General features: G+C 39.0%; 5 protein-coding genes and 2 long non-coding RNA genes across 12 annotated transcripts; 4 read left to right on the forward strand and 3 right to left on the reverse strand.

The window, feature by feature from the left end:
* Positions 1-22,369: 22,369 nt before the first annotated feature.
* Positions 22,370-28,128, reverse strand: LOC147600752 (uncharacterized). Its single transcript, XR_015258499.1, has 3 exons — positions 28,035-28,128; positions 23,309-23,438; positions 22,370-22,585 (listed from the first exon to the last, which is right to left on the reverse strand). It is a non-coding gene; the product is annotated as an uncharacterized LOC147600752 (long non-coding RNA).
* Positions 28,129-34,503: 6,375 nt separating this feature from the next.
* Positions 34,504-37,321, forward strand: MAD2L1 (mitotic arrest deficient 2 like 1). Its single transcript, XM_086747279.1, has 5 exons — positions 34,504-34,611; positions 34,776-34,922; positions 35,028-35,148; positions 35,788-35,891; positions 36,468-37,321. The coding sequence occupies exons 1-5, from the start codon at positions 34,536-34,538 to the stop codon at positions 36,638-36,640; spliced, it is 621 nt and encodes a 206-aa protein (XP_086603405.1). The 5' UTR covers positions 34,504-34,535; the 3' UTR covers positions 36,641-37,321.
* Positions 37,322-38,194: 873 nt separating this feature from the next.
* RPL7L1 (ribosomal protein L7 like 1) lies at positions 38,195-42,378 on the reverse strand. The gene is made up of 7 exons (XM_086747278.1): positions 42,242-42,378; positions 42,004-42,112; positions 40,169-40,332; positions 39,844-39,981; positions 39,467-39,576; positions 39,005-39,217; positions 38,195-38,904 (listed from the first exon to the last, which is right to left on the reverse strand). Exons 1-6 carry the CDS (start codon positions 42,325-42,327, stop codon positions 39,009-39,011), a joined length of 816 nt encoding a protein of 271 aa, XP_086603404.1. The 5' UTR covers positions 42,328-42,378; the 3' UTR covers positions 38,195-38,904; positions 39,005-39,008.
* Positions 42,379-70,310: 27,932 nt separating this feature from the next.
* On the forward strand, positions 70,311-190,097 carry PDE5A (phosphodiesterase 5A). Of its 5 annotated transcripts, none has more exons than XM_086746511.1 (23): positions 70,311-70,699; positions 124,311-124,664; positions 127,147-127,249; positions 147,972-148,554; positions 150,088-150,177; positions 160,127-160,198; positions 161,329-161,418; positions 162,612-162,749; positions 163,540-163,607; positions 164,704-164,812; positions 167,552-167,636; positions 171,668-171,843; positions 173,295-173,354; positions 174,911-175,057; positions 177,600-177,725; positions 179,818-179,912; positions 183,146-183,233; positions 184,367-184,467; positions 184,562-184,639; positions 184,800-184,863; positions 185,403-185,477; positions 185,997-186,080; positions 188,503-190,097. In XM_086746511.1, exons 3-23 carry the CDS (start codon positions 127,167-127,169, stop codon positions 188,638-188,640), a joined length of 2,550 nt encoding a protein of 849 aa, XP_086602637.1. In that variant the 5' UTR covers positions 70,311-70,699; positions 124,311-124,664; positions 127,147-127,166; the 3' UTR covers positions 188,641-190,097. The 5 variants fall into 5 exon arrangements, with proteins under 5 accessions (XP_086602637.1, XP_086602639.1, XP_086602636.1 ...); XM_086746513.1 differs by having other exon boundaries at positions 173,295-173,345; XM_086746510.1 differs by lacking the exons at positions 70,311-70,699; positions 124,311-124,664; positions 127,147-127,249 and adding an exon at positions 134,905-135,008.
* A 10,024-nt stretch (positions 190,098-200,121) lies between these two features.
* On the forward strand, positions 200,122-202,655 carry FABP2 (fatty acid binding protein 2). Its single transcript, XM_010121731.2, has 4 exons — positions 200,122-200,188; positions 200,744-200,916; positions 201,529-201,636; positions 202,605-202,655. The coding sequence occupies exons 1-4, from the start codon at positions 200,122-200,124 to the stop codon at positions 202,653-202,655; spliced, it is 399 nt and encodes a 132-aa protein (XP_010120033.1).
* Positions 202,656-208,859: 6,204 nt separating this feature from the next.
* Positions 208,860-209,320, forward strand: LOC147600753 (uncharacterized). The gene is made up of 2 exons (XR_015258476.1): positions 208,860-208,999; positions 209,105-209,320. It is a non-coding gene; the product is annotated as an uncharacterized LOC147600753 (long non-coding RNA).
* A 1,010-nt stretch (positions 209,321-210,330) lies between these two features.
* Positions 210,331-249,616, reverse strand: USP53 (ubiquitin specific peptidase 53). 2 transcript variants are annotated; one of them, XM_086747220.1, is made up of 16 exons: positions 249,571-249,616; positions 240,905-241,613; positions 238,453-238,545; positions 234,526-234,660; positions 232,819-232,932; positions 232,650-232,732; positions 232,237-232,342; positions 231,287-231,433; positions 230,617-230,766; positions 229,968-230,139; positions 228,885-229,034; positions 227,557-227,700; positions 226,574-227,306; positions 223,495-223,568; positions 214,993-215,092; positions 210,331-214,161 (listed from the first exon to the last, which is right to left on the reverse strand). In XM_086747220.1, the coding sequence occupies exons 2-16, from the start codon at positions 241,046-241,048 to the stop codon at positions 213,177-213,179; spliced, it is 3,330 nt and encodes a 1,109-aa protein (XP_086603346.1). In that variant the 5' UTR covers positions 241,049-241,613; positions 249,571-249,616; the 3' UTR covers positions 210,331-213,176. The 2 variants fall into 2 exon arrangements, with proteins under 2 accessions (XP_086603346.1, XP_086603345.1); XM_086747219.1 differs by lacking the exon at positions 249,571-249,616 and adding an exon at positions 249,427-249,485.
* Between the last annotated feature and the right edge of the window lie 13,893 nt (positions 249,617-263,509).

Here is a 263,509-nt window from a genome sequence, read left to right on the forward strand (position 1 = left end):
AGAGATCTTTTTTGACTGTACACTTCATATTACATAGCTTCACTAGAAACACCAATGGAAACATTAGAATTCTCTATTCATATTTTTAACATTCACTTTGAACCATCTGGTAACCTCAGCTAGGTATTAAGTAAATTATGGGTCTCCAATAAATTTTCAGGACACTGTCTACTACTTAGACTAGATAAAAACCACACTTCTAAAATATGATATAGGCATTTGAAATTTGAGAACGATGTTATCACAACATATACAGTAAGATAATGGAAGGAGGGCCCATTTTTGGTACTGATGTGTACTTAAACAGAGAGAATGATACTTCCCTCCTACAATGAGGTTTAGCATGATAATACCTTGGGAATTCTGTGTGAAGAAAAAGGCCAGATGGGACATATTGGTCCAATACCTCTTAGGGAGCAAAGGTGTTTGTTTTGGCTCCTGTTAGAGCAGATTAATGACATGAGAACAGCTATGAGAAATATGGGAGTTGTTGGCTGAAGACAAGCTATGCAACCTTGAAAGCAAGCAAGCAATGTGAGCTGCTAGTGAAGCAGTCCTTAGGGTAAGACACTGATTTCTTTTGTAAATGTATTGGTTTAAGGATTTAGAGTTCTTACTCGTGTTAGTCTGAAACATGATAAACATTGATTTGTGTTTCCATAAGACGTCTGTTGTATTTTCTAACTCAACGGAAGAACTGCTTAGACAAAGTATTCCGCTTTACACTTCAGGGCTGGGCAGGGAGCTATGCCTGATTGAATGATCAGTATTTGTAATACCAAATTTGCATTCTTCATTAAGCAACCAAAATGCACTCTTTGGTGTATAGTTTAGGAGTTTGTGGTAATACAGTACCTTACATAGTAAGTTCTGTTCCAGATAGCACGGCAGATACTAACAGAAAAAAAATGGAGAGGGGAACTCCATGTCCTGTAAGCAAATTGCAGTGGGCCCCAGTGGGGACCATACAATAAAAGAAGATGGAAGTTTGGAATGGCTCAAATATTTAGAGGGGAGACGAGGGGGATTGAAAACTGGGAGTAATGTGAGATAGCAAATCTTGCCAAAATATTTATGTGTTTCTGACCCAGGCAGGTTAGATCTTCAGATGAGAACCTGTTTGTAACAGGGGCCGCTAATAAAAAGTAAGATTTATGGCTTTCTCATCGTAAATGCTGCCCCAGATGTTCAACCACAAAGCACATAGGTTAACCACCTAACCAAATGCAAGGAAGAAGATCAATAAAACAACATCAGGGTATCCTTTTACCAGCAAAGGCAGAATACTTGACTAAAGAGCAAATAGTATATGGTATCTCAAGTGACTCCTTAAAACTCTTGCCATAAAATTATTGAGGATGTTAATAAGAGAATTGCAATATGAAGACCAAAGACCATATTTTTCACTCTTCTCCTTTACAAGCAGAGAAACAGGGTGGTTCTCAAAACCTGGACAGGACTAATACTGGCCCCGATAGCTTATAAGAAGTTCATATAATAAGATAACACCCATAAAGTATGAAACATAGAATCATACTATCCTTTTATTTAGTCAGATGTAATTTCCCTTGGACTTTGATCTATACTCTAGAAATAATCTACTTTCTGAAATTCTGCACAAAGAATAACATTGAAATTACTGTGACCCCAGCGCCACACACCACAAAGTACGCTATCACAATCCTTCACTTCACCCATCGGCTGGTTTTGGGGTAGGCATTGCTGTATTATGTATAAATCTGATTAACCACCATGCACTCTTCATATTCCACAGCCAAGAGCATCCAGAGCTATAACTGTTGAAATGCAAGATTTCCCTTGTTGTTTGCTGGGTAAGTCCAAAAAAGCCTCAGTCTTAGCTCAAAATGCCTGTTGTCAGTTGCAAATAAGCTTTCTGCTATTATTCATAAATTTTAGGGCTAGATGGATGATTACGCTAATCCTCATGATAAAACAGCAATAAACTTGCAACTGGTAAAGGTGAACAGTCCCTGCAAATGATGGAAGACTACAATAGATTTGTGAACATATATGTGGACCAAACATTTAATCTTTTTAAATACCTGCCAGCAGATATTTTTCTGTTCTTTTTTCAGTGTCGAGGTTGAGGACCTCTTCATTACATTCTACATAAAATTCAGCCTTCCCTGCTATTGCTTATTATATGCATTAGAGAATTTTTGCTATTGTATTTTCAGAGATCATTGAGGATATACAGATTAAGTACATCTTGCCTTTAGTAAATTTGTGAGGACAGCATATGCCTGGTTCTCCTAAATTGTCTTGGTGTCTTTAGCTGACAATGTAATAAGAATGAAAGATGACTTCTTAATCCATGTGAGAGACTTTAAGAGTATATCTGCGGGGGAAACAGCTTTGGAAGCACATAAATGTTGCAATTTTGGGTTCTGCTTTGCAAAGGAGACAAATAAAGGTCCTTGCCATTTACTGAAAAGCTAGAAATAAGCAGATTGAAAAGAACTAGAAGAGTTGTCTAAAATTTCTTGAAGCCAAGTTAGAATATCAAATGATTTAGAAGGTTGGGCAAAATGTGCAGGGAGGAATGGATTAATTATTTATCTAACTTTGGTTTCTTGGTTTGACTTTCTCATTAACATAGCACAATTATCTATTCTAGATCAGTAATTTACATCTCAGTTGCTTTTCCCCATCGATACCAGATGATGTGGTATGACAGGGCTCAGGTTTTGAGCACGAGCCCAGTGTTTCTGGTTAGGAAGGGCTTGATTTCAGGAATTCAGCTTTCAAGGTCTACAGGTATACGGACGCAAGATGTGTTAACGTAGTTTTTGGATTTCAAGAATGGGTTATACATTCTCTTTGTAGACATACATAGCTGATGAGTATTATTTCTATAAAAGCACTGCACTGGAGTAAGGGACACTTCAAAAGTGTAAAATACACCATATTCTTTCAAGCCATCTCTGCATCTAACGCCAGGTGCAGTTTTAATGTCACTTTCTAGCTACTTTTTTCATTAAAACATCTATGACCCACCGTAGAAAGGGTCGTTACAGTTTCCCAATTATGTGTCAACAACTTTATTCATTGCCATTGTATAATTTTTCATGGAAAGAAAAAATCACATCATTGTTTGAAAAGTATATTCTGCAGCATTCTGCAGCAGTGATGTCTAGCCTCATCTTTTTCACTGTTTCTGAAATTCCATTCCTGGATTATTTTATCAACATTTCAGTTGCTAACATTCAGTCCTATGAGTATTCACATGCATGATGTATCCTTCATTAGTTGCATCTCACAGTGCTCTTGTTACCCATAAAAAGGAATGCCAAAAATTTAAGATGGGAAGCCTGATTAATTGTTTCATCCCTGCTGCTTTCCTACTATCTACTGCTGCTCAACACCTGAGAAAATCATCTGTGGTCAGAGCAAAGGTCCAGCTAGCTGAGTAGCAGATGCTTAGGAAAACAATTTTTATCCTTCCCTTGAGATGCCCTCTCAGTTCCTGGAGCTGAGTAACTGAAGAACTGCGTGATGGCATCTACTCAGGTGCCTCTTTTCTCTTATTGGAGCAAGTAGATTCAAAGTGGAGTTTATTTTTCTCTGACAATATGCTGAGATTTGTGAAGTCTGTCAATATTCACACTGCTTCCTCTTCATGGAGTGTAATAGTCTGACATGCATTATATGCTCCTGACTGCTGATCAGTTCTGTTTCCACACATGAGACTGACCTGCTGTGAGATTTGGGGTAGGAGACTTTTTCTGTTTCCTCTCATACCTACTACTGGTAGGCTTCTTGACATAAACAAGTTTTAGCTGGAACCTCAGCATTCTGCAGCAATATACAGGAACACTGCACATTGCATTCCTTAACCAGTGAAAATAATCATTAACATGGAACTTGGCCTCTTAGTTCTCCATAGTCAGCATCTACATCTTCCATTGCTCTTCTTCACCTTGCCAACACTTCCTTTTACCCTATTTCTTCTTTTTCCCTTATTTCTGCTGGTGTTGGAGGTAGATACTTTGACAAAAGCTAAATGTTCCCAGGTAAAATAAGTTTTCTGGGACCTTGATAGCCAATCTTTGCTTCTGGAATAAAGTCATTTCATTATCATTATCCCTTTACAAAAGAAAGAATGGGACAAAGGGCATTTAAAGACAACTGAAACCTACAAAGAAGATCAAAAGAGCCTACCTTGTGTTAAGGGTTATATAGTAGGAACCAGTAGTCCACCACCCTGGATTTACTCGTAAAATGCTTTTTTTTCATTTAGTTACAGTTTCAGCCTCTCCTTTACACACCACTGCTGTGCCTGTCTTCAACAGTTTCTGGATAAAAACTTACTTTTCTTCCTTGAATACTGCTCTTTATTATGTCATTTGTAACAACAGAGCTGTCAGGCTAACGTAAATTTAATCCAAATTTCACTTCCTTTCACATTCCATTTTTTTTCTGAAATGAAATAGATGAGAAAAATACAGAAACTTCAATGGGAATGATCTTGTGCAGATGGAGGAAACCCGGATGCATTTAGTAGAGCAGTTCTTTGTCAGTTAGAGGAGTCCAAAGGACAGATGTGTTGTTTGTTAATCATTCAGAAAACCCTTGCGATTGGGAACTCCTAGATCTCAAAAAGGCCAGCCAACGAAAAAAGATACACAGTGCTTCAGCACTCATAGTACTCCATTTTGGGAGAACAAGAGGATTGCTTGGCCAGAAGTAAGAACAATTTAAATAAGGTTATTATACATAAAAAACAGAGTGCATGCCCTGGAGGATGGGGGGATTTCAGTTTGATAAATCAGCTAGGAAGATCTGGCAAAGTTCATTGTCCAACTGGCTTACAAATTTAACGAGACAACTAGCGCAGACATTTCTTTAAGAGGCTTTAGGTAAAAGAGAGGTAGATTCAAGCCAATGAATTAAAACATTGTAAGTGAAAACCATTAGTAAAGAACCTGAAAGCAACACACTGTGACCCCCAGAAAGTATCCTGCAACCATACAGACGACAAGGGTGGAGGAAAAGCAGAGCGTATCCAATGAGAGCTAACAGAAATAAAAGCATAAAGGCATGTGGAATATAGAAATAATTCATCATGTACTGAATTTTTGCATGGGTAAAAAGGAATGTCTCCATTTTATGTAATTCATGTGATACCCTAGGATTTGTACTCATTGCATTTCATCAACATCATAATTAAAAACATTTTTATTATTAATAACTATTTGTATTACTTAGGACACAGTCCAAAATCAGGGACTCCAGTTGCTAAACAAACAAATATGAAATATACAGCTGCTGCCCTCAAATATGGACAAATTAATAACACCAGAAAAAAAAAAGAAACTAAGATTAGTCAACAATATGATCAACCATTTCAGCACATCATCTGCATATGTGCTTTCAATATTTCTGTAGAACTCACGACAAAGTAGAAATATCAGAGCCTGAAGAACAGTTTTGAAGTGGCTTTGCTAACCCATGGGGAGATCCTTCTAAATATGAAGGACAACTTAGAAGAAAGCACAAAATGCTTGTTTGGAAATCTATGTAAGAGAAGAAGATGCTCTCATGGGGAAATGAGTTCGGTAGAAGTAGGAGAGCACTGTGCCTCACACAGGAACTGCAACAGAGGAGAGGAACTGATCTGTTGAGCCAAGTTGATGGTAAAGCGTTCAAGAATGGAACCTATTGGAGAATGACAAAGATTTCAGTCTGGACTAAAGGAGACAACTGAACGTCCTTGTTGACAGATTATCCAAAGTTAAGATGTAGAAGGAAAAGAGGAGGAAACCAGAGGCACAAAACCCCACAGAAAAGGAGGAAGGAATTGGAGAGGATCTGCTTGTAAGATGTGCTGAGGGAATAAATAGGGAGGTAGAAGAGAAACTGGGAGAAGACAGAGGCACAGCAGCCAGACCAGACATGATCTCGAGCAGATAGGTGCAGTTGGATGGGTCAAAGGGGATGAGCGGGGACACTGATCAGAGACACCGCTAACGCTGGATAAAGCTTCAGTCATGCTGAGTTATGAGGCAGCTGCAACAGCCACTAACAAAGACTTGGCTCAAATAAGCACCGTATTTAAGTATTGAGACTCACTGGAACAGAACAGTACTGCACAGCAAAATGATCCCTTTTTCTTGTTATTCTTAGGTATAAGGACTGAGCACTGAACAGCTTTATGGTCCATCTCTGGGAGAAAATAGCCATTGAAATTATACGCAAATAGCAGGACTCTGGTTTCCAAAAAATTGATGGGTTAAAAAAAATCTTTGTATACAGTTTAGTAATTTTTTCACTCCAGCTAAGTACTGAGGCCCGGAAACAAACAGGTGAACACACCACTGACAAATCCATGAGCGAGCCAGGCATCATTTTCTTCTACCCTTTTCTACAGATCAGAGTTAATTGTTTACCACAGGTTTTATTTGCCATGTTTATTCTTCATGTCATGGCCTAAAATATTTCCTTAGTCTCTTAATCAGCCTGCCTCCTTACTGCTTGCTGCCCCTCCTTCTAGAAATTTCTGTACACATCTTGTTTGTAAAAATAATAAAAGACAACAGTTAACAGTAACAGAAAAAAAAAGTAATTGGGAAGTTTCCTCCTCTCTAAAAACACTAAATGAGAATAAGCTCACGGTAGCATGTTACTGTAGATTATGAGAAGGCTCACTGTAGCATTGCATCTGAGGGATAAAAGTAGTTCTATGTCCAATCAACTGTAATTTGCAGTCTTAGCTATTTATTACATCAAATCCATCCATATATGAAGAGCTCAGAAAGAAGTTACAACAATTTATAATCAGCAATACTAATGTTCTCTCATTATGTGTACTGAATGGATGAGTATATTTTCAGTACGTTATATTCTTGTTTTGATTCTTTAGGATAAGCAAGATTAAAATCTCACTGTCTAGCATGTTCCACTTCTCTATACTTACAATCTTCCTATCTCCGTTGTGTTGAGCTAAGAGTTGCTGAACAAAGAGCAAGGAGATAAAGAACTTCAAATACCGTTGTTTTCTACTCACAGAGGAAACAATCAACAAAAAATTCCACTTCCACATCAAAAACCTTCACCCACATTAGGCCCAAAGGCAGTTGTGTCACGTACAGCAGCAGTATTAGCACACCCATGCATGCTCATGAAAAAGATACCCTTTTCAGCATCAAATTTTCCATACACAATTAAGCGGTTTGGACAGAATAACGTTTACAGCAGTAGTGTAATACAAAAAAACCCACTGTGTTGACAGTTACAAAATTACATCAGCTAACATATCACCTGGTTATCCTTTATCATTTTTGAAAATGCAAAAGAGATTTGAAGAGCCACAAGCTACATAACAAGTATTTATCTCAGGCTTAGCAAATCTGAGACTAGGTTTTGATCCAAGGGAAATTTGGACTTCACACTTAAACATTTGCCCAGAACATATAAGCGACTTGCCCAACAGTCAGGTCTGATGTGGGAGGCCCTCTCTAGATAACATCATGAACAAACCCAAAATGAACAGAAATATTTTTTCCATTTCCTTCCTCAAATTCTGACACTGAGTTTTTATCTTACAAATAACTTGAGCGCAGATGAAGTTTTAAGGAAGGAAGTAAAAATTATTAAGTATCTATCAAGAATTACAGAGAATGCAAAATTTTTGGGTCATGGGATTAATTTCTTGCTAATTCATTTCAGCATTTAGGTCTTCATCATTTCAGGCACAGCCTACGTTAATAGTACATGTTCAGGAAAGAAACTCATGTTAGATAAGTATCATCTGCCAAAAACATACATATTTTAATATTCTTTAGCATGCAAAGATATTAGATTTCCATGAATTCACTGTTATGTTCTTACTAACAACTGTGGTGGAAAGCAAGTAAAAATGGAGACTGGCCAGCACAACAGTAAAATATGTGGACACATCAATTTATATAAATATTGTTGGTTTTCAGGAGCAGTGTTGCCAGCTGTCACAAAATGCATAAACAGTTCATAATCTGTAATACTTCCTTAGACAGCTGCAAGACCATAAGGAAACAAGTTTTATTCCTCAAAAGCTTTCATGAAACATGTTATTTAGTTCCAAAATGGACAGCTATTTCACAAACCATACACCAAAAATATAGAGGAAAAACTAAATTTCTCCATTAAATTAAATGGTTTTGTAGAGTAGCCCAGACAGTAAATTTTGGGCATCCTGTCCTAAAAGGAAGCAATTGTTATAAGATACATAGGCCTAGCATAAATGAAGTAGATCAGTTTACTTCAGCAGTTTAATTTGTGAAGTTAAACTAGGCTAGCTGACTAGATGAGTGTCTAGTTCTGAGCCCCTGCACAACTTGTCATTCTTACTAAACAGAAGACTAACTCAAAGTGAGCAAAGTCGTACCAGCTAGGCAAAGTCTACTGCTTCATAAGGGCTGAAAGTTTGGACTGGCATAAAAGCTAAGCAACAGCAAACAAACATAAATCTTCATACCGTTCGTGCCACTGTTGCTTTCTGCCACAGGCCAGACTTCACCTCCCTCTCCTACATTATGTCAGAAGCCGTGCAGTTATGACAGTTTGTAAGCATAGAGGACAATTTATGCCAGGTGGGGAAAACAGCTTATGGATGACCAGAGTCCAGAGGAAGACAATAGGAAGCATCCTGTATTTTTCCCTCAAGTTTGCCGCTATGTCAGAAACAAAGCATCAGCACAAATATCTTTCTTTAGGGATCCAAACCACATCAGTGTTACCTGTACGGTACCTGTGCACTCGCTACTGATACTATTTGCACAGTAACTCCTTGTTACTACATAAGGATCAAAAAAAGACCATATACTTAATACTATACATTATACAAGCTAAAGTGCTCACTTCCTTGAATCATGCTGCTGTGCTTGTTCAGCATTACATAAAAGTGGTTTAGAGAAGCTCAGTTTTATGGTGTCTTTCTTTAAATGCCTTAAGAAAAATGATTTTTGGAAGTGCTGGGTACTTTTGCTCTGAAAATCAAAACTTTTTAAAAGAGTTCTGGGTTTCCAATCAGATAAAACTCAGGTCAAAACACTTACTATCACTCACGAGGTCATGGCTGAAGGAAAAGTTACCTTCCAGAATCCCTCCAGTTTCCTGTCTTCTCATAACTCTATTATGCAGCAAATGAAGGCCCCTAACAGTCATGGCATGAAAAAAACAGCAAACACAGGAAGACTGTAGAAATATTCAGACTATGCAACAGAGCTGTTCAGAGTTGGTTTTCCTTTACAAGAGCTTGTGCAAACATTCTGTTCAATTTCATATCTGTGGGAGTTTGCATCCCCAACATCTAATTTTCAAAAACAAACTCACACAAACCCTTATTGTCATAATAAACATCCCCAGCTACATCTCACCTAAATTTTCCATGGTGCTGCGTTTAATAAAAGCCGGATTTAGCACCATTATTTGGACAAGACTTGTTAAACGGTTGCTGATAAATAATCCTTTTTTTCATCTGCACTAAGAGAGGCACAGATTTTGGTGTCTTACATACTTTGCATGACAATAGTTCTAAAAAAAGATAACTTGAAGATTAGCTTAGTGATTCCAGCATATAAATCCATTCTTTTGCAAGGGAGAAAAGAACACTGTTTACACTAATGCCTTCTACGTGTTGTATCACATGGAACAGTTACGGCAACATACAACACTATGTTCAAAAAAATTTTGTGTCCACTAGCAAATTCTAGTTTCTGGCCAATATACATCAAAACAAATTTATCTGCCATGTCCACCATTGGTACTGTGCCACATTTGATAATTTTTCTTACAGTAGTAGATATTCCTCAAACACATGAATGAAGCCAAAGTCTATAGATGCTAATGTTCCGTTTTCAAATAATTCTAATTGTACTGACGCTTAGGGTTTAGCATTTTCACTTGTTAACAACATTCCATCACGCTTGTGATCTAACCAAAGTAAGCATTTACGAAAGTAATCTGAGAACTATGAGTAGCGTGCTCTTTCAAAATTATCCTTAGTACGGTGCAGTGCAGGAAAAAAAAAGATGAAGAGTTTTCCAGTATTAGTATGAAATTGAAAGTATGCACATCACAGAAAACAGTGTTTCATGACAAGTATCACTGCTGAAAGACTTGGTTTACTCACATTTGAACAATACGTTCTCTCTGAAGCTATAGCTCCCACTTTTTCAGCTTTCCAAGTACAGTAGAAAACACTATATTGAGTTTCTTTCACCAGCGACTTTGATAATGGAGCTCTGTCATGCTTCCTTGCTGAAGTTTGCATTGCCTTAGGCTGATTTGGAAGGCCATCTGGAAATTACAACTAATTAATTAGCTGTGAGCCTATGATGTGAGGAGGGCAGATGGAAGAACACAGTACTTTATTGCTCCCTGCCCTGCAAGAGCTACCAGTCCAATACTTGATTCACATCAAGGTCCCAGCCTCTTTCCAGGAAGATTTAAAAAGATTCAGATAAGTCTGCCACAGTAATTGTCCTCCCTCAGCTGCTTTTTCTCCCAGCTCTGCTCACTGCAGATGCTAATGCTGACAAAGATGACATCTAAAAACAATGAGGGAAGGGAGCTGACAAACAAAGTGTTTTCAGCAGAATTCCTGCCTTAAAATCTACAGAACTTAGGCAAAAACTGAATTCCCCCTGAGCCACGAACCACCACATTATAAAAGGTCTTACGCAATCACAGAGGAGTATCTGATACAAGTGTTACAGCAAAGTGTGAGAGACAGAGATTATCTATTCCACTTAGAGTTATAGCTATGTACAAACTACAAACAACCAAGCAGCTCTTCATTTCTTACTGGATGCAATGCAACATTGTCACAGACATCCTGACGAAGGAAGTCAAAGTTAGCTTACAAAGGACATTTAGGCAGAAGGCAAATTACTCTGTCATTCTCTCCTTACTATTTTGTTAGCTACTTTTACCTGAAAATTAAGACAGATAAGCAAAGAGGTATCATCTTTGATAAACAGCTTTTTCAGCACAAACAGTATCATAGCATACCAGCTTAAATTTAAGTCTCACTTCTTCCAAATTGATCGCTGATGAAATATATACATGTATGAGCATCACCAAAAACTGCATTTTCACAGGTTTTCCAAGAAACTTGGTCATAACTAATGACTTAAGATTAACTTCAGATCAACAACGTCAAATGCTTGCCAGAAGATGGCTGGTAAGAGAGGGATGCAGAATTACAGCACATTTACAATTAATGTTGAGACAGAATTTAAGACAGAAGTTCTTCAATAAACATGTTTACAAATATTTCATTGTACTTGGATTAAAATGATATTTTAATCCAGATCAAAATATAAGGGTATTTGTTCATAAAATGCTTTTTCTCTCTTTAAATTACTTAAGAGCTCTTGTTTTGACACACTAAACTCCTGACTAGAGACAGAAAAAAGCCACCTGATGTCCACTCCGAAAAATCCTTCATTCCTCACTGAAATCTGAAAAGAGTCAGCCTCTGCCTTTTTACTCCATCATCCGTGTCGACATCAGCCTTGCCATTTTCAGTTTGTCAAACAACTAAGCTGCAAATATTCCAGGAGCAACCCAAAGGAAAGAAAAAACAGTACATCTCATTTGCAAAACCTTTCCAGCTCATTGTTATTTTGCAAGTGAATAAGTCTGAAGATCTTTATTTTTTTTTTCCCAGTAGGATAAATGACATATGGACTCAAATGTGAGTCCATACATTAAAGCACTTCAGCTCTTTGCTTTTTCATAACAAGGTGAGAAGCTCAAGGCTCACTGATATTAGCTAACAGTAATACACATGTATGCAAAATCTTGTTTACCGTTCCCTCCTATTCTTCTTTCCTGTTCTTCCTTCTCTAAACTATTTCAGTGCCCATGTCTTGACATATTGAACTCTACAGGTTAGGCTGCTTTTGATTTGCGAGGAGAGTTACAATACTTAATTACAGAGCACGGTCTTCTGTGACTCAAACATTTTGCATTTATAGGCTCTTGATATAGTCCAGAGCAAGAGGCTAACCCATATTTAATTTGTCCAACACGTTTCTGGTTAAAGTTCCATCAAATGGGTGACTGGAATCCCTCCGATTCAGCTGGAAAAGTCACTTTGAAGGAGGCGTTTATTAGCAACATTTGCCTCAGTCACAACAGGAGGCCCTGAGGGCCTGGGGAAAATCAGTGGTTGCTTATAATGGTCAAACCCGGCTATTCCCCACAGGATAAAGTGTCAATAATAGGTTAGATATTATTATTTGGAATTGATTTTACAGCGGGTATAAAATTAAAGAAAATGAGGCCGTTTCTTCAGGCAGCAAAGGTCTGTGCTTTGAAATGCCCTCTAGCCTGACCCCCGCAGCCCCAGCCCCGGGGAAGCACAGGGAGGCTGCAGCAGGGCTTTGCCTCCCAGCCAGCGCGCCCAGCCCCGCGCAGCTGCTCCGCACAGAGCACGATTAACAGAGCTGAAGGCCCACAGCACTTAGCACAATTAAATCAACAGGCTGTAGCTCATTCCTCCAGCGTGACAGGAAAAAGGCGCAAAACCCAGATGCCTTTGCTTTCTTCTATCTTTATGTTTGCTGGAGTGATTTTTGTGAGTGTTTAATCCTCTCTGCGGCCCAACATTCACATGAAAATTTAATGTGCATGTGGTTTTGACTGAAAAAGTTCCAAGCCAGAATATCATTAGCTCACAGTCTTTTCAAGTGACATATTCAGTAGTTAATTCTGAGGGTTTTCTACATTAAAATGCGAAACATTTTCAGCAGTATTGTGAAGGAATGTGTTGGGCAGCCTGTAAGTATGAATACTTACCTTTTCTTACAGACAGTCTGGAACACCTCTACAGAGACAGCCACAAACTTCTTTAGGAGGAGGAGCGCTGTCAAGCTGCTTCATCTCGAGGAAAAGAGATTCTGTAGTCTTTTACATAATGTTCCTCTCTGCACTGTCCTGAACAAGAAGATAGCTCGGTAAGAGAGTCCAGCCCTATCAGACAGTCTGTATTACCATGTAAATGTGATAAAACTATTATTGGCAGAACACAGCTCTCCTTACAAATCTGTGGAATAAGAATGACCTTACTGACTAGCTGCATTCAACAAAAATGCGAATACATTCTCTCCCTTTAGCATCCCAGCCAGGCTGGGTAACCGAAAGTTCCTATTGCTCAAGCCAAAAATTATTATCCTTTCCTGGTTATTTCACTGTCCCTAGAAAATTTAATGGATACTGTTCTCAAAAGCATTAATGTTCAAATGTTTCATGGAACTTAAGCTCCTCATTGACAAACACCTCTAAAATTTAGCCTAAGCTTAAGTCTTGAAATGCTATAGGCACTTAGGAGTCGAAGTCTCCAGTGAAATCCTGACACTCACAACTCCTTTCTGAAAACAGACTAGCTCATAAATCACTGAACATTTTGTCCAAAAAAAAAAGCCCTGTTGCAGTCAGGTACAAATCCACTAGTCCAACTGGACATATTCCCAGCAATATGAGGTCTAAGCTTCACCAACTCGATGTATGTATAAAACTTGCTTTCAATTCTGTCTTTTCTTTTTCTTTTGAGGTAGTTGTGTGAATTCTCTTTTTAAATTTTATTTTTCATCTGTATTCTCTTCTTACTTTACCTCCTTTATACCATGCAATGTTCTTGATGTTTGACAACCCTGCATCAGCCCATCACCCAGCTTCACCCTAAGCTTTCACACAGGAGGTGGTTGGATCCAACTAGGATTGGAGGAAAAGCTGTGAACTCTCTTTTCATGCATATTTGGGGGTCCCAGGGATAAGAATGCTAATACTTTGTCATCCAGCACTATTTCACAGACCTCTATGTGGCCTTTCCTCTCAAACTATGCTTGCTTAGGGAAAAAGTGTGTCCTGTACTTCTTCTACTTGTGATTTAAAAACTGATTGTTAAATCTTTGTGGCAAATGTGTTCTTATTCATTAGCAGGGACTGTTCGTAGTCTGTTGATACCTTATGTATGTCTTGTACTCACCTTCATTCTCTTCTCTAAGCTGTCATTGGACTACAAATCTCAGAGCTGGGGGGACCTTGGTAAATTTTCTTCACTGTCAGGGTTCGGCAAACTTTGAGAAAACAGTGTTGGTGTAAATACACATCTGACTTCAGTGCTACAATGCTCAGATGGGATGAGAGCTGGAAGTAAAAATTGGCTAGTTTCACAACTATGATACAAGTATCCTTCTCCTACCATACACAGAAAGCAACCAAAAACCTGTCCCAATTTGCTCCCTCGCTCCCCATTATCAGTGCATGTCCTCTACATTACAGAAAAAGAAACAGCCCTTATGGGACCATGATTTGATTTACACCATCACATAACCAATACATTAAATAGTTATTGGAGATGATTTTTGCCATGTCCTTACTGCAGTGCTTTCTGATGAAGTACGCATAAAACACACATCTGGTCTAAGCTATGGAAACGTTGTGTGAACCATATGGTAAGGGCTGATGAAAAAAGAGACCAGCAAAATCTTCAAACTTAAATACCTTTGCCAAAGTTGGGGGTCTGATTCTGGTAACAGCCAGTACCAAGCTGGGATAACGTAATTAAAAATGTGTGATGTTACATGGCTCCAAACATAGCAGGAGATTCCAGTGTGAAACCTAATGTGCCACATGAAATGTTAAACTTCATTATGTGAGGCTTCTAACAATCATATGACACTTCTAAAAAATTAACTAATCAATACAACCCAAAACAGTGTGAAACTGTGTAAGTTCCCATGTCTCTTTTTACAAAAAGTACGAATTTAAACAGATTTTGCCACTCTTCGGAAAAGAAGCTGCTAGGTTTCTACCTGGGATTAGGATGTCTGACTAATAAATCTTTGAAAATACATTTTATTTTCATAGACTTCTTTGAAGTATAGCTTTGTAGCCAATTTTACACTTCAATATCTCTAAATATTATATGAATCATTTTTCAAGTAAGCTACTAATCTAGGCAGTTATATTTAAATAGTTCAGAGTATTTTGGCTGTTTGGGTTTGTGCTGAAGGAGATAAACCAATAACAACTTTCAATTATGTAAAATCAGTGTCTTCAGCTGGCATCAAAACTGTTATTTTAGATTACCAATGCCAAAACTTTTCAAGTTTTTGGTTTGATTTCATATATATGGTTATTTTATTTTTATTCTTTAAATAGGAGCAGGTAGCAGTGCTGGGTTCTGGTATTAATTACATATGGAAACAGAAAACCTGAAGTAAACCTGGTAGCATTTTAAGAATCCAGCTATTGTGAATTCATCTGGAATTCATTGGGCTACCCCTGGCTGTAATAAATTCATGCTGTATTAGTAGTAACATCACATGTACGCTAATAGATGTTCTACTGAGATCGGTATTATTTAATTGACTCAAAGGATTAGTTTAAGATCAATTTTCTTTTAACTATATTTTTAGCATAGCTTTCTACTGAAGCATAGCTTCCCACAAGACAAAAAGAAGATACCAGAAGAAAAACATGCATAAGAAAATACACAAAATCTGACATTTTTATCTCCTTAGGAAAGACACAAAAAGAATTCGAATCATATAGTCTGTCCCCCATGTAAACAAATGCATTGTGTTTATTTCTGAAATAATTTTCTCTGTGGGAAACAAAATATTCAACTCTACAAAAGTAAACATGTGCAGATCCAAGAGAGGTATTAAGATGCATCTAAGTAAAAATTATGTATCTTACTCAAACGGAAAAAAATGATGCAAATAATCTGGTTTTATAAAAGTACTGAGCAGTATCGTCTGCATGTTTCTGCTTTGTCAGGAATGCTAAATAGGAACACAAATAACTTGCAAAAAAAAAATTTCACTGGTAGCAGTTGCATGACTGGGATATGGTAAGTAATGGAAAAACAATAGCTTGGATACTTTGGGTTGGAAAGGGAAGATGTTTTTAACTGTTTGCTATGTCTGCTGAACTGTACCAGAAACACCTACGTGACTACTGTTACCTCTTTGCAACTTCAGTTCTTTTCTCCAATAAGTTTGTATTTCCTTCCTCAGTTAGCTGGCTAAGATGAACCATTCCATATAATGATCAGTGCTTCTAAGACTGATGAGAAAAAAACAGGTCTTCCTGAGTCTACTGGTTCAGCATCGCTGAATAAATTCTAAAAAGTAAAAATACAGAACTGGTAAGTTCACTGCTTCTCATGTTCTGATGGCAACCTCAGTAACATCATGACTCAATGCTACACCAAAGGAACAGTAAAATGCAACCACAGATGAGGAAACAAATGTGTCTAAAAAGAGACCTTGTCTCCTAACCAGCCAACAAACTGAATGTGCAGGTACACAATTAAAAGCATATGACTGAGAATTTTGCTGAAAAAATCTTGCAATTCCAACTCATATTTCTACCTACTCTCCTCCTCTAGAGATCCTGGAGGAAAAAAAAAATGCATCTCTGCTTTCCCTGTACTTCGAAGATAGCCTGTCTTCATTTTTTTCTTTAAAGAAAGAAACCACTGCAGGGAGTTGGAAAAAATAAGAGATAAATAGGGTTTTGACAATTCTACTTTTCTCAGATAGTATATATTCCACGTATGGACAGCAAGCCTTAGAAATCATCAACATTCCTTACGTCAAACAGCTGCACTTTCTTATCCTTTTCTTTCAGATTATCTTCCTCCCTGATTCTATCAATCAGCAGCAGAAACAGCTCTTAGCAGAGTTTAGGGCTGCGGTCATAAAATAAACAGCCTGAAGACCTAAATCAGAATTTAGAAGAGCTCCCTTCTTAGAAAACAAGGTTTAAGCATTCATGTATTATGTGTGTATTCACCTGTCTGAGACATCCCTCTCAATAATTTTAAAGCTCTGCCAACGCCCTTCAAACAGATTTATCAAAACAGTAGGGGTCTCAAAAGATGTTACATTTCCACAGTTTTCAGGAATGGGGAGCAAACTTATTAATGCCCATGTGGGAAAGGAATGATGTCTCCCAGTCCTTAGAAGACATGAGATAATTCACACAAGAGGGTATTAGGAATGTCCTAAATGCAGAAAATGGTTGAAGGAGGTTTGCAGCTTAGCAGACCTCAGCAAATCCATTTCCAAGCCATTCTCTTTGTCCTGTGGATTTTCTAGAATCCTCTTCAATTCCACGTCTCATTTCTCTTTCTTTTTCTCTGTTCAGATTATCTGGCAGTGCTTCCAAGGATGCAGTTCTTACTAGCTCAGTATCATCTCTTTCACTGTGACTGTAATTTTAATAATCATAAGATATAGCAACTTAAAACTTCTCACTATGCAAATTCAACAGCTTGTGTTCCTGCAGGTCACCTATCTATTGCTCTGAAGTTATGTTCATGTGGACCCCTTAACCAGCTTCCAGACATACTCTGCGTTCCTCAGTGTTTGTTTCGATAAGTATTTACAACTATCCTTCTGTGGTGGTCCAAACTGTACTCTGGGCTTCAGTGTATGACCAGGAAGTTCCACTCCCTCGGTGGCATCGTTATGAAAATGCTTGCATTTAAGGGAAGTATCGCAGCAACAAATGGTGTGGCTTTACACTAATCATCTACATTTCTACATACAGGGATCTGCAAAAAAGCTCAACAGGGAGGTCTGTCAAGCGTCCCCTGGGATAGCCTTTGTGTAAAAAGGGGTACTTTGGAAGTTAATTAGAGACAATCTGGTTTTTATACTGAGTTTTAAAAAGTCAGTTAGAGTTAATGGGAATTCAAATGGTTCTCATACAGGTTTGTTTGATATGGTTACTATTATAATTCAGTTTTTCATCGCAAAATAGCAAAATGGACATTAAAAGTGACTGAAGAGTGAAAGAATCCCAACTTGCTGGAATTCAATTTTCTTACAGCAAACTTATCCCTTGTGTAAGAGCTGTGAAGGCACTGGGGATTAATTAAACCATATAAGAAAGATATACTGAACATATGGACACAACAGGACTACAGAGCATGCTAACATTTACCAAACAAATCACTCACACAGGGAAAGGGGAACTCCTTTGTGGAGCAGGTTGTCTCACAGCATGTGTGAAAAAGACCCTTGTTACAGTGCCTTCCTCAAGCACATCCAACAGCAAGGGAACAGCAACAGTCTCCCTTTGAAGACAAATACACACACTCGGGAGATTAACTGAACTAGGACGGGCAGAAATCATGTAGTGGCCACCAACCAAACGATATAACTAGGTTTGCAAATAGTACAGCACTTTGATCACAAGAGAAGAGGTCCTTGAACTAAGCCTAACACATTCCTGTGCTTCAACAAAGGGTCACGCAGTACAATTACCTCTGAACCCCAGCTGCCACTGGATCCAGAACAGATCCCCAAATCTATTTTAGGACAAGCATCTGCTTTTCTTTGTAAACCCACTGTTGGCATGCAAAGAAAAGAGGCCATGCATACCACGGGCAGTTAGGATGGGGCTAGGAATAAGACTTGAGTAACGCTGGCAGGAAGTGGGACTCTGTGGAGCAAGGTTAGTGCTGAGGTGGGACCACCCGGCGCTACAGATAACTTGCTCTCGATGGACCGCATCACTTACCTGACTTGGGCAGGGGCTTAGCATTGCAGTACGATAATAATAGACTCTGCAAGGGCACCACAGATCCCAAACTAATTTTGACACTGAACAATAAGCTGAATCCAAGGTTTCCCTTCTTTTTTCCCCCCTTCAATAAAAACAGCTATTTTGGCCCAAAATGTGCACGCGTGAGAGTTTTAATTGGTAACATTTTATCTTTCTTAATTAAAAAAAAAGACATCGACCACTAGAATTTACTTTATTATAAGTTTTTCTCCACCATCCTCACATTAAAATGATTGCTTAAAATATGTTTTGATGAGCTTCAATTTAGTGTCATGTTCTTCTTTTATAAAGTGCCTTATAAAAGTAAAATAAAATAAAATAATTATAATAAAATTAATACAATAATAATGAAAAAACTACCAGTTCACACTTACATTTTTTTTCTAAACTACAGCAAGAAACCAGACAGTCTGGAAGCTATGTGAAATTCTGGGCAGAAGGTATTATAGGATGTTATTACTTCTGTCCTTGTGCTAATACAGTCACTTGCCCAGGATTAGCAGAAAGCAAATTATTCTGTATTTCTTAAGTGCCACATAAAAACTCCCAGCTCTGGATCTTCTGTAGCCTTGTGTGTTGCACTCCCACAATTCACTCCCTCTGAAGCCTCTCACTCCCGTGACAAAATGTAATGAAACTTTAGTAGCTCTGAAAAGGTCCTTACTCAGACAAATGCCTTCTAACCTGGACAACACAAACAGCTGGGCAGTGTACACAACCCTTTACCTTTCCTGCTCTAAAATATGATTCCTGCCTGGAATGTGCTCTGCTGGAATGCTCTTGAATCCTTTTCAATCTTTACTGGGGAAAGTACCCCTTTGTTTTCAATTCAGTGCTTGCCTACCTACTTATTGTTCCTATTGACAGAGCAGGGTGGCAAATTAAAAAAAGGTTTTGTCAAAATGTTTGCTTACAGCCTGAATAAAACAAAAATTACATTTTTATGAAAACCAAAAACCCATGGAGTTCTAATGACATTAATCTTAAATCTCTCTTTTTTTTCACGGACATTTTCACATAATCATATTTTCTGGCAATGCCATATTTAGTCAGAGAATTTTCAGCTTAACTTAGGTCTTCATCTGTCTCAGAAGCACTGACCTCATGCTCCAAAACTCTCCTACACTTTCCATTAATTTCATGTGTGTGTTTACAGTACACTTTGTAATCCACATAGGTTTATATGATCATGGTAAATTTTGATATGATGAGCACAAATATTAACAATCTTGCAATCTATCCAGTAAAAATTTTTCAAAAGATACACATCTCAAAAAGCGTGCTTTAATTTAACTTCGTGTAGCTCAGAAGTTACGAATAACTTAAGTAGAACTCCCTACAGAACAAAAATACTGGTTTTATTCTGGTTAGCATGTCTGGATAAATCCAAACATTTGTACTAACTTTTGTATTAGAAGTTCATAATCTTCTGATTCTCCCTACTCCCTCCTTGACGAAGTACCACCTGAGAGACAAATTTTCCTGTAAGTTTCCCCAGGACATAAAAGAACAAATTCAGACTATTGATTATGTCCGTGCATTATAAGATTGTACTTTCCTTTGACTGCACTCTTGAGCCAGAATTACACACTTCAATTGTTTGACCCCTGTTTTAATAATACCAATACCAAACAATCCGTATGAGATGCTAGAAATACCACTCTCACAGCATTTACTAGACAGTGCTGACCTCCCTCACACACTCACGGAACAACTGCTTTTTTTATAACTGTTAGTTATAACTGTTTCTATCAAATGCAGACCCAAAATGTTGCTAGTCACAACTTAACTTTCAACTTCAGTCTTCAGCTAGCAAGGGCAAGATCAGCTGGTGCTTTAATGAAAGCAGCACACAATGCCATCTATCATATCCCAATGTGCAAATAAATGCTCAGCAGATATTAATTTCTCTAAGTTTAGGGAAACACATAAGAGTATTTTTTGATTAAACTGTCACTGCGAAGTGCTAATTTCATGTAAGTATGGATTAAAAAAAATTAAATTTAGCAACCTGGATTTTATGGGTTACACAGCAATCAAATAAAAGTTGTGGCCTGCCTGTATAGGGGAAGAATCAAGAGTCAAATACATTCAATATGGGACATCACTCAGAATGGCACATTAAACAACGCTTTTTCACAAATCAGTGTTTGCACTGCACCAAAATATTTTTTAAAAGTGAATTTAAAAACCAAGCAGTAACTCACGAAAAATTAAACAATTAGACTCTTATCCTTGTGCATGCAGGTAATTTCACTAACATTCACTATGGCAAGGGATGTTTCAGTTTCAACACTTAACTCCACGCTTTGTAATAAAGACTGTGCTCTGCATTAATAAAAACTAAGCTCTTCCTATCCGAATGCTTCTATTCCTGTTCCCCCTTTCAGCATTAACGGCCAAATAGATTTACCAATGAGCTGATCTCCTCTAGGACACAAGCTGAACATAAAGGGGGAAGAAAAAACTCTTCTCCACAGGAAATACATAATGCAGCTTTTATAGCATTCACCACAAACAAGCAGCCCGATGTGCTAGGCTTGTTTACTGAGAAAAAGCTGCTGTTTCAATCATTTGTAAATAGAAACTATGTGAGCATCAGAATAATTTATTGAAAAATAAATACATTTACTAAAGCATCCAGTTTGGATAACTTATTATAAAGTAAGAGAAATATCATGTGACAAATATGCTCTATTCTTGTTGCTTCTTGTGAGTTAGAGAGCCATCTGGCTTTGTAGGTACTGTGCCAAAGCCTGTTCCCATTTACATGGATGTAAACATGGTGTAACTATACCAGTTTCATTGTTTATTGCTTGCCTTGCAGAACATTCCCATAGGGGAGAAATAAGATATTAAGCATCACTCCTGAAGGTATTGTGATGCGAGTTTTTACATGTCATGACTAAGGCTGAAGGCTTTCACTCCTTAATTATGACACGCAATGTTAGATTGGCTGTGTTTCCTTACCCAAGCGGTCAAGCCCAATATCCCACGATCAGACACCCAGTCACATACTCCATTATACAACCAGTTAGGATTCTTGACAATACTGAGACATCAGAAAGGCAAGTTCTGTTTAGTGTTTTGTTTTCTTGGACAGAAGCAACCAAAGATGTCTTCACTTTACAAAGACGCCAAACTTTGCTGCCGATCTTCCCATCACCAGGTGCTGAAAGCAGCAAAACCACCGTGCTGTCACTGACAGAGAAGAGGTCACTGACAGAGAAGAGGTCACTGAGCCTATCTCTGAAGAAAAAAGTAAAACAGATGCATCTGGCAAGCTTAGCTTTTCTGTGGATCCCTGAGGCTGTCCCCCGTTCTGCCAAATTTCATGAGAACATGAAGAGACTCCAAGTCTCTCTATGGCACACAGATGGCTGGGGCTGTGAACTTTTTCATATGGCCAAGAGACAAAGTAGATTGCTTAGACCCAGAGCCTTTGTGCCCAAAACCCATAAGATGCCTATGGTGCACAGTGCCCAAAGAAAGAAACTTCAATGCTCATAGAAAAGGGGAGACTCAAAATTAAAAAGACTCAATTGCTTTACTATGATTTTGAGGCTTCCTCCTTAGAGAAAAAACTGTTTAGTAAAGCTCTTTATCCAGAGCTTTACTGTAACATTTTCATTAATGGTCTGGATGATGGGGCAGGGTGTATCCTCAACAAGTTTGCTGATGATACAAAACTGGGAGGAGTGCTTGATGCACCAGAGGGCCAAGCTGTCATCCAGAGGGACCTTGACAGGCTGGAGAAACAGGCTAGCAGGAACCTCATGAAGTTGGACAAGGGGATGTGCGGAGTCCTGCACTTGTGGAAGAATAAAATAACCCCCATGCACCAGAACATGCCGGGGGCCAGCTAGCTAGAAAGTAGCTTTGCAGAAAAGGATCTGGACACCAGGTTGAACACGAGGCAGCAATGCACCCTTGCCACAAGGAAAGCTAACGGTATCCTAGATTACACTAGGAGGTGTGTTGCTTCGAATACCTGAAAAAAGCATCACAGAAAAAGGAAACCAAATCCACCAGAGAAACTGTATATATATTTTTTTTTAACATATATTTGTAGCTATAAAACCATGTCTAAGATAGAAAAATACAAAAGCATACAACACTGTAAATACTAATCAGGAATATTTTAAATTTTACTTACTTGTGACTATTTCACTGTCACACACCATGTAAATTTACACCTTTCCTGGTTCCTTACATTATTCAGAACTTTCTTTTCCATTTTCCTCAGATATAGACAGATTTGGATGATTTATAAAATCTGCCAGCAAGCTGTTGCCGAGTTTAATATATACGCGATTTAAACCTGGTTTTAGTTCAATTGACATTTTGCTTATTTAAAACACAAAAATCAGCCACTGAGGAACAAAGACTTTCTTTTAACGGGATCATGGAAATATTAGCAACAGCAGTCCATAAATCAGTAAAAATTATTTTTAGATGCCCAGAGATGAACAGTCAGTGTGCCAAATAGAACGGAGGTTTGATGGGGAAAAAACCACGTTTTTTCTGGGAAGAATTCTTTTGCTTCACAAAAACGAATCTGACTACAAAGGGCAGTCCTATTCTAACAGAAGCATGGTTTCTAGTGTTCCACTCAATAATACAGTAAACCAAATGTAAGAAAATTCATTCTCAAGGATATAAATAACAGCACCTTTACCAAATACAAGAAAAGACTGGTTCCACAAAATCTCACCTGAATGCTGTTAAAGATACTGATAATTTCACACTACGAATCTCAAGAGGAAATAAGGGAGACACACAGTTCTAATGCCACACTCCCAGACCGTGCCCTTCTCCTCTACTCAAAGAAAACAAGAACAGGGCTGCAACCAAAGAGGAAAAAAGGGTCATGACAGAGTTGAGTAGGGACTGATACTGCCTGTTTCAAGGAACACCAAGAGTTATTTAATACACTAGAAACACTCTGTTTAAAGAAAAGCTCAGGTAGCACTAGATAGGTCAGTAGGTAATCTGGCCATAGTAACTTGTGGTCATCATTAATTAATACATGGTCACGAGCTGTTTGTGAATTAGAACTTGTTTAAGTTTTCCAAAATGCTTTTAAAATCACATCAAGAATTGATTAGTGAAGGTGAAAAGTGTATCACTACCTTCTTAGAATGCCTTTAAAGGCAAGCATTGTCATCTGCTCACAAACACAAGTTCCTCTCTTGTCACAACAGCTCAGACATGAGCTGCTCTGTATCTGGTAAAGTAGGTACAGTTGATTTTTATGAGCTTTTAACAGTTGGCTAAATCATGCTTAATCACAATTCATCATCTCAAGAAATGGGCCCCTTTTCTTAGTATCTAAGTTGTTTGCCTAAATCTTTAGGAAGTCTCCAAACACTGTGCAGCCGGTAGTTTCCCATTTGTGATTTCTCCTTGCAAATTTAAAGCAAATCATTTTCCAGTTCTGGTTGTGCTCAGAAGCTGCAAAATTGAGTTTATGCTAACTACACATACCAGAACAACTCTCTCAAGCAGAGCTGGCTGATGAGCAGTGCACAGACAAACATCACAGAATCTTTTACAAACCTATGTTATTTATGATACCATGGCTACTGCAATCCCATCTTGAAGTAGGTGAAATTGAAGAATGGGGTCAGGGGTAAAAAAGAGGTAACGTGACACAGCAAGTCATGGGTAAACGAGAACGTGCTTCCTGAGCTCTAGTTTCCTGCTTACTCCTAAGAACACACCCATGTGGAGGTCATCTCTGTCAAACTATTTTTGTTACTGCATGTTTTAAGGTGTTACACAAAGCTTTTGTTTACAACGCTTCCCCACCATTAGATCATGTCCTTTGGCTCTACAGCTTCCTGTTTAATGTTGGAGAATATCTACGTAATTTGTCTGCTACTGCTTCTTTCCTCTGGGTTTTTGTCTAAGTATAGGTCCACTTTTGTTACTATCAGCATTTTTTTTTTCGTATTTTTCACAAAATAGCAGCACAACTGTCACCAGAGATGGAGTAATCATGTACATGTCCTCCACTGTCTGCAGAGAACTTAGCTAGATTTTTTTTTCCCTGTTTATGAGTAATAGTGCCATTTGCTTGCTAAATATAATGCAAAATCAGCAAGGGTAATGTGTAAAAACCTGCAGGTCAGCACAGATTATTACGACTTCTAAATTCATGTGCAACCTGGTTGGGCAAAACGGGCCCAAGGACAGAGCAAGGTTAAGGCTCCTACAGAGATGAAATCTAAACATCATCAGTGTAACGCAAACCGTGTGTGAGGCACTAACTGGAGACAGCCATTCACAGCGAGATAAAGCTTTTGGCAGAGGGAGTTCAGCAATCTGGTCACGCTGTTGAGTGGAGCGAGCTACATGCAACTTTGGGCATGTGGAAGAGAACATTAAAAGATGCAGGGCATTTTACCTAGCAAATTAGCACAGGTAGCAAGCAGATATGGTGAATAATCCTGCAGCATTTTAGGAGATTATTTAGGTAATCACAACTGGGAACATGTACCCTTAAAGTTTACTATGATCACTAAGGCAGCATGTCTTTATTATTGTTTCCCACTAACACTGTTTTGTGGGTTTTTTTAACATTGTTTACAATGAAAATGTCAAATAAACAAATGCATCAGTCATTAAAGAGAAATATTACAAGATATTTTCTGTCATTATTTTAATTTAGAGCATGAGATCCCAGTAAGTTTAGATTTTACTGGTACTAAAAAGCTTATGCAAAGTGAAATAATATGGAAAATAAAGTATGCGAAACACAAAATAACTTGGCAGTAGGACCACAGTTCAGGGCTCTTTTTGCCAGGTCTGACCATTAAAACTCAATCTCTTTCTTTTCCCTTCTGTCTTCAAATGGATTTTCAATTCCCTTTTATTCTGTGGCACAGTTTCAACAGATGGGATAACAAATGTTGCCCAGCCAAATTAGCCTAAAGCTTGATGACAATAACACTTCTTTGGGCATGGGAGAGTATGGATATCTTCTGGATGCAAAAGTTATTGCACCTCAACCTTCTCAATGCCAGATGACTGCTCTCATATAATAGTATTAAATAAGTGAGTGTTGGCATCATTACTGTAATATCTCTAAAAGAAAAAGTAGAATCTCTCCGTTCTTTAAACTAAAAGGACGGCAGCAAGTAGGGCATCTCCACGGTAGAAGCTGCAGAAATGCAATGTACCTAGGCTTGCAGGACTTGTAAACTCTTTGTTAGAAACTTCAATCTAAACAGCTTAGGCTAAGTTCACACAAAGTGCCTGGTAAGTCAGGATGGAAATGAAACACAGTGCTGACTCCCAGCTGCAGTAGCCACAAGGGACAGGGTCGCCTTGCAAAACATTGTACAGTCACGCCGCATGGTCCCTGCAGAGAGCTTGTAACAAAATAAAGAAACCCAGCTAACACGAACAAAGTACAATTTTGCTTTAGCTCAATGAATTTTCCTCAGTAGCAAGAGTGACCTGAACCTTAGAGTAAGTATCTACTCTTGGTATACCTGTTCACTTACTGTCAGATTACAACCAAGGAATAGGCTACCTTGAGCAATAATGCCATGTTTTCACTCAAATCAGATTTCAAGAAAGGAAGACTGTAAAGAACAATTAGCATCAAACTGCCACTCACATTACCAAGCCATCTGGTTTCCATTTTTACACTCCTAGCAGTGTCAGATCATGAGGTTTGGATGAGGCTATCCATTGTGCAGGAGATGCAGATAACTAGTGTGAACTTTCAAATATTGTTTCACTCTTCTTTAGTTTTTCCTCATAAAAATTTTGCCAGTGCTGACTAACACAAGAAGCAGTGAACAGCATGTCCTCCTGGGCTCATTAATGACTTAGAAAATAAAGTCATTTTATTCAAATTGCACTAGCAAATCCGTTTTTCACTTGTTTTCTTAGCTGCTTTGCAAATGGTCCCACTGTCTGCCCTGAAGTGATTTTTTTTTAAGGGCAAATAGAATCCAAAATAGTCTTCCCTGATTTCTTAAGTGCTGCCAGACTGAAAATGAATCAACAACTAAACTCTAAGAAACACTGAAGTACCTATTACTTGATGAGTATCATTACAAAATAATTACAAAGTAAGACATTTCACCTTCTATGTGATGAACTGAGAGAGAGGAGCTTCTTTACACTTAAAGTAGAATTGTATAAGCTTTGTTTTTATCTGACTGTTACTTCCCATACCTAGCTCAACGCTGTTCTTACGCAAAGACATCTCCATTAATTGCTTTTAAGCTATCAATGTTAGTAAATAAATATTGCCCTGATCTTCAGATAACAATCCATGTCATTCCCAGACTGTTCCTGTTTCTTCTGCTATTAACCAACAGAGCAGACAAATTCTGATGAAAACATCACAGGAAGTTTAGAAGACAAGCGTTTGTCTCCATGCTGGAGGATTAGACTCCCCAAGGCAGCAATGTGCAGTGAGAGGTGCAGGCAGTGAGGTGGAGAGTCCCAGCACATGTGGCCTGGGTGCCTCATAAAATATTTTAGCTCGTCTCACTGTCACGACACATTAATGGCCATTTGTTCTTTCATTTTTTAAAAGAAAGGGTTGCATAAATTTCTCAAAACATGTGAAAAAGGATGTTTTTCTTGAAATAAATTACATTCTTTAAAGAACTCCTCCTTCCATATGGGAATAGATACCTTATTTAGAAAGTCATACTTTACCATTTTCTTAAGCTGACCAATACTTAGAAGAAAGAATTTCAATATTTTGCATGTCTATTTTCAGTAATGATTATCTTTCCAACAACAGTGCATCTAACTTGTCTGGTGATTTAAGTATACAAAAAAAAACAACCCACAAAGACTCTAATTTTCAAGATGAAATTAAGGAATTATTTGTATTTTTCTTCAAATATTTCCAATGCTAATAATATGCTTCTCACAAATATATTTATCTCTTCAGTCATCATAATTCTTAGGCATTATGTAACCATACTGTATTCCTTGCAACACAAGTAACTGAACAAATCCATCACGGTTATAAATCAGAAACAACATGATTAGAAAGCAATCACAAAATAACAATTGTCATCTAACATGCTGTGATCACACAACAGCTCCTGTCAAAGGTCCTTACGGTACGATCAAAGTATATTTACTATGCCACTAGTCTTCTGGACACTTTTGCTCCACAATATCTGATGAAACATTCATGGTCTAAATCTCTGCTGATAAATCTGTTCTAGAGGTGTTCTTTAGAAGACCTATTTTGAATTTAAACTGCTGTGTACTGGCTTAGTAAGTCTAAACTATCTGAGAACTCTTTAATTTCCCATTAATTTATTAATATGAAAACTTCAGGAGCTAACATGATCTGGATTAAAGTTCATCTTTCAAATTATCAACCTTCTGGCTGGGGATTAAGTAGTAAAGGGGATTATGTCATAAAGAGCTGGATTCAGCAGATTTCACATTACCTGTTAGCGGTGTAACATGACATCATCAAGCACTACGGAGTTTCAAGGCACGGAAAGCTCATTCAAGTTCTGTTCTTTCTGATTCTGAAAGAGGATTCCTGTCTTCACCTGAAACCTTTAAAAATAATTGTTCATCAGTTAAATTATCTTTAGTGCAACAGCAACCAAAGGTAAACATCAAAATTGGGCACCGAGTTAAGTATTTCCTTCATTCTGGAACAATGTTTTAAAAACTAGCAAAAGAAATGCATCTCAAATTTGTCTAAACTGAAATACATAACAGTAAAATGAACTCGCTGTAGCTCAAGACGAAACAGAAAGGGTGCAGATAATGTATGTGCCTGGTGCCCTCTCCTGGTCGTTTGGCGGTAATGCCATCACAAATATCTATAATTTTTTTTTCCTACTTATCCTTCAGAAAAATGCCAGGTGTTTGGGGGCAGGTTGAATGTTGTTCCACAGAAGTACTTTTCAAAACTCTCAAAATCTACAAAAAGTTATTCCACTGTACAAGGCCGCCAGTAGCTGGATGTAGCTACTTTTGAGCTAAATGGTGTTCTTACATTGGCTTAAAGAAGGAAACATCAAATCTCTTTTTTTAGAAGAAATAAGTAGCCACCTGAGTAAGTCTAATTTCAAAATACATTTAGTACATTTAAAATTAAAATTAATTTTTACAATTTTTACAGTGTTCAAAACCGAAATGAGGAAGTCCCTTTGAGAAGCGTACTCATCATATTAGAAGTTACAGTGCAGCTTATTAGCCCACAATGGCTCATTTTAAAATCCATTTATTTTAATTAATACTTAAAATTTAAGACAATCTTTCCCAGTTGCACCACTCTTTCATTGGTGTTGGTGAAAGAATACAGTATTGCTATTTGTAATACCATCTCATTGTTTATGTCTTAAAATATAGCAGTAGCCAACCTGAAAAGAAATGTTAGAGTATTTTGACAGCTGACAAGAGGTACCTGTACTTATCCTGCTAAATTTAATGCTACAAAGACTATTGAAAACAAACTTGACTAACAACAAAAAAACCAAAATGAGCTTGGTAATACAAGGACTGTCAAAAAGTGCAGTATCTTAAATTAATTCTAGAGTTAATTGCAGATAGCAATAAACCACCACTGGGTGAAAGCTCTGAAGACACAATGGAACGCAGTGAAGAAGCTCACACAAAGCAAAGTGATTTAAAGATAGCAAAGTGATTTAATTATTTAGAAGATTTAAAAATAACTCTTTTATAAAGGAACACTGATGGTACTTGGCTGTCCTGGTGGCCTACACGATGTCCAGGAAAAGCTTTTCCTGGGAACCATCCCAATGTCACACCCTCCTAGGCACAGAAACTAAACAGCTGATAAAGAAAAGTAACAGTTTCACCAAAAATCATGGAAGCTCAGCCAACTGAAAACTGCATCACCCAGCATGTAACCTACAAACACCACAAGCTGGGCTGAGGGGAAGGAGCAAAACACCTAACCTGCAGCAAAAAAAAAAAAAATTAGCTCAACACCTGCATGGATTTTGAGTGATGGCAACTACAGGGATGTGCAGCACTCTAAAACCTTAAGGAGAATCAAAGAAATGCACAGAAAACAAGAGGGAAGAAGGCAAAAGGGCTAGCTATTTCTATGGGCTCATAAGTACAGAATCTCCTCCTAAAACGTAGGAAGAAATTACTCAAAAGAGCTTGAGATCTACCAGAAAAGGCAAAGCACTAAGGCCCTGTTGGCCAGGGTAAGACTTCCTTTCTGCGCACAGGAAAAACTGGTTTTACTGAGGCTTAATATGACAATTTGTTAATGTCATATGAGGGCTTTTGTAGCAAACAGAACTTTAATTTTATAGACTATTTTGCTATGTTGGAAGGAGAGACCTGTCCACCACACCCTGAAGGTAAAAGAAAAAAAAAAAAATTGAGAATTAACTCTACAAGTGAATTTTGTCTTCTACTCTGCTGAATGACTATGGGAATGTGACCTGGGTTGCCTTAAAAAAAGTGAAGGCCTACCACTGATCTGGATTGTCCCAGATTCACTGACAATTGCCATGGGGAAGCAATCACTAAATGCTGCAGAAAAGCCAAGCTAAACAAGGGACACTTCCTTCCACAGAAAGAGAATTTTTAAAATCTTGTCATAACATGAAGCTGTAACTGAGAAACAGAGCAATGGCTAAAGAATCATAAGAGACCTAAATTAAATACAACTGGGACTTCACATTCCTTATGAAAATTAAGGTTTTAGCATGAGATAATTAAAGCAAGGATAGCCAGCTCCTGGTGTGCCAGAACATATAACTCAGCCTGTCATCTTTGTTCCTGAGAGTCCCTCAGAGTTGGTCAGGAAGCAGGCTGTCAGCCACACGGATCATTCACTAACCCACAGCAGTCTCCCTGCTGCTCTCCCTTGCAAGAGCCCCGCAGCCTTTCTCCTGTCATGTGGCCGGACATGCCCTAAACACAAACTACAGGCATCATCATCCTCGTGTGGAGCATACTCATTCTGTAACATGACAAAAGCACTTACGTACGGATGTCCCCAGTGGTGACTGCAGATCAGTTACACCATAGGTAAGCACACATTCCCTGAGGGCCTTGGTTGGGGGATATTGGACTGACCTGGCAGAGAATCTGAGTGACACCGACCTAAACAAAGTGAAGAAAATGAAGACAAGTGTTGTGGAGCTTAGGACTTAAAACAGATAAACAAAGATGAGCTAATCGGAGAATGTGAAGGGAAAAGCAGGCAACACACATTGTCAATTAACTAAGCCTTCATGCAAGTGGATTACTGGTGGGGGGGGGAAAGGACAGCAACACCTTGATGACATGAGAAGAAAAAGAGAGGTGAAGATGAAGAACATTCTAGTAGAAGAAATACGAAGGTTAAGAAAAAGACAGACACTACTTCACGGACTTAAACGACCAAACTTTTCAAAACTAATGAATTGGCCATGGAAAAATAATGTGTTAAAAGACAAAGGGAAATATTAGGAGCTTAGGAAAAAGGAGAAGTATTGAAAATATGCAGCTCTTACCATTGGATTACATTGTAGCATATATAAGAAATCTAAAGAAAAGTAGTAACACATTGTAAAAGGGAAATATATTTATCTTAAGAGAGATAAAAATTAAAATTCCAAACTGTAAAGGTGGTGTTTGATTCTTTTTTCTTGGGGGGGGGAGGCACATCAGGGCAGAAACCAGTGTTAACTGTAGTACAGAGCTGGAGATAGAGAACTGCTCCCAAACTCTGTGAAATACCATGTGCCAGGTTCACTGAAGGAAGCTTTGAGTGAACAGAGGTACTGGAGATCACCATCACCTCTCAATACCTTCCAGATGAATCTTGGGAGAAACAAAGAAGATGCAATTAAGTCTGTTGTTGATAAGCATATCTGCCCGGCCATATCAACACAACAGATCTTCAAGCCACATAGACTGAAATGGAGTGAAATTAATTTGTGGTAAACCAAGAAGCATTTGGATTTTTTTCTGCCATTTGGTTTTAACAGTAACAAAACAGCTGGAGGAGAAATGTGTAAATATTAATCATAAACTCTGCTGTTCTTGCGTGGCCTCATGCAAGAGGGCTTTCAATCTCTTGTATTTATCACAAAAAAAAATTAGCAGCTCTCCAAAAAACCTCAGAGGAAGCAAAACAGATTAAATGCCAAGTGGGAAAAAAAAAGGGGGGGGTGAGACCATTTTGGGATAGATGAATAAGAGCATGTCAGAGACTGAAAAGGTTAATTAATGTCTCAACATCGCTAAATGATAGAGAGAACTGACAAACCACAATGCTAAAAAAACTTCAACAACTGTGAGGGAATGCCTAGACAAATATCCTGTTTTGTAGCTGAAGCAGCAACATGTGCCTAATAACTCCAACAACTGCAAAACGGGGTGTCTTGTTTTTGTACCCTTCCCCCAGAATAGAGCCAAACCCTGTGCATGAGCTCAGGCCCTGGACAGTACTAAGCATGCACAGCACTGCCAAGTGACTGCACAATGGAGGCCCGCTCTGGGGGACGCAAAATGACTTTGTGGACACTGTCTTACTAGCAATCAGGTAACAACATGCTTCAGGTAACCGCACGGCTTACAAAGGACAAGCGGGCCTTGCATTTGCAGAGACCTAACACCCACCACCACAGAGACAGATCAACAGGATGCAGCAATCACAAGCTAAACCACAGGCAGGAAGCACCTGACCTACAAAGGACTAAAAAAAGGGTCGCCGCATGAACCCCGGTGTGTGTGTGGACCCCCACCCCACTCAGACGGACCTTCGGGACGCCGATTCTCCGTGGTGGCATCGTCATCCTTTTGAGGCACCCACCCCACCCACTCTGTACAACGGACTTTCAGGACGCTGACTCTCCGTGGTGGTATTTTCTCCCCTTTTTTTCTCTCTTCCTCTTTCTCTTTCTCCCCCCCCCCTTACCCTTTGTGTGTGAATGAAATAAAGAACCAACATATGCGTATGACACCGTTGTGTCTTAATTCTGTAACCGAGAAATTCGTACCTCTCACGACCGGACCTTTATCGGTTCGTGACAGAGCATAATAGTACACAAGGTTTGAAGCAAAACAGCTGACAGTCACAGCTATCTAGCTTCTAAAAGCTGAGCTTTGGATGAAAAATGCTTCCATTACCATAGGCTTTGAAATACACCACTCTTACTCTGAAAATATTTTATTCAGAAGATGAATGTACGACACAATCACTAATGATCAAGACCCAGAATAAAGTTCTTTAGGTCAATAACTAAATTATTCAGACTCTTTCTGAACTTCAGCACATGATTTCAGGCCTATACTATTTGTTTTAATCATAGCAGCATGAAGCAAACTGTACTTCCTCTTAGAGCAAAAATTGGAACCAACATAAAGTCTTAGCTTTTGAGAAAAACTATTTTATTATAACAAAATAAGCAATTACGCCATCGTGTCACTCTTCTAGCAGCTGGCCTACTGCACTGTGTCATGACCATATGGTTTTTATCCTAGGTTTAAAATACTTCTGTTTTGAACGTCACTTCATTTTAAGGCTGTTCTGATCAGTTTCTTTCAAGGACAATAATACATTACAGGTATGTCTTAGATGATAATGTCTGTTTGTTCCAGACACTTCAGAAAAATAATATTCAGGAAAGGATTTCATTTGCAGCTCTTCTTTGCCTAACAAATCCATTCATTTTTCACTTAATTGCCTATTGACTGACATTATCAGCTGACTAGCTGGCCATCTAGTTACTATCCCAGTAGACTATGCCTTCCCCTCTTCATGATACTATTTAAATATTTCAGCACTTAACAGCTGTTTCACTTGTTCTCTCACCTGTCAATCTCTGCCAGAGTTTCCTCTGTTTGACAGTCACCACTAGTTGCGGCATCTTCCTTGGCGTCCCTGTAATAACAGGAGTGGACTGCTTTGAGCAACTAGCAATGGCCCTTCCCTGTGCCCTGACAGCAGGGGTGGGTATGTCCAGAGCAGTGAGCTGCTGGGTTCCCTGCCTTTTCAAACACCTCTTAACCTCTTTTTTTTTTTATGATACTCGCAATCCTACAGATTTAAGGGAAAAAAAAAAGTGTTTCATCCTGCTTTCCCAGATTCTCCCTGCCTGCTTTTTGACTGCTTGCAAAATAAACCATTTTTATCTTAAAATAGCTACTACATGATTTACACAGCAAACGTTAGCAAAAATCACCCATAAGCAAGGTACTTGGAAAGTGTCATTTTTAACTTCAAAAGAGCCTTTTGACAGGAGCATGTAGTGATAGGACAAGGCGTAATGCTTTCAAACTGAAAGAGGGTACATTTAGATCAAAGGAAGAAATTCTGTACTGCTAGGGTGGTGAGGCACTGGCACAGGTTGCCCAGAGAAGCTGTGGAGGCCCCATCCCTGGCAGTGTTCAAGGCCAGGCTGGATGGGGCTCTGAGTGACCTGGTCTGGTGGAAGGTGTCCCTGCCCAGGGCAGGGGGGTTGGAACTGGTTGATCTTTAAGTTCCCTTCCAACTTAAACCATTCTCCGATTCCAGGATTTCCATGGTGAGGCCTCACTCCACCCCCAGCCTCTGCTTCCCTCATTCCCGCCACAGGCGGGAAACGGCACCTGGAGCTGGCGGAAAGTTTAACGCGAAAAAAAAATAAAAAGAAAACCTTTTCTTTCTCACTGGTGACTTCCAAACGTTGCACCCAACCGCCCTTTGCACCGACGAGACACAAGAAGACGCGCTGTAACCGACGGGGCGGGACCGGGTGCCGTGCAGTACCCTCCCCTTCCCTCCCCTCAGCCATCATGGCCGCCGCCCCCCTCCGCCTCCCTTCACAGCTAACGGCCGCCCGCCGAGCCGCACGCATGCGCGTTAAGATCCGGGGGGGGGGGGGCAGCCTCGCTAGCGCGCGTGCGCGGCGGCGGGCTGAGGCGCGGGGCGGGGCTGGATTTGAACCGGGCGGCGGGGAAGCGGCGGCCGCGCAGCCCCCATGGCCAAGCAGCTCGGCCGGGATCAGCAGGGGATCACCCTGCGGGGCAGCGCCGAGATCGTCGCCGAGTTTTTCTGTAAGGGGATTCGAAGGCGGGGAAAACCTCGGGGACCGGGGTGGGAGAGAGGACGGGGGGGGCGGGTAGGCCGGTAGGCCTTATGCGGGGCGAAATGGCCGCCGGCCGAGGGGCCCGGCCTCCTCACGCACACATCCCCGTCTCCCTTCCCGCGTGTTTTGCAGCCTATGGGATCAACAGCATCCTCTACCAGCGGGGCATCTACCCCCCCGAGACCTTCACCCGCGTCCAGAAGTATGGGCTCACCCTCCTCGTCACCACCGAGCCCGAGCTGAAGAATTACCTCAACAACGTGGTGGAGCAGATGAAAGGTGGGGGCTCTTCAAAGTGCCAAGCGGGAGGCTGCCGTGCCTGCCTTCCTGTGTCTCTGCTGATGCTTCTCGCACTGCAAGTGTAACTACTGTGGCTTCTTTCAGAGTGGCTGTACAAGTGCATCGTGCAGCGCCTGGTGGTGGTCATCTCCAGCATCGAAAACAACGAGGTTCTGGAGCGGTGGCAGTTTGACATAGAGTGTGACAAAACTGTAAAGGATGAGAGGTGAGTAAATGTCCCTCTACGCTTGCTCTTCCACATACCTGTTGGCTGTGCAGGCACAAGACAAATGCCACGCACATCAGCATTGTTCTGGTTCCTCAGCGGCTGAGACAGCCTTTTCTCAGTACAAACACAGAAGATGTTCCTTCAAACCTTACCAAATCTACTACCTTTCCTACTGCTACTCCTTTTGTTTGTCTGTATACCACTCATTATATGATTGAAGCATCATAATCTTCTTGTTTGGTTGTTGTGTTTTTGGTTGTTTTTTTTTTTTTTAAAACATCAGATCAAAATTTGATTTTTAATCTTCAACAAACTAAAAAAAATCCTGTATTGGACACACGCGCTAAAGAACTACTGTTTTCCCGTTGTTATGCCAAAATGTTTTCATCCATTCTGGACTGAGACTCAATGTAACATTACTTACAAATACTGTGAAGCTTCACAAACAACGACAAAGGGACACCAGCTATCACTTCACTTTTCTATACAAGCCTATCTACCTAGGGCTTAAAAGAGCGTTACTGCTATAAACAATCCTATAGCAGACCAGAAGAGCTTAATAGAGGGAACTATACTTGAAGAAAACTGTCAGTATAGTAGGAGCTTTCTTTCCTAACAGTTTTTCTATCTTTCCAGTGCACCACGAGAAAAATCTCAGAAAGCTATTCAGGATGAAATTCGATCTGTTATCAGACAAATAACTGCCACAGTAACTTTTCTGCCACTGTTGGAAACTGCCTGTGAGTATTCCTAACTTCACTAAAGAAATCAAACACTTCTTTTTGAAAACCTCAAGAACTTTCCCACTTTAAAAAATATTTTCTGCTCATTTTCTGAGGCTTTTTAATTATTACATGTCGTATACTGTCACATTTCTGAGACAGCATTTTGCTAGACTGAGATCAGGACAGAACTTACGGGGGCTTAACTAACAATGAACCTAGTATAGGGACTCTGAGCAATGTAAGTTTTCATAAGTAATAAATATTTTGTGACTGTAGCTGTGGACAGGCTTATATAAATAACCATTGAGTTCATATGAAGTGTTAAATAGAGCTCAGCTCCACAGTATTTTAACATGTTTAAAAATAAACTTGCATCACACTCACCTGAGGAAAACCTAAAAAGGCTACACATGAATATAACCAGGGCTTGTTTTCATGTTTTAACTCTTTCTTTTCACGTTAACTAGTATCAGTGTAATTTCTGAGAACCTTGGTACACATCTCAAGTTGTAGAAGATGCACTTTAACTTCAAACATGCTGTCTTCTTATCCATACATTGCTGTTAATTTGTTTCTTCTCCTTGCCTGCAGGTGCCTTCGACTTGTTGATATACACAGATAAAGATTTGGCAGTGCCAGAAAAGTGGGAAGAGTCAGGACCACAATTCATAGCCAATTCAGAAGAGGTTCGTCTCCGTTCCTTCACTACTACCATCCACAAAGTAAATAGTATGGTGGCTTACAAAAAGGATTCCTTTCCCTAAGATGTGAGGGTTTTGTATATATCCTGTCACCTTGTATAGTTTCTGTTCATAGTGCAGCTAAGTCATCAACACATCATTACTGTTGCTCTTGCCAAAGTACGATACAGAAAAAAGGCAACCTGTTTGTCTACGATAATGTGATGTAGCACTAGACTAAGCTAGCATTGTTTTTAAAGAGGTCTAAATAAGATATAATGAGTTAAATTCTTAACTGAGCTAAACTAGTGGTGTTAAAATGACCGCATTCACTAGAAAAACTGCCTAAATATCAAATTAATTGCTAGAATTGTGCTCACATCCTGTAATTTAGTATTTTAAGATTATTATAAACCAAATTCTATGACCATATGGAAGTTCTTTATGGCACTAAAAAAAAAAAATCTCACTCCCGACATGCCAGTTCTTCATGTTAAAAGCCTGGGCTGTTTTATTACCAGAAACAATGCTAAAATGAATCGACAGAACAATTCTGAAGTTACTTGTACCTTTTTACAATGAAAGCAGCTGTTTATCAGGAAGATCTTAAATATTTAAAGCCATGTATATTAATGACTGCTGGACTCTAGTTCTGGAGATGGTGGTGTTCTACGTAGGTGTACGTCTCTAGTGTCTGTCAAGCATTTTCTATGTTTGTATTCTTGTTTTACAGAATAAAGCTTGAAACTGTATAGTGTTCTCTAATTCAGAGTCTGTAGTACTTTGTATTTTAGATTATTTTATGAATGCTCCACCTTAGTTTATAACTGTCACATAACTGGCATCTATCCTGGTTCTAGCTAGGATAGTTAACATCCACCTGAGCTGGCTGAGCAGCTGGAGCTGGTGGTACCTGTGGCTGGGGAACAGAGCTGGGACATTTTACCAATTAGCCAACAGCTGGGATACCTTGCCCAAATTAGCCCAAGGCTTATGCTGTACCCTGTGGCTCATGCTCAGTATAGAAAGTGGGAGTGGTGCTGGGCATCAGGATCTGCTGTGAGCTATTGCACTGTAAATTAGGTGCTTCAGTATTTTCTGTTATTTGTTTCCGTTTGTTTGTTTTCCATCTGTTTTATTTTCTTCTGTTGTTCTCTTAAACATGTTTTTTTAATCTCGACCCATGAGTTCTGCCTTCTTTTCTTTACCAGTTCTCCCTGCCCCCCTGAAGGGTGGAGGGAGTGAGCGAGAGGCTGTGTAGCTTGGTCCTGAGTGGGGCCAAACCATGACAGCATCATACTTGCATTATTAATTAACTGTTTCCTCCGAGTCTCAAAACAAGTCTTATGGATCAGTATGAAATTAATTCAGGGATTAACAGTTTGCCCTCACTTCAAGTCTTCGGCTGACAGTATAAATAATCACAATGACCTACTGATTAAGCACAGTGTTTTCCATATTTATCAAATTGCACAGGATGCTTCCTGAAGAAATTAAGGAATTAAAACTGTGAGTGTTAACAGAACTTCCGGGCTCTTCCGTGGTTTTGCTGATTTTCTTCACCAAATTCACTTCAGCCAGAATATTTAACTTTTCCCACTCTCCTAGAGCAATATATGACTCCTCTTGTTGTAACAGTATAATTTCAAAAGTTTATTTAAAAAATATTGACATGTACTCCACCACTCTGTTACAAAGTTTCTGGGCTTTCCTACTAGGAAATAGTTTTCTCCAGCAGTTCTAATCTAGCAGGAGGGAAAAGGCAGCCTTTTTTAAGTCAGTAGCACGAAATCAGGGCTTTTTAAAATAAATACAATCTAGGTACTTCAAAAAAAAAGCTACCTTATTCACTACAAGGGCTTACACTGATGTAACAGAGGAATACCTTGCGTCTTCTGCCTGTCAGCAATATTCTTAAACAGATGATGGCACTACCCCTCTACACTTAGAGGGAGGTGCAACTTCCAGCAGCGAGTGCAAGTCAACTGTAGCAGAAATTTCAATGACTGGTTTTGATAGAAAACCAGTGTTTCATACCAAAGATGAGATCAGGAGGTGACTGGTACAGAGCCAGCAGTAACGAGTATAAAAAACCTTTGGTTTACAGAGATGCAGAAGTCACATCGTTCTCAGAAGTTCCAAATCACTTCTTTCTTGTACCAAATACAATTTATCTTCTTAAGAAGGAGCAGCCCAAAGTCCATCTCCATCATCATCTGTATATTTTCTTTTTTTTTACAGAGGCACCAACAGTCAAGAGCTATAGTATATCATTGCATAAAGTTAATGTCCATGAAAATTACGGGTGAAAAGAAACAGGTTATAAATCCTGAAGTTTTCAGAAGACCCTGCAGAACAGAAAGATAAAAACCAAACAGTCAGACTAATGCAATCTTCCACAACCAGATAAAGGATAAGACCTACAAGTTACACAACAGGCATTCTCACCTGACTAGTTCAGCTGCCGTATAAGCTGGTTGATGGCTTCACCTCTGCAGCCAGGCTTACCCATTTCCTTGAGGAAACCCACTTTGTTACGTGAAGCATGGCGAGCCACTGACAGGTGGAATGGCCATAGAAAGTTTGTGACTTTTTTGAAATACTTCCCAGCCGAGTAGATTTCATGAATAAGGTCTTCCAGGCAAATAATACCATAGTCCCCTGCAGAGAAAACAAACAAACGAACAAAAAATTAAAAAAAAAACTAACAAAACAACAAAAAGCCCCCCACAAACAACACATACACGAGATGCCCAACTGTATCATTTTTCCTCATGCTACTCCAGAATTGCCAGTCCTCCATATGCGCGCCTTGTGGTATTTTTCTCCCTCTGCCTCCCTCTCAGGTCAGATTGCAAACTCTCACCATCCACCTCTTTCCTCAATTCATTTTCTCATCCCCTTCCTCACCTAAATGTTCCTCTATCAGCGTATTGTCTGTCAGAGGCACCCTCTTTTTCTTAATCTTGGCTTGGCCCCGTTTCAAGATGAGCTCTCGTACAGATTTCAGGTTAGGGTGTCTGCAAAAACAAAAATCAGACTCTGTAATAGAGAGACATGATGCAGCAGGAATTCCCATGCCCAGCGGGAAGGACACAGGTGGGAAAGCAACCAAGTTAAGTTGAGAACAATGAGAAAAGGGATAATAACAAGTTTTAGACACAAAGTTGACAAAGTTTTGACCATTACTGGAAAAGCCAGCCATGGATTTGTGATACCAGATGGAGAATCGAGAAACTATGATATTTACATCTGAATTACTACCAAGTCACGGGACTGGTACTTACCCCCATGCCACGTATGGTTCCACAATCTGCAGCATCTTCAGCGATAATGGAGTCAGTTTAACGAACGTTCCGGTGAAGTTTTTTCTCAGACGCAGCAGCTCAATCACTCTCTTTACCCTACTACTCACTCCCGTAATACTGAGTGTAAAAAAAAAAAAAAAAAAGGTACTATTAGTAACCATGTTTCTCTAATACAGCAAGAAAATGCCTCAGAATACCTGCAAGGAGACACATCTGGGTTGATCATACTTCCTTTGCTTAGAAATTATATGACAGCTACAAACGGTAGCAATAATAAATGTAAGGAGCAACAAAAGTTTCTTACTCTACGATCCGCACAACAAAGGCTAATTTGTGTTCCTGAGGTACAGCTGCCTGTCCAGGTCTGTGCTCCATGCGCCTCAGCCGGACGTCATCTCGGTGTTTGCGCCACGAATCTCGAACAAAAGCCTCAAGGCGTTTAAACTGGATTTGTTTCCCCTTCTGGTGCTAAAGACAAAAGGACAACAAATCATCACCCTTCCCAACAGTCTGAGAGGTTTGCATCTCAAAGGTCAAGTGAAATTCAGAACATGATGAACTATGCTCTTTCAGTTTTGAAGACAGTAAGACGAAAACAAATTTGACATTCTAAGCCTAAGGGAGACAGGACTGAGGGAACACATATGAATTTATAAGCAGCTAGCTACAATTTATGAACAGTGAACAAAGCAGTTTTTTTCTCCTGAAAAGAAAAAAAAATAGGAAAAACAAAGCAAAACCCAGGATTCTTCTAGACACAGGAGAAATCAAATGGAAACATTTGCAGCCACAGCTCTGACAGACACTAGGAAAGCCAGAAACAACGTAGGTATCTGCGTAAAACAAATGGTACAGCTACATCCTAGCGTGACTCAAAATTACCATCCAACAGAAAATAACTGGGTTTAAAGTCCTTTTCTATAAAGGCACACATGCACAAAAACTTCAAGCACTCAACGAACCATTAAGTACTACTAATTTAAACAAAGAACATACAGCTCACTTGGAAAAAAAAAAAAATCTTATTTTCAGAATTATGGGGAAAACAAACACTTTTTAAAATTAGAAAGATGTTTAAATGCCTACCCTTGTGTTTAATCTATACCTACCCTCTTTCAGTTTAAAGCCATTACCCTTGTCAAAAGTCCCTCCCCATCTTTCCTGTAGGCCCTCTTTAGGCACTGGAAGGCGGCTATAAGGTCTCCCCGGAGCCTCCTCTTCTGCAGACTGAACAGCCCCAACTCTCTCAGCCTGTCCTCACAGCAGAGCTGCTCCAGCCCTCTGATCATCTTTGTGGCCTCCTCTGGACCCTCTCCAACTGGTCCACGTCCTTCTTATGTTGGGGGTTCCAGAACTGGATGCAGTGCTGCAGGTGGGGTCTCACGAGAGTGCAGCAGAGGGGGAGAATCACCTCCCTCGACCTGCTGGCCACACTGCTTTTGATGTGGCCCAGGATGCGGTTGGCTTTCTGGGCTGCAAGCACACATGGTCGACTCATGTTGAGCTTCTCATTGCCAATACCCTTAGGTCCTTCTCCTCAGGGCTGCTCTCAATTTATCTAGCTGACAACAGATAGCTAACTCTAAACATGCTCTCAGAAAAGCACGCCATCTCCATGAAGGTTTACAACGCAAAGGTGAACTGGTTTCAAGACAGCGTAACTCCATGGTAGCACAAACAACTCAGCAGCATTACATTTTACCATATGCATGCCCTGGCAGTCACAGACATAAGAGGAACAACTCTCAGTCTTCAATAAATTTGTGTTTCAGTGTAACAACTCAAAAAGTTCTGTCCCCTTTACAGGGCTCAGAGACACATAGGGAAGATGCTCAACAACTGAAGAAATGAACTCACGCTTCCCCTCAGAGACAACCCAGAGGATCATCACAGTATCCACACAAAGTCTCAGCAACCAGCTGACTTTCCCCCCCTCGCAGAAGCAGCTGATCACTCAGATCGCTCGCACGGAATTATGATTCCCTCCTCCGAAACACAAACACGACCGGCTGCAACAGCACCACACATCCAGCCCAGCGCCTTCCCCTCCCTCTTTACAGCCGGACTCTCCCAGCCGCCCCCAGATCGCCGGACACCCCGGCTGCGCCCCCAGCCCGGGGATCCCCCCCCAGCCCCTACCTTCCGCTTGTTGAGGAGCGCCTGCTTGGCCTGGGTGGCCTTGATGGCCTGGTAGGCCTTCCTCTTCTTCAGCAAGTTCTCCGGCACCAGCGGGATCCGCCGCCTCGGCCTGCGGGGAGGGAGAAGCCGGTCACATCCCGCAGCACCGACGCCTGAGGACTCCCCCCGCCGCCTCCCCCAGCCCCGCCACCGCGCAGTCCCCGCGGATGGCGGCGGATACCCGCCCCGCCGCACTCACTCCTCCTCCACCGCTGCCGCCATCCCCTCCGCCGCCGCCATCTCGCCGAGGGTGGCGCTGCCGCGCATGCGCCGGGGCGGTGTCATGGCGGCCCGGCCGGGGGCCCGCCTCCTCGCAGCTCTTCCTTGTTTTTTGCCGTCCTTCTCCAACGAACCTGCAGCGCACGGAGGCGTTTGCCCGGGGAAGGGGAAGGAGAGAGAGCGGCCAGGCCGGAGCTTTTGTGAAAGAGCGCGGCGGTATCCACGCTTGCGAGGTTTAAGCACCTTCCCTCTCTGGTGCTCCACTTAAAAGAGACCAAGGCCAGCGTTATCCCTGTTGTGAGCGCCGAGTGATGGAGATAAGGGGCTTCCAGGGCTGTGCCCCCTGGATCTGTCGGCTGGCCATGTCCAGAAGATGCTCTCAGGCTGCAACGTGTCCCTCTGCCCAGCTCTCCTGATGCGAGAGAGGGATCTGGCCATGACAGAGGCCTGCTGATACGATATAGCCAGCAGTTCTTTGAGTATTTGCAGCACAAGTGTCCTCCTGGGTAGTAATCCCAACATGTACTGTAAAAAGAAGTGAAGAAGAGGAAGGAGGGGGGAACCAGAGTCATAACCTGACAGCCTCAGAGATTTCATCGCTATGCTTCCTGGATCACATAGTTGGGGTGGCTTGCGATAAAACATGTGGTGAGAGCAACTCTTAGAAAATATAAAAGGACCGTTGACCTGGGCCTTTTTGAAATTACAGAAACACAATCAGAATTTATGTCTAGCATAGCTGGATTTCAGGCTGGACCCAAGGACTCAGGCTGAGGAGACTGGGGTGAAGCAAGCCTGGGACACTGTCCAGAGCAGTGCATGTCTCATCAGCTCGGAGTAAGGAGCCCAGGGAGAGCAATACTGAGGAGAGCAGCCCAATTCAGCAAGTTACGCTGCACTTAACATCCTCAGCTGAATGACAAAAAGCATAGCTGGCAAACACCTGGAAACAAAACTACAGCAAGGCGCTTTGCGGTTTTTTCAAATTCCTATTCGAGAGAAGGGGAAATTGGGACAAGGGGTTTGGACAGCACTCCTACCCGTAGATGGTGCCATAGACTCACGCTAAGGAGATGATGTTGCCTCTGATGAGGCTGTATTTACGTTCTGCTGCCTCCTCTTTGCCGTGTAGGGTAGAAGAGGGCTGCGTGCCTAGACGCTGGACTTGTTACTTTCATCGCGTCTCTAATCAATTTGATTTACACCAATCGTAGTTTCCTCTTCAACTTAACAGTTCAGAGCTCGAGCCTTTCACTAGAAAGTTCAATGATTTCAAGGTTTAACTACTCACCTCAATGAAGCTGCAAATCTTTATGACACTGTAAATTAGGCCACTTCTGTTTTGAAACCTAATACTTGAGTATCTGTATTTAGAAACGTGATCCCACATTCCAGTACCTGCTCAGGCGTATGCTCTGCAAACCCAGCTTCCTATCAACTATTCTCTGATGCAGCCTTTTGGATTATGAGACAGAAAGCAACAAGCTTATTAAATAAATCATATGAAACTTTCACTGAAGAAACTAGAAGCAAATCTATAACTACATAAATTTCACTCTGACATTAGAGGAGTAACCTGGTCTATATAAAAATAGCTGAAATCTCTGGTAGCTCATGACAGAAAATGTGGCCCATTTAAATCTACAAATGAGTGTGGTTTGTTTAATGGAAGGGAAATGCAAATGGGATCTTGGGTATTTCATTATTAATGGTAAGGAAACAATAAGTGAGTAAATATTTCAAGCACTGTTGCTATGAAATGTCACACAGCATAGCAGCGTACCTAGGCTGACTTGTTAAACTTTAACTAAGAGTTATATTATATTAATGAATGACTATTCACATGCCCTTGTTTACAGGGTTATTGAAGAAGAAGATTCTCATTTTCCTAGACAGTAATCTGTTGTAAACTGACCTTCGGCACTCTGAACTCCTATTCTCTCCTCCTTTTGCAACAACGCCTTGCATTTTCTGAGATTTACATGAACTGTTACAGAAAAATCCAATGACTACGCGCTTACAATAGTCACCATCCATCAGTGACAGATAAAATTATTTCTCCTAGTTTATAGGCCATTCAGAAAGATAGGTGAAATCCATTAAAAAAAAAAAAAAAGGATATCTAGTCATTGCAATTCAATGACTTCACAAACCAGGTAGTGGCTTCCCATCAGGATTTTTGATGAAGCTCTATTGTGAGTGCATTTTCTCCATTCTTTGCCAGCGCATCTCAGATAAGGCTCAGAACTCACCCAAGGAAATGATTTTTTAAACCAAGGTTTTACATAACTCAAAAAGGCCTGTTGGTTTGGGGAAGGTGAGAGGGGAAGGCAGAGATCACCCCTCTAAGGACCAACAGTGAATGTGTTGTATCAGAAATAAGTCATCCATAAAGCAAGTCAGGAATATATTTATCTTTTCAGCAGCAGGACAGATTTTTTTTTTTTTTTGCCTGTACTGCATGGAGGCTTTTTTGCATTTTCATTTCAAAATTAAAAAAAAAAAAAAACAAACCATAATGTATTTTTTAGCAAAGCAAAATGTTACCTTTTGATACTGGCTGCAGGAGGACTTTTGTGCTGTTTTGAGGAGATGGTGTTTGGAAAGTTGAATAGGGAGATCAAAATCCAAAAGCTGCAGATATCTTTCCAGAACGGGCAAGTTTTTTCTCCACCCTAGAAAGGAAGAATTTTTTTTTTTAGTATCTCTCAGAAAGCTTAGTCCTGCTTTGTCTGAGCTGCTTGCCTTTATAAATAAAACTTGGAATGTTTTACAGGTGACAAAGTGACCCTGCTGTAATCACACTGGTGATGACACATTGGAGTGCTGCTGCAGCATATTCAAAAATCGCCACAACAGTTTCTGCCTACCTTGGCTAGAAACTCTTCATGGTGCATCTACATCTACCAGAGCTGGCCCAAAGCAGGGCTCTTTACTGTGCTTGGGACTTCATTAGAACATTAGGGTGAAGTGGAAGCCAAGGAAGAGAGATCTGCCTTTTGTTCCCCTGCAGGCCTTAAATGACTTATGTTCCCTGGCATTGCGTCTTGTCAGCTTTCATTTTATTGTGACAATTTCGACTGGTGTTTTGTGTCATGTATTTGGATGTTTATTTTTATTAACTTATTCACAGATACAAATGCAAAGACATTAGAGAATACAAAAATAGCAAACGTACGTTGATGGGTGTGGATCTCACAAAAGGATATGCAATTACTTTGTTTCATTGTTGTATGTGTATAATCCTCTTCGACTATAGCTGCCACATATGCAGCTCAAAAAAGTAACAAAACCACCTTGCTATATGTAAATTTGTGTAAACAAATGTAACCATCATAAAATGTAAATATGTAAATAGAGTTAAGAGTATGTCAAGAACTGACTCACTTTTGCATGCAAACTTTTAGGGCTCCTGTGATGCAGTCTGCAGCGCAAAGTACGAGGGATGATGCTGACCTGTCTGCAGAATCAGCGCCTGCATTTCAGAGAGGACGGCTCCTCTGGGTAAAGAAACAAAGGGTGGACAACGACGCGCGGACAACGATTCCAAAAGCAAAGTCAGGAGGTGAGGTAGGAAGTTAGAAGCATCTTGTCCATGAAACTTCTTGCTTTATTTTATCCTCTCACTTTAAGAGAAGAGTATAAAACCCCATTAAATACATTTCAAATCCCACAAAATCTCTGTTGACACTGTGTGCAGTCTCAGAACAGCAAAAGAGCCACGCTTGAACTCTGTCACTTTCACCAGTAAACTGTGCCCCAATCTGAAATCTCTGTAATGAATTCCCTATAAAAAGAGCCAAAGAATCAAATTCTGTTTATTTTGCCAAATGTGATCTAATCTTGGGAACATTTTAATAGGGAAAATACTTTGTGATCTTAAATTATGCCCATTTTCAGATCTTTTAAGGAAAAAGTTTTGTATGATTTGGAAAGAGGCCCAGGAACTGCACACACTCAAACCAATGTTTAACAGAGAAAAAAGCTGGGTGGCCCAAGATTTTCTTTCATGAAAACAACAATCATATGAAGATAGACTAATATTTAATTAAAATATTTCTGCGAAAAGCTGTGGATAGATGCATATTTTTATTCTTTTAAAAAGAAGGTTCCTTAACATCAGCTTTTCTGTCATAAATCCTGCAAATCCTTTTCATGCCTCAAAAGGAGTAATCTGGGTATAAATGTCTTTTCACTGAAGGGATTTGGTTTATTCAGACTTTACAAGTAACCCCTCAAAACTCTACTTTGTGACCTTACAATTCGTTGAAAAACTACAACTAACTGCATCACTGTACAGAGCTGCAGGTACCTGTATAAAGGAATAATAGCAACAGAGTCCATCCCAGCCACAGGATATCCACCTCCTGGACACCCACATGTAATGGGGTTTACTACGTCTGCATCCTGGTGAATCCAGCCTGCTGGGCAGAACCAAGGTACAATGACAAGGCTTGCCAGGCTTTGACCCTAGATTCGGCCTCCTAATACGTGAGCGCAAGTTTGATCCAAAAAAAAAAGGGGCTATATATTGATAATTTGTTTTAAAAAAAAAACAAAACACCACCAAAAGTTTTCAGAATAACTTAGCATTATTCTTACATTTTCACTGAATTCAAAGGAAATAGGATCAGCCAGAACCCAGTATCATTTAAAACACTACTTTCTAAATATTGTGCAATATACATCTTATAAATAGATGCAAAGTAAGTACATGAATAAAATAACTCTCCATTGATGACAGCAGGGTGATAATTAATAACACACCCATTGCAGCGAGGTCACATCGCTTGCCTCCCTCACTGTGGTATAATTAATGACCCCACCTTGCAAGCACCTATTTCAGTGAGAAATTTCATTTCTGTTTATTTATGGCTCCATTGTCTTCTTCAAGCTGCCTCCTGTGTGAGAAGCAAAAGCTTGGCAGCTATAAAATATTTTTTAATGTGGGGAGTTTCCCATGCACACAAGACCAAGTCCTCTAGCACTGCTCCAGTGGAGACGCTGGCCAAGTTTCTTCAGTAAATACTACTGCTGTTACTTTTTTTTTTTTCTTTAGCACTATTCATTTACAAGCATTAATGGAAAATATTCTGACCTTGAAAGCTCGATTTTGCAATAACTGTTGTAAATACTTCATTAGAAGAAAAGCAGACTCCTCACACTATTCACAATTATCGTCCTTGGAAATTGTATCTGGAATTTTAAGTGCTTTTATGTTATGAATATTAGATTACAGATTTGCATCTGTCAAAATGTTCTGACATTTTCTAAAAGAGTGGTGGTACCTATTTACACGTTTCCAAAGTGAAACACTTGTAAGAAATAAAATGTAAATTAATTTAATTTTACTTCTAAAGTACTTGTAAGGGCTTGATTAATGAACCTGAAAGAGAAGAATTAATATTTTTCAATTACAATAAGCAGCGATGAAAATGTTTTTTCTGTCTTGTCTACCAGAGAGAGTGTACAGTGTCTACAATTTGAGCGTACTACAAATTTAATTGTATCTTTAAAGGAAAGTGGAGGTAAAAATAGACATCATTATATATGGTCTCCACAGGGCTCTGTGACCTCTCTCCTTCCTCCACAGGGATGAAAAGCTACATTTTATTTGGGAAAATAATCCAATTGAATTATGTCTGAGATGAAAGACAGAACAGAATAGGTGTTTTTCCTACACTCAGTAATTGGGAATCCTACGTCCTACTAGATTACTTTTTAATTGAACCTTTGAGATAAAAATCCAACTAATTATGCATTTAGGTTGTGGAAGCGTATTAATAAGTACACCACAGCATGAACTACTCATAAAAATACTACAGACTGGGGAGGCCATAAAAAGAGATGGAATGGAATAACCTAATTAGGAAGTTTATCATTTCAACATAGACAACTTAATAGGAAAGGCTTTATATACTCAGATATGCTTTCTGTCCTAAATATCCGTGATTCTGATACAATAGTGGTGGGTGGTAGACAATGAGTTTTATCTTAAAAAAAAAAAAAAAATCATTTAATTATTCTTTCTTTATGGCTCTGGTTACTGTCACCAAACTACCTAAAATCCCTTAATAAGTTCTCTTTTGGAGACTAGGGGAGGAAGCCGTTGTTTCAAGCAGAAAGAGCAATAAAAAGAGAATTAAAATGTCATAAGTGAAAAGTGTTCTGCAGTAATTTATGTAAAATCAGAGCATAATAGTTTTACTTGTTTGTAGTTTGCACTGTCAAGCTCTGAACAAAGCTGCGGTTCTGGGTGCCGTAACAGTGCATGGCAACAGGGCTATAAAGATCCTCTCACTTTTTTCCCCTGTTAATTTATGCATGGAAAGTTTCGGATGGAACATTTTATTTTGCCTACAGTTATTTGTGACAACTGCCTAGTCGAGATAAAGATACAGAGCATTCATATCAAGCAGGGATACGGAGCCTGAGGGATGTGAGTGGTCGCCAATAGCTTATCCCAAGAAAAGGGCTGTGTCCAAGCTGCTCTGAGCTGCCTGTGCAGGGCAGGAGCAAGGGGAGGGAGGAGGCAGTTGCACAGCAGAAGACCTGATATGGCTCAGTGCTAAGGGAATAAGATGGCAGACAAAAAAAACCCAGTAAATAAAAAAGCAGCAATTATTCACAAATTTATATGTGAAATGATGAGCTCTAGGCTAATTAATAACTTTGGGATTAGGATTTTGGAATTACTATAGATAAATAAAAATACCAGCTCGATGCTTAGGACAAACAAACAGAACAGGAATTGGAAATTATTAGAGGGGGCTAAAGAACAAAGCAGAGACTGTCGTTACATACTGTAGCCCATTACACTCACATTTGGAATGCTACAGCTTTGGTCAGTCCTCTTTCTTCCATCTGTCCATCCCATACCTCCACCCACTTCCCCCAAGATAGACTTGGAAAAGGTTCAAAGAAAGAAGATCAAAGATATAGAACAGCTGCTATCTGTGGAGTAGTTAAGTCAACTAGACCCTCAGGTTGGAAGAACAGTGTCTGAGGGAAGATTAGTCTGTAAAGTCATAAATGGTGGGATGGTTGTTCCCTCTTTCTTCCAGCACAAGAGGTAGGGAACCTCAGGTGAAGGTAGCAGGAGGCAGGTTCACAACAAATAACGAGTTTTTCCAGCACATGAACTTGTAGTTAAGATGCAAATCTTTTAGCCACTGGATTCTGAGAAAGGTCAGGTGGATAAAAAATTAGAAGAATTTATTGATCCTATCATAGACTCATAAGTCTTAGAAGAGCACTGACATAGCACATCTGCCAGCCATTTATGTATTATGGCAAGTTTACATGCCATTTTCTGTGAAGATGCTTTCCCTGCAAAAGACTGGAGATCTATTTACAATACCAAGCTGGACCTGTAGATGCAGCATTCAGTAATTGGATTCTCAAATACTCATACTTCCTCGTTTGGTCATCTTGGCAAAATACCTTTCCAGTGGGCAGCTATCAGGTGAATGCAAAACATCATTTGAAAATACCACCTTACGTGCCTTACACAACCTACAGCATTCAGAACCTGAGTTTATAGCACTTTGGACTGTGTTTATACCTACCTTTTCTTTATATATTTGGACTATATAATGAAATTTATCCAGTTCAGTTCCTGAGCAGGTTATCTTTTGCAGTATTCATTCTATCTCAACAGGCAGCAAAATTCTTAACTATTCTTCCATTTCTCATAATAGGCATGCACTCCATTTTTTCCTACAAAGGGTGCAGATGTTTCTTTCACAACACTTAGTCCATTTTTGTCCTAAACCTTTCACACACTGATCCTAATACAGATAAGCCAATTAGGAATGTTGCTGAAAATGAACAAATTAAAGCTCTGGGGATGAACCAGAAATAAGAAAAGTATCAACGCTATGCCAAAACCCTATTCTCCAACAACATACAAAACTATAACAAAAAAGGAAAACCAAACTGAACAAAATCAGTATTGTCACAGAGGAGCCAAATGATCCTGTGTTCTCCTCCAGTATTTAAATTTGGGTGGAGATGAGAAAAGACAGGCAGTTGTAGGTCCAGATGGTGCCTTTGAAGTGCATCGTTTTCAGATCTTTAAAAAAGCCTTAGATAAAGGAATCCATTCTTGCAATGATCTATTATCACTGCTGTATGAAAGCCAAAAAGATGAAAAAATTTGCCAAAGACCTGAGAACAGACTGAATTAATGAAAAGGGGATCAAGGAGCTAGCTCGCTCCAGGTACGCTGTCTGGACCACAGCTGTGGAGAGCACTTGCAGCAAGCGATGCCCAGTTGCTTGCTGGTTCCAGCATCTTGGAGCGTCATCCTTCCAGTTGTAATGCCGATCAATCAACTGGCAGAGTGAGATTGCAGGGGTACTCACTCATCTTGAAAGGAAACAGCTTTCACATTGCTCAGCCTAGTGTTACAGGGATCTAAAATGAGGAGCATGCTTCAACAGGAATAAAATTCAAAGCGACTTCGCTGCTTCCCTGCACTGTGCTTGGCAAGACAGACTTATTCCCTGACAGTTTTCCACAAGCCACAGCAGGATCAAGGCCTTTCTGTATCAGACTCTGTGTTCTCGCATCTAAGAGAGAGTTTCTGACTCAGGAGATTATACTGGGGAAGAGCTAATAAAGAGAAACTGGGTCCTGTTTCTAAACCAGTCAGCAGCATAACAAGCACGTAGATTATTTTTTTACACCTTACATAGACAGAGGAAAAGATTCATCATCATTTTTTCCTATTTTTTAATAGTCAGGATAAGCTCCTTCCTGTCAGTACACAACCTCAGCAGTGAAAGAAACTGTTTGGATCCAAGTGCGCTTCAAACAAATGTTTGCTTTCAAAACAGTATCTTCCTCCTCAGCATGTGACACCCTGCAGTTATATCAGAGAAATGCGCACACAGACTCACACACACTTTTCGAAAAATCAGTTTTGTCAAGTCACTGCCTAATGTAAGAGTTAGTGCTATGTGAAGAGGCAAAGCTAATTAGCTGGGTAGATTTTATCAAAGAAGAGAAGGCTCTTAAATTTTTGGGAGAGGGTGGAATCTGACCTACTTTATGTATATACTGGTGCTTTCATTTTAGGTGTTTTCAGTCTTCTTAAAGGCAGTGGCCAAATTCTGTATATAGCCAGCGTAGAAAGGCTTTGTTTATTTTCATACTGCTTAATTTAGATACTTCAACTTAGATTTCAATATCTTCCCTCTCAAAGCAAAATAATTTCTCACAACCTTGTTAGGCAACAGAAAATGGAAATCAATACCTTCAGACTCACTCCTTTCTAAATTCTTTAAATCTCTATTCAGAAACACTTTAAAATTTTATATGAAGAAAGAATGGGGAATGGTGGCTTCTCCATCTCTCATAATCTTCAAATCCAGACTGGCTACCTTTTTAGAAGCTTGAATGAAAAACACATTATCTGCAGGATTCAAGGTAGAGATAACAAGGCAAAGCATAATGGATTATCAAAATGTGCTGCTCCGATGTGAACTTACTTCTTGTGTTGGAAAGAACATGGGTCAGTGAAGAGGTGCCTGTGCCAAGGCTGGGGCTGCCCGTTGGAGCCACAGCTCCCCTGTAGCTGTGCCTGACTCCTGCTAGGGCAGGTCCCCTCCCCCCCTTCCGTTTTTACATGATAAAAAGTGCACACGTAGATCAGGAAAGAGCCACAAAACATTCTTGCCACACCCTAGTAAGGCTGAAGGATCGCAGGCTCTATTATATATAAAAATATAAATATATGTATGTATAGCCCAAGTATATGCTGTAGCCCCTGTATTCCATTTTGATTCAGATAAGGATTTAATTTGAAGAACTCCCTTCTTCAGAAGTATATCAAAACCTGGATGGCGCTACTGGAATGCAACCCTGTTATCTGTTTGTAATAATCCAAACAGACACCTGGATTTAGTGGTGCTTTATTATTATATTACTAGTCACCCACCAGATGGTTTAAATACAAATACTTCAAACGATGACTAGCTCATGAACTCTTCACATCACTTGAAAAGTTTGCTTTTCAGAATTTGCATTGCGCAAGTGGTCCCTTGCGTACATTTTTTTTTGTTGCTGATTTTCTTCTCCAGTTTACAAACCACCAAATGTACAAGCTGCTTTCAGAATAATCACATCTACCTGCGGAGCGTGAATGCTTCTGCCAGTACACAGGGGCATTTCCACGGCTTTCTCGTTCTACAAACAGAAATTCACTGGAAACTTAATGTAAGGCTTCCCATATGGAGCCAAAAGGGAAATTTGGGGGTTTTAGTGGAACAAATGGAAATTACTTTTTTTTTCTTCATTCAGCTCTAATTAAAATTAATATCACTTTGGCTCATCCTAACACCACTAACAGCAAGGAAATTTGTAGTTCAAACTTCCAGCTCGCTAAGCTTAGATGCTGCTGCACATATGGTATGTGCGATCACTGCCTGTTCCCGATAAAAGCCCATATGGGCTCCAACAGCTCTGCAACAAAGACATCAATGCTTTAGCCCCACTTCTTGTTGTTCTTAACTTGTTTCTCAGTTTCACTCTACTTTTAACTACGAGAGAGTGGCTGTCTATTCTCTATTTTCCCCTTATGCGTGGTCTCTCCTCACAGTCGTCACAGCTCCTCTAGGAACCACCACTCAGGTCATTTTGCCTTTATAACTCGGATTCCCGCTGCTGTCAGCAACATAAATCCAGGTTATAAAGGCAAAATGACCTGCTGCTGGCAAGCCCGCAGGCTGGCAGTACAGCGGTATTTTATTTCGCATTGTGTTGCAATGAACAGAAATTTAAACTTCATTCTGAAAAGGTACAAAACCTGACCACTAAACAGCATCCAGCAGAAGCAGGAGCTGCCATCAGGCACAGATCTGGAGCCAAAACACCCTTCTGACTGAGCACAGGATGTGTATCTGAGCTGAGAAAAGACCTCCAGAAGAACAGATTGTGTCCAGCCACGGTTTGGGGAACGGCAAAGGGAAGATCTGTGTTGTGGTGCAGGTTTGGTGCGATGCCCGGCACACCAGCATGCGCGTACAGGCGCGCACAAGTGCGGATCTCTGAAGCAGAGACAAGACAGCAGACCATGGGGCTGAGCCAGCACGGCTGGTAGCTGAACTGTGTCGTCTGGGCAGTGAGTGAGCGGGCAGCGAGGGAGGACACACCACTCCCAGCAGCAGGAGCCACCAGCCCTCGGCTGCCAATTCACACAGGAACAAACACTGCTGGCACGCTTCACTACTTTAAGTAGAATGTCCCTTCCTTGCTGCGTTGCTTGCGAATGCGGACACCAAGATATTCTTGCAAAATTCAATCCAGATACACAAAACTTATCAGCTCCTTCAGATCAAGTGATTTTTCAGCTCCTTCAGATCACTTCATTTTGAATAAAAGTATCTTTGTTGTTGTTTGTTTGCTTGATAGGTTCTATGACTGTTACTGATAAGGTGTGAAATATTCCCTTCCATCCTTCCAGCTATTTTAAAATCTAGTGCTTCAGTTACCCTTTCCCCAAGCTTAATCCATTTTAATAAGTTTTAGATGCTTATTTTGTTTCTGTAATTTATCTCATTCATCTCAAATCTCTTTCCTTGCTTTAGCATACCCTTTGGAAGACACATGCCCAGAATACATTAAGAATAATAATTACCACTGGTGCAAGTGTAACCATTTAAAGTCGTTAAATCAGAATCAGCGGGTTTCTGAAAGACAAAGCACATTCCAGTTCACTTGCTGGAGAGGACAGGGTATAGGCAAGAAACCAAGGGGACTGTTGCTTCAGTGGCCATCCATTTTATGCCTGCAGTTTTTCTGCAGGTGTCTGGCAGAAATTAAACACGCTATCTGTAGTGGAAGGCGTACACATGACAAACCCAAGAATATCAGTCTATTTTTGTACTGCATTTTGTACTACACTGCATTTTTGTACCTAAAAAACACCAGTGAATGCCTATTAGCAGAGTAATCTCATCCATGTGTTAAGTCATAAGGATGTTTAAACAGACAACTGTGTTACTTAGTAGGATGCTATTAATAAAGCAAGAGTCAGTGTACCGTTCTCTGACCAAAATGAGGAAGATTATTCCCGAATATTTTGCAGCTTATGCAAGACTTATGACGAAACATTTGGCTCTGCATAGTTTAAAGCTTCTTTGGATGCATCCCCCAGTGCCTAACAAAGCAGTCGCTTCTTCCTTCTCGGTCTCGACAGCTGAGTGGGAAGATGGTCATGGTCATAGTCTCTTTCTTCCAGGGCCCTGGTACACCTCTCAGGCATTTCCTCTCAGACCCTTGGGTTCAAGCTTGGTTCAAGCTTTCCCCTCTCTCCAAGTCTGATCTGGTAGAATTACAAAACATCTCTCATTCAGAGGGGTCTGGTGATTGTTGGGCTCTTCATAGTTTTGTACAGCTTTTACGCTGCTGGTATCTGAGCACTTTATAGAGATTTTGGATTTTCTTCTCCCGATGGAGCCACTGACTCAGAAACTCCATCAATCCTCTCGAGCTGCCCTTCCTTACACAAATACACTTTAAGCTGGAAAAGATTTGGCCACACATTCTGACAGCTTATATTTTGTTACTTCCTGTCCTCAAGTGCTGTATCTTTATTATACCAACTGTAAAAAAGGGATAAAAAATAGAACTATGCTAAGGCTTAGTTTATATAACACTAATTTAATAGCCAGCTATTAAAGGACAGCTAAAATAGAAACATGCCCTTTAGCCCAAAACTTCATTTCAGCTGAACTTGTGCTCTTTCCAGCATAACAGGAGGCCCATACTAATTCTGTACAAATGAACTTTTAAAGTTACACTTACTTACTTAGCAGTATTTTCATTATCACTAACAAAAAAAAAGAGAGACGTTTTAAGCTTAAATCTTTAAGCAGAAATATTGCCACAGATACATGAGTGCAATTAATCTTGCCTTGAAAATTATTCACTCTTTAAAAGCTATTACTTATCAGCATAGTCATAATTCTTTGTGGTGGTTTTTTTTTAATTTTGTTTTAATACATGCTACTTTTCAGACATCTAGTCTCTTGATTTTACTGAAATCTGAGTTAAGCAGTTTCTTAGGAGAGAATTTACAACTCAAAAGGTGCTCTAGTTTGTGGTAAGTGTAAATAACACAGGTGATCTCATGATCAACATGACTTTTGGATACAAAGGTCCTATCACCTACAATATCTTTTGATAGCGACTTTCTTATGGAAGAAATTCTGCACTTGAAAATGCAACTTAAAAGACCACCTTTGGCATATTACAACAAAAAAAAATCCTAGAAATATCATATATTATTTTTGTTTTCCACAAAAGAAAACCTGTAAATAGAGTGTTAAAAAAGCAAGAAAATTAAATAGGCTAAACTACAATATAAAGGCTGAAAGTGAAATGAAGATGTATATGGATAGATCTGGATGTATGAACTTACATATGTAACTATATCCAATACTAGTGGAATATCCAGAAGGGTTCAAGAAGGCAGCCAAATGCTGAACAGCATTCTTCCTGGAATTTTAAGAGAGATTTGACCCAAAAAGCAAGGAGGCACATCTGGCCTGGGGGAAAGCACCGGCTATGAAATGCATTTAAGAGGTTAGCGAGAGATACAGGTAACAAACGGACATGGGCTGTAAAATCTTCAGCTCCTGAGCTCTCATACAACCATTTGGTATTTGTAGAGCTACTACACAACTGGTTTCATAAAAATATCTAAGTTTTGTTCTACCAGTTAAAAGTAGTATGTGACAGTTTAAAAATCAAAAATGGACCAAGAAAATGTGGAAGAAGCAGCTCTAGAAATGGATCTTCACTTTCCCAATCTTACTGTTCTAAGAAAAAAAAATCTTTGTAACAAAATAATGACTGACAAAGAGCTGTGTTTCCCCAGAAAAGGTCTCGACTTGTCTGAATGAGTCAGAGGTCACTTGAAAATGAGGAAAAATCTGCTGTGGTCACCAGTTCCATGCACTTTTTCAGAAGCTGTAGGAATTTCCCATAATTATACTTTACAAGTAAATTACCATCAGCATAACAAACACATCCAGACATTAAATGGGAACAGAGATATTTCTTGGATCCTTGAAGATGGAGAAAATGTAATGTGATTAGAGTTGCTCAGAACACAGCCATAAAAGTACTTCCTACTTGAAAAGATTTTGCCCACATCTTTTACCAAGAATAATATTAAACAATGACAATAATTGATATTTCTACAGGGCATTTGACCCAAGAAGCTTACAGAACAAAAGGGGAATTCCTTTCTAGTTATCCAGGTTTTTGTTTTGTTTCATAATCAGGGACTCAAGGGCAATGCTCCAACTTCAAGCCGTGTCTCTTGGTGGGGGACAGTGCTGATGTTCATGGCACCCGTGAACAGGTTTTCAGGGATGCTGAAAAGACTGTGCCTGACGCAGACAAAGTGCCCGTGGTCATCCACGGGCAACCTGATCTGGTTGGAGATGTCCCTGCTCCTTGCAGGGGGGTTGGACTGGACGGCCTTTGAAGGCCCCTTCTGACCCAAACTGTTCTGTTAGTCTCCAAGAGAAGCTCTGGAACTGTTGCCATTGCAAATACAGGCACAAGCTGGTTTCAGTGTACCTTAGTTTCTAAACACATCTATTCCTCCTGCTATTTAACATGCTAGCTTGGTATGTGTCTAAATTTAACCAGAATTAGTATTATTTGGAGTGGATGACTCCTTAGCAACCTAACAGCTAATAAAATACATGTTTGTCTACATTTAAATCCCTTCTCTGCAGATGTGGAGCTAAATCCTGTGCTAACAACGCCTCACATTTTACTGAAGGGCAGCTCCTCTAGTTCACTGCTCTGAATCTGCAACAACCACAAATTGTAAGGAGTGAATTGCATGCTTTGAAACTAATACATTACAGAATAAATTAATAGATAGATGTCAAATTTGAAAGATTTGAAACAGATGGGGAGGCCAGAATATGCCCAGTCTGTCAGGAGTTAAAAGCCATAAGAGCAGGACACAGCTCCAGCTCCTTCCTCCATCTCTTCCCAGTAGCCAAATTTCCAGTCTGAGCACACTCATGTGGACTGCTGCCTCTGTTTAAGAGCAAATTAATTACAGGGCTATTGGAAATGTGAACAAATTAAAACCCTCTTGCTTTATGTATTTGCGTCCTCTGGTTTGAATTTTCTGAGAGAAAATAGACAATTAAAAGTAGATGGTTTGTGACACAGAATTTCCTAGCGACTGTGAGCAGCCGTGCTAGAGCCGACGCATGGCTGCAAGAAGGCATCGTCCAACCAGGCAGCCAGAAGCTCGTAAAAGAATAACTGAAATGATTAAGGGGGAGCACCATATGCTCACAATTTGGATCTGGCCACAGGCAGTACAGAGTACGCAGAGATTTCTAGTGTAGTGCGAGGTCAGAAAAGGTCATGGGTGCTGATACCTCTAGAAGCCAAGAGAATAAATCTCAAATGAGAAAGAGTAGCTGTATATAGAACATCCTCAGTGAAGGATCCGGACAGATGAGTCCTGTAAACCCAGCTGTGAGTGGCTGGGGACAGATCAGGAATTGTTCCTCCGCCTCAGCCGCCACTGTCTGCAGCCCAGTTTTTAAGCTAAAACATTCCACCTCTGCAGGTTTTGAGCTAGAACAAAGACTTTTAACTGGAGTGCGGACAATGAAGATGCGCATCCCGCTCTGATGCTGTTGCAGGGAGTGCTGGGCTGCTCGGCTGTGGGCAGGGCTTGCAGGAGCATCTGTGAGCTCAGCTTTTTAGGTCTCGTGGGAGGTGGAAGAATGACCTCGTTACTGCAGATGTGCAACAGTCCATTTCGCTGTGCCCCGAGCACACAAGTGGTCAATGGGAGAGGAGGCTCCCAGGTCCTGCCCAGACACAGCAGAGCTGTTCACAGCCTGGCCTGGAAGAGGAGATTAGAGGTGCTTCTCACAGGCTTGCATTTTCTTTCATCTTACCATACATCTAGAAGAAATAAACCCACTAAAAGACAGAGATAAGGTGCTCATTGTCAGTATGTCCTCTCACTGCAAGATACACGGTTAAATCTTCCCAAAATATCTAAGCATCAAAGACAAAGCTGCTTTTGTGACAGGAATTTCAGTAAATATGTGAGACGACTCTTCTGTATACCAAACTCTCTTCTCTGAGCTCATAGCCAAGAACAGGACACACTGGGAGAGCCCAGACGCTTGTAGTGCAGCGGAGGTAAAGCAACGCTTGCCTGCTATATAAGGAATAAATCTTCAGGCTTGCAATCTCAGCAAAAGAAGGAAGACGTACTAATAAAGTACTATAAATACAGAAGTGTTTATAGGACATGTTATGTAACACTTCTCCTCAGGCTTCGTGCTTTCACTGACAAACACCAGGAAATGTTTTATCTTACTGCCTCTTTATATTAAAAGGAATCTATTTTTGAAGTCGGAAACTGGTCCAGTATCTCATGATTTAAAACTACAAATTAGCATTCACCTGAGCAAAGTGTTTTCTTTGTGTTCTATGGGCTCTTTCTACCATCCCTTTTTCCCCCCCAAAATATGCATTTTTTGCTGTTTGCAGAGTAATGCTGAAAGCAGTATTTCCGCAATTTCAGAATGCACTTGAGAAGAAAGTGTAAAAAAAAAATGCGCTAATTGGAGGAATACAGTGAAAGACTTAAGTACTTTTTAAAGACAGGTGGAGTTACAGACGACGTATGTTGTGCTTTGCAAATAGATGTCAAGTAACAAGCCTACAACTTAAAATAAAAGATGTGACCAGCTGCTAAACAAAGAGGCCAGAAGTTGTAGTGAAATAAAGTCTTAAGCCTTTTCTTAATATATGGTAAGGAAGATGGTCTGGTTTTGCCTGGTTAACATGAGTAGATGTAGCATCCCCATATAATCCTGAAGGTGAAAGAAAATACAAAACCTCATCCAGAGGAGTGAAACAGTAATTACATTGCTGTCTCAAATAGCTCTTGCTGCCATGCTAAATATATAAGGCAAATAACATGTACATTTAAAACACAGTAAAGGTTTTGCCATTTTATGCAGAAAGATGTTTGTTATAATAAATAGATCTGCTACCTCTAGTCTTTAAGGACAGTTTTTCTAAATAATCTGATTTATAACTGCTGGGTTCTGTGCCGGAAAGGAAAAGAAGGCCAGCCATGTAGGAAATAGCCAACAAAAAGCCCACGCTGTGGGAGCGCATCCCCGGAGTACGCGCATGGAAGGGAGCCAGCTCTGTAGCACTGCAAGAGGTTCAGCTGGCACCACACCAGGAACATTTTGCTCCCAACGCGGAGCAAGCATGGGAAGAAGTTGGAAAATACAGCACCTTCACAAGATGTCATTTCTCATTAGAACTAAAAGCTGTCGTGGCTTTGAGGGGAGAATGTAGGAAAAAAAGGAGCAGGAAGGCAAGAGTACGGAAAACAGAAGAGGTGTGTGAAATATGGAAGAAAAAAGTAAGGAAAAAAGGGGAAAAGAGCAGGTGGATGACTTAAGAGAGAAGAAATAGGAGAAACGAGAAAAGAAAAAGGAATAGGAAAGGAGAAAGATCAAAGATCAGGTTGGTTTTTCCTAGCACAGAGCTAGAATGTGGGCCGATATGACCAGGTGCCTTCAGGAAAGGAATAAAAGGGATCACAGCCAAAAGCTTTTGACCCATCTAGCTCCAGTCATTACTGGCTATCTCATCCCTTTGTCCTCATCATCCTTCATTATCTCTGTCACTCGCATTTGCCATAAATTCATCTAGCATTGCCACCAACACAGCAGCAAGTTTGGACTGCACCTCACTTTTCCTAAACAGATCCGCTTCCTCTGTTATTAAAAAAAAAAAAACAAAAACAAAAAACAACTAAATATTGCATCTGTCTTCCACAAACTACAAGGCCATTCCTCAGATTAAGCATTTATTATTCTTTTGCCATTAACAGCTTATTTTCTTCCTGACTGTAACTCTGTGAAAGACCATGAATTTTTTAACTGACCTTTTCAGGTTACTGCTCACATGTTACATATGAAAAACCCAGTAAGTTGCAAAATATTCTTTTTCTCTCTACTGTGTATATACCTACAAATGAACTACCTTAGACTCCCTTATTAATGAAAAGTTCAAAGAAAGATACCATTTATTAATTGTTCATTAAAAAATAATTTGGTTGATACATGATTAAAGGATACTCCACATGCACCTATTTCCCAGGAAGAAAGGAAATGAGATCAATATGTGTTTCAAGCTCTATTTCACAAAAGTTAATTTTCACTTTCATTGCTACGGATTACATTATTTCAGATTTAAAGTAAAGCGGGGCCAGGAGAGCAGGAACCAAACTGCAGTCAATGCGACCTTTGTCTGAGGTATTGGGGCGAGACCTCAGCCTGTTGTTTTCTGGCCTGCTGAAAGCATTCCGTGTGGGAAAGAAACAGCCAACCAGCACCAAAAATGCGAAAAATGGAGGTTCAGTGGAGGTACAAAAATGTGTTTCATGTTAAATAGTTTTTCCAATTAAGTTTCACCTATAGCAGCACCCGAGCTTTGTAAAACTTTTTCAAACTGTTTGTTTAGACACTCACTTAAAACCAGGAATATGAACCTGCTTATTTTTATCACTGTTTTAGTTAAAGCAAAATTAAGTAAAAAAAAAAATTGCAATATTTCAATTTTGTAAGTTATCCAAATGGGATTGCATTACAATGAAAGTTATTTTGAAATATTGAAAAACTTATTGAAAAACTTGTTGCTTGTTCACATCCTAGCCTAAGCTTGGTAAAATCAAAATATTAAAAACAAACATTAAAAGAATTTGAATAAGTCTTTACAGGTCAAATTTCTATCTACAGCTCGCTTCTAGGAAAAGGTTGTTTCACATTTGTGCGCAGATAGGCACTCCCACTACTGAAAATAGTTAAGCCAAAATTTCCAGACCTAAGTTCCTAAGCTTATAAATTAGATGTCAGGCCCCTACACCAGATTCCAAGGATTTGGAAGTAGCCACCAGAGAATATACTGACATCGCCGGGACAAGATGATGCCATTTATTTTGGTTGTAGCAAATGATGTTCGGTAAAGCAAGCTAAAAAGAAAAGAGATAGCCTAAGAGATGTCAGAAATTAATAACTGCTCAGATCTAGGCTCCAACCAGTTCAAAAAGCTTTTCTGCTGACAGTATGTTGTTTTCAACACTAAAAATGAAGTTATTTATCTTTATCCTTTGAAGATGTGCCATTCACACCAAAAAATACACAAGAGTCTTGAAATGGATACTTACTAAAACAAAATGGCTGTTCAAAATTAATATATTTTTCTATTTCAAACCACATTGTACACAGAAATTCTTTGGAGCTTTTTAAAGACAAAAGCAAGAAAAACAAAGGAAAGGAATAAAATTTTAAACAACTCTGTTCTTTTGCACCAAGTAGTAATGTAAAATAGAAAAGTTATGTGAAAGTGAACCACTGAAAGGGTACGCTTTTTGTAAGGCACGCCAATACAAATTTCATAAGACTCTCCTTGTTAGAAGTACAAACCATCCATTATAAGAAAACATTGTCATGCCATAATATTATCATTTGCACTGCTCCAGCTGAATAAGAAGTTGCCTATTGCATTGAAACAACGGTATCAGGTATCACAAAAACGTGTCTAGACTCATGACAGCACACTCACCGAAGGCAGCCCGGCACTAGGAATTGAAGTCTTAATTCCAGAGGTCCTGCTAAGATACTGGTTTCTTCCAAGCATTAGGTTGCTGGTGCACTGAAGTTATTAAATATGCATCTCTGTGCTTATATTTGGAAATTTAACTTTGTCATTCAGGTTTCCACAGGGCATTTAGAAATGGGCTAGCCATTGCAACAGTTACTTTTGCAGGTCCTCACTTTTTGCTCAATAACTTCTAAATAGCTATGTGTAAAAATAGTTAAGATTACCTGTAAGATCGAGATCAAACAAATCAAGACTTTTCAATAAGTTCCCACAATGCTTTTATTGTCGAATTTCATAGTCAACAAATCTGTGAGCACCTGGCAGCTGCACAAATGACAAGTCATGACACAAAGCCTTAGCCGATATCACATGAAGCTGGTACTTCAGGGTATGGTCAAGGTCACAGTGGTAATTTATTAGACGTCTAACTAGTTCTTTTCTGTCATTTATAAATATTTGGATCATTAAGATAAAGGAAGTGAAGGCTGAGGTTATGCTTGAGCATCAAAGAAAGATCATTGTCAGGAATGTCACCCTACCTGCTTTCCAATTTTCAGAGAGATCACAGGGCTACGCAGGTCTCTGTCCTATGACAAAAACTGCCAACTCTTTATTGTATTTATTTTGTAAAGTTCATATTTATGAGTTTACCCCTGTTCAGATTGCTCACAGATATGTAGTGTTATTTTATGGTGTCTGTGTTCACCTGATTGATTCACTTATCTCGAAACTACAGTGAGTTCAGGCCACATTTTGAGAAGCACCTGGCATCCAACAACTTTCATTCAAGCACCTAAACAAAAGCATTTTGTGCAGTTCGTGTAAGCACCATAGCTGTTCACTTTTAGAAACTGCTTGAAAAAGGCTGCAGCTTGAATTCTGCTCCTATCAATTCATTAACCAATCATGAAAAGAAGAATGCACCTAGAGATTTCCCACAGCTCATCCTGATGTTTTCTCCTCCGGTCTGCTGCCACTCTTATTCCCCATTTACGCAAGGACAGAAGCACCCTTCTCTACCTTAAGGCATTTAGTCATGTATCAAAGCTTTTTTTTTTTTTAACCAAGGAGAAATCTTGAAAGATATTGCCATGAGAATCAAAGTAGGGCAGCAGATAGCTTGAAGTTGTATCATAAAAGATGTGCCAAGGCCACTATTCATAAGCTTGAAATTAAAAGGTACACGACAATTTTTCAGACCTGCAAATGATTTGTCACCTCATTAGAGCCTAAAGCACTTGCACACATTTGAATTCTGGATAACCGAGCCTTTCATTCATTCATTTCATTTTCAACCCTTTTCTAATTATTTGAAGAGTTTTATAAGCTCCATAACGTCTGAAAGAATTATGTATGGATATCAAATTAATATACTCTTAAAAAGAAAGGAGGGAAAAAATGTCCAAGAAAGTACAAAATTAATTCACAACTGAGTCTGAAAAGGTGTTAAACTGTAGAAAGGAACAGAGTGCAAAAACAGTTTGGTGCTGTGGTCTAGAGATGAAAATTTCAATACATACACGTGGAGCACGTTGTAAACTATCCACTTCCTCAGAGTGGTGTTTGTCTTCGAGTAACACAAGGAAAGGTTAATTCCTACTACATTTGTGCAGGCAATTGCAGAACAGCTTTAACACAAGCAGTTTGAGAACAAGGTTGAAAGGTTTTTCATTTTGTTTTCGGCTGCTGCTAAAACATGTTGTCAGCTGCCTCGGTTGTTGTGTTTTATTATGACTTTCTGATTTACCCCTTCAAGAGGAACTCATTACTTTTGCAAAAGATGTAATGACATTCCAGCTCCTTCCCACGAGAGAAGACTGCAGCACGAGCAGGAGAGAAAACTATGAAAAATACATTTTAATTCAGCCGGTTTGTTATGCAAGGTCATGCACACAGAGAACTAGCAATCGCGTATCAGCTGCAACACGAACAAAAGGACAAGCACTAAAGGAAAGGTTCTTGGATTTATTACCTCTGCTTTTAAGTCTCCCTCACAACAGAAACACCCTTAAAACCAGGCTTAGCAGCTCAGGTGATAATGAAAACTCAAGTCCATAACAGACATGATTTTAGAAAGTGTTTCCTCAGCCACTCCAAGGAAACACCAAGGCTGAGGATAACTGATGTCCTCAGGCACAGGTGAGTCTCTGTGGATACGAAGGTAAGTAGTCTCAAAGGCCACTGGATGGCAGGCCACTAATCCTACCCTGTCCACCTTTGTTTGATCACAGCAGTGTAAAGAGCTACAAACAGAAATGACAGAAGTCTACATTTCTCCGCACTGGTGATGCAGTTTTCACACACTCTGTGGAAGTCTTAGTAACGCGACTGCCTCCTACTCTCATCTCTTCACCCATCCCAATGGCCCCTCCAGAGTGGCAGCGTTCCACAAAGCACCACTATGGCTACGTTGCCATTTTGGTCCATCACAGAAGCCCAAGAGCTTTCACTTTGCTTTCATATGTTCCCTTGCACATTTTCTTTGTAGGCTAAATTACATGACAATTTATAACGTAAACTGATGCAGAGAAACCTCATTATCTGTACTGCGTTGGGAGCCCATATAAATATCAAAGCCTCAAAGCCATTGCAGTGTTTGTGATATTTTCATTAATGCTTTAGTAAGGTCTCCTAAGAAAAAGCCTGAAAATCAAACCCACACATCACAACACAACAGGCTCATAGAAAAGACACAACAAGGGACTTGGACATTGGTCAATTTGCTTGTTAATTTAGCAATAAAATTGCCTACTGGAAGCAAGGAAAGGACACATCACAGACAGGTATGTTACAAGTACTATTGTTAGATGTTGTTCACCATCATTAAGTGATGGGACTAAGACCTTCTAGAGGGGCACATGTGATTTAAAATACACACGACAAAGCAAAAGACAATTTATCCTTCAGAAATATCTTTCTAGGCCAAAGGGGTCAGGTTTTGAAGAAATGATGGTAGCTCAGATGATGAACGATCTTCCCAGACCCTCCAAGAAGAGCATACTGGACCTTTACACCACAAACCTCTCATGATTTCTCTCCAAATGTCAGAGCCAGCCCAGTTACACCCAGATCCCAAAGTGCAAGATGTCTGCCACGTTTCCACAGGATGACCTTCATTCTCTTAACCTACAGCCAAGGCAGTAGTAGAGGGCGAATCCCTGGAAAGCGAGACCTGCCTTCTGCTACTTCACCATCTGCTAGTGGGGCAAAAGGGTAACCTGATAAGCTTTCAGACAGCAGCCATCTGCAATTCAAGCCTGACAGCACTATGAATGCATTAGCAAAGGTGTCTATTTGCAATTCAAACATACTTCCAAAGCTTTTTTTCCCCTAGGAATTGACAATGAAAGATTTATTTGCCATTTCATGTGAAAGGTATCTCTGATCAAAAACAGGGAACAAAAGTACTTTCTTCTGAAGCTTAGACTCAATATAATCAACTTACTCTACCGAATGTGGAAGTATCTTGTGTCAGAAGTCAGGACAAAGTATGAATTTTTTTTTTGTTGGAGCTAGAGTGGAAAAATAGTGCTATTTTTTCATTCTTTCTTCTACTATATTTTACGTCTGCTTAGCTCTAAGCTTTGAAAATTAACTTAATTTGAACAAACACCTTTCCTTCCTGCTATAGGGAATTACCCCACATAGACTCATACAGATCATATAAGTATTTATTTTTTGGAAGAAGCAAATCCAGATCAAGCAGGACAGGAGAGAGGTGTTAACTTCAGATCTGATCTTTGACAAGTAGGATTTTTTTAAGGAACCTAGATGGCTTCACAGAACAAGTCTCTAAAAATAAGTCTGTGTGAAATTTCATGTAGAAGACTAAAAATCTCAGTTACAAGGATGGAGATGAGAGCAAGTGAATATTCTTTTTCTCTGCAATTATCACAGTCGATCTAGAGCAAACATGAGAAAAAAAAAAGGAGTACCTAATGTGGCTGATGAGTTATGGATTTCCACCATGACCTCTCCCTCGCACCAGGGAGCAGCAGCAGCACAGAAAAAGGAGGCAGCAACATCCCACTGCCAGGTGGCAGCTTCCTCAGTGACTGGTTTCTGCAGCAGAGAACTGAACTGGTAGTGTCCCAGCTCACCAGCTTGCTGATACTCAAAAAATACCAGAGGAAGCGACAAAATCCCTCCCTGGTATCTTCATTAACATCTCCTTTATTTCCAGTGGAGAAATCTCAGATACGCCTGACACTTGGCTGGGAACGTGATCCACTGGCCAAGTCTCTCCTCCCATGTTTTTACAGATCTGCTAGAAAGCTTTACCTCACAGCAGCACCCAATGGTTTTAGGTGACTAATACCCTCATCCAGTACCTAGTTTGGCAGGCAAGAGAGTTTTATAAACCAGCCCTGCCAGGAGAACTGCTTAAGAAATGGGGCATCTCATGACAATACAAGTAGAAACTCATTAAACAAAACCCAGTGCATGATAATCGTTGGCATTAATCACTGACTTCAACAAGGAAAGAAAATACTTTTAAAAATGGACAAAACAGTTGTGGGCAGAGTAATTAATAAAGACAGCATTCAGTGGTAGAGCAGAAAAGCAGAAACATGCCTGTTTACTATATATTCATGTGAGAGGCATCTCCTTTGGTCAGGATGGAGGAGGGAAATGGAGAGCTTTTGAGCTTGTTAAACCAGGTAAATTTTGAAATGGCCTTAGCTCAGTGTTTTGTAAGGACACTTGAAGGCTGAAAGAATGGAGGTAACAACACTGCTCTTATACATTTAGTTGATGGGATAAGTATAACTGAAAAGGAATACCAATGTACTTTTTTTTTTAAGGCATGTGCCTATTTATCTGGGCCCTGAAGAAACATCAGGGAGTAATTTTGGTTAGAACAATAGGTTAAAACTCAAGCAGGAACCAATTTGATCAAATTACTCTTTTTAGAAAATTACATAGAATACTTTTTTCTTTTGCCAGCTGCTTATGTTATAAGAAGTTCACCTAAGGATTGTCTTTTCATATGTATGATGTCTCACAAAATGAAGCTTCCCTCTTTCCCTCAGATCTGGTTACATCCCCAGGTGTTTTCAAAGCCAGCAATATCATCTAGGTTAAGTCTCATGACATTCGATTAACAATCAGGTCTAAGAATTCCAGTTTCCACAGGTTATTTAAAGAGCTTATCCAAATGGTACTTGTATACTCACACACACAAAGTTGGAGCATTTTTAATGCATAAACTCAGATTTAGAAAGGAAAAGAATGGCAAACAGGTTCAACTTTTTGGTTAATTTATTTTCAAACACACATCATGCCTCTACTTCCCTCCTTCAGAGATCAGTACCAAAATAGAGAGGCACGTCTTCCAATATTCCTTTCCTGGCTGGAACCAGGAAACACAGGGAGTCTCACAGGAAGAACCTTTTCCAACAGCAGACCTTTAGGTCTGCTTCAAATAAGTGGAGAATTTTGGATAATTATCCAACCCTTGTCCAGATTTCCCTAGCTATTCATTGAACAACACTATTTCTGATCACTGATGAGTACATAGAGTTTATTTTGGCTTTCATCTAGGTGAGCATTTCTTCCATTTTCTCTAAACTTCTCAGAAAGCACAATATTCAGAAATGCTTAAGAAACCAAGGAGCCTGAGACTCCTGAAAATGGGACCTAGGTGTTTGATAATTGATTTTTTTTTTAATGAAAAGCCTAGGCAAAGATGAGCTTTGAAAATTTTTTTTCGCTCTTCTGTAGGCAGATCAGTGCCCAGTGTGGTTTTCAGAAAATAACTAGGGAACTGAACTCCTTCAGAGATGTTTTTTACTGGCCAGTTTGTTCTGAAATCATAAGGAAATATTCTGGAAAGTTATTTATATCAATAGCTATCCCACCACTGAAGTCATCCAATCTAATCATCCCCAGAGAGCTGCAACAATGGAAATTATAAATAGCAAAAATATCCAGGATATCACCTCCACTGTTTGAAAGACACTGGTCATACAGACCAGTAACTAAGGAGCAATCTCAGGACATGATCCCTTTGAATGTCAGAATACATGCACATTTGTCATTGCCAAGTGGTGTTCTTAGGGGACAGATGCTTCTTTCTGAGCAAAAATCTTTGAATGCAAGAGACAAAGGTGTCGTGATGGTCCATAGATTCTCTGCCTGGCTCCTGGTTTCTCTCTTATCACATAGGTAGGAGCAGCTAAAGGGGATGATAGATGGCCTGGAAATGCAATAGATGAGACAAACTAACAAAAAGCACTATCCTAGCTTCCAAATAAAAGGAAGATTGCATTGAAGTAGTTGTTATTCCAAGTCCATTTGTAGATGAATTAAATTTTGCCATCTTCTTCATTGCAACTTAAGGGTGCCCAGAAGAAACCAACTTCAATAAGGTCTGTGTGTTTTATAACCTAGTTCCCCACTGAGATGAAATCTAAAGTGCCTTAGAGAATAGAATACACATTATTTCAATAATGTATAAGGATGTTTTTAATTCTTTGGTGAAATTATGCACTTGCCTTCTCTGATGAGTACTGCCTGAGAAAAGTCAGGGTATCGCAGCACCTTTTCGCTGTTTAGGTTTTGCAGTCTTCAGCAGTTCCTCCAAAGCCAGCTAAAAGCAAAAAAAAAATCTCCCTAGATATAGTTCCTCAGCCAACCATATCATATAGTATTCCTAACGCCAACAAAAATAGGAGTGGTTAATCAGGTGACATTGAGGTAAACCTAACCCCATAACGTGTTAAAAGATAAGTACCAGCATCACTTCCGAGAGTAAGAACAAAGTCATTTTACATGAAACTAAGAAATCACGTAACAACCTAGAATGCTAGAAAATATTTTGCAGCTCTTGCAAGACATGACCGCTATTCTGCAATGGATGAGGGGTTTTGTTTAGGGAAACGGAAGTAAGTTTTTTTTAATAGTTTAATTGACAAAAATTGGCTACATGCTAGCAAGCATCGTGGAAAAAGTTAAGCAAAATTAATTGCTTAAAGTGTTGACTACACTTTCCAGACTTTCTTTTCTGTATCTTTAAAAAAATATACATGCTCTACTAAAGATGTTTTCCTATCTTCCAATATCATCCAGGTAGCTAATAAGTGTTCTGTTCAAGGATCTTGTCTGTCTACCAAGGTATCTTCTGTTCAAAAGAAAGAGAATGAACGTATCTTGACCATTCCCTTTACAAGTTTTAACTTTTAAGAGGTGAGCAGATTGTGATACTGACAGTTCAGTCTGACTAATTACGATATATTGGAAAACTAAAGTATGTAATGAAAGACTTCAACGTGCCAGGTTTAAATTTCTTCTTCTTGGACTCTGGAACTTTTTTTTTAAGTTTGATAGAAAATAGTTCAGCCATTTTTGGAACAAATGTCGTGAAGGCTAGTTTTGCCAACATTCATATTTTTCATCTCTTTACTGAAGAGCCATGATGATTTATAACAGAAGCTTGAAATCTGGCAGCAAGACAACCCTTGAGTTAGAACGGTATCTTTTTTGTCCCAAGGATAAAGCCATTCTTAATCAGTTGGGTTAAGAGTTACAGAAAAATCCCAGTTGGTATTTACAAAACAGAAAATTTATATTTTGATTTTTTGAATGTTTCAACAGGAACACGCAAGCCCTGAAGCCTGCGGAGCCTCTTGTCCTGAGCAGGTCCAAGGGACAGCCCAGGACAGCTTTATCTTGAGCAGAGCTCGGTTTTCTCACAGCAAAACTATAACAGGAAAAATATGACAGAAAAGTTAAGAAATTAAAAGCTAATTAGAAGTAGTTGCACATTAAACACTCTTAACACTATTTATACACCATAAGACAGCATGAGAGCCTTTTAAGCTCAGCACATATAATAGTTTCCCCAGAACTTAAGGGCTTGTTGTAACCCAGCTCTATTAATATCAGTGGAGTTACATTAGGTTGCCCTGACTAATATTCTTTCGTTAAGCAGCCAAGCAAATAAAATCACTTTGGCTGTGCTTTTAAAGTCATTCCCAAATATCATCTGAAAGGTCCCTTCAGTACAAAAAAACCCCAAAACCCCCATCCCAAACACAGTACCCCGAGGCAGGGCACAACCCCGAACCAGCCGCACGTTCCAAGTTGGGGGTCAATAGGAGTTTCACAAGAGTACCCTAGGTCACTGCTTCCTCACAGCGACTTCAGAAGGAGGGGAAAAAAAGGGTTTGAAAAACATTCCAGATTTCAGCAGAGTTTTTCTAGCTGTGCAGACACAGGAGTGACCGAAGTGTCCGCAGGGACAGCCTTAGCAAGTCTGTGACCTTCTGGGACAAACTGGACCACAGCATTTCAGAAGGGATTTGGTCAGGATCGCTAAACATGTGCCAAAAAGAGAACTGCTTCTTGGATTTTTTCAATCAAGTAGCTCTATATTTGGACTGGAAACAGTCTGTGGAAGAGCAGGAATAACCATTAGAAGGCAAGTGAAAAGTTTCAAGCAGATACTACAGTCAAGGAAGAAACAACTTGAACGTATCTGGGCAAGTTTCCATACTGACTCAAGCAACACTTTTTCCCATGACATCAGAAGCAAAAACAAACAATATATTATAGCCCATATGTTGATTAAAGAAAACCCAAGCAGTGCAGAGGCATGCACCAGCCTAGCTAACACCGACTGAACAAGAGCTGGAGTGCTTACAAGCCATGGAAGTTATTCAAACAAATAAAAAGCCCCAAGTTTTCAGGATAAGGAGCCTGGGGTAAGACTTCTCAGCACGATGAGGTTGTGAATACAGAGGTAAGACCAAAAGCAAACTGCCTAGATAGAATTTATACAGTCTAACTATACGACAAGTACGATAAGTGAACAGTGCTTTGAATATGCAGCGCTCGTAAGGCTTGGAAAAGTGTGAAGTTGTTTGTGGATAATGTGCTTAGAGAATCTGAAGTTCGCTACCTACCTGAAGTCAGATGGATTTGGATGAGAATTTTGGACTGCAGAATGGTTTGCAGTCAGAGTTCAGATGATCTTTTGGCAGATTAAACATGTTCCCAGTAAGATGATGCTGAGGATAAACATGCAAGAGAAATACAAATGCTGTTTTCACAAGAATAATGCTGCTTTCTTAGAACTGACTGTATTTTCAGGGAAGAAAGCTAGAATGCAGTCCTCACACGATGCCAACACAATCTATCAAGAACAGTTAGTAAATCACACCGTTTTCAACTTAAAATGACATGGCATATTTTAAAATTCAAAACAAAGCCAAAGCCACATTCTGCAGGAGAAAAAGGTACTTGCTAAGCACAGCATATTCATGCCGTTTACAAAAGAATGGGGAATTGTGCTCTTACTTTAACATGGCCTAACAACAGTAATGCTTACTGCATACAGCTGAAATCAGTGAGATTTTGTCAGACTTTGAATTATCTGATCAGTTGATCCTGTGTAATAAGAAACAGGAGGCCACCTTTGTTCTTTCTCACAGAATTTTATAAGTCAACATTACAAAGGAGCCCTGCCAAAGGAGGACAAGTTTGGGACAATAAAGTGGCAGGCTGGTAAAATTAGATTGGGTTTAGTAAAATAATCTAAACTCATAGGATTAATAGCCACAGCAAGTTATGAAATAATATGTTGTATTATTGTCACTGTAAGATTAAAGTGAGAGAACCTACATTTATAGAGGCATTAAGCAAAAATAACATTTCTTTTATTTGTATGTACTGGACACATTCACAAAAACCCAAGAAATACCTTGTTCATTAGGCAGACTTCTGAAAATGCAGTTCATTTATAGATTTTCTGTTGTAAATGAAGGATATACTTAAAGGACTTTTCTAGTTTTGTACATCCATCTTCATCCCCTTTACTGTTTCCAAGTGCTTCAATCCAGCAGTGATTTTTGTTAGTGTGAAAGTCTCAGCTAAAAAAAAAAAATCTATATCAACAAATTTGGCAAGCCTAGTTCTTTGTCATTCCATTTGGATCTCTGCAGTTGCTTTCTTCAAGGTAGATTCTTGTCTATAGAGATATTTAGGTAACAGCAGACTTAATTAATCCCAGGTACTGGCAAGAAGAGGCATAGAAGTGTGCTCCTTCCAAGTAACAGCGATCCTCCCGAGACAGCCACAACAGCAAGCTGTTATCTGTCAAGAAGATCCTCAAGACCCTTAGTATTAATGATTACCTCCCACATTTCTATGTACTTTACTGCACATCTGCCACAGTTATTTGGAACATACAATGTTTTAGAAGTTGAATATTCCTGCTGATTGAGGTGTGTTAACATCTGCACAGTGGTCACGCACTGATCTTCAGTGCCTGATTCCTAAGAGAAAACTTAACAGCTTTTTTTCACATATCTTCCAATTCTGCTTTTCAGGAAGTAACAGTGACACATTTGCCAAATTTGTTGCATAAAGATCGCAGGGGTTTTGAGGAGGAAGAATTTGACATATTTATAAGATGAGTTGGATTTTAAGTGTGGTCTCTCAGTCCAATCTGAAACCACAAGTATAGAAATCAAGTACCTGCCATCATTCCACGCTCATATGCAAGTTACACAGGGTACAGTGCATATTAGTGTTTCTTTACAACTCTAAGGAAATAAAAAAAAGTATAACACTGGGTGTTTAACAGCTTACCGTAAGGTACAGTTAACAGTAACTTGGCTTTCACTCGTCAGTTTAAAAGTCTGTCCTAGGTTCAAGAAATTCTAGAAAAAAAAAGTAGAGGAGGTCAGGTAGGCTTAACTAATCCTTATGAAGTCATTAATGTTAAGCTGAGGAAAGCAAATACGGGCAGTCTGACAACTCTCAGGCACATTAGTCATCTTTCAGCCCTTGCTCTTGACTTTGGGGTGAGGCTGTATGTTCCCTGGGCTGTGTGGAAGGGAGCGCAGCAAGGTGCAACTGGGAAGAAGCATCGTGAACCTGGTGACAGGCACTTGTGTGTGAGACTAAAGTGTTATTTATGTTTTCAGCAGCGGACTTCCAGTCTTCAAGGCCTAATTCCTAACAGCAGGCAAAGAGTACATAGGTAGAGACAGACGAGGAGCAGTACAAAATTGCACTTGCTGCATCACGGTGATTAGCACTGCATCCTTCCCTTGTATCCATTCCATGGAAAAAGCTACCCTTACACAATCATACCTGCTTAAATAACCAGGATCTTGATTAGGGTCAACACAACGCACTGATGTCACTATTGCAAACACTTCGTAGCTTTTTCTGTGTTCATATTTCAAATCGCAAGTAGCATCCGCTTATATAACAGTGAACTGTTTAAATAATAGCAAGAACTTTTTTCATTATTAAGTTAATCAGCACAAATTACCTTGGTATCTATTTCATTGGATGCATGTAAGACAACATCTCTGCAACTGTTTTGCTTTTTGTAGTCATGCAGCCAGCAATTATGAACTTCAGCTACGCAGATCATAGTTTCCACGTTTTACTTAACTGCTCCGTGAAACTTCAGTGTCATATGCCAGCATTTTTAATAGAGAAAACAGATCTTTTCACATTTCGTCTCTTTGTATATTCTATACACATAATTGCTTTTAAGATAATATTTATTTTAGTGTATGAAAAGCAACTGAACAGCATAGCAGACTATCACGAAGCTCTGGGCAAAAAAATGTTCTGCTGGACTGAGGCAGCTGTCGAACATGTCCTTTCAAAAACCTTGAAAACCGTGTTAACTGCTACATCTTACTTTTCGTGCACCTCAGCAGTTCTTTCTTCTGGCTGGAAGTGTAAACTATGGAACGACTGTTCTTGCAGTATTCAGAGTTTGGCCATAGCCAAGAAGTCCTGGAATTGTAATAGTGTATTCTTTGGGGTGTAGTCAATGTTAAACTAAATCTCCAAATGTTTCTTGGCTCACCCGCCATTAACTGGACCTTGAACTTACCATGTGTATTCGATGGCGGGGGGCTAGCGCTGCCATCTGTTTTGACAAATGTTTTCCATTGCCTCTGCATAGCTGACAGAACACGAGGCATATTAGAAGGTTAAGTTCTTTCTGAACCACCGAGAATTCCTTGAGTCCCCAGAAATCTCATCACAACATGGCTAAGCAGCTAATTGTAAATCTGTTTGTAAAGGATTTCAGTTTGACATGAGCTGCGGGTCTTAAAAATATTCCCAGATCCTTATCGCTTGTTCTCTGAGCATCTGCCTACTCTTCATTCCTTCAGGTCAAAAATCTTTACTGGGTGGAAAATCATAGCTGCAAGCATTCTGAGAAAACAAGAAAAAGAAATAAAAAATCCAGGATCACTTCTACTTTTGTCTTCTGCACTTTGTTTTAAATACAGAGCACAAACCAGTTGTAACTGTGCATGTTGAAGAGCAGTTGTGCAGAGTCAGATTTTTTTTTTTATTAAAACCAGCAATCCATAAACAGATTGAAGAATAGGACTTTATCTTTCTTACAGTAAAGTCAAAGAAAGACTGCCTGTTTAGAGCTGTTAGTTTCAGGTGCAACTTTAATAGCTTTGGCACAACAGTAGGAAAATATGACATCTCTGAACTCTAAGATTCAGTGCCAATAAGAGCTTATTTAGCCTGCGAAAGATTTTGATAACCAGATGTATTTTTAATAGTATTTTCATAGCAGGAAAGCATTACAAGCACTTGTTTCTTAAAAGCTAAGCATATGCAGAAGCTTCATTTCAGTATAACTTCACAAAACAGCTGAGGTTGGAAGAAACCTCAGGTGGTCATCTGGGCCAATCCCTCGGCTCCACTAGGGCCACCTAAAGCCAGTTGCCCAGGACCACATTCAGGTGGCTTTTGAGTATCTCCAAGGGTAGAGATTCCACAATTACAACTGGAAAGGTATTTCTTGATTTCAGTCCAGCAAGACTCTAGCCTGGACTCTTAAAAAAAATCAAGTTTGATCCCTTCTGGTTGACACTCTGTCACCACTAACACAAGCTTGGTGGCATAAAGACTTGTAATGCCTCAGGTACATGTAGTTGGTTGGAATTCAGTGAAAACTCAACTTATCTCCTTGCTTTGTAGAGCTAGCAGAACTAAAAACCAATGTTTATATTTATCATTAAACAGATGTGGTGATACATATGTACGTAGGCAGCTCTATCAGGTAAGAAAAGCATGATGTTGTCATATTTCAGAGGAAGCAGCCCAGCACTGAGAACTCCCAGTCTTAGTTTGCTGATGTGAACCACTAGAGATGGGGCAGACACAGCAGGAACACCGCAAGTCTCTGCCCTTTCTTCACACACAGAACAGGGCAGATATCTACAGAGCAGTGCTACTGACTGCCCAGACGCCATCCTGCACCACAAAGTCACTCACACTCCCATTGCTATGTCTGCTCTTGGTTGCGTGGAGAAATAACAAAGAGAGCTGGCATCATCACATGTAACAAAAACATGGCTGTATGGCACCAGCAGTCAATAAATGGCTTACAAGTCCCTACTTTGAGATCAAGTAGAGCCTAAATAAAAATGTTCTATGTTTGTTGTTCCATTTTTATAGAGGGAAGTTAGTGACCATTCTAAGAGTGAGACTGCTCTTGAATTTCTCAGAAATATGTATTTTTTTTTTAGTGGGAAATGCTATTAAGTGTCAGCAACAGTCTGGCTGTGTCTGGGGTGATTTGGGATTTGCCTTCCCAATTTCAGACCTCTCTCAACTCACTGCAGCCCAGTCAGTTGTCATTTAGTTTTATGTCCATCCGCTCTGCTAGTGGGTCACTTCAACCTCCCCAAGTTTTACTTGCATCCCACCTTTCCCTTGAATTTTTACCTCCTTTCATTACAATCCAGTCTCATCTCTGAACCATTGAGTGGTTTCATCCTTTAATTTCAAACTACATGCTTGTGTTGAGATTATAGCTCTGTGACCAGAAGCCTCAGCATTGTCCCCTTAAAGGGGGAGAAGTGAAAGAAAGCCCAGACAGCACTGTGGCATGCCAACACAAATGGCTGTTGGCCTCATCGTTCACTGGAGCAAAGATGGATGAACCACAGCAAAGTGTTTTGGTCCAGGGGACAGAGTTGGAACCTAAATAAGTGTTTAAGCACAGCCCAAAAGTGGTTTTAAGCAGAGGACACTGGCTAACATTTCAGAAGTTAAATAGCACCATTGGAGTTACATCATTCTACACAGTTAAGGAGACTGTCTTAAGCAGCAAAACACAGGCTTTCTGCAGAAGTCCAGCATGACATTAATTTCTGTACCTGAGGCTTGAATAAACTAGAACAGACCTCCCAGGCAAAAGAGAATTAAATACCTCCAATATAGTCAGGGAAGTTCTGATGTAATTGGGTCTTCCCTCTGCAAGCAGGGATGATAAATACATCTGCAAGTATTTCAGACTAAAAATAAGCATTTTTAATAAGAGTTTCTCAATTTCCAGAAGATTTTATTTTTGTGCGGCCATGGTGTCACTAGAAGAGAGATGTAAAACCTAGTTCTTAAAGCTGCTTATTTGGGCCCTGAACTTGGTTTCATCCAGCCCAAGTACCAACTTTGGCATCACAGGTATAAGGTTCTGCCCACATACAGCTCTCTGCAAGACTTGAGCCATTAACCATATTAAGACACCTATAAGGACGGACATGTATGTACACGTATATGCACGTGCATAACATTTAACATCTATCTTTCAATTCTCCTTGCTCAGCAGTCTCCAGACATAGTACAATTATCTGAGACTCTCAAAGTCACCTAGCAGTGTTATTTACTATCTGCAAGTCCTGTTTCTGTCCTTTAGTTCACCTGTGTATTTTCGTAGAGATAATCTAAGTAAAATTTCAAGAACCATTTTTGAAGCTTATGAATCCTTTTACTAGTACCAAACTAAACAGAACATCAGTCTAAAACCAGTTTCTCTAACAGCAATAAATTCCATCTCCCTATTCTTAGAACATATACTTTCAGCCCCTTCGTAGAATTATGAGAATCAAGGGAGCTTGCTGAGGGTTGCCAGTTATGATATTAATAAAACAGTCCAGAAAAAGTAGTAATGAAAAGCTAAAGTTCATCTTGAATTTTAAAATGAGCTTTCCTAATTTCTGTGGAAAATATACAATAGCCAGGCACAAATGGCCTTGCATAAATCTCACAAGATAAAAATATTTCGTTTTGAACTGGAACTGAAAAATGAATTTAAGTTACCAGTACAAGAGAAGAAAGGAAAGTTAGGTTACCCTGCTAAGTGAGCTCATTAAGTTCAAATAGATGAATCACATCAGCATGGAAAAAATATTACTGTACAATTAATGTCACATGTGATAAAGTGTCCTACCTATGATTCATCCCACATGCCACAGAGCCATTGCGCAGATGTACAAATCAAATGCAAGATGTGCAGTTAGATTGCAAATACTTGGTTTCAGATGGGAAGTTTATCCACAGAAGTAGCTGTCACTTTTTACAGACCGGACTGCCTCTAACTAATTGTAACAAAAAACCCCAGAGGGGCAACGTTCCATATCCTTTTCACATGGAGCACTTTGGTACCTGGACTATATGTATATACTAGAAGCCTGCCTGAAGGATTCCAAGAGATCCCCAGCCTTACCCTGGCAATCTCTTACCCTACCAGGGCACAATGGGAAGGTTTTGATCTTTTCAGATGCATCAGTTGCTCCTGTGCCATCCTATGCTCTCTGAAGAATTTTAATAGTTTCCAGATGTTGGCTCTTAGGGTGCTGACACAACTCTCATACAGTTCTAGTATCATACAACAATATTATGAGAAGGATCAGAAACAGAAGAATTTTACAGCATTTGGAAACCTTAGCTGACAAGAACAAAATACGATGCTGCTTGTAACGCTTTGCTTCTTCAGCATTGCTGCCTAGGAGCCAGCAAGGCTTGGGTGCTACTGCTTTGAAGCCTTCTAGATCAGATGGGCTCTCACATAATTCATTTTCTCACACGTGAGGAGGACAAAAGGGCATACAGGCTTCTGGTAACTGGAAAACTCCTTCTATGCATCGAGGTTTTGGAGTTCTTTAAATACCGTTTGGCTACAGCGTGGCAGCTAGATGAGGTATTAGCTCCATGACCTTAGGCAAATCTAGGCATCGTTTGTAGTTTTCGTGCAGTCTAGTGCCACTTCCCTCCAGAAGCAGTTTTCCTGAAGTTCTTCTACAGATGTAAGGACATTTTGTCCAGATCAGACCTGGACCACATCACCACAATAATGTGACTGAAGCATCCCTTTGGAAAGAAAGTAATCTTTGCATTTACTGTGTGATTTCTAGCATTAATTATTATTTCTTAAATACTAAGTAATAGCATTATTAAATATTAGTAACTAGATCTTGCTGAAAATGATAAAATCAGTGAATATAAAACATTGAAACTTCGTTTTCACTGTACCTAAACAACTTGATTTTCTTTCCGAAACACCCAGTTCTTCATATTTGCCTTTCCTAGTTGTCTTCACTTAAAAACAGCATTGAGTGAAGAGAAAAATAATGAGAAAACTAAAAAACTGATCATATAACTCATTTTTTAATCAGATTAAATGATCAATCTTTCCTTACAAAAAGAAGAAAGGCAGGCAAGAGTAGTGGTATAATCTAGAATTTTAGAAATGCCAACATTAGTATTTTAATACTTGAGACAGACCTAAAGAGGGTAAATTCAAGCTTTTCCTAGCATATCTGAAATATATTAGACCCTGGAAAGCTTGCTATTTTTCAGAGATACCATTTTAAATATAAAGAAAGACGTGAAAAGGAGTTCTGCACAGATCCCATTTAGAAACTATTCCTTCATCTATGAAAGCAGAAACAACTCTGTTCATATAAATTACAATAAGAGCAGCCAGATGATTTGTGGGTTTCTCTTGTGTTTGAAAATGGGACCATGGAACAACCAGTAAACACACATCAAGAGAAGAGGAGGGAAGCCCAGTGATATTCACCATAAAACATTCAAAGGGCAGAACCAAGAAGAAATATTATTTGATCTGTTTTAGCCCATCTGACATTTTTATACTTACATTTCACTAACAGGTCATTAATATCCATGCAAATGTAAGCAAAGAAATTTTGATCCGAGATGTCTTGTTCAAAGTAATAAAACCTTTATTCACACTCAGCTTGTACATCAAACATTTCAGAACTTGGCAGCCCTGAACAAATGCTCAGAGCCACCAGAACAAGCACACAGAACAGAACTGGTCAGCATCTGTTCACAAAAATCTTGCACCACTACAGAAGAAAAAAAAAACCACAATTACCATTTATGTTGTTTTGTTTCCTTTGGAGAAACCTGGCTACATGTGGGGAAAAAAATAAAAAAATCAGATCTCAAGCTGTGTGCAATAGGGACTTCTAGTTTTCCCTTTTTGCCTTCTAAGTAGAAGAGACTCCTTGCAAGTGGAATTCTTTTGCAGATCGTAACTTCCTAAAGAGCCACAAGAGAACTTACTCATCCAAGTTCACTTAATTCAGTCCTCTCCTATTCCAAAACCTTCTTAAAAGCAAAGATCAGCAGATAGCAATGTTCATGTCAAAAGAGACATGCTCTTTTTCATTCAAGAGAGGATACCAGACATAACTTTCTCAAGTTAGCTATTTTCAATTTATCAGAAATTCTCAGCTTACCACTTAAGACCATGATTTCTGCAATTGGATTTCTTTGAGCAGACTGTGCTTTCTCATGTACCATAGAAAACAATGTAATACAAAATTAAGTAGAATAAAATACTAAGAGAATAGTATTTTTAATGCACTTTACTTCAAAAAAAAAAATAGACTCCCAAACAAGTTTTCCTCATAAATTTGTCAAGAAAATCTCAAACAGAATTATGCCTTCCCAACTCAAGAAATTCATTTCCTTCACAGCTTTAAATTCATACAGAATTTTTCTGTAAGATTTGGGTTTAGGCATGACTGAAGTTGCCGCTCTTGCAATAGATCCTCCACAGTCTAACAATATCAGTGTTCCCAAATAAATGCTATGATTAAATCTTCAAAAACGGTTTAATTGACTTTGAGGTCCTCATAGTTCTGATTTTAATAGTTTTTGATTCTATGAACAGCAACAGTATGGATCAGGTGTAGTAGTGAGTCTCATTTTGAACTGGGCTTAAACAGGAGTGATTAATGTTTTTTTAACATCTTCCACAATCACAGGGAATGATCCTGTCATACCTTAATCTTGTAGGTTTGACATCTGTTCAGAAATTCCCAGTGTTTTCAGTGGCAAGTGCAATTTTAATAAATACAGCATTTTTTAAAGCGAAAGATTATTCCTAAAGGTCTTCCGCAAAATAAGCGGATACACATATTACTATAAAATATACTCTGTGTACACAGAATTATTTTAATACAGTGCTAGATCAGCAATAATTCGGAGAAAAGAATACATAAGGAAGAAAGTGACAGGAGACATAGCCCAGACTTCAGAATGGCTAGCTGAATCAACAAGATGACTAACAGGATGGATTTCAGCTGACAGACCATCTTTGCAAAGCATCCCTATAAAGATGACAAGTCAGAGTAGCGAACCGATGACTTATTCTCTCCAAAGCATCTCTGAACGTAAATGCAGAGAGTATCTTCAGCGCACACTAAAATAAAATTGGTTGTCTTGGCTTACAGTAATCGCTGCCCGTGGACTCAGGCTGTGGGTTGTGTTTACTCTTTATGAGCTCATCTTTCCACAACTCCAAAATACATCGTGTGCCAATTGTGGTTGCGGTCATTTAGTTCAGCAAGTATTATTCAAGGTCACACACTTTAAGGGAGTGTGGAGACAGCCATGGCTATCACAAAAGTCTGATTTTAATTACAGAACTAAACTGCTAAAAATAGTTAACATCCCCATCAGATTGTTTCGTGTCCATGACATGTATCCGTGTTTTTTTAAGTAGAGTGCTGTGTTTAACAAACTGAGCTTATCCTACACGATTTCAGTTTTACTTGTAATCACTTTCAAGTTTAATTACTGCTGCCACTTGTATATGCATTTTTTGTGTTAAATACTAAAAACCAATAAACTTCAGACAAAATTCCTGGAAGGCTATTTTAGGATTCCCATTCAATTTATTACTAGTCCCACTGCCTAGGAACTGCACTGGGTTCTAGAGCACTGGGACTTTAAAGGCAGACCCCTGCACACCCCCTTTCATTTAGGCAATTACACAGTGCTAATTACTAGGAATTTAATTACTACTTCTGATGATGCACAGGCTGGAGCAGAATACACTCCCCCCAGATCTTTTTTGGGAAGAGAAGATATAGATAAGCAAGGTCTTGAGTCACGACACCTGATCTCTGCTGTGACAGGCACCATGTCAGCTCATCACTCAGACACAAACTCCACCTTCCTTTTTTGCTGTGTTTGAGTCAAATGAAAAAGCCTGCTCCAGGCTTTCCCTGCTTTAAAAATTAAGAGCCCCTTCTACTTTGCAGTCTGAAGTGGCTTTAAGTCACCATCAATTTGTTGGTGTGTCAACATTATCACTTAGCTTAAATAATCTCTTCTCACTAGCATTTACCTTCTTTTATGTGATGTGTATGACGCTACCCACCTTCTATTTTGCTAAATAAAACAAGTTTCCCCATCTTTTCTTATGTGTCAGATCAGTTGATATGTTCAACCAAGCTATTTTTAATATTTTATTTTTGTATTTTTCTCCCATTTTCAGTTCCCTGCCAGGTATTCAGAATCAGCTTTGTAGGAAGACCCGTGGCGGGCCTTCTCAAAAGCACACATTCCCTGCGGCGTAGGCCACAAATCCAAGGCAAGCGATGCAATGACACACACAGGTTAATACTTGTTGCCCTGGTCAGCTCATTTACACATTTATTGTACATGCCTTGCTTACTGAAACACCATCCTGTTTGGCTTCCAACATTCTCCATTTTCTTCAGACCACTAAGAACACCCACACAAACCCAGGAAGAGATAAAGATGAGGAATTTTTTTTCCCCTGGAGAAGAACCATTTTTGCAGTTATGTCTCCAAACTTCACTTGTCTCTCCTTATTCACTAAGTAGCATCTGTTTGGTTGGTTTGGGTTTTCATCATGAAAACATTTATTAGTTCTTCATTCACTATCCACCTTTCCTATCCCTTCCTCTTAGCCAAATATCGTTCCTTTACTGCCACGGAGCACTCAGACTTCTGGATCTAACCAACTCTTGAATTCAGAATAATATCAGTAAGGCAAAGATTAAAATTATGTGACCCCCCCCCATCCCCTCACAGAATTTATCATTTCTTACCCTGAAAATTGTTGCCCCCTGTTTCTGTTGCTGTTCTTTGAGACATATTCCTGCAGAAGAGTATCCAGCACCAAAGTGATGAGCTCATTTTAAGAGTGGCTTTCAACAAAATTTCCACATCCAGATGGCATTTGAATTATGACCTTCTCTCACAGACTTCATAAGCTGTGGGCTGCTGCTAATTGTCACTTCCAGGTTTCAGTGTTTATAAGACACTCAAAGCCTGCTGTTCTTATTCACAAATCAGAATCCTAATTTTTAAGGATACACTTTGCACCCTGCTTTCCTTCTCCCACTTATTAAATTCCTGCCTTGACTTTCTCTGCATTTCTCACATAATCAGCAGTAGGTCAGATCTTGATACTTTGAGATTTTTCTTAATATCTTCTCCAGGCAAAGTTCCTCAAGGGAAGACCTATAGGCCAAATACTTTCTGCTGTATTTGCTCTTGTTACTGAGAATGACTTGTCCCCTTCACGATTATTATTCTGACCAAATTCAGAGTCTTTGGTGAATACGTAATAGAATGCATACAATATGAAGATGCATTTTATTTAGTATTTTATTTTGGCTGCCTGTTAAATACCTTACCCCAACTAGCAACTTAGGATGCTGAAGAGGCAGCTTCCTGAATTTGCATAGTTTAGAAATAGCAAAGCAGAAACAACATGGTGAGGGTAATTATTTATTTTAAACAACATTAGAGCAGAGCTTAGTGGGTCAGTGTAGCATCTGCAGAGTTCTGTCCATCAGTAATTGCAGAGCCTTCAGAGCAGGCCCTGAAAAACATGAGCTTCATGAATTCAGCTTGTTAATTGCCAAGTTTTTATTAAATTAGTTGTCAGATAATTGTAAAGCAGACATTGGAGTTGGGGCTTTCAGAGCTGCTTGAGAAAGTTTAGAGTACCTAAAACAAACACTACTGGAATTACCAGAAACAAGGTGCTGGCATCAGCACAGTTCCCAGGCGCAGGACCCTGCTGCTTCCCCACACCATTAACAGGAGCATCCAGCACCTCACATCCAGGCAGGCACACGCTGCTTCCCAGGCACAGGCACGCTCCCCTTGGCATTCACCAGACTTGTCCCTGCATGTCAGCAGGGCTCCAAACTGCAGTAAGGATACGCAAAGAGATGCGACAGAGTGCTAAAAGTAGAATCTTAGAAGGCGAAGATGAGCAGATCTCCAGTCATCCTATCTTCCCCCTGCAGCAGGCACTCGGAAGAACAGACCAGTGTCGTGCTTCGTAACCACAAAATGGCTTCGCCAGCCCCTCTGTAGCTGGGCTCTCCAAGGAAGTGACTTTAACCTGAAGGCCATATTCACAGCTGTAAAGCATCCACATGGCCTAGAGAGAAGGATCCCTCCTTCAGCCCCCAAGGCATTTCCCAGCATAAAGCACAGCTGGTTTTGGGTTTGCACTGGGAATAATTTGAAGTTACAGCTTTTTAAATCCTGCACTTTTTATAGTTAATTGAAGACTAAACTTACCGCAGATAGGTCAGATAAGCCTGAAATTATTTTTTTATGCTTCCTCTAGATACACAAAGGAAAACTCAAACAAAAAAGGCTATTCTTTGCACTTGAACTGGCCCTGGTCATAGGCTTTATACAACAGATTTAAGTTCCCTAGGTAGAGGCATGTTTTTATACACGCCTCTGAAAGAAAAATAATCCGATAACAAGTTGAAAAAAAGATAATTCAATAAAAGTGATGCAGTTACACAGATGCCTGGCATTGCTAGTGATCCCTTCCAATTGATTAGAAAGTAGACAAGAGCAGCATATTCAGAACAAATTACATCAGCACAGTCTGGCAGCTCTGGGAGGGACAAACAGGGAGCAGCAGTCGCCTGCGCTACACCCCCATAACAGCAGCTCTGCTCACACCAAGAGCAGTTACATCCCCCTAACAACAACCCTGCTCAAACCTCACTTTCCTTACCCACACAGGGGGGGGAAAAGTTATCCTGGCTCCAGGATAGAGTATACTCCTTGGAGCTGGATCCCCAAGTTCCACATAGCTCTAAGCCTCCAGATGCATATTAAACCTCTTCCTCAGAAAGTTAATTGTGCTTAAAAGAGAAATATTACATGTATGCATATGAGATTCCAACATGCTGTAACCTTGTATGCAAAGTAGAAAGAAAATCCAAGTAAAATTACTTTTCCGTCTATTTTCCTCTTGATTTCTGGGCTACTAGAGTAACTCCAGCTTTGCCTTTAGAGATCTCTTCTCTGACACCATTCGCTAATACAGAAGACAGAAGTATATTTGTATTGCATATTAAAATGTGTGCTCAGTCATGGGCTTCCTGAACTATATTTTCCTTGCCACATGAAAAGCTATTGTTTTTCATCTGTTCTCTTGATTAAATAATTCCAAAAAATGCTGTGTTATTCCAGTGTTCTGGAATGTGTATTTTGGGGCAAGACAGTATTATGTTGGTTTTACTGTGCTTTGGTACTTTTGTCTCAGTTACTTAAGGTCAAACCCAAATTCCCCCTGAGCAGGGGCAGGGAGTAGGGGAAATCACAGTAACCCTGGGTTACATTGTACAAACAGTATTTACATGTGGATATTATCAAACAAATCTCACCATCAGTAAAACAACCAACCACTAAAAGATATTAACCAAATTCAATACTTTCTGTTGATTAAATTTGCTGTCCTGACTTATTTCCATACACTGGGTGACATATGCCTATCAAATCAGTATTAGTGCCCTTAAATTGCAGCATTTTGCTCTTGATGTGCATCTCGGAGCACTTAAGCCTTCAATACGAAGCACAGTTGTGTTTATTTCCACCATTAAACAAATACAAGCACGGAGCAAGGCAGGAGGAGAGGGAACAGAAAGTACTCCTATGATCTCAGCTAGAACCATCCTCTGACAGAACATCCATGTGGCTGCTGTACTTCGCACTAGGGAATGTCTTGTTCCACAAGAGTCAGTAAGATGGTCAAATCTCATTTATGTGGTAGAAGTAAATTGGAATCACCCATGCCTTTTTCTGCATGGATCACGAACAAAAAAGTTGTGTGTAAAGTTTGCCAAGCTCCATTTTTCCACTTACTGGTATATAGCTGTGATCAGCAGCTCATTAAAGAAGAGCTGAGCCAATATGGATCTTTCCAGTTCCCTAGCAGGAATTAGATCTGGAGTATGAATGTAAATCTAAAGATCCAAGACCCAAATGGCTCCTTCTTGATATATCTCTATTTACTGTCTCAAGAGCCCTCTTCATAGCTCTTGTAGAGCTCTGTATTACGTTCAGATTAGACCCTACGATAAATTTCTTGTCTTTCCACTTCATGCCCATTGAAATTATTTGGCTGGGTTACACAGTAGTCTCAAGGATGTGATCCACAGATGTCAGAGATGGCATTACCCTGAGTGATAAGCAGCCAGCACAGCCAAGATGACACACATCTTCACCTAAATGGCGAGGGTTGGGTTTTCCCTGTCAAGTAGGCAGCAAAAAAAAAAGTTTTCCTTAACAGAATCAGAGGCTTACAAGTGGAATTTCCTTTTGGATTTCCTTATTTCCTTACAAGAGGACTAATACATTATTTCTCAATTGCATTCTGCATTTTGGCATAGTTTAACAGAGTGGGAGGACAACAAACTCGTTAAAAATGTAAATGGTCCCGTGAGGGAGGAATACAGCAGGCAACAATCAGAACACAGATGCAACTGCAGCTCTTTCCTTTGTTTTGAAAGCAAAAGTTTCAGTCAGAAATAATTGGAAAATGGATACTGAGAGGATGAGCAGCCAGCAGAAAGAGTCATAACGAGGATAAACAACACAGTCAATAGCTGCCACGTTCCACTATTCCTCTATCCGTATTAAGAATCAAGTATGGATTACCATACAGCACAAGGACACCCTCTGCACAGCACAAGGACACCTGTAATGAAGTGGGGCACCAGCATGTGCTGACATGCTAAACACACTTAAGCAGTGCTGCATACAACCAGGAGACTTATCAAATCAGACACTCACCCCCCTGTGCTCTTGAATAAGAAAATTAATAACTATTTCTACAAAACAGCAGCAGACCAAAACAAAGCTAAAAAATAAAGCCTTCTATAATATCTTTTAAAAAATGTTTCCAAAATGAGGAATGTTCTTACAAGTTAAACTTCAAGTGACAAACAAAAATACTATCAAGGAGTATTGGAAGCTCTTACATTTAATGTTCAAAGCAAAAGGCAAAAGAAAACTTCAACATTTAAGCTGAGATACAGATTTGCTCTGTTGCTTTGAGCAATGTCTTGTCCTCTTTATGCTTCTATCAGCCCAGCTGGAAAGTGTAGTCAAATCAAGAAGCACAAAAACAAAAAACAGGTCTTCAACAAGATCCAGATGCTCTATTAAACTGCTGTTCTCCTTAAACATCTTCCAAACCATAGCTAAATAGAAATAAGTCTGACAGCTGAAATTTTAAGCATGCATGTGAAACTGTAGAATTGTCTTTTTTTCCCCAATGATTAGAAGTTACCATACCTCTTCAGGAACTGGAGCCACCTTAGGTTCTCCTTTCCATAATCAAGGTGATTACAACAGAGCAGCACTGATGCCACCTCAAGATTAAAGGATCATATACTTTATGATTCTCTGTTTATACAGTAACTTACTGTGCGGTTTACCTTGGCTACGCAATCTGCATGCTGAGACTGCTTCTTATTATAAGAAATTCAACCTTTTCACTGTTACCATGTCCTTTTTCTGGCTTCTAACTCCCTGTCCTTTTTGAACTTGGTACGGGGTTCTCATTTTTACCTGTTAAGATCACATCACTTTACCAAACAAAGAATACTTTTATTGCACGCACACACAAAATGAGGATTGGAACTGAACCTAAACATACAAGAAATGATGCTCATAAAAGTGTTGTTATCTCAAGGTGGTTTTTAGTGAGAGCTTTAGCTGAATACACTTCTGTTTCCTGCACAAAGTAGAAAATGAAAAAACTATAGGACTGATCATGTAACTAAAGACTGATACCATAATGGACATGGAAGAATTAAATTTGTATGACCATCTACAACACTGCTGCTGCTTTATGTCTATAGTGTTTGACTTTGCTACAGCATCTTCCTTTTTAGTGTAATTTTTGTAACAAGCACTTGCAGCATATACTGCCAAACACTATACCCCATGCAGAACAGGTTTGCCAACTCTGTTGGCTTAGATTGCCCCATTAGGAACTACAAGTGGCAAGTGAAGCGAAGAACACAACCTGGGGCTGCTTCAGAAACAGTTTTCTTAGCTGTTAAGGAAATACCTGTGAAGCCCTTATTGCTGTTCTACTACTCATGAAACCGCTGCAGCTTAAGAGTGATACCTACAGAGCAATGCCTTACTATGAACAGATAAAAGGTTCCCAGACCATCCATTACAATGAAGATTTTTCCTCCATTACTGCAGCTTGGGACCACTGCTGGTGTACTTGAGGGTTATTTTCTTGCCTAAATAGGAAAGAACCCTGGTAGAATATTTTTACCCCTTTTCTTTGTAAGAGTTACAACCTCAAGACAGGCCAGGCAAAAATATTTCTCCCAGAATTAATTCTTTAAATTATCCCCAGCTCTGCTAGGTAAGCAGAGTACCCCATGTGCTCTTATTTCTTATTGCTGGAAACAGTATACATCAGCCTGAGCAGATTTCAAGCTCAGCATTACTGCACAAGATAACCAGCATTTTCTTTTAAAAAGCCATCAGCACTTCAATGCTCATCTGTATCAGGCTCACAGCTGAAACAGCAGAACGTGGTTGTCTGCCAAAGGACACAGGGAATGTTAAAACATACTGGAGGTGACATTGCTAAGTGGGAAGTGACAGAAGACAACCAAAGGGATGAAAACTGATTGATACCAACTGGGTCTTAAACGAAGCTGCAGTCATTGTCAGTGAGCAGAGACCTGCCAGCAGCCCCAAGGCATGGTGCTGGTCACTTGACAGGAAGATGGCTTCTCACATCCACTTCCCAGTATTACCATGGCTAGTCCTCCCATGTCTCCAGCCACATCTCATTGCCACCTAGTGGCTAGGATTATGTAATACTTTCAACCTTTGTCAAGGAGTTCAGGTAGTTTCAGGAAGGTATTTTTAAAATTTACTAACTATTTTTAGATCAATCCCTTGCCATAACATTGCATGTGAATGCAGTAAACACCTACATCAGCAACTTTAACTTTAATTATTTTCAGTCGTGTTCACAAAACAATGATTCTTTTTCCCAAAGAAAAAAAAAGCCATAAGACAAAAATAGCAAAGCCAGCAGCTAGGTTTCTATTTATTAGAAATGTCTTACATGGCATGTTGCTAAAGCAATTCCCTCATTCTAAAGCAATATGAAATCACTCATGAATAAGACATCTCAGAGGGCACTACTCCTGTGAGGAAACCCCTGAAGGTTTTTACACAATTCCCCACAGCATTCAGGCAGATTTTGAGAGACTGGAGAAAGATACATGGTACAAAACGATTAGAGTTGTTACTTGCACTGATACTGGTTTTGCCTTGAGGCAAAACGCTTAGTTCTTGTCTTCCGGCTACAAGATGTGGTACAATTATGAACAGAAATACTGGAAGTTAAACTAGTGAGTGTTAATTTGAGAAAAGGCATCCTTGGTGCACCTATAGGCTCCCAGTTTAAGAGTGACACATAGCTGAGTGTAACAACCTGAAGCTGGATCTGTATCTCAGCAGTTGCCTGATGCCTATGTTTTATCATTAAAGAAATGCTAGATGTTATTCAAAGTAAGTTCATAGGCATCTACTTTGAGACTTTCATCTCTGCTCTGCATGCAGGTCACTAACTTAAAATTCAAATGCAGGAAGAAAATTGGTACAGGCTAAAAACAACCTCCGTTTTTATCCCTTAGAAGAATCCAATATAGTTTTCTTACACTATCATAAAATCACTGCATACCCCCTTGCATCTTTATTTTGCAAGCTTGTCTACCTCAAATCCATTCCATCAAAACAGGGCAGTGGAATAACTGTGGCCAGACAATTGCCAGTTCAGATACCAAAAAAGTAGCCCTTCAAAAGACAAAGCCAGCTGTGCATACTGAGGGGTGCAAGTGCCCACTAGAAAGAATCAAATCATAGGCTTGACCTTGCTCCACCCATCCATTTTGGGCAGAATTTGCCTAGAAAAGTCAGTGGTTTTGACCTCAGTTTCAAAGAGCATGAAGCTAGGTCATCTTGACCAGAGTCTTTGATGTCAGGAAAGTTGTCTAATTTACCCCCACGTAACCAAAATTAGACTCTAGCCCAAGGGTAAAAACATCTTTAAAATTACCCAGGCTAGTCCTCCCCCCGCACAGGTTTGCAGCTGCACCACAGTGGCTGTTCCTCTCATGCCACCTGTTCCTATGACCTGGAGCATTTCACTGTTTCCTTCTAACCACAGGGTAGGAGAGATTCTCAGGGTCAGAGTTAATCACAGGACTTTGCTCAGTGAAGGGAACTTTCCTCCCAGCCTTCTCCTATGATCTCATTTATCTGCATTCTCTTCTAATTACATACATCTACAACTGGGCACAACCAGAGAAACCCACCAAGCAGGATAACATTTTCTGAGTCTGGAAAGTCAATGAGTAGTTCTGAAGCAAAACAAAATATGAGAGAAGAAGATACAAGATATATATACTTTGGTATTCTTTAAAAACAAGATTTCCAGCCCCCAGGCCAGAGCGACTAATGCAAGTTAAACTATTCAGGGCAGCAGACACTGTATTAGTGACAGAAAGGGTGATGATGAGGTAGGAGCAGAAGAAGCTAGATCAAGTGATTAGGAAGCAAGTTCATGATTGAATTTAGCTACCAAAATATTTTCTCATCTCTCTCTCTCTCTCTCCTGACCTCTACTAAATTATATCCCATGCTGTTCTTTCTTCCTATGGAGCCATGCTGAACATTTACTTTCCTTTGTGTTAAGGCAGAAGTTCAATCAAGCAAAGCCAAGCCAGCTGAAAAAGGTTTTCAGAAACAAATTTGCAAACCCACAGCCACTGGTCACAGCACAAGGGTCTCTAGCAAACTTTCTCTGAGGCTGTGCTGAGCACATTTCACTGTGGCTCCTACTGAGAGGCACTGAACAGGCTGTGAAACCTCACATCTCAGACACCAAGAACATGACTGCAAAAGGCCATGAGCATCCAGCTCTAATGTTGACATCAGCCTTGCTTGGATCAGAGGAATGGGGCTAAATGACTTCCTGAAATCCCTTCCAACATAAATATTCAGAAATACTACTAACATCTTTAAAATTTCACTTTTTTTAAAACATCAGTTAAACACAAATAGAGGAACAGAACCTCTCCAGAAATAAGCTGTGCACTATTAAAAACCATGCTGTAATAAAACCTTTAAGTGACTGTTAAACATATAACACACCTTCCTAGAGACAGCAATGAAACTGAGCACTAAACACTACAGTCAGAATTAAGTAGCTTAGCATAGGCACCTTGAAAATTGATTATTAAAATAAAAACAAAGGACATTTGTTCACCATACGAAGAACTCATTCCCACATTACTATAGACTGGCTTAACTGAGCTGAGAGAAACTCCATGCTCAGGACAGCAGAATTAGACACAAAGCTTGAAAGCTGCTAGAGAAAAGGGAATGAAACGTACCTAAACTTCCACTATTTTACCAGTTCATACTAGACCAGGCTTCTTACCTTAGGCCTTGCTACAATCCTTGCTGCTCTCAGAGGTCACGCCTAGGACTGGCTGCAGCAGCTCAAAGGCAGAACAACCAATACCCCCAGTCAGGCCAGCTCACCTGGCTGTATCCCCCCAGACCGGGAGAGCTCGGTTTTATAGTTAATCTAAATTACAGACACCTGCTAGGTGTTTTCACAGCCAGCACTACTCCATCTATCAGCAGCTGGCCCAGGGCTGAGCCGGAGCACTTTGGGCCAGGATGGCACATGGGCTTCTGTGGAACTGGCCATCCTGCTTCTATATTGTGAGGGGACTCTTTGCTCTTTGGAGAATTTGGAAGTAGTCGTTTCAGCCAGCTGGTATTTGTTGCGCATAAAGCAAAGCAGCATTAATTCAGGAAATTAATCGTAGGCTTGCTTGCTTTCTATACCAGGCTTTATCCGTTAATCTGGACTTGCAGCAGGAATTCTGTAAGTCACATCAGCGACTGAGACAGCCATTGTGAAAGCCTGATAACAGAGTGCTGGAAAGCGTGCAAGCAATGATAAAGAAAACAAATCAAGGTTACAGTATCACAAAAGGAACTTTGTCTGCTTGGCCAGAAAACAAGGGGTTATACAATATTACTTCCTCATTATCTAGCAAGTGGTTTGTGCTACTAATATTAAAAGTTGCAAACAAACCTCGTGAGCCTATCGAAATGCTCTCTATCAAGCCAAGATCACCATTTTATATGCACAAGTACGCGGTGCAAACAAGTGTAAGGTAGCAAAGCCCTCCGTGGTGCTAGAGAACAAGCAAGGCAGTAGAGCTGCTGCAGCACCACGGGGAAGACAAAACTGGTTTGCTGTGCATGCAGAACCTAGGACCAGCCCTTATGATAAGACATAAAAGCAATTACATTTTATCAATACAATGTTGAGAAGCAATCCAGCCAAAGCCATCGCACCGCTTTCCTGCGAACTTCTGCCTGGAGTTGATGCCTGCCTTGAGGCCAACAGAGACACGGTGCTGATGAGAACTGTTGCTACACAATTCTGGCTGGCTGGACAGTTTGGTTTGCTGCACCAGCCTGTTTAGTTCTGCTTCATCCTCACTGCCTACTCCCCTCTGCAGGCCAATCTCAGTGGTTTGTGCGCATTTGTAGTCCAGTAATGCACTGTAATAATAATAGAAGATGACATATTCGAATCTACTTCTCCCATCTCCATCTCTGTCTGGGACAGACGGGCACTGACAGATTGAGCTAGAGTGTTTTAAGGCATTACTGCTCTCTGCCGCCCTTTGCCAGAGGTTAGCGCCTCGTGGCAAACGCATGCCAGTCCTGCAGCTTCTGTAGTTCCCAGTTTGGCAAATTTCACTGCAATCATTCACTCCTGTAACAGCTGCAGTGTAACTTCTGCAGAAAGATGGGGCAGACCCCTGAGAGTGGGAACGTAATAAACCAGATGCCTTAATCTGACAGAACCCCTCCATCAGAAATTTCAGTGACAGAGATTTCAGATACACATCCCAAACAAAAAAAAAGTTCCTTCTGACATGAAGCCACATAAAATCTAAGACTAAGTTCTTCCTATTTTCTATTTGATCAGTAGACATAGCAAACTTTTTTTTTTTTTTCTGTGTGGTTTTTCCACTACAGGTCTACGTGAAAAGTGAGGTCATGTAGGCTTCTATTTCAAGCACCTTGGTGTTCTTCCTATAGTAGAAGTCAAACTGGCCCTGACCCAGTAAATAAGTATTTCCAGTGTTGCTACTTTCTCTATATCCTGCTCGAACGTAATGACATCACAGCAACAGTTCCAGGCACTCCAGAGACGATGGGAAAGTATAAACAGTGCTCCATCTGCAGTTCATTTGCTATCGCTATAAAACAAAGAGCAAAACAAGCCTTTGACTGATGGTTGGTTTCCACAGTTCGGTGGCAACAGCTTTGCAAATGAACTATTTCAGGCAAGAGCTGGTGGCAGTTATTTGATAAAATGCAGCAGTTCTGATAATACATGGATTTTTTTTTTTTTTTTACCATGGACTTTGTCAATGATAGTATTCAAGGACAAACTTGTCAGGTCAAATTTGACTCAGGTGCTGAATGTGTAAAAGCTGAGAGGTAGAGATTGCTGCAGGAAAGATTAATGACACTATTAACATGAATATGTGCAGCTACATAGCTGTGCACCGAGGAAAAGTTTTGTTTGGAGGCATAGTAAATGAAGTCTGGGTGTGCTCTAGGGATATTTTTGTTCCTTTTGTGTACAGAGATATTTTATGTCAGAGTTTTTCAAATATACCTGAGTTCCTAAAAGCAAGCTTTAAAAATTAATATTTTTTAAATTTTACCTGATGAATCAGTTACAAGGTAAAATCAGCACAGGTTGGCATCAAAATACACTCTGTTTAACGTTATCCAGCTACCCTGTACTGAAAGTGAAAACTTCTCATAATAATATGCACAGCTGCTCCCTGTAATATAACATGTTTTTCAGGCTGCTGCAATGCAATCAGTGTGTGATATTTGTAATTATTGTCATTCCAAATGTACAACATTGAGCTCTGATTCTCCTGAGAAAAAAACATTACATAGGTCATCCGATGTGAAGTATCAATGTGCAAAGAACACAGTTCTTGTGTCAAACAATAAGACAAGTTTAAGTAATTGGGGACTATGTTCTTACCTTGTGAAATCAGCCAAGACTCTTCCTATTTTACTTCATTCACTCATTTCCATCGGCCGAAGAGATGGCATCTGAAGGAGGCAGGGCCACCCAGAGAGAAGGGGCAGGAAGAGCAGCCAGTCTAGTTGCCCACCACGCTGAGTAATTACAGGGGTCGGGGTCTCCCACCTCATTCCAGGGGGACAGCTCTTAATAGACAGGGGACTGTAGTCTCTACCTGTACTCTGTTGAAGCTCTGGGCACCCTTGTCTGATGTTCAGCTTGCTGTCAGTCTTGTCCCAATATTCAAAATTGTGAAGTATCTGTAAACAAAGCTAGATGGTCTTCACATTTCTAGGCACTTGATACACAGTTGGTTAAATTCAGCACTACAGCCAAATCTCAGTGTCAATTGACCACAGTTCTCACCTCCTCAGGGTACAGCAGACACCACCTTGGTGCCACTGCACTTCCCCTGACTTCAATTCATCACTCATTTGCAGCTGGTTTGGTCCCTGCCAATTCTGTCAGGTGAAATTCTGAGATCTGCTAAGAGATTTTAGCTCATCTTCCTGTTATTCAACAATTTCAGTTTCAAGGGATGTGAGGCCCAACAAGCAATTCGGGACCATGACCCAAATATTCCTGAGTTCAATGAAAAACTGACTGAATTCATTCAGTCACAGTATCTACTGAGCTCTTCTGCAGTCTTCCCTGAGTTTCCAGAGGTGGATAAATAATTCAGTCAAACATAAACATAATCGATCATAAAGGAGCCAGTCTTTCTCCCCAGTCGCCTCCTGGGTCTCATTTTGTTTAAGTGGAAATGCTTTGTGATTAAACCACCGCGTATTACCAGTGACATCCCGTTCCCAGGCCAGCCCCTGGGGATTGCTCCTCGCTCCCAGGCTCTCTGTTTGCAAAGTTCTTGAATCTTCACGGGCCTCATTCTCTTCAGATTAGGCTGGACTCTTCCACTAACTTTGAAGACCAGGTTGTGAATTCGCCGCACTCAGATTCCTCATCTGCAAAATAAAGGTTTTTTACGTCACAGATGTGTGAGAAGCATGAATGCAAGTACTTCCGAGGTAGTCAGAGATTTTGAAGAAAGGGGTCTGTAGGGGTTACTTGCACAAATTCACCAGATGTGTACAGAGGTTATTGTCCCTTCTGCTCCCACTGAAAGTCCCTGCCATGCGATGTGGCCATAATTGCATGTTGGCATTTCACTTTGATCATTTCACTTCTACTCCAGCATATTATAGGAAGGTAACAGTGCTGCTTGGCCATTTATCTCTCAAGTACCTTTCAGATCTCCTAATTGAAAGCTTGACATTCTCTACTAATTCATTAAAATACTTATTGTCTAACTATGAACTTCTGCATGACTTGGTCTTGTCTTAATCATAGCCTTTCATTCCTTATTTTCGCAATGAGCAACTGGAATTGCATCTTCTGTTTTTTCTAAACAATTCGTTCATTCATACTGGCAACCAGCATATAATCTCACCTTTCCAGCTGGGAATTGCCTGCCACAATCCTGTTATACACACCAGAAATTTAGCAGGATGAATGAAGGCAGTGACACGTATTGAGCAGTATGCCATGTTTGGTCTGGGTATGAAATTTCAGAATATCTGCTAAAATGCAAAATGGGTGTGTAACTCCTTCTACCTCTCCTTTCCTCATAATTATTTACATGGAACCACTGGGAGACAACATGTCATAATATTCGCTCATACTTGCAAACCACAAACAAGGAGGGAGCTGAGCCAGGACTAATGCAAACAGACAGACAAAGAGACAAGTACATCTGGCCATGAATAAACAGCCAGGTTTTTGCTTCCTCTCCTGGAAACTTTCTTGACTTGTATTCTACCTCAGTTTATTCTTTCAGAGATGGAACGGCCTGCTTTGGTACTTGCATAACATTTTAAAGCATCCTCAGATTCAGGCGTCATAAAAGACTTAAAGTGTCCAAGAGCAAAAGTAGAAATTATTTTCAGAGCAGAAAACCCATCACTAGGCTGAAGAAAAGGATTCTAAGCATATGAGCAGTTCTACATAGACAAATCCAGTACTAGTGGGGGTGAGAAGTCAGCCACTGTGGGAGCTGAGTTAAACCCACACTCTCAAAGGCCAGGAGATCCTCAGTGCTCTGGAAGGGAACGAGCAGCTAGCTTTCAGAGATCAGGCCAGGACTGTGCTCTCCCACAGAGAAAAGGAACAATATCAAAGGAAAATGCAAGAAAGACCATTTCACAACGCAAAAAAAAAAAATGGCACTGGCCACCAACTAGCTGAAAGGAGTCTAACCAACATAAAAATTCTTGATAGGAGCTGTATCACAAATCACAAGCCAGTGGAACATTTTCCCTGATTTAGATGGCCCTTAGCTCAAATCTACAGATGACGATACATTAGCAGCAGCTGTAAATGTCAAGATTTATTCACTCTTCACTTCAAATTTCTAGAACTGCTGTCCCCATGAGCGGATGGGATCCCTCGTGCTTTTTACCATTCGTCGTTGCTCTTTTAATGTTTGAAGCAGCCTGCACCATAATAAAAGAGTATTTTGGGAAATATCGTAACAAATTGAATCAAACTGGAAATGCTGTTTGCCTGTTGAACAGACTTGGTAAATTAATATTAGAAACCTTGGCTTTATTTTTTTTGTGTCTCCATACCATGGTAACTTGTTGTCTATTTTTAAATGCAATAAAATGTTTAGTTTACTCTTCTCTGAAGTTATTCAGAATGTAGTCATTCATCCTTTTTTTAAATAAAATTGCAACAGAACATCACAAAAACATTCACTGGGGAGTCTGAAGAATGGTAAGCAGAAATAAATGTAGGATTTAATAGCGATATTTGTCATAGATGAGGAGATACATTCAGTTATTTCTAGTGACTCCTCTAATCCTGCATCTATGTTCCAGACAGAGTTCTCAGAGATTTATTCCAAAAGGAATTAATTTTCTCCTAAGTCAGTCAGTTATGTTTAAAAACTTAATGTAGAAAAAACTGTTACAGGAAGGTAAAACACAAACAAATGTTAACTATTTTTTAAAATAAAAAGTTCTTTGTTTGTGATTGTAATTGATTACTCTAAAATTAAATCATATGCAGCAGAAACATGAAGTCTATATACAAGCTAAATGCTACCAGAAAGATAAAATCTAATTATCACCTATAACTTTCGGTGGTCTGTATATCATCTGTATTTATTCTTTTTGTTATTTACAATCTTTTACCATTTACCCGTATAATTTAATTTTGTAATTTTTCCTGTTATGTTTCTTAGTTATGTGTCTCATCTCTTTTCTAAATGAATGGACCGAGCGTTCTTAGAGAAAAGATTTCCACAGGTTGTTCACAAATCCTTCAGCAGCAGCTCTGTCTGTTCAATTAATCAATCGCATAAATAAAACAGCATTTCAAGAAAAGACGCAAGTTGGCTTTTGCAGATATCCTCCCTGCCCATCTGTTCAAACTGGAACCCAGAGTTCTTTTGCTTTTAGCACACAAGCTTGCAAATAAAAAAACTTGATCGCCAAAAGTTCACAAATAAAGAGTGCTTTTCTACACCCGGACCTGTGTGCGTAGGCGTTCAGACAGGAGTGAAAAAGGAGTAAAAAAAGGAGAGAGCAGTTCATAGCTATCTGATAGTTGGTGCCTTTTCCCCATCCTGGAAAGCTTTACAGACAACTGTTGCTTATTACTGTACGATTTTGAGACCTCATTCTGAAATCAGTAGTTTGAAATTTGGTTTGAAGAAGTTTGCCAAATGTGGTACTTAAGTTTTAATGGTGCAAAACTAATGAAAGGGTAGGGTATGCACAGATTATTGTAAATACATCATGGGATCTATCAGGAAGAACGATGAACGGAAATAACAAAAGCCAAGTGTCCTACCAGGATTTAGAGTCCCATCGCAGCTTGGCACGAGCACAGTGATGTTCTCCTGTTACGAACTCAAGCGAAGCTGCAAGAAGCAACGCTGTGAGTTTTTATTTGGTGCTGAAAATGTTTTGAGAAGGTGCTTTTCAGGAATTTATCATAAAGAAGAGAAACTCCATTTCCCTATTTGCACTCTCTCATTGTGGTTTTAATATTTTAAGGCAAAATGATTCAGACCAGATATTTTTCTTAAGAATTTTTTTCCATTAAGGGGGAAAGAGACAAATGTCCCAAAAAGGATTTAGTGCAGGCATTCAAGCTCAGCTGTTGGGAAGGGTTAGTAGCAAGCTAAACAGATCTTGAACGTCAATCCATTTTTTTTTTGTTATGTTTCACTGCAGTTGGGCTTGGGTAAACTTCAGCAAATTGAAGTGTGCGCATACACACATCCTTCTGTTTATGGAGACTGTAATAACTCTGGAAGAGCTGACGTATTCTGACAGAGAATAAATACAAAACTCCATAAACAGATTTCATTGCAATTGGTAATCCTTAGAGAAAACTTTCATGTATCCACACAGTGCCAGCCTCAGTAAAGACAGGATTTAACAAAACTGAGTGTAAAGTCCAAAACAAGGATTTATTTCAATTTTAATGTATATTATATAAACCCAGGATGCATGTATTTCATTGCTAATCTGGGTGTAGAAAGCTCAAGATCTGCACCCCCGCGCCCCTGTGACTCTAAATAGAAGCACAAAGAATGTGCTAAATGTTATCATTATTATTATTTTTAAATGCTCTTAATTAATCTCGGAACAAGCTGTAGCTAAAAGGCCATGATTGAAGTGCTTTAGACCCCAGAGATGCCGCTCCAAGGAGAAGTGTGTTTCTGTGTTGCCAGGGGAACCCTTAACGGGCCACGGCACCAGCCGTGTTTTGAAAAACAAGAAATGAAGCAGAAGTTGGTATTGGTTAACAGAAAACATGAAAAGATTACATCAAGGGCTAGAAGACCATTAAGCATAAAAACGAGGGAGAGACACAAAATTTTCAAGAGTACTTTAGAAGAGTGGCATGATGTTTACTTCTACTATTTATTTATTAAAGTTGTATTTAGTTATTTCAGAGGAAAAGTTTAGATGTGAACTCTTGCCAGAGATTGCTTAATTAAAAGGACTAATGATGCACTGAAGGGACCTCAGAAGTCTGATGTGAAATCAGCAGAAAGGTGCGGTCTGTAGGACTGTAGGACTGCAGGACTGTAGGACCTTCCACAATGTTTTCTTACAAATCCAGATCCGAATCTGTTATAAATCAGATCTCAACAAATCTCTCAATCTTATCGACACAGTTGTACCATATATTTTACAGTCATCTCTCTTCCTAGGGTAATACGAAAATCCTTGTGAACTGAACCCTAAACAAAGACTTTCTCTGCCTGCTGTGGATTGAAATCGCTGCTCCAGAGCAGAACCGAAAGTGAGGGGGTCAGGGTCTCGGCTGAGCAACGCCTAATGAGTAGATAATCTACAAAAGACGTAGAAATTAACATCAAGTAAACAAGGTTTTGAACAGCTTGAGTAGAACTGTGTAAATAATTGAATTTTTGCTAGACATTTGCAATAAATGTAGGTTTTACAAGTATTATAGACGACAGGAGAAAACAACATAGTTTATTTCTCATTATTTCTGACTTGTTCCAGGTAGGAATCAGCTTGCATCTCAATTTTCCCTCTTTTTAAAAAAAAAAATGTTCAGCTTCACTTTACTTTCAGATGCGTCAGTAGCATCAGAAAGAGGATATTCAAAGCTAAGTAAGGCACATTTTAGTTGAGCTTACTATAAAGAATACAGTCCATAACGATTGGAATTCAGGATGGTATTGTTCCAATATGACACTTCTATAATCGCATTAACTGTAACAGTACTCCACCAGCACGTAACTAAATGGTACGTTGGTGGCTGTGACACAGCCACCCTCTTTTTTCCCCTTATTCCAGCTGAGTATGTACCACTAAGGTCATACAGGCCTGACCTTGCCATAACCATTACTACACACAGGGCAAATAAAATGCAGAGTGGTGGCAAAGCAATCCGGACTCAAAAGCATTTTATACCCAACTGCATGTTATAATATATATTTAATCGGGCAGGAACTGACCGCTGCTTGATAGAAATCTTCCTGCCTCTCATAGCATCAATAGAGCGATGTTAATTTATACCAGATGCACATCTGGCCCAGCCTGTGTAAAGAAGCTGTTGAGGTGGAAATTTAATATTTAAACCAGTACAAACCTACAGAAATCTGCAATAAAATTAAATTTGGGTAAAGGATTAGTTACTACTTTGATTATCTATTAAAGAAGGCTTATTTTTACAGCAGACAGAAAATTGCAAATAATTGGAATCAACATTTTTGCTGCTAATGACACTTGCTGTCATGACACTTACCCAAAATGTATTTATTATTGAAGTAGATGAGTGACATGGCTGAACATGGTGAGACAAGTGACCTAGCACTTCAGGTTTCTTCCCTGCTTTTCTACAACAGCTAGACATAGCCACATATCTGAGCTATTTACGTAGGGACGAACTTTGATACATTACAATGCCCTTAAGAAGTCATAAACCCTGAAAATCGGGGAATGTGAGGCTAGAAATATTCACCACTAACCACACAAGGCTTTTTATGAACCAAGGGTTGTTGAAGACACTTTGGGGACCAAGGCTTGAGCTAAGCAAGTTCTTACAGAGAAATCGCTTGTGCACCAGTCTCTCTTCTCCTCTAACTCCCCCAGTTCTGCTGCTGCTTTTTCTTCCTCCTCCTGCTTCCTTCCTTCTTTTTATCAGGGCATAAGAAAACAGATAAGCTGAGGCTTAAATTATAAGACTTGTCTTCTGTATTTTTTGCTGTTTTCAAAAACTGGGACTGGTCCTGAAGCCAGGTGACTGGTGCCCCCTCAGTGACTGAAGAGCCTGTAGGGGAGCAATACAGTTTGCAACCTATTTTCCTGGCTTTCCTAAGCAAACCTTATTCTCCCTACTCCTAATGTCATTTCTCTGTCTGCTACTGATGAGTCTGTGATCACTAGTTTTAAGATCTAGCAAAGATCTGAAAAAGATAAACAGAGTAACATAATAGTAAGCTGCTGTGTGGTTTTTACTAACTTTCACCTGTCACTCATAGAACCATAGAATGGTTTGGGTTGGAAGGGACCTTTAAAGGCCATCCAGTCCAACCCTCCTGCAAGGAGCAGGGACATCTCCAACCAGACCAGGTTGCTCAGAGCCCCATCCAACCTGGCCTTGAATGTTTCCAGGGATGGGGCATCCACCACCTCTCTGGGAGATGTCATTAGATTTCTCCAGTTCTGGCCATTGCCTGGAAGTGTGACATACCAGAGAGGGATCACCTGAGTTTCTGCAGTCTTTACACAACTGAGGCACAGCCGTGCATTATGGCACTGGGAGAGGATGTGCTGCAAAGTCCTTCAGAGAGCCAGAGAATATAACAAAGGCTGTAACACATCTTCACTCCCATAGCACAGAGCACTTACTGTATTCTCCTCATATCATTTTCCTTGGACTAATTTGAAATTTTTTTCAGAGTGATGCCTGTTTGGAGCAGTTAGATAAGAGCTCTAAGCAGCATTACAGCTTTTGCTTTTGTCTATAGTGATGTCTGAAAGGCATTGTTTCCATACCTGCCTTAAGTGTATTCTGAAAAAAAAACCCATTGTGGAAGGACGGTCTTGGGAAAAACAAAAGGCATTCATTGTCAACAGGAAAGTGATAATTCTTTAGATATGTATTAATTAATCTCTCTTAGTCTCTTTAGGCACGGTGCTATCGCCTGCCCGATGGGGAGCTCTTGTAGAATTAGCAATACATTTCCCAAAGCTCAGTAACGAGGTAATCACACACTTCAAGTGTGGCTAGCAAAGTAGTGAGTGCTGCAGAACAGTGCAGATGCAGTACAACCAATTATTTACACATTTTAAGAAAAAAACAGCATCTGGAATTTTTATAGGGATGTCAAAGCACTGAACAGTGAGCAGTTTGATGCCTTTTTTTTTTACGAATGGGTTTGAATCAAAGATGTTGGAGCACAGACAAGGACTTCATTCTGTAGCAATACCCATTTGTTATTCTTTTTGAAATATCAGCTGCTCCTATTCTTTTTGGTTTAATAATTTTTCTTTATATTTTAGGCCATCAACTAACTAATTAGACCTAGATTTGATAAGGGATCTCCTATGCACACGTGCCTGTCAGTTTGTCCTTCATCACCAGCTATCAGGGAGCATTCAGCAACCTCACTTCGCAATTTCAAAAAGCTATTTGTGACAGTAAAAAGCAGTCTATTTTATTAAGATGTATGGAGTTTGATTGCTGATATTGGTTTTTTTTAAATAAAACATGAGGAATGGTATGAAGGCAATATAGAGATCTGGAAAAATTCTTGAAATATCCATGAGACATGTTTTTCCTTTTGGATGCTTTGAACAGTTATTATTCTGTTGGGGCTGTCTCTGGTTCTTTTTGTAAGGCGTCTGAATTGAAGACATCTCCCTGAGCTTTGGGGAATCATACTCAGATTCATAAGACTAAAGCAACATTAAGTGACAAGACTTGTGCCTGATCAGTATTCAAAGTCCCTTTTGAAACAACTTCAAAATATTTCACCATAGTACTAAAAAGTCTATAATCCCAACCTGATGATCCTGTTTCATAAATTATGGACTGATTCTAAGATTTCTGGCAAGCCAGGTACATAGAATACAAAACAGCTACAAAAATTATAAACCAGAATTGATCTTATGGACCATTTGGTTAATTTTTCATGGTAGTTTCCCATGTTTTTATGCCTCATTAGTCCACATAACGATGGCATTAAATCTGTGCCCCAGGCCATAAGAGCGAGCATGAAATAATGAGTCAAGATCTTGTCAGTGGACAGGACCAGGCAGGAAATCTATATGAAATGCATCGAATTTATTATGGTTTTCAACACCTTTTATTACTGAAAGTTATGAAGAAAGCAATCAGTTACTATTAAGTTACGTTCTGGTTGATTAGATCTGCCAACTGGACACTCGGTTCTCATACTCTTAGCAGACAGCTATGACCTTGATGTGGCCAGACAAGGTAGCGTTTTCTGCATAATATTCTTTTTTACTAGCTATTTCCAGCGAGACTGAAAGGGCTGTCTTTGCTATTTAGTATAAATGTGCCCTGTGGAAGAATTTTCTTTAAAAAAAAAAGGCAGCAAGAGCAATCTTGCAGTGGTGCACTGTACAGGGTCCTACTAGCAAAGCCCTTACACGTAGATATTTGGTTTGGTTTAGTAAATTGGCAAAAGGGCCAAAGGAGCAGTGTGAGGGCTGAGAAAACCAGTGGAGAAAATAAGGAAGAAATATGAATTAAAAAGAAAACAACTCTACGTGAATTAGAAAGTAGAGCTACTCGCTTAAAAGGGTTTATTTCTGGCCCTTTATCCATAGGATTTTTCCAATGATAACATGGCAGAAGCACTAATAAGACCTTCATGAATGATGTTGCAGACAAATTATGGAAAAGAGATCAGACCCTCTGAATTTAGAGGGGTATTTTATTTCTTTGTGTGTGTGCTGAATGCTTGTCATCCTATTAACGTCACTATGACTTTCATATATTCATGAAACCCTGTAATTCTAGATAACTGAAATGAGCACCAATTTACTTTCTGTACAGCTCACGAGTTACAAATAATCCTAGCGTGAATTTAAGTTTTATATTAAAATTTAATGAATTCAAAGCCTATCAATGTTAAACCAATGAAAGCAGTGTAATCAAAAATAGCATGAATTATTTACAGAACCTCTAGAGAAACCTAGGCTTATATGGTGGTGATGTTTAAAAAAGAAAACTGGCTCCTCTACAAAAACAAACAGTTGCTAGAGGTACGGAGAAAATTGTCCTCCAGTTATCTGAATGTAATCCAAGAACTGAGACAGAACTTCAGAACGGAATGCAGCAGACTTCGGAGAGCAGATCTAGTGCATTATCTAACTGCTTGGTTTATTCACTCATTTCAAAGCATAAATTCTTTAGAGTAGACAATATGATGTGCTATTTTATTATACTATTGCTATAAATCACAAGTGCCTACTTTAAAGTAAATAGTCACAAATAAAAGCCTGGCATAAGCACTAAGCCGTATTTTGCTCTATATTCTGCATTTAGAGAGTAGCTATTCTGTAAACACAATGTATGCAATTTCACAATCCTCAAAAAAACAGGCAAATAATCTGGTTTTGATTTTAGGTTTTCTACATTTATATTTGGGAACTGTATATTTTCAGGAATTACGGGTTAAGTGGGAGGAGAAACAGAAGCAACTTGCTTTGGCAGTTTAAAACAGAGTTCACTGCTTTCAGGAATAGTTTCTTCTCCACAGACTGAGACTTCTCCAGTGGGAATAGCTCACTGACACAGTGAGGACAAACGGAGCAAGATGTCTTCCTTCAGTGTAAAGGCAGAGCAGTAATGACTAGATACAAAATCTTATAATTTAATGGTTTGAAAGGACAAACATTGTGAAAGCATGTTTCCAAAATGCATCTGCAAAACAGCTTGTCATTTTCTTTTATTCATTGCTTCCATGAGACTCAGGGCATTGTGCTTTATGGTTGCTCAGCTCTATGCAGAAACACTTTCCTGCAGAAAGACTGGTAATTTTTTTTTTTTTTTTGGCAAAAGCATAAGCAAAAGCCAATGTGGAAGTACACCTCCAGCGTGGATCCACTGAAACAGCGCACTGCGCCTTTGCAAACGACAGGAGCAGTGAAATCTAATGTAGGTCCTTCCTCTTGCTCCAGTGTCACTCCACATTAATTAAGATTGTACATGAAGTATACAATATTCACGATCAAAGACCAGGGTCATTATTATATATTTTTCAAAACCTCTGATGAAGTTTAAAGCCATGGCTTTTGCATCTGAATTACACATTAGTACTGAAATACACATTAATCTGTTAGCAGAGGGCAAAGCAGGCCCGTCAGTGCCTTTAGGAGACCCATGTATAAGAGCCTGCCCTTGAGTTCTTAGTTATGTAGGTTGCTATTTTTAATGGGAATGACATACTGTCCTGGTTTTGGCTGGGATGGAGCTAATTTTCTTCCCAGTAGCTGCTGGGCTTTGGATTTAGTATGGGATTTGATATGTGAGGAACATTGACAATACACTGATGTAATGAGTTGTTGCTAAGAGATCAAGGACTTTTTTCAGTTTCCTGGGTTTTGCTAATGTGCAGGTGCAGGGAGCTGGGAGGGGTATGGCCAGTACAGCTGATCCAAACTGGCCACAGGAAGGATTCCATACCACAGACGTCACGCTCAGCGTATAAGTGGGGCCTGGCCGGTGGGCAGCTCTCTCTCTCTTGGGATTGTTTCAAGATTGCTCTCGGTTCCATTCTGTGATCACTGCTTGGGCCGGGCTGTATCTGGTAGTCAGGCAGTGAGAAATCATGCATTGTTTGATTTGTATATTCTATTATCTTTATATTTTATTATTAGTAGTATCGTTATTAATATATACATTATTATTATTTTCTTTTCCTTTGCTGTCCTAGTAAACTGTCTTGATCTCAACCCACGAGTTTTCCTTTCTTTCCAGTTCTCTCCCCATCCCACCTGGGAGGGGACAGGGGGAGCGAGCGGCTGCGTGGTGCTTAGTTGCTGGCTGGGGTTAAACCACAACACAGTCAAAAGTCTGGTCATGTCTTACAAGTAGACTTCTATACACAAAAAGTATCTTCTGCATTTCCTTTTCTTTTCCCCTGAAAGCTGTGAGTTTTGAGCTATGCAAGATGGATGGATGAGGACGTAGTCTTGTCTTTCGAGTTTACAGTGTCTAGATTAAACTGAAGATATTTTCCAAAAGCATGTGTTATGTATTTAAGAAAAGAAGTTCACTGTGGGGTGATAGAGATCAACATTTTTTTTCCTGGAAGAAGCTTTGTTTAGTTTCCATTAAGTAATGAGCTGCTAAAGGATTTGCTGCTACAAGAATCCGAAAAAAGACACCTTAAACACAATAAAGGAAAGCATTGTCCTGTGGGACAATTCTGTAGTACAAATTGGTGCCAGTAGGCATTCCATCACCGAAATATCAACTACAAATAGCTAAACACTGAAGATTTGTTCCAGAAACATTCTTGAGAAAATTGTTTTCCTGAAATACATAATCATGCTTATTTTTTTTACATTCCACTGTTTTTTACTGGTTTGGTAGCCTTGACAGGAGGCATGAATCACAAACTTACAAGCAGACAGTGTTCTGCATTCCATTTTTGTGGAAAAGTCAAGCCCTCATGATTTTTGCAAGATAGACCAAGGGAATACGCAACATGAACGTTGCTTACTTGAGTTTCATTTACATAAAAATGAGAAAATAGAATGCTTTTATAGTTAGTTAGAGCTAGACATAGACCATGAAGAACGATAGTAGTGTCAAAATCACCTTCTTTATTCTTTACTTAGCTAGGCAGTAATTTGCTTTATAAAAACAATTTGTTTTAATGGAAGACTCTGTGAGGGATAACCCCAATAAACATGAGTGAGCAGAACGAACAGAGAGGCAGTGGAGTCAGTGAATTTCATACTGAGTTACTGTCGGTCAACGTACCACCCAGGCTTTTTCATTCAAAAAGTTACTCACTATCCATTTCAACCATATGACATTTTTCTGAGTGCTCAATACTCACAGTTCAGTATCTGAGCTGTTTGCTCAACTCAGTCCCTTGATATTGGTTCCTCTTCCTGAGCGGATAGCCTTCCAGACTACATTTGTTTGAAACAAACTCTATCTTGTCATTAAATTAATCTCAATTTGAAGTCCAGCATTCACTTTCTGCAAACATATTGTCACAACAAGCAAATAAAAATGAGTGCAAGCAGTTGCTGGAAAACTGGTTAATATTTTCTTGTAATGTTTTTATTGCTTTGCTCCTATCATACAGTGTTCTGTAAAATATACTAGCAGTAAAAAAGTAACAAACAATCGACCAACGCACATCCATTTATTTAGAAACAGTTTCGTGGTGAAGATTTGAGACGAAGGCTTTGCATATGTCCTCAGCTGTATGAGAGGATAAGTTTTTTATCTAGCCACACAAGAAGATCTCATCTTTAGTTTCTACTTGTGAAAGGAAATTTGGCACAATATCAAGCCATAGCGCCTTACACATACACCTTTCTCTGAAACCAGGTCCGTGTGGACCTCAAAGCAGTGGTTTTAGGTTCACAGTTACGTTGTAAGGCTCTTGGGCTGTACCAGCGATGACTAGAACCAACCCCCAACACCAACGCTCCACATGTGCTGATCAAGAACTAAGTACACACCAGTCATACTGGAAACCCACAGATTTCAGCTCTTTCTGAACAAATTGCAGTTAGCTGAAGGCTGACAGAAATAAGTCTTATTGGCTTCAGGTCTGAATTTCACTGGGATAGCCTGGCCCTCAAGACACTCATAGGGAAGGGATGTATCTTCAGGGTCACCAGGACTCCACACTGACAGCCTACCCTTCCACACCAGAATAGTTTGGAAGTTGTGTGGACAAACAACTTCGAAAAAAATCAAGACTAAAAGAGTTCTTCCTTGCAAGGGCATCAAAAGAAGGATGGTAGCATACAGAGTTCAGTTCTGCTTGAAGTGCAAAGCTCACCAGATCAGCTTGGGAGACCTTTGAAATGCGAACAGTGGTATTAATCTATACATTTGCACAAGGAATTTACTGGGTGAGCACCAGTATACAGTTCAGGTTACCTAATATCACTTCAATATCTCTCTGTAGGACAGAAAGACAAGTATTACTTGTAAAAGGGCTACAAGCACTACTTCTACAAAGTCAGGGACTCCTTCACTCCTTGGCCATTCAAAGCACTTGCCAACTTGTAGGATGAAACCTGAGACTCATACAGGATACAACCTGGAGCTCAAATCTGTGTTTATGCTTTGAATTGGGGTAAGCGACTTCATCCTCCAGAGACAAAGTTTTGACATCTGTACAAAAAAAAAGGTTTCAAAGTACTATTTTCCCCTAAAGGGAGCATTATGAAGTGAACTAATGAACACTTAGAAAGGGTTTAGGGTTTCAGGAAACCAAGTGCAGTGGAAATGAAGGGTGCTGTGACCCCTTTAGAGTGGAATAGTTGAGAACTTTGGCGTTTAGCCTGTGCCGTAGCATCTCTGAAGTGTCTTGCATCTTTATCAACATTTTGTTCCCTACACTCACATCTACTTACCATTTCCGGAGAACAGCTACTTTTATCATCCAAAAGTGGCAATTTCCTTACAAGTCAAACTTGTTTTACTGTTATTCCATAATATCCTAAAAATGGATACCATAGTTTTTTTTCTTTGCATTTTTTATTTCAGCTAGACAATTCTCCACTCCCTCTGCTTAGAAAAAAAAGTGAGTGCAGTAATGGTTCTGCTTTCAAACTACAGAACACGCTGAGTTTTACACCTCACACTTCAGCTACTGTTGTATAGAAGATACTGATGGTGACAGCAATGAAAGGAAACAGCCTTTCCGAGTCGTAAACTCCTAGGTGATCGGCCTTTGTTTTCTGGAGTTGAAACGTAGTATGAATGTTCTAAATTAAGAATCAAAGCATTCCATATTTCTGAGTAAATGTATAATTTAAAAGTAGACATTTATAAAATACAAGCCCTTGAACAACAGCAGGACATCACAGCCCATTCCACAATCAGTTCTGGAGTGGTCCATTAACATTTTATGTACAGCTGGGCATGCATCTGATAAACACCCCTGCATAACAGCACTTCTTTTTTTTTTAAAAAAAAAAAACACTTTGCATATTAAACCAAAGATGTAAGTAACATGGGGCAAACCAAAACATCAAATGCAAACAACTGTAAATTTTCAGAACTTTGAGATCTTAACAAAGCTTGTATCCTGGATCCAGGAATTCTCACACTAGTTTTGAGTTTACTGAATGGCTGGAGACTTCAGAGTGGATGAAATCCAGTCACCAAGTGCTCAAAGTTCCTAAAACTCGAATACTTATCTGGGTTTGAAATATGTCATGAGTTTCTCTTTGTACAGTAGAGATAACTTATGTTGTATTTGGTACACATCCATTAAATCATGCAAACTTTCAAAATGGGCAGGCTTACAGTAAGTACATCAGGAGCATCAGCATCAGATCAAAATAATATTTCTTGATATTTTAATTCTGCATATTGAGAAGAAACAAAACAATACAAAAAAATGTCATTTTTAATGTGTGCTTTCAAAGGCTATTCTGTTAACTGCGCGTCAAGCCAAAATTTTCAGAATTGGATTCTTGAGAAAAAGCTCTTGAGGGGATACATAGCCTGTAGTGATGCTACAGTTTAAAACAACCTCGAAAAACAAATCAGAACAGATTTGGACACTTTGCAGCAAATTTTCTTAATCTTTGAAAAGAGGCAAATAAAAGTATGAATCTTAAATATTTAGCGTTCATTAGTGTTATGTCTGTAATACTGTCTCACGTACCCACATCGCTCATCGTAAGCCAGTTAGGGAAAAACCTCAAAAGTGAGTGCAAAGCTGAACAATTAGATTCCTTATCAAAATGGAAGGATGTATCAAGGAGATTTTCCACTGGGGTCTGTCCTGCGTCCAGTGCTACTCAGTATTTTCACTACTGATCCAAATGGCAGATCACAGAATAGGCTCATCGGATTTAGAGACAAATGAAGCTTGGCATATTGTAAGTACTTTGAAGGACAAGAATAGGAGGCAACGTGGTTGTGATAAACTGGAGATATGAATGGAAAACTTCAGATATTTTTCAATTTGTACATGTGCAAGGACCACACTCAGGAATAATAACCTGCGGAGAGACAAAACAGGGAAGAGCTCAGGAGGGAGAAATTCAGATAGAAAATGGCATAGAAATGATAGTCAACCACAGAGCAGACATGAGTTAACAACTACGTGCTGCTGCTGACACAGAAATGTCATTCTGGAATGCAGACAGCATGTGAGTTTGCGAAGTAACTCTTTTGCTCTGCTCAGCACTGATAAGGCTTTAACCAGATTATTGTGCCTAGCTCAGGGACCACACTTCAAGAAATTTATGAACCAGTCAGAGACAGTTGCAAGGACAGCAATAAAAATGATAAATGGTCTACAAAATATGAATTATGATAAAATAATGGAAAAGTGGGATTTTTAGCCTAGAAGACTGAGGGAAGGCTTGATAACAGTCTTTCAAACACATAGAAGGCTACTTTATGTGTCTACCGAAGTAACAGGCTAAAATTCAAGCACGAAGATTCAGATTACATCTTCAGCAACATTTTATAATGAAAGGGCCCTGAAACAGCCCACTCAGCCCTAATGAAAGGGCAATGAAGCGCAGAAGAGTTTGACTGAGGTTTTGTGCATCCCTACTGAAAATGTCAAGGCAGGCTGCCAAGTGCCTGTCATGAAGGACCCAAAGGCTGTTGCTTTTGCCTTGGATTAGGTGACTTCGTATTCCTTCTAGCCCTGTGATTCTGTAGTTTGTTTGCTCTTTAGCCTGCTTAATCCAAAGCACTAAAGGTCATGACATACACCACACTGCAAAATCCATTTTATTTCAATGAGCCCAGTTCATCTTTCTGCTTCTCTACCTCCTACTTTCGTTTTCTCCTGAAGGCAAAAGACAAATTATGATTGTTCTCATTCGAACCAATTGTTTTACAGAAACGTCAGCTTCTCTGTGACGATCTAGGAACTTCAAGGCTCAAGCCTATGAGACATGAACATTGTGGTCCTTACTCAGATAAACAATGAAGGGCAAGAAGAGCCAAGCACATACTTGCTGATTAAGGAACTGTGTCAATATCTGGCAGCTTGTTCAGAAGCTCATTATCTTGTAGGGTTGAGCTGTCAATGTTGTTCAGCAGCCTGAGCTATATGTATTTTATTCAGGCAGATAGAAAACAAACAATTAAATCTTGAACACTGACAAAAATACCACCAAAATATCATTTGTTGTTTAATTTACAACTTCAAACAATTGGTACAGCTCACACTGAAAGGACAGAAATGATGCAAGTGACCACAGGACCCAAGACAGATATTTTCTTGTATTACCAACAACAGCACTAATCCTTCTATGGAAATGACTAGAAAAGTTGAAGTATAGGGAAAAAAGTATTTTTTTTTTTCCAAAACCAGCCCAAGTGTTACATTAAATTTCCATCCGCAGCTCATTTGGAGGTATTGTAGGAAGTAGCTGAAAGGCGTAAACTGTAATTACAAGTCAAACCATGCCAAGCCAACATGGGCATTGTTCAAGAGGTCACGCCAAATGACATCCCAAGCACACAATGTGGAAAGAGGGTTTGCCAACAATTTTAATTTGCGAAAAATTATCCCAGCGTTTTGTTTCACTTCAATATTAACATTGTTTTAAAAAAATGTCAGCCAGTTACACAGGGGCTGGCTGCAGTCCGGGTGTGAAACAGTGATGAAGAGGGCCATTAATGAAAAATGCCAAGCCCTGAGTCTCATGCCATTAATATTTATAACATAGTGTGAAGAGTCATATTTAAATGCCACTTTGTGTGTGGGTTGGGGTGGAGGAAGAGAGGGATGGTAGAGGAGGAGAATTACGGTATTTATGCTATAGTGTCAAGGCGTCTTGACAGGGAACCAAGCCCTTTACAGACACAAGGTATTAATAATTAGGCTGATGTTTGGATAGTTACACTTTATGTGACCTCTGATTTTAATGGCATAAAATTGTAAAAACTGACTATTCTGTCAAGCTGCCAAGTGGAATGCATTTGGATGAGTATTTGGAAACCAAACATAGTTTTTAACTAGCATCTATTATTTTGGGCAAATTGCCTAAAGTGGACTGAACCTCAAATATTTATTTCACGCCAGCCTGCTCCTCCTGAAATTACGTTGTAATTTCAGGCAGACAATATGTTTTGTTTAACGTGATGCTGTAACTCCTACCAGTGCCTGCTGAAGTCCCGAAGTAACTGGTTTTGTACACTTACTAGATTCAGTATTCAGGTTCCTCCGTAATGAAACTCCGCTCCGTAATCTGTCCTGGAATGACGATGCTCTGCACATTGTCACATGGACACAGCGAGTCACTTCCATACTTTTATACACTTCCATAAGATTTTGCCAGCCTTCATCTCTCTGTTTTTAATTGAGAATTGTCTCCTCTTCAAATAAATATTCTGGTTTATGTCATAACTTAATTCCTACAAACCACTGTGTTTTTTCAACTTAGGTTGTTATGTCAAGAAATAAATGAAATGCACTATACACATCATATTTTTCATCCAAGTGTCTGGCATGCCTATTGCTTACACAAAAATACAGCATTGTTTGAAAAAGAGAAAAATTGAGAGGGAGCTGGTATAAGAGATCCACTTTTTTAAAAACAGCAATTCCTTGAAGATTACTTTTTCTAAAATGATGATATTTCATAGGCTACAAAGAAAATTCTGCTCTTCAAAATGCAGAGAATTGTCAAGTGAAATCAAGTTTACAATTTTATATGAAGGAATTCTCAGATTTGTATCACTAAAATAAGAAATGAAATAATGCTGGAATTAACTGATGAAAAATTCTTTTAATAGATTCTAATATGAACTTGGTAGCATACTCTGTTACCCAGGAAATGTATGAACTTTGAAGTCACTCTCTCCTGTTTCTGTTCAGAGGAGGTCAAAGCTGAGGTTCAGCAGGAATTGAGAAACTTTTAAGGCAAGGATGAATGAACTCTCGGGGCATGTTTTCTTAAATTACGTTAGAGCTGCTCTGTAACTATATCCATCTAGAGTAAGTGGTAACACCCAGACATTAAGAATGGGTGATTGTACTTGAGACTGCACAACCAGTCCTGAAATAACAAAGAGTTGAGTTTTCTCACTGACTTTAAACTGATAAGTGATGACCATGGAGAAACTCCTCCTAATGAACGCTAATGACATTTTCATTAGTAGGGAATTTCTTACATGGAGCTTAGGGCGCAGTGCTTGGATGCTGTGGTGGTGGGAATCAGGAGTGCTCAGCGCTAGCATGGGGGATCGCAAGGGCGTTAGCAGCTGGAGAAGGCATCTAAGCGTCGCACTACGTGTCGTGGCTCTGTAGGCACTTAGAGCAGCGACCTCCCTATGGTCCCTGTGTCTGTAACATGAACAGCATGGGAGGAAACTCTGCAACAAGGAGCAGCGGTAGAGCTGTCAGTTCCTTGTGGCACGGAGAAACAGTGCCTGGAAAGGACAGGGTGGCAACAGGGAACAAGGCATTGAGTATTTTCTGGCTCTAAGAGGACATCTACCTATATATGTGCTGAAGTCACTATAAATGCCATCAAAATAGCCAGGAACCAGTCTGGACGTATTCCTGATTCTAGAAGTCACTTTTTAACATACATTGATTGCATTAATCAGCAAATTAATATGATTTCTGTTGCATTATACACTTAGTGAGTTTTCTTAGAAGTCTCTGATATTCCTTATCATTCTCTTTAGTCCTGACTAACCTAAATAGGTTACTAGTACCCACCATATGATAATTTAGGGGGTGTGCTACTTCATTTACAACTATTGTTTCATTCAATTTATCACAAATAAATTTAAGATTCACTTGCTCCTAGTGAACATTTTATACACATTGGCCCACAGCAATATTTACCTCATCAGATTGCCTTTCTTGCTAATTTAAAAAAAAAAAACCCAACAACTGAATTATTCCATAACTCTGGAATGTGTCTTTGTGCTTTAATCCAATACAAGAGAACCAGCACCTTCAGAAGCATTCAGCAAAATTGTGTGCCTCCCTTTGGAGTGCCGAAATTGGATTAGAACGATCAATTCCCAGATTGCCAAAGCCATCAAAACTCTAAATGTTGTGAAAAGGAGGTGTAGATCTCCACTATTCCTGAAAATGAGAAACTATTCACCTCAAACTGCAATCACAAAATCTGGGAACAGTAACTTCAACAGGCACTTCTCACAAAGTGATCCTGATTTTCAGTGCCCGTGTTTAATAAATGGAGATCGCTAGAGCCTCACTTTGCAAGGTGCATTTCTTTGTGTATTACGTATAAAGAGGATATTTCTGCGCACACTCAGTGATTGTATTTCCCTTTTATAAACTCGTACAGTGGCTCTTTAAATCTGGCTTTTAGACATTTGCCAGCCTCATCTCAGGGTCCATATTAATAGATTAAACAATGCTGGTTGCCATTTCAAACGAAACCTCCTTTGAAGGAGAAAAAAAAATCCCTTTGATAATTCTAGGACGGCTGCGTTCAAGACACGCTTAGGATCCAGGCTGAGTGGGCTCGCCCAATACTTTCATACTGCAGGTTGTCCAGCATCTGGAACTGTTTAGTTTTTACTGAGTTTTCTACTGAGCATGAAGATTATCTTATCTCTCTTTATTACCTCTGTGCAATGGATACCTGTGTGTTTCAATCAGGTTATCATTTACTGGGATTACTACGTTCACATAATTGCGTCAGTCAAGTGACCGCTTTCGACACAGTTCAATATCCTGAAAAGAAGGGAAGGTCTTTGATTTTCGGGCCTGACGAGTGTCAGGGGAGAGTGATCCCAGCGATGCTGAAAACTGATTTCAATGGAACTGCTGATCGGGCCATCTCAAAACAAGCGTTTAGGTGAAGAGTTCAGCTAATAAGGTCCCTGACTCCTAAGTGCTACGCACCTCCTGGGAGGTACCGGGACCCTCCAGATGCCCTGGCAGTTAATGGGAGCTGAGGCTGCTCAGTATTTTGCATAACCCAGCTCTAAATGCATTACACTGAACTGCATCATCTCAAGGAGAAGGGAACATCTGTCACCCAATAACAGCAAACACCAGCTGGTTTTGTACCGCTATATATTCCTACTTACTTGAACAAATGGAGCTCCGGTGACACTGGGTGTTGCTTCAAGGGAAAAAAAAAATGTATTTACATTTGTTACTTTGCCCTTTTGGACATTTTGAACAGCTATAATGAAAGGCTTTGCCTACAAAAGTTTTCATTAGAATAATTTGCTATTTGTGCTTTCTCTGCTATCGTTTCAGAATTATATCATTTTTCTCTAACCAACTCGTGGAAGATATCCAAACTAGTTATGAAACAACTCACCCCCATTACTCCTGACCTTAGCCAGTAGCCTAGTTCTTTTTTAAAGATAATATCAAGAGTCCTTCTTGATCTTTTCAGCTTTTGTCCTGAGGAAGAACGGCTGGTCCAGCCTTCTGCTTCTCTTTGCTGGTACTAAAACAAAGGAACTGCAAAAGCAGCACAGTATCAGGCCAAAAATCTTTTCTGTAAGACTGAAGTAGACCTCTGGAATGTCACCAAAAGGAATTTACAATTCAGTTGGTTTGAACACTTTGTACTGTTCATAATTCACAGTGACTTCTTATTAATATTTTTAATGTCTGGAGGAAAATTAAATTATACTTTACCGTGCTGCAGAGTCCATTTTTAAAGATGTTCAAATTATCTGACTGGATAATTGTTCCTCTTCTGGCTTTTGACTAGGGCTGTTCCTTCTGGCACTCGATTAAACAGATAGCAGAGCATGTGCCCTGTTCTAAAGTAGGAAATGGTTCTTTAGGAAGCTTTGGGAAATCCATCATTTAACTCACTACTACAAAGTACTCTAAAGGCTGTTCAGCATAACAATGGGTGCTTTCCAAATTTAGTCCCTCAAGGGACTGATGTGCTGAGCGCCTCCAGAAAAGTACTCGACTTGAAAATCCAACTTAGGGACTACCGGTAGAAAAGGATGTTCAAGTCAGCCACAGGAACCAAATACAAACACAGCTCTAAGAACAGAGAGGAAATTAGCGGAGAACTAGAACAGCTTATATAAATCTAGAGACGCAAAAATATGTTCATTTAGAATTTTGGAATTCAAAGTCAATTTGTTTCTAGTGCTTGGCTGAAAGTTTCAATCAACATTGTATAATGTTTGTAATTTTCTATATAATTTGTACATTTTATTATAATTTACAGAAACAATCTCTTTGTTTCCCAAAATATGTAGAGAGGCAAGTTCTGTAAGCAGGTTTTTGTACATACTTGACAAATTATATCCATGTCCACACACCTTCAAAGAATAAAGCATTTTATTTGAAATGCCTGCAAGCTCACAGATAAGTTACGGCTTTAAAATGACAAACATTTCTAAAGCCCCCAAAGCCTTCATCCACACAGCTGAATCCCACACTTGCATCTCTATTCTCACCATAAAACTGCAAAGTGACCTCTCAAGGTAATGTTTAATATTTGTCATGGTTTAACCCCAGTCAGCAATTCAATACTACGCAGCCGCTTGCTCACCCTTCCCCCTCCTAGGTGGGATGGGGAGAGAACCGGAAAGAAAGGAGAACTCGTGGGCTGAGATCAAGACAGTTTATTATGACAGCAAAGGAAAATACAATAATAATTGTTATTAATAATAACTTAAAAATATAATTGTAATAGAATATGCTAAATGAATTATGCACAATTTCTCACCGCCTGTCTCGGTACGAGCCTGTCTTGAGCTGCGATCACGTAGCGGAACGGAGAGTGATCTTGGAACAAACCTAAGCAGTGATCTTGGAACAGCAGTTTCCAGAGAAAGAGAGAGATGCCCACCAGCCAGGCCCCACTTATATTCTGAGCGTGACATCTGTGGTATGGAATCCTTCCTGTGGCCAGTTTGGATCAGCTGTACTGGCCATACCCCTCCCAGCTCCCTGCACCTGCACATTAGCAAAACCCAGGAAACTGAAAAAAGTCCTTGATCTCTTAGCAACAACTCATTACATCAGTGTATTGTCAATGTTCCTCACATATCAAATCTCATACTAAATCCAAAGCCCGGCAGCTGCTGGGAAGAAAATTAGCTCCATCCCAGCCAAAACCAGGGCGATATTCTTTATTATATGTCTTACAATAGCACTTAAGAACCTGAATGATGCGTTCCCTCTGTATTTAGAACTGTGCAATATCTGTAATATGAGGCTCTCTTGTAGATTTACATTGTTAGCTCCTAACAGACCAGAGGTAGGAGGTGAAATAAGCTCCAAGAGATTGAATGACAGAAACCAGCTCTATTGACTTCCAGTCCAGTGCGTTACAGAACAGAATGTGCCAACTCTTAAATTACCATTAAAAGTATAGCAGCCTTTGAAGTGAGACCCACGTACTTGTGTATCACTCTTTAAAATTCTCTTCTAAGTCACTAAAAGAAAGCTTGGTACCTCCTTGCAAGTTGAAAATAAGAATTTGTGCAAATTCCTCATGAGCACATCTGGAATAGTCTCAAAGATTTTGCTGCCACGAGAGCTAGCCTTCAAACCCAGACACTGCGATGTTTTCCTGGTTTTATCTGCACTGCAGGCTGTACACAGCACAGACATAATTGAGCTAGTTCTGACCACGCCAGCTCAGCTGCTGAAAACAGGATCCTTATTAGTGCTGACATTAGTGCAAGCTTATTTATCTCACTCTCCCTCAGCTATATTACTACCATGCTTCTCAGAATGCCTTCTCAGCATTAAATTAATTTGCAAATTATATTGTAATTAAGCTGTTCTTTTTTTTCCTGGCTATCTTTGGTTTCAGAGAAGCCTTACTTCTCAAACAAACAGGCTTTGGAAAAGAAAACATGGGGAGAAGCCACTTGTCTTCTTTTGGCTGCAAATCAACCAGATGTAAAGGTTTCTGTCATGATCACACTTCTAGATTACCATCTCCTTATATTTGTTGGCATAATTCGCAGGTAGTTAAGTCCTTCAGATAGATATTTCAAAATAATCCATGTTTGTTTAAGTATTACTGTAAGTAGTTTGAGTTGCCTTTTTTTTTTCCTCTAAATGACTTGTGTTTAGCACAAATTTCATTAATAGCTATAGCATCAAATTTAGGGGTCAGTAGCCTCTGAAGGAGGAAGGGTAAGTCGTGATGAGAAACTTTGACTAATCTGCACTGCGGGGCATTAACCTTACCAGTGGGGTTAGCTGGAGCCTGAACGGGCCCCGGCTCAGCCGCCTCACGAGACGACTGGCTGAGGAAAACAAGTCCTGCATCCGGGACGTGAAACGCGGCAGGAAAGCGTCCTTTCTACAACGCTGCATGTAATAAGGCCTATTCCCCTGAATAACTTCAGCTCATTAACCATTTCATTAGTGTTGAACGTTTCAGTTCAACACACCACTTTCTGCTTCTTTTTCTTAATCACAGATTAAGATTATTAAAGAATGGCATTTATTTTATTGTCTAGAGATGACATAAGCAAAGCTGAACACTGTCTGCTCTGCCTCACCAAACAACGTACCTGTGAGTGCCCACCAGCTCTCCCCACCTCTGCCCAGCAACTGCTACAGAATCGGATGCTGAATCTGTGCCACGTGGAGCTTTTAAGCGGGTTTTTTCTCCTAAAAAGAAAATTTTCCCTGAAAATTTTTTCTGATTAAGTTAATGGAAAAAATTATAGCTGGTTTTGTTTTTTTTTCCTTTTAATAGAAGACAAGTTCCAAAGTGACTATTTTATTCTTGCAGAGGTAAGAGGAATTTGAAGCTTCCCTAATAACCAAGTATTTTATGGTAGTGTGTGAAAAATTTATATATATATATATATGAGTTTTTCCAGTCTGGTTAGATAAAAGAGGAGTCTTTCAGGGACCACATGCAATCGTATCCACTCACTGGTAGAGTCTCTGGTGATGAAATAAGTCTCTTCTGCTGTTTGTAAATGATACAGACAGAACCCCTTTCTCTGATCTCCCTTATACACCTTTGCGCTGGTCAACTCAGAGCATTGCCTGGTGTCACCGTAAAGGAAATTTCAAAAAGAGACAAAATTCTTTCCTGTACAAGCCATCTCAAGCAGGCACTGCAAGCCTTCTTACTTCAGCAGCAGGAACGAAGCCTTGTTTGACAGTTTGCCGATTCCTAGATGATCTCTTAGAAAAAGTAAATGGGCAACTTTCTCTACTTCCAGTCGCTAGCATACTTTCCTCTATCAAATGACTTGATATGTGGAAAAATAGTGATTCAAAATCGGAGATCAATGCTCTACTACAGAAGGCAAGTGAAATGTAACCTGTGACAAAGAAGACCCCAGGTATTTATAGTGTACCTTCTGGCCAAATTCGGTTAGATGACAATGTCAGGCTGGTGTCTCAAGCCTCTGTTCACTGCACTTCTCCACATGGGATTCTGAATATTTATTTTGACTTGACCACATCTTTCCCCTCTCCTCAGCAATACTTTGACGTAATAGAGCATCTCTTATTTCTCTTATGTAAACATTTTTATAAGTGTTAATGAAGGAAAGCTCATGATGTAAATGAAAATAAATGTTTGATACCTGGTTTGCAGCTGAAGTAATCTGAGACAAAGTTAATTAAACAATGTAAATTATTGCTCATATTAAATTATGACCTATTTTGGTCAGGAACTGTTTTTTATTTATTTATGTCCAGAAATAACTTGCTAATTAGTTATAGCAAATAATCAGTTATAACAAGAATAATCCTAGATTGTGACAGTGGTAGAAACAGAGATAGGGAATTCTAACTCTTTGCTATATCAAGCCACTAAAAATTAGCCAATTAGACAAAAATGTCAGAAAATCAGAAGGAAAGAATAACCAAAACCCTACTTCTACATGGGAAGAAATCGCACTGCTGGAAGCCCTGCTCATGAAACGGAGAACTTGAGGCACTGAGGTACTCAACGCCTTTCTCTGGTTCACAGCTCCAGCTTTCCACCCATCTTTCCACAGGTATTTTACTGCTGGTCTCTGCGCCGCAGCCATAGATTAATTTGCAAGATGGAAATTCTTCTCTTCCATGAAGAAGCCAATTCAAACAGAAGAGCGGGCTGAGCGCGACTGGTGCGCTCCCAGCCCACACTCAGCCCCCCACGTCGCATACCTCTGGCTGCGCCTGAGCATCACCTCCCGCTACCCCGGCAGCACAACTCTCGGGACGGAGCCGACGGCCAGGTCTCACCGCAGCCTGCCCTTGCTCGCCGTGCTCTGCCTCCAGCCCACACGCGCATGGCATAGCGCAGAGTCTAAGACCAGCACCGGCAGCTGTGGAGGTTCAGGGTGAGGCATTTATGCGGGGCTGCCCAGCTCTCCCTCTGCTCCGGGAGGGCTGACCGCGTGTGCATGCCTCTATCAAAAAGTAACAGCCACAAAATATCAAAGACCGTTTTTCCGCTCCAAACTGACTGCCAGTTGTTTTTTCTCAAAACACGAGTCCATCTGCATCTTCCCAAGCTACGGACATGCGGAGACACCTGCGTCATTTTGAAAAAAGCGCATGTGTTTGCTTCTAACGGGAAGTTGCAATTGCCAAGAAATAATTGTCAGGACCTTTTTTTGTTTTTCTTTTTATACCTGTTATTTTTAAGAGAAAATGACCTGAATCTCCTCTCCTTACCAATGTAAATCTGAATTAAGCTCACAGAGTTATGGAGAATAAGGTCCTTAAAGCATAAGAACAAATATTCTTGAGTATATCTATTGACTTCATTTGATCGTACAGATAAACCATAGCTACACTGAGCTCTTACTGCAGATCCCTGTATTTCCTCCACGGTAGCAACGTTCCTAGGGCTGATCTGGCTCAGCCACTGCATCAGTCACCCGGAGACAGTCAGGCTGATGGACAGCACTAAGTATTGTCATGACAGCACTGGAGACAGAGACAAGACCATTTCTGTAAACTATTGTGGTACCTAAGCAGTAAAAATGTTATTTTAGAAAAAGCTGAATCTAGGAGGGTAAAGAAAAAAAGTAACAGCTTTTAAAGCAAAAATATCAAGGTGAAATAAAAACATTACCATCGTCCAGATTTGGCACTTCCTTACAGTTCTGATAGGGATACCATTTCAGGTGCAAATCTCCCAAAGAGGACAAAACGTCATTTTGAATAAGCTTCTACTTGTCACTGCATTGGCATGCATCTAGACAATCCCTGGTGAAATGCGTCACTCCAAACATACAGTACGGGGTAAAGACGAGAGTGTCTGTGCTACTCAAATGTATTTAGTTTTGCAGTAGTGATGAGAACAGGACGGTGAAGTGGACAGCAAAGATGAGTTCAGGTATCGCTGCACCATTTCTTATCCTAAGTCTGTGATGTTTCTCATGCACTACTGCGTTAGGCGAGGTTAATGATGGGCACGAATCTATGCAGCATAGCCTGTCGTTATCCCAGAAATATGAAATAATGAGCCACTCCTTGCTATAAAATACCTGTCTTTGACAATTCCTCCTTTTTTCATCATTACAATTGATTTAATTTATTTCAAGGCAGGTAATAAGTAAAAGCAAAGCATGTTGTCTCAACTCTGCAAAAGATGTGGGGCATCCCTGAGGAAAACCAAGCCACACAGTGACAGCACTCTTCATTAAAAACACAAGATCTGCCATGTAATGGAGTTTATGACTTATCCTTTCTGTGGCAGGAGGACACAAATCTACAAAACCTTAGCTAGTAGGGGCATTACGTAGCAATTTGGAATAAATTTAAGACACCTATCTGGTTGAGATAAATCATCTCCCTACAGGAGTATCCTTGGTGTTCATAAGACCTCTATCTTAAAATCACATTCCCAAAATACTAGAAAGTTAGGGGAAATGATAGATTTTCTCAGAGGGAGTCCTATCTCTGGACACTACTAGCTTTTTTTCTCCCAGACGTGATTACCCTGTGGGAGTCGTATGAACTTTCTTTGAAGGCCACATTTTTTTTGCTTCAGAATGGCTCAGGCTGTTCTGAGCTGCAGGTATTTTGAAAACAGAATTAAGTTTCCATACAAGGTTAAAAATATTCACTGAGCCCTCTCTCACACCAGACTGCAGGAGCTGAACGCTACTATGCTATCAATACAGTCAGTATATTTTTCAGGAACAAAATATAAACATTGAGTTAGAACACTTAATATAAGTTTTCTAAGTACTTTTGCTTCCTTTCTTGGTCAGGGTTATGAGCAAGTGCTTGTTTAAATGTGGAGGAAAATGAATAGATTCCCCAAACTTCCCTCCTTTGCCAGCAAATACAGTGCTCACCGTACATTGCATAACGTGCGATGAAAAGGCAAAAATTAGATTCTCTTGTTAAAATACTTGTTGTCTGTCACTAGTTTGTTTATCTCCTTTCCTAAAAAAATGTACTCTTAGGGCCACGTCAGTTTCTACTGACTTTTATAGGGATGGGTTTAGTTCTTAGGAATAAGAAGAAAGGTCTTTGGTCTAAAGAGGGTAAAAGCTGGTGATGTGGAGGTTTAGTCATCCCCAGCAAATGTGTGGTATTGAGAAGGATGCTACCTCAGCCTCACACCTCTGCAAGGCTGCTGAGACGCCCAGCAGCAGCCATGAATGAGAGCAGCAGAGGCTGCAGAGCAGCCAGGCACAGCGAACGAGTTAAACCACAACGAGTAGAACACGCGCTTAAGTAAATAGCATGTACGGGCTGCCTCGAGCTTTCTTCTTTCAATGAAACCTTCTAGTTAGTAGGAAGCAAGCCCACCACCCATCTGGAGGCTGTTTGGCAGAGTGTGAGAAGTGAGGTTTTTTTATTCCATTCACTTTCCAGGAGACCGTGTTAACATAAGAAAGTCGTTACTACTTTCACTATTGGCAAACCTGCAGTGACCGAAGGGAGCCAAGGGATGTGAGCAAGCAGAGGCTGAGCTAGGAGAAGGAAATCGAAGTCACTTTTCAGGCACGCTGAAAGAAAGGCTCTTTGAAGAGCGAGCTCTCTGGATCAGGATCTTGTCCCTAGCAGTGACAGATCGGTGCCTCTCACAAGTACATCAAAGCTCTTATGTACAAATAAAGCAGAAAAGGTTTCTTTCCTTAATTTCTGAGAACTTTCAAGAAGGAATTTTAAAGCAATGCATATACATCATTTCCTACCAGATCCAAAGAGATGGACTTCACAGAGTCTGATAAAGACAACAGTCAGACAAATCTATGTATTAACTTCTGTAATCTATGTACATCCCTTTTCAATTATTTTCTGTCACCTCTGTGTGTCAAACATCTGTGAATGCTTCTGCCAAAACTCTGGAAGCTAGCTGGAGCTACCAGGTGCAAGCGAAAGCGTCTGTGCCGCGGCCAGCCCAGCTGTGTGAAGGACACTGCTCGCCTGCCTGCGGAGCACACGTTGTGCCAGCTGTTTGCCAGGACGATCCGGAAGGGAGATGGATGGGAGGCTCTCCGAGAGAGCCCACGGCACGCTTCAAAAGCGTTTTTTCCATTCACTCGCCTGCTTTTACGCACTGCTCGTATTGCTTCAGTTATTTCACTTCTTTAACCCGATAAACATTAATAGAACAGCAAGTTCTCCCAGCACTGATTTTTTAAAAATAATTTCTTTACGTGGTGAGCTTACAGTCTGCCACTTTGCCAGGGTCAGAGAGCTCAGATTACACAGCCACCTTCCTGCATTGGCACCCAAGGATTTACGTAGAAAGTTTCTATTCTGCTTTGTAGTCAGTGAAAATCAACAAGGCCTACAGCACAACCAGCTTTCTTGTAATGTCCTGTACTGAAGGGAACATCGTGGTTGATTACACAAGTGTTTTTACCTTTAATGGCTTTCTTTAAATTGTTTCATTTCAGTGTGTTGTGCTTAGTTTGCTGACTAATCTGCTAAGGCTGAAGAAAATATCAGTTATATTTTTCTCATTTTTGGAATAAAAACAGATTAACCTGAGCCCAAATTGTCTGCTTTGTCAACAAGAAAGAAAGCAGATATTAAGAAAAGCTTTTCTCATCCTTTTGAAGGCCTTTTCTTCTGTGTTTACAGCTCTTTTTATTTGAGCTTCATCAAGATTTGTGTGGGCAAAGTTGCGTTGGCATAAACAGTATCAGGCCTGTAACAGAGGTTTGCTATCTCTGAATTAAATTCTTGATTAAATAAAAGACATTTTGACAGGCCCAGAGTTGCCTTTTAAAGGTCAAGACATTCAGAGAACAGAAACAACACTATGTAAAAAAAAAAATAGGCCTGCTCCGTGTCCCAAGGACCTTTACCAAGCAGCATGGCTCTGTGAGCGGCACACAGTGAGATCAAAAGGCCAGCGACAAACCAGAACCACCAGTGTGCACGGCCAGATCGTGATGGCTTTCTGTTGCTATTAACTTGCCTTTCTAAACGCTACGAACCAAGAGTTTTCTGAGGGAGATTTGAACAGGAGAGGTGCTTTTGCACTGGGGTGTAAGGTATTTTCAAGCGCCGGTGACGAGAAGAGCGCAAATGAAAAGAAATATGGTGAAATGTGGTGAGAACACTGGAGCTACCAGAAAAGTACTTTACTCTTGACTTGGAAGAGTATTTATAGGCCGATGGGTGATATGCAGAGGGACATTTCTCTGATTACTTCCAAAAAGAAACTAAAAATAGGAGGGCAAATGAAAGTCAGGCTATCTCCACAGTTTTTTTGAAGTAGTGGGTAAGAAATCTTTAAGCTCAACCTTAGCAGAGGCAAAGAAGCAAAAAAGCCGGTAGGGTCCAGGCTGAAGCAAGAGAACCGTGTGTTCTGGGAGCATCAGAATAAATCCAACTGTGGGGTTTTTTATTTGTCTTTGTGACTTAGGAGTTTTTAGCTGAATCATGTAACACCAAAGGCAGCGAAGAACCTGTGCAGGAGAGACTTCACTTTCTAACACCTACTGGGAAGGGTACGGAGCTCCGGCTGAAGCTCCAGCGCTGGCAGGGCTGTAAAACTCTCTGCTGCGTGGGTGCTGTCTTCTCCCGAGATGCTGGGTGACACCCTGACTCTCACTGAGGGCACTAACACCGCGTCTCTGTTCCACGGCGCTCTTATGTTTTGGAGATGTTCATGCTATTTTGTTATCTTTATCTTTCCACCAGATTTGCCTGATGCTGGCTAGTGGATTTGAAGGAACCTGGAGTTAAAGTTAACTGACAGATACTCAAAGACACAGATAAACACATAAACTGAAAGACACTTCACTCTTTTTTTTAATTAACTTGTTGTAAGAGCGTCAGAAATTATTTTATATTATGATTCATGAGCATAGCTCTTCAGAAACAGCAAGAATCCTGGGAGAAAAGAAGAAAAAAGAAAGAAGCTCTGTTTTTGAATGAGGGAGGTTGTTTCAATCTGAAGCTTTCCTGCTGAGATGTGAAGTGACCAAACCGTCCTAATGCTTTGAGCCACTCCGAATGAAAAACAGCCTGAACCCTCCGGGAGCAGCGCCGCAAGTAAGGACTGTTAGCAAAAGAAAACAATAGCACTATGCATGTTTCACCTCAATGCTCAGTGGGGTTGTATCTATGTTAAAATCTACATTCTACAAGTTTTTATGACTGGAAAGCACTTGGGGGAGCTTGCAGCGTTCACTTTCAACTTTACTGACTAGTTTAAGAACAACAGATATTTCTGTATTCTCTTCCCTTCTTAATAAGTATTATAGAATTCCAATTCCTGTTCCTTTTTTTTATATGTATATATTTATATCCTTTTTGTTACACATTTTCCATTCTAAGTAATTCATACTACAGTAAGCAATAGACTTACAGGATTACAGCAATGGCAAAAATTGTTTTTCCTAACAGTAATATTAAACTCCATGCAACAGTTACACTGAACAATAGTCCATATTAAATGAACACCTTCCAACCTCACTAAAAATTCAAAACCATCAAGAAGATTGATTTATTTTTTTTTCCTTTTGCTGGTTTTCCTTCCATACAACTCTCTATTCTCTTATCTCCCCAAACTACTTTTAAGTAGCAGAACAAGGTCGTATTTTTATTCACAGACAGATACAGATCAAGACATTAAGAGTCAGCCAGAAAGGAACTAAAGGAAATAGCTGTCACTTGTCTCCTGTAAACTAACAAAAAGATTTTGCCTAAGACAGAAATGCTGGAAGGATAAATCAATCCATGTCTCAAAGACAGCAGATTGACAGGAGATGTAGATTTATCAAAAGAACTATTCTGGTCAATTATCAGTAATACGCTGGATTTCCTTCAAACTGAAAGAACATACAGTGGCAAATGTTTCCTGATTTATCCTGGATTTTCAGGACTTTAAGAAGAGAGGAAGAAATGTGGTTCAGGTGGGCCTGCAGTAGCCGTTTTCCTGTCAACACAGAACCCAGTCCTGTCAGTACAAATGTAATTCTTATAAAACACAGAAAGTCCCTCTTCTAGATCACTAACAAAGGAAAACAAAATGACTGATAAAGGCCATGTATCACACACAAAAATCCTGTCTTTCAGTCCCTTTTGCACCTCAGTCACTTGGTCTCGTACAGAAAGGAGGGAAATAGCGGGGGGTACTTAGGTGTTTGGTGCAGGAGGAACTGCGAAGCTCAGCTGTTCTCGCAGGCCGGCCCATGCTGTGTCACATTTCATTTCCTCGAGGGTGCTCGTGTTTTTATTTGAGCTGCGAGAACACCACACGAACTTCTGTTTCCGCATAACCGTTTTACTTGGGAAATAAATAAAATTAAGATAAATTCAATAAGCTCAATTTTTTTTTTTTCTTCAAGTTTCTAAAAAGAGACCAGAATCTGCAGCCGGAAAGCAGGAATGTCAGGCACAGCCGGTAGCTCACAAGCAGCTGGAAGGAGTTTTAGGCTCATCAAGAGTCTCCTTAATATTGTTGTTCCAAATTGGAATGGTTTAGAAAAATACTGTGCTTATTTCCGTATCACAGTCCCTGTGTACCTAGCTCTTTCTGGCAGCTTTGTTCTCACACAGTTGGATTCTCCCCAGTCTAAAATCTACACTCAAGGCCTTAAAAGTGGGCTGCCACAACAGCTAACATGCAGGTACTTGCCTCCTTTATTGGATATGAAACTTTTTGCTTTTGAAGGATGAAAGTCACTGTTTACATTTTCATATCCTACCAAAATAAATCTATGCCTAAATTTTTTAAGTGAAAAATCCCAGGTAGCTGGTCACCGATGCTTGACTGTGGCTTCCAGGAGTACTTACATACGGCACTGCTGGCATTCTGAGTCCCCAGGTATCTAACTGACTGCTTGAGGACATGAACAGAACAACCTACATCCATACTGGTGCCCCAATCAGGCACTAAATCTCTGTTAACCCTCCAGAACTGCCTAAACTGCCTATTGCCAAGCTCCCTCAGCGCACTCTGATGAGCTTGGCCCGGCTCAGGGATAAGCCAGATCCCTGTTTTCAGGGCTGATGAGTCTCCTTCACCATGAGCCCACAGGCCAGCAGATCAGGCAGTCACCGGTGAGGTACATGCTGGTTTCAGATGCTCACATGATCCATTTGGGAGAAAAGACACCAAATCAGGTCTGCTACAGCCCGCAACACGCTGTTGATGTAACTCTTTCTGTCTCTCCTAGGACATGGTGTAAGCTGCCAGAAGTAGCTGTGTAACCCCCACAGCTCTAGAAAACACAGATAGATTAAAACTCAACTCCCTCGTGGTTTAGAAGACTAAACGCAATACTAAAACCAAGTGACTCATCTGATGTAATTTTAGCTATAACAAAACCTTTTGCTGTAGCCTGTGTCAAATCACATAATCTTTCCACTTTGTTATAGCCATCTGTAGCATAAGACCAGTGACAACTAGTGCTGACCTCACTGATCTAATGGGGGGACACTGATTAATAGAAAAGCTTTTAAGAGATGCAAGTGGTATTTGGGTTCCAACAAAAATTGGTTTACTTTGTCATTCATATTGGTTTTGCAGCAGCACATGAAGAATTGACTATGTTGAATGCTGCAGAAACACATGGCCATGGACAACCCCTACCTCAGAAACCTAACAGTGTGCAACCTGCCAGTGATGAAATGTAAGTACCAATTTCAGAAACGGAGCACCAAGTGTGAAAAGATGTGTAGCCATGACAATTTGGACCTGGTAGCTCTTGCATCATTCACTATTTTCCTGAGAAATACAGCTTCACTTCTTCAGGAAGGCAGAGTGGGGTTGACCCCAAAACTGATGGGAGAATCTAAAGATCCATTTCACTGATTTGTTCCAATAGTTTTCTTCTTTTATTTACCAGACAGAAACTAGTATTAAAAGGTTTTGAAGGCCTTCAGGTGAGCCAAAGCTTAAAAAAAAGAGATGAGGCAGTATGAACCGCCACTGTGGGCAACACCTCTTCATCAGCTTGTAGCTGATTTGGGATCAGCAATGGTACATTGTGAACAGACTCCTTCAGCCTCCCTTGGCTGAACAAATGTCTACACCACAGATGTCTTGAGGGACAGGCATGAAAACTGAAGGAGAAAATGGAAGGATCCAGAGTATTCCATACCCCCTCCAAAAAAAATCAAATGAGATCCGGCAACAGGCCTGCGCGCATGTAGAACAACCTCTTTTCAATCCGACTGTTCTCATACATTTTGTTCTTGAGTATAATTAAAATGCCACACAAGCCCAGTATATTCAATTAGCAGCACTGCAGTTAGCCTTAGCTACAAACTAATATCTTACACATTTCCCTTGCTTGTTCAGAGCAGTGGTTATACCTTTAGGTTAAAATATCAATGTTAGACATAAGTAATCTCTCTCTTCACCTTGTTTACTATTTATTTTTTTTGTTGATCTTTCACAATCACAGATTAACGCTTTACTTAATTGCCAGAATATGCTAGTGCATCTCTAAAATGCCCTGAAAACAATTTTTATGCCCACTGCATTATACTTCTGTAATATATTCTGTGTTTACCTGTAGGCTCTGTACTGAACTGGGTGCAAGCCGTCATTCCCCTGCTCCTTCCACAAATTAAAAAAAATGTGAATATTTGATGGCGTACCCATCCAAGCAAGAGATACAGTTGTGGTACAGCTTCCAGTACAAAGAAGTCCTGACTCCAGTTGTGGTCTTCAGAAAGTATAGCGATGGTTTTCATTCATAATTATTTTTCCAGAACCAGTGATGCATACAGATGCACACAGAATACCAATGATGTTTGTTCTCAGGAGTAAATCAGAACACAGTTTTACTCCTAATGGGTCAAAAAGAGTTAATTTATTCAGTGAAGTACAGTGCAAGCTGGGTCACAGGAACACTATCTTTCAAAAATTTCTTCCACATAGACCAATAGGAAATGTTCAACAGGTTAATTACTTTGGGGTCTGGACAAGATCAAGTCTTCTATTACTCTAAGTAAATAATGTCAGTGAGAGAATATAATTTTAGATTCATGAAATGCTTAAAAATTTTAATACTAGTCAAATTTATTACTCTATTTCTAGCAGGACTGCACTGTGATACATATTTTCTGGGCACCTTAGGTACAGCTACTCTTCACAGAGTTTGCAGGGCAATGACTAAACAGCAGTTTTACTTGTTATGGTTAGACAGAAAACAATGAAATTAACTGCATGTACACCTTGGTGAATATTATATCCTGGGTTATGAAGATTTCATAGTGATAGTAACAAACAGGACTAGAAAGATTTGTCAGCTCTGTACCATTAAAATATTCCTCATGTGATCCATTGAAGGACAAATTCATATGTTCACTGCTAAGATTCCGAAATATCAGGAAGTAAAATAATACCTGTTTAATGGGCATTAACCCTAAACCTCAGCAAGATTGTTTAAAAAGAACCAAGCTAAGAAAAAACATCTTGAAATTCCACACAAGTTCCCAAAGACAGAGGAGAAGCAAGCATTGTTCTGTTATTTAATAAGGAAACTGCAGATCATTTTGCCTGACATCAATGTCAGGAAAACTGATGGAATGTCTGGTACAGGAAGCAATCAGTGTACAATTAAAGGATGATAGCATAATTAACGCCAGTCAACATAGAAAATTAGTTTTGTCAGGAAAAAAAAAAAACCAACCCTTTCCTATTTTCCCATGAGATTATGAATTAGTTTGATAAAGGAAACTTCTGTAAGATTTCTGTAGGGCTTTGGCTCACAACTTTACAGCAATTTTGGTAAGAATCCAGACAATGTATAGTATCAGTGTGGTCCGTACCAAATGGACCCAAACCATCCTTAATGACCTGAATAAAAATATAAAATTATTGCTAGAAAAAGCTGCAAATTACAAAAAGTTAGAGAGTAAGAAAGAATGGGAAAGGCAGACCATTAATATAGACCAACTAAGATCACTTAGTAAGGTCTGGACTATATTTTAACACAGAGAAGACAAAGTTGCTCATTAAAAGAACACTGGAAAAATTGATCTCACGCCCAAGATGGAAAATGATTTTATGAAAAGCAGTAAATCTGAAAAGAAAGAAAGAGTAATACTAGACCCAAGCAGACACATGTTCTCAGAGCAAAGCGTAGGCAAAAGTTTTTCAGAGAGATCAGTACCGGGAAAATGTGCCGAAAAAACCATCGCCAGAAAACCAAGGGCTTAACTGAGAGAGATGATACTAATAATTTGTGATGACAGGGAGAAACTCCAGTTGTTAGGTTATTATGTGGGAAGTTTAACAAAGAATTATGGTCTACGAATGCAGAAATAGGAGAGTAGATGGCTTTCTAATCTACTGGAAAAAAAAACATAATAGGCTCCGTACATGCTGCTGAAGGCAGATAAATGCAAAGGAAAACCAGCAGAAATGTTCAGCAGCAAGGAAAACTAACTGTGTGAACAGCATTCTCAGGGACGTGTTGGATTTGACTCCCTATATCAAACCAATAGTCTTTCCAAAACCTTGCATTAATGCTGAATTGCTGAGTGAAGTTCCATGGCCTTTTATTAGGAAAACATGAGGAGATCATAAGAGTAACGCATTTCAAACTGCTGTGGATTTACTTCGTGTTTTGCCCCACGAGAGTATTCCCCCCACGTCCCATTTCTGGCATGTTACGCAAATACTCACAGCAGCAAACCTTGGGCTGTACATCCTGCTGCCCGCTGTGCCAACGCTGGTCAGATCCTCACCAGGTTTTGATTTGTATCCTGCTCTCTTCTGCAGAGACAGAATTTATCTGCTGCAAAGCCTGGAGTGAAGCAGCATTGTGTTTAAGAGACATGAAAGAAAGAGAAGAATGGCATAGAGCTGCGCGGCGGTGGGAAAGATGCCTTTAGTTACTGGGCACTGGGGCATTTCTCTGTCACTGTCAGTTGAGAACGCAGAGAGAGACTGAAGCTGTGAACTGACTCAAACTCCAGATTCATTGCCACAGGTGAAAGCTACTGCACTGCTCCAGTGGAGCCAAGAGTCTCCTCCTCACACACGCTTAAGCAGCCCATACAATCCTAAACAGCATGGTCCAAATTGCAAGGATATGTACTTGAAAAACATCTGACTAATCTTTGATTTATATAGTTTATCACTGAGTCTCCTTCTTCCAACAACCACAATGAGAGGAAAAAAGTTCCTTAAAATTTGCCTTCATAATTATCTGCAAGCCTATGTACAAAACCAATACTTCAGTTCAAAATCACAATGACTAGTAAAAGTACTAATAAGAGCAACTGCTAATTGTAAATAACTAACTAGCCAGTAGTTGCCAAAAAGCTCTCTAAAATAAGCTATGTATCACGTCAATAAAAAAAGGAGGGTTTTATGCAGCTAAGAAGGGCACGGAATGAAATCTGGACTACGCAAGTTTCCTACTTATCTAATACCTCCTATTTAAACACTGCCACACTCTATGTACACATTAAAAGAAAGAACAGGTTGATCACAGCTTCAGTTTTCAACGTGTCAGATTGCCAAAACATCCCTTCCGCTTCATTTAGTATTGACATACGCTTAGCTGCATTACTTGATCCTAGCTTGGTGAGACGCTGCAGGAATGATAGAGACAATCTGGGAAAAGTCCAAAGGGAAAAAGAATGATCAGAGCGCTGGAAAACATGATGTTCAAGGAAGAATTGAAAGACATAGCATTACTTAGCCTAAAGGAGAGAAGGTTGAGGGAAAGAGAGAGAGACTTGGTAAGAGTCTTCAAATTTATCCCGAGACTTCCAACAGAAAGTAGAAAACGTTAAAAATTGAGCAAATCGGTCGGCTCACATATTAAATGCTAATATGTTAAATTCTAAATGACATTTTTCAGCAGATAAAGTTAGACAGTATTTTCCAGACAAGCGTCTGCGTATTACAAACAACTTTCAGAAGCTGCTGCTTTCCTGAAGTTAACAATAATTTCGCATGGTGCTTTGATTGACGCAAATGCTCAATCACATTCGAATCAAAATAGGAGGAAGCTACTATTTTACATGGCTTCCTGTAGGACATATGCAACGTTATCCCAGAGGAGAAGGCAGGTTCTGCAACAAGTGAGTGGCTCTGCATAGCAGTGTTTATTTGGGAAGCATTTCCAGTAATTATTTGGAAAGGACTGAGAGAATAAACTGATAAGGCATTCTCATTATTTAGTATTTTCATCACTAAAGGAACAATTAGATTTTAATGAATCGGGTTTTGGTTGCCATTTCACCCCCTTTATGCAGCTTAAATAATGGAAGGGAAATGGAAACTTGCTTTACCAGTATTAGGATTCTTCCACCGCGCGTGTGTGTAAAAGTGCTGGCTAATAAAGAAGTGGAATAGTTTCCTCTACCTTATCATTGGCAATACAGTACAGCCCTAAATTTGTTTTAGGAGCCAAAATGAACCAACTGTTTTCCAGATTTAAGGGATGGTAGAAAGACAGCCAATTCCCACATACAAATGAAAGTCTTCAGACAAAAAGCTTTTCCATCAACCAGTCCTGCTACAGATTGGCCTTCTACTGGAAAAGCATCCTGGCTTCTGCTGTGCCACAAGCAGCTTTTAAACTTGAGCCAGACATATTTATTTGTACGTCATTACTACAAATCCTTTTCAGGTTTACAGCTACTGCACATCAGTTCTGTCATCTGAGTTCGGGAAACAAACTGGAAAGCTGGGCGTGAGCTAAGATACACGGAGCTTTTTCAGAGCACTTTGGAAGCCAAAATTGTGGAAGACTTTTCCACTTTTGCCATTCACATCTTTGTTATGCTTGGCCTTCATCCCCTCCTGTCACCTTAAAAATGAAAACAGCATGTTCAATATTATTCATGGAAATTCATTGGATACGGAGAAAGTATCCTTCCCCCCCCCCCCCCCCAACTGTTCCATTATTATTTCTTTTGGGGAAGATTACACTAGTCTTTGCTTGGGTAGCAATATTTTAGACTGCTCCTTTGCCATTGAATTCGCAGGAAGATAATAATTTGCATTGGCTTTACCGATTCTTATCCGTCAGCTAAACAATGGTGCGGCCGTCAACCCCGAGCAAAGCGCACGGTGCTGCTGCGCTGCCCAGCTTGCCCCTCCTTGGTACAGTCGTACACACACTGGCCCAGCCTGGGCAGCTGCCCACGGCGGAGGCAGCTTCACCCAAGGGTCCCAGTACCTTGTGGCACGAAGTACAGGCATGCTGCATGCTTCTCAGCTCGCCTAGTATTTTAATATTACATGTTTACAGTGTCCAGTACAAGATCTGCTCTTGACTGGGGCTTACTGGATGTACTACAGTAGAAATGCTTGTTTCTGTTCCTGCTACTCCTAATTACATGAAATGAGATGCTATGTATTGCAGCTGACATAATTTCATTGACCATTACCTTGTTACTCTCCTATGAGACAGAGAGAAAATCCTATCTTACTTTTTAAACACCAGTAATTACATTATATATTTGTATTCATCCTTTTGTAAACAAACTCTTTCTGTCTTTTTACAGAAAAGCTATTTCCATGCATTTGGTCATTCTTGTTTTTCCTGTCTCGATCAGCTCTGATAATCCTGCAGTTGCTTTTTCAGATGGGATGAGCAGATCAATATTCCATATGAGACCATTCAGGAAAAGGCACTTTAGATATTTATAAAATCTGCATTTTATAATTGTCTGGTTTATATTTCTGCTATACTTCTTAAGCATTCTAACATAGTGTTATTTTCCAGTAGTTCTATTGCCTAGCTTAGAAACTTTTATTGCCATGTCTAGCCTCAAAACCTTTTGCTTGAAATGAAAAAGTTAATTTAGGAATCTGTGAGTTATATGACAGGCTTATTTTATTTTTTCTAACATGCCACACTTTCTAGGTTTTGACACTAAACATCAACTTCATTTATTGCCATATTGTCTGTTTATTCAGTCTGCTCGGTAATTCTGTATTTCCCTGCTGAAAGATTTCTCTTGCAGTGTGTCTTAACTGCTTTATACTTTATCTCCACATGTGCTCTTTGGTGACCATGCACATTTCTCCTGAGATTCCTCTTATAACAGAGTAATATTCATGTAAAACTTCCCTTTCCGCATGCCTTATGTTACACACAAACTCTTACAGCTGAAAGACACGTGTCCAAGTGACTGTTATGTACAGATGTCACACAAAGACACAGAAGAGAAAACTTTTCCCCCAAGTTCATGGACAGGCTCTTCATCCCTGTGAAGTTCATGCTGCTGCCCCTTTTCAGGCTGCAGAATCCCACCTCTCTGTAAGCCGAGTCTCAATAAGGACTGCAAAAAAAATATTAAGATGTGCCGGGATGTCTGCTCTATCTGAAGGGCGCTGCTTTGCATACACTGAAAGGGGTTGAAGAGTAGCAGAAAACATTTATAAAAGATATTTCTCACTTGATTACACAGGAGAATAATTTTAAAGACCCTGTATATTCCTTTCCCCAGAAACATGCTGCTGTTTGTTACTGGTATCTTACCTACTGCATGTGATGACACAGGAGACCATACATGTGCATCATACTTGGCGCAAGGTCTTTCGTGAATGCAGATTATAAATTATTGTAAATGTGTGCACATGCATAGCTTAGAATGGAACTGCAATACCTGGAAGTGATGCTCAGTATTAACAAAAATTTCCATTCTAGCTGTCTAATATTAGAGAAAGTAGGAGCTGTGGGTCTGGAGCATCTTCAGAGGTAAGCTGTACTTAGGAAATGTCTAAACCGGATCTCAAAGCCTCACTGTAGGGATGAGGGATGGAAAAGCCAGGGCTGTAGTACTCGTATCCAGGCTGGGGTCTATCAAAGATCACATATTGACACCCAGCAGTGCAATACTGCAAAGTGATGTCGATTCTCCGCGTTTTCAAAGCAGGCCGACACAAGCTATGCCTTGAAAAGAAAATAACTGGTCCAACCGCTCCGGGCCAGCCCCGGCAGGGAAGAGCTCACAATCGCTTCCTTCTGCTGGGCATCGCCGGCGCCGGGGGGGCCTGCGGCCGGTGGCCCCCCTCTCGGCGGGGCTGGGGCGGGGCGGGGCCGGGGCGGGGCAGCCCCCCGGGGCGCTGCGGGGAGGTGGAGCCGGTTTGGCGGCTGCGGGACGAGGCGGCGGGGGCCGGAGATGCGCTGAGGTGTCGGACACTGCGTTTCCTGCCCCCGCTCACCTGGGAGCGGGGAGAAGGCGTGGGTGGGGGGGGGTGCGGGTGGGAGCCGGCTTCCCGCCGGGCCCAGGGCAGCGGGAGGTGGCGGGGCGGGGCGGGGCGGGGGGGGGGGATCGCCGAGCAGAGCGGCGGCGGGAGCGGAGCATGGAGCGCAGCTGCCCCCCCCCGCCGGAGCAGGAAGCGGTGGAAGCGTGGCTGGACGATCACGGCGACTTCACCCGCTCGTACTTTGTTAGGAAAGCGACAAGGTAAGCGAGGGCGGGTAGAGCCAGACCCCCTCTTCCCCAGCAAAAGCCGTCTCCAAAGAAAGTAAAAGACAAAAAAGCGACCCCTTCCCGCCCCCCCCCCCCCAACCCTGGAAAGAGCACAAACTGAAAACAACCAGCAGCAGCCGGCGCTTCTCCGCCTCCTTCTCCCGGGCCCGCGGCAGGGAAGCGGCAGCCCGGCAAGGCGAGCCGAACCGTGAAGCTGTCCCAATCCCGGAGCTTCCCCCTCGTGCCCCGACCCCCTCCGTGGTGCCTTTTCGGAGCCCAGAGGAAGGGGAGGCGAGGGTCCGTGCGGCGGGGCGAGCCCCCCCCCGCTACTTCCGAGGGCGCTCTGAAGCGGAGGGGCCGGGTACCCCCGCCCCGCCCGGCAGGGGGCAGCGCAGTGCGGGCGGGCGCGCGGCGGGGTGGGTGCCTGCGGAAGAAGCCTCGGGCGGAGACCTGGAGAGCTCGCCTGGGCTTTTGGGGGTTTTCTTGTTTATTTTTTCTTTTTTTTTTTTTTTTTTTCCCCCCCCCCCCTCTCTCCTGGCTTGACATGCTGCCGTTCGGAGATAAGACGAGGTATTTGCTCACCGGTGTCACACTTCAGCAGCGGGACTCAAAGTTGAAACCGAGTGAATTCGGCTATTTTTAGAAGCGGAGTCAGGTTTCCATGTTGAATATTTTCCGATAAACAAAGCAGTGGGGATGCAGAGCACAGGCGAACTGCAACTCCCACGGTCTATCTTAGTGGAGAGCCCGGGTTAGTAAGTCCAGTGGTTTTCGCCATCTCCGCGGGCTCGCTTCGCTCCTGCTCCTGAGCCGCTTCCACCATCTGCTCACGGCTGCCGATTTCCCTCTTTCCCAGCTCACTTAGCAGGGATGGATGCCTTCTGAATGAGGCTGCTGCTGCTGCTCCTCTCTGCATGGGATGGGGCGGTAAGAAGAGAAATCCCCATTAATAATTGACGTGCAGCAAGCTGGAAAGCTTCAGGGGTCACCTGCCTGCTTGTGACCATCTGTCAGGCAGCCCCCTGGCTTCTGCTGCTTCTTCCTTAGCTTCATTTAACTGAAAAAATATTAAAAATGCCTTTAAAATGTCCTTTAAATGTTTATTTTTTAAAAAGGCTGTGCATAGGTGGAGGATGCGTAGATGGAAGTAGTTAACCTTGATGTTCTAGTGCATGGCGTGTAACGGAGGGGTCGCTTGTTTGCCCTGGGAATAGGGTGTTAGCAGCTTGAGAAAGTAGCGTTTTATTAGTTCAGCCCGTCACGCTCCCTTTGGAAACTGGAAGTAGTATTGAACAAATAGCAATGCTGATTAATAGTAACCGTCCTGTCAGATTTGTTGTCCCTATGGAGAGGTTTGGTTAGTCTTTTATTTTTTTTTTTTTTTTCATGCTGAGACAGAGTTTTGGTGTTTGTGCAGGTCTGAAAGAGGCAGCAGTTCACAAAATAACAATCCAGTCGTGTCTCCATGACGGTGATGCCTCTGCTTGTAGAGAGGGTTTTGCAGAAAAACTGTTGACTTTTGAGTTCTTGCTTGGCAACAGTTCTGGGTTTTGAAGTGATGGAAACATTGCATTTGTCTCAAAACTCTCTTCTCTGCTCTTTTCGCATGGATTTTTTTTTTCTTTTGTCCTTATTGTATAAATAGGAAACTAACACGATAATAAGGAATACGTCTTTTATGTCTAAGTTTGTATTTGAAAAGACAAATGACAAGTTGCTTGACTGTATGTGCGTTTGTTCAAATACTACTCACTAAAACGTTATCCTGTAAAGCTGAGTGGTTTGAAAGAACTGATGTAGGTTGTAAAAACGTTTAATGTTTTACACTGTTGTGTTATTTAGAGCTTGAAAAGAGAAAAAGCCTAAAATTTTAGTTGAGTCTTTGTACAACAGCAATACATTGAACAAAGACAACACTGTTAATGTTTTGTTACTTAGCAGTATATTTACTCTATCAAGTAAAGCAGTGTTCCTTGAACTCGTTTCAGCTGTTTTCTAATCTTAATTTACTGCTTCTCTTTTTTTTTTTTTTTTTTGTTTTGCTTCATGATATACCAAAGTCCTCACAGGTCTTAAAGGCAGTAGACCAAGAAGTTTGTTAATTTGGTATCTTGTGGAGCACAGAGGCATGCTGCCTCCCATTGCGAGGCACGATTGCTAAGGGATAAAGACAGTTTCTGTGTCTGTTTCTCAGATGTTTACACACAGGAATAGGAAAAGATCACCAACTGAACCATTTATTACAGAGCAGTACAAGCCCTTTCCACTGATAGGAATGAGCTTTGAATCAGAACCTAATGTAGCAATTTTATGATAGCTCTTAAATAATTTATATATTTGGTTTTTCTCTGCAATTAATTCATTCCCATAGTGTTTTATAAAGTAGTTCTTTTGGTAATTCCCACCAAAAAAAATGTTTTAATTAGGTGTCTAAATAATACTTATAAAATAAATGCTTTGGGTGGTCTTATGCCTGCAGGTTTGTTTTGTTGCCTTTTTTTTTTTTTTTTTAATTATGAGAGTCACATGATCTCATATAGTCACTGAATAGTTACCTCTTGGTCCATTTTGCACCGGTCAGTTTGATATTAGTATCTGTTTTCATGGTTCAGATAAAAATTACATTTTCTGGCAAGGTGGCACTTTGCAAGAAAACATTTATTTTATTCACAATTAATTTGTATTAACTGTTGTTCATAATGTGACAATTTTTCGAGTCGCTAGGCTCCCCAGTCCATATTCTGGATCCTTGCAGAGAAGAGCTGCAGGTTGCCCACTTAACAAATTTGCACCTGCTTTCCTCCTCTTCCCTAAAATGTGTTGTAGAAGATAAGTATATTCACATGGCTTACACCCTGGTATTTTGATCCTGCAGTGCCTGGAAGTCCATAGTGTCTACAGGTGGGCCACACTGTTGCCATCATCAAGTCTTTGGTGGCTAGGTGGGCTGACACAGGCTGCGACAAAGCTGTGATGACTGCCTTCCACCTGTACAGCCCAAGGCTGCAGTCCTCCAAGCATGTCATCCAGTTGCTCCCTCCTTCGAGTACGTGAATAAACTGTGATCCCGTGAGTGGGAAGCTACAGGATCAGTTATTACTTTATTTTGTACCAGGGAGACAAGTGGTAGAGGGAGATAATATAAATAGCTGTTATCTGTCAAGTGTTGTTACAGCGTGATCAAAGTGCAGAACCACAAAGGGGAAGCGTGTCACCAGCACGCTCAGTGACGACATGGATTTGGTTCACTTAGTGATTGTTTGCTGGTTGACGAACCTGGCTAGAGAGATTGTTACTGCACAGTTATGGGCTCAAGAGTTTCTAAATGCCTAGCTCCTACCAAATTTAAGCCATTTATTTTACTCCTTTTTTCTTTTTTTTTTTTTTTTTCAACTCCTCTTGTTACTTTTCCCTTTCAAAGTTTTGGAATTGCCTGTCGCATTCTGGCTTCCCAGAAAGCAGAAACGTTTGGAAGGAAAATTATTCTTCTTTTAGATTGTGTCTTATGTTTACCCATACTATTGTTAAAGGCTCCTTGTAGCTGCTGCTACAAATACAGTTGTTCTAAGTATGCATTATAAAGGCATGATCTGCAGCCTTTTTTTGTAACAAAAATCTACTGCATTTACGGCTGAATTCGTTACCCTTTTTGTCTTCCTGAAGTTTTATCTCTTTATATTCCTTAAAAAAAAAAAATAATCCATGCATTGTCATGTTCAAACATCATGTTTATTTTAACCCCCTATGGAATAGTTCTGTATTTCTGACTTCCTGTTTGTCCCCACTCTTAAAAATACGAGAGAGATTCTCCCTTACAGCTCTTTGCGATCAGAAGCAGCGGATTGCCAAAACAGGCAAAGTAAAAATTCTCCTCTCAGTTAGAGGGAACTGCCTTGTTCCAGCCAGTTTTTGTCTGGTTTACTAAATGATAGATACAAATTATTACCCCAAGTCTTGTATGCCTTTCACTGGAAATAAGATTATTTTGTTGTAAATACATCTTGGCTTATTAGTGGAGTTGGGAAATACTTACAAATTAATTAAGGTGGGGTTGTATTTGGAAAAATAAATGTCCTTAACAGCACAGTACTTCACAGCACTTCACTGAGGATTCCAGAAGTGGCGTTTACTGGGGAACTGTACTTTGCTGGAATTCAGAGATTGCACAACGTGAATATATCAATTACATTTATTACTTTGAAAAAACTCACGTACAGTTGGGGTTTTTTTATTCTTCTTGATGGCTGGTGGACAATCAGTTTGTAACGTGCTGCCTGCAGCACTAAATTACTTAGGGCATTTGCCTTCTAATCTCCGTGCCTAGAGGGCTTTTAAAAATGTCTCTGATTTTGAGCCAGCTATTTGATGTTTAATCTCATAAATATTATATGTCATATGCATTATGTCATTGTTTTGTTTGGTAATATATGTGTGCTTAATTTTCTCTAATTGAAAGGAAATTAATTTTTGGAGCAAGTGTTTGAAAATTCAGATTTTCAGAGACAGAGCTATTGAAGATTTTCTGCACTGAAATGTGCTTTAGCCTGTGTTTCTTCTTAAAAAGATATTGCTGACATACAAAAAAAAAAAAATAATCTTACAAATATACAGGGATGAGCCATATTCATCCCTAACATGACCCTGGTAAGTGGGCAGTGGGTTTTATACTTCTGTGACTGAAGGACCCCTCACAGTTTCCCCAAGGAGGCACAGAATCCTGTGCAAATCGTGCGAGTATGCTGGAAGGGGACTTGCTTTTCTAACTTAGCCTGTGCGAACCGTTTGCAAGAGGACTGCAGACCCACTGATTCTTTGGACCATAGCTTGAAAACCACAGGAAGCAGTGGTGTTAATGCAGGGATCAGAATATTTTCTCCCGCTTACTTGTTTTTATTAGAGCTTTACAGAGCTTTTCTGAGAACGAAGTACAGGAAAAAATACTGATTTTTATGCAACGTTGTAAAGTCTTGTTGTCGGTCTAGTTTTCTCTGTAGGTGTCCCACTTATAAATAATGTATCCGTACCCTTTTGCCTTTCTTGATAACTGCAAAGTATTAAGATCATCCCAAAATATTTTAAACTCCTAATCCAAAAAGTACTCAGGAAGGTAAGGAATGTTACCCACTTTCATGTAGTTGTAAATGTGATTAAGTATTTTTGGCATTTATTCTTGGAAATAAAGCTAGGTGCGTGCCAGAGTACTTTGGAAACAATGCCTAACCCAGCAGTCACCGTAGTCTGATGAGACTGTCATTTGAGAACTGATAAGAAATCACTTGCTAGCAATTTACATCTTTAGTTCCCCAAAAGCTCTAACCTGTGCTCCTACACAGAATCTTTGGTGTGAAGATAAACTACTCAGCAGATAGCAGTACTGAGGAGCTACAGGGAGAGTGGGCATTTACTACATTTGCCCTTGGTAATAAACGAACGGGCGAGCACAGTATGTAAATTAAAATACAACTGGTAAACCTTAGAGGACAGGTGGAAAATAAGATGGGGTGAACTACTTGAACAGTTAACATCTCTTTTTGCCTTCTTTTCTTTCAGGGTAACTTTATTATCATATTACAGTACTTTTGATAATGCCAGTAGGCATTTGAAATCTCATTTCCATTTTTTTTTTTGCTCTTAGGAGGAAGACTTTAGAGAACAGGGTCAAATTTCTGGTGACTGGGAAGAAAAGTGTATCTGAGGCATACATTGCCTCTGTGGGAGACAAAAAAGTTAGATAGCTTTTATTTCTAAACTGTAGAAGTTCATGGAAATTTTGTGTTGGGCATCTGTTGAAGAATCATCATGTGAGGAGGAAATTCTTGTCTTTGTATAGGATTAGGACAAACGCTACATATATAAAAGCAAAATATCCACTTGTCTGATTTTGAAGCTGAAGAGAGATATCCATAGTGTGTAGAGATTGTGCTAGCTCTCTGCACAAGGATTAAATTCATGATACATCACTTATGTCTTCAGATCAAATACAGTACATCACAGCCTATGTTCATGCTTATTTGAATGCTAGATTAAAGCTAAATTGTGTGGGAATATATGAGGCAGATCAAGAATTGCAAAGCAATTTCAGATAATGGATTCTTGATTTGAACTAACATGCTACCACCTATTTTTACTTTCACCATTAAAGAGGAAGCATTTTGCTTTTGCCATGAATAAATATAATTAATAAAACCACAGAATACAAGTTTTTCTCTTCTGTACTGGCAAAGAAACATACATAAATTTACATGGAATGCTTTCTCATTCCTATGAATTACTTGAAGAAAAAGGAAAAAAAAAAAGGCATTAAATACAAAAGGAGCTATTTATGAAGTGCCAGAAGAGAAGCCCTACTCAAATGGCCCTTGTGAATACCTCAATGGTTGTAATTTCACATTAGGTCTGGCACTGAAAATACAGCCACAAAATATATTTGCTTAGCAAAAGATATATATTTTCTCATTTATTTGTGCATTATGTTGAACTCATCCCAACACAGAGAGCCATCCCAAAGCCTCTGCACCACTTAAGTCCTACTTAACCCCTATTTTAGGAATTTAAGTGGAACTGAAGTGGTGCCTAGGACTTAAGTGAGGTCTCCAGGCAGGTGTGAACTTAACTTTTAATTCTTCTTTCACCAAAGTGACTGGCATTGTCCTGTTGCTTTCCACAACAAAATTATAAGCTACATAGTAATTTTTAAATTTTTTTTGAGCTTGGAACAAGAAGTAAACGTTTGGAGGAGAAATAAAGGTCATGTTATAGAATTTGGAGGATTTATTCTGCCTGTCTCTGTAGTGTGAATAGAAAGTCCCTTCTACGGAGGAAAGCTTTCTTGTGAAAAGTTAAGCCTGCAGTTTGGTTGTAAAAGAAAACTTGAAAATAGCCAAGAATAGCCTGTTAGTGTTAGTCCTCCATTTCAAATACTTTTGCTTCAAATAATAAAGCAACCTCTGCCTCCTCTTTTACAAAATAATATGAGCGTTCAGACAAGATTTATGTTATTTCATAGTTCAGAAAAGTTGTTATTTCACTCTTCCCTGACCATGGTTTGAATCAAGAAGTAGAGTTCTTAATTTAGATCTGTACTCAAACAGAAGTCCGTCAGGCCACTTAATGTGTTTAAAGTTAAATGTACGCTTACGTATTTGACTGTGTTGTGCCAAAAAATTGGTAATGGCTTCAAGTCATACTTCATCTTCAAAAGTGTTTGCCTACCGCTGTTAGAAATAGCGTCTCTAGTAACTATACTTGGAAAGGGTTTAAGGAAAAACAACTATTGTCTTTGTCAATCTACTTTTTTAGTTCGCTGGAAAATACTTCTTTTACAGTCACTGTTTCCATCTAATGAGGCCTTATACAGTTTATTTAAATCTTTCCATGGCCAGAAAGGAGACAAAACCACTGAGAACATGATTGTGAAACGGGAAGTACTGGAAAGAAAATGGGAGGGCAAGCAGAACATCCAAGTGCCTTGGACTTTCAAACTCATTTGTTAAAACAGAATAGTTTTTGGGTTGTTGCTAAGGCTTTAAATTATTTCTATGTCTAAATTATGTCAAGATGCCGGAAAGAAATTTGAAGACATCTAGTGGTTATTTTAAGGAAAGCAATTGAGAAAATAATTATAAAGCTTGGCTTGAAATATTACTGATTTCAACGCTAGCAGGATTAGGCCAGAGGAATTCAGATACTTGAAAGCTGGTGTTCTCTAGTAGGCAAGTTTGGATTGAAACCCTCTCCGGAAGTGTGTTATCAGTAACTGCTGGTTTGAGTGAAAAATTAGCAAAACAGTCCCCACAACTACCAAAACATTACACATTGTATATATGAAAGATTGATGAGCAACGGAGAAAATGGGGAATTATTTGTTGTTTCACTGAAAGCTACTCATCACTCGGTACTTGTACGGTACAGTAATTATGCACATTCTTTGTGCAAGGTAAGATGCTGGTGCATCTAGGTATTACTTTTGTGCTCTGTTTTTGCACATTTTGTCCAAAGATACCAAATACGTGCGGAATGGCCACATTGGTAGGGTGCTACATATGTAGCATGGTTACACGTGTGAACAAGACAATTATAATCTGGCTGTTTATCTTTAAACATCTTCACTGGTGCTTTTTTTGGGTTTTTGGTGGTTTTTTTTGGTGTTTTTTTTTTTTTTTGACAGGTATGCTGTGTATTTTGAAGATAATCACTGTGAAGCAAAGATAGGTACAATAATTATTTAATATTCCCCGTATATGAGTAGAACAGTAATTAGGTCAGCATGGTTTGATACATACAGCACAGGAAATAATGCAACTTTGTCTTCAGGTCTGTTTGTGCCCTTCTGCATGACCTGGCTCAAGCCACGTCGCTTTCTTGTGCCTGTGTTTTCTCACCCAGTGATCTTCTATTTTTGTTGCCTGTTCGTATTGAAAACTTCTTGCTTTAGGGACAGGTTTACCTTCTGTACAGCGTTTAACAAATCAGGGCCAAAGAGTCTTACTTCCTCTGAAGTTCTGGAGTTCTCATGTAATGCAGATAATGTGTGCTTGTGTACAAGTGATTACAGGGGGGAGGATCATACAACCTTTTTTTTTTTTTTTTTTTTTCTCTTCAAATGTTTCACCTGCCATTGTATTTTCATCCCCTTCTCATCCCTGTTTCTTCAAAACTCCTATCCAATGTTGTCGTCTGCTGATGAAGTCAGCAGCCAAATTCAGCAGTTCCTATTGTTCTGCCGCTTTGAAATTGTGCTTTATAGAGGAAGGACTGGATTTGGCTAACGGAAATGACTAGAAAATGCTTACTTCATATTCAACTATTGCTGTTTGTGAATCAGGGATGCTGATGCCTGTAACTCCTCACCATGCAGTGATTGCTTAGCTGGGATGGATACATTGCATTGGTTTTAACTGTCTGTGGAGATCACTACAGATCGCTATCTGCTCCTGTTTAACATGCTCCTGAAAGTTCTGAACTTACTTCCACAGCAAGGGTCTTGTCCTTACAATCAGCTCTTGACAATGCGATGCTTGCTGAAGACTATTCGTGTGAACAGAGTAGTCACAAGTGTTTATTTCTTCCTGTAGTGTTTTCAAAAAGATATCTTAATCGTACATAGCACTTGTTACTAATTACCAGTAACCTCACTTGTGGGTCAGTATGCGTCTGGTATCAGATATCTCTTGAGCTAATTCTGTGCTGAGAAAGCAATTGTGTTTAGCAATAATGCTCTCCTTGTCATGCACTGTTAAATAGGATTGAGTGTCAATGAGCAAATGCACGTCAAGACCTTGTCTGATCGATTTTAAATACGTTGGTTCATGTGAAGTGCTAGTTCTTCCACCCGTGCTGTAACTGTGTGAGTAAAAGGAGCTAAATAGTTTCCTTGTTAGAAGAGGCATTCAGTAAAGGTCAGTGAACACTTTTTATTCCAGCTGAATTTGAACAGCTTTCCTGTTGCCCAAATAAAAATGCCTAAATGGTTTGAAGTTGAAAACCATGCTTTAAACATTATAGTTAAGGATTTGTTGTTATTGTTAACCTACAGAGCTTTTTGAGAATTGCACACTACGTTGGCAAGTTATTGGACCATCATCTAAGAGGCATGAAAGGGGACAGGAATATGTTACTCATGATTATGCAGCTCCACATATAGTTTGGTTCGATGTCAAAGTGCTCCATAAATAGTGCAGACACCTAACAAGTAGTCGGTTCTTATTAAAGAAATGCAATTACTTTCATGTGAAAGGATTTACAGGAATGTTCCACATCCCTCAATAACCCCCACAAGATAGAGAAAAGAATGCTTATTTTACATAATGAAACAGTAAAAAGTAAATTATCTCATGGCCACAGTTTGGGAACTGGTATTAGAATTCAGAATGCATTGTTCTTACTGATGACTGTTACTACACCATTAAGGCCAGGGGACATCACTACACAACACTCTGGAATAAATAAAATGGCAAGTTTCATCTGATCAACCAAATTTCTCCTTTAGCTTTTGCTTTGTCCACAAAGGGTACACAGCTTCCTATGCCTAATCACTTGCTAGTTTAAGAACGCTCCCATCTGATACCTGCTTATCACGGTTACTTCTATGTGTTATTTTACGTTAATGCCAGTCCTCGATGTTCAAAAAACAAGTCAGCACACACAGTCATGAAACTGGTTCAAGTCAAAAGCCTTCTTTTAAATCTCTTGATTATTCTGTGCCTACTGTCTTGTGTCTGAGGCTTTCCATGCACCCAGCTCATGTTTTCAGGTTCTTCTCTGCAGCCTTAGTGCTGGATGCTAAATTTTCTTTAGAAAAAGCTGAAACTTACAGGTAATTTATTTCCTTGAGGAGATTAGAGTAAACCAAAAAGAACTCACATATAACACATATGATGACAAGAGTTATCAGCACTGATTTTAGAGGCTGTACTGTGTTTAGTTACAAATTTTTGCATTTTAAGCCTTTTTTTAAGGATTCTTTTTATCATTTTCATCACAAATTTTTATTCTGTTTTCTCATTCAGTTTAATAAATGAAAATTCCAAGTGTTATCAAATGCTAGCTTCTTAGTTTGACTCTCATTGAAACAGCTTTTGCAAATGTGATATTGCCCCATGCAAGTTGTATTATGCATTTCAGTCAGACATGGTCACAGCTCCCACATTTAATATTTATCCTGTTTAAGTACTATAAAGTAATCTTGTTAAAGTCAAAGTTCTGATAATATATCAATTGTTCTTTATGGTTCTTCACCAAAAGAAACATTTGGATGAGGTAACTCCACAAAAAATACGTATCGCTGCTGTAATAGAGAAGGATGATCGGTAGCTTTTATTAATATACTTAAAAAGCAGAGCTTACTTCCTTAAAAAATAAGTAGCTAAGCAATGAACCAGAACTCTTTCAGAATAACAATGGAATATCATTGTGTTCTCTGGCACCATGTTTCCAGCAACTGGACTAGCTTTAGATTGCTGGGAAATTTCTAATAGATGTTGATTGAGGTATATTATTGCTACAGCAAGCACTGTTCCAGCAGCTTCATGGAAAATGTAAAAACATGGAATGAAATCCTAGCTGTGTGGAACTTGGAGGCAAAACTCGCAGTGCCTTAATTGTGTCCAGCTTTTCCTTTAGTGGTTTTGGACTCTCATCGTCGGAAGATTCACAGATGTCCTATATGACCACACTGACCATTCAGCCTGGAAGATCACTGGGGCTATAAATGATTTAACCATGAATGTAAGGTTTTGCGTGATCAGGACCACATACAGAGACAGAAGCCAAAGTAAAGAATAGTCTATAACTAATTTATTTGGAGTTGCACTGGTGTGAATAAGAGAAGAATTTGGTTTTACAGTGCTACTCTGAGTGACACTTACCTCAGTCAGACATAGTTTTTTGAGGCCAAAGAAATTACCAGGTAGCTCTCACTGAAGTGGCATGGGTACAGTAACATAATGACTTTCTTTTGCCCAGGTGCTCCCTTTACACTCACACTATTTCCTAAGTAAATTCAGTTTTTCATAGCATGTTGGCCTACCACACGATATGTGATTACAAAATCTGAAAAACTCTTTGAAACCTTCCTAATGGAAGACAAATAATTTTCCTGTTGTGGATTGCTTGCTAATAGAAAGAATATTGGTGGACTTTAGATTTTGATTGATTAAGTTACTTTGAATTAATAGTTAATTACGCTTGCAGTATTGCATTCTAAAACACAGATGAAGCTGTTCTGTAAGGAAAAAAAGGCTATGTACAGTGCTTTTCATATTTAACATATACTGATGCGTGTAACCGATCGGCGGCTGACTAACCTGACTCATTTCCATGGTTTCATTCAGCTTCACTCTCGAAATTCCTGTGGTCTGCTGAGCAAATAAAAAATATCCCAAATTTAAAACATGACCACCATGAAAGGTTTCCAAAAGATCACACTTTTTAATAGGATTTTTGCTGTTTGTAGGCCCATACATTATGTAATTCAGAAAAAAAAAAACATTTCTTCTGCAAGTAGATAGTTTGCTGCAAGGAATCCTCGACACTGAGTAAATGAAATAAAAAGCCCTGTATTAAAAACAAACAAACAAAAAAACCCAACAAATTTTGGACAAGAAAATATTATCATGATAATATTGATGATGTGTGTGCTTTTGGATAATTCAAAATATGCTGTATTTAGTGAGTACATTATTCTAGTGCTAACAATTTGAGAACCACAGTTGAATACTAGAGATGCTGACATTTTAAAATTAATGGTAAACTCTTAAAAATATGATTTTGAGGGTGTTTGGTGTTTTGGGTTGAGTTAGGCAATGAGTTTCATGTGCAAGGAAGGGAAATAGGAGAGATGCATGGAAACTTTTCATTATTTTGAAGGGGGCTGAATTAGAAATACTTGTGTTTCTTTTTGACAGTTTTTAAGCAAAGCTTCTGTGCTTTGAGTCAAAACAGCATTTTTCATTAACTCGAGAGCAGGGGAAGTTAACCTAAAAATAACATATAGGCGACATAAAAATAGGATATAGATAATTAAAGTTCAAAAGAAATGGTCTAGAAAAACGAAATGAAACCAGAAAGTTTTGTCTTCATATGAAATATTCACCTCTTCCACAGAAATCCAAATCTTAGGAATGGAAAGGACCAGAACTTTTCAGGCACAAAATTATGCTGTAAACTTCTGATCTTCTGCATTCTGAAAGCCACAGTGTAAGCAGTCTTCCTCTGCCCTATTCAGGAGTTTCCTTTAGGGAGAAATAGCTTCCTTTTTGTGGGGCAGCAAACATTACTGCTCAATCCAGGCTAAGTGCTGCGTAAAATGGAAGAATGTTGATAGAGAGGAGCACTAAAGGTGCACTCACCTACAGAGTATGAAAAGGTTTAAAGTTATCCTCTTTGTAGTGTCCTCTCCAAACGCCTGTTAGATTTTTAACTTGCATGGTTCACTGTATTCTTATTTTTGTTTTTCAGAGAAATGGTTAATGCATGGTTTGCTGAGAGAGTTCATACCATCCCAGTCTGCAAGGAGGGAACCAAGTCCCAGAGTGAATCCTGTGCTTGTCAGCAGCCTGCCTGTGCCGAGACCCCCAACTCCGGGACGCCAGCAAGGAAAATCTCTGCTTCTGAATTTGACAGACCCTTAAGGCCGATTTTTGTCAAGGACTCAGTAGGAGCAGTGAGCTTCCTCTCTGGCTCTGAAAAGAAGGAACAGATGCCTCTGCAATCTCCAAGGATTGAGACCAGTGCAGGGGATCAGTGCTCAAGACTATTAGAACTTGTGAAAGATATATCTAGTCACTTAGACGTCACAGCGCTTTGCCATAAAATCTTCCTACACATCCATGAGCTTATAGCAGCCGATCGCTATTCCCTGTTCTTGGTCTGTGAGGACAGCTCTAATGAGAAGTTTCTTGTAAGCAGGCTGTTTGATGTGGCGGAAGGCTCCACCCTGGAAGAAGCTTCCAACAACTGCATTCGCCTGGAGTGGAACAAGGGCATTGTGGGGCATGTAGCAGCTATAGGCCAGCCTCTGAACATCAAGAACGCCTATGAGGTAAACGGAGAACATTTATCTTGAACAATTCGTGAAAAAAGAAAAAGCCACGTTATCAGCTGTTGTAATATTGCCATTTTAGTAGATGTATTTGGAGCTATATTGACTTAAAACAGTCAAGATGGAAATCTGACCCCATGGTTTTGGTTATAATACACGCAGATGCAGAAGCATGTAACTCTGACTAATGCTGGAGGAATGCAAACATCAAAATAGATAATGTCAGTCTGAGTTAGCAGTCAGATATCAGCCCCATCTTAACCAGCTCTGCGCACACCAGTATGTGCATTTCTAGCTTTGGACACTTCAGTGTTCACACTTCTGCTTGTGTAAGGGCGTAAGATACTTCTGCACCAAAATGAATTAAATTGTGAGTGTAATTGTTGGAGTCCTATGACTAAAAATACTTTGGAGAATTTTATTTTATCCTACCTGAGGCACAAAGAGTAGGAGCTGAATGAACAAGAATGGGATGAGGGTTTGAACTGTACAGGGGTCTCCGAAATGAAATGATATTCTGTGAATTTGAGTTGTTTAATACAAGGCCAGATGGAAAAAGGAAGAGAATCTAGCACTGGGAGAGGACTTCTCTTCCGTCCCAGCTTAACATCTCTTCATTCCAGGCTCTTTGGATATGCTGATTTTGTGCTTTGATGTTAGAGAGGATGGAAATGTTAATGAATTGATTAATTAGCTATTAATAAAGGCATACAGAGCTGAAAATTAGTGCATCTGATTGATCGTATCTCAGTTAATCTGAGCATGTTTACAGAATCAGGTAACATTACTGAGTAGATTTTTTTCAGAAGCAAAAAAGAGTGGCATGATTTCATATGGTTTCCTTTTCAACAAACACTTGTTTGCTGCCTCAGAAACTGTCTAAACATTTGCTAAGTACGTGTTTCCAGCAGGACATCACCTGTCCTTATGGTTTAAAAGTTCGTTCTTGAATTGAATCCATCATGCTCAGCTTGAAATCAATTACTAGAGAAAGAACAGCAGCCTTTAAAAATAGTATAATTTATTTTAGTAAGATTTTTAAAAATCAGAGTTTATAACAATATTCAGCTGAAAAACTGACATGAGCAATCTCTAGTAGAAGCAAAAACACTAACCAGATTTTTGGAACTTTGTTTCTCTGTGGGCATGTGTCTTTCAGTATATTTCTGTAGTTTCTTGATGGTAAAATCTATGCTAGGGATGGTTACTCCATGTGCACATTTATTGCAATTATGGTCTAGGCTCAAGAAAGGCTTCTCCTAGGGTTTGTGGGTTTTTTGTTCTTTCTGGCAGTTGTACCTATCCACAGGCACTCATGTTCCACAGAAATCCTTTTTTGTTTTTGTTTTAACACATTGATAGTAACAACTTTATACAATTACTAGCTACTAATGGCACCTTTGTTATCCTGAGTAAGGGTTAAGTCAAATACTGTACTTTCCTTAACCTTCAAACCAGGGAAGAAAAAAACCTGGTCTTTAGGCAAGTAGTCAAATAATTGTGTTGGGTTTTTTTTTTTTTTTCTTGTATTAGGATCCCAGATTCAACGCAGAAGTTGACCAGATCACAGGGTATAAGACTCAGAGCATTCTCTGTATGCCAATAAAGAATCATAGGGAAGAGGTAAGTTGCAGTATTGGGATCACTTCATGTAATACTGTTTCCAGCCATGCTAGTACTTGAAACTTTTATTAGCTGGCAGACATTATCTTGCAGTATAAAACCATCTCTTTTTTTAAAAAAGATTGCTTATGTTTGCTTGAACTTTAATTCTATCGTATCTAGTTCAGTAACGTAAGCCAAAGGGAATTGTCAAGAAGAGTTTAATCCCAGATGCAGAAGTAGAATAGATGTATTTAACTCTAGAAGTGCTGTTCCCGGTTCCTGTACCAAATATCTGTCAGCATGAAAGTCCTTGGCACACTTACTGGTCTATCTCAGTGCATGCTCAGGTTGCAATTAAGAGTTACTGTACTTCAGCTTTGCTTGTAACTACATTATCTTCTTCAGAGGACACAAAAGGGGCTTTATCACAGTCTAAAAGGCTGGTTTTTACATTCTAGTAACTTAGCATGTAAGTAACAAATTAAGAAACGTGTTAAGTGCTTAACATCAGGCGTTGAAAAAGACGTTGTCAATGTGATTCAGAAAAGTCATCCACAAGTCATATAATGTAAATCAGTCCTAATTTAAAACATTGTCAATCTGCTTATTGAACTCTTGTACATATTTCCTGTCCGTGCTACTTCTCACAGAAGTTCTCTCTTCCTGTCTGATGCTATTGCAGTAGGGGGAATTCTTATTATGGACTAATGATGTCCTTTTGCCCCGAGTAGTTGAAGAGTGAATTCAGTAGAGTCTATGACAGCCAATGAATGGGAAAAAAGTGAGGTCCCCTGTTATATTTAGGGAGTAAGTAAAGTAAGTTTGAGTTTTTTTGATCCCGAATGTAGTAGGCTTCAGCCATATCACCAGTTCTTAGAATACTCACAAAGTGTAAGGTTCTCTATGGCATGTGTCAGACCTTTAAGATGGAGATTTTCTCTCTTGTCATTCCTTTATTTTTCAGAGTATTTATAGTTTGCTTCCAGAAAGCTCAAACTCCAAAAGGAAATGCTACCAAGATTGACTTGAAGACATCATACCTTCTTCTTCTTCTTGCTCTTCCATCTTTTTCTCCTCTTATGGAATATGTCACCTTGACTATTACTGCACTGAACCTTTTTTTTTTTTCATTAAATAAATCGATTAAACTCTTCATTTAACTTGTCTGGTGAATCTTACTCTAGCTGACCCAGATGATCAGCCAGGATTTCCTTTCTTCACCTACTGCTAATTTTGCTTTAAAATTTTTTTTTCAGTTCTTCCAAGGACAGCACTTGATCCTGTCCTACTCCCACTCTCGCTTAGAAGTTTTCCCCTTCCAAACCAGCAGCGGCCACTGCTGGCACTGGGCCAGCTGATGAGCAAAGCAGATGTTGTGTGAAGAGCTGTCAGGGACCAGTGGTCCATGTCAGGCTGATGCAAGGCTTTAAATTTCACCCAAGCCGTCCCATTTTCTTTTTGTTGAATGGGAAAAATGCTATGGTCCATGTAATTGGGATCAGAAATGAATTACAAAATCTTGCTGGCTAGGGAGCATGAAAGTGCTTACTGCTCACTGGGTCCTGGTAGTAGGTGGTGGAAGGAATAAGAGCTGTAGTCTCTTGGTCCAGTACACCATGACTTACAGGCTGAATAAACCTGCAATTGGCCGTATCTTCAGCTAGCTTTCTACTCCTAAGTGCATTAGCAAGAGGAAATGAAGCAGGAATTTGTTTATTTTGAAAAGTTCAGCCAACTTGAAGTTTGAGGAGAGCGTTACACTCCACTCATATGCAATAATTTGAAACTATAAAATTTCTTGTAGGAAAGGATGGCACTTTTAATTTTTTTCTGATTTTAAAGTCTCAGCCAGAAAGTTTTTCTCTTTCTCACCGTAACACATGGCTGACATGTTCTGGACAGATGTTAGAGTCAGTGAATCAGTCTTTAATTTGCCATTCGGATTCTGTTGCTTTTTCTGTTTTAAAAAAAAAAAACAAAACTACAAAACCAAAATACTGGCTCCTCCTCGTTTATAAAAATAATTAAAAAAAAAAACCAAACCAAAGCCCCTCTAGTAATATTGAGGCTAGTAACTGCTGCCTTAGCCCAGGATGTCAGCAACCACAGTCAAAGGACGATTCTGGAAGACATCCAAAAATAAACTTTGAGAAAGAGAAGCAACTGGGGTTTTCTGTTTGTTTGTTTAGTATTAGTATTATTTTTTTTTAAACAAAAGAGTCAGTAATTGAGAGGAAGAAAATCTCATGCTGATTATTAAATCCTCTGGGCCTGCTTAACTATGGAGATTTTTCCAGTAGATGTTTTTCACATTTGCCTATATTTCCATGAGGCATGTGAGAAACCAAAGTCTCACTTAAAAATAACAGCTAGTAAGAAATTCCATAGATGAAGAGAAGAAAAAAATTTGATTCACAGAAGAGCTCATAAAAAAGGACCCAGGAACTAGTAATGATGAGAAAAAAAGCAGTGCAATAAGAGGATGTGCATGAAGAATGGAATTACAGTCACTTAACAGTAAAGGAACTTTTCTCAATCCCCTAGTCAACGTATCCTTGCTGCCAGAAATGCTACAGAAACATTGCATTTCAGATGCAGCAAATTCTGCTGATTGTGTCCTTTACGATCAGATCGTAGAAGCTTGTATAGCGCTAGCTGTATGAAGAGTTCTCATTTTCCTGTGAAAAATTACAAATGCAAACTGAGTGAGCTTCGCGTCTGACTTCAGGGGCTTTGAACAAAGTTCTGATATCTGTAAACCCCTGCTGCACAATCTCTAATAACCGAATAGAAATTCTTTCCATCCCATCATATGAAAAAGTATTACTATATGGTGCTTTCTGGCTTGCAAGCCTCTTTCATTTGCTGGTTATCACCAGTGAAGGACACAAGGAGGGAGAAAGGCCTTGGATAACCTGATTTGTATTCTACATAGAAAGAAAACCAAAATGTTCTAAGTCAAATCATTTCATCATCTATTCTTGTATTTAAATTTGTCGTAAGGTGAATGTGAAGCCATGGCAAATACTTCATTTTGATTCTGAAAGATTTTCTCTTCTGGTGATTCTTTGGTAAGAGCAGATAACTGTACAGTTATCTAGACATCAGTATGTGAGAGTCACTACTTGGATGATCGCTGTGTATCAGAGAACATATCAAAACCTTCAAAACAGACTGAATTTTTATCCTCAGTAGTGCGAAAGCCATCAGTGAAGAGTTAGCTAGTATTAGTCAGCTTGTACCACAGAGTTACCATGGTTATTTCTTTTGCAAGAGGAAACTGGTGCTGCTGGCCACAGGCTTTAGCTGTAGCTGTTAATGCTATCCATTTCAGTGCTACAGTGCTTGTACAGAAATCGGGGCTTTACCGCTACTGGCAGAAGACCTAAGGTTGTGGCCATTCAACATTGTGTATCTCAAAAAGCAGCTTTTCATTCCTGGTGTGTCTTTAAACTTTGAATTTCTCAGAAGCTTCAAATGGTACTGATTTGCTTTCTAGAGCTCCCGTAATAAAGTCAGTAAAGGCAGTGGCACTTTCTTCTGATTTTGTTTGGTCTTGGATTCAGAGACCCAGCAAAAGGACTACAGAGGTTGTTGCAAATAATTATCCCCTCAGATTTCTCCATCTGGTTTTGTAGACATTTGCAAACAGTCATTTTGACAAAATTTGACAGAACTGAATAGGGAATGGAAGTCCTTTGCTTAAACCAACTCGCTGAGTTATTCAGAACTGATACAAGACTCAGGACAACTCCCTAACTGGTTTGGAATATCTGTAGAATGGATAGTCTCTGATATGTGGAGTTGTCATAGCTGCTGTAGAATGTCTACAGGAATGACAAAATTTTCTGGTATTTCTGCTTTTTTTTTTTTCTTTCAGCTGTGCAAAATCATTTCCATAAAATTCTATTCCAGTTTAATTTCTACTAATCTGTAGGATTATCTCATATGAGAACTTTTAGCTGAATTAACTGAGACCTATCTCCCAGGCTCCAAGTATGTAAGATTGAACTTCCTACATACTGGCTTGGGAAATGTTTTATTTTAGCAATGCTCACTCCAATTGTGTAGTTTGTTGTTTACTTTACCCTGTCTCCTGTCACTGGGAAGCTCTTCCCAATAAATCACGGGTGCTACTCTATAACAGCCTTTGAAAATATCCTGTTGACTTCTATTGTGTAGAACGTGACCAGGCATGTTACTGTTAGCCAGCAAAGTTATTTTCTTCCACAGTGAACAGGTAAACTACATCACAGTCACTGCAGATACTGTAGATCTAGCCAAGCTAACTTTAAACAAACTAACTCAAGTTCCCGTAGCAGTCTTGCTGCAGGCTTATGGAGATCAGTAATTTGCTTCTTGGGTGGATTTTCAGCTTATGCAGAGACATGTGTTACAGTAGCTAGACTGCTGGAAATTGTGCAGGCTACTGCTGGCATGAATGATAGAAGAGGATGTGAAAGTTTTTTTGGTTAAAAAGGAAAGTCTGTAAATACAGTTCTGTCCCTGCAGGATTATTCTATAAGCCTCAATCAAACCTCTGCAGGACTAGGAGAGCAAAGTAAGGTTAAAACCACTTAGTCTGTCTTCTCAAGTGGATACACTCCCATCTTTAAAATGAGATAAAAGTTGAATTTCCCTCTCCTTGTTACCATTCTTTGGCTTAATGTCATTTTTCTTCAGCTGCCATTAAAGTAAATGTAAAAATATATCCTCCAAGAAAGCAAAATTATATTAACTATATTTTTAAGTCAGCTGAAGTAAGAACCAACTAGAAGGGGCACTAGCTGCCTGTAGAGGTGAAACAGCTTTCTCAGGGTTAGGCCTGTATTCTTACTGCAGAAGAAATTGCAGCAGGAAACAATCCAGGTGAAATTCAGAGCACAGTCATCAGCACTGAAGTCATCAGGCCTCATCTGCTGGGAAATACTCCAGGTAGCCTGCTACTTTCAGAGGCAGGAGTCAGCTATTGCAAGAAAATAGTAAAAAAAAAAAAAAAAAAAAAAAGCTCTCTGATAATTAGAAGAAATATCTCCTTGTAATGTGGATCAGGCTTTATTAAATGGGATAACTGGTACAGATTGAGAAGAAAGGTTACAGAAGAAGTAGCAGCACTGGAAGATTACCTGTGTTATGAGCAAGAATGCAATTAGGAAAGGTGGGTTCAGATGTGGCAAAACAGGAGTGGATTTTGACTCAGTAATTATTGGAGGTTTTTCCCTCCTTTTTAGGACTGAAAGTAAGAGAACAGTTCTATCATCAAAAGTGCTTTTTGTCTTCGTGGTGTATGTCTGTCTTATATGATCTGAATGGAAAATAACAAAGTACTTGGTTTCTGATAAAGCTGGACCGCTAAAGTCCTTTACCTACAGCTTGTTCCCTTCTGCCCACCCCTTACGCACTTTCAATAAGCAAACCTGGATGAAGGCTTTTGTTAGGAACTTCCTGACTCCTACAGCTATGCTTTGTTCTGTAATCCCACCTCCCTAGTCAGCCTGAGGGTAAAGCTCATGAAAAAGAGCGTAGCACTCAACAGCTCCCTTTAGGGATTAGGTATCAAAGTATGAGCACATACAAATTACTTCAGTCTTTCCTCTCCCTTAGTCTTGGTTTTCTTCACTCCGGAGTACTACCTTAAGCTTTTCTAATGGTCATCCCCTTTCATAGCTGTTTTTAACCCCTTTCTTTCCTGCTAGTTTTGTCTTAGGTGACCAGGAAATATCCAGGATAATTCTGTAGGCATAGTAGGAGAATGACAAGAAATCAAACATGCAAATCTTTGCTTTATTGCTACAGGACTCGACTTTCAAAAACGTTCACTTGGTGCCTGCCTGTTAGAGAGTTAAAGACACAGAAAACCCTGTGCCTAAGTAACTCAAAAAACAGCTTTTTGTTAGACTGGAAAGGTGCTTTCATGAGCAAGTGGTTGAGTGGACTGTCTTTTTTTTTTTTTACGATATTCTCCAAGCTTTACAGAGAATTAGCTTTATCTCAGATATGTCTTGTTTATCGCCACAAAGATTTCACTTTTAATGTACCTGTTATCTTAAGTTTTCTGGATAGCTAAGCTCAGAGCAGTAAGTCACGTTTGATTCACCTTTTCTGCTGCTGCCAACATAACTCCTAGGTCAGGCCTATTGTTATTTCAGTTTTGTTTATAGTAAGTTTTAAAAATGAGGATTTGGGTTTCATACTGTGCTTATTATTCTGTAAAATGCAGGTGTATGTTCTCCATGGCCTAAAATGCCACCACATGATTTACTTTTGCCCTAATTACATAATTACTTTACTAACAGGAACAAATCCTCTTGAGTTTCCTACATCTTCTCCTAATTACCTGGTTGCAGGCAAGACTCCAATGGCTAAATAACATCCATCTGAGGTTTTTCTCATTACTGTCTCTACACCACGTTCTCCAGAATTTAGTGAAGTTCACTGGAATTTGTACTGATACAAATGAGGCCAGAATTTGGACCTGTTTAATTTTAAAAACTCTTTATTTTCTGTGAGAAAATGGCACATATTACAAAGTTGTCTTTAAATCTTAGAATGCCACTGAAACAACAACAGCAACAAAAGAAGGTTTGCATCTGCACAAAATTTTTATCATCATCAAGACAGCCATGAATTTTTAGCAGGTTTATTCTCCTCATTACTCTCTCACTCTTCACTTAAAACCTTTTATTGAAAGACCTTAACAAAGATCTAAAAATGACCTTTTCTCTTGGAACACATGCCTTTGTTAATGTGTCAGAAATCTGCAGTGCTAATAATGGGAGGCTAACTAGTCTTTTTGCTATATTAGTATGGTCCTTTTACTGTTTTCTTATAGCTTTTTTTAGGCACCGCAGACTTTCCTTTCATGGAGGGGATGTGTTTGCACAAGATGAAAGTACTCACCTTTTGGATGCCTTAGAAAGCCTCTGACCTCATTAAAGTTGTCTTAGCTCATGCTGGATCAAAACTGAAAAAAAAAAAAGAAATTAAATAAATACCCACAGAAGACAGTGGTGTGAGAAAAGGCCTAACCATTAATCTCTGCACATGTAGGTTAACATAAAAGCATATTGACTGGTTAAAGGATTTGCTTACTAATCAAAGTCTGCTATGGAAGTATATAAGGCTAATTGTACATTGTTATTACAGGAAGAAAGTTCACTGGATAAGAAGTATTCCTCCCTGAAGTAAAGGAGAGGTTGACTGTGGGAAAAACTGGGTTGTATGGAATGGAGCGGACAGTTAAGCTTTATTTCAGACAGACATTTCTGAACCCACAGTTGGCAATGATTCAGGCTGCAGAACAATGACCTTATTTGTAACATCAGTATTTTGGGAAGGCTAGGCTGAGAGATAGTATATTGTCTTCTTTTCCATTGCAAAAATAAAACTGCATGCCTTCCATCAGCTTAGCAATTATGAATTTAATGATTAACAGATAAGTACAACTTCTTAAACATGCACACCACACAGTTTTCTTCTGATATTGTTTATCCCCAAAAAGCAAGATAAAAAAACCCCCTTTGTTAACACTGGTCTTACACTACTTGGATCTTTATTGAGTTTAGCAGAAGATGAGATCCAGCCATTTAAAGAGATGAGCGGTCTAACTGAAGAAAGCACAGGGTTTTAGTGAGTGCCTTCCAGCTCCTCACAGTTTCCAGTCTCCCTCTCCTGCCTCTTGCTCTGGCACTACTCCTCTCTTTCAGCTCTGAATTAACCTAAATCCATCCCAGGTGCTGCTAGGGGCTGTTTAGCTTGATACCATACACTGTGGGCTTAATTTCTGGGTACAGCCTAAGTGATGGCTCAGACATAATTGTCCCCACCCTCCACTTGGCACCTTCCTCGGAAGGCTGTCTACTTTGGTACCTTTCTCATCCATCCTGCTAAACAGCATGGGGTTCACCACCTTACAGCTCCCACTTTTCATATCAATTACAGAAACCTGTCATTACTCACCGACAGTCAGAACATCTCTTTTTTTACTTCATCAATCAAGGAAACTATACTTTCTCCAATTTTTTTTTAAGCCTGAAGTCAGATTAGTAATAATTCGCAAAGTCTCAAAAGGTGTAGAAACATACTGACTTATATTAGGGAAAGGCTAAGGCTTTGAAATCCTAAATTCTAGGAAATGTTTATTCATCAGAGAGAAACATTTCTTATAGTAATAATTTGATTTAATAGAGAATAAGAGTGTGCGTTAGTAATGTGTAGTATAATAACACAAATAAATAACCTTTTTTAATGGAATGACAAAATATTTGAGTTAGAAAACCTCTCATTTTCACCTTATCAACAGTGAAACTCAGAAATATCTCAGATATATTAGTCAGAAATATTAGAAACTGGAATCAGTACTAAGAAAAGTTGAATTCCACTTTCATTTTTTATGAGGAGTTCTGCAGTTTGCAGGGCAGATTGGTTTCCTGGGAGGCTCTCACTGGGATGCAGAACTGAACTCCACAAAGACTGTCAGTAAAAAAAAATGTCATGCTTAAACAGCTGTGTTGTTCTCCCACATTCATTTCACTGGCTTTTTTGTAATCTAAACCAACATCCTGTATCGAGAAATCATGTTTATTGGCCAACTATCCTCTATGTAGTAAGTTACAAAAGCACCAGGAGCTTGGACTTTTAATTGACTGTCCTTAAAAGGACTGGTTTCTATTTTGTAAAAAAAACCATGTTTTAATCTCCCAGTTCATAGAATTATCCCCAGAAATCTAAAATCAAATTTTACCACAGATTATTTCTATACTAAAAAAAGCATCATCTGAAATTTAACATAATTGAGACAGACCTTTAGAAGAATAAAACTAAATGTTAATCTGGCTTGGTTTATCGTTACATGGATTCCATTTTCTTCCACTTAAATCCAAAAGGAGAGAAACCAACAAAGGAAGTAAATGGAGCTGGTCTACCGATGTCTTTATTTAATAAATCATAGTATTTTTTTTCTAGATCAGGTAAACCCTCCTTGTTACTATCTTGCACTGATTGACTTATGTGGGCAGCCTTAATTTATGAAGCCTCTTGGCTGGTGATGTTAATATGCGGTCCATGTGAAAGGTAGCACTTCAGCTGTGCGCTGAGACCAGAAAGAACTACTTAACAAAAAGCCTTCAATGTTGATCAGGGCATATGAGTTTGCTTCTTAGATCCATCGCAGGTGTCCTGCAGGATCTGTGAATGACTTCTTACCCTTTGCTAAGCTGCTTTACCTGTAAACCAGGATTCTTCCTTACCTTCTGAGTTGCTCCATAGGGAAAATAGTTTAAAATGGCAAGATATCAGCACATCTTGGCAAGAAGGACAGTCTAACAAACAGCTGAAGCACAACAAATTATCTCTTCTCAGTGTTGGTTTAATGTGGTCTTAGTAAAAGCCTACCTTTCAAAATCTTTGAGTGACAAACTTGAGTCTTGCAGGAACACAACCTCTGTATACTCATTTTCAACAGATGAAAATTAATCTGGTCAGATTCAGGGAGACACAAATTGCAAAAAGATCACTGCAGCCAAACTCTAGATCCGGTAAGGAGGTTATGTTTTGGAAATTTTGTCAGAGCTAGCAGGAAGGATATTTTTTACACACAAAAGCGGATGAACTTTAGAGAGAGCTGTTGCGGGATCTGGCTTATGAGTGCAGAAGCGTAAACTGTTGTTGTCTTTTTGGGAGATGATTGTTCCAATTTAGAGAATTGATTTTGGATCAAAACAACCCCTCTTCATAAGCGCATCCAGGACTCATGCCACTTATTTTTTTGGATAGTTCAGGTTCAAGCTCAGCTATTTGTGATTTGAATAAATTGGGGGAAAACAGGCTTAAATATCTTCTGTTATCCAAAGGTCACCCAAATGAATACCTGTAATGATCATTTATTATCTTCTATAAATGTGTCTAGAAATAAAATCCAATGACAGACTCCTAAAAATTAACTAATTGCTCCATTTTGAATATACAGGTTGTTGGTGTGGCTCAAGCAATCAATAAGAAATCTGGAATTGGTGGCACTTTCACTGAACAAGATGAAAAGGTATAAAAGCTGGACATTTATGTCTCTTCTGTTTTCGCAGAGGAATGAGGGATGGATATGTTACTACTTTTCACGCAGATCAGAAATTTTAAATTATTAAAAATTAAACACCTCTGAAAAAGTAAAAATTTCTAGTAATACTGCAAATTTCTTTCTCTATAAGGCCATGAGAAATGTGGACATGAAATAGTTTAATTTCTGGATCAGCATGGTATCTCTCACACATCTCTGAAACACAGGCTTACTCTACTGAAATGCATTGTAAAACAAATTCCTAACTTTTAATAGACATCGGTTTTTATTAATTGGTTCTAACTCTCCTGGCATCCCCTACAAGCATATTTTGAATATTAAAAATTGTGTAGTGATTCCTTTTAAAATCCTGTATCACTTCTCAATATAGCAATTGCAGGATGAGAAAAAGCTTTGGATAAATTATGAACGATAGATGGGATAATCAATAGATAAACACCTTGATTCCCAATTCTCACACTGCAATTGCTTTCCAAACATTTCCAAACATTTCCGGACTTCACATTCAGATTGGTGTAGCAAAAAACAGGCTGCACTTAGATGAAAGATGATTTTCCCCTCAGCAGTGAAAAAAATCAGAATTCATCCTTTCCCTTTGAAAACTTCCCCTTTAAAACAAAATCCATACTGAATATCTACAGGATATCAGAATTAATCCCATTTGAAAAGGGAAAAAAAATCTGTGGGTTTGCTATGTTAGCAGAATTTTATTTCCAGTTTCCAAGAGACTGAATTCCCCAAAGTAAGAGAGGCTGATTATGTGCACTCAGTTTTTCTAGATAAAATACTCATTGCTGCAAAATGAGTTTATTCCTCTGAGCTGCTTATTATATCAATCCTACTTTTACCAGGATAAACGGTGAAGATCATTAGTTCAAAAAAAGGGAGAAGAGAGATTCTTGAGGAAGTAACAAATTATGGGTAACTGAAAAGCCAACCCCCGAATGTGTGGTTGCTAAAAATAACTTTAAAATATCAATTAATACTTCAAAGTGAAAACGAAGAATTGCAGTAGCTTATCTTTGATTAGAATGAAGATGCTGTGAGACATTATCTTCATGAGATATTCATTTGTGTTGATGTTAATTTGTCTTCAGGATTTTGCTGCCTATTTGGCATTTTGTGGAATTGTTCTTCACAACGCTCAATTATATGAGACATCTTTGCTTGAGAACAGGCGTAATCAGGTACGGTCAACAGGTTTGTCCCAAGAATAGAGAAATTAAGATGGTTAGCTAGGAATACGTACTTGCTCCTGATATCTCTCATATGGTAGTTATTCCTTGGCTATTTTTAATTGCTCTAATTGAATGCTGTGTAGCTCTGATAAAACTCTAACTAACCACACTGAGAAGTAGCTGGGCACATTCCAGTTTGGGCTGCAAGAAGTGGACCGTCTAGGGGAAGAAGTAAAGCTACATATCAGAAAAATAATTCCATGTGAATATACTCGGTGTGGCCTGAAGTTACTCTGTGGCTCACTGTATATATTATACAACCAGAGGTGTACATAGTCCCAAAATTTCAGATAGAATTATCCCTGCAGAATGGTAGAGGTTATACAGATTGCTCTTTTGGACTACTACAACTGTAAGTAGTCACTAACCGTATTTTCAGTAATGGTTAGATGGAAAACTGAATTTCCTTCTGTTTAATGTAACTGTATTTTGCAGCCATCTTTATAACTGATGGGTTATTAACGCCATGGCCTTTATGGGTGAATATGTCTGCCATATACGGTTTGAAAAGGTTTTGGAGAAACAACTAGGCAGCAGTTGTTTTAAAAATTTTCTGGTAGGTCTGAATTTCCAAGTTACCGTCAGTGTAAATTTGGATAATTTTTCACATTGGCTCCATGCTTCTTGTGAAGAAGAAAGGCAGACAGTATGAGCACGTCTGAGCAGCTAAGGCCTTCAGCAGCAACTCTGAAATACAGCAAACGATCTAAATGATGTTTTCACCAAATGAGTTCATAAGGATGTTAGAATTACAAAAGATAATAATTGTGTTCAAAAGTGTTAAGAATCACTGGGTTTAGAATTCACACGTGAGCCACAGGAAACTATTAGCTTTCCTAAGGATAAACTATTTTGTCAGGTTTCATTTGAGGAGCTGTTAATGCCTAAATCTGTTCTGTGTCTCCGACTGAAAACATCAGACGGCTAACTGTGCTATTTATTTCTTGCATCAAAAGTGTCAAGCTGGCTATTGTTTACTGTTACCTTGCAGTCTGTGTGAGGGCCAAAACTTAATTTTGGTCAAAGATGTACTTGTTGACTTCCTTGATTCAAGGAAGAGGAGAAGAATCAAAGACAGTAGTAATGATAATTATTGCTTAAATTCCAGTTAGTCAAAATTTCACAAAAGACCTTTTCCCCAGGTGCTTCTTGATCTTGCCAGCCTGATTTTTGAAGAGCAGCAGTCTCTGGAAGTAATTCTGAAGAAGATAGCTGCCACTATAATATCCTTCATGCAAGTGCAGAGGTGTACCATCTTCATAGTGGATGAAGATTGTCCTGTGAGTATGGTTTTTGTTTAAAGGCAGAAGTGCTTATTCCCTGGGAGCTGTGCGGGCTTCCCTCCATTCCGACTCAATAGTATCTCAACTCATAGCGTGTTCTGTCACCTTGTTGGCCTCTGCTTTTTCTTTTATGGCATCTACTCACGTTAGGTGTTGATTTGGGAGGCTTTGGTCTATAACACACAGCACTTGTGATCATCGGCCACAGTCCTATTTCTCATTGTATTTAGAAGAGTCACTCCTGCACATAGGAATACAGAAGAGGAATTTACTTTTATATTATTTACATATTCACACTGTCCTTGCAAGTTGGATAAACTCCAGCACCTCATTTACAGTCTGTAGTCTGAATCTTTAGTACAGAGAGAATCTAGTTTCTCTCTACATGTAGGCTTCTCAGCTGCGTGAAAAGCAACACCGAGATCAGTTAATATGTTTAAAAGGTTCTGATGTCTTCACCTGTCCAAGTAAAGCAGGTCTAGAATTGGATGAATGTTAAAATGAAGTTCTGTGCTAACAGATAAATTTGGCACAGCTTGTAAATACTATAATTTCTTCTCAGTGATCAGTAGAGATTCAAGACACTGATAAACGATATTTAAAGTTGTATCAAAAGATATTTTTTGTGGTAAGATCCTGTATGCTTGCTGCTAGATGTGAAATGAAATTAAATAATTTTATACTTTATTACAGAATAGCTTTTGGTAACTGCAACAAGCTTTTCATGAACTCTAACCTATGGCAACCTTATATACCTATATATTAAAATATCCTCTCCGTATTCCAGGATTCATTTTCTAGTGTGTTTCACATGGAATCTGAGGAATTAGAAGATTCAGCCGAAAATCTGAAGAGGTAAAACAATTACTTCAAACTTTTGTTCGTCCTAGGAGACTGTTGAAGAAACTATGCTTTCAATTTTTTTTTTCATAATAACAGACCTTATTTCCACTGAGTATCATGTGTTACTGCTGGGTTTATAGAGCAGGTTTTGCCCTGAAGCGTTCATAGACAAACTCTGTTGCCTTAAAAAGGTCACACTGAGCAGAATAGGAGAGTAAGGCCTGACCTCTTCACTTTGTACGTAGTCTAAGTATGTAGATATCGCAAGGCTAAGCTATGGAAATGCACAAAATGTGAGAAGTAAAAATCTAAGTTGGTGGGTTGCTCTAAAACTCATCTGTAAGAAATCTGCATAGATGATTGTGTTGTAGAGTAGACATATCCACATTAGATACTAATCCTATTTATGATTTTAATCAGTTAATCATTATTTTTATTTCATAGATAGGGAGGCTGACTCAAAGAACATGACTGACTAAATCAATAAAAACAATTGCTGCAAATAAAGTCAAGAGAGTGAGACACAGTTGTATATAAAATGCACTGCTACTACTATTAGTTTGCACAGAGAAAATGGAAATTTCTGTATCCCTTTGATCTTTTTTTGCAGTGAACATTTATTCTATTAAATTCCATATATTAGAAAATTATATCTAAAGTGTGTGACTTGAGCACCTAAAAGCTGTTGAGCCGCATTATGATTTTAGACAGTGTCCAAGCAGAAAGTGCAGAGGTACAATAGGCTAGTAAGATGACAGGGTGAAAGAGGGAGTTCCTGTTTACTTCCTCCTCTACACTATGGGAATGGTAAAGAGAATTTACCCTTCCTATTCATTATCCCTTTCATGGTTACTAGTTAAAGGACTCAAAATGTAATTTATTACTTGCTCTTCACGTTGTTGAATGTTAAAGAAATGGCGGAATGTATAAATCAATCCACTCTGCAGTTTTGTGATGGCACCTGGATTAGGACACAGGATTTGAACTCAATTCCATTATATTGGTTATATCGTTTCCTCATACAGGAAAGATATTACAGTTACCTGCTTTGCATGATGAAATAACCATTTTCAAACTAAGCACGTAATAATAATGTTGTATCCTTCAGGGACTGTGATACAAACAAAATCAATTACATGTACGCTCAGTATGTCAAGAATACGATGGAGCCTCTAAACATCCCAGATGTCTGCAAAGACAGAAGATTTCCCTGGACAGTAAGTAAAATAATCTAATGCTTAGATTTGAAATTCAGAAATGCAAAATGTTTTTCTGTTTACCTTTCAAATCTTTTTTGTTTTCCGCTTGTTATTTCTATGAATTTAATGGCCACAGTTAGAGTTACGCAAACACAAAGTACATTTGCTTGATAAAATTCATTATCGGTGAAGAAATGGTACAATACTCAAACAGAGAGCCGGGTGGCCGGGGAGGGATTTATCCCTACAGCCATTATTTTAAAATCCTAACATTAATTTTGTTGATGAATAGACAGTGTGATGTGGAGAGCTTGCAGTGTGTTCTACGGAAAACATGTAAGTGAAGAACAGTTGGAGGTTTTTACGGTAATCCTCGGTAGTTTACTGTGAGTGTTGAGAGGCTCTCAGAAGTTCCTTCCCTTTCAGTCTCTCCTTTCCCTTCTTGTTCTGGCAAAGATTAATGCTACAGATGCAAGTTCTTTGGTGTTTTGGAGAAAGAGCAACTTCACTTATCTCTGGGACCTTTTGCTTCACGCTTTCAAGTGTGAGCTTGTGGTGTGGTGTGCTACTGAACACACAGATACTGGAGAGCTGGGAGCGAAGGGCATTTGGCAAGGCTCAGATTACAGTCAGGTTGCCTTCAAAGTTGTCATCCACAAAAAGCAGACTTGTAGTTTTGTGTTTTCCTGTCAATGCAGAAATTAGAAAGATGTCTGCTCCCTTACTGTATTTAAGCCTGTTGGCGAGAGGGCCTTAGGGAGAGGATAATAAGAGGGAGATGAGTTACTATGATCAGTTTTTACCAAACTCTTTCTTCTGAGATGCACAACAAAAATGTCAGGAAATACAGTGCTCAGTGTGATTCCTCCAGTAAGTGAAAGGAAGGGGCAGGTTCGTGGTGGGGAGCTGTGTTGCTTCCCTTTTTCTCTGTGCAAGTTTTCAGGACGTTCTGGAGTGGGTTTCTATGAAGGATTGAGCAACACAGGAACTGAGTGCTCACCACTTGGCCCATCTTAACTGCAGGAGTGGAAGTAAAAACAGAATCAGATGGGTATACTGTATTAGAGCAATAAAGAAAGAGGAGATTATTTTGAAGACATTTTTAAATAAAATTAATACCTTCTGAGTCATCCCAACAACTGTTTGAAAGAAAATAATAGTATGGCTACAAGGAATTTTGGATAATGTTCTTCCATACACAGTGGCTACATCTCCACCACTGTGTAGGAGCAGTCTCAAGGCAGGGCTGTAGGCTAAATGTTTTGAAATCTGATGAACCTTGACATGAGGGAAATCCCAGGTGTACCTACTGCCCTCAAAACCCTGGCGTGCCTCTTTCTTTGGAGGACATTCAGCAGCAGGCTTACTCACCTTATGAAAATATCTTCGTGTTTTCTAAATGCTTTGGTGGCCTCAACTACCTGGGTGGTGACATGAGGTAGAGCAGTTTGGTTTACTCGTGGAAGAGTTGTGATGTTGCCTGCCTCAGGTTCAGGCCACTTAAAAAAAGAGTACAGAAGCGCTAGTCTTCAGCAGTCCTGTGTATGTGTTCTTCCCTCAACCAACAAAAGTCCCTGCAGTGGAGACGAAGTTCAAGTAGCTACAAGATTCCTTAAAGGCATTTAAGCCTATTTTTGCCTTTTTTTTTTTTCTTTTTTTTTTTGTTTACTGTGGTGTTATCTTAACTTTACGATTAAACAGCAGGTTCTTCTCAGGGTAGCCATAAACCAATTTTCATGCAAGCTTGACTTTGTGTTTCCTAGCTGCCCTTGTTGGAGAGGGCTAGGGAGAGATGCTGATTCCTATATCCTTTTTTACAGCTGGTTTCACAGGTATGTCACAGTTCAGAAAAGAGCAAATCCTACTCTTGAGGTATTCCATATACTGTCTTGATAACGGGCATCTATTAAGTAGTAGTACTTAAGTTCCTGGAGTCATGTAAAGTATCTGGCATGATGTAATCCTTTAATGTTTTCTTTAAAGAATCGCATTTCCTATTGCCACTTGTAAGCATTATAGTTCTTGTGCATTTGCATGTTAAGAAACTGTCTATAATGTTTGCACAGCACCAGAGATCAGAGCGACAACAGTAAAACAGACAAACAACCTTTTGATCTGAAATATTAGCGCATACCCATTTTTTTTGTGTGTCACAAACAATTAGATATTGGACCAAATGTAGTTCTCAGCAACTGCCGTGTTATTCCAGGAGCAGTCAGAGCAGAACTACATCCTTTTCTCACCAGACATTTGAAAAAGATGCATTGTCTTTTTGTTCCACCCTTTCACCCCCCAAATAAATTCAGTTTCCTTCTCTCGGAGCACGAGACATGATAAAAGGTCTTCGGAAGATTGCGGAATGCTGCCCTAGTTGGTGGTAGTTGCACTGAGTGGAACGCTTTGTCTTGGTGCGAAGTGGTCATTTTCATGGAAGTGGTACCTTCTAATGAAATAACCTATTATAAAACGAGCACATTTTTAGCACAATTACACAAGTCACTGTAAACTCCTACTGAATGAAGGTTGACATTATTATCCGCCAAAGCCTGTATTATTATCCACCAAAGCCTGTATCAGATAGAGTGTTTATTACACCGTCCAGCCAAAGATGTGCAAAATCTTTGAAGACATGGTTGTTTTTTTAAGGAGTACGTAAGCCAAGAATAGTTGTAGACCTCAGCTCTACAGCTTTTTCACTTCAGCCACTTGAACATTAGTCTTTAAAATTGTAACTGTATTTTTTTGTTTGTTTAACAGAATGACAATGCAGAAAATGTAAGTCAACACATAAAGAGTTTGCTGTGTACACCAATTAAAAATGGGAAAAAGAATAAAGTGATAGGTAGGTATCCTTACAAAAAATATTTTTATACATTTAATAGAAATATTTCTGTGCTCCACAGTAAAATCTCAGCAACATGGAATCTCAGTCCAGGAGAAAAGATCCTTAATTATAAGGTTTTCAATGAATAAGTCCACTGCAACCTTGACTGTAAACTGCATACTCTATAAGTTACCAAGTACCTACAACACTCTTGTGATACTTCACCATTTTAATAGCTTCTTTGTATTTGAAAATTTTCTGTAAGTAAAATTATTTTCATAGCTTCCTGTTCAGAGAGTCTGTCACCACTCTTGCTTGTGTAGATCTTTTAAAGAGCAGTGGAAGGAAGAGAAGACATAAATCAGTAAGTAAGCTCTCTGGGCCTGAGTTGTCTGTCAGGGAACAGCGGTGGCATGTGGAAAGGCAAGCTGGACCACACAGACGTTGATGAGACTCAGCTACAGAGAGATCCATACGTTAGAAGGCCAGCTGCTGTGTAATTGTACTACGATTTGCCCTTTGGAGATGCCTGCTTCTATCTGTGGATTACTGTCCTATCTTAAGACACTAGTTTAAGTGTCTAAAGCTACCCATTGGAAATGTCTCTGCAGCATCTCCTTTGCTTTTCTTGTATTTTAAAGGGTGGCCGTACTACCACTGGCTTCCTGGAGTCACATTTTCAGAAGTAATTTGACGTCACTTAGGTCCACATCAGCCTAGATCCCTAGGGAAACTGAGAAGCCTAGTTATCTCTAGTTTCCTAAAAATACTTAGGTGGCCGTAGTCTGGGTCTTCAAAGATGATTATACACCTGAATAATTTTGAGGATCTGGTCAGGGAATAATTTTAATGAGCTTTAAGTCTTTCAGTGAGTTTCAGATTCACTGTAAACAAAGAGATCCTGATGCTTTTGGAATTTACTGGGGCTTCCCTGTCCCATGAAGAGTAGAATGAGTGTCAGCCTGCTTTCCTGGTATCAGTGAGTCCCACATGCAAACAGAACATTAAATATACAGATTCCTAGATAGCAGCATGAATCCAACTTCCTCAGCTTTACAAAATTTGGCAAGTAAATGTTGAGTTCCAAGAATGCATTTTTTTAATGCTCTTCAAATAACTTTCTTTGAGAATTATGGCAAAACTGCACAACCAGTGCATGTATCTGAGGTCCCTTTTCCATGCAGACAGATCTTTTTTAACTCCTGAAGCAGAAAGAGAAACATCATCTTTACCTGATGAAGTTCTCTGAAATTTCTTTGATATCAGCTTCTTTAATGAGTTATTTTATTACTTTGTTTTAAATATTTTAGCAGACCCTAGAAGACCAAGATGAAGATTGAACTCTTGAGCTTTAATTAGAGATGTTGCAGTATGCTGCTAGCTACTAAAAAAAAACAGTTGGATCTGATGTCATGTAGTTTTTTTCTATTGTTATTTTCTGTGGAAGTTCAAACTGAAAGTTTCAGTCAGGCCACCCATTTAGGTGGGTTTTTCAAATCTGAGTAATTCTCATTGGGAAAAGTTCTTTGGAGTCCTTTAAGGTTTCATAGCCTGCCTAATGTTCAGATCTTTAATAGGGCAAGGTCCAGAAGATGTCTTTGGGACAACATCCAGAAGTTCCTTTAGCATAACATATACTGTATAAGACTATTATTGTAAGTCTTCTTTTTTATTTTTAAGATTAGTATATCCAAAACCAGAATTTGGGAAGTGGAGTGTGTAGATGGGCGTGGGGTGGGAAAAACTGTCCACAGCAAAACCAAGCAAATCTTATTGGCAAGAAAGATGAGAAGAACTTTTTTATTCTCCTGTCTTGTGTATTTTTCAGGTATGTGGTGAAAGGTTTACAGAATCTTTCTGTAGTTTTATAAGTACGTCCCAAGAAAAGAATTTTTCAGTTTCTTTAATTGTAATGTATCGACCCCTCAGTGCTTTAGGGAAGCGTTTGAAAAAGGTTACAGAGTCTTAAGTACTGCAGTATATTTACTGCAGTTCTCTCATTTTTTTAAAGGGACGTTTACGTGCATCCAAATGCTGTGTCTTTTACGAACTCATTTGCTTTTTTAGCTTATTCACTGTGAGTCTTAATCTTGTGTTCATTACATCACAGTTGCTATGGAAATAATTATAATGTCATAAACAGTACTAAACAGAGATCTGAAAGTGAGATTTTCCTATGAAGTTTTATAAGTCAGCTTCTTTTTCCCAGGAAAAGTTAATCTTTTTCTTAGTGAAGCCTTATTTGCTGGGATTATATATTTTTACTGTCGTTTACGTATCAGGTCATCTCATTCCATTAAGGTTCAGAATCCTGTTTGTAATATTCGGATACCACAACCTCTGCCACAAGAGTTTACAGCTGCGGTTATACTTACTGATCTCTTTAGAGGAGACTCTGATACTAAAAGAAGTTCCCCAAACAGAACATAATTTGGAAACAGGACATTTTACATTGTAAAACGTAACTACTGTAACACAGAAGATGCGCACTTGCTCCCTTAAAGACTTTTTTTCCTTTTAATTAAAAACCTCAATGAGCTTTTTTAGTCTGTCAATATGGAGTACTAAAATGCTGGAAACACTTTTCATATTAAAAATTGTTAGCACTGACAGGACCTTGCAGTAGCTGCTGATTATGTTCACTGTTGGTACTGCTGTAAAATAGTATTCATTGTAATTTCTTCCCTACTCATAAGCAGAGAGCAAATCTGGCTTCCCTGACCTTACGGTGGTGAAGGGTAAGGCATTCAGATTCTGTTCATATGTCCCGTGTAAATTAGGAGTAGCAAGAAACCCTAAAAATTGTTCGGAGTGTTCTGGAAACATTATACTAAATAGTTATCTTCTCTTTTGCTGGTTAAATACATACTTAATATTTTACTCTTTCTGCTGCAAAATGTTCTTCATAAAACACATACAGTATACACAGTGCAATTTATAGCAATAATAGCGATTTATAGAAAATGAGGACTTTTTCATTTTGTAATTTTTTTTCAGAATTTTTAATTTGCACGTGTTATTTTCACTGGGATAATTATTTGCAGTTGGCCAGGAAAACGCTAGCTTTTATGCTCAAAACTGTTAGTACTGACACCCATGAGAGTGAGAAAACATTTGGACTTACTTAAGACAATAATCATCCCCAAAGCAGTTTTGGCCAAAGCCAACGTATACGTACAGTGCAGCTGCTTTAATTAATAATCTGATTTCTTAGCAGAAACTGCCATCCGCTAGGTAAAACTAAAGTGAGGCACAGGTGTGAATTTCCCTCTGTTTAAAATGGTGTCAAGGACTGAAGCTGTAGCAAGGTTTCATAGAAGTTACCTGTCAGACCTGTCAATGGCATGTGCAGAGAAAAGACCAGAAATTCTGAACAGAAAAGAAACATGCCACTATTCACAACTTTGAACCTAACAAGCTGAATTCAGTAAGATGCTTTTCAGTTACTTCTGTAGTCTTTGGAGCAGGCTGTAATTCAATCACATCCTCACAGAATCGGCAAGTATACTTAAGCTTTGAGCCTCAACTTGGGTATTCTCCGGTTAGTTCATTTATTTTTAAAAAATTCCAGTACTGACTCAAATAAGCAAGTGAAAACTCTGTGTACCACTGTTCTGGCTTTCATAAATGTTCTTTTGGCATGGTTACAAAAATTTAATTAGCCTCCAAAGGACAAATTGTCTTTAGGGATTAAATCAATCTAGAATACTATTAATAATAAAAGTTAGGATGAACACTACCCTAGAATTTCACAAGATAATCAAGTCTGTAAAGCCCTACTTTTTCATTTTACACATCCTAATAAGTACTTTTGAGTCTACAAAGTGATACATAATGTTTTAGTGTTTATTCTATAATACAATGAAATTACTGGAAAAATCTTTAGGGAAAATCCTACAGCACTCCTGTGTGTCACTTTATGTATATTGGTGGGTTTTACTGTAGGCTAAGCTGTCCCAGACTTATTTTTTCTCTTGATGTTCCATACAATAGGTGATATTTTGGCAGTTCTCTGTATTACTTCTTTTCATTTCTGTATCCTGGCATAGGGGTTTGCCAGCTTGTGAATAAGATGGAAGAAAACTTGGGCAAAATCAAGGCTTTCAACAGAAACGATGAACAGTTCCTGGAAGCATTTGTCATCTTTTGTGGCTTGGGAATCCAGAATACACAGATGTATGAAGCTGTAGAAAGAGCCATGGCCAAACAGATGGTGACACTAGAGGTGAGCTCAAAATCTAGGCGGTCCTTCATCAGCCCAAAACAGATCCTAATTTTCTCCAGACTCTGTCTGTTCTACACGTAAGTGCAGAACATGGATACAGAACAGATGTTGCTCTCCCTCAGGAGAACAGCATTTGGCCTGTTGAGTTGCATAGAATTTTTTCTGCCTGTTTCCGTACCTGCCAGCAGACTATTTTATTTGGTATTGTATTTTAACTTTACTCACGAGATTTAGTGGTGAGCTGAATGCATCTTTTCCTCTATATGAGGCTACACATTGGCAACATAGCGGGTTTGTTCTGTTGCGTAGGAAGAGGAAATGGTTTGGGGGATTAGGGGTTTCCTTTTCTTGTCTGAGGTTTTCTGTGATGATTTTGGCTCAGTCCTTTAGACAAACCGGTTTGTGGAGTAACAGCAGCATTATTGTAGGTTTTCAGCAATTTCCTCAGGCTCCATCAAACCCTATCAAGATGAACGTCATCTGTTCTCAGCCTTTGAATTGGTTACTGTTAAGTTTAATAGCTGAAGAGGGCTTTAGTCTGAGAAGCTGAATTACTCAGAGGTGATAACTTGAAGCTGAAAGTGAAAAATTTGTAGACTTTGGATCTGCTAACATTCATTATGTAAACAGAGTGTTTGCAGAATTTCTAAAATGGGGATTATGTACCCTGTAGCCTCTAAAAGAAATGTTAAAACTCTCAAACGTGTATGAAGTCATGTTAAATAAAAAGGTGGTAAAATTGTTGTCAAAATAATTTTAGAGCTTTAATAAAAAGAGCTGTTTGTTTACATGACGAATTAGCAATTCTCTCTTGTACTATAACACTTTATAGATAATTTAGGAAGTCCAGATAGATTATAGGCTCATGTATAAGATGGCTTCTTGACAAAAAAAAAGTCAGTCTCTATTTGCTAAAAAAACTCTGTAACATTTCCATGTCCTGTGTTCTCAACAGCTAAAAAGTATGAGCTTATTTTGTTAATTTAAAACAAACATACTGTATTTCAGACTTTTTTTGCCAAGTTTCAGTCAGGGCAAAACTTTCTTTTATGTCTGAATAAACTCCTGAAAGGATTATTATGGCAACAATGTCAGGCTCATAATTATAGCTGTTCCATGTATTATTTGTCTTTGAAAGTGGAGCATTAAAACTTTCCAAAGAGAAAATCAGAGTTCTTTGCTCTTTTATAGAAACTATTTATGATTTCTTGGCCTAATTATCTCAGGAAGATTCTGTACTGTGGGAGCTGTGGAAGCTGCAGATATCTCTGCATATGCTTTCAGAGAGCTCCCTTAAAACCAGTGCGGGCCCTGCATGGACACTAGATTTCATCAGCAAATGCAATGCAGTGCAGTGCTGCTGCAAGCTGAAAATTCTGCTTTAGGAAAAAATACCTTTTTATCACATCGCTCTTTTGTTTGTACTAAAGGCTGCTTTTCTCTTTCTGTAGGTTCTCTCATACCATGCTTCTGCTGCTGAGGAGGAAACGAGGGAGCTGCAGGTAACAGCGGTAATTGAATTTTTTACTATTACTTTAGAAATATTCCATTAACAGAACAACAAAGGGCAATCCTTTATACAGGTTTGATCCCTAAACATGCAGAAGCACATTTTCCAGAAATAAAAATTATAATGAAACTTAAACTGCTCAGTTCCTGAGTGGAATCAATGCATCACATAAAACGGAAACGTTACAATGCCTACAATGAGAGATACAGGCTGGCCAGATTGCTGCAGTTACAGGAGAAGCAGGAGTGTACTGACCGCCTTTCTCGTGAGCTTAAGTGACAGTGACAGCCAGTGCAATGTTAGCACCAACTCACAGTGATAAAGGATTTCAGAAGCAAAATGTTGACAACTCTTCTTCCTGCAGCTAAGTCTGACCGTTGTATATTTTGTATCTTGGGTACATTTCAAGCATCCCAAGTATGGGTGCAGCTTTATGGTCTTACACAGAAATTCAGTATTTAATTGTTAATACAACTTTTTAATATATATTTTTTACGGTAACCTTTCTGTGCAGCATCCGTTCTGCTCGTGTTTAATTCTGTGTTTAGAAACCACTGCCTAAGGAATAACTACAGCTGTGATTTCAAGTGTAGTTCAAAGCACAGCCTGTGCTTAGTCTCTCCAGTTCTCTCTGTTGGAGCAGGTATTCTGGGGAAATAGCATCGCGCCTGCTGTACAAAAAAAAAATGGGAGGGATGGAGAGGAAGGTAGGCATAGTGGACCACAAGCTGAGTCCACTGGACTGGACTGGACTGGACAAGCAAGGTGCCACAGAACAAGGCACAAGACTAAGGATAGTTCTAAAATGGTTAGTGTCCCACAGATTTTGAACCTCAGTCCTCCCATGCTGTCGCTCATCGATAAAGAGGCTGACAAGACCCGCATGCAACACATCTCAAATGGTTTCTCTTCAGGGCTTGCATTGTAACCTCTGTGGTTACATCTTTATTGATAAATAAAACAGAACCACAATAAACCTAGCACTGAGCCGTGTCCATCTCTACTGCTTAACTGTCCCTGTGCTTCCCAGCACAATCTTGGCCCATGTCAACCATCGCTTTCTAAGGTGACACCAGACCATGTAGTACCAGAGCACGTAGCGCAGGCCATCTCCGATAGGCAGTGTGGAGGAGTGCATTATTATTTTCTTTAGCAAGCTTGATTTCTGTCTTCAGTGCTACATTCCACCACTTTCATTACTCAAAACTTCCCTTATGGCATATAGACTTTCTGACTGTGTCTGGAGACACAATTAAAAAGACAGAAAAGGGCTGGAGCACCTCTCCTATGAGGACAGGCTGAGAGTTCGGGCTGTTCAGCCTGGAGAAGAGGAGGCTCCGGGGAGACCTTATATTGGATCATTACAATTAATATATCCTTTATTAGTGAGGCATGGCATTGGCAACAGAAATTACTACAGTGTGCTGCAAGTGAAATTTGTGACAATAGAATGATCAGCAAGTGGTTTCTGTAATTTAAAACTAGTTTTCAAATACATTTACTTTGTGGACTCCTGAAAGGTTTTGATTGGAGTTGTGTTTTCTTATTCTTCTCTAGGCTGCTGTAGTACCATCCGCACAATCTCTCAACCTAACTGACTTCAACTTTAGTGATTTTGAGCTATCAGATTTTGAAACAACACTCTGTACAATTCGAATGTTCACAGACCTCAACCTGGTGCAAAATTTCCAAATGAAACACGAGGTATGAATGCTGTCAAATGCTGCTTCACGTAAAGAGACAACTTAACTATGAGAAAATCAGGAGAATAGTGAAACGTGCCTACAGAAAATATAATTGGAGATCTGTACTAAAGAGTATTTAGCAAACTGGGAAGGTATATAAAGTGGGCAGTACTGGCGTTTGTCCTCAATTTGGTTCTTACTAAATGATTAATAATTTGGTTAATGGACTGTAAAATGCTTTTAGAAAACTTGGGGAGTGGAGGTAGAGGATTTGGTTAAAATTGAAACGAGTTTGAAAATGTACAGCAATATTTCAAAACCACCAAGAACACATACATAAAGACTAATGAAAAGAGTCAAATGCATAAACTAAAAGTGGTAAACAAAAGAATTGCTAGTGGTAACAGAGAAAAACATTTCACAGCTACTACTATCAGGGACTGTGTAAAAATCAATCATGTGCTGTAGCAAAAAGGGGCAAATTTAATTCTTTACTGACAGACTGGTATTTAAAGCCCATGGAGTAATTATATTGTAGCTCATATAAGAGACACACAGAGATACAAATTATTTTTTTTAAATAACAAATTAGGAGATTGAGTAAAGTGTGAATGAATTAAGCTGGTTTTCTCCAGAAAACAGAATACTGAAGAGGGAGATGATTGCAACTTTTCAGTAAGTGAAAGACTATTAGAAAGAGGACAGTAATATTGTTCTCTATGTGCGTATAAGGTAGTAAAAGCAATTAACTTAGTCTTTCATAGAATCATAGAATGGTTAGGGCTGGAAGGGACCTTCAAAGGTCATCTAGTCCAACCCCGTACAAGGAGCAGGGACATCTCCAACCAGATCAGGTTGCTCAGAGCCTCATCCAGCCTGGCCTTGAACGTTTCCAGAGATGGGGGCATCCACCACCTCTCTGGGCAACCTGTGCCAGTGTTCTATAACTCGCATTTCCTCCCACAAATGATTAGATTAGAGATTAGGAGAAACTTTATAGTTATGGAGATAATAAAGACTCAAACAGATTACTGATGTGGGCTGTGGAAATTTTCCTGAAGGTTGTTACCAGTAGATCTAGTTCTGGATATGCATCAGTCAGAGGTGATCTAGACAGGTATTCTTATTTTGCTCCTGGCCCTGGACATAGATGAGATAATCTCTTGGGCCTCTTCCAGTCAATACACACAATTTCTGTTTGCAAAAACATTCATTTTAAAATATTTCAGTTTTGCTTTATATATTTTTCAACAAAACTTCCAAAGTTCAGTATCAAAATGCAATATTAATTCGGAGGAGTTCGTAGGACTTCATAACAAATTAGTAAAAGAACACAGGTATTTATTGTCTACATCCCCAGTTTACAGACCAATTTAGATTAGTAGCGTTTAAGGGCCGAAAGGAGTACTTATTATGTAGTCTGATCTCAGTACTTAGTTTCACCTTTGTAGTAAGGCCAAGAACTTGTATTTCCTTAAGGGATACATCCCAGTAGAAGAGAGGGAGTCAGGTAGCCCAGTAATGGGTAGGCTTCTAGTTCCTAGTGGAGCAATTGCAATGGATTTGCAAAACCAAAATAACACCATGACAATGGACACATAATTACACATCCCAATAGAAGCAAGAGAACACTGACAGCTTTGAAGCTGCACTTTCAGCTTCCCATACTAGAGCTAAAGAAAACTGGCAGTAGCCTAGCACTCCTGTTTTAACAGCGGAAAGGCAGAAAATGCCGCTGCTTCTGTCTGCGTGGAATCATTTCTGTGGGTCAATGATACTGGATTTTCATTCCTGTCAGTACCACATCTTTCAGTAAGAACCCTAAAATTTTTCTTGAACAAACCAAGGCCTAGCTTCTCATCCAGCATTTAACATGAGCAGTATGCTGTATCCCTTGTAACCACCGGACCTGTTTTAGTACATGTCAGGTTACTATCTGACCTTCATACCTTTCTGTTTCTTAGAAGTAAAGTGTAACCCACAACTTGTAACGCTGTTGTGCAAAACATCCAGGACATACTTTCTTCCTGCATAAAAAGATACTACCCAGCAATACAGTAATCACTGTCTGTCTATCGTACTTATTTGCTTTCCAAAGTCCAGTTCTACTTGTCTTTTGGCAAGCTGATAGGAAGGAAAAGCCACATGTTCATTATCACAACAGCTCTTAATAGAACTCTCTAATTAAAAAAAAATAATAATTTTCTCTATCAAATATGTCATTACAAAAAAGGATTTTTTTTTTCCCCTGTTAGCTCAACACAACTCAGTTCCTGAATTACCAGCAGGGCATCTGACACTAACATTCAGCCATTGGTAATAAACACCCAAACCCCCAGGTATTGCATGCTCAGTGAGAGGCCGAACTAGTAGCTGTAAGCATATTCTATCTCGGCTCACAGTTACAAGTATGTTATATTTGAACTTAATTGAGTTTAAAGGAATTTTTGTGTTCTGTAAGAGAGACAATTTTCAAGTGGGGTTAGAGAAAGATTTGTTTTCATAAAAAGAATAGATTTCTAATACATTTACAGTTAACTCTGTGATGCTGTTTCTTGAAGGTTCTCTGCAGATGGATTTTAAGCGTAAAGAAAAATTACCGGAAAAATGTTGCTTATCACAATTGGAGACATGCCTTTAATACAGCCCAGTGCATGTTTGCTGCTTTAAAATCTGGTAAAATTCAGGTATATTTTTCCTGTTTCTACATTAAGAATCTTCTGGCTAAACAAATTCTATAATGATGCATAGTTCTGATTGTAATGTCAGTAAGATGCTCATCATTCTGTGGTACGGCTAGTGAAATCAAAATATTTCTGCTGAAGACTTCTGGCTTTAAGGGCTTGGTTTGTGAAATTGTCATGTTGTCAGGTACCCAGTTTTCATTAAATCCTCTGGAAATGATCAGGTGGATGTTCCCAGTGGGAATATCTCAAAGAAGGCACGTACATGATTAGGTCCTCTTTTAAAGTTAATGCTTGTGCTACAAGCAAGTCAGAAAGGTGGAGAAGAAAAGTACTGACCCTGTTTCAGGATGTTTCTGTATAATATTCAACAGGAAATTTTTTAAGTTCAAACACAGAGCTGAGTACAGCTTTAGACAAACAATAGAACAGTTTTTGGAAATAAAGATTAAAATGCTCATCTCAGTGCTTTTGAGCCGTGTTTCAGCCTTCCACTTAAAAGACACATAATCATTTCAAAAACAGGCTCATCATTCTTTATTACAAATACAGAAGGACTTCTAGCTGATCCCCAAAATGAGAAAGATATTGATTCAAGATTTTCCCAAAATACATTTTTTAGGGTTTGTTTTATGTTCTTGAAGAAAACAAAATGGTTTGGTTCATGCTGAATGAATGTGTTTCTTCAGTTTGCTTACAGACAATTGTTATTAGTTGGTTTATACTATTTTACAGTAAGCACTTCTTAAAGAATAAATCTATCCTATTTGTAGACCAAAACCCAGTACAAATACTGGAGAGGCATTCCCTTCCTCCACTGACTTTGTCTCACTAGAAAAAAGGACAAAAGGTTCTGGAAGAGACAGAGGCATGGGCTTTCATATTCCTTCTGTACTGAAATGGAAATGGTAGCTTTGCTCTGTGCGCAGTCTAGCAATCTCTGATGATCCGGATAGCTTGCTTGCTATTTTTGGAATCCTGTCAGTCTCCACTGCAATTTCCATAAATTGTTTTATTCTTAACTACGTTGGATTCACCCCATGCTGATTTTAATGTCCTACATTCTGGAGTCAGAATGGCATTGAACATTAAGTCCCTCCATTTTCTCTAGTTTGAGCAGAAAAGCAGGCACTGGGGGACAGATCTTCCTAGGAGAAACATCAGATCAGTGATTTCCAAGCTGATTTGTCTTTTGACTAGGCTAAGGACAGGCTTCATTATGGAGAAAGCAGATGCAAATCTACAGAAGTTGTAACTGCTTCAAGAAAATTTGTATTTGATTGTATGGAAGGTACAGCCCTACAGTGGCAGTGCTGTCACTAGCTGTTCTTCAAATTCCTGTCCTTGCTGTTGTGCCTGCTATTCATGTCCCTTATAAAATGCTGAAGGAATACTCTGGCTTTGTCCAGCCTCTGTTTCTCACTGGACATATTGAAATAAATTTTCTATTCAATTCTATTGAACAATATTAAAGATACAAAATAGTCACAAAAGAGAAACTGTAACCTCTCCACTCATCCTTGTTAGAGCTCCAGAATAAACTCTTTAATAACGAGTCAGATATTGGTTAATTTTGTTTTCCATGGGTTTTAAACTTCTGTTAATTTATTTGCTCAGCAATCAATGAAAAGCATGACATTCTTCCCTTCTGATTATCCCAAGGACGTCTGTATAATTAATTTTTATACCTACTGAGGGAATGTAGCCTAACTCCCTTGAGGTGACAGAGGAGCTGAGCTAAAAGTCATGGACCAGAATTTAAAAAAAATTCCTCATGCTCTCTCTTTGCTGCCAGGTGACATTACAGAAGTCACTTCCTCTTCTTCTGTATCAGTTTTATCATCAGTATATATAGGGCTAGATGATGCTCCCTCTGAAAACTGCATTGAGGCCTATGGAGAATGAGTATTACTGTGCACCAGAGCTTCAGAGATAACCATATTCTCAGTGTACCATTTTATGGCCTTGTCCTCCTTGCGTCAGAAACGGTATCTGCTATGTGGGTAAAGATAAGACAGAAGATACAAAACCCATTCTGCAAAATAAATCCCCAACACAAAGCTAACTCACTTCTTGTATTACTCTTTACATGTAGAGCAAACTGACTGACTTAGAAACGCTCGCTTTGCTGATAGCAACTCTAAGCCATGATTTGGATCACAGGGGAGTGAACAACTCTTACATACAAAGGTAAGTAAGTCTGAGATAAGTTAGATAAAAGCAAATGAATACCAAAATCACAGAGCTAAATTAAGTACAACCTGATTGACTTGATGATGCGAGGCAGGTTTTTACAAAGCAGTAAGTGCAAGAACAGCCAGAAACATTCAAGAATCCGAAGCAAAGATGCACAGCCTCAGTGGTTGACTAATTACGATGGCAGACGAACTTTTTGTAGACTGTGTGGGGGCGGCATCTGCCTGCTCCTGGTCCAGCTGTCCCATCCCCCATTTCCCATACAGTGACAGCAAAAGTCCCAGCTTCTAAGGGACGGTGTGTAGGAAACATGCGGCTTTTTTCAGATTGCTCCCTGCCAACCAGCTGTTCCCCATCTAGTCTGGGCCAGCACAGAGCTGAGATCTGCAGCCATATGATACAAAGGTGTCTCCCTACCTTTTTGAACTCTGATCGGTTTACTCATGATTTAGCCATGTTTTTCCAGAATTCTAAGTTGGTTTGGGTAAGACATGTTTTAAAACAAAACATTTTTACTAAACAAAATATTTACTTCAAAGTTATCAAAATGAAGCATCTGAACTCTTCTAAAGTTTTCTCCATATTTTAATTTTTAACAAAAAATACTTGTTTTTTTAGAATTTATTAATAGTTTCAGATCTGCCCATAATGTGTTTTTCAGTGAATTTAGCATTCACTTCAAATAGCAGTATTTGATTCTTTGATTAAATAAATAGCTTAACTGAAAACACGGTATAATGTGATTACTGTGATATGGCAATGTGTCCTGATCTGACCAGAGATGGGGAAAAGATACCCAGAAACGTATACTTGTATCTTTTTCTGGCAGAGTTGGAGAGTGGTTTTGAAGCTACCTTTGGAAGAAGTGGTCTGCTGTTCTCCCTGTGTGTAAAGTAACATACTAGGGGAGAAAAAGTTTGTTTGAGGCAGAGAATACTGAAAGGCAGAAAATAAGTAAGCTGAAGCAGAATTCCTGCCTTTCAGATATATGTTCAGAATAACACTAAGACTGATATATAAAGAAAAAAAAAAAAAAAAACAAAGAAACCCCTAAACCCCATAAAATTGAAAGAGTAACCTTTTTCTAGTTCCCTGATAGGGGATTCCAGCAGTAACTGTAGCCTTGCAGTGACTGGAACTGGTTAGCTATTTTTTGCTTTATTTATTTAAAAATAAATTTCCTGGAAGACATCTGGAGATGCGTCATCTCCTCTCAAAAATGTCCTGGGAAAGTGTCATACACAGCAAAATCTAACATTCGCACATGCTGTAAAGCAGAGAGGATTGCAATTTAATAATTCTTTTTCAATAGAAAGTTCCACGAATTTTGTTCTTAAGTCTCTCATTTAAATCTAAATGAAAAGGGTTTTTTTTTTTCCAGGAATGGATCCCTTTTGTTTCTTTCTTGGAAGCAAGGAGAGTGGATACTTAGCATATGATTCTTTTCTTAAGCAACAGGGTTTCAAAAATGAAAATAGTCCTGGCAATAGAAATTACAGCAGATGAACTGCTTCAAGATCTTTAGGTAGATATGCAGGGGTTTTATTTTCTTTTTCTTTCAAACCCACATGTAAAGTAGGCAAGCACAGAGTATGGAAACTGCATAACCAAACCACTGTGCTCAGAAAGCAATGGGGTCCTTTGGCCTGGCGTCGTGGTTTAACAGAAATGCTGTGTACTACAGGAGTAGGACCTGAGTTTATTTCTAGCACTTGTGTCTTCCCAGACAGCCAGGGTCTGTAAGTACTGAGCAAGCTCTGGTTTGGTGCAGTACTTGGGAAGATAACCCAAGATATTTCTCACATATTTCTCTCTTCAGTCAGGATGAACTTTAGGGGACACAGTATGCATCCCACTTAACTCAATGGGAATTCCACCCAGCATGTCTTGGCACCATCTAACAAGTTGTTTCCTTGCAGAAACACGCAAGCATGTTTGCTCTATACTCCTTTTGCAGTGGTCTCAGAGGAGCTGCTGGGCAGCCAGCCCATAATCCTCAGGGGCTCGCATCCTTTAATCTCCCTTTCTGCGTTTTTGTTTGTCTTTCCATCTTTCTCTCCACATTTTTCTGCTTCTTAAATCCCTGGGGTCTCCTCTCGTTACTTTTATTTGAGTCTCTGTGTGCGCTCACTTACATAGGGACCCAGTCTTGCAGTCAGTAACTGATGTGAATGATCCTTAACCATACAAAAAGTCCCATGGAACTATATGCTAAAAAAGAATTTCTTACATGATTAAACATTTGTAGGTCAGATTATAATTAGAGTAATAGAGTCAGGATTAGCAGCAAAACAGACTTCCAAAAGAATCCTGATTTAGTTGAAGAGATGACATAAGCAACATGGGATGAGGGGCTGAAAATGAAGATACAGTAGCAAAAGCTAAGAACTGTATTATGCAATGAGGAACAGGGGGAAATTTGAAATTCTCAGGAGGAGTTTCTGTATTTTGTCTAAAGCTACTCAAACTTCAAATTCTATTTTCTAAACTAAGATGGCTTTAAATTCTAAATTTGCACAGTTAGTTTCATGCTGGTTTTCATTGCCTGTAGGACAACCAACATCTTATTTCCCCTTTGGATTTTAACCTGGGCAAAGGGTAGGTAACGATATTGCAGTAGTTTGGTCATGAAGAGAGCGATGCTGAATGAAGTACCGATACAGTCACTAACACTGAGAAATTACTTGATCAACATTTTGGGCCCTGCATCAGAGTCCACTGAGGTCAGCAGGATTTTTCAATTGGCATCAGTGGGCTTCCGATTTGCGTTATTACTTCCAAGCTCAGTAGCTGAGCTGACTAAATATGCTAGGCAGGTGTTTAAAATGTTTCAAATGTCACTTAATTTTGCTTGCGAATGAACCCTTCTTGTTGCCTTTCCTTGTCATACAAGAACTTTCACTTTTCATAAAACCTTGTATTACATTCTCACTCCTTGTGTGCAGCTGGTCTCTACAGGTAACAGAAGGCAGAAGACTAGAGTTGTCAGTGCTCTGACAGAGTAACAGCATTGTCTTTTTATCTGTCTTCCCCCCTGCATCCTTCCAAATGTATTCATTTGGAAGTCACACAGTTACACAGAAGGGGGAAAAGAACTGGTCAAGAACAAGCATGGGTGGATGGGGGTAGACTGATCATGAGAAGAGGACATTAAAAGGGAAGTTATTTCTGGATTAGTAGCATGTTTAGTTTGATTTCTCCATCTGATGGGTCTTTTTATTCCTCAGAAGCGAACATCCACTGGCTCAGCTGTATTGCCACTCCATCATGGAGCATCATCACTTTGATCAATGCCTTATGATCCTCAATAGTCCAGTGAGTGCCACATTTTCGTGTATGCTGAAGGAAACTACTTGATGTTTTACTTTTTATTTTTCGCTTTTGGATAGATTCCCACCCTTATACATTCCTAAGTGATCTTGATTCCCTTTTTGGGTAAAGAAAGCAAATGCAACAATTTTGAAATCACAATTCCTTGCTGAGTGCCACCAAACCTTTCCAAATGTTGCCTGATAAGGGAAGCCTTGCTGTTATCTTTTTGAATACCTGCTGCCTTGGACCAAAGGAAACAAAAGAACTTTGTTACCATTTTAATGACCTCTTCTGAACCACCAGACAAACCCGAGTCCTTGCTCTCATTTCAAAAAACATTCCGGCCTATGCATACACAAAGCGGTCCTGATGAGACCAAACCAAACACTGCTAATGTTGACATTCCAAAGTGAAGCCAAACCCAAGTTAAGTAAATATGCAAATAAAACTACATTCTTCTTGGTTTATATTATTAACTAATTTTAAGACCAGTTATAGCAGCATGCACAATCATTTCAGGGCAGTTTATTTTCACTGCTTATTTCGTATCATAGGTACGGTACTTCCAGCATCCTGTGTATTGTAATGATTCTTTCCTCTGCAGACAGGAAAATATGGGAAAAAAGTGGAGGCAAGTTACCATTTCACCAGCTCCACAGTGCTTTGGTTTAACAGTGGGCTGCTGAGCTTGTATTTCTATGTAAGAGCTTGTTATTTATGTTGCTTCATAAAAAGAAAATATTTTCATTTACATACGGTCCATAGGCAGGTACTGGAATCTACTATAGTTCCTCTGCTTCGGGGGCGAGGAAGGAAAGAGAAATGCTACAATACAGCTAGCGGCAAATGTAATTTTGATGAATGAAATGGACTTAAAGGCTTTGAGGTTGCTCTGCTTGCAGTTTTATTTTGTAGTAATTGATTATGATGCTGTTGCTATGTGGCTTTCTGCCGTTACTCAAGAAGACTGGAATTTTTATTTTTAAATTGTGGAATCTGCGAAGGGAAGCAGGGTAAAAGAATGACATAAAATATCAGCAAGCAAGTCAATGATTTAGTATGTAAAAGACATTGTAGCAAACTAGTGTGCTGTTGCCCATTTTACTGATAACACTGGTTTTGGTTTTTTTGTAAAGGGAAATCAGATTCTCAGCAGCCTTTCCATTGAAGAATACAAGGCCACACTGAAAATGATAAAACAAGCCATTCTTGCCACAGACCTAGCACTATACATCAAGTAAGTCAGAGGGAAGTTTGGCTGGATAGTCCTTGCTGGATATTTGGATTGTGTCAGCATGCTGCAAAGTGTTTTGTTTTAACTTCTTTTAAAGGAGAAGAGGAGAATTTTTTGAACTTCTAAGGAAGAAGCAATTTAATTGGGAAGATCCTACACAGAAGGAGCTATTTTTGTAAGTAAAAGCACAATGATTAAGAAGTTCATTTCATATTATTAGGTACCAAATTTTCCACGCCGCGCTGCTGTGAACTTCATTAAAAGCAGCAGATCTGCGCGGCTAGATACATTTCACAATAAAGTAATTCAAAGACTTCTCTCTGTTTTTTCTACAGAGCAATGCTGATGACTGCTTGTGATCTATCAGCCATAACCAAACCATGGCCAGTCCAGCAACGGGTATATGCTTAATTTTAAGATTTGCTAAATACAAACTCTGCGTAACAGCTTCTGCTTACTCCATCCAGTCCTTATTGCAAAGGCAGTGATGGAATGCACAGCCTTAGGAATTTCTCAGGTCTTTGTAGCAAGATCTGGGCATTTAGCTATGTCATCATGTTAACAGTAATCTGAAGGTAAATCAGGAATCTTTGTTCTTTCCAACATTTCTGTATTACTACAAGATAGTCAATTGATACAACACACTAGTATCAGCTGAGCTTTTTTGTGTGTTGATCATTTCAGCTGTTATCAATGGCCTATGCACCATTTTATTCACTTTGTGTTGTCAGGATAAATATCAGTACACGCAGGTGTTTTGTTTGTGCACAGATGTGTGAATGAAGAATTCTAAAAGCTAGCTTTTAAGCTGGAGTGTCGCATTATGGAGGGGTCCCAATTTGATATATCCTAAGGAGAAACAGGAAACACAGGAAACAGTTTTGATTGTAGGCAGCAAGCAAACTTTTAGAGCTCTCAATGTGTGAAATCTCTTACAGATTGCTGAACTTGTAGCCACTGAGTTCTTTGATCAAGGAGATAAAGAGCGGAAGGAACTCAACATCGAACCAACAGTAAGTGACAGAATCATACAGAGTCACCTCTTTCAAAATGGCTTCTACAAACAGCACTTCACGTTCCTTTCAAAAGCCACCATTTCTCCCACTGACCAGAACACAGGACCCACTCCTTCCCTGTCTTCCAAGTAGTCAGTTTTATTCTGCAGTTCCCAAACACCAACAGTGTGTCATTACCTCTGAGCCAGAAGAACAGACACCGTTATTTATTCTAAATCGGTATTACTAAATTGTCTAGGACGATTCCTAAATTGGTACCTATTTGCACCCTATCCAAAACCAGGAAGTTGTCTACTTATCTAGCTATTTGGGCTCTGTCAGTCCAAAGACAATCTCCTAAGGCAAGTCACACAGTCAGATTTCCTGCATTGTAACACATGCGCTGACACCCCGCTGTGCTGAGCTTGCTGTGCTGTTTAAGGTGCTGCTTTTTAATTCCAGCCTGTCTCTTTGGTTTTGGTTGGGGTTTTTATTTAATGCATTGAAACATAGAGCTTGTTTACTTCTTATCTGCAGGATCTAATGAACAGAGAGAAGAAAAATAAAATACCCAGCATGCAGGTTGGATTCATAGATGCTGTTTGTTTGCAGCTGTATGAGGTATGGTGCCTAAGAAAGAACTGCAACTATCTAAAACCAGAACTGCACACTGTAGCCTCTAATAGATGCAGATTTAAAAATAGAATAAAAATCAAATTAAAAAAAGAGTCCCTTAGTTAAAAAAAGATATTTTTTTTGTTACATATTACATATGGTTCATTATTCAGTTAAGAAATTACTATTTTAGTATTTATCATTAATGGTATGATTATCTGATTAATGTATTTTGCTGTATTTTTTAAAACCTAGTGGTAATTGCTGTGCTCTGTGCACTTGGCGTTAGATCCAGTGAGCTGCTATCATCATCAGGGAAAGTCACAAAACTAATGCTTTGCTATCTAGGAAAAGAATGGTATGTAGTGTGTTGATTAAAAGTGTTGTTTAAGGGTTTTAAAGAATTCAGAATTATCTAAAAAGAATTGACATCCACCAGGTAGAAGGAAACAAAGATAGAGGAAGGAGAGGGAGCTACTACCTGCTGCCCCTGAAACTCACGTTTCTGTGCTGTATAAAGTATTTGTCAGGATAATAAGGCAGCCTTTGCTGGGGAGCCTCAGAAAACTGTCTCCAGTAGGGGGTAGGCCACTGGAAGAAGACTGAGTATCTATGGAGAAGTACAGACTACACAAACAGAAAATTCTTTGAACAGAACACGTGAGCAGGTTTGAATACCCACAGCTCCAGAGCTTCTATACTTTTCCTTGTTAGGGGAGGGCTTTACCTTTCCATCTATTAAAAGACAAAAAAATTTTCAGCTATTAACTCTGAAATACACACGCAGCTTACATCAACAGTTACCAAGTGATGCTAGTCCAAACTGTGTTCCTACAGGAAATGAGATGCATGACTAATTTCTAGCTACTGTGCCCCTGCTTTGTAACTGCAGCTTTCTTACGCCACAGTGAATACAAAGCCATTCCTGGGGAGCAGCCAAAAGCACCTACAGATGTTTAGAGTCTTCTCCCTTCTCTTTAATTGGGGAAGAAAGAAGGAGATGCTATGTCCACAGGAGGAGGTCTAAGCACCATCTTTATGTTCTGAGCATGTTGCCTCTTACGGCTTTCAGTGTGTCACTCTTATTTGTCATCTTGTCTCAAAGGCTGACCTGAACTGGAACAGCATGTAGCAGGCTGACAGTGTCTGGGACTTTATATCCACTCCGAGTATGCCAGCATGTGTCCTAGCCTGACAGATTAAGTGAGAGTGACTTACCTGCGGGGGCAGACAGCACTAAGAGGATGGGGAATCTATGAGGAAGTCACAAAACCCATAACAGTACTGGTAAATCAAAAGAATGGGCTACGGTTTGAGCTGATCCAGTGTTCGTTTATTTTTTCTGGAGTACAAGTAGGGACCTTACCTGCTTAGACAGATTTTTGTTTTCTTCAGTGAATAATTAATGATAAAAGATATAAACAGCTTCAATGTTACTTTGAAAATTAACAAGCACACAGTTCACTCTCCAAAGTTCTCATGCTATAAAAGCAAACAATAAACAAAGTTGTAACGATAGCCTTTCATCCAGTCAGTAGGAATTTGACACGATGCAAACAGAGATGAATTCCCAATACAGGACTGCGAATATGTGACTTACCATGTTATTCAGAGTAGGTCAGATCCCAGTGAACTGAAGTTTTGTTGTTTGTGTTAGCTAGGCAACCAGTGCAGTTAAACGGAATGATCTACAAGTCTTCCCTTTAAGTTCAGAAATCTGAAAAAAACAAGAGAAATGCGTTTCATTCTCTTCATTTTTTAATTGAAAAAAGTACCATTTAGCAGTTTTAAATGCTGTTTAGATATATTCAGATAAACAAACCAGTAAAACTCCACAGATATTTGACACTTCCATTCTTCTTGTGGTGTAAATCAAGAATAATTCAATTAAGTCTACTGGAACTAATGAAGCAGCCTATAAAGCCAAAAGGATCTATGAAGATTTATACAAACTGGTTAATTCAGTAGGGTCCCTATGTAAAGTTACAGGAGAATTAGACATTACTACCTCCGTTATTTGAATGAGACCTGAATTCCATGTGAAATTCTGACTGATTTTACATTTTGTATAATGAGCAGCAGAGGGGCCAGGATTCTTCTCTGTGTGCTTTGCAGTTGGTCGTAGTAGTTACAGAACCAGTGGGCTCAAATGCTCTTTCCCATACCTTGTTGTCCTGCACTGTCTGAACTGTTAAATTCCCACTTTACGCTTCTGAATAGTGTGACTTCATTCCAAAAGCCAACAGAACCCTTTATGCAAGTAAGGATTGACTGTCATAGCATGAAGATACATCTTCATCACTCCCGTCAGGAAAGGAAAACATACAAAAATGCTTATGAATTGTTCATTTATTTTTTCAATTCTATATTTAAATATCAGAATCCAGTTTTCCTTCACTCTGTTTTACATGTTCTTAATTTATTTCAGGCCCTAACGCATGTGTCAGAGGCCTGCTACCCTTTACTGGATGGCTGTAGAAAAAATAGGCAGAAATGGCAATCCTTAGCTGAACAACAAGAGAAGAATCTGATTAATGGAGAAAGCAATCAAGCCAAACGGAACTGAGATGCTGATTTAACAACCACAAGCTTAAGTTCACATACAAGACATAGTAATAGGAGAGTACCGCATTTTGCAAAACACTGTATGAATTTGGCTTATGTTTTGCCACTGCTGTATTATTTTTTCACATTTTGAGATTTAGCATGACAGTGTATAGGCCAAGGTTATATAAAGATAGTATATTTCTTTTATTACATCTGATTGAGATGGAAAAAAGATCTGCAAGGGTAGTTTTTGCTACCCTGTTCCACAAGAAGGTACGAGTGCAGTGACTCGACTGTCCCTGAGAGCCTATTACTTTATCGATGTATATAGTTGTGTAGTGATCATGTTGTGGCCAGTATCTTAAAGACTACTGCATTTCGCACCTTTCTTCCTCTTCCAATCTTGCTGTGTTATGTTACAATAGTAAGGAGCAGTCTTGCCTGTCCTCTTCCCAGAGGTTCAGAGGAAAGATTGGAACGAACTCTAGGGAGCCTGATCCAGCGTATACTATGCTATAACCTCTTTCCAGAGACAGAACTGGGCTTTGAAGTGAAAAAGCCCCAGAATCTGTGCACCCAGTAGTTTTTTTCATATTACAGGAGCGTCTTAGCAAATGTCTTATATTTGAGGAATTTTTTTTTAAACCCTGTGAATTACTAGGCAATGAGGGTCTTGAGTTTTGTGGTAGAGGCGTCATAATTATCCATGAATAATGGAAACTGCTTGAAGATCGATGAAATGTCACGACGTAACTGACAGGCTGCCATAAAGAAAGCTGCAAGAAGCACACAGAGAAATGGAAACTAAACAGGATCATTTTTTTATGCTGGTTTTTCACTTCATTTGGAAGTTGAATTTAACGTCATCATAACCTACAGACTGAATCACGGGCAGGAAGAGTGGAAGAGAATGTGACTGCAAGAGCAAGAGATGAAAATCTGAATCAGGATGATGCAGGAATGGCACACTGGTGGCTATCAATGACTGATTCTTTAGGCCAGTGCTATTACAAAATGGCTATGACCACTTTGAAGAAAGTTTTATGTTAACATATTTTAAAAATCATTTTTAGCATTAATGTTAACAGTGATTAACCACAATGTCTTAAAGGAGTAGGAAAAAAGGATACTGAAAGCAAAAATAGCCAAGAATGCTACAGTGATCTGCCATTTGTATATGAGGCATTAACATTCAGAAAAGTAAGAAATCAATTAATTTGCACTAGTAAAAAAAGCAACATTGATATTTTCTTTAAATGGAGATGACTAATAAAAATTGTTTTGAATTGGCAACCAATTCAAGAAAATACACACCTTAGACAAACCCCAAAAGAGTAATACAAAGACAGGAGTATTATTTGGGTAGGCAGGATTAGGAGATTAATGTCTGCAATCCAAGCTTGGTTAGCAGCAGGTGTAACTTCAGCTGCACAGAGACAAGGAAAATGTTTTGGTTTTTTTGTTTGTTTTGTTTTGGTTTTTTTTTTAAATCTGTAGTAATGATGTTTTCAGTTAAAATCAGCAATAGTATTAGGCAAAAGTAATATATTTGAAATTGTACTTTGAAGTTGGGGAGTTTGTTTCTATCACAGTAATCCAGAAAATTCTCGTTGCAAACTGCAAGAAATTCTCCTTCCCAGGATATCATCAATCCCCCCTTAAGAGCTGGTCAGAAAGGCAGTGAAAACAACCTCTTTTTATCAGTCTCTGCATTTAGATAAACTACACCAGAAGCCAACAAAAGATGAAGCAAATGTTTCAAAATGTTTGGTGATACTGTTTCATAGTATTTTTTTTCAATGTAGAATAAGGTATTCTCATAGTCTGCAGTGTTTCTGACAACCTAAATTACTTCTCACTAATTAAATCCTATCTCAGACATCTCTAATGACTATCAAAAAGATTTTATTGCAGCTGAATTTGAAAACATTTTTCTACAAAAGTATTTCTCCTTTTTTTCCCCAGATTTTCACAAAAAGTATGTAATTCAACAATAATTAAGAATTCCAAGGCTACTATTACGCAGTGCTCCATATATGTATTTATATGCATACACAGTACAATATATGTGTGTAGTATGTCATAGCTATGCAGAAAAATGACAGCAGCCTGCCTCCCAACACATCTCCCCCCCCCAAAAAAAAAAAAGTTTTTAGGTACTTTTTGATAAATAGGAAACTTTGCTCCAGGATTTGCATAGTCCTTGTATATTCTTTTCCTGGAATGCTTGAGATACTGACATATAAGTATTATGCTAAGTGATGAGATACATGTTTAATATAAATAATAATAAAGTATATGTATATAAAGGTGTATTCTTGCTAGTATGGTTGAGACTAGTAATTCATGGTGACAGGACAGCAAAGCAACTACGCTGATATTACAGGGTAGTGACATATAATTTACATTAAGATCCCAGTATTTCTGTGCTATATTGTGTGTTCAGCAAAGCTTTCTTATGACATACATTTATAACTATTACAAAGGAGTGCTGGATTCCTACCTTTGACTTGAAAAAAAATGGACATAACGTTGCATTTTTTCTAAGGTTCTTTTAAAATGAACAGAGTTATACAGTATGTGCACATATTTAATTACCTCTGTACACATTTATCCCACAGAATCTCTTCCATTACAAAGATTGGAACACACACAGAAATACAGTTTCTAGTAAATAAACTATTTAAATGCCATAATACACCTGTATGTCTGTATATTTCTACAAAACCATACCCTTTAAACTACTGGTTTAAGAACCTTACAAGCATAGATTGCTGCACTTCATGAAAATTCAGAGAGTGATCAAATTGTTTATACAGTGTTTTACTCTGCCTGAAGGCAAAGTCAGATTGTGCTGCTTTTGGATCATAGCTTTGTGTGAACTGTTTGCAGAAAACTGCTCATTCCTTTCACAATATAGATAGGTGACAATATGAAAAAAAAAGCCAGGCTGTTTTCTGCCTGAAATTCATTGCCTTCAGAATTAAACATTTTCAAATCTAGATAGTGGATTACAGCCATGCAGCTGCCACTAATTTCATCATGAGTTGTGTATCTCATTATTTTAGTCAGGTTCTCAAACATATTCTCCCCAACTTACATTGTCTAGCTAAAGCAATCAGTGTGCTTTATACAAGAAACAAGCTGCAAAGGAGTTTATCGCTTTGTCAGTTCAGTCTTAAGTCCATTAAAGCCATTGTGAAATTTGGTATTTAAGTCTTTAGGTACAGAATTTGTCCCACTAATTTTTAATACTTGTCTCAATGAAGACATTTGAGTTAGTATGCTACTTGTTCTCAGACACAGACATATTTTCTTTTAAGGTCACTCCACAGCACAGTTTAATGCTTAAAGTACACTCTTTCTGTTTTTGTTTCTCTTCTGAAAAAATTACTTCTCATACTTATTAACATACACAAAATTACTGATTAACCCTACCTCTTCTAATTCAAAATAACAGTGAGGCTCTTTAGCTGTAGGTAGCACTTCTTTTCCAACAAGTTAGTCATACATCCCATATTAGCTGTAGAATGTCTAGGTTTTCTATTATCTCGCACAATAAAAGAAAGGAAAATAATGTACTGTTGATTTTGGAGATGGTGTTGATTTTTTTCATTAGTAGCAGTTTAAAGTTAAGAGCACATTACTCTCATATCCTCACAGAACACAAGTACCAGTGGGCTAGTGATAAAAGTGAATAATCTGTTCCACTGATTACCAGCTGACCTCTCTTTAGAAGAGAGGAGTGAAGCCCGATTTTATGCATCATCCTCTTGACAACTGCATGTAAAGACAAACTTTTAAACTCCCATCCAGTGCTTTTTATCTGGCAGTGGCACAAACTGACAAATTCAGAACACTGTTTAATTCATATGTAAGATTTTTCAAAAGTACTAGGTAACTGATTTTCCAATCCATTATACGGAACAATTATGAAGAGTCAGATCTAGCCCCTTAAAATGAGGGGAAGTTGCCCAAATGATCTCATCAGTGCCCCTTGCAGTTACACATGAGAAAAGAGCAGAAAGTTTTGATGGAAAAAATGCCTCACTCATAATAAATTCATACATTTTAAAGGTTTTATAAAAACTTAGTATTTCAGGCAAATTTATACATTAGCTTTAGTTAGGAGTCTTGTCTCTGTGATGCTGTCGTTTCTTCTTCATGTCAAACCACATGCAGTTTACATTTCACACGATTTCAGCTTTATTTCACAGTTCCCTGCCGTACTACTTGCACTAACTTGAAAGATAAGCTTGAATATTGGAGCTTGAATTAAAAAATGAGTTGGCCAGAGTATGATAAAGAATGAGAGCTGGATTTTTTTGCTTTGGGCTTTCACAGGAACAAGAAACATCACAGAATATCTGGCCTGCTAATTAGTGACACTTGCTAAATACAGCAAATTGTGACAGCAAGGTATTTTATCTTTGTCATTGCTAGATGAATGGAAATTGCATGGGAAAGTTTATTTTCCACATAAAGAAGTTTGTTTCCATAGAGAAACTCCTATCTAAGTACCACTGTTTGTAAATGTATATTTATGTGACAATGCTATATAATAGCTCGTTTCCACTAACTTTCACAGCATGAGCTTGCCATGCCAGGGCCTAAGGCATGCTCAAATGCCCATCTGAAGTCAATGACATGATTCCCATTTACCTCAGTGGGAGTTGGATTGAGCTGTATAGAAAGTGAAAGAATGGGTCAAATCCACCTTTTTAACCTATAAAGAGGGACCAAACTCTTACCCTTGGTAACACCTGCCTCACCTGCTCTTTGCTGTATTCAGCTATTCCTGCTGATGCCCCAGGTACCTTACAGATGTAACTGAAGTTGGAATTTGAGCCCTCTCTGTATTCACATGGCAGGCACCTGCTTGTGTCTCTTAAAGAATGTAATGTGAAATGCACTGTAAATAGTTTTAATATACATTTCTATTATAGTTTAATAAAAATCTTAATCACAGTCACTAGCCACTGAGTTTGTCCATTTGTATTCTTTTATCTTTTAAAAATATTTGAACAAATATATAGTTTCTGGGCACAGTATTTTTGTACTAGGTTAAGGGGGTTACTCTGTATATTATGTTTTGCCTTTAAGCAGTATTAAAGTCTTCTGAATATTATGTGTTCCTGCTTGCTTCTGTCCTATGACTACTTAGTAAAACCAGTTACATTACTTAAGAGAATCATTAGTCCTACTTACTGTACAGCTGATAGAGAATATAGAGTCAGGCTATTTTCTATGGTCAGACTGCTGCTTATTACGTATTTCCTCATTCTTCTCTTTGTACTGTTTTCATGCTTTTTAAAATAAAAAGGACGATGTCAAATTTTATTGTTTGTTAATTAATATTATTGAGGGTGAATTTTCAACATCTCATTGTTCCCTGATTCAAATAATTGCTTCTGTAAACTTATATTTTATAGTAACTTTTGTACATCCTAAAAATCCTGAGGAGAAAAACTCCACTATTAATATCAGGATACTTACAAGTACTACTGAGAGGAGCCAGTGGTAAAGTACTTGTTTAAAAACAGCAAAAAATAAATCACTGCTAGGAACCACTAGAGAGCACTGCAGCTACACTTACTAGGAGCTATCAGAAACCAGTTTATTTATTGGATAAGTAGCACTGTCCAATACAACTGTTATACAGATCTATCCTCATCCTCTGCCCCCAAATATCAGTTCCTGGGGTAGCAGTAAGAGAGATGGAAATAGTCATCACAATGACTTCAAACAAAACTGTGAAAACATTATTTTTGACAGCAAAAGCCTCATCATGTGCAAACTGCTGATCCTAAAAGTAATTCTAGACCAACGCGCTTCTTGGCAATTTCTGTTCTTTGCCTATTAGGTTCTCCACAGCAACACTCCTGGCTTGACTTTTTTTAGCTCTAGGCAAAACCAAAAAGTATGTACATCCCTGACAAACAACACTCTCATTCAAAAAGTTATGAAGGGCCAGCTTTAGTTCAGCACAAAACACAAGCACTGTTCGCTTGAACCAACTGCAGTTTATGAGTGCAACTGAACAACTGGCTGTGTATATCTACATCTATCAGGTAACCATTTGCTGTTGGGATTACAGCCCACTCGCCAACCTAGCCGTGCTCCCGCTTAGTCTTCACTGGCCTACTGAATGTTTGAATTAATTTCTGGGAAGCGGTGCAGTTTTCAACAGGAGTACTCTAATACTTTTCTTACAGAGCCCAGAAAATAATATAACCTTAAAGAAGGGCAAGGAAAAAGAATATTACACCCGGTCTTTCACATCTTGCACAACTACAATGCCTTTTTAACAAATGGAAAAGACAAGAGCTCCTTCCTCCAGCTCTATTTTTAGTAACAGTGGTGGCAGCTATTGCTGACACGCATTTCACGTTCCCATGAAATTTCACCCTTTAAGATTTTTCGGAAATAATTCAAATGTGTGAGTTTGTTACAGCAGTAGGCTTTAGGATCTAAACTTATGGAATCTGACAGGCATTGATTTTTTTCAGCCCTTCAGAGCAGAGTAGCATTTCTTAGCACATACAGAACTTTAGAACTTCAATTTAACTTGAAAAATATCACAATAAATTTTCACTTCAGTATTTACAATTCAGAATTTCTTGAATTATCTGGTTTTATGTTCCCCCCCCCTTTATTCTTATAGCTCTTATTTTATTTAACATGAAAATTTCTTTTTACAATTCCTGAGAGACTGAACTGTTCTCCAAATAGCTGCATTATTTTCTGTTCTGAATCTGTACTATAAAGAAAAGATAAAATCTTCTTTCCTGCTGAAATACAAAGATAATAAATTCAGCCACAGCCTGTTACTTCCTGCCCAGTGGTTCATAATGGCTGATAAATAGAACTGTACTTTACAGAGGTTTCTTTCGTTTAACATCATAAAAAATCTTTAACAAAAGCTAAGAGTAAAATCCATGGTTGAATCGTACCACTAGTTTACACACGATACATTCGCGTATAGGCATTTCTTCAGAATCCTTTTTCGTATACTAGTTAACCAAGTCACTGGCACATTATTTCATAATATATATGGCTTTTTAATAGAGGCGAATTTGATTTTACAGATAAGTAGAGGGGTTAATTTGATCAAGGTCACATGGAAAGTCCATTTCTGAACTGTAAACAGAACCAGGATTTGAGTGTCCGTTCTGCTTTTATGTGAGACATGAAGAAAAGAATGTTTTGTCTTGAAACCATTTTTTCCTTGTGGACATACAAATATTTACATATCTGAGGCATAAAGGGCACTCTTCTGCTATTATGCTGAGCTCAGAAGGACTCTGAAGCTCACTGTTTTACTGATGAGATTAGATGCAAGTCACTAATCCAGATAATCACAATAATCTTTGGTGGAGTTTGGAGCTATATCATAATCAAGAGCAGAAGTGTACAATCAGCAAATAGCTATGTCGAAATGAATTAATTTAGTTCAAATTTTGGAGAAACTGAAAAGATTGATGCAGACTTTCAATAGTGCACATTGTTAGCTCATTGGACTGTAACATAACCCCACCCTGTGATTACTTTTCATATTCTGAACAAAAAGAAACTACTTCCCTAAATTTGTCTGCTACTAAATATTTGCCTGGAAAATACAGCAAAAGAGTATTAAAATATACATTTACATACCTTAGATAAGCCCTATAGGTCAACTGACATATGAGTCTCTATGTGACAAGTGACAAATGGCACTAATACTGAGAGATCCATATAAACTTCAAGGGAAAAGCACACTTATTTTTATTGGCAGTTCTTCACTGTCACCCTCTTTTCCTTGAAACCAGGCTAGATTCTACTATTCTAGATAATCCTAGGATTCATTTCAGCATGCAGTAACAGATGAAGTAAATATCAGATTTGTTAGTGCTTTAAGAAAAGTCTGCATTTTGCTTCTGGAATTTTTTTAACTTGGAGCTTATTAGCTCATGCACTTCAGTTCTCTCCAATAATCAACTCTCAAAAACATGCAGGACTTCGTGGATCAGTGCAATTCCACAGGAATTAAAAAGGAAGGTATACAGGCACTTAAGAGTAAGTTTTAAGAGCCACAGCCCACTACTAACTAATCAGACAAACGGATCTATACTCACTGGAAATTTTTAAGTAATTTCAAATGCTGAATCTTCATGTTGAACAGATTGCATATTAGCAGCATCCAGGAGATTCTCCTTCAACCAAAATAAAATCAGAAACTTAGCAAAGAGGCAGCTGGAGTAGGACAAAATCTAGCTTAAGTATGATCTAATCCTGCTGCAATACAACATCCAAATGCAACACGTACTTTGAAATTATTTATCCAAGAGATGGCATTAGTTAGGGTCCATCAAGCTCCTCGTTGCTAGGCCACTCATAGTAATGCTCAAGTTGGCTTTACTGGCATAGAATTCCATATCTACCATATCGATGTAAATTTGAGAATTGTGGTTTAAATACTTAGTAAAACTTCACAACACGGGATCCAGGGGCACTTAGATGATTTAAGTGCCCAGCCATCTTTGCAATCCATCCCAAGACATACAGAAGAACCATGCAGTAGAAAACATGCAGAAACGCCACCAAATCAGTTCACATCTACCTGACATTAACCTACCAGTTAACTGGCATGGTTTTAAAAGGGATTCATCTCTCTCTTAATAAATAATATTATATATAATAATATTTACATAAGTATATTATGTTTATGCTGGCACCAAGCCATTTTCACTCTATGGTAAAGCTGAGTTCTACTGTCCTACCTAATTTTAGGCCAAACAACTTGAAGACAAGCCACAAAACAATAAACAGAACAGATGAATGTAACCTACTGCAAAAGCATTGTTGTCACCCTGATCTTTGGAACCTCACTGTCAATTACCATCATAATACAGCTTGGTGTGATTGTCACAGACTGGCATAATGAGACTGCCATGACCATATAAGTTAATAATTTATTTCCATCCACCTCATTTAAAGATCAAACTTCAAAGTTAGTCAGTTTGTCCATTTTCAGTGTTCTGAAGTTGGTACACTGAAAAAAAAAAGCCACAAAGTGAAGAATACACACCCTTAGCTTTCAGGACTGTCATGCAACCAGCAATACTAAAAAAAAAGTTTTACAAGGCACCATTAAAGCAAAAATTGTAGTTTTGAAAACCACACAAGGAAGAGGTAGACAGAAGAAGGAAAAAGGTTGTGGAATAGTCCAACATAAAAAAAAAAAAAATCTATAAAAACAATTTTAATTCTAATTTTAGAAGGAAATCCAGCTTTTATAGGAACTCAAAAGAACTCTGAATAAAGTGTATATCATACAATTCTAGTACATGTAAAAAAACTGAAGTCAGATTTTAGTGCATTAATAGTCCCAAGTAACTCATGTAAATTGTGAGAGATTAAAAAGACGGCTGCTTGTTCTAGCTCTGACATTCCATCAGACCTCAGAGAAGAACAGTTCTTTATGCTGTCAGCGCTACACCAACATAGAGACACCATGAAACTCATAAATATTGACGACCTGTGGAGATTCTTACTTCACTGACAGATCTGTGGTGCTGATCTGAACAGGATACTAAGGATTCACGCCCAGTGAAAAGAAATGTTAAGGAAGGGAAAAATGGGCCAGAAATAGAGCAACAAAATTCAGGACCCAGCTTTTCGCTGCTCCCATGGTGAAAGGTCTGGAGCTGGCTGGTTAGCCTGACTTCTGAGGGAGATCAAAGAATCCCCAGTGGGGAAAGGCAAGTTGTGAGATAACTGACTGGAAAAGCGTATCTGAGAAATCTTGTTAGTCGAGGACTTGCTCCAGAAGACCCTCCCCCTTTTTTAAGGTTCAGAAAAAAATGCTGAAGTAAGTTTGATGTAGAAATTGACTTAACCTGCAGCATGTCACTACCTGGTTATTTTTTCAGACATTGAGAAAATGGACTGGATTCAAATGAGGAAAGTAATCAGTAACATTAGATTTTTTTAGATCTATAAACACTACTTCAGATACCTTAGCGTTTCTTAAATGAAATAAATCAGCAGGTTCTTGGAGAGAATGCAGAACCCACGTAAAAAGTAGAGAAGCTTTCTTGAAATGCTCAAAATAAATGGTCATTTCCTATCTGTGAGATTTTATATATGCCTGAAATAATGCTAATAATTCACATTATTTTAGGCCTCAGTTTTTCACTGGATACAACAGAAATGGTTTATAAGTTGCACTACACCAGTGCAGAAAGAACCCTTCTGCAAAGACTGTAAAGGAAGTTAATGATTTTGTTAAGCAACAATAAATTGGGTGAACTATAACAAGACACCAGGTGTTTTTGTTTATGTATATATACTAAATAAATAATATAGATTGACAATGATAACTACAAGGTCAAGATACACTCCAGTGCACTAAAAAGAGATAATCTGACTCTAACAGAAACTCATTTTGCCCATCTTCTGAGCTGGCTGAAGAGTAAGATGGGCATCCATGATCAGCATGGCACTGGGCATGGGCTATGACACTTTTTGAGTTTGGGTTCAGCACCATGCTAACACAACTACTCATCTTCCATTTTATAGCTGGCTGATTTTCACCCAGTTCCAGTTTTTACCCAGTCCCAGCATGTATGTACTTCCCTAAGTCAAACGTCTTGCCTGTACCTGGCAATGCTCCAGTTCACAGTGAGATGCAGTATTTCAATTTTGTCCTTCACAAAAGATGGTGATTCTGGAAATCTAATATTTATATAGAGGCAAGATTTTTTTTTCTACCAGAATTATGCCTACTTCTTTACAAATTTTATTTTATAACTTTTATATTAAGTCAAGGGATAAAAAAGCTGCATGAAAATGTGGGAAGAAACTGCATGTAACTACATAATGAGACCTAAATGGTGTTGTTAAATAGACATTGTGAGGTACTTCCCTCACCACCATTAAGAGTAAACAGCCTGAACACCTTCCATCTGGCAGGCTTCTTTACCCTGCAAAATAAGAATATAAGATGTAGGAAGGGGAAAGAACAGGTAGCTAGTACAGTTAGAGTGGCAGGCTCTGCTTTTTCCTAGCCTTAGAGAAAAAAAAAAACATTTCCAAGATAGAGGACAGGGACATGGCTGGGGGTTCCTGGAATATCTGTAGTTGGAATTAATTAACTTTGGTCTTTTGAAAGATGGAATTTGGTGCAAGCTGGTCTGTTGTAGCTGTGATCACTAGATAGCTGATTTTTACTATAACTCAACTGCGGTGAATAAAATGAATGGATTAGCAATTCTTTATTAAGATGAGCAATAAAGATACTGTCATGATTTGGGGGCAATAAGGGAGAGATTCAGCAAGCAGCGTGGTCACGATTGGAAATTTGATTGAACTACAGTAAACTTCTCCTTGAATAGATCTGTGCATAAGTTGAGCTTTAGTCAGCCACATCATCCTGTAAATTGCTTTCAAGATAAGCCAGTACATAAATTCTCTTTGCAAAGATCTGTTACTTCAGAACAGTCTTCCTACAGACAGAAACATGGCATTTAACGGCACTTGGAAAATAGATAGAAATGAAAACTATGAAAAGTTCATGGAGGCAATGGGTAAGTCTTACTATTCCAACACCTCGGAATAATACCAAGATACTGAGAAATGTTCTGATTGTAATTACATTATGTTAATCTTAAGCAACTTAACTAATTCCAGCAAATTTATTTCAGCAGAGGCAAGAATCTCTAAGCCTACCTTTGAGGAAAAGGCTCAGAAAATTTGAACAGTAAAGTTTAAGCAGAATTCTATAGCAGGAACATTATTTTGATAACATGAAACTAGTTTAAAAATTACACAGGGAGGAAATAATAATCCTTCAATTTTATAGGAACACATGATTCAAGTCATTTTAACATTCTGATACTCACTTCAAGTTTCTACGAACTGTGGGTTATATGGATATAAATATAACCACTCCAGTGGGACAGTGGTTTGTATTATATCTGTACTGGTGAATATGGCCTCAATAGAAAGTGAAGAATAATAAAAATTGAGGTCAGAATGCTGGAATAAACTCACTTGACAGCATAAAAGTCATTAAAAGAGACAAATATGATGCTTTAGAGTTTTGGGGTTTTTTTCTGATTGATGTTAACTGATTTTTCTAGGTGTTAATGTGATGAAAAGAAAGTTGGGAGCCCATGATAATCTGAAGATCACTATTCAACAAGATGGAAACAAATTTACTATCAAAGAATCAAGCACTTTCCGTACCATAGATATTGAATTCACTCTGGGAGTCAATTTTGCCTACTCTCTAGCTGATGGGACTGAACTTACTGTAAGAGACCTTCTATATAATTATATATTTATTATATGATAATAGCTTTAGTCCCTTCCAACCCTAACCATTCTATGATTCTATGATTCTAAGTACATTTTCAAGATTAATTGTCTTCCTAGTTTTTAATTTAAATTTTATTTTTAAAGTGTGACTGTTCAGAAATGCCTGCAGCTTAGATACAAAAACACAAGGTAGTCTTAACTGTTAATGGTTCAACACTGTACCGTGAAACTCAGGGTTCTACAGAGTGCCCAAAAAGCAGAGTATGTAGTGATTTTCAAACGATGAAATCCAGGCAATTGCAATTTTATTCCTTATAATACTCAAGTACACCACCTAGAGTGCAGAATGGGTATTTATAAGAAATTACTTCTCTGTTGAAAAAATTAAGATGTACAAAGCACTGAAAAAATCTAACTTGACTATTATGCAATTAAATAAACTAGTGCTTTTTATTAAAATTTCACTTTTACATCCTTTCCATCAATGTTCAAAAAAAGCATTATTACACTGTTTTAATGTCTTCTCGCTTTTAAGCATTCCTGAAGTCTTTAAATCGAATCAGTGTGATATCTATTGCAAAATATTTTGGGTTTTTTCCCATTATAGGGTTCTTGGAACATGGAAGGAAATAAACTTGTAGGAACATTTACTAGAAAAGATAACGGAAAAGAACTCACAGCACACAGAGAAATCATAGGTGATGAACTTGTTCAGGTGAGTTAAGCAGTCACTTCCTTACTTTACGATATAATGAACTGAAAAAAAAACACTTTAAAAGCTTTTCTGAAAGTAGGAAATATTTTCTTCAAGCCAAATAACATTATTTATGTTTAGTTAAAATTCTCAAGTTGAGTAATTTATCAAAATGTAATACTTTAAGATAAAACTTGCAATCTGTGATTTTTATGTTTTTCTACCCACGTGAACTGTATGTAATCAGTGTATTCTGAAGCCTGTGAATACAAGCTGTATACAGAACATACCTAATATACACACAAGACTGACCCGTTCTGAGTGAAGGCCCTTTCCCAGTGCCTGCCTTGTAAGAGCCTTACCACAGCAGCTTACTACAGGGCAACGCTGTCAACAGCTGATAAACGCCCTTTTAAAATAAAGTTTGGGGCTAGGGCAGGGGATGATGGCACAGAGAGGTGCGTTTGAGAAAAAAAAGGGAAATATTTCTCAGCTCTGCAGTAAAGCTGGAAACTAACCTGAGCTGTAATGCTTTAAGAGCCTCTCTGCTGGTGGGCCACAAGCTTCTTAAAAGAATAAATAAAAAAAACCCCAACCTTATGGACAGGTGTCAAATTTGTAACATCAAAAACATACAGTCCAACCCTTCAGTGCTTCTTCACACTTCTAATAAAAGCAGTCACATAGATGAAACTTGTTACCACTTGTAGTGGTATTGGGGATACAGCACGACAACACTTCAGGTTTTTTCTGAAGCCCCCAAAAGCTGTCCTGTGGAGGTTCAGATGCTTGCGGAGAGAATTTATGCCTATTGGCAACACGCTGCTTTCCTTGTGTTCCTTTTCTCAGAGCCTGCACAAGGGCTGGTAAGCCCCACATGGCCACCAGTCACAATTAATTAAATCACTAATTGACCATCTCTCAACAGCATCTGTGAAATGAAACTTTGTAATAGCAGCCACTGATTTTTCTTCTTAATTTTTTAATAGACCTATGTATACGAAGGAGTTGAAGCCAAGAGAATCTTCAAAAGGGGCTAAGTCTTCACCCAGAACAGCACCAGAATCAAAAACAAATGAAAAAAAAGGACCATTCTTCTACATATCCTCGGCTTTTTTTTTTTGCCCCTTTTATCCCCTCACAGCACCTCCTAAGCTGCAATTACTTAGCCTGGTTGAAAACACAGGGTAGTTCCTTATGTTTACTGTTTTGCCGTGAATAAACAAAAGCCAGTTACAATTTCATACAAATGCTAAAATGTTATTTGTACTACCTGAGTGCCATACTGTAAAAGGCTGCAGAAACTATTTTCTATAAGCAGAACGTTTGTTTTTTTTTTGCACTGGTTCTCAAATGGCAACTTACTTTCCTTACCATAATATTTATACTGATAAACAGTTTGTCAGTGTATTGAATATTGTGTAATAAGGATGGCAAAACCTAAAAGAAACCTGGCAACACCCACCTCTCTAACACTATTCTATGTAAATATAAATATGGGATAAACATAAAATATGGTGTGATAATACAGCTCCCTTGGAAAACTTAAATGATATCACATTGATACCGTGCCGATATCAATGGGAATACTATAAAGCATGTACTGATGATATAAAGATATCTCACATAAAGTGATTTCATTGTATTTGTTTCTAAAAGTATGACCATGCTTTTAACCATGCAGATTTTGAGTTGTTCCAGTTTATTAGAGTTCAAATCATTCTGCATCAGGAAAGTATTAGCAGGCTCTGAGTGAGTTTCTTTCAGGACATGAATAAAAATACTGAAGGTATCTTAACAAGATAAAGAATTATTTCAGACTACACTGTCTTCAAACACTGGTGTGTCTGATGGGTGACAAATACGCACCATGTTCTGCTGATGCTGCCCAGTCTGTAAGTGCTATTTTCAATGCAGCCTCACCACCCTTGAGTTGCGCTGTTTCCTAAGTGTTCCAATAAAACTGCCTCTGGAGGGTCAGCCCTGGTTCAGACCTGCTGCGTCCCTCTAACTGTGCCTCATCTAGTGGTGGTGGTGTCCTGGTTCTGGCCAGGATAGAGTTAATATTTACCTGAGCTGGGTGGAGAACTGAAGCTGGTAGCCCCTATGGCTGGGATAGTTAACTAATTAGCTAACAGCTGGGGTTAATTTACCCAAATTAGCCAAAGGGCTATTCCATCCCATCTGACATCATGCTCAGTATATAAGTGAGGAGGGTGCTGAAGGGAGGCCCTCCTAGTTGGAAGAGACTGGATGTAGAGATCTGTTGTGAGCTATTATACTGTATTTGTGTTCCATCACTCTATTGTTTTCTTCTGTCATTACTGTTAAATTTACTTTTTGTTCAATCTCAACCCGCGTGTTTGTTTTTTTTTTTCCTGGTTTTCTTTTGTTTGTCAAATCTCCTCCTATTCTCTCGGAGAGTGGGGGGGGAGTGAGAGAGAGACTGCGTAGTCTGGTCCCCGTTGGGGCTGAACTACGACAGTTATTTTGGGCAAGTGGGTTGCACTACTTACACAGCGGGCCCGAATAGGAAACCCCGATCTCAGTCGGTAGAGCATGAGACTCTTAATCTCAGGGTCGTGGGTTCGAGCCCCACGTTGGGCGCCAAAATAACTGTCGTAGTTCAGCCCCAACGGGGACCAGACTACGCAGTCTCTCTCTCACTCCCCCCCCACTCTCCGAGAGAATAGGAGGAGATTTGACAAACAAAAGAAAACCAGGAAAAAAAAAAAAAAACCAAACACACGGGTTGAGATTGAACAAAAAGTAAATTTAACAGTAATGACAGAAGAAAACAATAGAGTGATGGAACACAAATACAGTATAATAGCTCACAACAGATCTCCACATCCAGTCTCTTCCAACTAGGAGGGCCTCCCTTCAGCACCCTCCTCACTTATATACTGAGCACTATGTCAGATGGGATGGAATAGCCCTTTGGCTAATTTGGGTAAATTAACCCCAGCTGTTAGCTAATTAGTTAACTATCCCAGCCATAGGGGCTACCAGCTTCAGTTCTCCACCCAGCTCAGGTAAATATTAACTCTATCCTGGCCAGAACCAGGACAGGTGGTCACCTAGTCCTGCCCCCACGCCTACAGGGCAGCCTGCCTCCCAGCCCTGGACCCCTTCTGACACATCGCCAAAGCAAACCCGCGTGCTGCTGGCACCCTTGGCCTCCAGCAGATATGCCCCGAGCTCTTTTTTTTTTTTTTGACTTCTGAGCTTTTTGCACCCATGCTTCTACCGCCATAGTTAGAAAAAGGTTGATTCATATAAGGCCTTGCTTTAAGGTCACAATGCCACGTGGGCCTGAGGACAGCCCTGAGGTCTAACCCAAAATACGAACGCAGCCGTATCTGTCAAGTCTCGTAGCACTTCATCACGGAATTTCCTTATGATGGTGAACAGCTAGATAATCTTCTGCCGTGTGCGTATTCACGTGCTGTTACCGGTCCAATTTCAAATATCATTTCTGAACAGGTACATTTACATTATGATTTTAATGGAGTTTTAAAATACCTCACAAAACTTACTCCCTTGTTTGCGGGGCTCTCCTTGACTATCTTTTTGCTAGTGATAAACGAATTTTTAAAACAACAATAATTTTTCCCCCTTTAGTTATTTTTATAACTGAATCCTCTCGCAGCCTGTATTTTTGTGTTCTTCGGCGTCTCATAGCTCCCTCTGCTGCCAAAATGCTCTCATAACGCAAACCGTATTCGGGTTAGGAGTAGGACAGATCACTCTTCTTTACAAATTTGGATTTCCTCCCCCAGATATTGTTTGCACACAACTTCCAGTGTAGGTATTTTCTTATGTAATCATCTTTCAGTCGGCAGATACACCACATATATTGCAATGAAGAGAATACTATTTTAAATAGTCTTTCAATTTTCAGTTACAAAGAGATGTAAAACTGAGAAGCAAAGGTATGAAAAACTAAAAAAAACCCCACCAACCAAAACCAACATCCTAAAATCTGGAACCAACACTACTACAAAATTCTGTCTGTCTCTAGGCTATTTTGTTCAGATACTAAAGCCTTTAAAAGAGAGGGGGATAAAGAAGAATGGCTTGCAATGAGTTATGTGCTAGATTCTTTCAGTTCAGCTATGCACACTGAAAAAGCAGGCTAAACGATAAGACAGAAGCCATAACCATCGAAGAGCTGTTGTAGAGTTTGACCTTCGTTATCAGCTGCATGACATTATTGCTTCTAAATTGGATAGAAGTATATTAACAACTACATGTCAAAGGTTTCAGAAAACTGGAGAATGCTTTTTTATTTCTTGTAGAGAGTTTACTGGCTGGAATGAAACCTATATTAGGTTTCTGAACGTGTTCTCTCTTTCTTCCCTAAGTATCCTGACCCTTTAATCTTGCACCCTTCTGATTCAGAAACGTGAACTCTATCCCACGTCTGGTAGGTTTTTTTTTTTTGTCAAGTACTTGAGAAATTACTTTAGTTAATTCTGGATTACACACAAGGCCACAAACTGGGAAGTAAGCTAGTAACTACAGAAAAAAAAAAAGAGCACTCAAAAGCATTTAACAACTCCAAATGCTGCAGATAGATGTGGTCAGCAGCTTTACTTAAAAAATAAGGAAAAAATCTTTAAAGACTCAGTCTCCAAGATTTGAGATAAGATCATCAATTAAAAGGATGGAGGAGAGAGGTACAGCTTTGGTAAGCTAACAAATAAGATCATAGGATCACAGAATGGTTTGGGTTGGAAGGGACTTTTAAAGGTCATCCACTCAAACCTCCCTGCAAGGAGCAGGGACAAGATCATTGTATTAGAATGTGAACGACATAGCCGAGTAAATTTTGACTAGGAGACTTTTGTTTCCTAGGCAGGAATTTCAGAATTACATTACTTTGCACCCTAACAGGAAATCATGGGGAAACCTACAATCCTTTTGCTCAAATGAGGTAATACAGATGGGTACAAGACTTAAAGGGGAAGTATTGTCATAATTTCTCCTACGACTTTTCCCCAAAAATCTCTAATAGACTTCACCTAACATGTATATGCTTAACTGATACTTGCTATATAAATTCTAGTTCATCCCCATTTCTAATGATAGAACTTATTAAGGAAAATGGCTGCCACCAGTGCATGCTTATGAGAAGTCAAATTCTGACCAGATACACCTGCTCCACATTCTGCAGCAAGTATTGCCTTTTCTCTTTATTTGAGAGGCTAAATATGTTAGCAGCTACAGCAAGGAAGGTTTTGTTTAGTACACTCCGAAGTTTCTGGTCACTTTTCTAGACACAATGAAGGTAACTGCCCTCCTTTCAATGCTGACAGAACGGAGGGTGGCACCTCCCAACTATGAGTGTGGCATCAGGTTGTGCAACTCGATTTAATTTCTTACACAGCTGGGTGTTGTGTAAATAAAGCACACAGCATACAGTATCTACGTGAACTTTTCCATGTTTGCTTAGGGCGTACAAATCCAACTAACCTTCAAGGACATCAGCGTATCTTAAAACAGTTTCAATTTTCCTAAACTTCTTCACAAACAGGATTTTCCCAAAAAGTCTTTTAATTTCTTCTCGGGCATCATCTGCTCTCCAAGAAAACTGTATCAGGAAGAACTCGTGAATGTTTGCTTCCACAGGAGTCCCAGCACAGCTCCACAGAAGGCGGCGAAGAGGCCTGGCCCCCTGCTCACCCCCAGGCTCTTGTCTCACCCGGCCAAGCGCCCTGAGGGCTGGCAGGGAGCAGCAACCCGTCGTGCCCAGCAACCACGGCGGAAACGTCCCTCACCAGCTCAGAGGGAGCCTCCCCTAGGCATCGCCTCCCCTAGCACCAGCAGAAGCGGGAGCTTCCCCCGCCTCTCTTTATGGGGAGCGGGAAAAGGGCGGCGGGCACGCAGCGGCGGGCACGCAACGGCGGGAAGGGCGCGCGCCGCGGGGCGTGGCGCGATACGTGCGCTCCACTCCTATTGGCTCCCCACGCGGAAGAGAAACCGCCGTGCTGCGCTGACACCCCCGCAGACATGGCGGCGGCGGCAGCGCGGCAGCGGGAGCAGCGGGAGCGGGAACAGGAACAGCAGCACCGGGATGTGGCGGCGGACGGCAGCCGGACGCTGTCGCTGTCGGGACAGTCCTACTGGCTGGATTTGTGGCTTTTCGTCCTTTTCGACCTGGCGCTCTTCGTTGTCATCTACCTGCTGCCCTGAGGGCGCCGGGCCCAGGTCAGCCGCCGCCCTGCGGGGCGGGGCGGGCGGGCGGTGGGGAGGGGGCGCTGGGCCCAGGCACCGGCTCCGGGAGGGAGAAGGGGCGACGGGCGCCCCGGGGGTGACTGCAGCGCGGGGAGCTGCGGCTGTGCCTCGCCGGGATGCCCACGCGTGACCGCGCGGCCTGGCCGGGGGAAGGTGCCGCTCCTGGCAGGGCAACAGCCGTGGCTTCCCGTGTACGGAGCGTCCCGGCATCCGAGCCTCAAAAGGCCTGGGAAAGACAAATATCTCCGAAGAAATGTAAAGCTAATTCTAGCAGTTTGTTTCTTTCTTTCAGTTTGTTTGTTTGTTTGGTTTTTTTACAAGCTACAGTATCCGTTTTTGGATAGTATGTATAGGAAGTTTTTGGATAGGAAGTATGCTTGATGGTTTGTGATTTTCACGTTTGCAAAGGACTGCATAGCACCACAAAAGTAACCGGAGTTTTTCTGCTCTCTGTAGAGCTGCTGCCTAACCACGGGATGCACCTTACGGAAACAAGCAGTGGAAGAGGAGGAGCATTTTTGCAGTATAAACAGCCGGGAACACGACTCCGCTTCCATCTGAATGCAAGAGACATGTATATACGCTATATCATAATGTGTATCTGGCTGTGTCACAAGTAGTCCTGGTCACATTTTTACCTGTGTTTTGTTCCTGTGTTCTAAATTGTGCCTTAAAGGTCACATAAGACAGCTTGACTGTGCTTTTGTAATTAGTGCCTGAAGATTTGTTAAGCAGAAATGAAAATACATACTCTTTGAATAAAATGCACTGAAAGGACAGACTATAGAATAAAATCCAGCTCTTACGTAGACTGATGTTGTAACTTGGACCTTTTCCCTCAAAAGATGAAGCTTACTCAGCTGTTTTGCTTTCAGAAGTTAATCAGGAGGGTTTGAGGCTGTTTGGTTTTCTGTTATACCTTTCTTGCTTTATACCATAGCATGTGTGAGGTCCTCGCTTCAGCGGTTACTGTGACTACTGAAACATGCCGGTGTTTAACAGCCCTCGCTCCCTAGTTTAGATAAACAGGTTCCGATTTCCTTGCTATAAACAGTGGGGGAGTGAGCTTACACGAAGTTTGTGGAGCAGCTGGCAGGTTACATGGCAAGTACCCTCCTCCATATGCCTAAGTAAACCGTAACAGGTGAGTAATAGGTTTTAACTTCCACGTGTCCCATCAAAATTTCCTCTGTCTTACTACAGGGAGACTTTCAGAATTCTTAAGTTGAGGAATCTTTTGCATTCTCAGGAGAAAGAAAAGGAAGCTAAGTACATGGCGCAGGCTTTTTACCTGAGCAGGTTTTGGAGAAGACGGTCTTCAACTACGGAGGAAGGGGTTTCAGTTTTCTTCAGTATTTTTCCTTTGTGAATACTAGCTTCTATTTCTGAGAAGTACAATTCATGGTTGTGGGTTTTTTTTTTCAGGAATAAATATAATAAAATAACTAGATTTCAGAGACTTTGACGTGTAGAGTGTTTCAGTGTCTTCCAACACATTAACTGAAAACAGCTACAATCAGGTTAAATAGGGCTTGGGATGCAGAAGTGGGCATGTGCTCTCTTTCCCTTTATTTTTCTTTCATGGTTAAAAGATAATTCTTCCATTGACAGTGTATATCTGTATTTCTCTGTATATCAGACCTATGCTTTAAGAACTGAGATGCCTTTACCTGCTAGCATTTATGACCTTGGCTACTGGTACCTACAAAATAAGTCAGCAGTTTCGAAGTTCTTGACTCAGGGTGCCAGAGAGCGCTGAGCTGTCACTGCATTCTCAAAAAGAAAAATGGGGTTTCCAGTTTTCCAAATGAAGCTATTATTGACAAGTTCACTACCTCTCCTCCGCCCCTCTAACATGATTTCACCAGGGAAATCTCACAGGAACAGCCTATTAAGGAAGCACTGTATTGTTGCTCCATTTCCCTTCTAGTAAGGAAGACAAGCGAGACTAAATCATAATAGCCTTTAGAAATGTAAAAGAAATGTCAAGGTATCTTGTAGTAATTTCATTTTCTCCTTCAGCCAGGTCTGACATACAAGGTTTTTACTTAGAAAATTTAAAGCTAACAAAATGCAGGCTTGTGATGCACTGGGCTCAAGCTATTTCCTAAGCTTCTGGAGCAGGTGAATACATCTATCAAGGCAAATTTCACTTATCCCTAATAGAGCAAAGGTAGTAAGGCAGAAAGCTCACGTAACTAATCAGTCAGTTGCCACCAAGTCTGTGGGATTATGATATTAAGAGTGCTTTATGCAGTTCATAGGTATTTAGGAAGCTAAATAGATTTAACAGCTTTATAAAAAATTATTCAGAAGATGAATCCATTCAAAAAAAGGTAACTGAACCACCATCTCTGCGAAACTTTAAACCATTAGTCACAGTCTTATCTGTCACTGTTTAAAAATGTGCTTCTGGAACACTTCTTTGCTGTTTTTTTTAGAAAAGTATAGAATACAAAAAGAACAGAAGACAAATGTATTTTAAATTTTTATCTGATAGTTTAAACAAGCAGAACTTTGCAAGAAAATAATTCTAAAGACTGAAAAATATATTAATTACAAGACTTGTTAATGTCTTTACTGTTACAAAAATCCTCTAGGTTCTTATACAAATCTATAGCCAGAAGGGGACATTTATAAAAAAATAAATAGGCACCCTAGGTAAGTTAAAACAAGTTATCACATATGAGTTAGCAAATATTACGTACATACATACATGGAGTGCAGAGTCAAATATAAAAACAAAGGTGCCTCAATTAGCCGTCTATTTACTATAATTAAATACCTGGTAAACATGGGGCACATGGAAAGGTGTCTGGTAAGGTTGTTTCAAGCAAAGCAAGCAGACTGAAGTACATCTAAATTACTGCAGCTACTTTAAAAATAAGTTTACCAGTTGTGCTTACTGGAAGCCAGATTCATTGGTATCAGTAATAGGCATTCATATTGCTTACTGTACAGAAGTATGAACATTGCTATGCATGTTTAAAAAATAAGTGTTCTAACATCATTCACAGTTATTGCTGTGCTATTCATACATAAAAATACTGTCATTTCAAATACAAGATTTTTGCAAAACATTTTACAAATTGTACATTATTTACAAACTCCAATAATCTTTGTTTTTACACAAGTGTTAGAAGACAGTTTTACTTAACAGGCTATGTATATTATGTAACATTGCTAGATGAACTAGAAAAGTTTAATTTACAGGTTCTGAAATTTCTCTCAAAAATATTACAATTAGGAATCTTCCAAGTTCTTACATTTTCAGAGTTCATTTTCTGTATTCAACTAATTTTCTTACAAAGGGATAATTTTTTTAAGTTGCTGTTCACCAGCAGCCATACCTAAACATGCATAATTATTTGCACTATAAACTCTAAAATTTTTTTTTTCTAAGTGCTACAACAAATTTTGATCAAGAAGGTAGAAATAAGATTAATCTGAGATACCTGGTTTGTTGCATATATCAATGTTCCAGTTCCACTGTAAGTTACATGTAGTTTAAAGAAAAAAAAGAAAAAAACAACAAAAAACCTGACCTTGACACAGAATAACCAAAACTACTGTTTAAATTTATACCTTGGATAATCGTGCTAAACAATTGCCAACATTTGGTTAAAGCACTAAAATTCACATAAGGTTTATAAACATAAAAAAGCCTTTCTGACTAATAGTGCAACTATTAGCAAGAGTGTTTATTATGCATATTTAACCTTCTTGCATTATTTTTATAGCTAAAAAGCATTCATTTTAGATGTAGTCAGCAGCACCCCAAGTTAACACTCTTAACACAAATAATGGCAAAATTTAGCCTTTTCAGACTGCGCCAGGCTTTGCTGACATTAATGCTGAACTATATGTTGTTCAATGTTACGGTAAGACTGAAGCAAAACGCTGAGCCCCTGGCCTCTGACACCGCAAGATGCAGCGGGTCATTTCAAACACGCAGGACTCCGTGAGGGTGCAATGCTGTTCGCCCTTCCCTCCTCTCTAGCTCTCACTGGACAACACTGTGCACTGATTTAACTAAGCCAAATAAATCCTCCTCTTTGTTACCGAAATAAGTCAGGCTAACAAAAGATGTGGGAAGTGCCAGAGCTGCCAAAACTACAGGGCAGAGTGCGAGAGCAGAGAAAGAGAGGAACCTCTTCCTTTCAAGCCCTCTCAGTCACTGCAGCGTGAACAGCCGCAGGTTCAGTCAGCCTGATCTGCCAGTAAAGGTCTCCTCATATAGGGCTGCTCCAAATAGTAAAAAAAACATTGTCAGTAAAATCAAATACCTGATCCCAGTTAAACATCGCTCAAAATGTCAAGGTGAAAGAAGACAGAAGTTCAATAAACAGCAGCATTGACTTTGCATGCAATTGTAGAATAAATCAGAACTGAATATAAGTGGTAAATAGATCTAAAACCTTACAAAATTACTTTCATAGTTGCACGATAACTCTGTATTTTAAAATTCGCATCCTATTCTGCTATATCTCTTTGTAGCTTATGTGGTTAAATTTAATTTTAATAAGTTAAAGTATATAGCTTATAGGGTGAACAAATCTGATAAATGTGTTTGAAAATGACAGTAACGTAGAGCAGGTATATTGATAGGTCAGTCTATTACTGCAGTTTAATTTCCTTTTAAAATCTTATTTAATATAGGCAAACCAGAAGTGTTTTTAAAGAATTATTATTATTATTAAGGCTTTTCAAATAAAAAATTAGAAATTCTCTGGGTAAACTTGTATTAAAGACACTTAAAGGTTTGTGAAAGCACAGACTTTCAAAGAAGTCAGCTGAAAAAAACCCGTGTCACCTCCTGCTATCAGGAAAAAGACTGCTCTATTATAACTACATTTACTGCGTTATATATGCTAATATGTTTATCCCTTCTGCTAGTCTAAGTGTGTAGTGACCACAGTCTGAAGGAACACTTTCTAAACTGCAACTAATTAGATCTTCTTACAAAATCCGTAACATCTAGTTGATCCCACTGCTGTAAGCTGCGTACGCCCAAAGGGACCATTTTCAATACAGACCCTAGAAGACAAGCTGAGTAACAGAGGTAAGCATTAAGGCAACTATAGTAACAATTCAAAGAACCACAAGTTTAGCACCTCTTCTCCTCTGTTCACTGCCATTTGCATATTCATTTAAACAGTCGTAACTCCTAAGCAAAGTACCTCGTCACCACACGCACAGAGACTCAAGGTTTGTGCCCGTTTACAGACTACGTGAAATGCACAAGTCAGATCCAGTTGGTTGGTTGTGGGGTTTTTTTGTTTGTTTGTTTGTTTGTTTTGTTTTTTTTTTAAAAAAAGAATCTATCTACTGCAGTGTATGCCTTCTATGTTTGCCTTGTACCTTTGCTCAGATGTGGGATGCCTGGGCTCAAGAGCAGCGTGGTACGTAGCATTCAGTTCTACCGCGGATGGAGGGTGCTTTTCTTTGTGAAAGCTTCCGCTATCTGTAAAATACAGCTTGGGTCTCTGATGATATTTCATCCTGTATGTGTCAGTCATACAACTATCTACTGAAAAATAAGTTGTTAGGGACACACTATCATTTCCATCCACATAGCCAGCACTTGGTCCCGTATGACGAGGTCCTTTCTTTAAAAAATTTTCCGACACAGTCCAAAAGTCATTAACTGATAAGTGAGGTGGGGAATCCGGTTTATGAACAAACAGTTCATTCCCTTGAAATGGCTCTTTAAGCCTTTGTTCATTTGTAAATACGCTTGCTTCTGATGCAGGTTTTAAAGGTGTACCTGTTTGCCTTAAAGGATTACTTTGCAACACTTCTGTCGATTTTACATCAGCTGCCAATTTATTTTCTGATCCTGGCAAAGTATTCAGAGCATATTTCTTAGGCGGTAAAGGAGGAGGAAGGTTCTGGTACACTGCTTCAGGCACCCAAAGTGCATCTGCCCTTCGGAGTGGGTGCCCGGCATGTTCACCGGGAGGGGGGAGCACCATGGACCTTTCCGACAGGTTCGGTGGCACACAAGGCGACAACGCCATCTTGGGACTAAACGTTCTTGCATGATGAAGCTGCAGCTGGGAAGAGGAGTGAAAGTCGTTGCTGATCGGCTTCCTTCCACATACGTTTTCTGTATAGGGCTGCGATACGCCATCAGCACAATATACTGCCACATTAATCTTCTCAAACTTGTCTGGATTAAGCCACTCTGAAGAAGAATTCAGTTCATTTGCCTTGTTCCTACTTTCTGACTTGACAATGTCTTTAAGAACTGGCTGTAGAGCTGATGATGGGAAAAGTTTCCTGTTGGTCTCAGGCATTTCAGCTCTGAAATACAAAAGCACACAAAATCACACAGGATGTAAGTATCCATAAAAAAAAAAAAAACCAACCATAAGAAAAAGCTCAAATAACCCAAGGATTTTTTTTTCAAAGACAGTCTTGGTTACACTGCTTAAATATTCAACCTGACTAGAGAATTGGGATCTGCTACAGTCATTTGGTTAAAGGTTGTATTAAATCACCCCAAGGTTTTTTTCATTTGAAATGCCAAGTGCCCAAAAAATCTCTGCAAGAAACTGAGTATCGGTAAGGTAAGATAAATTCCTTCAACATTAAGGACTATGTAAAACATGACCTCTGCTCTCTTCTAAGCATTCTGTGACTCAGTCTGATACATCCACTTTTCAAATATTAGATGTTACTTTTGGGTGTTAAATTTGAATTTAGATTTTTGAATTTTAGGAGGTACTGAGCTTACAGTTCAAATTAGAAACAACAGGTACACAGCAGCAGCTTCGAAACAGAAGTTACCTTTTCCTCCCCTTCCAGCCAAACTTTTAAAGACTTTATGGTGTTATTGTGCTAACCACAAATTGGTTAATCACTGCCTGTTGCAGTATATAAATTCAAACCAGAAAACTATTAAAACCATTTGCTCTCATAAGATGGTTCAAAACAGTGTAAGCTATTTGGTTCCACTGACAGCATCGAAATTAAAATACAGGCAGACATCAGTTATGTAAAATACGAAAAGCATTGTCTGTCAAAAATATTCAATACCTTAACTTTTGCATTATTAATATTTATTACTATCTCGTAACAGAATTCAGTATTTCTTAAACTATTACATAGTAAATTAATGGCAGTATTAGTTACCTCTTTATTGGAGGACTGGGCACCTGCAAGTGTAATTCTGTCGGGAAATTAACATGAGGTCTGTAGTTAACTTCTGAATTGATCTGGTCTTTCCTCAAGTCTGGGGGTAGAAAAAAAAAATTATTTCAAAGCAAGCAGAAATAAGGTCCAGTTCCTTCACTGTAATTCCTCTGAGGTTACGAAAACTAACTAAAACGCAACACAACAGGACAAATAATTCTTTTGAAGATTAGTCATTGATCAAAATAACCATTTTGAAGACAAACCTGTCACAGAAAGTCAAATAATCTGGAGGAATTTTTTTTTTTTTTCAATCTTAACATAAAATAGGTAATGACCGCAATTTTTAAGTTCTATAGACATGTTTTCAGGATCACCTTAACATTTAATCTAATTAAAAGCATATTTGCAAAAGCAGCTTTTAATAAAAGCATGTTTATTCAAACATCCAAAGTCAATTAAATTACAAAATAAAAACGATTTATGATTTCTGAATTTTCATATCCTATAATAACAATTAAATTAAACAAATACTATAGGGTTTGGGAAGTGTTTTGGTTTTTTTGTTGTTGTTGTTGTGTTGGGTTTTGTTAAAGAAATGCATTATGCATTCTTTGAAACAGGTTTAAAAACTTACAGCAAACTGTACAGTTCGTTGAGCTGCTGAGCAGAGAGCACTCTCAGCCCTGTGCCCTAACCACACAACATGAGAGTGCCTGCGCCTGCTGCACTCACGCTTTAGAAGCTTCTTTTATTCACAGGCAAAGAATCATTCTCTAAAAAGACACAATTTCTGAACCATGCAGCTCCTATTTAACAGTAAATAAAGGAAGCATTGAAGTATCCATGTAGACACCACAGAGAATAAAACACTCCCTTGGCAAGTGACAAGCAATGGTCTATTTGTTTGGAGACAGAGATTAGAAGTCTTCTTAATGCAATGCTTTGCCCATTTTAACCAGTCACCTGCTCTGAAGCCATTCAAAGGAAGGCTTATTTTGTGTGTGTATAGACTAGATTCATATAACTACTACTCCTATTTCAGAAAAACAGGAATTGAATTCAAGAAAGGCAGCATACATTGCCTGACTTCTAGTAGAACCATCTCATGTTCAGCAGACAGCACTGAGACAATTTCCAGTGGGATAACACAGGCTGTTCCATACTTTCATCAACAAAAGCTACAAAAATTTTGTATCTATTCTTAACTGATGTAATCTTACCAAGACAAAATATTTTTTTTATCCACTTGTTATTTCCCCAAGTGTAAATAAAGTCTGGGAACTTTTGACTCATGAACACGAGTCAAAACTCCAACAACAAAAAAGAGCTAACCTAAAAACTTTGGGAGACACTGTTAGGTGATACTTGTTTTGAGGGTCAATATCTTCCCTATCTTTAATTGATGAAAGACTAAAGACACTAAATCTTTGACAGAGAACACAGGTTGTAGAGGCTAAAATGTCACATAGCACAAGAGACAAAGCCCAAATACTGCTTTCCTTTGAGCCTTAAATGAAAAATAAACAAAACAAAATCTTGCTATTCTGTCACGATAAACACCACCACGACTTTAGAAAGAATACTTATGGAAAAATATTGTTACTGAATGAGCCTGTGTGGCACAAAGGACAAGTAATTAACCTGAGAGAATGTTCAGAACTGCTCCAGTGGGCCACAGCATCAGAGCTAACTAACGCTGAGGTAACATTCCAAACAGAAAACATTTCGTTCTGCTGCAGGTTTTCATGAACTGTAAATTGCTTAACTGAAAAAAAGTACAGGCTCTGACAGATTATTTCATATGAGTATGTCCAATTCAGTATTTCATCTCAGCCCCAACGTCAGGATAGAGTCCTAGGAATGAATTAGTTAAATAATTTGCTAGATTAACAGCATCTGAAGCAGTGTTTTTAACCTTCAGACTTTGACTATATCGATTTTATACGTAAAAATCACAACTAAATCATCCAGACAACTGCTCTTCAATTCCCCAAACCATCTGATGTGAAGATTATGTTCTTTTTTTTTTCCCCCACTCCAATGCAACTTCTTAAGGAATTCAGCACATCCAGCCACTCCAAAAGGCAGCATCATGAACCGGTCAGGAGGCGGCAGCAAAGATTAAAAAAATGTTTCCGCGGTGTGACCACGGCACACATTCAGCCAAAGCCACTCAGTGATACCCAGTGGTTTGTGCCTTCAGAATTCCAGCTAACTTAAAAATAGATGTGTTATTTTCTCCTGGGCTGACAGGATATCCATGCATGGTTAAAACCAGACACAGACTCGATTGGGAATTTTGGCTCTATGTTCTTTGCAAACCTAAATATGGGACACACAAGCCTGGTGCTCAGCTGGAGACTGACATCCTTATCAATGGGTCACAAGCAGCTTACCAATAAATGAAATGTAACTGTCTTCTGACGTACAAAGCTGTCTGCTTTTAAGATTTATGAACAGCTATTTTCACATCTGAATAGCCAATCTAGATTTTCAAAAGCTTAACAGCCATTCTAGAGCCAACAGGCAGACAGACAAGTTCTACTCCAATATCTCCATTTACACACACAGAACATTGGCAAAAAATCTGCAAAGCCAGATTTCTGGGGGGAAAAAAAAAAAACACCACAAAAAAAACCAACAAAAAACCCAACATTAAATTCAATTTCTTTCTAATGTATTTTAGCTTCATTTCTGCTAAGCTGCTTTACCGGTTCCTGTACTTTTGATTACCTGATTTTTTTTAAGCTGCCATTAAAAAAAAACCAAGGTGTAATACTTCCTGTACCAAGCACTGTGGCAAATTCCTCTCTCTGAACCCAGACATTTTTCTGTATTCAGTTGAAATGAGAGATGAACTTACTGGAAGCTTTGAATGTGTGGAACAACAACATAGTTCCAGTCAAGAAAGTAAACACATTATAACTTGTCCAAAACAGAATATTATTTTTAAAAAAACAGCGACCATCCTCAGAAAAAAAAAAATCCTTATATTCAAGAAACTGTTCTTTTGGAGCAACATTCAGTTGCAAAACATTTCTTCTATATTCATTAGTGAGGTTTTTTTTCCATGCTTTTAAACATCTGGAAAAAGTGAAAATAAAGTTCCACTGTTCTTTCAAGGGAGGGAGGGATGGTGCACACTTGCATGTCGGTGAGAGTTTAATTAAATTCTGAAGTGAATCAACAGTCGACTAAGAACACCAGCTTTTACACCCCTTCATTCTGATCTGCGCTCAAGTTTATCAGGTCTTTGTTTTAAAACCAAATCATAGAATGGTTTGGGTTGAAAGGGACCTTTAAAAGCCATCCAGTCCAACCCCCCTGCAAGGAGCAGGGACATCTCCAACCAGATCAGGTTGCTCAGAGCCTCATCCAGCCTGGCCTTGGATGTTTCCAGGGATGGGGCTTCCACCACCTCTCTGGGCAACCTGTGCCAGTGTTCCACCACCCTCATGATAAACATTTTCTTCCTTATATCGAGTGTAAAACTACTCTCTTCCAGTTTAAAGCCATTACACCTTGTCCTATCACTACCTACCTTTGTCAAAAGTCCCTCCCCAGCTTTCCTGTAGCCCCCTTGAGGTACTGGAAGGCTGCTCTAAGATCTCCCTGGAGCCTCCTCTTCTCCAGGCTGAACAGCCCCAACTCTCTCAGCCTGTCCTCACAGGAGAGGTGCTCCAGCCCTCTTATCTTCATAGCCTCCTCTGGCCTTGCTCCAACAGGTCCATGTTTTTCCTGAACCTTTGCATCAACTATTTTAATTTGCAAACCTCTCACATTACTGAAGGGAATTACAAATGTGAGATTGCTTTACATTTCAATCTTCATAGGCTGCTTGACTACACTTGGAAATATTGGAAGTTTAGGGGTCTTGGGGTTTTTTTGTTGGGTTTTTTTTTTTCTCTCTTTTAAACCAAAATACTTGATCTATCATTTAAAGACACTCCCGAAAAGCATTTATCTTTTTGTTTCATGTTAAGTAAATTAAGTAGCTGCATGCTTTAATTCACTACTTAGTTCTTCAAACATGACAGCCATATACATTGACTGCATCATAAAGGTTAACAACTGGATTTTCATAATTATAGTTGCATATTTAAAATTATTACTAGAAATGGATGTTTTCCCTAAGAAGATGAGTTATTTTTCAGAACTATGGTTTGTTTGGGGGATCTTCTGAAGCAACAAATAAATAAAGGCAATTTGAATTCTTCTTTACATACTCATTAGAGCTTCAGAACGATTCTAGATTTCAGCTGGAGTTGTCTTATACTATTGATTTGAATACTTACTAATGGGAAAACCTCTGGATTTGTAATATTGCAAACACTGCTTTGTATTACTTTTTAAAGGCAAGCAATTATTAATTTAAGGCATTGATTCCAAGTACATCCTTTTTTCAGATCACTGAATGGGCAGCTTTTAATACTGCATCTTAAATATCAGGCCATCAAGCACCTGACCTATTTTAATCACAGTGCTTATGCTACTGACAGGTGAGTTCAGGAATGAAGTGCTCTGAGCAACGGGTCGGGAGGGAAGGAATCTGGAAAACGGATTCTAGAATTTAATTTTTTTTTTTCCTTAACCTTGTCAACTGGAAAGTTAGTGAAATTGTCAGGAGTGGCAAATTCACGAAGACATCTGTCCCTTAGGAGTCAGGGAGGGTTGTCATGAAAGCCACTAAAACCTTTTCATGATGGAAAACGATTATCAGTAGGCTAGAATATGGATTGCTCTGAAAACCCATCCAAAAAATTCTATAGCCCTTTGCAACTTCCAACAATTACAGTAATTGTTCTTCAACTTGAAGAATGCGAGGTTGGAAATTTTGCCCTCACACTGTTCAAGTCACATGTTCTTTATAAATAAAAAAAAATTAGCCTCCACAGTTCAAGTTCAAACTTCATAAACACTAACTCATTAATATAAATTAAGGATACTATATCTGCTTGCTTAATATACAGGTTTTCCTACGAAAATTTGATCACATAAATTAGGGATTTGCTGCATGGGACGTTTGCCTCAGCACTACGGTTATCTACGGCTACCAGTGACAGCAGCAACCATTTGATCTGCATAACCCACCGTGTGATCCAATGTTACTATCTTTATAATGCTCTAACAATAAGTTTATTTTTGTAAGTCGGGGACAGAATTCCTCAACTGCTGAACAGTAACCTTATTCAGCTCCAGGAAAAATGAGGAACTGGTAATGCAGTTATACAAACAGTGGTCATAATTAGAAGCCCAACATTATTTCCATAACAAGTTTTCCACACAAAAAAAACCACCCAGAAATATTTTTTCACGTTGCCATGAGAGGCTAACAAAGATTTCTTACATTCCATTCCCCTCTCAGAAAGGACTGCGCATTTCTTTCTTAAAGTACTATTTTCTAAAAGTCCATTTATTATTTACCTACCAATTTGTGTCTTGTTCATAACATTCAGAAATATAATGTCAGGTAATACAGCTGATACCTGTAAATGACTACTATTGTCCTTGCTAAAGGTGTCCTAAAAAATGAGACTAAATAAATCTTTAGCTCCACATATGTGTGAAATGATAGAATTCTTCAGACATCTTTTCAGTCCGTTAATCACTTCCACTAGAAGTATTATTTTCCAGAACACACACACCTGATTTGATTTAGAATATGTATATTTTTGTTATGGAACTATTCCAGAAGCTAGTTACTGAATTAGAATAACTGAATAGATGGGATCTTATCACCAATGTTATATGAAAACTCTAAGGATCACCTGGAATCACTACACTTTTTGTACAACGCATGTGGAAAGCTTTATGTATACTTAAGTACAGTACATGGTTCTCTCCAGAGAATACTCATTACTAAGCTCAAACATTGCTTGAACCCACCTATTTTTCATTTCAAGTGTCCTTCATGCATTTTTCACAGTTTTGGTTTTTTTTTTTTTTTTTTTCCTGCTATCCAAGTGTGGGTTTTTTCAACTGGTATGATAAATACAGTATAGTACAGAACTTAAGCAGAATAAATGTAATGCAAAACCAGATCTTTGCATGCCACACAAGATCAATTTTGGGTTTGTTTTTTTGTTGTCAAAATACACAAACACCAAATTAGTTCTCTTTCTACAACCAAAAAATAAATTGGAATAATGACAGGAAAGATAAAAGTGGTACGGCAAACCCCCCCACCTCCAGTTTAAGTCTTAGAAGAAACTATAATATACATTATTTGAAGTATGATATCTATTAAAATCAAACATTTCCTGGGGAAGTGGTCTAATATTTATTGCACCTCTTTGTACAAGCCCCATTCCATTGTTTCAGCAACAGTAGATAATGATTTTGGCCGGCCTCATGCTGACCTATTGTATTTATATGCCAAGGCATTTATCAACTTTATAAAAACTCAAAAGACATATTACTATGTAAAAGGAAGTAGATTTCCTTATTACAAGTGTTTCTTCCTGATTGTTGCTTCATATCTTAAGGAAAACAAATGGTACCACAGCCCACTCAGTCATTTTTTTAAGAAAATTTCTCTTAGTATCCACCAAGAAAGCTTATGGCAATGCCTTTGGGGAAAACACAGGGAATGAAAAAAAATTACCATGGTTTTTTGGTTTGTTTGTTTGTTTTTTTTGGTGGGGGGTGGTGGTGGGGGGGATGCAGGGCAGGGGCCAGGGCAGGAACATACACATTTGCTTAAAAAAAAAAACAAACAAGAAAACCCTCAAACCCAACAACCATTAAACTGAGAAATATGTTCTCAACACAGAATTATAAGCAACAGAAATGGAGATTTATATGTAATAATTTCCACTGGATTAAGAAGCAAGCACTGATTAAGGCCAGTGAAAATGAATTACACTGGTTGTTTTATGTCATTCAAAAATCCCAGAATCACCAAATGACAGAATGGTTTGGGTTGGAAGGGACCTTTAAAGATCATGCAAGTTCAACCTCCCTGCCCTGGACAGGGACACCTTCCACCAGTGCAGGTCGCTCAGTGCCCCATCCAACCACAGCTTCTCTAGGCAGCCTGTGCCAGCGCCTCACCACCCCCATAATGAAAAAAATTCCTTCCTTATGTCCAATCTAAATCTACCCTCTTTCAGTTTAAAACCGTTACCCCTTGTCAGGTCACTCCAGGCCTTGGTAAAATCACTAATACTGGTGAACAACAGTGTTTTCTGTTCTTGTACAGAGAACCTACACCAGCCAGAAGCAGTTACACATCAGCCACTCCCTGAGAAGGCAATGGTACATGACAGGCATAAGGAACGACAAACTGTTCTATCAACACATAAAGCAAATTCTTTGTTACAAAACACACCAGGAGAGGACTGTGGCAAGAAGAATCATCAAACCCTGATTGTATCCTAATGATCTAACAATTTATAAAGAAGCTGTGGCCTCCCAAAATGATATTTACATTTTCCACACCAAAATACTGTATTGAAAATAGATCCAAGCATTTAAAAAAAATAAAAATTAAATATCACCTAGCCTGTTTTTTTGGTGCCACAGGTCATGGGAAACAACTATTTGGGAGACATGTCGTGCTTTTACATGCCTCAGCACACAGCTGAGCACTGCCACTCCTATCTTAAAGTAGATGCTAAGACGAGGTACACTCCCACCCTGCATATTCATCTCTAGCAGGGAAGTAGGGAACTACTGCTGTTACCATCACAACACAAGCAATTTTCTTCACATGATATTGGAGCACTGAAAAAAACCCAGCCGCTCTATATTTGGGAACCCATATATTATGGCAGATAGCTAGGAATCCATTTAGACTGTGCATTTGCCCTACAAAAAAAAAAAAGCAGATAAACTGAATTAATGAAGTTGCTTTGTGGAACAAAATGCTTTAAATGCCTCTGAAAGAAAGTGATGTGGTGGTTATTGAACTGCTGCTCCATGACATTTCCATCAAGATGTACCCAGAAGGGATATGAACACTTTCAATCCTTATCCATGAGTAACTCACCAAAAAAGTTAAAAACATGAACAAGAACAAAATCTGAAAGTCACTGTGGAGGAAATAAAACCCACAAACCAGATTTATTTTGCCATTTGAAAAAGAGAGTATACAGGCAAGTATACTCATACCAGTATGAGTCAGCAAGAGAGCCCTCTACTGAAAAAAGTATATTAAAAAACCTAACATCACAGCAAAACCAGCCACAAATCCCATTCCAATTTTCTTCTAATCCACCTAAATACAGACAATCTGACACACAAATTGTGTAACTTTGAAATATTTGGTTATGGCTTTAAAAAAAAAAAAGGCAATGATAAATCATATATACATCTTTCAATTTTCTGAAATAGCATGGCATTAACTTATGCAGAAAGATTATAAAATACAAAAAATACAAAAGTCTCATCAGAAATGTCCTTCTCTTATGTGATATTAGTAAGCTAATATTAAAATTTTGTTATATCTAAATTATTTTTAGAAAGCTTCTTATTCTTTATACAGGTTAAAGTTCTTACCATAAAAGTTTCTGTTCTGCTGGGATACTGAATGTAACACGTTGTCAGCTTTTTTGGTTGGCATGTTCTGTTCACTGTAAAAGAAGCATACACGTAATTTGAGGCTTAAATTATTAATGTATGATCACCAACTTTACTGCCTTGCGTGCACACAAGAGTAAAAACTTTGCTTATGTGAAACTGACTCTTGTGATCATCACTGTCACATTTTTTACTAACACACATACGCACTTTACAGAAGATACATAAGATAGTAGGGGTGGCTCTTTAATACTTTTAATACTGCTTTCACATGTGACAGGCTGTGCTGGTGCAGAAAAATTTAGGATGACGGTACTTATTAACAGAGATCACCAAGAAAGCATGGCAGTTTTGAAAATCTGTTTTCTGTAGTGATTTTCAAATGGAACAGATGCCGCAGGTCACATAATTCAACTTATTTGTAGGTTTTACCTAAAAGTGCCACTTTAGTGCAGCAGAAGAATACTACCCATGTGGTACTACATGGTTTCCAATTTATCTCCAGTATCACTCAAGTCTCAAGTAAATACATTTTTCAGAATTAATGGTTTACACTCTGAATATTTCAAAGTTAAACATATAGCAGCATCTGACCACGACAAGCTTAAGTTTTCTAAAAATGAAAAAATCTCATGGATATCGATATCTTAAATATGTGTAACCTGTTAGCTAACATTCTACCTCATCCATTTCTTAGTTTGATATTTTGCTAATCATTAATACTTGGTTGTGACAAACATCATGCTTCTAAGTTGTGATTGCCACTCGGTCTTTCATTCACAGAGATTTTAATTTAAATTATTTTTTTTCTCAAACTGTAAGAAAACCCTGCTCCAAGATTAAGGCAGGGAAAAAGATACACAGTGGCAATTTTTCAATTAAAAAAAAAAAAGGGGGGGGGGATAAAAAAGACCCTTGTTATTGAACGGACAAGTAAACAAGAAAAATACTGAAAGATACAGGTTGTTTCTCCAATCTTCCTAATAGAAAACAAAACAATAAGTAATTTTTTGAACCTTGTGAAAGAACTTTAAAGTAATTCACTTGCATTTTTTTTTGTTTTTTTTTTTTGTGAGACAGTCTGAAAAGTTAGAAGAGAACTAGTGGGTATTTCTAGTCAATTCTAATAGCCAGTCATACAAAATCCTTCTGAAAGTCCCAAGTCCCATAAACTCATTTGTATTTTGATAAAAGTAACAGGTTTCTTTTCTTTATTTGGCAAATATTTAAACAACAGTATAAGCAGATTCTCAATGAACTAAGTTGTATTAAATTTATCATGTTCTCTCTCATAAAAAGACACATGCAGCATTTGGGCATCCTATTACCTCTTGGGCACGTTTAAAAATGAAGCATGACTGTAGCTGTAGAGATCACTGTTTGAGGCAACTGTAAACACTAAAAATATAAACATGGCTTGGAGTAGCTTTACACATTTATATAATTATCCAATAAAAAGCTCATAAAGTTTTTGTATGGTAGGGTTTTGTACAGCTTGTTGGGAGGGGAAAGGTGAGAAGGGGGGAGGAAAAAAGGGGAATAAATAAAGGCTCAAAGTGAAAAGTGTTTTTTAATGGGAAGAGGACACCACAGTCATAATCCTCAGTTCAGAAAGTCCATAAAGCAGCCAAATGTATCAGGCCAGAAGAATAAACTTACAAAATGCCACTCCGTCTGCTCTCATCTTTCACAAGCATCTGCTACCAGCTACTGGTATAGACTGAATGCATGTTAGAGGAACCTTTGGCCCTGTCCTGGCACACCCATTTTTATATTCTTATTTATGCTTCCATATACAAAATAAAATAATTCCCTGGGAAACTAAGAACTAAGCAAATGACTCTTTTTGCTTTCTTGCAGTTCCAAAAAATTTAAAGACATTTCAATTCATACAGAAGCTGTATTTTCTATGTTTTAAATAAAAAAAAAATTGTTTTGATAACTTGCTACAATACTTTATGAAATAAATTTTAATATTTCACATCTCCTCTTAGAGAAGTCAGAGCCTTTTCATTTCCTGGTATTTGCTATTCTCTTCCCCCATAAACTAACGTTTCATTACAACATATGTCCAAAAATTTGCTCAAATCTAGCAATCTAGGCTTGGTCTCACAATTGTGCTCTCTCATTTTACGGATATAAACAAGATTCAAAAGAAGAATGCATGTGTTCCAGTAGATCCTACCTTCCACATACAGTTTAAGATACACAGTACAGAAAACTGTATGTGGAAGGTTGCTAAGTTCATATTCCATAGCACCACACAAAAATTTAAGTTGGAAGGGACCTCTTCAGATCTACTAATCCAACCTCCTTGCGCAAGCAGGGTTGATCCAGGACTACGTCCAGCTGAGTTATGAGTATCTCCACACATGGACTCCACAACATCTCTGAGCAACATACTTGTTACTAAGCATACATCAGTTCTTACTAAGTTCAATAAAATTTGGCTACTAATCACATTTTTGGCCAGTTTTGGTAACATTACACTTTTCAGCAAAGATTTCTTTCAAACAGGTCAATCAATTATCTAGTAGTCAATATGTAGCGGAGATGTTCTAGCAAACCGAACTTCAGAACAACGACTGGTGACAGTACACCAGATACACCTACTGCCATTCCCATCTCCTTGTCACTGGCATGTCTGCACAACTGTTACAGATATGATTTACACAGACACTTGTATTCTATTACAGATGGAAACTTACTCACAGTCTAAGAAACTCGTAACTAAAGAACTGTAGCAATTATTTCAAATTAACACATCCTGCCCCTCTGCAGGGTGGAGCAATTCTGGCTCAGCACCATAGTAACATGCCTCACTGCTTTCCAAACAGAACTAGTGTCACAGCCTCAGAGTGAAGGTAAACTTAACACTTAATTGTCCGCACCCTTATTTCTACGTATGTTGCTAGCTTTCTACATACCCAACCTCAAGCACATGAAGTTCCAAAGCATGTTTGTTTGTTTGGGTTTTTTTGAGATGACACATGAACATTAGAACAATTTATTTATCTGTGAATACTATCTATGCAAGTTCTAAGAGAACTAGCATCACCTGCAGGAAGCACTTTCTTTAATATTCTTGACATCTGCCGGGTTGATTCCTTCAATAACAGGTGAGTCTGGATTTGCAGATCCATTGCTGATATGATCACTGCTTTCATATCCAGATTCTGTCCTCTGAATTTGCCAGTTATCACCATGGATTTTTCTCTCTGTAAGTCCTTTGCTTTTTTCAGCATTCCCTTTACCCTCCGAATCCAGCGAGCTTCGGCTTCCCGTATCCTGTTTTGTTTCATCCTCATATATAGTCATTAAACCTTTCTGGATGTGGTTCTCCTTCGGCCAATGGTTAAAGCTTCGCTCCTTTTCATGCTTAGGTTTACTGTTCAGAGTTGCCTTGTGCTTTGGGCTATGCTGTTTTTTCTCAGTCTCACTGAAAATGCTGTCTACGTTTAGTGTCTCTCGCATAGGCTTCCAACCTTTACTTCTGCTTTTGCTGCTGCTGCTACTTCCTTTGTCCCTAGAGTCTTGACTGGTGTCTGTATCGTAGCCAGTGACAGCATCACTCCGGGTTCTGATCACTGGTTTCTCCCCAGCAGAAAAGGCTTCTGTTTTATTTGATCCAAGTACCTGTACAGAAAGCTTTGCTTGGTGAGCTGCACTGTCATGCTTATAGCAGCCTCTTCCCTGGCTGCTGTATATCCGCTGGTCAGCACAGGGCCTAAGTGCATTTCCAACTGGAGGAGAACCTGACTTAACGTTGGAACGATCTTCCCCAATCAAATCTTACAAGAAAAAGAAAAAAGCTCCATTAAAGTTCACATTAATACTTAACTGATGTTGTTACAGTACTGATGTTTCTTACGCTATCTCAACAAATTCAGTATATACTTCAGAAAACCAAAAACTGGGAAAAATCTGATTTTGTAGTGTTCTTCCTTTCTCTTAAAAGGAGAAAAAAATCTGCACAGCTAGTATTGATGCTAAAAGCTATTTATAACCCATTGATACTCTGGTCATATTTTTAAAACGTACCTCTCTGTCTCCCAGACTCTTTTCTTGGTCCTTTGTCTGCATCTCTTCGTAAAGGCAAGAAGTTTTTCATATCAGCAGCTTTCTGAGCACACTCTCTGGATATGTCCTTCAGCCTGTCCTTTTGGTCACTGTAACCTAACTTAGCTGCAGAAAAAACTTTCTGTCAAAGATCATTACTAAAAAGTCATTTATCATCAAAACCCACAAATATATTTATGTACCATAACATTTAGTTTTTCATATTAGTACTACTTTAGAAGACTAGTGAATGACATAACACAGATTAAGAAAATGACATGTATAGTATAGATACAAATGTATAGGTATCTCTGAGGAGTCCACTAAATGGAGCTACTGAAAGCAACCAAAGCAGCATTCTGTCATGCACATCTTACAAACACCTCTTACTTAGTAAAATTGAATGCTCAAGCCATTTTCAAAGCATACACTATTTATGTCATATTTCATGAGTTATACTAAAAAAAAGTGAATCTAAGTTTAATCTTGTCTGAATGTGAAGGTTTACTTTTAATAAAACAAATGCTTCTATTTCTGAAAATGACTGACCATTTTTCAGTCATCACTCCATCAAAAAAAAAGTTACCAAGCTGAGCACTCTCAGTTTTAAAAACTCCAGGAATTCAAAAACAAAGAAGAGAAACATCTCGTAGCATCTCTCCATCTGAGAACTATGGGGAGCTCAGAGCAAAAGCACTGACAAATAATGTAGAAGTCACTGCCTCATATGACTTCTTATAGCTTGATTTGCTTGGAAGTCTGACGTACAGATAGAATGGATTTTTAAACAGGTGAGGTAACTCTTTTACCATTCTTTCCAAACATAAGATGAAGTCCATTAATATATAGAACTACAAGTAATGCTGCATATCACAGTACTGCTGGGAAACCGTGTTTCTCAAATACCCACTGATCCACAGAGCCACACCATGTGCTCCAAAGTAACACTCAGCTTCAAGATGCTAATGTGCCTTTTAACCAACAATGACAACAGGACTGGCAGGCATGATGACGTCTAAGAAATGGATCAAGGCCTCGAGAGCCACTTTACTGCAAGAATAATGAGGGGTAATAAAAGAAATTTTGCATTTACAGTTCTCCAGAAAAGTTAACATTTCATGGCAGATATTAGTTAAACACTAGTTGTTATTCAAAGATTCATTCAAGTCAACGATGGAATTCTTCCTTTAAAAGTAGTTCTAGTCCAGAGGTTAGCACATACCTGAAATGCTATCAACTGAAATATTTCATAATAAAACATGTTTGGAGTTTTTTTTCAGGGGTGGGAGTGAGGGGTGGGGAATACATACCTGGACCTCTACCACCACTAGCTTGAATAGGGCTTCTACTGAAAGCTGAATTATCTGGCTGAAGTTTTTTATTACTCTTCTGATGAGTGGGGTCTCCAATTCCATTCTCTTTCACGTGGTCTGATTTAGGAGCAGAATGCTTTTCAAATCCTACCAAATAACACATCTATCTTTAGAAATCAAAGGCTTCCTAATTTAAAGTTTCTAATATCTAAATTTAAAAAATAAAAGAACTTTTTAATTGCAGATTTAAAAAAAAACAAACAAAATAAAAACCTCACAGAAGAAAATCACACCACACTTTAATATGCTAGGCAATAAGGTTCTTTAATATATTATATACTGCCATATTTATAGTGACAGACTGCAGTGGAACGGAGTCCTCAATTCTTTCTTCCCTGAAGCAGTCTATGTCCTATTGCTATTCACTATGTGAAGAGGAACATGTCAAATTCAATTGGCCTTTTATTTATTTTACTTGTATGTTATGTTTAACATTTAAAAAAAAAAAAAAAAGACAGTAGTACAAACTACAGAACCAGAAGACTGGATTCTCATATATTGAGACCTATGCTATATGAATCTCAGAGAAAAGAAGTTTCCTGCAGCTCCTTCTAATTTTTCCCAAAGTTCTGAATTGTGCACTGTGTGTGTATGTGTATACACATATATAAATGCACATGCTTCAAATATATTTCTGTATTTGTATGAAGCTTTACTTAAGATATCTTTTTACAGCATTTTAAGATATTAAGTGTATCAAAACGTAAGAATATCTGCATATACAAATATATTACAATTTTCTTCTGAAATTACACGTAGTTATGAACAACCTACAATAGAAAATAGTTTCCCCCCCATTATCCATGAGTCTCAATTTGTATTCCCTTATCAGACACGAACAGTTCTAATATTGAATATACTCACCAATCTCTTTTCTTTTGAGATCCTTTAAATAATTATTGATAACAGTATTTAAGAAAAAAAGCAGCAAATCCATTACCTTCTCCTTTATAATCCCCATTTCAGAAATACAGTTGATACTGTTACTAATAAATAAATAAGTAAATAATTCTTAATTACCCAAGTCTTCCCCGTTTCCTCCTGCAGCTTTGCACTGAGACCAGTGAATAATCTGTTTTGGAGCATCTTCTGGAGATACAGCTGTGCCATCTGGGTTAGCATAAAATAGCAACAATGGCTGAAAGTGACATCGAATGCACCTGGAGACCACATCTTTCCATTTTGTTCCGATCTAAGAAAAAAACAAAAACACAAAAAAAAACCCTTTATCACCAGCATTGAACCCAATTACGGAAAGAACAGTTTACTGAGCAATAGGTACCAAATGCCTCATTCCAAAGGTACATCAGGATCCAACATTTAGGCACGTGAGCATGCAAATTGCAGCAAAAAGCTAAACCAGTATTACATGGGCTAACAGTCAGAACATCAACACTATAAATACAGTAATTAGGTCTTTTTCTTTAAAAGAAGTACAAATTCAAAAGTAGACAAGTGCCTTAACATTCTGAAACATCTGGTATTTGGAAGGCAGAACTGTATAGCAGTGAGGTCAATTCTAAAATTCATTTGTGAAAATTGATTTAGAAAACTAAAGGTTTATTAAAATAAAGATATTTATTTGACTTGTTTCAAGTTTAGTGTCAGAAGAATGCGTTCCAGAGAAGTAAAGATCACTAAATTTAGTAGCAGTAAAAACAATATTTACCTCTTTTACATTAGCATCATCGAACAGCACCCATTTGCAACTCTTAGTGTGAAAGGCAAAGGCACAGTAATGTCGGCTTGTGTAGCAAATCATTCCCACAAGAAAAAGCTCACTATTTTTGGCATTTTCATCTGTAACCCTATAAAACAGCTGTAAAAATGGTTATATATTTAAAATTATGTGTAAAACATTTAGTCTCAATTTCCAGATATACTTCTATCATTTCACCAAGGTGACTGGTATTAAACATTCTGTTGCATTATACAGTTTTTCATGACTATAAATAGTAGTTTTTGCACTTATTAGGTCTACTGTAACATTTATTTGTTACAAAGTTGAAAGGGTAAAACAATAATGCTCCGGAATAATTCCACAAATTTCAAACTAAACATGATACTCCTAGATTTTTCAACTGGCAATTCACCTACATTCATCTTTGTACTTAGGCACAACACCAACACTTCTGATGGGAGTTCTTCCTCTCACAGAAACTACACCGAGTAGCACATTATAAAGAATGGTAAAAGTAGACATAAACTTTGAAGTTAAATCGTGTTTTCTTAAAAATATGTATGTATATTTTTTACATGTTGTATATATTTATATATACATGAAATACACATAAAATTAAATTTTCAAATAAGAAAATAGTAAATTTTAGGTCAGATACCCCAGGAAGATAAAGCTGTGTTGCAAGATTCCGCATAACCTCTTCTGTCAGGTCAGAGTGTTCTGAATCCCAGACTAAACCGATCGTGACAATCTCAGGACAATTCATAAGAACACGACGAATTTTTATTTTTTGACCACAGTTACTCTAGAAAAAGAAAAAAAAAATGTGATGGGATGGAAAACAAAGATGTTTAAAAAAATCAAAGTCCAAAGTTGATTTCACAGACAAGAAACAGTGCAACAAAACCAACTCTGCAACTTCTTTTAATTCTGAAATTTAATTATGATGTTTGTTTCTAACAATTTAAGGATAGAATTCTTCATCATAAAAACACTCTGTTGAAGACAACAGCTAAACTTCTACATCCAGTCACCAAAATCAACAGAAATTTCTGAAAGTATCCAGGTCACCATCACAATTTCTATTTTGTTCCCCAGCGATTTCACCATTTAAGGTTAGGTCTATATGTTCTGGTGACCTTTTCTATGGTTCCTAAATTAACAGCATTTACACAGAACCATTTAAGGAAGACAGGAGTTAAGCAGAACAACCTAAAGGAGACTATTTTTGTCAACAGAAGCACAAAATTATTCCAACAGAAAACGTCGTCAAGCTGCCAGTATATGTGAACTAAAGCAGCTTCACTCAGAAAATACACTTGCTCCAACTAAGCAAAACCGCCTAGCTCTGCATCGAACATCAAGTGAAGTATAAAACATGGACCTAAGAATTTGACTTTCTAAACAGGCCACCTGCACCTACAATACCGTGTTTATCTGTAACTGGAGCAATAAAATATAAATTTAAGGGCTTTTTTTACCCTAAGCTGGACTGTGCTGAAGTGGCCACTGGCAATCCTGCTTTTAGGGGAATATTTTAGCCTGATTTAATATCCTAAAAAGTTCTCCCATGTATTTTAAAGTAATGCAACATCTTTATTTACTTACAGGACACTTTCTGTAGTCATCAGTAGTATTTGCTGCCTGCAGCAATTCCGCAAACATTTCTGGCTTGAGACGTTCATGCCTCTCCATCATTCTTTCTACTTCATTACTGTAAAAAATAAATGGATATAACCTTCTTACGAGTTAACAGATTTCAGTCAACTTTCAGTTAACTGTATCTTATGACTAAAAAGAAAAGATATAAAGGTAAAACGGCAGCAATACATACTTTTTTGTCAAGCTCTCTCTACATCTTGCTTTTAAAATCCATGTACTTTTGGACAGTATCTCAAAAACATGTTTTAACAAAGGAATACACATTCATTTTTAAAACTTACATCATTTCACTGGCACACCTTGCTTATTATCGGAAGGCTGTATATAGAGAAATGAGATACAAGAATAAAAGCTCTTACCACAGGGCTGTGGTAGAAATATAACGCACAAATTCTGTAAAAGGCAATGGGTCTGATGATGCTCCACAACTGCGACATACACACTACAAAAGTAAAAACACTTTTGTTTTTTATTTAGTCAGGACAGAGGAAACAAATTATTTCTTAAGCAATAAAATAAAGGTCTGACCTGTTCATACAGTGTCATAGCAAACTTCTGATGAGAAATACAGGATTTTGAAGTGCACATATCTGTTTCACTGTTTGGCACTAGGTGAAAATGAATCCTCTCAAGGATATTTTCCTAAATAGAAATAATGATGTAAATATAAACTGAACTGATTAAGTGAGGATATATGAGCAATATTACAGTTTAATATTCCAGCTACTCCCCTTGGCTCCAAGTAGTCCATTTACAAGTTTAACATGCATTTAATTTTGTCCCTATTCACAATCCAGGGGATGTTAATTATCGTCATCTCAAGGTTTCCAAACATGAACAAAAACAGCATGAGACAACAGTTACCCAACTGTTCTTCCAGAGTGCACTCTCCTTTGAAGGAAGTGAATCTTCAAAAAAAAATTTTTAAAGCTGTTCTTACAGTAAGACATATTAATGTCATTGCATCAAATTACTGAAATATTTTTTGGATCAGGTCTCTGTCTCAGTTCTTCTTCACACTTCCATGTTTTTCTCTGCATATTAGCATGATCACCTGACCACATTTAACACATGCGCCAACAAGTACCATTGACAGAAGCGTGGAAAAAAATCTCATAAATAGCAGATGTCTGATCCCATCCCAAGTCTCACTTTTTAATCTTAAAAGAAAGAAATAAAACAGAACAACAACAATAACAAAGTAGTATGATTGTCATCAGTTTGCCCCCTGAATCAGCATGGTCATTTTTTCCTCTTTTGCCAAAAATACCAGAGGTAATGGGAAGAAGTGAATCTATTTAGGTAGATCATGCAGACAGCTGATTAGATGGAGCACTAATGGGAGATTCTTTCATGACTGCAACCCATTAACCTGGCTGCAAGGTCTCAAACAGCCAATTTCAGGAGTTCTCCGTTGGATTTTCCTATGTATGTGAGAATGCAGCTGGCAGGTAGGTATTTATTTGTGGACACTTCCAAAGGAGGTCCAAAGCTGAAAGTAATCAAAGCAGCAACCATATTTTCTGTCCCTCAAATCTGTGTCTGAAGGTTAATACTGACTTTAAAAAAAAAAAAAAAAAAAACAGTGAACAATTTTCATTATCTAATTCAGGACTACTTAGATACGCTTCTTTACCAGTGTTCTAGGCTATCTTGAGTCATCTTTTACGGCCTCCGTAATGGCTCATGTTTTTCCATGAGACACTTCATAAAAAGCAGAAAGTAACTACAGCACGAGCTAAGATCTTCAAGTATTCATTCACTCTTGGATAAAAAAAAAAAGTTATAATCTCTTCTGCAGAAGACTTCAGTAATGAGCTGGCTAGTTGTAATGGAACATATTCCAACAGTTGATGAGAGAATACTTGGAGGAACAGACTATGTATTCAAATTTGTAGGTGCCTCTTCTCCCAAGAGTATAACCCTTCTCTACAGCCAAAAACTTTTAGGAGTGACTGAGAGTTCATCATTCTCACTGACCTCTTGTAGTAACAATGTTTCACATATCCCTATGTCTGAGCTGCAGAGCTAGGGAAGAAAGTACGGAGCAAATGCAAGTTTACTCCATCCCACATTACCAGACACTTACTCTACGTGTCATAAACTGGCATAAAGAAGGTCAGTAGTTATGTCACTTGTATTCCACCTGTGAGCCCAGAGCTACCAAAACACCAGGCCAGCTTGGCATCCACAAAAGTAATGGCATTCTACTCAACTATCACAAAGAATACGTACAAAGCATTCTGCTGCATCATCCATCAATCCAAGCTGGAAACGCTGTTCATCCTTAAAACTTTCTGCCAGGGCATGTCTCATGTTATCCGATGGGAGTGCTTTTTCTCGACTGTGTTGGAATTGTGAAAATATTGCCTAGGAAGAAACACGACTACTTAGCTTCATTAGTCACTTGACTAGACGATGTGGTTCTACTCAAATACATTAGTTCTTACGCAGCATGCCTAAACAGCAAATATATAAAGTGTTTATATACCTATGCAACTTTAGAAATCACTGGTTACTCTTAAAGTTACTTAGGTTCCGTGTTCTGATACTCATTCCATTATAAGAAGTTATGCTACCAAACTGAACTTCGATCCAGCAGGAAAACAACCTAAGTATATAAAGTATATAACAAGTATATAAAAATGCAAGTGATTGACTTTAGCTCCCAGAAGCAACACAAGCCCTGCTCTAATTATGCAACTTTTTAAATCTGGCCACTGGAATAGTGGTTAATGCATACGTATCTCATCTTTACAGATGGTGTGTATTTCTTAGGGCATAATGTAATATCAGGCTACTATTTTTTTTTGGCAGAAATACATATGCAAGTGACCTCATCATTTAGCATGTAAGAGGTTGATTTTGAAAGAACTGAAAGTTAAAAGCTGTTAAACAAATGAGAAAACATTTGCAGATATTAAAGGACGTATTCTATTATCAAGAATTCTAAGTCAAACTTCAGAGAAAGAGGAAGAGAATAAAGACAAAGCAAATAAAGAGAACCCACATAAAATACAAATAAGGATATGCATTCTTCACGTAGGCCTCCTACGGTTAAAAAAAAATATTTTGGACAGAAGGCAAAGATATAGCAGATAAGCAAACTTTCAGTGCTAACAGCAAGTAATGTTTTAACTTTGATGCATTCCAGGGTAGGTGTCTGTCAAATATTTAAACTTCCCTCTCATAACAAAAAGCAGGGACTACTGATAAAAATTACAGTCAATATCTCAATGTAAATATTCAAAATTAAGTTTTTAAGAGATCTAGTAATACAAGTCAACTCTGCTTTGAAAACATTTATTACTTCTCATTTTGGCTGCTAGGTCTTTTTTGGTATGCAACACAGCCTTACATGACCAGCTTAAAAAACAAAACAAAACAAGAAATAAAAAAAAAAAGAAAAAGTACAAATAAGCAGTTAAGCAGATATGTATGATCATTTTAGGGGCCAAAGACCTACCCCAGTGTTACTCAAGAGAAGAAAACAGCATATTTAACTCTCAGGACACCAACAAAAGATACTGGATTGAACTGAAGTAAACCAGAATTTATTGGCTATGCTTTTAGTTTACAGGAGAGGTTGATACAGATAAAATACCTTTCCTTGTTGCTGAACAAGTAAGAAGGGTTAAAATAGCTCAAGATCACAAAAAAATAAACAACCAAAACCAAACAAAAAAACCAACCCAAGTCACAAACACGTTACTGAAATGCATCCTCATCCAGCGTATATGCTGCATGAAAATCAAAACGCCTCAGGTTCTCAGCACAGAACAAACAGAATCACTGAACCAGTATCGCTGAAAAGCCAAGAAAACAAAACCAGCAGTGTACATAATGACTGAGGACATATACTTCCAAATGAGTTAACCACAATGTTTTGAGTTCAGTACCTAGGCTACAGGCCACGGAGTTATAAAGATTACAACTATACTATTAAAACAACAACTAATTCCATTCTAACCAGAACAGGCAGCAATACCACTTCATATCCATACTCTTGGAAACGTATCAAAATAGGAAGACATCACAGTCCAGGCAATGCAAAATATTCAGGTACAGTAAGCCATTCAGCTAAATCACACAAGAAGATGCATCATGGGAGTAATCACTTCAGAACAGATACTTGAAAGAATAAAGAAAATCTCAAGTCCTAAATTACAGCAGCCTTACAAAGCATCTGAAGCTAGTGTACTGCTTTGGAAGGTGACTTAAGTGATACAAAACCTATCTTACTGGGGGCTATCTTTGGGGCTGGAGCCCCAAAACTACAGGAAGAGAGAGGGTATTAGGCTACAGCAAATGGGATGCTTAGCTTGAAAAAAAGAAGCACCTGGTCTTCAGAAGTGCACCAGCAGAATGGAACAATTCGTTACTTCCAGGTTCAACTGCAACACACCACGGGCACTACCTTCTTCGTGCTTCTGAGTACATTGAAGCTGCTCATTATTTTTTACTATGATTTCAGCAATATGATCAGTCATTAAGAGCACGTAGTGTTAGCACATACATTCCAGCAATTGTCACCCTTCAATCCCTCTTCGTTTCTTAAAGGCAGTTCCAGTGCAGCACTGAACAAGACTGTATACGACCTGAACTTCATATGCAATAAGTGTCAAATCAAAAGGCTGTAAAGTTTAATCTATATTATGACATCAAATATGAACATGAATAATCCCTACACACACAAAACTCCAGGAAACTAAAGCTATCATCCCAAGACAGGCACAAGATTTTTATCTGCAAACATACGTATTCCTGAGTTACGGCCTGTGCTTTACGTATTAACAAGATCAAGTGTCCAGCACACAGAAGAATATTATGTGCATCAAAATACTAGTGAAACAGTCACAACAAGTTCTGTCGAGTCAAGAGTTTGTACAAAGGTCAGAATAAAACCCTCAGGAAGTTAGTCTGAATATGTGTAGTCTCAACCTACTTGGTTTTTTTTAAATTAACCTTTAAAACCAAAGGAATAAAATGGCACCTTTTAGAAAAAAAGTATGTTTGGCAAAAAGACAGACACATTCAAAACCAATACTGCAATCATGGCAAACACTAAAAACGGCTGAAAAAACCTACACAGTACATAGATGATACACCTCCTGAAAAATTAAATAAACGTCATTGCAAATAGTTCCTGCCTAAAACGCTTATTCAGTAACAAGGTTTGGTCTGTGAAACTCCTCAAAAACAAACTCTAAAATACTTGGCTTATCCTTACCTCCAATTTAGCATTTCCTCAATCTACTACATTCTCAAATAGCGTTCTCTTTTAGCTCCCTCCAGATGAGTGATTCCCAGTTCTATGTATCACCATATCTACTACCATATTTTACTATATATTCTACAGTCTTGTATTAAAATCCCAAAAGTTTATTTATTGTCAAATTGCAGTAAGAGCAGAAAGTGCATACTAAAGAAACCCACCCCTATACATTTTTTCATGTGGATTTTTATCTCAATGAAACAGAGATGTCACGCTTACAGCTATTTCCCCAGTAACTGCAGGCAGCCAGATACCAGCAGTAAAAGCAGTAAGAACCTAACAGAATTTGACGTTTGTTTACAGACCTCAGATGAGTTACAAAACTGTTTGAAGCACAAGTTTTATGCACTAGTTAAGATACACAGATGTGACTTACTTTCAAGCACTAAAAAATTATAATCTTTCAGTAGTTTTCTGGTACCACTATCTGCCTTTCATTACTTACAAACTGAACAATTAAGTTCTGCACTGTTACCATCAACTACTGAGCAAAAAAACAATCTTAAGACCTTATCAGACCGTAATATAGTTACTGTCAAAGAACTGTATTCAAACACTACAGGAAAGAACAAAAGCATATGCATGCAAACAGAAGAAAAAAAATCTCTGAGAAAGGCAAGAAATTTTCAAGTAAGTTATACTGTCTTTTCATAGACGGAAGTTTTACTTTTAAGCAGGATGTAAAGTTTGTCTACTGTACAATTTCTTCTTTAAACACAAGAAAATATTTCTATTACAAACATCTGTTACAAGTGCCCTTAAATCTAAATTGTTTCTTTACATAAGAATGAGTTAGAGTCATGCAGACACACACATGATAGGGATATAAATTAGTAAAAATTAGTTAATTATTTTGAAAGATGATTCTTCCAAAAATTATTATTTACCTTCAAAGCACAAAATATGCACGCATCTCCCTGACACACGTGTCCAGTTAAACCTCTTAAACTTCGTCGAAATATGTCAAGTTGCCATAATACCTATAAAAATAAAGTTTCACAGAAAATAAATAATGAGTTCTGAAGGCTCTACGTTTAACACAGCAACGTATAGCAGATTTCCAATTTTTAAAATTTCACATAAACACGTACAACTTGAACACCAACACTCGTACAAGAATTACGGTGCTTTTCCATTAGTTTGGTAAATCATGGGGGTGGAAGGCTTGCATCCACCACTCAAAATTCAGATCTCCTTTTTAAACTTTGTGAAACAAGGGCAAAAAAATGCACTTTGTGTTGAAAAACAGATGAAGTGCTCTTAAAGAAACAAGCAACAAACTAAATTGTGTACAGAGACTGTAACATGGCTTTACATAAACAGAAGACGGCTATGGGGTTTATTTCACTTCTCTTTCCCTCTCCTCCTCTCCATGCTTTCTTTGAAATAAATAAATAAAAAAATGAAAAGATGGAAACTGAATTGCTAGGTAAAACGCAAGCATAATTTCTGTTCCATCTATACATTCTGATGGTCTCTTGCTGAAATACATTTGTTTTTCCATAGATCAGAATAATCCTGGTGCTTAACCAGGTATGTTTCTGCCTTTCATTTGTGTAACTACTCTATACAAATGTAATGTTAGCTTGGGTACACTGTATTGCTTTCAGTATCTAATGTCTTATGTACACAATCAGTGCAGTAGTTCAGAAAGTTGCCCACTTAAAAAAATTAAATAAATAAATAAAACCACCCAAAATGAGTTCACAAGAGGCACAGTAACACAACAGCTGCAAATCTAGAAAAAAAAAAAAACCCAAAACCTATCTATGAATATAAAAGCTAAAATGAACTAGGATGCATTTTAAAACAAATGTCTGAGCCTCTGTTCTGAAGGTTGAACAGAGGTTAAAAGAAAAGAAACACATTCCTCCTTGTAAAAGTGCAGTCACCAATCATCAGCCACTGTTTGACAAATGGCAGTAGGTTGTGAAGTAGTGTGATACACTGAAACTATAACTAAAAATTACTTACAATTTAATTTTAGGGCACCCTAAGGGAAAATAACAAAACTGCAAGAGAATATAGGTCATGCTGTTCCCATTGAATGTAAACCAGCAAACTCATTCTACTAAATCTATTGTACACTTATTTTAAATATATTTAGATACCATACACACCACGTAGCTCTCTCTCTCACATCTCATATGTTTAAATCTGTATCATTTTTAAGACTTACAGGTTTTTTTTAGGAGGTTTATGCATTTATTAAGCCCTCTGCCAGTTTGGCAAACACTTCTGTACAAATTGAAAATGACTAAGTCCAAAATCTAAGCATTACAAAAAAAATATATTGTTCTGCTCTGTATTTCATCAGCCTAGAAATTTGTTGTTGTTCTAATTTATAGATTTAAAAAGACTACAGTATAAACTAAACTGTGCTTGGTATTCTGACTTGCAGACAATGTGGAAAGGTTAGCACTGTCACAGAATTAAGTAGATCACATATTCCCTGTCACAAGTAAGCTTGTAAAAGCTCAATCTTTTATCACACTAACGTCACTGTACTATTAACTATACTTGAGAGATCTAAGAGCAACCATTTTTTCAGTTACAGCTCATGTAAAAACAGAACAATAACAGATGCAGAAGTTGGTCAGTAACGCGTATCCATATGAACAGTAAAAAGAAATCTAAGTCATATTTCTTTGGTATCAAGTATATCTCCTACTCTACCACCACCAATCTTTCCTAAGATTAGAATCAAAGTTTTCAACTAGATGTGCATCTTCTGATATGCCCCAGTACCACAGACTCACATCCTAATTCTGAGAAAATGGTGTTTTAAGAAAAATAGTGTCCTATTCAATAGAAGTAGTAGTACTAGTCGCCTCACATTAAAGTGTCTTGTAAATTTTGCCAAGGAATAAAGCTGCTGCGTTTGACAGAAACATTAGTTTTAAAATTCAAGCAGCAAGTTTTAAAGTTGTGAGTCGTAAGTTCCCAAATACAAAAGGAAAGTTTTTCTGATATTCTTAATGAATGTAAACATCATTTTTTGTAAAATTAAATATGTAGTACTCTCAATCAATTCTTTAAAATAAAATGCTAAATAAAATTAGTTTGACATAGTTGTCTTTTTCCTAGGATTGCCACCTTTTTTTTTTTTGGTACATTCATTCCAAAAAGACATGCTATTCTGTCTTTCTTGGAATTATTAAGAAGTTTAACTGAGAACTGAATTTAATACCATTAAAAAATGTGCTGTATTTTTCTGTAGAATACACGTAATGCAATACAAGCAGTAAAAACAACACTGCCAAGAGAAGACTTCCCCTACTATGATCATCTAAGCTGCTACAAAACCAGAACTGTTTAATAAAGCAAGTTTTTTCTTACCTGAACAGCACTATTAAGAAAGCAGCTGTTTTGTCCAGGTTCATTTAATAAGCCTTTTGTAGGGGCCAGGGACAGTATACTTCCAGGCTGATAAACTTTTCCAAGGTTACCTCCAGGTTTTCTTAAGAATTTCACCCATGCCATTATTTTTTAGACTTTATAATTGCAATATTTACACTTAAATACTTAAGGATATGATGGGTGAAAGGCCAAGAAAAAGGTTCAAAGAGAACTGCTCTAAAGTCATAGCATTCCATTCAACTCTGTGCAACAGTAACTGCTCACAGGTGTTAAGTCCATTTTTCATGAGCAGCTGTCAGACATGCATCAGGATCAGTCTCTCAGTTAAAATACAGCTATACAAAGTTTTTTACTTTCAGACTTTAAAAAAAAAAAAAAAACGAAAAAACACCAAACTTGTCCAGTTAAGGTTAAAACATGTTAAAAGTTATTAGAATAAAAGTTCTTATTAAGCAAGTTGCACTGTAACTGACTTCTCCTTCCAGGGGTGTCAGTAAAGTATTACTATAAATCATCAGTTGTATTACGTCGCAAGTTTATATCTATCACAAAAATGGAAAGTTCTTGACAGGCGTTATACTCCTGTTCTCTCATTTTCTTCCATCTTTTTTTTACTTTTAACTGTGACCCATGAAATATATTCCAGTTTAGAAGACTCCATGTTTATTTCTATCTCTTTCCAGTGAATCTGAAATAGGAAAAAAAAAAAAAAAAACAAAACAGAAAATATAAATACAGAACAGTCCAAAAATGTTAAAAACATTCTAAATGAGAAAAGAGATCATTGCCAAAGCAACCTCTTAACCTAAAGGCAGATGCAATAACCAGGGAAGAGGCGGAGAAACAATTACCACCCAGAAGTTGGTTTTAAGGTAGAAAAATAAAATTATTTTATCTGGCATAATCAACTTTCTTCTAATTTACTACACACCTCTAAAGACTGCAATAAAATTACTGTAAAGGTTCTGATAACAATATGCAGCAGCTGATAAAATGACCATATAACACACAAGTTATTCTAACTCTGAACCTCCAATGCTAATAAAAAGATTACCAAGAAATAAATATTTTTATTCAACACCTGAAAGCCTAAGATGGTTTTGATTTCAATATCCCAGAAAATCACATGAACTGATACTTCTATGTCTTAAGATTACTAAGATACTATAGATGGATTCTCAGCTAGTACTCAGCTTTCAAAACTTTGTACTACCTAGTAAACCCTACATAAATATGTCATTAACCTAACCGCATTCTTAAAGCATCCAGAAAAACATAGCTAATAGGAGAGCAAGAACATTCTGGTAGCTGCCTCAACAACTATTCCAAGACTCTCAAATCGTAGCAATAAAAGTTGTTTTTCTCATTGTTGGAGGTCCATATTTAAGGTTAAATGACTCATCATCCAGAAAATCACCACGGGCATATGTAAAGCCCGTGCAGTGACCATCTCACAACGGATTATTCAGTTTGGCATTACCACATCATCCATATAAACATGTGAAGTAATGGCACAGAACAGAATAAACTTAAATAAACCAAAGCTATTAAGGCTGCATATTGGGGGGGGGGGGGGGGGGGAAAGTGACACTTGGGCCTCACATTGCAACCAAGATATTCACCTTCGATTTTACAAGCATGTTGAGATACTAAACACATATCAGTAGACTTCAACACTTGCAGTCTTCTCACTACGATTTTTTTCCACTGTGCAAGCCTTTCAAGATTGGTGAGCAACATTAAAAAGCAAAAGTAAATTTTATAGTTGGAATGCTGTATAAATTGGAAGATAACCTTCCCCAACTCAGAACAAAGAACACATTCACATCAAACAGCTCTCAAAGACTGTACAGCTGGGATACCACAGAAACAAATCACATGACTTTCAAAAATACCTGCAGGAAGTCTTGCACCCCTAAAATAATTGCCCTTTATTTAAAAGAAACATTGGTACTTGCTTGTATTATTAAAAAAAAAAAAAAAATCAATAACTGGAACTTAACCAAAAGTCCCTTTTGCCCCATGCATAATCAGATGTTTTTTCTTTGCTTACTGATGTTACTGTATCTCATCCGTAAGTAATTTAATCTAATAATACTGGAAATAGTAAGTGTTATTTGTGACAGCACTGAACAAGGAGTCTGAAATCTAACTGGAAACTGACCTTGACAGGGTATCATGTGATAACTTTGTTTTCTTTACATTCACTTCAATAAACCCAGAAATGGGAAGAAAAAAAAAAAAAAGAAAAAGATGTACTGAGTAACTGGAAACGCATATCGGTTTAAGATCTCATTAGAACCTTAAATTAATTAAAAGAAGTATCAACTGCAACTATTTTTTTTTCCACATAAAAGTCAAAGTCCTCCACAAAGGACCAAACTCTAAGAAAACGGGGAGAGATGTGAAGGTAAAACAAAGATTAACACAGACAAAGATTATATATTCTTTGAAGTCAGGCATGCAGAAGCGATAACACGATCTGTACAGAGCAGTTAAAGGAAAGAACATATTTTAATAAGTGCTTTCATTAGAAAGTTTAATTTTCATATGTAGGCCAGATACTCATTTTCCAAAGCACTGTGATAGCATATTCATATGGCCTCTATTAACTACCACACATTACTACCCACATTAGTACATCTTCTCCTCAAAATTTAAATACAACACTAGAAAGATCAGAAGTGACTACTTAAAATTCTTTTCATGCAATCTTCTTAAATTATTCTTTTCATAAATGGATTCTTTAAACTGCACGTCGAACTAAACATACTCCCCATGGCAATTCAAACATGTCAAATATTTAACAAAAAACAAGAGCGTATCAGAAAGGTATTCCATGTAAAAGATCTCTCTATATTTCTACTACTTAACTAGAACTTTACACCTAATGGGCACTCTACTCCCTTTGTTTTATCTGCCACTCTTTCTCCCCAAAACTGTGAAATAATACTATCTTGACATAGAGTTCTCTGGCCAATGTGACTAGGAAGTCCTAGCCTAGAGCAGCAAGTTTCTCTGCCCCTTCTTTCTCCACCCATACCCTGTATCAAATACTATGGTGCATAGCGTCTCGTTCTCTAGTAAGAGAGGCACTGTAGACGAGCTTTACAAGGGTGCCATAAGCAATGGGATTGATTCCTGTCACCCATTTGTCACCACAGCCTCAGTCTGCAGAGAGAAAGTTTATATAGCACCTTGTTTTGAAACTTACACTGTGCAAATATCTCAAAGTTTGGTTTTGTTTAAAAAAAAAAAAAAAAAAGAAGAAGAAGTAAGAAAGCCAAGAGCAAAGAAAGCTGTTGTGGAAGATGCTGGCAAGGATGTATGCTCTTCAGCCACAGCAAGTTTTTCTGGATTTGAACCATTCCCCAAGAGTGTTATTCCTCTGCTGACAAGTCTACCCTCATTGTAGATTGTTCCACAAACCACAGAAGTGATGCTGCTGATCAACCCTGGCTCCTCCCACCTCCCGTACGGTCTGGCTAAGCTTTCAGATGACTGGGACTCAGACCACTGACTCCTTTAACCTAAATTCAATACCCTATAGGACTACGATAAGGAACTGAAGCCTGTTCTCCCATGTCTGTGGTAAACCAGTGTTGCTAAGAGCACCGTAGCATTTATCAGCCACTGGGGTTTACCAGTTCTGTGTAAGTTCTTGGCTTGACAAAGGTGTGGGCAACTGAGGATAGACCACAAGTCACGGAACCATGCAGAATCTTCAATAGGTGCAATCCTTCAGCAAAGCAGTTATTTCACATGGTATTACTGACATGCTACATAAGATTTTTAGCAGCTGAGAGTTAAAGAAATATTCCTGCCCTTCAGACTAACAGGATCAATTTTGGATGACTGATCTCAACCAAAGACACTAAACAAGGGCTACGAACTCTCAAAGTAACATCTATTTATCAGCCTAAGTTCTCTTACCTTGCCTAATTTCAGTCACTGTTCTTCAGTCATCAATGATCTCATCAAGCACCTGGCTACCCTTAGTCACGCAGCATTACAGGACAAAATATACACCTGTCGCAAATTTCTGGCACTTGCCTTTATAGCTTCCAGAACAAACACACTAATCGGCAAAAGTGCATGTTATCAGCTGTTTTGTTGGTATACCCTAGCATGTAACCATAGCTGGCACAGTCTTTTCAATGTCAGAAGTAATGTCACTAAATTAGCTTAGAAATCAGCGCTGTTACAATTTTATTTAAATAAATCAGTTTCCACAAGCACATTTGTGTTTAGGCATCTTTGATACCCATTTAGATAAAACTGATGAGACAAACAGATGGTTCTGCGGACAGTGGAACTATCAACGCCTGGCTCCTCGTAGTTTTAGGTCTCATGGCTGAGTTCTTGCACAGTCTTCTCCCTAGTTGGGGCATATGCCAACCCTGCTCCTTACATCTTCTTACAAGGTCTCCCTCTTTCAGCCAGCTGCCTGTTTTCATCCACTCTGTAAGTACACAATCATCTTTATGACTTCCATCCCTTCTGTCAAATTGGGTGGAAACCTGCCAGTGGCTTCAAAAGCTGTTGACTGTGCGTGTCTCTGAAATTTGGAGGAAGAATTGTTATTTACATCTTCCGAGCTTTATTTTGCAGCTATTCTCTGTGTTGCATAAATGACTGATGGCAAACCCTTCTCATGCCCAACGCCGAGGTTATTTTTAAGCGACACAGCTTTTTCCTTCTGCTGGCAGCACACACCTCTGTGCCGAGTCTCCTGGCAACCCATCCGATGGTCTGACAACTCTGGTAAACCAATTTCTAAATTGATATATGTTATAACTTAAGAATTTAGACACAGGACAACAAAAAATGGAAGGATGAGTGATTAAATGTATCGCAAGTGAATAAAGATACGATGGGAAGCCACTAGAGTTTTCTGCAGTAAGCCAACATTATTAGGACTATGGTTACTTTCTCCTCCTCAACAGAATGAAATCCATCAAAAATTCAACAACTTGCAACTGCGAGAATTTGAGTGTTTTCCACCAGTCAAAAGCTTGTCAGTTAAAATTGCCAATTTCTGTCAACAGAACAAAAATCTGATTTGTAATGTGACAATACTGGAGGTTGCAATGATTTTTCCCCATATTAAAAAAAAAAAAAAAAAACCCCAAAAAAACCAAACAGTGAAGCTGCTTTAAAAATATAGAAAAAAAGACTGAAATTCAAAATGAATAAACTCTTATATCTACCTCAATGGGGCTAACTCACAATTTTTTTGATCCCTGCACAAAGCCTGTCCCCTTCCACCTTTACCATTGTGTTGAACTGTGTATCTCAACAGATCTCATTTGCCATAAGATACACCTAATGCTTCTAGTAATCTCCAGTCTTTGCCTTTGAAATTGGTACTATTCACTTCAAAAGCTGCCAAAGAAATATGTTTACAAGAATACAAATTCTCACTATGCTTTCTCTACCTGAAACATCAGAGCAAAAAAAAACTTCACTAACAGCACTTACTTGCTGTAACACATGTAACATAAAACAAGAATAACACCATAAGACAAGACAAAAGGAAAAAAAAAATAATAATCAACAGTTCCAGTAGTGACCATTAGCCTTGATTTTGCAGGCCATCTGCAAGTATACCAGCCACTGGTATTGGTCTGACACATTCCTTCTGCCTTCAGTCCCCAAGAGACAAATGTGGTGTTTGATAGTTATCTCTTCTAGGAACTCTTCCAACCAATCCTTGGAGATTTTTCTGTCTTAAAGACCTCTATTGTCTCTTCTCCAGCCCTCATCCACTTAGCTATCCCTCACATGCCAAACCACTGCTCCTACATGTCACGGTTCTTTGCATCCTTTCAAGATGGGAGAACCAGAAGTGTAGATGCTATCCCAGATGGCTTTTGTATAAGTATACAATTTTTTCTTTAAGTTGTTCCAATAAAAACTTTCCTGTTTGCATCAAAACCAAAAACAAGATGTTCACAGTTCAGCATCTCTGGGCTGTTACAACTAGGAAGCAACTTTAGAAATAGTTACAATGGGAACTCTGAGTAAAGACCTTAAAGAATACAAATTCCGAACCCATGAGATGGGCTAGCATTTACAGTGAATCAGCATGCACAGAAAGTCTTAGACTAATGAATTCCAATGGAGAAGAAGGATAGAAGCAGCAGGAAAGAGAAGGCAGCAGAAAGTCTCAGCTATAAAAAGTCTGGTTGCCTTAAAAAAGCAAGTTACCATTTTTTTTTGTCATATGAGCGTTTCTTCCTACTGATTTAAAAATATCAGTATATATTAAATACAAGACCTGTCAAGAAGATTCAAAACCAATCTGAATGTGACAAAGTCTTAGGAGCATTATTCATGATTTTCCCCACTGACAGCTCACAGACACTGTAAGGCATATTATTAAACAAAATTACAGAGAAGAGGATTTTTGTTTCTCCATCTTCCTACTCACTTACAAAGTGCTTTGTTCAAAGATTACCACAATGAACCTCAAAAACATAGATGACATCTTTACAACAATAATTCTCGCACTTGCCTTTTTATGACAGATTAACTGCCTCTCTAAAGTGTAACATTGCCTTTCAGTGTTATGTGTAGATGTTTGATCATTAACAGAAGTGCAAAATACCAAGGTCTGTTCCTTCCTAAAAAGCTTTCTGACTTCTTTAGTCACCAGGAAAAAAATCACACAACTGAGTTACATGGAATGATGATATGAGCATCATCTTTAAGCTCACACATATTTTATGGGCTTAACAAAAACATAATGTTCTGAATCTCTGCACTTCATATATTTCATCATTAACAAATCTGTACAAATCTATCTACAAACAATTAACTCAGTCCACACATCTAAAATTCTGATCCAGTCCATTTTCCTGTTACAGCCTCAGTCCATCATCATTTAACCTGGCCCCAACAAACATCAACTGGTTTCCCATGCTTACACCACGAGGATGTTTTTGAAGAACTCTTCGAACACCTTTCATCCCCATCAATACGTCCATCAAGTGACTAAACCATTTAACTGTTTCAAGAAACATCAACCAAGGAAAAATAACAAAGTATTGCTACCAAGATCTCAGAAAGTGAGGTAATCGAAACCCGTGATAGCGCTAACACCCTGACCCTGAAGTCCTGTGCGTCTCACACCCGAACAGTTCTGTCAGCAGTACCTCACACACACTGTACGATCGAAAGAGAATCTGCACTATCAAGTTTTGACAGGAAAGTCAAGTGCATATTTTAGGCGTTTTTATTGCCAACATCCCACTGGTCCAGGATAACAGCTTTTTACACAAGTAATTTGACATTTAAAAACAACAACCAGTAAATACATCTTACTTTGCAACAGTTTATTAGGGGAAGAAAGGATGCCGTATCATTTGATGAGGCTAATTTATATTCAGGTTATAACATGAGCTTTTGCTATTTTGATACCTAAAATCACCCTTTCATTCAACAAGAACTGAATAGTTAATAACAAAGTCAGCCACGGCAATTTCCATTGCCTTGAGGGGAAAGGGGATGCATCATCAACCAGGCACAATACTATTCACATGATTAAGTTTTTGCTCTTAAAATAATCCTAAAATTAAGCAAGAGGGGATTTTATTTTGCCTGCGCAAAATAAAGCATTAAGTAGAGCTATGTAAAACTCACACTTATTTTGGGAAGGGAAAAATGCACGTCAAGAGAACAACACGTATTTCCTCTGAAAAGCTGATTTTAAAATATTTGCATTGCAAATCAAAGTAAGGGACACAATTAAACATAGATGGGATGCTAAGCAGACAATTTGCGTATCTCTACCTCCGTGCCTCTGGAACTGTTTGTAAGAAGACAGCAAATAACACAGCCTCCAAACACGGCAAAGTGATTACATTTCAAACAGCTCCATGCTACCTGTACTGGCATTTCCTGTTCTGAACAGTCTTTGAAAACACTTCTAGAAAAAAATAAACTCGCTGACGGGCAGGCGACTCCCACGTTAAACATTAACTTTACGTCCCGGCTCTCGCAGAGCCCACGGACGAGCTCGCCCCGTCTCCGAAGGACAACCGCCCCCGTTTCGACTGCAGCCTGCAGCCCCCCCCCCCCGCAGACACGACTCACCAACCCCGTCCCCGGGAGAGATTTCACCCCGGCGCTGCCCGCCCACCCGCGGCGGCACATCCACGCGGGGCCGCCGCCGCCGCGGGTGGGCGCCGCTCCCCGCCTCAGCGCGGCGCCGGGAAGAGACGGCGGTTACCGCCCCAACAGCCGAGCGCGCGGCGCCCGCCTCTCGCCGCACCGGACCCCCCCCCCCCCCCGCTCCTCCCGCCGCCACCGGCCGCCAGACGCGGCGGCAGCAGGTGAACGGCCAGCGGCGGTCCCGCCATCCCATCCCCCGGTACACCTCTCCCCGTCCCGTGGGGGAAGGAGAGGTGGGACCCCGCTCCTGCCTCAGGACCACGGTTGCCTTCCCCGCCGGGGGGGCCACTGCTTCGCCTCCCGCCTCTGCCCGACTCCCGCCTCACCTCCCGTCCCGCCAGCAGCTCCGTTCTCGCCCCCTCCCGGTGGCGACTCCGGGCGCGACCCAGCCCTCACGGCAACTTTTGCTCCCCCCACTGCTCCTCCTTCCCCCCACTGCTCCTCCTTCTCCCTACTCCTCCCCGCTTCACCGAGTCTCGCGCGCCAGCCACTCCGCGATCGGCAGGCGGGGGGCGGCCTCTCTCTCGCGCGCGCTCCTCCTCCTTTCCCTCTCTCCCCGCCCTTTCCCGCTCGGCAGTGCGCCTGCGCATTGAAGCGGCGGAGAGGAGAGGCGCGCGTCTCCCCGGTAGTAGCCCGGATCTTCCCGAGCGATCCCGGCGCCAGCAAGAGGGAAGGAGGAAAGCCGGAGGGGGAGGAGCCATTGGAGGGGCCGGGCCAATCAGAGCGCCGCCTCTTCCCGCTCCGGCCGGAGAAAACCCGGTAGGTTGGCGATGGGTGCGCATGCGCAACGGGTGCGAGCATGTTCCTGCGTTTCTGTCGGCGGGACGGGTGTGGGGTGGCGGCTGCCCGCGGCTTGTCCAAGGCCGAGGGAGCTGTGGCAAGGTAAGGGGCTGCCGCAAAGCACCCCTCTCCTCGTTTTATCCGTGCTTGAGGGTGAGGTTGTCCCGCTGTGGCTGCGCCTGAGGTAACTGGGAGCAGCTCTCCAAGCCGCCCGGCTGCAGCTCAGGAAGCCTCTGTTGGGGCTGTTCCAGACCACGGGTTTTTCCTTAATAACCCATTAAAATGATCGAGGCAGCAGTTGTTCTTCCAGCAATTGTTTCCCAATGTTCATTTCAGGATATCTGTGCACACCGGTGTTACTTCAGGTGCCTGTGGAAAGAGCACGGGCATGCGGGCACCTGATGGAGAAAGGGCGGCTTTTAAGGCGAACCCCAAAACGTACAGCTCAAGGCTGCCCAGAGAGATCCTCTATTACATACCTCCTCCCTGAGGGTCATTACCCCAAAGCCATCATCCCTATCATTTTTATCTGGTCTATTGCTTTGAGGAGGAAGGGGTGTTTCCTTTTGTTATTTGGAAAAGGAATTAGATGTTCATGAATAGTTCTAGTCATTCAAGTGCCTTCTATATTTCACTATTATTATCGTCTTCCTGGATAAACACGTAGATTTCATTAACACATTTCATTTCTAGGTTAGTGATGGTATTAAGTATCAGCACACCTGTCGTAGTTCAGCCCCGATCGGACCAGACTACGCAGTCTCTCTCTCACTCCCCCCACCTTCCGAGAGAACAGGGAGAGAAAATATAAGGAAAAACGGCTCGAGGTTTGAGATAAGGACAGGGAGAAATCCTTAAAGTTACCGTCACGGGCAAAACAGACTCGACTTGGGGAAAACTATTCATTTATTACTACAAACAGCAAGATAATGAGACAGAGAACAAGATAACCTCCCCCCACCCCTCCCTCTTCCCAAGCTTAACATCTCTACTACCTTCCCCCCCCGAGCGGCACAGGGGGAAAGAGGGAATGGGGGTTGCAGTCAGTTCATCATATGTTGTTTTACGCCGCTGCTTCATGGTTGGGGGAAGAACTCCTCACATTCCTCCCCTGCTCCGTTGTGGGGTCCCACCCCTACGCCACAGTCCTTCGTGGAACTGCTCCGGCGTGGGTCATCTCTTCCACGGGTGCAGTCCCTTCAGAACAGCTGTCCCAGCGGGCCCTCCACGGGCCACAGCTGCCTTCAGGCATCCACCTCCCCCGGTACGGGGTCCTTCACGGGCTCCAAGTGGATCTCTGCACCTCCGTGGACCTCCATGGGCTGCAGGGGGACAACCTGCTCCACCATGGTCGTCACCACAGGCTGCAGGGGAATCTTGGCCAGGAGCCGCATTACTCCTCCCCCTCCTTCTGAACTGACCTTGGCGTCTGCAGCCGTTCCTCACAACAGGCTGGCAGATGTCTCGCAGGATCTTTTTTTACATCTTATTCACTTCTTCTCATCTCCTTTCCACTTCTTGCAGCTGGGCTGGACCGAGTCGGGCCCAGTCGGCTGCCTGGCGAGAGGCCAGAGGGTGAGGCCTGCAAGGCCCATGAGGCCTGCGCCTCCCCCTCTGCGCCTCTGCCCCCGCTCAGCTTCTTCACATCTTCTCTTCTCTCTCTTTTTTTCTGTTTTCCCCTTCTTAAATACGTTATCGCAGAGGCGTTATCACGGGACATTCTGCTACCAATCGGCTTGGCCTTGGCCAGCAGCGGGTCTGCCCTAGGCCCGGCCGAGTCCCCTGAACAAAGGGGAGCGACTTCTAGCAGTTTCCTACAGAAGCTACCAGCTTAGGCCCCCCCTCACTAACAAAACCACGACAACACCCAACATCAGTCCTTAGTATGTGCTGCTGAATACAACTTTTATCTGTTCTCTCTCTCCCAGTTGCCTTTTTCATGGTCTTTCAAGATTGGAAAAGAGCTTGTGTGTCTAAAAGCACGTCCACTTTTCCAATGGCATCTTCTGCAATAATAAATTAAATAATTTCCCTGTAAATTTCCCTTCCCACATCTCCTTTAGGTCATCCAGATTGCAGTAACATTTCACTCTGGAATGTACTCTGTGGAACACAAGGCACTGCCTAAAACTAGTTCGCTGCTTTACTTAAATACTACACTTTTGTTGTTCTTGTATCCGTTTTCATTTAAAAAATCAATACATTTTGATCAGATTATTTTGGGTAGTGTTTCTTCCATTATATTGCTACTGTAAGAAGCCCACTGGCAAAGGCAGTTGTCTGTTTCCCTCTCCAACATTTTTGATCAAGTGGCCAACTTCTTACTTCAAAAAACCCCCAAAATTATTTGGGGAGATTTTCACTAAGTTTTCCAGACTTCTGTTATATACATATATATATATATATATCTGGCCACACTATTCAATGATTTAGATAGTCATCTTATATTCAGAAACTGGAGTTACTTAATACAGGATTTGTATAAAGTGTTTTTTTCTTGAGACTTTCAGATGTTATGGCCAGTAATTGACATGTATATGCTTTTTAATTTTTTAACAGATACTGTATTTTTTTGCATCTCTTTTTCTGAAAAGTTTCCTGGATGTTGTATATTTGAAGGAGATTAAATATCTGATTTGCTCATTGTCCTAAGATTCATACAGTATATTGGTACAATGAGCATTCTTTGTTTTTTTATGTAGCTCTTTCTTAGCTGTTTATTGATAGGTATTTGAATTTTTAGTTCTCACTAGAAATTTTAAGACATAAACATGGAAAAAGTCATTATGTTAATATTACCATTAAAAATCCAGATGTCTGTTAGTGCATCTTGTTATTGTATATTTATAAAAACATTCTACTTATAATTTTGGTTAGTATCAGTTTAGTCCTTGATCCCTGCATTACTTCTTTGCAAAGCCAGTCAAGCAAAGGCATCTGTGAATCCCAAAGTAGGATTATGACCTCATTCTGATTATGACCTCGTTTTGATATTTTTGCTTCTCCGTGGACTCTTTCTTGTTTGCCTCTGCCCTTTCTTCGGCACAGATGTGTTTTTCGCTGCTAATCTGTTAGAAGTCCCTTAGGATTTCTACCAGTTTCTTCTATTCCTTTTTTTTTTCTCAGAGCAAGTGTAGTCTGGCAGCTTTAATTATGGTATATTTTAAGATCCTCTACCAGTGAGTCTTAACAGAGTCTTCCACACAGTTCAGACAGAGAATGATACAGGTGTGGCACAGGAAGCCCTAAATGAGCTAAAAGAAGAATTTTAAAATTAGAATAAATGGTACAAGTACAAAACAATGCCACAAGGGCAAATTATTTCCTGTTGCAGTTATTGTCAGTACAGGATATGTGCTATGCATGATGCAGGGATGCAGAAGAATGTTTACGTGGTTTTAGTACTGATGTTTATGTAACGTTTGGTAGTATTAGTAACACAGATTATTAAACTGGAGACTTGACTAGAGAATTGAAAAGGTATTAAACTTGGAGAAGAGAGATCCAGAGTGAAGTAAAATAGGCTTTTAACAGTTCTACTCAGTAATCCAGCCGTTCATCTTGGCACCAGGCTAACAGGCCAATATGAAGAATTTTCAAAAGGAAGAAAGAATAATGTGGCAGAGTGTTTGATGGAAGGGGGTTCGGGGTGTGACACAAATCATAGAGCTAGAAGGGATTGGAGGTGGACCATGTCCAGATCCTTCAGCATATCCAGGGGGTTGGGTTTTTGGACATGTCCAGTCCAGGTTAAAACACATTTATAGGAAGTTATGTACCAAAAGAAAAGTCTTAACATAGAAGACATCGAAAGGCTTGAAAGTAATTGCCTTAAATATTTTTTCTCACAGCTGCAGGCATCGTATGTATGAATGAGCTGCAAATCTGTGTTTCCCAGCTGCACGCAAAAGAGTTTATTTTTGTGTTAGAACTTTCCTGTTCCAGTGTCATTTATACTGTTGTTGCAGCTGGCTGATCTGTAAATAAATTCTGATTCCTTCCTCTGAAATAATTTTCTTGTATCATGTGTTTTGTAGACACAGTGTTTCTATGAACATTTTCATACCTGTAGTTGTACTGGAACACCTGTTGTCTATTTTCTTTCATATTTCTTTTTAGTACTTGGAACATGTTTACAAAAACCTTTTAAAACAGTTACAATCCTCTTCATGTTCAAGTGATTTGTGAAGAAATTATGTCTGCTTCAAATCTTCCCAGGCTGGAGAAGCTGAAAACTAGATTTTGTGTTTTTTAAAAAATTAGTTAAGTAATATTTTATTGAGTAGCTTATTGATTTTGTCGGTATCACTCTTGTTCTTCTGCACTGATCTTTCTTCCTCCTTATGAGCTGATAATCGTGTGAAATCAACTTCATATACTTAGCAGGAACTGTGTCTGTACTTAGTGGAGGATTTTGCAAAAAATAAATGGGCAAATTATGTGTAGGGTCTGAGGCAGAAAATTCCACAAGCTAATGCAGAATTTAAGGTGTCGTTTATTAGTCAGATCTTTTTTTAAAGCATTTTCACTGAATGTAATTCAGCACTAGACATTATACTGCCTGTTATGGTCCAGTCTGTTTTACTGGCGTATCATAAAGAATTTTCCATGTACCATTTATCATTGACTTTAAGACACTCGTGCGATGTTCCCATTATAATTGAAAAGTATGTTTCATTCCAGTGGCTGGGAACTGCCGTCGTGTTTTTGTGAAGTAATTCTTGAGCTCTTAAAAGAGTGTCTGAGGCTATGCTACACTGCTCAGAAGAAAAACAATGAAGAAAATAATTCTTCTAGAAGAACCTGCAATTTGAAACATGGGGAAACTGGACCGCCTTCTGCATAGATAGGAGTAGCAGGATAAAGTTTGAGTGAGTAAGATAAGGGTTACTTAAGATGCTGTATTGCTAAACTACTTAAGAATACATGATTTTCCATGTTCTCTAAGCCTTTGGGGCATTGTCAGATCATATATTGAAACTTTACTGCCCGAAGAGGAGCACAAATCTTTCAAATTCCAAGACACTCTTACAGTTACTTCTCTTCAGGGGCAGTGGTTTTTCACTGAGTGGTTACCTCAGTGCTCTTCATAATACTGCAAGAGTTTTCTGTAATAAGGAAAACAGATTGGTAGGAAGGAGAGCTGTAAAGGGGTAAAAGAACCAGAGATAAAGTAAATAGTATTTTTATTATTTGCAGCATAAAATCATAATTCTATGCATTTGCTAGGGGGGCTGAAAGGAAGCCCTAACAACATTTTAGTCCAGGTTCTCTAGGTTGTGTGCTCAGCTCTATTATCACAAAAAGATCCAAAACAAAAGCAGAACAAGTGAAAAATATCTCTTCAGCTTGCATTGAGCTAAGTGAGGACACATTATTTCATGGGTAACTTTACCTGGCCATATTCCAATCCTCAGGTCTCCCCTACCATGAGTACTTAGACCTACAACCTTTCCTTTTAAACATACTCTAGCAAAGTTTTCCTTATGTAGCCTGTAGCAAGCAGTCACATGAAGCTTAGTCATCTGATTGCTCTCATTCCCACATCCTGTGTAGAGCCTAAAATTTATACGCACATCTACATCCATTTTCTTCTTCAAAGTAGGCTAGCGGAGCATCTCTTTAAGGACTCATTCGGGCAAACGTGTTCAGTCAGCTAGTTTTCCCACTCCTTTCTTTCATCCTGTCTGGAGCACTACGTTTAAAAGGCATTTTGCTCTTTGTAGCCTTTCTGGCTGTGCTGCTTACGGACGTGCTGCGGGCCCGCTACATGCATGCTGGGTCTATGAGAAAGGGCTAAGCGAGAGCAAAACAGAGTGAGTTGAGAACAGAAGGAGGAGAAATACAACCTAGGAGGAGGATATGGAATAGCAATGACAAAAGTAAAGGTGAAAAATAAGAATGAAGCAATGAAACTCGGGTTAGTATCAGCAGTAAGAGGAGGAAAAGGAAGGAAAAAGAAATTGAGGACGTAAGGAGACATGAATGAAAGAAGGAGAAAATTGATCCTGTCTGAAAAAAGCATCACTGGTTTTTTTAATCTTAAAAACTCTAAGTTAAGCTTCAGAAGCAATGAGAGTGTTAAGAAGTGTTGGTTTATTTTAGCTAGGTTTAAAAAAAAGTAATATAGAACACAGGAGACCACAAGAGAGTTTAAATGAAGAGGCATTACAGACTCAGAGGGAGGAGTCTGCTGCATGCTGTCTCATGGGCTGAGATTCTAAATTTCCTGTAATTTCTGTTCAAGTTTCTTCTCCTTCCTCCTCCTCTCAATTAGCTGTAGATGCACTTCCATAGAGCATAACCGCTGTTTTTGAAGTGTTCTTCCTTTAGGTGCTGGAATAAACACAGTATTTTTTCTCTTACTTATTCATTGTATTTTATCCTGACTAGAAATTTTTTCCCAGTAGTTTTTCAAGTGCCAAAATGTTAAATGGAGTGGCAAAAGCAATTTAGTTGAAGTAATCTAGAATTTCACCCTGAGAAGAAGAAACATCGATTTTCATTCTTTTCCAGACCTTTTGATGATAATGGGCCTGGAACGAGATCTGCTTGTGCATGATTGTGTTCATTCTTTAGGAAAGAGGGAAAGGGCAGAGGTTGCGTAAATCTTGTGCATAATTGTTTTTCCTCTTGGATAATCCAGTTTCCAGTCCAATAATCTACTTCTGTTGAACAACAATACAACTGAAATCCTCTCCTATTTTAGACTGTTCTGTTTTAATGTTAGTTCCTGGAACAGCAGAAGTATGAGGATTTTCTATGCATGTTGTATATTTCAGGCACTTTTTTGAAACTGTATCCTCATCTGGGTGCTCTTGAAAATGTAATTTTGATGATGATCTTTGTGATGCATCAATCTTGCACAATCCTTTCACATTTGCAGGTCTGGTTTATTGCTTTCTCTTAGGATATAAGCCAATAAGAATGGATGTCTGCAACAGAAAGAGAGAAGAATGAGAGAGAAGTTCTCTTAAAAAGCTCATTCCTTGGGTCCACATAGACAATTTCCGTGGCTGAATTGAGCTTTTGGGGTGAAACACGACATGAAGTAAAACGAAGACAAAAGAGCAGTACTCAATGAATATAAAATTATGAGTAATACAGTGGTTAACATTACATAATATATACTCAGTCTCATTAAAAGTTGAAAAATACATTAAATACCTCAGATAACAGAATGCAAAAATGTTAGCAAGTATTTGAAAAGCTGATTTTGTCCTGTGTGAGAAACTGAACATTATTAAATTTAAAATATATTATTTGAATCCACACCTCAGTCTATAGCTAAGCAAAATTTAACAGGATTATGTTATAAAATAGGCTGATTTAAAAAAAAAAAAGCAGTTGATTTGTTAAGTGTTCTCAGTGCTTATTGCATTTGAGGATTTAGCTCATCCCTTTTTTTAATCCTTTTTGAAGTTAACATGCCGATGACTGTAGATATTACTGCAGTGCGATGACCACACTTTTTTTCTGTTTCCAGAGCTAACTACTTCAAATGTCTCTGTATTACGTTCTACTTAAATTGTAGAGAAATAGATGGGAATGGGAGTTTTTGAGTTGTTAGATACATTTAAAACCAGATCAATTCCAACCTTTAGTAAAAACTTTTCTTCTAGTCCTTGGTTATTGATTCTGTTGTAAAAGCATGTCACTACTATTTTTCTGCACAAGCAAAGGAGGAGTAGGAACCACTTGCTCTTGGAGTCCAGAGAGAAGATTTTCTTGGTGAAGCTCAAAGGTGAAATGAACATCTTAACTGTCGAGTTTTCTATAACATGGACAGGACATGGACACCATGGCGGACTGGCTTTATGTAGAAGACAGGCACTTCTAGCTTTAAAAAAAAATTTCTGGAGGAGGAAAAAAAAAAGGAGATGGAAATAAGTAGAATAAACCATCATTTTTTTCATAGACAGACCATGCCAGACTTGTCTGCTTTCTTTCTCTAATAGAGTAACTGCTTTTCTATACAAACAAAATTGTTAAACTGAAGAAGAGGGGAATTAGTAAATTAATTGTCAGACGGGCCAAGAAATACCTCAGAGGAAAAGGCAGCAATATGTTATGCTGAATGGCAGGGGGAAGTTGTTAGAGCTCTGCCCAAAAAATGATATTGAAACTGGTATTGTTTAATATTTTCATTAGTGCTCTTGGCACAAAAACTAGAACTTGCTAATAAAATTTGTCAATATCACAAAGTTGGGAAACAGTCCCTGTAGGGTGGTGTCATACCAGAATGCTTGGATGACCTTGAGGAGTAGAGAAATAAAATGGGATAAAATAGAATAACATAAAGTACGGGGTCATATGCTTAGGGGCTGATAGGAGAGGCTCTCTGACGTAAGCGCGGAGCTTGTCGGATGGAAGATGAGAGAATTTTAAAGAACTGGGTGTATAAGCCAAAGAAAGGGTGGCTGTGAGCCACTGATCTGATGTTGCTGTGGAAAACGTAAATTCAGTCTTAAGTAAATTCAGCCCTGTACTGCTTGTACAGATACGGAAGTTCTGATGCCATGGGTGGTACATGTGGCTGGTGAAACTTTCTCTGTAAAACCCTGTGCCTATTATATAAACCGTATCTGAATGAATTATAAAGTAGCGTTAGTAATTTTTTTTGTTTTATTTTGAACTGTGTGTAATACCACTTTCTAGTCAGCAATGATACATTAGTGAAATGTATTTGCATCACTGCAAAAGCCTGCTAGAAACAAAGCACGTTCCATTTTAGTTCACTAATGCTTGCTGTAGCTGGTCAGCTTGCTCTTCTCCTTCCCATTTGAACAGCATGTTCTTATTTTTTTTTCCTTGCCAGCAAGTAGTCAAGATGTTCTCATTAAGAACTTGAGGAATGACCTATTGCTGGAATTCAGTTGCTAGAATTAAGCTTTACTTGGCTCCTTGACCTACAGTAGGCCAGCCTAGGAAGAGCCTGTCATGCCTCAGATGTTTGTTTATAATCATTTGTAGTTATCTTGCATAGTCATCTTTCAATAATCTTGAGTGTAATGACTACAGTAACTACTGTTTGAAGTTAATATTTTGCCTAGTTTGAGTAACTTGGCTCTACAGAGAAACCTTACAAAGGAAAAGGAAGTAGGGTGATACTCTCTAAACTGCTACACGGCTGCTAGCCTTCCCTCCACGGGAATTCTTAGCCTGCTGCTCTATACACCACCTAAGATCTCCTGCTGCCCCACACCGGCTTTTTAAAACCCTCTCCATTCTCTTCCCACTCCTGCATCGGAGGAACTGGATGCAAAAGTGTCCTATCATGTTATGAGAAGGAGATTTGAAGGAGTTTTTGGTTTTTTTTTTTTGGAAGATGATTGTCCAGATGTCCTTCAGAACTCCAGAGAAATCCAGTTCTAGGTTATACCTTCCACACAAAGCAGCCTGAGGGCATTCCTGCGTTAATGAGTACAGCCAGCTCTGCGCTGGCAAAGTTCAGGCTGTTCTTTGTACAAACTCCATCGAATATTTTAATCTCCATTTGCTTTTGAAAGAATAGTTGGCTTGCAATATCCAGGCTTATTTTTACTCTTGCAGTGATTTATAAATCCTTGGCCTTTTGCAAGTGTTAACTTTATTTAACTTTGTCTCACAGTGTCTCTGTGAAGTAGCAAAGTATTGCAAATGCTGGGCCAGCTGTTTTGGATGAATAGTTTGTTTGCAGGAAATGCAGTTTCCATCTGAAAGCAAAATATCTATGAATTCATCTTTAATTCAGTTCATAGTTTTAGCCAAAAATAACTGTAAGAAATAAGTTATTTGGACTTTTTAAAAAATAAAGTTACATCTTTCTATTTAAAAGCATCAGATACTAATTTGTTGATACTTTTATCAGTTAAAATCTGCCCACTGTAGAATGAAATCTGTTATTTCAAGTAACATGAAAGAAGAATGTTAATCTATCTGTAATGATTCTTGTATTCATTATGCACCATAGCCTGGAATATTATGCACGTACTCATGTAAACCTATCTATTTTTGCTTGCCTTTTTTTTTCTTTTACCATGACATTTCTTGTTCGAAATGAAAACAAAACCAAAATAAACAAAAAAAACCAACTTATACAGAATTTGTGTTTCTATTTTATTAATAGGAAAACTGAGGAACAAATTTAATATGTTGTGTCCAAAACCAGTCTGTGATGGACCTGAGTGTGAAGCTTGGATTTTTCAGACTTCTTTTCCCTGAAGAATCTTGCTGTGTTTTAATCGGTAAAGTGAAACTTTCCTTTCTCTTTTATCCATTTTCCTTCAACTTTGTATAATAATCATAACTTACTGAAAAAATCCTTTGATATACTGTCAGCTGATGTGTACTTAACATGTGGAACGTGGTGAGTGTGGATGTGGGAGGGTGAGGTCTCACTGCGTAGGATCAGGAGTCTTGCCAAAGGCGTAGCTGAGGTCAGGCTTTTGTGTTCCCTGCAGCGCCGGTACTCTGTGTGGGAGGTTGTAAGTTAACCCTGGCTGTCTCTGGTTCTAACTTACATTTTAAGTGTTCTCATTCACATGTGGAAATTGGCTTTCCTCTAGCTGCTCCCATGATGGGTATTTTGATGTAAAATAATAAACGTGTACTAACAGGAGTTGCTAGAATTGTCACTGTACTTTAACACATTATTTTTGGAAGACAGCCAGAAAGTATTTCACAGGACTGACAGATCCTTCAATCTATTATTGATCTTTGACAGTGCCCAGTAGAATATATTTGTAGAAGTAAATCAGTTCATTTTGTGGGGTGATCTTTCTCACACAACTTCCTGTTTTCCAGTGGTAAGGCCCAGATTCAGATCACATAATAGCCATTATCCATAATAGGCATAGTTAGCACTATGAATTTGTTTAATCCTGTTTTGAAGTTATTAATAGTTTTTGACCCACAACATCCTATAGCACCAGGTTCCACAGCTAAGCATTTATTGAAAAATAATTCTGTTAATGTTAAAGTTAGTTCCTTGTCATTTTATTAAGAGTCAGTTTGTTCCTGTGTCATTGTTCCCTGGTTGTCATCTCCATACCATTCGTGGAGACCTCTGTCATAACTTCCTTTATTTGTGTTTATATGGTCTAATTACTGTTTCCTTGCAGATAACTTTTCTTTGTCTTTTTGTTTTCTGAGTCTCCTCTGTTCTACTCTTAAACCATGCCAACTTTCTTGGAGGGAAGGGTTAGAGCTCTGTAGTATTTTTTACTTACTCTGAACACTTAGCCTGCAGACTGTTTCTATAATGTATTATTTCTTTGAATGGATTTTAGCCTTTCAGTTGCTTTTAAATTTCCTTTTAATAAAAGTATTTTATATGCAACTTTTGTTTCTTAAACTATATCAGTATGCTGACTGCATTTTATCACTCTTTTTATCATCTATATTCTCACACCCAATTGCATAACAGCTCTGTGGCAAACATGTTATTTATAAGCGATTTGGAGCACTTTGATTTTGAACAGTATGCAGCCTCTGGGAATAATAAAGGAGCCAGCACTATGTGACTTGTCAGCCCTGTGGGGATCTTCTGGTATTTCTGTCTAGACTGCTAATAATTTATGGAGCTCACATTAAGAAATTTAAATCTAACATACATGAGATTTTATGCTCCACAGTTGTAATGTATTTCAAGAAGTCTATTTTGTCCTGTTGTTTTAGATGCAGCCTAGAATATTCTGTGGAGATTAGCAGGACCATCTAAGAACTGAAGTAGAGTGCGGGTTATTTATGGCTAGTCTGAAAATAATTTTAAAAAGCTGTTGGCAGATATGTGCTTGTTTTTTCCCTACAGTTTCACACAGTTTCCCAGAGTATTTCTGAGACATTATTTGGGTGGTTTGCACTTCATAGTATGTACAATGCAAAATGAACTACATACATAGTTAGGCCCAGCTGTATAATCCAAAACAACCATTCTGATGCTGAACACATAGTAGCTTTGGTAGTGGTATAAATTTCAGTTACAAATACACATTTGAGATGCAATAAATGCCATGAATAGTGAAATTCTGTCTGCACAGAGGTCAGTGCCAAATCTGTTGTTTGATTTCACTGGGATCAGAATTCCATCTCCAATGTGTTTTTCCTGTTTCTGATTGAGACAATGCGTATTAAATTAATTAAAACAGAGATACTTTGCAACAATAGAATAATAATTTATTTCCACAATTGTCAGTTGTATGGTTTATGCAGGAGGGAAAGCAGCCAAGACATGCTGACATATTTAGGATGTCTAAGAAGTGAGTGCACAGTTAAAAAAGATATACATCCAAAGTACAGGATTAGGTATAAACGCAATGTTTCTGATAATAAAGTAACAACATGAATTGTTCATTTCCTGCTACTGATACATAATCTTTATTACACAAAAACCAGAAAAGAAATCAGCTGCAGTTTCTTTGTTGAAATTGGGAGAGAGACCGTCTGGGTTTTTTATTACCCCCTTCATGCAAACATCCCTTATACCAGACATAAGCAAATAGCACATCATCAGAAATCAACGTCAGAGAGACTGTGGCCTGCAGCGTTCAAGAACTGGTTTCACATCATCTGCTCTATGTAGTACTTCTGAAATTATTTCGGTGCTGCCCATGAAGAACTTGCATATTAGGGTGATTGGACCCATTAGCTTAGCTAACTAAAGTGAAATATGAATGTGTAATTTTTATGGGTCTGACCAACGTATGTGAAATAAGAATGTAGTAAGTGACACCAGTAAGCATAGTTTCAGGCCACAACTGTGTAAGGTTAAAATACAAACTCCTTCTGATGACTATGATTGCTGATATCAATTTACCCTCAACAGTGCAGACAGAACAGCCTCTTCTGGCTTTTCATGTCAGAAGAGGTTTAAGGTGCATGTGTTTTTAAAACAACCTTATATTCATGGAGCTACTGAGAAGTGTAAATCTCATTTCTTTTTTGAATACTATCATCATGGAGTATTTTGTATAGATTGGGAAATAGCTAATCTTTTTCCTCAGTTCACCACATTTTTAGTGAAAACATTTAAATTAATTTTGAAGTTCCTTTTATACTGCTGCAGTGGGTAACTTAATTAAATAAAAATGAGGCCACAAAAACTTTGGGAAAAAAAGACTTCTAGACATTTTAAACTATATATTTACTCCCACCACATTTCTGCCTTTTCATCATACCCTTCAATCCGTTTCTCTTTTGGAAGCAAATATGAATGTCTTGTGATAAAGTGTACTTGATGTTATAAGCACATTTCCAGTAATATTTATATACCTCTGTTTATGTTTGTGTAAAGCTGTTGCTCGTGTATGTTTCCATTTAATCTATCCTTTTGGCTGTATTCCTTACAGTTAAAAGAAGCTTTTAGAAGCACCACTAAGAATTTAAAAATATTTATTTGTTGATCTTTCCAGATCTATAACTAAAGAAACCTTCATTATCTCAGTTCAGAGCCATCCCTTTGTCTACAAAAATTAATGCAAATCTTGATCTCTGAAGTTCTTTGTCATTAGTTACCCAAACGTAGTCTTTCCTCTAGTTATAGGTTACATTTCAAGAGCCATATAAATGCCTCTCAAAATAAATGCAAGTGCTAAAACCCACTGAAGTTAACAGAGACTCTCTGAATTCCCAACCTTAACAAGAGATCTT

The sequence above is a fragment of the Chlamydotis macqueenii genome, chromosome 4 (assembly GCF_036417535.1).
Source record: "Chlamydotis macqueenii isolate bChlMac1 chromosome 4, bChlMac1.mat, whole genome shotgun sequence".
NCBI lineage: Eukaryota > Metazoa > Chordata > Aves > Otidiformes > Otididae > Chlamydotis > Chlamydotis macqueenii.

Bases quoted from the DNA above. Each gene is read 5' to 3' on its own strand.
- USP53 (XM_086747220.1), bottom strand. From the start codon at position 241,048: ATGGCATGGGTGAAATTCTTAAGAAAACCTGGAGGTAACCTTGGAAAA. The intron at 232,733-232,818 runs GTCAGACCTTTA...TTACTTTTGTAG, and splicing joins CTATGACACTGTATGAACAG to TGTGTATGTCGCAGTTGTGG. The intron at 223,569-226,573 runs GTGATGCTAGTT...CTTCTTTTACAG, and splicing joins AAAGAAAGTGCTTCCTGCAG to TGAACAGAACATGCCAACCA.
- PDE5A (XM_086746510.1), top strand. From the start codon at position 134,905: ATGGAGCGCAGCTGCCCCCCCCCGCCGGAGCAGGAAGCGGTGGAAGCG. The intron at 160,199-161,328 runs GTATAAAAGCTG...ATTTGTCTTCAG, and splicing joins TCACTGAACAAGATGAAAAG to GATTTTGCTGCCTATTTGGC. The intron at 184,640-184,799 runs GTAAGTAAAAGC...TTTTTTCTACAG, and splicing joins ACACAGAAGGAGCTATTTTT to AGCAATGCTGATGACTGCTT.
- RPL7L1 (XM_086747278.1), bottom strand. From the start codon at position 42,327: ATGACACCGCCCCGGCGCATGCGCGGCAGCGCCACCCTCGGCGAGATG. The intron at 39,577-39,843 runs GTAAGTACCAGT...TTGTTTTTGCAG, and splicing joins GAACCATACGTGGCATGGGG to ACACCCTAACCTGAAATCTG. The intron at 39,218-39,466 runs GTGAGGAAGGGG...TTTTCTCTGCAG, and splicing joins GCTGATAGAGGAACATTTAG to GGGACTATGGTATTATTTGC.
- FABP2 (XM_010121731.2), top strand. From the start codon at position 200,122: ATGGCATTTAACGGCACTTGGAAAATAGATAGAAATGAAAACTATGAA. The intron at 200,189-200,743 runs GTAAGTCTTACT...TGATTTTTCTAG, and splicing joins AAAGTTCATGGAGGCAATGG to GTGTTAATGTGATGAAAAGA. The intron at 201,637-202,604 runs GTGAGTTAAGCA...ATTTTTTAATAG, and splicing joins TAGGTGATGAACTTGTTCAG to ACCTATGTATACGAAGGAGT.
- MAD2L1 (XM_086747279.1), top strand. From the start codon at position 34,536: ATGGCCAAGCAGCTCGGCCGGGATCAGCAGGGGATCACCCTGCGGGGC. The intron at 34,612-34,775 runs GTAAGGGGATTC...CGTGTTTTGCAG, and splicing joins GATCGTCGCCGAGTTTTTCT to CCTATGGGATCAACAGCATC. The intron at 35,892-36,467 runs GTGAGTATTCCT...CCTTGCCTGCAG, and splicing joins GCCACTGTTGGAAACTGCCT to GTGCCTTCGACTTGTTGATA.